General features: G+C 37.5%; 6 protein-coding genes, 2 long non-coding RNA genes and 1 pseudogene across 19 annotated transcripts in view; 5 read left to right on the top strand and 4 right to left on the bottom strand.

Annotated features, from left to right (window-relative positions):
- Positions 1–138399, top strand: part of LOC143907445 (venom dipeptidyl peptidase 4) — a 432526-nt gene extending 294127 nt beyond the window's left edge. For all 4 annotated transcript variants that reach the window (XM_077424253.1, XM_077424255.1, XM_077424254.1 and 1 more), the window contains exons 3-15: positions 9887–9981; positions 14510–14584; positions 60245–60297; positions 71547–71746; positions 87660–87829; positions 92814–93053; positions 93883–94118; positions 111762–111984; positions 120213–120400; positions 125588–125782; positions 136452–136612; positions 137777–137988; positions 138081–138399. In XM_077424253.1, the coding sequence (XP_077280379.1) occupies positions 9887–9981; positions 14510–14584; positions 60245–60297; positions 71547–71746; positions 87660–87829; positions 92814–93053; positions 93883–94118; positions 111762–111984; positions 120213–120400; positions 125588–125782; positions 136452–136612; positions 137777–137988; positions 138081–138179 (2147 nt within the window). In that variant the 3' untranslated portion in view covers positions 138180–138399. The remainder of the gene's footprint in view (positions 1–9886; positions 9982–14509; positions 14585–60244; positions 60298–71546; positions 71747–87659; positions 87830–92813; positions 93054–93882; positions 94119–111761; positions 111985–120212; positions 120401–125587; positions 125783–136451; positions 136613–137776; positions 137989–138080) is intronic.
- Positions 138400–142390: 3991 nt separating this feature from the next.
- On the bottom strand, positions 142391–144055 carry Rpi12 (RNA polymerase I subunit RpI12). The gene is made up of 3 exons (XM_077424258.1): positions 143781–144055; positions 142690–142906; positions 142391–142576 (listed from the first exon to the last, which is right to left on the bottom strand). The coding sequence occupies exons 1-3, from the start codon at positions 143914–143916 to the stop codon at positions 142552–142554; spliced, it is 378 nt and encodes a 125-aa protein (XP_077280384.1). The 5' UTR covers positions 143917–144055; the 3' UTR covers positions 142391–142551.
- A 4219-nt stretch (positions 144056–148274) lies between these two features.
- LOC143907454 (uncharacterized) lies at positions 148275–148955 on the top strand. The gene is made up of 3 exons (XR_013259853.1): positions 148275–148418; positions 148497–148704; positions 148796–148955. It is a non-coding gene; the product is annotated as an uncharacterized LOC143907454 (long non-coding RNA).
- A 12852-nt stretch (positions 148956–161807) lies between these two features.
- LOC143907451 (uncharacterized) lies at positions 161808–201914 on the top strand. Of its 3 annotated transcripts, XR_013259849.1 has the most exons (8): positions 161808–161920; positions 162025–162135; positions 173177–173295; positions 184039–184458; positions 198001–200113; positions 200255–200343; positions 200421–201183; positions 201254–201914. It is a non-coding gene; the product is annotated as an uncharacterized LOC143907451 (long non-coding RNA). The 3 variants fall into 3 exon arrangements; XR_013259850.1 differs by lacking the exons at positions 173177–173295; positions 198001–200113; positions 200255–200343; positions 200421–201183; positions 201254–201914 and having other exon boundaries at positions 184039–186962; XR_013259851.1 differs by lacking the exons at positions 173177–173295; positions 184039–184458; positions 198001–200113; ... (1 more) ...; positions 200421–201183; positions 201254–201914 and adding an exon at positions 166559–166577.
- On the bottom strand, positions 187143–282832 carry LOC143907447 (uncharacterized). Of its 2 annotated transcripts, none has more exons than XM_077424259.1 (5): positions 188787–189417; positions 188608–188646; positions 188351–188492; positions 187828–187987; positions 187143–187736 (listed from the first exon to the last, which is right to left on the bottom strand). In XM_077424259.1, the coding sequence occupies exons 1-5, from the start codon at positions 189152–189154 to the stop codon at positions 187525–187527; spliced, it is 921 nt and encodes a 306-aa protein (XP_077280385.1). In that variant the 5' UTR covers positions 189155–189417; the 3' UTR covers positions 187143–187524. The 2 variants fall into 2 exon arrangements, with proteins under 2 accessions (XP_077280385.1, XP_077280386.1); XM_077424260.1 differs by lacking the exon at positions 188787–189417 and adding an exon at positions 279710–282832 and having other exon boundaries at positions 187145–187736; positions 188608–188663.
- On the top strand, positions 192679–194699 carry LOC143907456 (uncharacterized). Its single transcript, XM_077424275.1, has 3 exons — positions 192679–192758; positions 193265–193741; positions 193991–194699. Exons 1-3 carry the CDS (start codon positions 192679–192681, stop codon positions 194688–194690), a joined length of 1257 nt encoding a protein of 418 aa, XP_077280401.1. The 3' UTR covers positions 194691–194699.
- On the bottom strand, positions 195379–197615 carry LOC143907450 (uncharacterized). Of its 3 annotated transcripts, none has more exons than XM_077424270.1 (6): positions 197451–197615; positions 197093–197228; positions 196617–196811; positions 196342–196521; positions 195718–195911; positions 195379–195446 (listed from the first exon to the last, which is right to left on the bottom strand). In XM_077424270.1, the coding sequence occupies exons 1-4, from the start codon at positions 197598–197600 to the stop codon at positions 196352–196354; spliced, it is 651 nt and encodes a 216-aa protein (XP_077280396.1). In that variant the 5' UTR covers positions 197601–197615; the 3' UTR covers positions 195379–195446; positions 195718–195911; positions 196342–196351. The 3 variants fall into 3 exon arrangements, with proteins under 3 accessions (XP_077280396.1, XP_077280397.1, XP_077280395.1); XM_077424271.1 differs by having other exon boundaries at positions 195718–195888; XM_077424269.1 differs by having other exon boundaries at positions 195718–196521.
- LOC143907448 (uncharacterized) lies at positions 203426–206172 on the bottom strand. Of its 4 annotated transcripts, XM_077424261.1 has the most exons (7): positions 205670–206172; positions 205318–205441; positions 205060–205227; positions 204755–204941; positions 204646–204684; positions 204292–204580; positions 204123–204170 (listed from the first exon to the last, which is right to left on the bottom strand). In XM_077424261.1, the coding sequence occupies exons 1-7, from the start codon at positions 205688–205690 to the stop codon at positions 204141–204143; spliced, it is 858 nt and encodes a 285-aa protein (XP_077280387.1). In that variant the 5' UTR covers positions 205691–206172; the 3' UTR covers positions 204123–204140. The 4 variants fall into 4 exon arrangements, with proteins under 4 accessions (XP_077280389.1, XP_077280390.1, XP_077280387.1 ...); XM_077424262.1 differs by lacking the exon at positions 204646–204684 and having other exon boundaries at positions 205670–206170; XM_077424263.1 differs by lacking the exons at positions 205060–205227; positions 205318–205441 and adding an exon at positions 203426–203777 and having other exon boundaries at positions 204108–204170; positions 204646–204941; positions 205670–205791.
- On the top strand, positions 248759–256439 carry LOC143907452 (uncharacterized; annotated as a pseudogene).
- Positions 282833–288358: the final 5526 nt, after the last annotated feature.

Raw genomic sequence — 288358 nt, 5'->3', positions numbered from 1 at the left:
GACATCCTTCGCCCTCCCTTTTTACTGCCCGTCACTAGATGGTTACTCTGTATTATGATGTTTCTTTTTTTTTCACGCGCAAGCTCGTTTCATCAAGAATTAAGATTTTCTGTAAGATCTTTTCGCCAATACAACAGCGGTGTTGCCATTATGATTATTATACTTTATAGAGGATATTGGAAATATAAATTTGAAATTTCTGTGAAAGAGGAAACTTTAAAAAGCATATTGTGTTTCTTGGATTATTTTCTGTGTTCTAGAACTTAATTGATAAAAGTTTTTTTTTTCACTTTCTTTCTTGATAAATTTTTATACTTATAAACTCTATATATCGTAATATCACGTAAATTGTTAATATAATAGCTTTAATTTAATGTGATATAATTGCGATTCAAGCAGAACGTTTAATGATAAATGTATACCAAGAATCTAGATGAATATGATTCAGTTTTGTTGTACCATTTTGTACTTTTTAATAAATTAAAAATGGAAATACTTGTGTTTTTGCGTGTTCTGTGTATTATGTATTACACACGATTGTATAATTTCAAGTAAATAAAATACTTGTAAATCAGGTGTCAACTACATTTAGCGCTAAGCGTATTGAGAATATCGAATGATGACCGCGATGATCGCCTTATGAAAGTACAAAGTACTTTCTTGAGTCTTACCATCGTTTTCTCAAGATTACATCTTATCACCAGCGCACGACGCGTGTCGCAATCTTTACGTTATGGGTTTTCCGGTCCAAGTTTTGGTTCTTGTATTTTCGGCCGACAGGTCGTTTCGTGTGTTTTTCGCGACTATATGACAACGGTGGGAAATTTTGACACGTGATACGGAGAGGCTAGCTACAAACTAATTGGAAACTTCCCGAACAAAAGTTAAGCCACTCCCCTCTAGGATCTAACCGAGATTCATTGTCGTTCTGAGAAAAGTTTCAACATTTAGCTCTTTTCCAGTATCTTAATTTAATCTTTGCCTGTCCAGATTCATTATTGTAAGTATAATGATTTTGAATTATCTTCTCTCGATTATTTTTCTTGCGAACAAAATGGAATTGATTTATTTTAATTATTGGCAAAGTTCATCTCCTTTAGCAGCGATGATGTTTACCAAATAAAATGAACTTAAAATTTAAATGATACGTGAAATATGTTATTTAACCCTCCGAGGCTACACTTATTTTTTTAATACGCCCCGGCCACACACCTGGGGGTGATCGCCACCCCAGACGGATTCAAAGTCTCATAATTTCAATTATGAGACGTAAAAATTTATTGAAACATTTTAAAGGTGTTGTTCAAAAATATGTATGGTACAGAACCCGAAATGTGCTCGATGAACAAAAATATTGTAATTTTTGGTCGCGATAAGGAATATACACCGAAGCCATACTGGGGTGCTCACTACCCCTATAATAATTTTCAAATGTTTATTAAACATAACTGACATGGCTTAAAGGCTTTCTACTGCACGGATCTTTGAGAGAGAGACCCAACTAAGGATCCCCTGAGAGGAACACTGATTATAAAGCCTAGCAAATATCGGGCCCTGAATTTTTGTTGGGGTAACCGCTACCCCATGTAGCCTCAAAGGGTTAAATAATGTATTTATATAAATGTGGGAAATATATGGAAGATTAATCTCTCTCTCTCTCAATCTTTTTTCAGTTTCTTAATAAAAAGTCTCTTATATGAGCTAGATTTAATAAATTAATCGATTAAAAATAAACAGTAAGATAATTTTAGCATTTTTAATAATCGTTGACTGTGCAAGTTGTTAACAAGAATATGAGCAAATCTTCAGAACAGTACTTGTAACAAAGTTAATTATAACTTATTACTACTTTACCATTTATATCATTGTAATAATGTAAAATTTTAATCGGGTTACTAATCCACTGCTATATAATTGTGTTTTATATGTCGTTATATCTTGACGAAATTATAGTTTCTCGTTATGTTCTACTTAAAATGAAACGCATATTCTGTTGCATGTTTGTGAAAGGAGATAGATTCGCGTAAAATGCGCTTGCGCCAGCGCAAGATTTACGCCGAAACACGATGACTCTCTTTCGCGTCGCGTAACGTTCTCGCGCGTCTAAACTTTGGTAGTTCCACTTTCCGTATTTCCCCTTTATTGTGCGGAAATGCGGGACTGTTACAAGCATTACAGTCGGAGCGATACTTCCGCATGACGGAGAAGTGAACCCGCGGTATTCTTTCCGCGGCGAAGTAACAGCAACAACTGCGGCCGGCAACTGTCACGGACAAAGTTGCGCGCGAAATTCCGCGAATGTTGTTCAAAGGATAGCATACGGATCGTATTAATGCGAACTTTACGTATATCGTTACAAGTAGATCCAATTCCAAGTAGAGCAACTTCATTGTTTTGTGTTCAACAAACATTATTATGAAACAACATCGTGCGCGGTTATATACCAGTGTTTGTCTTAAATAATTTCAAAATTATCTAGATAAAGATAAGATAAAAATTCGTAAATTTTATTTTATAGATGAGATAAAGATGATTTTGCTTTTAATTAATCTCGTTGAGAGATGTGACGATTATCGCGATTTATCTAGATAATTTTTTAGATAACTTGTGTTCATAAAAAACTATTCATAAACATTTATAAAAAGAATGACGCAGATCACAAAAGGGATTTTAAACAGTACTCACGATTTTTTGCTGTACTGACATGATTTTTTATATAAGTAAAGATGAATATACTTTGTATTTTTTTTATCTAGATAAATTTATCCAGATACCGGCAAACATTGGCGGTTGCTTTCTTATATCTGTTCTTCAATGCTGGCACACGTTTGGATGCCAAACTCACGTAACTAATTTGACGTTCTGCGCGCGAATGCTCCCAATTATGACAGGCAAATTCGTTCCTTTTTTTCGCGGCCAAGCAATTTTGTGGAAAAATCGAAAAAGTTGTTATTTAAAAAAAATCTTTTCACAATGATGAATAAAATAAAAAGAAAATATCGCCGATAATTCTTGCCGATAATCTTCTCGCGGATGTCGCGAAGTGTCGCGTCGCGAACGCGACGTGACCCTTTAATGACCGCACGCTACTAGAACGGTCGTGTAAATGACGTGTACGTTGCAATCCACTTGTGCAACGCGAACGCACTTGTACATTTCCATGGATATCCATTTTCATCCCCGGCCGTGCCAGATTTCACGCACCAACGGGCCAGATGTACGCGTGCGGTTGTTCGCGCGCGCGCGCACGTGCACACGTGTCATTACAAAACATATTTTACAACAATATATATATATACATATATATATATGTGTACCCGTAGACGCGGGAAGTAGGCCGACGCATATGGGACCCGGGCAAGCCAGGTGTAAAATTTATTTCCGTCTGTTGTTGGTTAAATCGGCGCGGGAGTAATACGCGCCATTAATCATCACGTAATGATGCGACATTAAAAGAAATAATTCACCTCTGTGGATATTAATTAAATGAGCATTGTTCCGCGCAAATTTATTTACCGCCGGATTTTAATGATGATTTACTGTTTACTCGGAGGACGAATTCTAATTGCAGCAACCGCCACAAACATTAATTCACATTTGTAGAAATTGTTTATAAATTTCATTAAAAAATGTTTATCTCGCAATTGCTTAACTTAAGCGCAGAAGTGCGGAAGTGCTTATGTTTTATTCGTACAACTTTAACAAGAGATTTGATTTTATAAAAAAATTATTTTTTATTTATATTAATTTACATTGTGTTAAAAGAATACGATTATTAAGTGCATTAAATTACTTGATTAAAGACAGCTGAGACAGTTAAATATTAAAATAAATAATTTGTTTAATATTTCAATAATCAATTCTGATTAATATTGTAGTAATTTAATACTGCCTTGCCTCAAAACGTTTTCTTTCAGTATTTGAGATATCTCAATATATCCACGGCAAATATCAATCGCGTTAAGAGCTCAGTGAATTACTTCAAACGGCATATTGCTTATAGTTATTTAATTAATTGGATAAATATTGCAAGGTCTATAAAAAAAGTGTTAGATTTTAAACCCGCTCCGGCGCGCGATATTTTCGCCTGATGACCGCGGAAGCCGAGTTCACGCTTCGTTTGCATTTTTTGCTTTGGCCTATTTCTTGCAAGGTATACGCAGTTGGTGGCGGTAAATCGTAAACGTCGTGTTTCTCCCCGCCGCTCGCCGCCGTCGCTATGAAATCCCAGAAGACGACGCCGGGTCTGTTTCAGCCATCCGGTCGACGTCGTCCCCGTAATAGCGAATACCTCGTTGTGAGATATAATCCCGCACGAGATACGATGTCTCGTTAATGCGTTATCCTCCGTGAGAAATCGGCCGAACCCTCGGTGTTACGTTTACCTAAATGTAAATCACTTTCCGCACACATCACTGTTTTTTATCCAGGAAATAATTGACACGACGGAAGCGAAAACGAAAGCATTCCACTGTGATTGGTGAGATATAGTCCAATAGAAATTATTATTTTTGGTTTTCGTTATTTTGTGAATAATTTTATATTTTGTCTTCAATTACGAACAACCTTTTTATCATTTACACAGACTAATTTAAGTTAATTTTAGAAATAATAAAATTAATTGTAAATATTTAGGAGTTATTACAAATCTTAATTATTATTTTAATAAGTTACAATTTCTACGATTTGTAAATAATTTTTAAAGAATATTTATTTATTATGATATTTTTAATTGGTAATATTTCTTTGCGATATATTTTAATGCATTGTTTTTAATCCCTCCGCTTTATCAGTAACGCAGTAACAATCTGATTAATCGTGCAAATTACAACGTATATTCTAATTAAAAAATTTTTTGTTAGTAAATACGTACGGTAGAAAACATAGAAATATTACTATTTTTCTTTTGAATCGGAAAACAACGATGCGCTGGAATTATCGTGAAAATTTCCAATGTTTCTAATTTTTATTCGCTTAACATCATTTATGAAAATCCGTGAGCTATTCGTGCGACAAAGCAGAATTTGTTTATAATTTTAATATAGCTTTATAACACAACGATCAATAGAGTTACACGTTCAACGTTTGTTAATCCGTCATTATGAATTCAATTGAGCAACAAAGCTATTTTATTCTACATATAGTGCCTTACACAAGAAATTGAAAATAGCTGCGCAGTAATAGAATATTTAGCTGATGTGTAATTACCTGAAACAGAGCTGAATTTAATTGCGCGTAAAAGCCAAAATCAACGTTTTACGCACGTTTAAAATTAATGAAAGAGATAAAGCCAGTAAATGTTATAAATGAAAATTATGTGCAAATTTTATACACACACACATATATATATACCTATATGTATATAATTGTCGGAGATTTTTATCAGGCATTTTTTTCCAATCAAAATCATTCGGAATATATTATTCATATAATATTAGGCATGTAAATATATATTATATTTATTATTTTTTAAAATATGAAATGAAATTATCATATTCTTGATATTTCAAACAAATTCGGCAGTGTTGTTTATAAAGATACATATTAGTTTTTAATTTATTAAAATTATAATTAAAAGAGACAGCGCAATAAAATGAAACTCCTTTTTATTCATTTTACTTGTGTCATTATTTAATTTAAAATAATTAAACAAACAAATTAGAATAGCAATTTTTGAAACAGGTTATTGTGCGAGAGAGAAAAAAAGATACAGAAACATTTTTAGCCTTTGACTTAAAAATAATAATCGATTATTTGTGTTGTAAAATTTGAAATTTTTGTATCGTAACTTTACCATTTTTGCCATTGTGATAGTTAGGTCACAAGGCCATAAACACATTGTTTTCTCTATCATATCTACTGTACCTTTAGCTTCTTGTAGTTGATAACCTTGTTTTTATAAATGTTTATTCTTGCATCTTCATGAGCAACATAAAAGCAAGTAAATGGCAGCGGCGTCGTATTAAAATATCTCCGCGAAATATCTTGCAATTGTCTGAAGCTTTTCGAGAAGAAATTTAGTTATCTTTATATACAAGTATTCTCAAAAGTTTCGTCGATTTTGAAAAATAAATACTATTGCTGTACAACGAACGTAGGTACAAAGTATGGAGACGTATGTATGTACGTACATCAATATCGGATAATTATAAAAGTAATGGAACATCGCGCTGTCCTAACGTGAAAGAAACAACGAGTTTCAACCGATTCACATAGTTGAAAAACTTTGTTAATTAATCTGCCTCTGATACATAATGTCGTGTTTTAATGCTCATGGCACCATATTGCCAAACATGTGCTCTCTTTGACATTTTAAGTCAACCTTTTGCTGTTTCATGAAACTAGTTTAGATGAGATGTTAAAATGAATAAATTCTATAAAAATTGAAAATTTTATTTAAAGTTTCCTAAACGCGGTTGTACCTATATTCGTCTATATCACATATTGACGACTTCAAATTTTCATCACTCTTTCATAATTTATAATAGTCTTTCAAAAAATCCATTAGGTATTAATTGTTTTTCGAGTATTAATTCATTTCATTTATTAATGAAAGTTATTTGTTCGAGGTACTACTCGTAAATTAAATGATTTGATATATGTACATACGTGAGCAAACCTATTTTAGATTTAAAATTTTATAGCTATTCTTTTATTATTATTGTCAGTTAAATCCATTTTTTTGCATCTTTTCAAAACATTACATCTAATAAATCCGAATTTTTTGATAATCCCTTTATTGTTTATAACACGTTTCATCTTTCTTTGCTTAGGAAATTCGCAGAAATTGAGCTTAAACAGATGCAGCTGATAAAGGTATCTTTGAAAATATATGTATCCAAAAAGATATATATATATCTTATAAATCCAAAAATTCAATAGCTTGCTGCGAATCGCCCCGTAAAGCCGGAATAACAATCTTCTTGTTCGTTTCACTTGCTTGTTATACAGGAGATCAAATTACTTTAAGGTATAATTGGTTTTAATGCGTGAACCTTGTTGAAAAATCGAATTTTGCTGTCGGAAAATTTCTGTCGTCGAAAAGCCGGTTCTGCTACCGAACCATACGTTGATGTAGCTCCCTGTGTTGAGTCTGTCGAAGCTGTATATTCGTTCTGCGATGCATGCCACTTCTTGTTTATCAGTCGAGCGAACAACCAGCGTTAAGTGGAACGAAGTTTATACTGTAACGTGCAGACACTGCAGACCCATCGCATTAAAAAAAGCGCGTCTGTTCGATATTATATGAAACAGCATTTGTTTCCACTTTTTTAAATTATCAGCGCAATTACATTTTTTATTGCACATATTTTTAGGCAAACGGAATAATTGTGAAAATTGCGAGATGAAGCGTACGCATAATTGCCGCTGTGAACCTGGCACCTGACTTTAACAAAAATAAATCTCGATAACAGTAAGTTTGTATTTCGTTTGTACTTGTATGTATCACTCTTTATTTATACTTTTGTTTATACCTTAATAGTTTATAAAATGTAAGAGGGTTAAAAAATAGACAGCATCTGCTCCGACTAAAAAATATTCTAATTTGTACTTCAAGGGTTTTGGAAGTATAGCATTTTCGAAATATGTCTAATTATAAGAGACAATTCCGCCATTTTTTTGAGATATCTCAAGACGGCCAACGGCACTCGAAAGAGCGTTTGTACCCATTCGTACCTCCTTTCAAATTGTTTGCATCTCAAAGGGGCCAGAAGTACATACATTTCAAAGTACGTCCAAAGGTAATTTTGCCATTGTTTGAGTTTGAAAAGCCTGTACTTCCGGCCCCTTTAAAGTACAAACCATTTTGGAAGAGGTACAAATGAGTACAACCAATGCTCTATCGAATACCATTCACCATGTTAACATATCTCAAAAATTGGCGAAACTTACCTCTTGAACGTATTTCAAAGAGCCTGAAAACCCCCGGTCCTTTTGAGGCACAAACGATTTAAAAAGAGATACAAACGGGTACTAACGGAGCTCTTTCGAATGGCGTTGGTCGTTTTCAGAGAGTATCTCAAGAAATGGCAAGATTGCTTCTTGGAGATATTTTGAAAATGTTGTACTTCCGGAACTTTTAAGATGCGAACGACTAAAGGCGATACAATTAAATAGGTAAAAACGATGCTCTTTTGAATGGTCTTAATCAAATTAAAATATCTTTTAGTGTTGGCTATTTTTTAATTTATATTTTATATTTTATAAACTATTGAGGTATATAAACGAAACAAAGGGTAATACAAACCGGTACAAATGAAATACAAACTTACTGTTGAAACATTTTTTTTGTTAAAGTCTGGTGCCAGGTTTACACCGGTAAAATAATTTTCTGTGTGCGAATAAAATAATGAAATATTTTCTGTCAGAGAAAATAGTGCTGAGGGAGTAAACGTTATAAACGGTCATCTATTATTTATTATATTTGAACTCATTCTCAACGAGACAATCCATCATATATACCGCATTTTTTCAGTTTTATGCACCTTGTCACCTTCTTCCATTTCTTCACAATTTTCGCGGAAAGAGCATATAGCTTGTTAAATTGAAACAGAGCTATCCCTTAGAACCAGTAATACCGCCGGAAATTAATCATTGTTAATCTTATATAAGTCGCTGTATTATTAATCGCTGGACAATTGAAGGAAAATATTTCCAAGTTTTTCCTTCTCTTTATCGCTCTTTTTTCTATTTCTTTTTTTACCACTACTTTCTTTGTTTCTTTCGCTGCCTTTCTGCCTCTCCAATAACGATAACAATATTTCTTATACTCATGGCCTATCGCGACCTAACTCAACGCTTCTTATTCCGAGGATTTTTACGATGCCAGTTCTGCTAAGATTCATGAAACGGCGTACCGTCGGTTCGGGAAAATCGATTTTCGAGAAGGACAAGCTCTCGTCTCCAAAATTGACTCGTCCGTCTCACCCTCACATCCTACCTTTTTTCTCTTTTTTTTCCTAAATTTCTTTTTTTGCATCTTCTATCGTTTTTGAAGAAAACTGCACGCCTATTTTTCCTCACACGAAAGACGAACAAAGGCGAGCGATATGGAAGCAATTAATCAATCATTATTCCCGGACAAGTTCCATCTCTGCACGATCTAACGGAGAATAGTGCTACGACTGTTTGAGAAATCTCAATTAACAAAAAACGAAAATTTTTTAAAAGTTTTTGAATAAGCAGTAAGTATTTTTTTTGTATGAAAGAAGAGAAAAATGTGAGAGAACACTGTAAATACAAGTGTGTTATTTCTACACGTTTAAAATGATATACATTTGACTGAATCTTGTATTTACATTAACATGTTGCGTATTAAATTAACACGTTTAATCGTATTAATACGTTCAGTCGTGTTAAATGACGTCATTTAAAACGGCAAAAAAATGTGTAAGAAAAGTTTCAGTTAAAATAACACACTTGAATTTGCAGTGAAGTGACTACAAAAATTATTTGCATTTTTTTAATTAATAAAATTATTATTAATCTATCGCAATTGCGATACACGCTTACTTTAGATTTTTTTACCAGATTGACAAACACTTGTTTTGCAATCGCGATAATTTTATTCAGTTTAACTGTTTTTAAATAGATGAATCTTGTAACGCACTTTAGGAAAATATAATTGTTCATTTTTTGATGCTTTGGAACAGACGTAAAAGCACGGGGGAAAACTTCGTTATAATTCACGACAAAATGAGATTCCGCGCGAAGAAAGACGCTTAAATACGTGAATGGATTTAATCGCGGCGGCTGATGTGCAATGTAGCGCGGCTTGCGAAATAACGAAACATATACGATAAGGAGATATTATACCTACGTTGCGCGCGCGGACATATTAATTTAAAATTCAATTTCCGCTAACGTGTGTCCTTTTTTGTTGCAGGAGACGAGATCCTCTACCGTGACGAGATAGGCAATTTGTTGATCTACAATGTCAGCTCTGCCGCATCCAAGATCCTGTTGGACTCCAGCAATCCCGTAAGTTTTGTTAAACTTCTGCACGTTGTATGAAAAGCTCTCACGGGGGACTCCGAGGAAGTTTGCATGAAATCCAGAAGCGCTCGTTCCACCCCGTAATGAGAATCCCAGAATTATCAGTTATTTTACTCAGGGGTTATCACAGCCCCCTTCCCCTCCTCCTCCTCTCCTTCTCTACGAATAATATTAATATTAATATAAGTTACAAGTAAAACGCAATGACGGTACAGAGCATTAAATTAAGATTTATATTAAATTAATGTTGAAGCGTAAACAGTAAACAAGACTGCAGATATCAATTCGGCATTAATTAAACGAAGAAAACAATATTATACAATGTTAATTATACGCGTATCAATATACCATTAGCATTAATAACGTAAAATGTGAAATGTGTCACTGTGTTATCGGTGATAATCAATTATTGTAAAATGTGTACTCTGGGGTACGAGCCGATGTCCATGGAAAGTGTGCGTATATATATTTTCGCGAATACGCGCGCGTTAACGTATGCGCGATTATTGTCGCATTAAATAGTCGTGCGCGCGATTAAATAGAAATCACGGTATGAATAGTCGCTAGTCGGTACGAATTAATTGTCGGGGGGACTCGCCATCGCGCGTGCCCCGGTGCGCGCTTCACTTCCGAAATCGCGGATAACGACCGAAATACCCCGTGCGCAACGAAAGCAAAAGCACCATATCTCACATATATACGTGTCCCTTATTTCCCGCCTCCCTCTCTCAAACTCCCTCCCCCCGGTTTTCTTTCCCGCCTCTAATTCATATTCGTGCGTGATCAATTAAATCGTCCGCCGGGCTGGCCGCGAGCGAGCGTGTATATACGGACATACATAAAAGCGGAAGCCGCGCGTGCGGATCGAATGCGAAAGCAGCGAAACGGCCGTAATCGGAAAGAGGGGGTCGAAATATTATTTCACGACGCGGTGCAGGGGAACGAGAGGCGTATAATCAGGCGTAATATGTAACGCACACGCCGAGCATTGCATCGCGCCCACTCGTTATACTCCCCCACGACACACCGCGCCGTCGAAGAGATCCCTGGAACGGTAATTGCTTGTTATCTTTCACGTTCTGACGCGTGCAATCTATCGTCAACGATTCTCATTCGTATATACGCGCGGTAGATATCCATAGCCGGCTAACCGTTGGAAAATGATTCATTACGACATCTGTAATGCGATGCCTATCTTCGCGAAATTTAACATTGCGAGATGTCTCCGTCGGAGGAAAGTCCAAGTCCGTATTTACGGAATGTATTGTTACGCAAAACTATTTGTCATACACTCTTGATATATTATTACTTCAATTTACCAGAAATGTTTGTTACTGAAAATTTTTGGCAATGTTATTAAATATTTTTTTAACGATTTGAAAATTAAAGGACATATCGGCAGATCGAAGAAATCGTCGAATACTTATTCATTAAACTATCATATGTGTCAAAATTTATATTACTTTAACACAAAACAGTATTATTTTAACGTCATTGGTTTAGTTAAATTAACAACATATATTGAGTAGGAGCAGTGGTGATTTAGAAATGGTTAAAAATGACTCAAATTGAGTATAATTTAACACTACGATTATAACAGTGCTCTTAATAAAAACGTTGTCAAAAGTGTAGCGATTATATTTAATACTTCTTTTTCTGACAAAAAGAGTACCTGTTTGATTTCATACGTTCTTCTCTACTTTTACAAATAGCGTGGTCCCTATTTCTTAAAATAAAATCTCATCCCTCTCGTTGGGGATGTTGCAATCAGCAAGCGCGGAGAGGTAAGCTGATTCTTTTAATTAAGCAAGTCGAGGAAGGGGGAGGGGGGAAGCGCTAAAGAGAAATTGCAACGGCTAACCGGTGCGACGCTCCGAAACTTTATTTTTACCGTTCAACTTGCGCCCTTTATTCTTACCTTTCTTGAGTTAAATGAAGTCTTCCGCATTTGCTGCATTGCTCGAAATCTTATATGTATACGGGAGTGTTTCGAACGCAGTCCGAGTCCGTGCAGTGTCGACGGAGAACAGTCTTATCGAGGCGTTCTCCTTGTTAGTCTGAAAGCTATTAGGGAGTTTATGACCCGTGTACCTTCACTCGCGTGTGTGTGTGTATATATATATATATATATATATATACATATATTGAGTCTTTGAGTGAGTACATTTGGACAATTGCATTCGGCCTACTCACTGCTTCGATGCGAATGCATTCCAAGTGAATTATATATAGGAGGTTTACCGATGCAATTATCCAATGCACTCGCTCAAAGACCGCCTTTGAGAATCTAGAAATTTTATCTTACTAATAATAATTAGAATATTAAAAATACTCAGGCAAACTACAGAAATTACCTTTTTATATCAAAGTAAAAAAAATTATATTGACGTACGTTTATTTCCTGTATTGTCTCTTCAATATATATTTTCGATATCAATGTTCAACAAATAACAACGAAAAAACGATTTTACCTGCATATACATTAAAGACCTTTTTTTCCAGTGAGAAAATACGAATTCTCTGAATATTAGGTAGTAGTGTAAAGTTGCATTTTATTTCACGCCCCGTATAAAAACTTTACATGTTTAAGAGTAACAAGTTTATTAGGTATGCGTCAAGCATACCCAGCAGAATACTTCAATATTAGTTCGGAAAGTTGCTAATAGAATCATAACTTTTACCACGTAACATATGATAAAACTGTCAGCGTCACTTTGTCTCTGTGTCAATATTATATCCGATTTTCTTTTTTTTATTTTCAAAAATTTATTGAAAAACACGTTGTACAGACGGCGTCATTAATGCTTTCCCAATAGCTGTGTTCTATGCCTTCAGGTGGAAGGCATTAATGACGCCGTCTGTACATAAAAATCAATAAAGGTACTAGTTACAACAGTCAAAATAACCGAATTTATTTTAGTGGTTTATTATAACATGTTTATTACATAAAATATTTTATTGAAAAGGTTTTAATGAAAGTTTAACTAAAACAATTTATTAAATAAATTCTTTTAATTGTATAGATATATGCTGTTATTTTTTTCTAAATTAAATTAATAATGTTCTAAATTGAAATGAAAAGAGCATGAAATGACCGGGCAACAGTTCTAGCGTGTTCATTCTTTTATTTAATGTTTTGGGAAGCATATATTATTATTTAATATTAACAATTATTACAGAATTTTAATTAATTAAAAAGAAGTTGAATAAAAAAAAAGTTTCTTACTGTTTATACATAACGTGAACACGAGCAGTCAACTTATTTTATGAATATACAATAATTCTAGAGACTTAAAGCTCGAATTTCAATACAATACATGCAAATTAATCTTCGAGTAACAGCAGGGCCGAAACGCATAAAAACATGACCCATATATCATACGAATAAATTTGTCGTATTAAAGTAATAATTGCAGTTGTCGGCCGCCAGTTACCGTATTATGATTGCGACAGACTATCGCTGACAATAAGTGGAACGATCGCCAGTCCGATCGTCCACCGGACCAACTCGCGAAACGATTGTCTCTCGTTCGAACGCGCGACTTCGCTTAACGACGGTCATCCCATCAGTCGAGAGGCCATCGTAGCTCATTCAACAACCCCGACGATCCGTGTCGCGCATGTGATCGTAATTTACTCGTCGCGATTTCGACAAACCGTTCCGGGTCGTCGCGGCAGCACAAAGCCATGCACTTTCGACGCGGCGCGGCCGTCGCGTCGCGTCGTCTCGCATTTGCAGTCCATTCCGGCTTCATTCCGACTAACGACTCGTTTTATAAGCATAATAAAGCGATAAGCTCGGTCTGCGATTTGCCGTCCGCGTCGGGCAGCGAGCGCGACCTCGCGTTCGCCGACGCCGATTACCGGCGCGGCCTGACACGCGAGCGCGCGAGACTTTTGTACTCCTGCGTGGTTTCGTTATACTCCTTATTACTGGAACTAGTTAATGCGCCGTCTTTCTCTCTTTTTATCGCGCGACGTTGGCCTGTAAAGATAGCGACTAAACTCCTGTATTGTACTTTTAACAAGCGACGATCGCGTTCACTTTATAATACTTAACTACATCGGCGAGGCAGGCGAGGCTGCTTAAATTATCTGCATCGTGCATCTGTTTGCACGGTCTGAATTTAACATTAAACACAGATCGCGTAATTTGCAGGATACTAGTAAATGTATCTAATTAACTCTTTTTAATTTAAACGTTTAGATATGTTTAATTAGTCTAGGTATTGAATAAGTTAATGCTTAACACCCAAATATACATGCTTATCCTTAGCCTTTGAATCTAATTATAGCTTAGTTTATAACAATATTTATATTTTTTTAAATTTTCCTGTTTAATCATCTGATAACATTATACTTATTCCTATGTCCACTGTGCTCTTACTATATTTTTGTTTGTTGCACGTTTTGCATAAAAAATGCACGTTGTTGCACTTTAACATAAAACTATGTAATTATATTGCAATCTGACATTTGTTTATAAACAATTTAAAATATTTTGCGCTTTCAGGATTTACTGTCGAGCTTCGACCACCATTTATCCGCCGACAGGAAGTATTTGTTGCTCGCTCTCAATTACCAGAAGGTAAGTATATTGCTTTAAAAATAGTTGATAAAGTAAAATAATGGAAAGCGCGCGCGTTCATTATCGTTACGTTAAATGCCAACGTGAAAAGAAATGTTGCGCGATAAAAACGGACGTTAATTAATCATGAAATATTACTTAATTAAAATTACTGCAAATCTTTAATGACGTGATAATTACTATGCTCTGACGACGCGGTTTTCCTCGAAAACATATGTGCATGCAAATGAGGATTACAACAGCGCAATGTAATTGTCCCCAACTCAATCTTACGAATAGGCAATTTCTGACTTTGCATGTCTGATGCCCAGGGTAATAAACTCTCAACGATAGACTGTAAACTTTAATATTAACGTTAACGAAGGAGCGCTTTTTCGTAGTATAATAACGATTCTCCTTTTGCAAGTAAATTGCAAGTTAATTGATGTCTCGGTTCAACAAGTGCCTGCAATTCACATTGTCCGCGACTACTTCCTTTTTTTCGACATTTCGAAACCGTATTCCGAAAATTTCTTACGCGCCACTTAACTTACTGTTAAGAAATAAGCCACTTAAAGTTGACCAGTTTTACGCATTTAATGAGAAATATTAAAGAGTAGATACTCTGATAATAATGGCCTATAATATTCTGATTAAAAATAATATATATCTATTATTGTTATTGCATTATAATTAAGAACTCGAATATCAATGCTAATTTTATAATGATCCAAATTTAAAGCGTATACACTGTTAAATATTAAAAGATAAAATTTAAACCAATACCTTAATTGAGTTAAATAATTTTTTGTTATTTGTAACTATATCATATGTGTCAAAATTATTATTTCAACACAAAACAGCATTTTGTTAAATTAACAACATATTGAGTAGGAGCAGTAGGAGCAGTGGCAACTTATAGGAACGATCAACAATGACTCAAATTGAGTATAATTTGACACTGCAAATTTAACAGTGTATTCTGTAAAATATAAAATTTAAAAATATGAGTTGATTTATGCTGTGCAAGAATAATATATCCAACCTCTTTTTTATGTTATAAACGCGAATAGAGTTTTCAAGAGCGCGAATATATAACCACATAGTGAGACAATCACGGGAGCAAGGTAGACTATCCGGAAAGTTAATCGTATTGCCGAACGGAATGACTGCGATAAATATTTCGTTCTCTCTCCCTCGTTTCTCCCCCTCTTCCGTTCTTCGTCACTCGGCGAACCGCGCGCGTTCGTCAGGTGGTCTGACTGGTACGTCGGTAGGAAACTACCGCTTAACCTTCCAAAGACTAGTAATTATAAGGACCTGGAGCCGAGATCCCTGGAAACCGTGCGTCCACATTCCGAGCGAATGCATTCGGATAAGCTGAATTTCGAATGAATTAAGGTCAGACTACCGCGCGGTATGTCAAAGTAGTGCGAAATTTGTTTAATCCGACGGTACGCAAAATTTGTTTCGAGCATTAAAGGAACAAACATACAAACATATATTCCACTTGCAACGCTTAAGTAAAATCTTTCTTATCTTTCAATGTTGCGTATACACATTTGAATACGTAATAATTATTAAAAAAAAAAGAAAATGGAGAATTTATATCTTTATTACAGAATATCAGCAAACTTACGATCAGTATTCTCGTCGCAGTAGATTTAAAAACTCTGCCAAATACCTCTCTGATAAAGTTTATAATATACGTTATGTTAATTCTATGACATTAAAACGGTCTGCATCGCGTGTCTGCGTTGCTTTCCCGGAGACTAAGCTGCCAATTTGTTGTCACCGACGGTTGCGTAGAATTTATTATCCGTTTTTCAGGGATTTGCCTTAAAATCTACGCGTCCCACAGTGACCTAGCAATTTACTTTAGTATTCAGGTCGCATGTTTAAAATCTGCGCGTTTCGCGCGAGAATCGCGGTTATGTTATTTAAATGCGCCAGGAAATTTATTTTATAGAGAACACAATCTTGCTTTTATATGACAAATAACGTTAATCTCTACTCGTTCTTCTTCTTCGTTACGTAAAATAGCTCGAAATCTTTTACTTTCGAGCCTCTTTTTAAAACGTTGCTTTAAACGTTATATTAGCCGTGTACGTCTCTCGGCTGCTGCAATAACGTCGCAATCAACGTATATAAAAAATGGGGAGAGAGCACTGAAATACAAACTGAAATTCACGCGTAAGCAACGTTATCCGCGGGCGAAATGTGCACATTTTAATTTTTGTCCATTCGCCCGGCTAACTCCACCGCACGTTGGATTAGCGTTGTCTCGACCGCGCGTTCAACACAGCGCGGCCAAGTTAATTCGACGCACCAAGAAAGAGAAATAGAGACGAACGTTTAAACCGCGGCGCAAGTATTATCGTAAACTAAACACCGTATAGTATCCGACGCGGCCGAGTCACGCGGGATTCTACGATTGTACGCAATGATCCATGTTTCTCTATTCCTTGCCCTCCCGTCGTTTCTCCGCTCGGACCACAGGAACCACCGCTGCACCCTGAACACCACCGCCCATAACCGGCCAACAACCGTCTGCCATCCACGCCGGTCCAATTGCATACATTACCTAGCTACCATATCTCCCTTTCGCCCTCGCCGTGCCGCGCCGGTCCTTTCATTTGCTCCTTTGTATGCGCCGACGTGCACGCGTATGCGTGTACGTAGCCTCGCTCAGATCTCCGTGCATCCTACGCCAACGGTTCACGGCAGCCGCTGTTACCGGCGCACGCGAAATCCTGAATTATGTCCCGGACGGACCATCTGGATCTCCGAAGAGGGACTGCTACGCGCCTATTCGCTAGTGCGAGCGCGAGTTGGCGGTAATCGCCCCCCGAGAAATCGCCCGGTTTACCCTGTTACCAATCCATTTCTCGGCGTTGCCGGAGCCTGGCGGATTAGACACGTATACGTGTACGGTGAATTAGGATGAGACCTTTCATGGCTATTAACTTGATAGAGAGATAAGAGACAATGGAGAAGAAAATGTCGCAAATCACTGGTACCTAATTATTTTCGCAGAGTGAATCTATATAATTACGTGAAATACAAGTTATGTCCATTTCTACCAATGGAGATTTATTTTAATCTCGCGGTTTAACTTACTCTTTTTAACTTTCTTTTTCTAATTCTTAGAAAGATATGAAAAGTAAGTAAACTGATATTAAAATTAATCTGCATTGGTAGAAATGGACATTATGTGTTCTATATTTTGAAGATAAGAAATATTGAAGGAAAATTTAGGTCAGAAATTAACGCATCCATCCACTGTTAATCACACGATCTTTCTCTCTCGGCGCACGGTACGTATTTTATCACCGAAGCGAATTTAAAAAACAAAATACATAATTGTTTATTGCGTTTTAACGGACGATAATTCCATAATAATTTATGACAACTAAGTAATAAATTTATAATAATTGAGCAATTTTGGTTTATTGAAATTTATTGAATTTAGCGATATTACGATGATTGATACGCGTGAACTAATTAAATTGGATATTCTTCGCGTAATTATGTAAACTGTCTCTCATACAAAATTCTCAATGAAATTCGAAATAGGAAATATACTTGATGGAAATATATATAGCCGTCGCGGAGCATATATCGATTAAAATTAAACTTGCCGCGGTATCTAAATAGAGGACGAAAAGCGGGCACAATTGCGATTTTTCTCATTTGAAGTAATTAAAAGTTTTTCGTCTACCGATATCTTTCTTCGTTAAAAATTTTCATTTTATGAATTTTTCTCCGGTGCAGCGCCGCCATTCCGGATATTAGGAGAGCGGCATCTGGCGCACAGGCTATATCTCTAATAACTCGTGAAATTATGCACTATTAATGTCGCAGAGTTTCCCCCGCGATCTTCTGTCGACTCTATTTTTATAAATTAGACGCATTACACCTTACATGCAGGCGGATGTAGCGTATTATTTTAGGGAAACCACGGCACGTAGTCTCAAGTAACGCTGATATAAGGTTACCCTGGTTCGCTCTTTTTCGTCTCTTTGTTAAAATAAAAGAATGCAACCGTATTAACGTTTACAAACTTTCTTTTATCCTTAAAATTCGCAAACTCGAATAACTTGGATGGACTTTTATACAAAATGCACTGTATAATTTTTATTAATTGAAATTAAAGCATATATTACTAATTTTTTTCCTTAAAATATAACATTTTGTAATCGTAAGATTAGTGTACAATAAAACAATTTAACTCTTTATCTACTTAAAACAATTCTTATAAAATTTTATGGTTAATAGAGCAGGAATTCTAAGGTACAAGTTTCAGAATATAATTGCTCTTGATACGTTTTTAAAGATATTTTTTTTATTTAAAATAATTGTCAAAAAAAAAAAAAGAAGAGCATTCAAATAAATAAATTAGTTGGTTTTACCGTAGCGGCCGTACGTGCCGATGATATATTAGGAACCATTTATTTTTGACGTTGATTGGCGCCACGGTCCCTTTTACCACTATCCCTCTTTGGCTCGGCCATCACTAGTTAAAAGTATCGCAATTGGTTACTGTCTGTGCGAAATTAAATGTGGATCCTTTTAAATTAGAGGGAAAAAATTATATCCGCCGTCGACCGTGCCACTCCACATTTCATGCTCCGCCAACGTATCCAATTAATATTTTTAAAACCGCGCGCACGCACCATTATCGTACGCCGATACCACCGATATACCACTGCCGACATCCAGGCCGATCCCGCATGTCTCTACGTCTCTTGCGTCAACTTCATAACGTCAAACGCCAGCGGCCATAATCCCACCACGCGGTACACGGTGTATTGACCATTAATTAAACGACGTTTCTGCCGAATCTGCCGGATTTATACCGTCCATGATCGAGAGGGGATTATCAGCGATAGCCTCGGATGATTCTCCTCGATCGCGCGTCCCATGTGCGCGTAATATGCTGTTTCGATTGTTCAATATTCGATCCGCACGCAAAATAGAGGGATACGGTGGGATTATCTTATATCACGCTGGCGAAAGGAACTCCTGCGACGCATGTTGTATCGCATAAATTGTAAGTTTCATTTATTAATAATACTTAATTAACCCTCAATTAGCACACATGTGCTAATTCGCACCACTTTTCTTTCGTTCAGCACTTTATATATTTCAATTTTTCATATAAAAATCATTTCTTTTTCCTAAAATAAAGTGCACTACTCGAGATTGCCAGGGAAATTTTACATAAATTTTTATTAAAAATGACTGAGATACGACAGTTAAAAGTTGTCAAAATCTCAAATCGCACTAGTGTGGCATCTGAGGTGGCCCAATCAAGGTATGCTAATTGAGGGTTAAGTGAAATGTTAATTTACAAGTTCAGCATAATTAGTCAAAATTAATTTTTTCTAACTTTAATTTCGGCAAAAATTACAAAATGAGCTTTATTATTTTAAAACTATATAAAGGGAAAAAGCTACAGCAGTTTTATATTTTTTTTTTTTTACATAAAACGCACTCTGTAAATGCAGAAATAATGTATTTCTTTCGTTAAAAGATAAGTATTTTTTAATGAAAAGCTCGTACAAGGATTGCGACATTTCTTCTTATTATTTCCTTTATCGCGCGGAATATATTCTGAAAGAGATGTTTGCGACGTGAAAGAATATGTTATGACACTTTATCTTTAAGATAACGATACCAGGTGCATCTGCGAACTTCATATACGACCGCATAAAGAACCTTACATAGCCCCTCGACCGTCGATGACGCAAAAGGAATATTTCGAAAACAGCTTGATGTTTCTTGTACCATTATAGGGCAACCCTTAGTTGAGTACCAGAGAACATATATTATAGCTTGTATATATGTTGCGTGCACGCTTTTTGCATCATCAGTGTTTCAACAGGATAATTATAATCGTTAGTACGAAAAACATTTTTTCTGTTTTGTCCTTTCTGACAAAACATAAGAGATATTAGTAGGAATTTTTTTTGAAAGTGTGAAATTATTTGCAATAAGAATAATGATTGCATTTAACACCGTTAATTATACGTGCTATTTTCTTTGATATTTTTATACAAACGATGATAATATGAAGAAAGAGTATAGGGTAACTGGGGGGAATATGCCACTCGTTATGTTTAACAAAGCTACGGCTAGGAGCGTTGTTGTAAATACTGTGAAATTGTTAAAAATATTATATCTGACGTTTTGCCCAAGTTTTACTTGCTTCCTGTCAGTATTGCCGTATGACAAGTATGACAACATGCTTTTTAGGATTTTCTTAGAGTTTTATATAAGATACTAGCTGGTTACCCGGGCTTCGCCCGGGAGTCGTTTTTCTTAAAACAACTTCATTTATGTTTCAATATCCTTATTGTGAACAAACATAAGGAGTGTTTATGGATTAAACATGTCGTAACCAATCTTTTTCTACTCGGTCAATTATTTTCCGAAAAATTAGAAAAATTTTGGATACCAGTTCCAAAAAAGATTGGTAACGAAAAACTATACAGTTCATAGCACTCCCCGAGAAATTCTACCCCTGATTCATATACAATTCTTTAAAATTCGGTCAATTATTTTCCGAAAAATTGGAGAAATTTCGGATACCGGTTCCCAAAAAGATCGGTAACGAAAAACTATACACTCATCTCTATAACACTCCCCGGAAAATTCTACCCCTATTTTATGTACTTTTAGTAAAAATTCGGTCGAATAGTTTAAGAGTGTATAGAACATACATACATACATATATACATACAGACATTCTATTTTATATATATAGATTCTTCAAATATTACACTATTTTTAACTCGATCAGCTTGTCGTTCTATTAATATTGGTTAGGATGAAAATATTCAGTACGTCGCCGATTCGTTTTACTGGCAATCGTATAATACAGGCTCATTTTAATATAAAACTGCATCTTGGGGGAATATATGCCACTACTTAGACAGGGATAAAATACCAGTACTGTTTATACAGCTTCCTATAACCTACTAGCAGGATACTGTCGCGTCGATCTGAGGCGCGTCCTGCGGGAGTTCGGGGATCGCGGAGCCTCAGCCCGATGAGGCCGGAGAGTCGCCGGAGAGGCTGTGCGACGCCCGGACGTCGTCGTCGACGCGGGCATTCTCAGATACGGGTTTTGATACAGCAAACGCGAGAACGGGAACGGCGGCTCGCGGCCGCCGGACGATGATCTAACAATAACGTCACGCGTGTGTGGTGTGTGTGCGACGACTGCGACGTGCGACGCGTGCGGTACCATATGAGGCGAGATTGGGCTAAAGGCCGGTTTTCACACGCAATGATTAGTGGCGCCAACTGACTGGCATTCATTGACGCCAGAACCAACTGGCAAACTCACAAGTGTTTACACAGTGATTGGCGTATAATATAGAAAATATTTAACATTTATTAAACACACAGTAAATGACAACAACCATATAACCTCAAATTTTGAGGTTATATGCTTTGGCCAATAACCGCCAGTAAACGCCACATTACTAGCGCCAGTTTGCATCAAGTGTTTACACTTGCATTTTTACTGGCATTAGTCGACTGGCGCGGCCTGGCGCCACCAATCATTGCGTGTGAAAACCGGCCTTTAAAGTCTATCTACATATTTCTGATGAAGCTATGCACAATTACATCAGGATCAGCTAGTAGGTTAGGAGAAAAGCTGTAAACAATATAAATAAATATTTTGCCGTATAAATATTGAAAAAATGGTGAAAAAATGATGAAAAAAAAAAAAATATTGAAAAATGTTGAATAAATACGTTTATTTCATGCGCTAAGAATATTATAGGCTACGTACTTAATATTTTGCAAAATTGCATTCCGAATAATTTAGAACTACTTGTAGCACACAGATGAGTATTATTGAAATGCAAAGAAAGTAATAAAAATATTCTTTTACACAAAGTTTTTAGACAAAAATGCCCTTCTAAAGTTAAATTACTATACACGTTTGTATATGTGGCATATTCCCCCGAGTTACCCTAAATTTATTGAAGAGCAGAGAATAAGGATTATATAATTTTTCACATACTTATATATATGTATATATATACCTATATATACATATATATATGTATATATCTATATATAGATATAATTTTTTTTGCAATATTAAAATTAAATTAATACAATAGGGATAACATCTGATAGCATCATGTTAGACTGATTCTATATTTTTAAAGCAGACTTTTAGTATTTTACGTATTTGTCATAAACTTATTTGATGATTTCTTGATTTAATCTTTGTATTGTTATTATATTCGTATATATAATTATTATATAAAATTACATTTTTATGACTATTTTATAATTTTTTTTGTTTAATTAATACAAGTTTTTAAAGCATAATAATATGGTTGTCATGTAACACAAAACGCGGAATAATATACTTTCCTCCGCCTGCATTTCCGAGAAGAGTAAGCTCGATGAGAGCCCCGAGAATTCTCTTTTTATCATCCATTTTTTTTTGTTTTCCGTTGTGCAACTCTTTCGTACTCCTGTATATGTACCCCTGAAAAATAGATGGAAAAGTACCAACAAATCAACAACTAAGAGACGGACATTCTTTTTTATTTTCTGCAGCGCGTTTTCCAGCGTGCTTGAGATTTCTTTCATAGCGGATAAGTCAGTCGATAACATCAAACATAACATTAACGGGAATAGGAGCTGCATAGTGTTTCATTTCCAGAGAGACAAATACATTTCCAGATAGATATTAATTTATCCTCGCGATCGTGAGACTGCTCCAATCGCGATCTGTTTGTTATTTTTGACGGTACATTTACCAAAATAAAAAATGAATATGTTGAACGTTTTATATGTCGCGAGTGATTAAAATAGGTACCATATATTTGTAAATCTATATCACAAAGCATTAACATTTGCCAGATACCTACCCAAGCAGCATTTTGACGTCCGCCCGACGTTAAGATAAACACACTTAACGTTGGTATCCAACGTTTTCGCTACGTCGTTTCAACCCTCTTTTGCACTAATTTGGGGAATCAAATTTAGGTTGTACCAACGTTGGAATCCGACTTATATAAGTTAAATTAAGGTTAAATTTTTTCCACCAGTTTTAACGTTGGTATGTAAACTTTGATTTTGTACACTCTGCTAGACCTGAGGTTATTTTTTCACAACGTACATTTTAGGTGTAGTTTTCGTGCTTCCATTCAAACCATATGACGGCATTGGTGTAATAAATGTATCATAATACGTACTTATCAATTTGGCACAAATAAAATGGCTTTATAGGAAAAATATAGTTTGCGCAGTCTTTGATACTATTGTAATTTTGCCATAAATACACGAACCCAGCACTGAAATTGTGTAACAAAACTCACTTTATTGATAAATGTGGAAATGATAAGTCGAAATTAGACGAATCCTTTCTAAAATATTCCAATTTACTAAATATTCTAATAAATAACTAAAATTTTCCAAAGTGTAGATTTTAATTTTTTTTCATCAAAATTACTTTTAAGATAAATATGTTGTCAAAACCTTAACAACAGATATTATATAAATGCTTTAAATTGTTAATAAAGTGCGTTAAAAAATAAATCTAAATATACTGGAAAATGGCGGATTATTTGCCTTCCTCTTTGAGGAATGAAAATGGCGAAGTCAGCGTTCCACACTATATCAAACTTTACGTAGTAAAAGGTGCGATAAATTCTACTAAAATTTGTCTTCTCGTATAAAATAATTAACTTTTTCAGACTTCTCCAAACTAAGTAGTATACCACTGTAGGCAAAATTGTACCTATATTGACTAAAAGTCTTAACAAGGTCGCCAAACTGACTTAACATGTCGATAAAGTATCAATTAGTTAAAAATTCTATACTAGATTTGCGAATGAGTCGTATATCTTAACCAAAGCCGTGCAGCCGAGCGAACGCGCTCTCGAGCTGTGAATCGCGCGGCGCGCGCGCGTTGTTTCCCGACGACGCGACGATAACCGCGTGAGATGAGATAGACCGGTTCGGCCGTGGATCGTCAACATTCATCGCATAGTCCTCGTAGCTCACGCACGACGCCGCGAATTGCCGTCGACGATGTCCGCTTGACGCAGCAGTAATCTGCTGTACATTCATTTAGGCAGAATTTGTTACCATTTCTCGCGATTTCTTAACGTCAGTCAGAAATGACCACAGGCGACGTTTTACAACGTTAGCGTTTTACAACGTTTGATAACAAAACGTTGGTTTACGTTGGGAATTACGTATTGAAGTCGCTCGAAAAGTGTAGTGCAGAGTATAACGTCAGGCGAACGTTAAATATCTTAACGTCGGGTAATAGGACTTAAACTGTTTCGAATTTGACGTTGGGAAAGTGATAAAAAAAGCACGTCGTAATTTTAACGTTTAGACAACGTCCAAAAAACGTCAGTAATTATAAGTTACATTTTATAACTTTCTTGAACCGCTTACAACGTTGTGATTAGTAGAAAAGTAGTCCTTAGTCGGAAAGTTAACCGAAAAATGCTGCTTGGGTACTTTTAAAATAGAATTTTGCTTTAACCAGTGAAAGAATTACGAATTGAAAAAGGATAGATAATTTAATATAATAAAATTTAATATGCTCTCAATAATTTACTTTAATTTAATATAATTTAATATGCCCTCAGAATATGTGTGTGTGTGTGTGTGTGTGTGTGCGCTCCCTCATATATATTTTCCTAAACGACAACGTTTAACAACGTTGAATTTTTCTCGATTCAACATTAAGGAAAATATCCCGTCTACTACGTCGAACGATTTAGAATTATGAATTACTCAAATTTCAACGTCGCGACGCTCTTGGCTGACGCCTAGTCTCTCTCTCTCTCTCTCTCTCTCTCTCTCTCTCTCTCTCTCTCTCTCTCTCTTTCCGCGATCGAATTTTTCTTCCGCCAACTCTTGTTCGCCTCGACGAAGTCTTCTCCGAAGTTCCTCGACTACTTGCTCCGGCTCTAATCCGGGATTTATACCGCGCTCTTCGGCTAATTCAGAATTTATGCCGACGATACTTAGACATAGTTACCGACGACGTTAGCGTGCTGTAATTCCGGTGCGTCCAATCGAACGCGTTGTCGCATTCTTGCGACGTCCATTGGCGTCCCAACCTCAGTATTCTCCTCGATTGTGTTCCTTAATTTCTTCCTAGATTTGTTTTAATCTCACTAGGACTAATTAAGACAAAAATTGTTATTCCCAGAGAATCCCGTTTCATTTCTTCACTGCGTGTACCCATTTTTATATACAAAAGCTGTGGTATAATCTTTGGCGGAGTATTTCAATTTTTATGACGAGGTTATTGTTATTACTTTATAAACATAATTTTTTCTTTTTTAGTTACAGCGTTAGTTTGTTATTAAAATCGGTTTAAGTAACTTTAGTTTTGTACAAGAAGGAGCATGGAGCACGATTAATATATCGCGTATATATTATGTACGTGCATTACCTATATCCTGAGTGCAGATATATCCTTCGTTTGATGGAGTTTAGATACTCTGCATATCTGGACTAAAGTGTCCATTATGCCTCGGGGCTTTGATACTTTGCTCGACAGAGGAAATTCCTGTCCTCAAAGAAATTCATAATTTACGTGCACTTCCCGTGATGCGAAAGGCAAGACCTTTGGCAAAACTCTTTACTCGCTACTAAAGATTCATTCAAGAGTTCAAGACAAGCTTATTAAGCCGTTTCGCGTCGCGGTCGGGAGCATGAAAAATTCGTCGCGCAACACACAAGAGTTTGCAAGTACTTCTTTAAAAAGAACAGGTCTCTCGCCGAATCGGGAGCAATTGAAGCATTTATCACGAAGTAAATATGTTATTGAAACGGTTTACCTCTGTAATACAGTTGTATAAAATCGCATCTGGCGAGCGTGGATATAAAATTTCGTGCACCAAAATAAATACAAATGAGAGATAAAGTTGTGGCAGAATTAATTAAAATCGTTTTAATGTAATTCGATAACGATGCAGTTATATGACCATATATGTTGTACCATTAAATGTACAAATGCAAAAATGCTGATGGTAACAATAATTTATTCTAGATAGGAATACAGCGTTGAGAGCGCGATGCGCACACCGGTCGCGCGTACCTCAGACGTCGGGCACTTGTTAATTTATAAATAATCGTTCATATTGTTTATGTGCTTCGTATTACGAACATTCTAGAATACACTCCACGTTCAATTTTATAATATATAATGCAATAAGAGATACGATAAATAAAACCGTTAATAACCGGGCGACTCAGAGCGATCAATATATTTATTCGGCGGTTGTTAGAGCGACATTGAACATTCGCCGCGGTCTTGGATACCGCGGTTCGACGATTTATTCCCACCTGTTCGACAATACGCACACGCTACTTACACGTGATCGGGCCGTGCGGCATCAGCCGTTACAAGAATCTATACAATGTATATTACGAACGAATTAATCCACAAATGAAAAAATATGCGAAATGCGAAATGCTTTCTTTAGATCTTTTTCTAAAAATAAACCGCTTTTTATTTTATTTGTTTGAAATTTGATGATCGAAATTATCTGGACGGCGGTATTCTGTATAAATGCACGAGAGAAAATATATCCGCGCGAAACATCTACATAATTCGCGAATAGTCTGCTGATTAAGTGATACGAATCAAGTTTGAGCGGAATAATGCGCGAAAATGTTGCAGGGCCTAGATTACGCGAGCGGATTTGTGATCCCGGCGTAATCGCGCCTCCATTTATATCCCAATCGTAGCGAATAATCGGATATGCCGAAGCTCTTTCTGTCAAGGCGAGGACGGTCTATTACTGCCGCCGCCGGATGACCGATAACAGACTCTCGCTACTGCGACGTGGCTGGCCCGCACCGCGGGAAACTACTACTAGTATAGTAGCGCGGGCGCGAGCGGTACGGATTGGAAACCGCGGCGCGCGTGTTGAACGCAGCACAACTGCCGGGAATTTTATTACTAATTCATACCACCACTCGCTTCACACAGACGCGTATAGCTTGCGATACCTTTGATTCTATCGACGCCGATCGTCTGACACTATCGGCCATCGCTGGTAAGCCGCTAAACACCGCGGGAAACCTGTCGTAGTGGTTTTAATTGCGCCCAGCGGCCATTTACTTGGATTACCGACTACACATCGCGGCATTCATTATGTTACACGTATTGTCGTACATTCGTACAAAGATACATACATATATAACGGTATTTTACGATGTTGTGGCCACTGCAATTTATTATTCGAAACAGGTGCTCTACTTTGTGATTAAAAATAATAAATATAAGCCTAAGTAAAAGCCTATAGATTATTGATAATAGGAATAAATTTAATGAATAACGCTTCCGATAAAACGTGAAATTCTCGCAACTTTTGTCAATTAAACCTCAAAAATCAAAAGCGATGGTTTCAAAACTAACTATTTTTATACAATATCACTAACAGTTTTTTATTTTTCTAAAATTCAGGCCAACGTAAAAATAAATCCAGTCAGGAAAAAATTCAGTTTTTGAAGTGATTTGGGTTTGTTTAAAAAAAAATAGCTGACAGCCACGGGCTGTTTTGATACCCGCAATAGGTATATTTTTAAAAGCCCGGGATTTGATCGAACTTTATTCGATGGATAATCCGGCTCGCGCGTAACGCTCGAGATCTCACCGGGAAATAAAATCATGTTGGGAACCGTAAAGAACTCCGACGTACGCGACAGCGCCACGTGCTCGTGATTTCGATAAATGTTCCACGTGATCGTAACATTAATCGGGCATCAAAGGTAAACGGGATCGAGCCGTGATATTTTTGACGCGACAAGAGGGAACCAGCTGGATTGGGGTCCATCAGCGATTTTAACGAGACGTTTCGCGCGCGTTTATGCGATCGCGATCGCCATCGATACTCCCCGTCATATCCGTTATTGTCACTCCCGCGCGTGGCGCGTCCGTTTACGAAGATTTAATGTCCGGCGGTTGTCATCGCGCTGATCGATGCGCGACGCTCAATTCGATCGTTACACTTTATTTTAGCATTTGACATCGATGAAACGTTGACGGCACGTCGCGCGAGCTTTTGCCGAGCGATAGGAAAAGCGTCCAAACCAAGATCGGACAATTGTTGAGAGAAAAGTGTTTGGTATTTGCGACTATAATTGCACAGTGAAATAATTAGGGTTGGAGTTTTTATTTTTATAGTTATTATTGCTGTAATATTAGTGAAAATAATCTTATACGTATTGATCTTTCATCAGCTATGGTCATTTTCATCATATTTATAGTAGTACATTTATAGACTTACTATAATAGTATATTTATAGACTTACGGGATTATAAATCACAGGTTATAGTGTATATATAAATTCATGTATGCGTAGTGGAATAAATACATGTTAAAGCTATGACAACAATAAATGTATATATATAATAGTATCAGTTATAATATTGTTAAAATAGTATTTCACTAACATTTAGATTCACTAACATTGTTAAAATAACTATATAAAAATGTAGTTGGCACCGAAAATTACTAAATTTACAGTGAAATTTTAGTAACTGTAATTATTTTTTTCTTTCAATGTGTAATGCGTTTTTGGATGACCGTTCTTGTGATTATTATGTATTTTTTTGCAGCAGAGTTATTAGAGTTATTATGCAATTAAATTAATCAAATTTTTACTATCAATGAATATTACACGTTACATTAAAGCTAATTTTATTTTTATATACATATAATAACAAAGTGCAATAACAAAGTGTGCAAGTTTCGTAATGACTTAATTAAATATACATTTTTTGATAAGTTTTTGAACAATGAATTAATTTCTATTTTACCGTAAGCACAGAAAATTTATCTTTTTCGTGCGTTTTCTGTTTGCGCCATAAAAGCGTTTCTTTTTCGATGTTTTATCAATTAGTAATGAAAATCGAGTGCACACAAATTTTTCTTTTCATAATTCAATTTTATATTTATATATGATAATACATTGCGATTATAATTATTTTGAAAAACATTCCTGTGGGATCCAAAATGCAAAACTGGATAATTTCATCGATAGTTATCTACATAACAAACACACGAAATTTATACATTTCACCGAGCAAAAGATCGAAGATACAATTCACGATTCATTTTCTCGTTCCTCGGTTCCGTTGAATTCGCCGTACTTCGGAATCAAGAACGAAATCAATTTTTCATCGTCATAAGTAAAAGCGCATTAATTTACCACCGATCGTCAATCGTTAATTAATTAAAGCCGCTAATGGAAATTGGCCGGCCTTTGAAGTCCCGGGTTGTCAGGGGTCGGTCTGGGCATAATGATTCTCACCGGAAAATGAACGGCCAATTAATTACGATAAGAACCCTTTTGGATGCGTTCCCTCGCCGCCGCACACGTTCAGAATTCCTCCAGGACCCCATCGCTCGCCCTCGCCCTCGCCGATTCGCCGATCTCGAATTCACGTCTCGTTCCGCATAACACGAGCAAGTGCCACCGCTGTTAAAACCGCAGCTGTAACCCCGTCGTCGAACTGCACACGCGTTTTCTCTCTCTCTCTTTTTTATGCTGACTTACTCCTCTCCCGTCGCTTAGTCAGAACAGTTGTTTTTGATAGGCGTAGGATTGTCTCATCGAATCGACGCGCTTTTCGTGTTCAATGTTTTGCGGGGCTTTATCACCATGCTTATTGTTGCTCACGGAGCTCGCTCAAACGCAGTTATCAGCATTCGATCGTATTTTCTCGACTGGAAGTGCGGAATTAAAGCGACGATAAAACATATCGAAAAAAGTTTATGCTCTTTAATTTTTATGTGATTCGTTGACCGGAACAATGAGTCACTCGTTTATTGGAAGAAAATTGGAAAAAAAATTGTGAAAATGTTTAATGCAAAATGCGAAGCTGTCTTATTGTGGTTATTTTTATTATTCCACAAAAAGCTAATGTATTTACATGATATTTATATACACTTGTTTAGTTAAATAGAGTAATATATGCTAAAAATAAAGAGCGATGACAATCGTATATCGTCACATGAATCAATATCCGGATGACGTAACGATCATTGCCGTACTTCTCAATGAGCCCATAACTCATTATCCGGTCGCCAATATGCATCCATTATGTCCGTTCACGCGATAGACACGCGATAGACCAATTGCTCAATATTGACACTGATTTGATGTGTTGGAGTGCGACAAATATTGTTCTTGTAAAATCAATTTCCATAAACGTACCGTACGTGCGCAGTGATTTTTCGAAAAATAAAATGTGATGGCTTTGGCAAAAATAATTTCGAATAAAAATTTCATTATTCGCATATTTTGCGAGGCTGAATGAATACGAATAACGAAGCCATTTAGTACATTTTCGTGACAATATCTTTTACTTCCGAGAACTGTCGAGAAGTATTATCGATTTTCTCGTAAGTTCATTATTTGTTGCCTTAGCTAAATGACCGAGTAATTAATTTTAATTTCCAAAAAGAAGTTACACGCACACAGAGAGTAGCTGCATTTGTTGCTCTGCGAAACTACAGCATTAACCCTTCGTCAGCAATCATTTTTTTATTAACGCCGTCAGCAACAGTCTTTTCATGCCATGTTATTTTTATGTTCTAAGCTTTCAGGAAATTCAAAAAATTTCTAAGTTACTTGTCAACATCTCTACTACAAACGACGTTTAGTCTTTTTAATTTCAAATTTTCTCAATATTTCCGTACATTCGTGTGCATTCGTGTTAAAGCTTGAACCTCGAGCACGTCGCTAACATCGCGATGAATACGATCGGTCCTAGCAACGATGAGCTTCGATGAACGTCAATGATTCCCGCGTCCGCGTTTCATCCTTCCGACGATTTTTTCATTCGCGACAACACGTCTAGCTCAAAGCAACAACGAAACCGACCCGCATTTACAAGAACCGTGTGCTCGGCCGCAGTCGAATTGTTCACCACACGGGATTCGAACAATGTCATTAACGTATCTAAATTCCGGCAGGTCGGTGTGCTATACCCATTGTCGTTGGCCGCGGCGCTTTGTTGCTGCAAACATGCACCTGCGTGCGGAGTGCGCGCGCGTGTGCGTTTGTATGCGGTAAGGATAGTGCGGATCGCGCTGTCCTGCGGGGAGCTGCACAAGTAGACGCGTCCGTACAACGGACGCGGTAATGGCACCGGCACCGGATAGAGGGATTCAGGGATTCCGTTGCCACGCCTCCTGATTTCTCTGACTATAAACTTTGCTTTGCCTCTTCACCGTGATAACCTGATAACAAAACCACGAAAACGTCGGAGCGTCGAAGCGCGTTGGTGCGGTCAAAATTTTATCATTTTATCGCGCTGGCTTTTCCAGAATTAACAGAAACAATTTTATCAAAAGCGAGATTTATCGCAGAAAAATCTCCAATTTTGAAAATATGAAAAAATGTTTTTAGAAATGACGCATTTAAATTTTTACCTTTTATCGGATTCGAGATATTTATTCGGCACGCAATGGATAAAAAAATATTTTTATATAAAACTAGATATATATTTAGTAAGAACGTAAAATATTCTTCATTTTTATTTTATACTTTACAAACAGCGCTTACGATTTTTCCCAGCGTTGCTGATGGCTTGCCAGCGTAGTTTCTTAAAATTTTATGTTAAGGGTTGTTTCCTTTCCCGAACCAGCTACGTTCTTTCGAACTCACGAGAGTTTCGGATACTGCGTTTGTATCGAATGCGATTGCGGGAAGGGATAAAGTAAAGCGAAGTTCATAAAGGGTGGAATTCAGGACGGCGCGGCGGTGACAGCATTCTCACCAGATGCTATTATTGCACCCGTTTGTACGTACGTTGAATGCGTAGATTCCCGCTGCTGGTCGACAGAAACGTAAACGCTTCGCACGGCTGCACCGCGGGTATTTCGATGGCCGTGTCTTTGGTTGGTCTCTTAGATTTGTTTAGTCACCTCGTAAATAGAATTGAGGCTTCGTTGATGCAGTGCGGAGAAAGTCGCCCGGCGACTATTTATTTTATCTTTGAAAGCAGACCTGTCGAGAAATAACTTATTGCTCTAGTATTTGAATTAATTAGCTTAGAAGGTTTGCTAGTTATGATATTATTCCATATTGTTACAATTAATTACTTTATAGTATGTTTTATAATATAATTAGGTATTATGAGTGTTATAATTTGAGATACATTTTTAATAATTTTTTAAATATATATAATTACCACACTATATACTATATATATTAATATATAAAAATGGTATAACAGAGAAATTTTTGCATATTATGATACGTTTACAGCAGCCGCTTCATATTAAACAGTTTTCTCTCTTCGTTCGGAAAGTCCATATTTTTTTACTCAACAAGCCGATTTTGTTTGGAAGCATAGAATAATCCCAGAAAAAAAAAGTAAAAGGATCTTTCGGTGAAAAAAAATGCACGTTTATCGATCGTCGAAAAAATCTCGGTTAGCCGTCGACTGAAAACTGACGAAAATGGCGCGTAATTTCGGCGCCCGCGCCGGCGGCGGGATATATATAGCCATCAGCGCCGGTCGTCGCCAGGTGTGACGAGCGTTTGAAAAATTGACAGTCAGCTGCGTTCAAAGTTAAGCGAAATGCCACCCCGGGCGGCACACGGCGTTACGAAAAATTAATTCACGGCTTAACGCACGTCAAAGGATTAGGGACGGCAGACACAATGTGTCACGTGCGAGAGGTCAATCTACCTGATATATTCCATCACGCTGTAACGAGTTTCGGTACGCCCGGTAGCGCGCCATTTGCAGCGTGCTGCATTTTTTATCGCACCGCGCCACGGCGCGTGTAAGCGTCCGCTTTCATAATTCGGATACAATCTTTCTTTAAACCCTATACGCTCTCCGTCAGGAATGCTCCGGCTGCAGAACAATGTTTGTGAAACAAATTGTCAGATCCTTTTACCTTGCAATTTTGTGCAAACAACTTTTTTTTTATTTTTAACAACAATCGAGATAAAATGCGTTCTTTGGATATCTATTCGTATTTTCAATGCAAAATAATTTTATTTTAACTCTTATTTTGATTAACTGATTGGAGATTATTTGAATAATAACGAGAGAAATAGATTGGGTAAATAAACAAGAAGGAATTAATTTTATTTAGGATTTGCCGAACTAGACAATGTGGCCATTGTTCGGTGCGTTATCGCGTATCCGAAGTTTAGGCGCCTAAATTCGGCCAATATTTGGCCGAAAATCTTGTCCCCAACATTGGTAATTTCAATCAAGGCCGATATTTGGGTTAACATATATGAACCGACTTTGGCACACGTAAACAACACCAATGTTTGGCCCAAGATTGGAGGTCCAACGCTGGCAGGTTGATTTTCAACCATTGTTCGGACCACCATTGACTAACCGATCTTGGCATATTTAATTGAGGCCAATACTCTTAGCTTGAGATTGAAAGCCCAATATTGGCACATTAATTTTTTTGTTATTACCAACATCGGTGATACCAATCAAGGCCGATATTTGGGTTAACATAGATGAACCGACTTTGGCATACGTAAACAAAGCCAATGTTTGGCCCAAGATTGGAGGTCCAACACTGGCAGGTTGATTTTCAACTATTGTTCGGACCACCATTGACTAACCGATCTTGGCATATTTAATTGAGGCCAATTCTTGGCTTGCGCGCGATGCAGGCGGCAGCGCAGGTTCGCGCGGCGAGAGAGTTCGACTCGCGACCGCTACGCGGCGCATTGGCAGTATCCTTTCTCGTAATTAAGATTCAACATCGACTTCTATATCTAGGGCAGCACGGCAGAGCTTCTCCAGCGTTCTCAAGTTTGCCAGTCAGGGCGTGCTCACTAGCAGAGCCTCTGACATAACTCTTTTTGATTACGAAGTGTGCTCCTCATCCGGGGCCTTCGTTTATACCTGCTTTGCAAGGCATTAATTTTTTTCGGTAAGATTGACTCTCAATCTTGGCTAAACATTGGGCCAATCTCGAACATTGGCATTCCGAGTATAAGTAAAGATGATTGGCCAATAAAGTGGCCGAACCTTGGAGCGTAACCATCGCGCGAGATTGCCTTTCAATCTTGGGCTTAGATTCAGATATATTACTGGGCCTATCTAAGAACTCAATTTTAAGCCTATATCGGTCGCCAATCTCGCGTGATGGTTACGCTCCAAGGTTCGGCCACTTTATTGGCCAATCATCTTTACTTATATCGGAATACCGGTGTTCGAGATTGGCCCAATGTTTGACCATGTTAACTAACCCTACAAGACGCTATATATCTTTATCTTTCCAAAAACATTTTTTAAATATTTTAATAACGTAACAAACGTTACGGTGAACAAATAATTAAAATGTGCTACGTAATGCAGGTACAAATGTGTAGAAGGAGTCCGCCGCTCAAAATAGAGCAGCATAACTATCCTACTCAACAATGTAAAAGTGCCATAGGACATTCAAGGAAGATATTCTCAGACGGTTATTTGGACAAATGCTGCCTTGTAACAAGAAAGGGAACAGAACACTTTGAAATAACGTTAACCAAGCTGGAAATGCTGTTTCACGAAAATGAGGTCTTGAAGTTGGTATGCTTCCATGCGGAATGCAAGTTACGTGGCGCATTAAACTTTATATTTACGGAATGTTATCATTAACTTATCATTGTAACAAGTAAAGTGAAATTTTAAATTTAAATTAATAAAGAAATATTTATTTGTCATAGCTATATATATTAAATTTTAAGAATTCTGTTTTGAATAATAAATTTTTTACAGTGACGTTATTTTATCTATTATACGCTATGAATAATTAATTTTATTCTTAAGAAATTATATGTATAAATATAAAACATTTAATTCACGTGCAGCTGTTTTTTTTTGCTTCAATGCATTATAGTCAGATAGCCCAGTAAAATGACAAAATTTGGAGGAAATAATACTGACTGGACTGAAACTTTGTAAACAGGCTTGTTTTAGGGTACTATTCAACATATTAAAAGTCTCCACGTGTAGACGCTACGTTGCAGGCAGGGGAGGGTCCAAAAGGTCCAAAAAATCAGTTTTTTACAAATAACTCAGAAAATATCAACTTTACGGAAATTTATGTAGATATCAAAATTGTAGCTTACAAAATTCTGCACAATTTCATTTTTTATTCAAGTCTGTACGACCAAATGGAGCAGAAATAGAATTTTTTTAAACATCGGTAGTTTTGCGACACAACGAAAACGCGTACGCGCGTCGCGCATTTTTCGCTAATATCTTCGAAAATGGACTCTCGAATCAAAAAATGTTTTAAATAAAAGTTGTAGATAATTTAATTACGAACAATTTCGTTTTTTACTCTTTTTTGTACGGTCCAAATTCGCCGAGTTATTAATTAAAAGACAATTTTATTTTATGTTGATAGTGGATGTTTCGCATGTAAAAATCAGTATCAACTCTGAAAGTATAAGTCGTACACATATAGTATGTATAATGAAAGTTAAAAAGAATAAAATTTTGAACATGTTGATGTATGCATAAATCCATTTTGGTAAAAATAGCTTGAAATTAAGAGCAAAAAACATGAAAAAATGTCATTTTTTAGTGCATTTTGGAAAATAACTTTTTCTAATTGGTTGGAAGCAGTAATGTTATGTATTTTTCTTGAAAATATTTAGACCGTACAAAAATGAGTAAAAAACGAAATTGTTCGTAATTAAATTATCTACAAATTTTATTTAAAACATTTTTCGATTCAAGAGTCCATTTTCGAGATATTAGCAAAAAATGCGCAACGCGCGTACGCGTTTTTGTTGCATCGCAAAATTACCGGTGTTTAAAAAAATTCTATCTCTGCTCCATTTGGTCGTACAAACTTGAATAAAAAATGAAATTGTGCGGAATTTTGTAAGCTACAATTTTGATATCTACATCAATTTCCGTAAAGTTGATATTTTCCGAGTTATTTGTAAAAAACTGATTTTTTGGACCTTTTGGACCCTCCCCTGCCTGCAACATAGCGTCTACACGTGGAGACTTTTAATATGTTGAATAGTATCCTAAAACAAGTCTGTTTACAAAGTTTTAGCCTAGTCAGTATTATTTCCTCCAAATCGACAAATTTTGAGTCATTTTACTGGGCTAAGATACATTTTTAGAGAGAAAAAATTTGTATGGAGAAATTGTTTTATTATATTTAAATAAAAATTAAAATTGGGAAAATAGGTGGCCTGCATTAATTTGATTATTTTTACTTATTTCGATCTATTTTTGTAGCAAGGTTTTATCTAATAACGTTTAATTTCAATAAACAAGATCTTTTCGACAATTATTCGATATTACAAACGCAATCATTATGATACTTACCTCATGGTTCGTACATACGCATTGTAAACATCGTTATTTGTATGAAACGGAGAGAGAATCGAACACGGAAGAGAGGCCAAAGCTGATTATGCATGATAATTAATTCCTGGGGTAATTTAGAATATTCATAACAACACATTCGGTATCATTGAACAGATACTTCGTTAGTTATAAAGTGGAAAGGACAACAATGGTAATAACAGTTGAAGCTGCACGATTGCATAATTCTCTCTAACTGTTAATCGGGCGGACAACATTGCAGTTCATTAGATAACGCGTTTGACCGATTAATTACCAAACTCTAAATTACAGAATTTTTTTGACATTTTGACTAGATAATTTGACGTGCATCTCCATTTTGTAGGTATATATATGTGCCGCGAATAATATTGGGACTTATCCTGTATCGAGAATGATTGCAATTTTTCGAGAAAGAAACAATTTAAGCTAATTAAAAGCAATTGGCAAATTAACAAGGACATAATTATTATCTATACATTCAAATTTCCTGGAATTAACGCTTTTCTTGTCCTACCTTAAAGGTATCTATTGGGCAATCGCTATTAACGAACGTTATTTGCGAGTTTATCGGATGGTTTAACTAGATGTATATCTTAAGCGGCTTGATAGCTGTTGCACAATCTGTAGCCCTTTGATGCACTGATCTACTTCGTCGCTATATTCAGCGCTTCTCCGTCCAGCGGGAAATGGCCCGCTGGGCTTCATACGGCTGACATATTACCAGTTTTCCTGAAAGGACACACACACACACACACACACACACACACACACACACATACCCATACACACACACACATACCAAAAATCTAGAGAGGCATCCCGCTGATTCCAGCAGCACACTTACGTGTCGTATATATAAAAGATTGCTTTTATTTATTTTTTTTTTCGTTTTTTGGATCAATGCCTCACTGAACAGGCAAGTTTGCTTTGACCAAAAGGGAGAGAGACTCTTTGGAGGAGCGGCAGCTATTTGAGATTTCTTACGGTAAACTCGTAATATTTCCCGACAGCAAAATCTAGTCAGTTAAAAAAATATATATATAAATAAAAACAAATTTTTCTGGCAATTATTTGTCAGTCACGTTTTTTTATGACAAGTATACTAAAAGTTTGAATATAGTGTCTGTTTACGTTTATTTCATATTACAACCGCGCATTTTCAGAGATAACGTCTTACTGGGGGCGTTTATAAAAAAAAGATCCTTTATACTTCGTGGTAAAGAAGACGTGTATAAAAACACCCTTTATATAACACCCTTCTAAAGACTTCCTTTATAAAAAAAAAGAAAGCGGGACTTGTGTGTGTGGAGATAATAACATGTCGTATTATAGAGAAAGACGAAAGCGAACAAAAGAGATTATCGCGTTTTGCTTTATTTGCGCATTCAATGTTATGATATTTTAGTAGGTATCTTATTCATTGGTAAAGATAATAACGACATATAAAAATAACATTTTTACAATTGTAGAAAGGTAATTGGATGATTTTAATTATTGTATTGCTTTATTTGTGTCTAAATATTTTATTGGAGTAAAGCAAACTTGTACGTGCTTTTTACTTTCGAGTAAAAAACTTTACTACTTTCTTAAGCTTCCTTCATATAGCCTTGCTGAAGGAGTCTCGCTCCATACGTCAGTTGCGGTCAGTTTGTTGTTATCATTAAGAGCGAGTGCTGCAGCTGCGAATGGAAGTAAGAGGCTCTTTCACTCAATAAACTTTATTAAGCCTTAAAGTTTTTTAGTTATGTGGCTTATTTTTAAATAACGCCAAAAGACCACGCACTAATTATATGAAAAAAGTGGCCACCGTTAAAATCGACGGAAACTACGGAAAACTGTAGTTTGTGTGATGCCGATGAAAAGTTCAAATCCGCACAACCCTCAAAATATGCTAGTTTTTAAGCTACGAGCCTATAAAGGTAATATTGGTGGTTTATAAAACGTACACATATTATACACAGTATACCCACTCTTAGCGTTACCCAAGATCAACCAGCGTGGAGGTGGTGAGTGTCTGATCTCCTTTTTTGTTCTTGTTTTTATTTTTTTAATAATTTTTTTAATATTTTTTATACTATAGTGTTTTTCTATTGTCTCAAACTCCTTGATTTGCCAATTGTCAAAATATGCTATAATTGATAGTTTTTTATACCACGAATATTACCTTTATAGGCTCGTAGCTTAAGGGCCCTGGATACCCAGGTCAGCTAGGTAATAGAGAAAATCAAGGGGTTTGAGACAATAGAAAAACACTATAAGATAAAAAAAAAAAAAATATTTAAAAAATAAAAAAAATTAAAAAAAAATTAAAAAATATTAAAAAAAAAAAAAAACAAGAACAAAAAAAGGAGATCAGAAACTCATCACTTCCACGCTGGTTGATCTTGGGTAACACTAAGAGTGGGTATACTATATGTATAATATGTGTACGTTTTATACCACCAATATTACTTTTATAGGCTCGTAGCTTAAAAACTAGCATATTTTGAGGGTTGTGCGGATTTCAACTTTTCATCGACATCACACAAACTACAGTTTTCCGTAGTTTTCGTCGATTTTAACAGTGGCCACTTTTTTTATATAATTAGTGCGTGGTTCTTTAAGAAGACTACCGTTTAAATTAAATAAAATTATCAAAATAATTTTAATCAAGATAAACGGAGATAGTGTTCCATTACTAAACAAATTTTTAAATATTGGATATAAAAAAACACGTAAAGCAAGAATAGTAAAGTAAGAATAAGAATAGTAAGAATAACGTTTGTGTTACATAATCAGAATGACGAAATTCTGTTACTTATCACACCTTTAGTCTCGTCGTACTTTTCAATTCAAAAAAGCTATATAATATGAAATTGTTTATTAGAAGAAATTATTCATTAGTGTCGTTTAGGAAGAGAGACTTCGTATATTTAAAAATATATAAACAGGCCATCTACACTTTGAACGACAATAATCAGTTAGCGCGGAATGTAAAGTCGTAAGAGTTTTCTAGCGATTTTATTTTATTATTTGTACACATAAGACAAGTTCTCTTGCAGTGTCGGCAGATGGGCAATATTCTTTATCGCTACCGCCGTGTCGCAAGAGCGTTGTTCTCGCGGAAGAGAAAGACGCGCCATCGGTGTTTTTACGGGATTTCAACCCTTCAACGCGTTGCACCCTCAACAAGCTTGTTTACGAGTCGCCGTTAACTTACTGTCCATCACGGGTTTACGCTCCTTCTCACCGCAACGGTATTATACGTTGACGAGAATCGATCTTGTCGAAGTAAAAAATATCGCTCTATCCGATCTCTCGCGATCGGATAATAAAGGTAGATACGTTTATTAAACGTCGTCCTATAAATTGACTCGCCGTTTGGTTTAGGAAGCAGTCCATAAATTCCGCTATATCTTGACGGAATGCCGGAAGAAAGCAGTTTTCGATGGATAAAGATTGCATGTTTTTTTAAATGCTAATATATCCTTTAAAAATAGATTCTTAAATAAATAAAAGTCATGGAAAATGTAAAGTAAACAAGTAAAATTTCGATTTTTTAAATATAAGAACTGAAGAATGTTGTCAGAAAATTTTCCACGTTGTATAATACATACATTCCCTTAAATGACCAAAAACTCTAAAGAACTCGTTAACGAGTGATTTTAAGAGACGCATTTGCGTGCTCGTTAAAACCGCTTATCAACCAGTTTTGTAGGGTTTATACCGCTCGGATTCGTTATCGGCGAATTATAACGACGTCCATAAAGCCGCTCGCGCTCGCGCTCGCGCGCGTTTGTAAATCGGAAAAGTTGCGATCACGGTGAGATGCGTTTGACTGATAACGCTCCGGGATATTAGCCAATAAAGGGGTCCGATGTATGCCGATTGAAGAGCAATCGGTGCATGTGCACGATCGAGCGCTTCTTGATTTACATTATGTAGCTCCGCAGCGGTGTGTCGTGTCCGCGGTCGAAATTTCCGATAGTCGCAGGAAATCGTGTAGTGGCTGCAAGTGCCCCTCCCCCTCCCCCGATATATCAGGGGCCATCCGTACGCTCTCATGCATCCTCAGTGCGAGCCATGGCGGCACTGAACAGTGCATTAGAATCAATTCTTAATGCAACGCTCGGTGGCCATCGCGCTGCGACGCGACTCGACGCGACGCGACGGTCCACTCGCGCGGATTGGCCCGTGTAGTGTTTATGAAACCGGACAGGATTTTCCCAACGATTTTGATGTGCTTTTATTCTTTCGGTATAAACTAGGAAACGGGAGGGATCTCTCGCTAATTAGACCGAGGATCCATAGCTCTGATGTGCACAAAATTCGTACACATTCGTGTCTGAATTGGAGAACGTATAGAAAATATGTATAGAAAATAGAAAGCGATACATATACAATCCTTAAAAGAGGATTAATGCCATGATTGATATTTTTTAATTTTACATTTTTAGAGAGTTTTTCGTTTGTAGCGGTAAAATTTAACTCCATTCGTCACGCGGAAAGCTGCGTGGGTAAAGATAATCAGACTGTTGAATACTGAAAATATATTGATATGTAAAATAAGTTGAGAAATTTTCAATTATTTTGACGCGATAAATCTGACCTAGTTTTTATTTTCATGTTTTATTGATTGCTTCACGGCGGGGCAATTAATATACGGCGAGCGAAAAATCGCTAACGTTTATTTATTCCATCCAACTTTTCATCAAACTTCTGTTAATAATTTGATAACGTATGCAAACGCTGGTTTTTCTATTTAAAATGAGTCGGTTCTTTTAACTCTCGCAGCACACGTTTTAATAATGTGACAAATGTCGCGTATATTATTTCTCATAATGAAAATTTTAATTAAATCCAAGTTTCAATATTTCCACGACTATTTTTTACGAACCTATTTTTTCGTAATAAAAAGTCACATTGAGAGAACGGAAATGACGAGAAATATCAAATTTACATTTGATTCGGGAATTACATAGCGCGGTCACGTATGAAGATCTTTTGCAGATTCGAGATATTAACTGCTTTAACTGCGTGCCAAACTGATTAAATGATAATTTTAGCCACATTTCCCAACAGTGTCTTCCACTCTGTCGCACAGAGAACCGCGGATCGCTGCACACTGCATGCTTAACGTATATATCGCCGTAGTCGTTCTTACCAAAATATATTAGGAGTTTCGCTCTAGCTAAATCGTAGGAAACTAAACATGCCGCTCCTCGTTAATCGAATACAGTTTTTAATGCATAAACATTAAATTTTATACATTAAATTATGTCAGTGCATCAAATATATCTTTTTTATTCGTTCACTCTGCCCATTTCTACTTCGATCACTTTCGCCGATATTACGAGCTTCTCTTACGTACGCATTAAAATCTTTGCTTTTTTATACGGTCGATAGAAATAGCTGTGGGGCTGCGGTTAATAATAAGCTGAGAAAAGGCCGGTTTCCGCGCTTATCGCGAAGCACTCGGAACGTGGATACATACCAGTATGCGCTATCCGTAATGTACATCTCGGCGGAATCGGGGCAGGCGCTTTCGCATTTCGGTTGCGACGTTCTTTACGCCTTCGCCGTGCCCGTTCGTCCGCGAGAGAACCGCTTTTCCGCGCCGATAAAGGCGAACGTTGGAGATTTTTCCCTCGTTGCCTGCCACGAGGACGTCATTCGGTGCTCTACAGCGGATCGCAGAGTGGATAAGGTCGATTCTGATCGGACGGGACCTGCGCGCTCTATCGCGCGTGGCGCAATCGCCGTGTTGTGTTTCCTCGATCTCGCCAGGGCAAATCGAAGTCGTCGTCGTCGCCCGAGTACCTATAGGTATTCATCGTTCTCTCGATTCAAATCCCCGCGTTCCTTTTCCGACGATGCAACGCGCCATTTGGCACGTTAACGTAATGCGACGTTAGAGTGGCGGGATAAACATCGGCGACGCTATTAAGAAACGAGCGGACGGCTACCGTTAACAGAGCATTAGCAGTCCGAATATTGCCGAATTTTTATTTGGAAGCTCGGGAAAGTTGGAAAAGTTTGCAGTCGATAGAATCCGTACACTGGATATATTGTACACTGGAAAAACAAATTATTTGCAAGAAAATTAGATATGTAGATTTAAGAAAATATTTTTCTGAGTTTAAAATATTTTCTCGAGTCTACTTAATACTTCTTTGAATTGAGACCGGCGTTATTCTTTTGACAAATTTATATTTAGATTGACGAATAATGCCGACACCTGGCGCGGCCTGGGTCAAGGGCTGCCAGGGCTCTGAGTGATTACGACAAGATTATCTTCATTAATTGGGCGCCAGTTAGTTTTATAAGAACTAACAAACTCTTATTCCATATCTAATTTCTCTAATACTCCGTAATCGGCTAGCGGTTTCAATTTAAACATGAGACAGCACAAGGGGAGTTCCGTCGGAGGACCCAAGGAACATTGCAGAAGTCAAAAGAAAATCAGAGAGATATAAGCAAGCAATATATGAGGGTATTGAAATTATTAGACTTACGTTACAGTTACGTCGCTATTTGCCGCAAAACGGCCCACAAAACTCGTTCACAATCATTAGACGTACGCCGTCTACACAAGTATAGTATTAACATAATTCTTAAGGTAGTTGTATCGCGACAGTATTAGTAAAAAATAATGGTCACACACTGCAATACGATAATGTACGGAAAACTCTACTTATCTGAGTAAAACTTTTGACTGAGCTTGTACTGTTTTTACTGTTTTCACTCGCGTCAGTAATGAGTATACCATCGAGATTAACTCGCGACGCTCGCATTAGTATATGTGTGTGTGTGTGTGTGTGTGTGTGTGTGCTATCGAGGTTATTTTAAATAAATAAGAAATAGAAGCAAAAATATCTGTTGAACATTACAAAGAAAGATTAATAAAAAAAAGTATTAAAGAAAAGACATAAAGCTTTAGCGGCAATGTCTGTGAACTACATATATATATAATCTTCATATGCGCAGTGTTGCAAGATTTTTACAGGTTAGCTGTCATATGCGTCTACCGCTATGAGAAATTGTGTACTTTGTGTAACACAACTGCTTCAAAACTAAATAGATAAGGGTCTTGTACTTTTGTAAGAATATTTTTACAAGTCTCTTTTATCATCTCTTTGTTTTTCATTAAAATCCTATGAGTAGTTTGATCGCTACAATTACAAACGTGATATAGGAAGCCGTTTTCGTCCTACAATACATGTAAAAAGTGCTAAGTTTGATTTCCATTATTTCAACTTTGGTATAGTCAAGCTTTTTCTACTTGTGTGTGTAGAGCGTGTTTACATTAATATGCTGTTCAAATTTTAAAAGATTCCTATAAAAATGGGTTATGTGACACAACTACCTTAACCGGCAGACAATTGATCGCTGTTCGCACTGCGGATTACATAGGGGAGACCGGGGTTCGTTGGCACCGTTTTCACAATTTCGGCATCTGAGTTTGTAAACAACTAATTATCATGATTAAACAGTGCTAATATGATAGAGAGAACCTTTCTCTACATTTTCATGCCCGAAACGATCCTGTATACTGTATAGTTTCTTTGCAATAAGTGAAATACGAACATGCTGCATTGTAGCCAGCTTGCCCCGATAGTGGGGCAAATTGACATATATAATGGTGTAAGTTGGCTACAGGGGCTACAGGTAAGGTTGTAGGACTAAAGTCCATGTTAAATTAATGAAAACGTAATAGAAAATAAAAAACATATAGCAGATATGTTCCCGATAAAGATTGTATCTTTTAAAGTTGTTTTGTAATGATCGAGCAAAATGCTGTTGTAGAAAAACAATTGTAAACTATTTCAGATTTCAGATATAGCTTTCTTCAATATAGTCTGTTCACCCGAGGCCCGAGGCAGTTTTGACGCGTGGTTGCGCTGCCGCGCGTGGCTGCGCGTTATCGCGAGGCAATTAAAGGTGCGACAACGCGCGCATACGTGCCTACGCGAAACGGCGTACGCGTGACGACGAGCGTCTACGATACGCTTTGCGGCATTTTAGACCCATAGGGCACTCGCCGTCGCACCTTGCCTCGCGACAGCGCGCGGCTCGTGCAAACGTTAACGCGCGGCCGCAATCGCGTGGCAACCGCGCGGCAGAAACGCCTCGTGTGAACACACACACACACACATACAGGCTCATAAAAATATTAAATATAAAGCCCGGTCTATACGTAGGCCACACTGGCCACAGTTCGCAAAACGCAAGACACACGCACAGTCTACATGTGAATCTAACCTCTCTGTGTATATATAGAGGTTAGATTGACATGTAGACTGTGCGTGTGTCTTCCGTTGATTACATCCGTTGTAATCATTGACCGACAACTACATTCATTAATAAACATTTTACTTACATCTTTTGCTTCTCTTGCTTCTATCAGCATTGCAACGCGAATCACATGTTCGCACACGTCTCACGCGCGCGGCAACAGCAAGGTCAAGCTAAGCGTGCGCCGGCGCCGTGCCGTAATATGAGTCAACATGCCCCATCTTTACATATGTCAACATGCCCCATCCTTACATGATTTTATATTTTAGTCATATAATTATAATAAATTAATATTGTTACTCAAAATAACATGTCGTATAGTAACAGAAACTTTTATTAATACGATATTTTGTAACGCTCGAAAATTTACTTGCCACCTCTTGAATTAGATTTTTCTCTTATTTTATTGTAATACTTATCTGATTTAAATAAAACTTTGGGGGAAGTACCTATGTCATAAAAGAGATATTTTGTGATAACTTTTCCATGGTATTTTTCATAATAAATACATAAACGGAACGCAACGCCAACTTGCCTCTTGTGCCAACGAGCCCCGGTCTCCCCTATTCACGTGTGGACTGATCACGTCGAAGACCGACGAAAGAGTCCCCGAGATCTCTCGGTTGTTCCGCTACCACGCGCCCACCCCCTTCAATCCTACCAATCGTTGCGGATCGATATATTCCGTCACATGCGGCTACGCTTTTGGCTCTCTGTCTCGACGGTTTACAGGGCTCGGCGCTCATGCAACGCGGGCAACAGAGAGCGTACAATCGGTATTTTATAAATTTTGTCGGATCGATCATTACATCGAGCGTCGATGTCGAGGGAAAGGATTTTAAACATCGAGTGTCGATGTCGAGGAGAAGCGACTTTAATTTTCCTGTCACAAAATTAAATAAATTAAATTCAGAGAAATCTATATTTTCTTGCAAATAATAAGTTTTTTTTTTCAGTGTATATATTAGGTACTGTTAATAATATTTGTAGTTACCTTAATTATTTGAACCGTCGCGTGTATAATTGTCGAAACTAAATTTCAGTTATTTCATCACTTAAACGTTTTAATTATTTTAATTTAATAAATTATAAATTAAGAGGATGTAATATTTTAATATGGAACGAATGACTGGAGATTCTATCGCGGGATTACAAAGTTTCATGCGCTATGATAATGTGCCCTCTCTCTCGGTTGAGACTTTTTCCGATATCAAATATGGGTTTTTCGAAACTTTCCGACTTAAAGCCGCGACTGCATTTTGCGTTTATTTCGAAGTTTTATATGCGCGTTACCTAGCTCGTAAGACATAAATCAGGCGACTATTTTTATTGCTTAATGACTGCGTCGCGCATAATTAATTAAATTCGTCCATCGCACCCCGAAGTTCCCGCTCGCAGTCGGCAATAAATTATTTCATTTGTCGCGATTTATGCAAATTGCGTTAATCCCGGCTATAGTGACTGAATGGCGTGCGGAAAATCTGCGTGAATTATTCTTATTGCACTTTTCGAGATTTGACTTCTTCAAACTGTGCCAGCGCGGAACGCGCGCGGATTAGTTTGGAATTAACGGCTTGAAAATTGCGGCAGTTGTATGATAAAACTGTTTATTTTTATTATTTTTATTTTGTAGCGAAAAAGCATAAATGTGTTATTATTATTTATGCGCAAGTCGCACATTCCTATAATTTATTAAAACTTTGTTATTTTCTCACTTTTGTTATATACATATATTACGCTTAATCTCTGTTTTATTTAACAGCAATTTTCTTAGCCAATTTTAAGAATTATCTTTGAAATTGGAACATAGATACGCAACTGCAGGATAGAGAACGCGAGTACATAGAATGTCGATAATACCGTGGCTTAAATTGTATACTGCAATTTGACCAAAATCAATATTTGATTCGCTACCAGATCGATATACGAGTCGGGATTTGACGAAATTCTTGTAAACCCTCTCTCCCTCTCTCTTTCTATCTCTCTCTCTCTCTCTTTCTCCCTTTCTCTGTCAATGATCTATCAATTATTACGGTCCAATATAGACCGCAGTGATGATACGATATCTGATTCCGGGCCTGATCTGATTCGGTGCGTGACCGGTGCTTTAACGAAACGAAATACACATTTCGTATACGAACAAGTTCGATTCGGCAGTCGATTCACATAGCGGAGGAAACTCCGGTGAGAGACTCTTCCGAATAAATTGCTCGTTTTCGGATAAGGCGAATCACCGGGGGTGAAAATCGAAACGTGCATGACCTCACATCTGTATCGCGAGAACGCTTCATTCGCTCCCGGTTCTCTGCGACGAATAGTTATTCGTGGAGAAATGGCAGACATAAATATTACGTTTGAGATTACAATATGAACTCTGGCGGCGAAAATCTAAAATCATTTTGCTGCAATCGCGTGCAGTTTTAACAATTTTTATGACAATTTGTGAGATCTCGCGAGAACCCACACTTTTGTTATAGAAATCGTTATAGAAACAAGAATTCCATTTTTTAATGTTTTCTATATTGTTTATAATAACATAACAAATTGAAATTTCACATTGTACTTAGTGTTTTATTTAAAAATAAATAATAAATTAACAAATGAATAAAAGGGATTTTAAGAGTTCAACGTGGTTGGCAGTGCAAGTTAATGTTATTTTGATCTTTAATAAATAATAAGATACATAAGTAGGTATAAATCGAATCGGCTTCGTTTTTAAGTAACAATCAAATTAAAATGATCTCACCCTCTCCGGCAAAAAATAAGTGAGTAGCTTCAAAATTTGATGGTCGAAAAACAGTGTAATTTTCCGCGAGGAAAATAATGTCAAAAGATGTATAAGTTTACGTATAGTTATAACAAACTAGTATACATAGAAACAAGTTTGTAACTAGCATTATCTTTGTTGCCTTTTCAACTACCAGCCGACGCATCTTAATCGTTTAACGATGCTAACTTTACTATTCAATAATTTTTTTTTCACAGAAAGTTAAATCTGTACCGTGAAAGAAAAATGCTATTGTAATAAAAAAATGTTTACTTAAAAGAACAATAATTTGAATTTCAAGCATCTTTTAGTACTAACGATTTGTTTAATTTACGAGCTACGTTAATATGCGCCTAACAATAATCCGCAGAAATTCCGAGGCAGAACATTTCATGCGTAATATTTATTCTGAACTAATCCAGACGTCCACATTCAAACGAAATTGCGCGTTAAAAAACGACCGAGAAAACTACATATGACGTCAGAAGTTATTCCGAGTACCATTAAAATTTGAGCCCCACATGCAGGATCGGCCATTCTATTTCCGTTCGTTTTAAGCGATATAAAATCGAGGAAGTTAACATACGTTTTTATTCTTCTGGGAAATTAACTCGGCGTGAGTTATGCCCCAAAAATTAATTGCGGCGAAAACCACTGACGGAACCGTGTGCAACGGCCTTCTCCCGGCCGTTTTGTACAAAAGTTTCCTAATTAGCATCTGTCGGTTTAATCGACCGCTACGGCGCGGTGGGGAGACGCTTTTAGTTTTTAGTGACATTAGCGATTTTGTGTTTCAAGATACCTATGGCCGATGGTCTGCCTACTCGTATTGGACCGCGGCCAGCTAACCGAAAACCGAATGTGCGCTAGCGGTCTTCGCCTCTGGGAAATTAAGTGCGCGGGTGGGGAAAAACCTACGCGAAAGCAACAACAATCGCAATAAGCATTACTGAAGCGCGAACGCGCGTCCGGACGCGTTCGTAGAATTTTACATAATGTTTTTATATTTGCTATAGCGATTGACGTCGTTTTTTGCGAGCGTTGGTTACCGCAGCACTCCATTCTTTTATTCATTGGATAAATAATTTATCAAATATTGCCACATGCATTTTAGAATACTAGGTTAGTGAAGGGCGGGGAAATTCTTCTCAAATAATTTATCACGCTCATGTTATTATAATTTATTTATTCGCGTTATCAATTATTATTTTTGCTTTCTCATAGAGGAAACTTTGTTTTCGTGAATTTCGTATATGAACCTTTGATTGCGCATAAAGTTGAGTCTAGTCAATCAAATTTAAAAAAATTATATATGAAATAGGGGTAGAAGAAACCAACGAAGAGATTGGTTTTTGAGTTTTTTCTGCCAATATGTTCAGATTGTTGTAAAACGTCAAAATATTGCCTAAAAAATGTCTGTATGTGTGTGTGTATGTATGTATGTATGTGCACATTTGATGTTGTGGTTGCTCTAATTTCCGCAAATATTAAGATATCGGGCTGTTTTTTTTTTTAACGATAAAGTCTTATTCAAGGAAAGTTAGTATTGAATTTGGCGATGATCGGTAAAAGGGTTCTTTTTTTTTAAATTTTGAATTTTTTTAGAAATGTGCGTGGTTGCTCTAACTTTCGCAAATTTAGAGATATTGATCTATTGCTAATTTTATTATATTTTTTAGTCTTTTCTACCCTTATTTCATATATAATTTTTTAAGATTTGGTTGATTAGACCCAGCTTTATATGCGATCAAAGGTCCATAATTTTGATCGCATATAAAGCTAAGTCCAATCAACCAAATTTAGAAGAATTATATTCCTATATTTGCTCCAACCATGCCTTTCGTGTCCCACGAATTTCTAATAGTCGTTTGCTCTGGAAAACAAATGATCGTGGGAGAATCCCCTCCACGCCAGAAAAAAGTTATTGTGGCAGGGAACCTCAGGTAAAAATTTTAAAGTCCTAGCTCATTTATTCTCGAAACGGCGAACAATCAAAATCTCGGTGGGACACGAAAGTGCATGGTTGGAGGATTACGTCAGTGTTGTGTGAAAGGTAAATAAGCATTTTTTTTATAAAAATGTATTTTTCTTCATACCTCGGTCGAAAGTACGTACTTTCGTCCCTAATAGCAAGGACGAAAGTTTAACATTTACTCCCTGTGAAAAGTACACGCGCGCTCTCTATAACTTTAAACCTTAACGCCCTTTAACCTTAAAAATAGTCATCAATATTGTTCTGTCAATATGTCATCTGATGAATCCGTAGACGAGGAAGAAGTTATACGAAATTTCGATGCAGAAGCGCGATTGATAATAAATACAGATACGTTGCCAAAGAAGTCTGTTGATCGATACAATCTTGTTTACGACACGTATAAAAAGTGGCAGATAGAACACAAAACTTCACTGTCAAACTGTGAAGAAAATAATTTGGTTGTGTATTTTAAGGACCTATCTAAAAAATTAAAACCGTCAACTTTATGGAGTGTTTGGTCAATTTTGAAAAGCACATTAAATTCAAGAGACAATGTTAACATAGGTAATTTTCTTAACTTGAAAGCTAATAGAATTAATTTATTTTTACAAAATATGACAAGACGACTCTTGGAATGTATTTGATGCCTGCCCCCCCGACCAGCAGCACTCGCTTCGCTCGTGCCGCAAATGTCGGGGGCAGGCATCAAAAACATGCTTATTAACATTTAAAGTTAAAAAAAGTAAAATTAATAACGTACTTTCGACCGGCTATGAAGAAAAATCGTATACACTACGCGGGCCAAAAGTTGAAATCTCGGTCCTGCTCGTCATGATGCCCTCGGCTTCGCCTCGGGGCATCATGACGCGCAGGGCCGAAAATTCAACTTTCGGCCCTTGTAATGTAATATACTATTTGTGTATAATTTAAGCATATTTAAAATATTTTTGTCGTTAAAAAAAAATTTAACATTTTACAGAGGTCTATTATAGTTCAGAGGCAGGTGGAAGAAGTGGGGAGGAGCTACGATTATAAAAAAAAATTAATTTTTTTACATAAAAAATATCTGTCACACTCTAAAAATTCGCCTTTTCTTATTCATAAATTCTTTTTCTAGCATTCTTTAAGTTCTTAAAGTCCTTCTGTACCATTTAAAAATTACCAAATTTGCGGCGACGAAATTAAGTATTCCTATTTAATTAATAATTATCTCATATTTTTGCTTCCTCATAGAGGAAGCTTTGTGATAGTGAAAATTTTTTTTTCCAGATTTTGATGGAAATAGGTTTAGAATGTTCCAAAATGTCGAGAAATCATATTAGTAAAAAATGTCCGGAAGTATGTATGTATGTGTGTGTGTGTGTGTACGGATTTTTTGTACACGCATCTACTTCTACAATTTTTTAGATATTGGGATGCATTTTTTTTTAATCGATAGAGTATTATAGAAAGTATGTTTTCCTCAAATTTTATTAAAATTGGTTGACCGGTATAGATTGTATTCGAATTTTTTTTTTTTAGAAAAGCGTGTTTTATTCTATAGATTTCTCAATATTTGATATAGCGATCTATATCTAATTCTATTAAATTTTTCAGTTTTTTCTACCCCTATTTCATATATAATTAATTAAGATTTGGTTAATTAGTTCTGGAGTTACAGACATTTCGTACATACATAGAACCCTGATAAAGTTTAGTCTAATCAACCAAATTTTTTATATATGAAATAGGGGTGGAAATCGGGCGCGAGTCGAACCCTGAATGACCAGTCATTGCGATAGTAATCCTGCTCAGTACGAGAGGAACCGCAGGTTCGGACATTTGGTTCACGCACTCGGTCGAGCGGCCGGTGGTGCGAAGCTACCATCCGTGGGATTATGCCTGAACGCCTCTAAGGCCGTATCCTCTCTAGTCAAAGGTGGCAATGATATCTCTAGGAGTCTCGTGAGTCGAAAGGCTCAAAACAATGTGACACACTACTAGGCGGCCGGTCCCCCTTAAACGGGAGACCCGGTCGTCGCACGAGCCCGGTTTGCCGTACGGCGCCTCTGCCCGTCGTCGGGATCTCACCGCTTACGACGGCACGGCGTCTAAAGATCGAACATGAGTTTCGCGAGTTCGATGTCGAGACTCGGAATCGTCTGTAGACGACTTATGTAGACGACTTATTTCATTGAATTTATTTTATCGTCCTAATTAGTAATCCGATTTGCCTCGGTCTACCCTATACATTTTTTAGGCAGAAATCGGTAACATTTTCACTAATCTCCGCCAAATTCAAAACAACCTCCCTTTAATTATACCTTATATATAAGATTACATGTATGATTTGTACACTTTTTAGGCAAAAATTGGTAACCCCTTCACCGATTGTTGCCAAATATTTAACACCAATTTATCTTTAATGATACTCTGTCCATAAAAAAAATGTGCAAGTAGAAACTTGCACATTGCTTCCTCATAGTTTTTAAGTGTGCAAGTAGAAACTTGCACATAGGTTCCTCATAGTTTTTTAGTGTGCAAGTAGAAACTTGCACATTGCTTCCTCATAGTTTTTAAATGTGCAAGTAGAAACTTGTACATTGCTTCCTCATAGTTTTTAAGTGAGCAAGTAGAAACTTGCACATTGCTTTCTTATAGTTTTTAAGTGTGCAAGTAGAAACCTGCATTGCTTCCTCTATGAGGAAGCCAAATTAATAAATATCTACTAATAATTATGCATACAAAAACAGGCTTCTTCATAGAGGAAGCAATGTGCAGGTTTCTACTTGCACACTTAAAAACTATAAGAAAGCAATGTGCAAGTTTCTATTTGCTCACTTAAAAACTATGAGGAAGCAATAATGTACAAGTTTCTACTTGTTTTTTGCTTTATCATAGTTTATAAATTGATTATTTTATCGCCCTTAGCATCATAGAAGTTAACCATTTGTTGCTAATTATTCATCGCGATAAATAGCTTAAGCAATTATCCACCGAGTGTAATTCCGTTACGTAAAATGTGGTGCAACGCAGCGAAAAGCACGCGCGTCCGCCGTTATCAGTGGGAAACTCGATATGTTTCCAGATGGTCACTCATTCTAACACAAATTACGATCAAAGCTGGTTAACTTCGGACCATCAAGCGAACCGTTCGTTGCCGTTTGTCGTAATATAGTTACTGGCGCTACCGGCAATAACATATTTAGGTCAAATTACCGTAGCCTGAATGCATCAAAAGGTACACGGTTCATCGATGTTCTTAATTAATTAAATACACGTAACGTTACTTAATTAAAGAAAAATTTTTAAAAGAAAGTACGTATTAGTTAAAAAAATCGAGCAGTTCGTTTCGCAGATTTTTACTTCTCGGCAAATATAAAATATTAAGTCGAAAGTATAACGTGACCGAGTCCGAGAAGCGCCGAAAAATTGCACATATCAATCGTTAGAATTTCTTGTCAGAATTACGCACGAGTGCAAATCCTTTTTTTTTCTCCTTTCCCTTTTTCCTCCCTTCTAGAGATGAAAAGTGTTGGCATGAAAAACTATCTGGTCAGCGGCGTGCAAAATAAACTTCTCTGCGGAGATTACGATCGTCCGCTCGTACTCGTACGTGTTTGCACATGTCCGCGCAAACAATGCCCTTTTTGCAGCTATTCTTGCCCATCCATGCTTAAACCGCGCGAATCGAAGCGCAGCGCTGTGCCCGCGCCGCGCTTCTCGGTGGAATAGCGTGTCCCGCGGCGCTCTGCAGAAATTAATTCCGCGTTAGGAATTACTCCTGCGCGCGCGAGCGGGAAAACTCTCCTGTAACCTGTAACCCGTGCAAGAAAACATTAAATCCTGCTTCAAACTCTTTCCGCCTCCCGTATTCCCAGCGGTGCCGTATTCATCCGCGAAATAGCGGCGCTCTCAATTTTATATAACGGTACGCGCCGAGCCAACTCAACCGCTTGAAAATGAAGTAATTGTCCGCCGAACGGCGCGGCGCGCGCGAATATCTTCAGCTTTCCAACACTCGGCTAGATAGTTTTGAACTTTCGTTTGCTTTAACGGCTGTACTGTATTACTTTACGAAACATTGGTGTTTTATTGAAAAACCGATGTTAAACAATATTCATTTCTCTGAAATCAGATAACCGATTATATATAGTAATTTTGATTGAAGAAAAACGTGTCCATTAAAAGCGAAAGGGAATGTAGTGGATTAATAATTAATCAAATTAATACACTGTTCTCTCTCTCTCTCTCTCTCTCTCTCATAAATTTAATTTCAATAATTTTCTACGTTGCAAGGCAAAATCAATGAACTGTTGGAATTGTAAATTTTTATTATTCCGCGATTTTGCCTCGCAATGCATATTTATAATGTGATGTGTATGAAGTGGGAAAGAAAAATATATCGAGAGATTGTATGTGAGATCCTTCGCGTACTTGTCGTGTAATAATATTTAAAAATTTTAATATCATTGTATCCGACGGCTTGTTCGGTTCGCGGCGTTGCATAACGAACGAAAATTTTCCCAGAAAGTTTGCTGCGGAAAACGAAAAAAAAATTATCAGCCACCTGTCCATACCATCCTACGTTTCAATCACATCAACAATAGCGGCGGGGCGTTGCTCGTCATTTTTTGATTCATAACGCGAGAACTTTGATTAATTAATTTCTAACACGATTTTCACCGCGAAATTCATTTTTCATCTTCCTATCGCGCAGCTTAATTTGGCGGCATACAAACGATGTATTATAAAAAATACTGACGCAGTGGCTCTACAATGTAGCGGAATATAAATCGGATTATATACGCGAGAAGAGCTTTTGAATAATATAATAAAATTTTTCAATAGTCAAGAGACACGGTAGTGTCTCGCGCCAAGTACGCGCGAAGCGAGACGCACCGTGACTCTTTTACGCGAACGCATGAGTTGCGAGTATCCGAGATTTTGAGATCTCAATAACGAGTGAACGGATCAACTTCTAAGTAGGTTCGATCGATAGCTTGGGGTTTGATTTATAAATAAGAGTCTTTTTTTTTCGTTACGTGCCCTACGAGCAAAGATATTGCAATGCAAAGACCAAATGTGGAAAATTTTTTTTTAAGAAACGTCCACGTCGGACAAAAATGGCGGCTGGTGTGTCACTTTCCCATTTTTGACACGAGAGTGCACTCGTGCACTGTCGCAGTGCGTGACAGTTTTTTACAACCTAGAAAAGGATAAGTGTAAGTGTGTGATAGTCGTGACCGTTGCCGCGTCGTGACAGATAGTGAAATATATATAAGTATTGACCGTAAAGAGCTGATGCCGAGAGATCTTTAAGAAGGAAGGTGTATCTACAAAATCGTACAAACACGTACGTATATGCTGCCTTGTAAAAGTTGTCAAACTGTATGTTTACGCGAGCGTTACTTCTGTAGTAACTTACGATAATTTATGCCGGGATTACGATGAATTTAACGTAACGGGACGCGACGGACGCGAAGTAACGTAACGTGAACTTGAGAAATTACGATCGCCGTAATTTAAAGATAACCTTAATCTTAACCTTCTATTCATACCAAGCTGTCAAATCATTTCTGAAATGCACGCTGCTTCACGTTACGGCAATCGTAATTTCTTAAGTTTACGTTACGTTACTTCGCGTCCGTCGCGTCCCGTTACGTTAAATTCATCGTAATCCCGGCATTACTCGTTTACGCGGGATGAATTATCATAAGTTGCTACAGAATCTCCATTTACGTGGAGGAATTATCGTATAAGTTACTACGGAAGTAAAACGCTCGCGTAAACATAGTATACGTGACAGATAGTGTGTGTGTGTGTGTGTGTGTGTGTGTGTGTACTACGTTTACGCGAGTGTTACTTCTGTAGTAACTTACGATAATTCACTCGTTTACGCGGAGTAAATTATCGTAAGTTACTACAAAATCCCGTTTACGCGAAGGAATTATCGTAAGTTACTACAGAAGTAACGTTCGCGTAAACGTAGTGTGTGTGTGTGTGTGTGTGTGTAATTAAAATTATTTATATTTATATTATACATGTATATAATTTATTTAGTATTTATAGGATGATCTCTCTCTCGGCAGCAGGACGAGAAAAGCGGAAAAGCGACAACAATATTTCGACAGATTCGATAGATCGTATAGATGACATGCCCTTTTTAGAAGAGAATGCGTAACACTACAAAACGCATGATATCAGTACAAAATTACCTTTTTCAAAAAAGGTAAAAAAAGGGCGCCAAGTACACGCGTGGTTGTTACCTCGAAAAAAAAACCCAAGTGGTAGTATCATTAATTTTATTCAAAAATAAATAAAATCTATTCTAACCTAGGTGGTAGTAGCTTTATTAATTTTTAAACAAAATTATTAAATTATAAAATAAAAATATTTAATTAAAATAAAATAAATAAATTTTTCTTGTAAAAAACTTGGCGCTGCTTTTTTAGAACCTTAAAAATATTTATATTTATATTATACATGTTTAGAACCTTAAAAAAGCAGCGCCAAGTTTTTTACAAGAAAAATTTATTTATTTTATTTTAATTAAATATTTTTATTTTATAATTTAATAATTTTGTTTAAAAATTAATAAAGCTACTACCACCTAGGTTAGAATAGATTTTATTTATTTTTGAATAAAATTAATGATACTACCACTTGGGTTTTTTTTTCGAGGTAACAACCACGCGTGTACTTGGCGCCCTTTTTTTACCTTTTTTGAAAAAGGTAATTTTGTACTGATAATACAATACTTGCGTTGATATATCATAGGTCTTACGACTTAACGATTGTAATCATTACCAAACGAAATTTTGAAATTTCAGTTTGCAATTTGCTGTAATATTGCTTTGATTACGTAAGATTACATAATTTCTATATAAGGCATGTAAGAATCTTTTTTTTTTTAATCTTATGTAGACTTTTCCGCTGCGATATATCGTTCATCGCTTTGATGAGCTATCGAGGGACAGTTTAGAGAATGAATGGGTCTTTACTCGATCGTAATCTTTCGATGTAGCAACAAGTTGGTAGTATATCCTAGACAAATCCCAATTTGTCGTTATTCTTCGAGTCCTTTCAACTCGTACGGAATCATTCAAGTTTTATCCAATTGTCGAAGCATGTAATGCAAATCTACTAATTTAATTGCGAATTGTGTTGGTAAAATTGTCGACTTTTTTGCGACTTACTTTCATACAATTATAAGTTTATTTTATGTTATATATTTAAACAGGAATATAAAGAAAAGTACTACAAAGTAGGAACGAAACAATTGGGAAGTCGTGTGACTATAGCTTGCGAAAGAGATATCACGATTATTTTTTTCCATTTATTAGCCCACATAAAAAATTTAAATCGTTGATTCGGAATGTCAGCCGCACTCAATACCGAGCGGACCTAAAATTACGTGCCGGCATAACCCGCATATCGCGCGTGAAGAAACAACGCGTTCATACTTAGAAGTATTGAAACCTCCGAGGGGGTTAATGGGACGGAGGGATGGAGGGCGGTGCACTCCAGCGCGGAGTGTTGAAGGCGGGAATAGTGCGATGGAAACGAGCCCCGCGGCCGATAGCAGACGCGCGGCCGCAACACGTGAAAATAGCGTTGCACGACCCTTATCAGACGGCCCCATGATTTATAGGCGCGCCGCGAAAGAGTTAATGGAGGCAAAATAGCGCGCGGCGAGCACCATGAATCCTTCCGTATCGCCGGGCACTGTCGATAGCCGCGCGGTCCGTTCGACGGCCGGCGCCGCGGCGCAGCGCGTTCGCTTCCTATCGCCCGCTCGGATCTTCCTGGGTTCCGAAATGTTCCCGTGGGAATATCGCCGCGCCGCTGGACCATTTCCAGCCGCGGGCGCGCACACACTCGCCGGCCTGGTGTGTGACTTAACACATCGACGGTTTCTCTAATCATCGTGGGTGTGTGCAGCGACATTGTTGTTGTATTATACATATAATAATATTAGTTTTCTGGTTCTCTCGCTTGTTTAACGCGCGGTCATGTTCGAATAGATGTATTTCGAAATAAGTAGAAGTCGGAAAAGAGAAATGGCACATAATGCGATTAAAATAAAACATAAAATAAATTTAATTATATGGAAATTGCTCGTAAAAAATACGTAAAAAGTACGTAGATGGAAAATCGCGTTTTCCACAAGATAACTAGCAGACTATCGTAAAACTAATGGTTAATCTTGGTCGTTTAATCGTGTCACATAAATTTGATTGACGATATCTAAGTTGTTGTGTTCGGTAAAGATATTTTTTTGCATTTAATCGACATTTGAACGCATTCAGCTCGAAGAGAAACCAGCGGCTTGATAAAATTAGTATCCTAGGTAAAAAGACGTGCTTTCTCCGGGGAATTCTCGCGAGTCACGATTCGCCGCGCGACCACGAAGTTTGACTATTAAACTTCTAAGCGTACGGTTCAGAGTCCCCGCCGCGCCACGCCGGTGAATTCACACGCGCGTTGATATATTAGTTTCACTGATGCAGCTTGCTATTTGAACTTCGGGCACACGGTTAGCCGTTCATTCCTTTTATTACTACGATTATTATTAGTGGCAAACGGTATGCACGGGGTGGAAAGCTTCGGAATTCATAAGCTCGCACGCCTAATCGAATTATATTCGATAAAAGTGTGCCGGCGAAATATTTACGAGACTTTTCCCTCTTTTACTATATTTTAACCAAATTTGAATTCAATACGCTGTAATGATAAAAAATGAAGAAAAGAACAAGTTGTCTTTAAGTTGCCGTAATAGATTCATATTAACGGATTATAGATGTGCGCGAGATATAAAATGTTTAAAATAAAATTTTCTAGAAATTTTCTATAGAATTAAAAGGTATTCACCTCTTGCTACTATATAATAACGATTTTAATATGACCGTGAAGTAACGCGATGATTTACACATAATTGTGTAATATAATATTCTTTCTATACAAAATAAGTAATAAAATAAGTAAAATTTTGATAATTAAAAGAGGATGCTCATATGAAGCTACACAAATTAATCTATAATAGAATTTAAAACATGCATGCATTAATTATTGTATATAATTAATCTGATGAATTGCGTTTTTATTTCTCTTATATAATACGTACGCAACAATATATATTTTAATTATCTAAAGAGATTAATGATTTATTTTAATTATGTTATATTCAGTCAGTGCGTGTTAATTTTGCCGTATGTTAACCGTATTACACGACGTGCGGCGCTTATCACATTTATGCTATATGTGGCGTGCGCGAAAAGTACAAGCGGAGCCCGGGATACGTATTTTTATCAGCGCTGACTTTATTATATTTTTGCCGCTCTATCTGTGCCACGTGAATGACGCGAGTAACACGAACGGGAGGTTTTTATAGATCCTAGAAAGACCCGTCGGAGAAACCCGGAGCAAAATGCGGTAACGAAATAGAATCCGGGGGGTGCAGTGGCATGTTATCGTATTTTATGTCACCCGTATTCTCGGCCACACTCAAATGCCTTGCCACGGAAGCGGATATTTTTAACGCCGCGGATTCAGAAGCCAGGAATTTCCATCACTTGAATGTCATTGCCCTCGCGCAAACGTTTGATCGATTTCCCCGCTATCGGTTTATCGGAAACGTACGGCGTGTCCCCAAAATCAATCATCGTAGCGGAAAGAATAAATTTAAAAGGCCGAAAACTTGCCCGTTTCAAAAAAGAATGGGCGAAATCTATCGGAAATCCTTTATGAGGGATACGAAAGGAAATAGTAATAGTTCTCTAAAAAAAAATATAGCGAAAAATGGAAAGATGACAAATAGTAATTAAGCCTAGTTATAATAGCCACACTTATTTCCGAGTTCTTAATTCGTCACACTCCGGTCCGTAAAACCGTTTGATTTTGTTGCATTATTATTTTTATTCTAATTAATATATATTTTTAAGCTTTTAATGAAAAAATTGGAAATAATACAGTTTGAATAAGATATTTATGATAATATCAGGTCAAGAAAATGATTTGAGTTTAAACTGAACTTATTATAAAGGAAACTAGAAAATTATGTTATTATGTGAAAATAAGAATAAGAAAAGCGAAAAACGTCTACTGAACCGAAATGTGGTAAACTAGAGTTAATGCATCTTAGTTATTAGAGAATGTCTTAGAAATTAACGAAAAGTGGGCACATAACAATTGCCTCGCGACATTTGAAAAAAATTGAATTTCGCGCGAAATAACTTTGTATGCTCACCCTTTTATTAATTCCAACCCATTGATTTCAGCAAACTAAATGAAATATTGCTCTTGTTTCTGTTTCAGCTGTATCGTCATACGTACCTGGCCCATTACAGGATCGTGAACCTAGAGACTCTGTAAGTAAACGAGCCGTGTCACGACGGCGTTTGCGACAATCATATCTCAAATTTATTCCAGCGATTTCAAGTTCGGATTTGCATTTTAATCTCGGCCCCCTCCTCCCCTTCTCCAGCACCCGAGAGAAAGGAGAAAGGAGAGTCGCGGGGAAAAGCTGCACCGCGGCGCGTGCAAATTACAAACTGCGCACGAATTTAATCCCGCGCCGTCTTACCGTCACCACTTTGCTTTGCCCCCCCCCCTCTAGCTCCCCCGACCCCCCGTTCCGCGTCTGAGAACTTTCCTTCGCGGATTTGATCATTAACTCAGCATTTAGGAGCGGTTATATCACGATTATCGGAGCCCGCCGGCATCCTCGACCGTCAACGAGATCTCGCTCTCTCTTTTCCTCTCGTCCTCCCCGCCGGCGGCGAAAAGAATTTAAAGCTGTCTTCCGAGGCGTAAACTTATTCGCACGCTTGCATTTTCCGCGGTATCGAGAAGTTTGCTAGCCTTGCAAAGAGGTAGGACAAATTGTGCCCTACCTTTTTAAGAGTTTCCCCATTTTCTTTAATTTCTAACAGTATTCTCTTCTGCTCGTGATGTTAAGAACGCTCTCTCGATTGTTCCGAATATAAATATCTTAATAAGTACATTTTGATGAATCGAAGTACATCATTAACTCCGATTCAAATATTAATTAGAGCCGTATGGAAATTAATATCAACAATCTGTTTATCATCTCTTTTGTTAAATTTATTTGTGCGTTTTGCTTGTCCATATTCAACTGTTTATACATATATTTGCTTTGTTAGCTCCATATATATTGACATTAATGTAAATATTATTATTATTATTGTCTCTCTGCTATTTATATTTATGAAGTAAATACACAAATGTCCTGAAATTTTTCTTTTAATGGATTCAAAATTGTTTGCCTTGGTAATTAAGAATTATAATTTAGCGCAATAATTGAAGATAAATTTACCCGCGATCATACCTTTATAGAGAAAGGGACGATTCTTTAATATATTAGTCGAACTTTTTCCAGAGTTTAAATTATTCGAGAAACTAGATCGCCTGTGAAACTCGTAAAATTTCGAAGACTGATTAGAGAATAGCGTTGTCCTTGTCGCGAATCCCTGTCGTTCGCACTCCTGCAAAGGAGCCAGTGTCCCTTAAAGGTTCATCCACGCGGAACTAGGAGGCTGCTGAAATCCGTCCTACAGCCGAAAGAGAGAGAAAAAGAAAGAGAGAGAGAGAGAGAAAGCATTCATTTATTAACGCGCCCTGGGATTGTATCCCCTCAAGCACACAAATAGATACATTAGTATATGCCCTTCATAATAATAATTAATATCTAATACCATGCACTCTGTTTACATATGAGTATGGGTAAGCACGTGCGTGCGTGCGTGCGTGCGTGCGTGCGTGCGTGCGTGCGTGCGTGCGTGCGTGCGTGCGTGCGTGCGTGCGTGCGTGCGTGCGTGCGTGCGTGCGTGCGTGCGTGCGTGCGTGCGTGCGTGCGTGCGTGCGTGCGTGCGTGCGTGCGTGCGTGCGTGCGTGCGTGCGTGCGTGCGTGCGTGGAGACGCGCGTGCGTGCGTGCGTGCGTGCGTGCGTGCGTGCGTGCGTGCGTGCTGCGTGCGGTGCGTGCGTGCGTGCGTGCGTGCGTGCGTGCGTGCGTGCGTGCGGGTGCGTGCGTGCGTGCGTGCGTGCGTGCGTGCGTGCGTGCGTGAGTGCGTGCGTGCGTGCGTGCGTGCGTGCGTGCGTGCGTGCGTGCGTGCGTGCGTGCGTGCGTGCGTGCGTGCGTGCGTGCGTGCGTGCGTGCGTGCGTGCGTGCGTGCGTGCGTGCGTGCGTGCGTGCGTGCGTGCGTGCGTGCGTGCGTGCGTGCGTGCGTGCGTGCGTGCGTGCGTGCGTGCGTGCGTGCGTGCGTGCGGGCGTGCGTGCGTGCGTGCGTGCGTGCGTGCGTGCGTGCGTGCGTGCGTGCGTGCGTGCGTGCGTGCGTGCGTGCGTGCGTGCGTGCGTGCGTGCGTGCGTGCGTGCGTGCGTGCGTGCGTGCGTGCGTGCGTGCGTGCGTGCGTGCGTGCGTGCGTGCGTGCGTGCGTGCGTGCGTGCGTGCGTGCGTGCGTGCGTGCGTGCGTGCGTGCGTGCGTGCGTGCGTGCGTGCGTGCGTGCGTGCGTGCGTGCGTGTGTGTGTGTGTGTGTTATACAATAGCACAGCAAAAAATTCAGCATATTATCAGGCAGAGACAGTCGCGATATAATTCAGCCAGAGTAAAAAAACGCATAAAGTACCAAAGTTAATATACAAAGCATAACAGAGACAAAAATCGCGCAGTAAAATCAAGCACAGGAGGTTTCAGTATAGCTCTATTAGAGTCTACAAAGAAAATACTAAGAAGAATGCCAAAGCTAACATGCCGGTATTATAAGAAAGACAGCAAACTGCCACAAAAACGCACGTACGCGTGCGCCCGACAACAAACCAGAGCAATCATGTGGTAATTAATTTATGTCATAGTGTCTCCCCCCCCCTGAGGTCAATTATATTAAGTATATAATAAAAAGTATTTATATAATCTGCATTTAAATTCAGTAATGGTTTTTGCCCCTCGAATGTCTGGTGGCAAGTCATTCCACAGCTTAACAGCACTAAATTTAAAGGAGCGCCTGTAAAACTCAGTTCTACATGGAGGCAGAGAAAGAAGATCATCAGCCGCTCTAGTGCTCCTACTAGACACCGCTGATCTGAATGTTAGACCATCGTAGAGTATACCAGGTTGATGTGAAGATATGATGCTGTATAGCTGACATCCTACAAAATAGCTTCGTCTCGCAGCTACCTTGAGCCAGCCCAGTTTCTGGTAATATGGCGTAATATGCTCATCTCGTCTAGTCTCAAACACGAATCTTATACAGGCATTCATAGCTCTATATAATCGTAAATTTTGTTCTTCTGTCATATCCGTATATGCCGCACAACAGTAATCCAACTGCAGGAAAATCAATGAGATAATCAATCTTATTTTTTACGCATTAGGCAACAAATGTTTTGATATCTTAAGCTGGTATAGCTTGGAACGTATTTTTCCAACAGTTTCAGTTACCTGCTTTTCCCAGGCCAGACTATTGGTAACACGTACTCCAAGATATTTCACGTCACTTGTGAACTGAACCACCGCCTCATTTATTATGACATTCGGTAAACTGTCAAGCTCAATGGTATTAATGTATCGAGCTGTGCCAAAAATAATAGCCTGTGTCTTACTCGAGTTAAGCAGAAGCCCATTATACATTCTGCCCACCGTACAATTGATTCAATGTCTTCATTCACCTCCAGGACACCACTACACAAGTATCGCGGCTCACAATGTAAGTAAATTTGAAGATCGTCCGCATAAAAGTTGTATTTAAAATGCCGCAAAATGTTTTTCAGATCCGAAATATAGAGGACAAACAAAAGCGGTCCCAGAACAGGACACTGAGGCACTCTAACTCCACCATGCGCCAAGGGAGAGGTAACATCCTCGAACCTATCACAGACAGCTTGGGATCTATCAGTCAAATAAGAATTAATCCAACAGAGTACAGATTCGGAGAAACCCATGTTTCTGAGTTTATTAATAAGGATGTGACGCTGAACTCTGTCGAATGCTTTTAAAAAGCCAAAGAAAATGGAGACAGTGACCTTCCTAGAATCCGCCGCCTGTCTCACTTCATCCAACATCCTTATAATGCATGTCTGCGTTGACGAGTTTTTTTTATATGCAAATTGACATGGATCTAGCAGGTCGTTGTTTTTCAAATATTGTATTATCTGCTCTGATACAATCCTTTCAAGAGCCTTTGAAATTGTTGGCAGGATAGATATAGGCCTGTAGTGCTGTGCCAAGAGAGAGAGAGAGAGAGAGAGAGAGAGAGAGAGAGAGATACACGTGCCCTCCCTCAACGGCAAGCGAATCTCATATATGATTTTGGACTTTACCGTCGCGCTTGAGATCATCGTACTTGCGCAGATCAAACTTCAGTCCGTTTCTGAACCGTGATTCGCAGAGACGCAAAGGCCGCTCGTCATCTTTGTACATAGAGCGGTTGTTTCACGATTTAACCACAGTGGCAACCACCGCAACGAGCAGACATGCACTGCTTCTCGCTTTCAAGCTTGAGATTTATCATTGGCTTTGGGGAAGAGCCAGATTTTAAGATAAAAATTGCGTAAATGAAATAACGTAGGATTATTTCGAGAGTATGTATTTAACTTTGACGTAATTTTAGGCAAAAAAATTTATTGAAAAATGAGGAGGATTATTTATTTAATAAATTTTCAACGTATTTTTCGTTAAAGAACGCGAGATGCGATTGCGAGTGTTGCAGAATAAAATTAAAATGAAGAATAAATTATAAAATAAATTAAAACTGAAATTAAAACACTGATATATTTGCATACATGATCAATAGCAGTAAAATTAATGGTATGTTATATATTTATCTCTCCCATACATTACTTTACGCGTCTTCAGATATTAAAATATACAGACTGTTATCTCAAACGAATGAAACACCAAATCGTCCATTTTACGATAAATTTTACAGACAAATAAAAACGTGTGTATTCTTAGGAAAACGTGGAATATGCCTTTGCCTCTGACGCATACATCGCGCGTATCAGTACGCGCGTTATAATCTTACATTTTACTTTCGTGCGTTTTGACATGAAGAAGCGATTTTTCTCGCGGAGCGTATGCCGCCAGACGCTCCGTTTTTCGGGACGTGAAAAATAACGTCGGGACAGACGATGAAATAAATTTCTTACAAAATTTCGGCTTATATTTACATTTGTATATTTGCGATACGTATCCGTTCATTTGACACAGGAAAATGGACTTGCGCCAGGACTTTACTTCAGACGCAGATAAAACATACCGCTCTGGAACGTTTCCTTTCCGCAATTGTAATATCGTGTCATTGCGTATGTGTGTTCGAAATCTCTCTAGCTGCAGAACGTCGAACGAAATACGATTAGTTTATACGAAAGATAATTATTTTCATCGCTAATATTTCGACGACCGAAGCTTAATTGGAATTATCTGTGATATATATTGATTGAAATATAAAGATTGCTGTTTAGGGATTACTTTTTATTAATATATTGAGTTCGCTGCGCGTATTACATTTTAGAAAATACTTTCCATTATTATTATATATTGTGTTTGTTGCCTGCAAAGCAAACATAATATATTATATATTATATATTATTTAATATAACGCAGCATATAATAAAAAATATAACATTTATTCGCTAATTATAATTTATTTCTCCAGTTGATATCTAAAAAAATAATTCTCTACTTCGTAAAAGTAAACCACGACGTGACTAATTTTAACTGCATTTTGTACCAATGTACTTTTTTTAATTTTAAAAAAGTTGTTTTTAAAATTTTTTTGCAACGCGATTTTACATTTGCGAAAGTAATCTGACGCGATGTTATAAAAAATTCATGTCTCTTATTTCGAGTTATTCTCGGCGAATCCTCAAAAGCAAAGAGCGCCAAATGCGAAGATTTTCTTCCTTTTTTTTTGCGAAAACTGCGCAACACGACAGTTTGTTCACGCGTGGTGGCAATGATGCGGAGAACAGTTGGGGCGGAGCGGGGGGGCAGTCGTTTTTGGCTTTTGGTGTCGCGATAAAAGGCAGATCGAAACGAGAGTACACCGGTACGCCTGGGGGCGAGGGCAAAAGAACGGAGAACGAGAGCGAGAGAAGAAGAGCGACGGGTAAATAAGCCGTGAGAGTTACCTCGCTATATATTCCGCGCTAGGCGATGCGAAGCGAAGCGAGGCGAGGCGAGGCGAGGCGAGGCGAGGCGAGGCCAGGGCCAGGCGAGCCCTGTGTCCCGCCATAAACCCGGTTTGTACGCCGCATGAATACCGGCGCCTTTATTTATGGCTTTTCGGGAAGAAGTTTGCCGCGCGATGAGGACGACGAGCCATCCGAGCCGACGCCGACGACACGGCAGTCAACGTCGCGGCTTACGCTTTTCATCGATTTTCCGCGGCCGGCTGAACGCCGCGCGCCGCGTGCGAACAAAAACGCCGCGGGGTCATTGCGCGAATCCAGCCGGAAAGACTCACCGACTTTTTTTGACGCGAAGCGCGGAGGTAGGAAGCAAATGGCTCGGTGTAACGGCACTCTGATCCTGTTTTTTTAAGAACTCGCTAACATTTGTCTCGAGCCCTAGATCGTTTGTTCCGCTATGGCTCACCGTCTCTAAGAAATACCGAGTAACCTTCACTGCAGTTTTTCAGCGCGCATTTTGAAGTGAGGATTGTTCGTAGCGTAGTTACTAAAATAATTACAATTAATGAGTGAAATAACGGTAATAAATTATACGGTAAAAATGATGTATTAACAGTATTAAATCTGATTGAAAATAATCTTATTAATTTAATGACAATATTAATGAAATTCTTTCTCATTTGAGAATGACATAAGCCACCAGATTTTCGACTTGTGAAGTTTCTGAGCTATGGTGTTTTCTTTAATGTAGCGATGGTTTATAAGGGTAGTAATGGTCTGTAAGTTTTTTACAACATATACCTGCACGTTCTAAAGTATTTTCTCTACAATTTAAATTAGGATAAAGTAACAGGAAATTACATTGCAACATTTTGACGTTTTAAGGGTGGCTTTTGCATGTAGGGGTAGTTTAGAGGGTATAAAAATTGTTGAAATTTTGTTTTTACATATTTGATACTTGCTAACTTCAATCCACCATGATTCGAGTATGTTTAACTCTTGCGAGGCGCCGTTAGAGTTAAAAATGTTAAAACAAGAGCGTAATTTATTAACAAGATTATTTTCACTTATTGTTAGACTAATGTTGTTAATACAACATTAGTTTTTTTAATGTAAAAGATAGAAATATTGATTTTGCGGAGTACTCGTAGATTTCAAGCGATTTTCATGTGCTTACTACTCCCAAACATATACGTGTGGTTACATAATCGTAAACGTGTTTTTTTGTTCTATCTGTAATCTCAGAAGCTGTCACAAAATCAATTTCAGAACGCGATGCATACTTTTGGTTTATATCCGAACGGCTCCCGATTTTAGTGTCTGCAGAGAAGAGGCGCTTTCTCTCTTTCTTCGTCTCGTTTCTCTTCTCGTTCTATCTTTTTTAAACATTTTCTTCCTATTCTCTTTCGAATGTGTATAAGTGTATGTGCATCTGGAAACTGGAAACGTATCTGAGAACATATGCATTTGTGGACACATATATTGCGGCGACGTAAGATGAAACTCGCATGTTTCGCGATATTTTCGAGGTTCTTTTATAGATTGGAATTTCCATGAAAACAAAATTCTCGTAAAAAGTATAAGCAAAGAACGCAGTGAGAATTAACGTAGCGAAAAATCGCTTACAAATATGGTGCTCGTTTAAATTTCAAAATCTCAAAGATCCATAAAGAAGATAAGCCGATTGGTTTGTTCGATTAAACAAAAACTTGTAGCACGTCTTACTTCTTATAGAAGCAATCGACGAGTCAAAAGATCGTGATGTAAACTGGAAGGATAAGTTCGATGTTTCACGAAAAATCATTTCCGCGTAATTATTTAATTGATCTACCAGAGTGCTATGAGATAGCGGTTTAATGACTTCATTCGTTTCCTCCCGATAACGTATTTGCCAATAGTTCGTACGCGAATGGATTCCGATAGTTTTCCGTATGCGGAAACGGACGTTGCAGAGTTGGCAATCTGCCACGCGTATCAGAGTCCAATCTCGATTTTAAAGCTTTTATCCAAAATGGATAAAACTTTTATCCAAAATGACAATGAAAGAGAGAGAGAGAGAGAGAGAGAGAGAGTGATTTTTGATTGATTGATTGTTTAATATGCCCAAACATAAGTTATAAGGCAAAGATGCAATACAGCAAAAGACATTATATGCAACTTAATATTAACTGGAAAAGAAGAGTATAAACATGATAAAAAACATTGCATAAACTTAATGCTTACTTAAAACTAAAATTACTTAAAACTAAATATATGTATAACCTAATAAAACGCTACTTAAAATTAACGGAAACAATATTGCACACCAGTCACTCTGATTCAGACGAAAATAAATACGCGCGAAAAGAAGACACTTAAAGGATGCAAGAGACGATGCCGAAGTAATATTACCAGGAAGAGAATGCCAGAAATAAATAGACGAAAGCTGGAAGGAGTTTCTGTACGTAACTGTTGTATGAGCAAGAATATGAAAAATGTGATTTGAAGAAGTGGCTAATCGTTCGGATCTCCTAAGCGATGAATCGAGAGGTGTAAATAGCTCCCTTAAATACACAGGTGAGAGCATATAAAGTATGCGGTACATCTGACATCCAAGAAAGTAAAGACGTCTGTTTTTGACTGAAAGCCATCCCAGGCGACGTCTGTACGGAGTAACATGCTCATCTCGTCGTAAGTTGTAAATAAATCTGATGCAACAATTCACGAGTCTCTGCAGTTTGAGAGAGAGAGAGAGAGAGAGAGAGAGAGAGAGAGAGAGAGAGAGAGAGAGAGAGAGAGATAACAATGTCGAGCATGTGAGCGGAACACGTACGTCGCGTCGCGTCATTCTCGTTTATTCCCGTCGCATGTCGCGCAGAACATTATTGCTGGATGCGTCTCGAGCATCTTGAAACTGTGCATCTTAATCTGACGTTAAGAGAGTGAAATATCTAACTTTATTCGCGCTTTTACGGCACGTGAGATAACGCGATAAAAGGACTATATTTTCTGTAGATATACACAACCAAAAAGGTCGATTCATAAAATCTACGGCTTTGGTACTCGAGTAAACAAACGGTTAGAGTGTTTCCCGTCGATTTACATTGTCTACATTGTAGGATCCTACAATGATCTTTTTACGACGCACGCGAGGGCAAAAATCAACTTCCCTTAATCGGCTTTTCTCAAGCCGTTTGTAAACAGCGTCTCTACCTAATCGCGAACTAGCTCGGAGAGGTCTTTAGTCTTGGCAGAAATTACCCGATCTAAACTTAATTTACGAGGAAGTCGTAAAATGCCGAAAATGCGGACATTAGGAAAAAAAACATTGAAAATGTCTATTCGACTATATTTTTTTACAGACATTTAAGCACAAAACAAGAAGCGCAAAACAGAATCATAAGATTGAAAGAGAATTAGAAATTATATAAAATTAAATTAAATTAAATGAAGATTACGTAATTAAAAAAGTTATAAACAATGTAAGGGATAAACGTATCTATATGTAGTTCAAAGGAGGGATTTGATAAAATTTTATTACCACAAAATTAATTAGTGTAACTTTATTTATATTGTATGAATAATAAGTCAATTAAATGCACGTGATAACGTGATAAGCGATAATTTATTGCCAGCAGCCCAGCAATAACATACAATTTCATAATAGTTTCTGTCGTGCTGAAAGCATCAATAATGTAGTTTCCTAAACGTAGTGTTACCAATATGCAGAAGCACCGCATATTGGTGGAAACAATAATACGCTACATATCCATTTCGATGTTAATTGCATCTCTGAATTATAATCGTAATTATTCCCCGCGAGTAATTACTTATTTGCCGTTTTATTCGATCGTTCCCTCGCCGGTAATAATCCGCCGCGCTATTGTTTGGATTTCGAACCTTTGACGAAGAATTTGTGGCCCGTATTACGTTTCCCCCCGGCCAAAGCCACCGTGACAATACGGCGCGCGCTATAGTTATGCGGGACTATGTCTCCGGGTTGTCCGGCAGTTCCAAACTAGGAACCCCGCCTAAAATCATACAGAGTTACGGCATTGTTCAACCGGGACACTGTGACATCATTGTTGGTTGCAGCAGATCGGTCACGAACGCTAAGCAATAATAACGCGGACGTGATCCGACAGCTTACATGATCTGTCTCAACTTCATGTACCCGAATTTCGATACCAACCCTATTGTAAGCGTGAATTTATCCGATTGATTGTGAGATCGATGAGCGAGACGAGCTTAGAGGAAATTCGGGTAATTTGAACCAGCCTAAGCCTCTTTTAAGATAATTCAAAACCTACTAAAGATAGCTGAACTTTTTTTTCGCTGAGTTGTAATGCCAAATATTTGTTACAATGTATTCCTAACAAATTTCGTTTATTTATGGTAAGTTTAATATTATAGTTATATAAAATTTTCGAAGATAGATTTTTGTAGGGTAATTTGAACCACTTTATATTAATCTTGCAAAAAATAATTTTTATTGCATTTTAAGACGTATTAATAATAAAATAGTCTTATTACATTAATAATAATAATAATAATATTATATATTTATTATACAAACTATCTCAAAATTATCCGATATCGCTGTCTACTTTTTTATTGTACACAAAGAAATGTATATCACTCATATGATTATACTTGCTAAGTAGACTACACTAAAGTTCTACCTTAGTTTTACATGCAACAAAAAGCGACTGAGAATCTGTAAAGTAGATTGACTGCAAAATAAAAGTTTATACACTAACCTGTAAGCGATACACACCAAATCTTCAATTTTAATTATTAACTTTATGACGTTGCGCTATGCTGCCACTTTGTACGTTAGATTAAGAGGTCAGCAGCTAATAATTCCACTAACTTGATGTTTTTGCATCTCGTATTTCGCGTTTTATATATTTTGTTATTAACTCGCGAATAATTTCGAGAGAAAAGTTTTTGTAAAAGTGTGTGTCGCGGCATTTCGTCCAACAGGCGGTGTATTAGCAAAATTAAAAATACAAAATATATGAGACGTTTAGCCTGTCGTGCTACCTAACATTATTTCGTAACATTTTTCACTTTTAAATTTAAGGCAATAACACGTTACGCGTGTATGTGTGTGTACTCCATCTTTTTGGTTTCTACTACGTTTTCTTCTTTTGTAATTTTGTACAAAACTAGTACTAAAGTAGTAAAAAAAGTACTCTTGCATTTGTAACATTTTTACCGTAACCGCGCACATCCGTCCTTGAAAGCGCAATGTCCTGACTGAGAGATAAACTGATGAACATTTTATTTACAATGGGGAAACGTGAAATAGGAAGCACGAAAAAGCGGGAAAGTTGCGCGCGTCAGTTTCTTCTCCGCAAAAGCGTAAAAATGCCCCGCGAGTGGTCTCTGTCTTGGAAAACGCAGACGCGGCGCGGCGGCGAGAAAATAACTGCGAGAGTTGTTGTTTTCACTGTATTACGAAACACGTTGTTTGTTATGTTTGCAGAACGGAGACGATATTGGCGGCCAACGAGTCGACGCCGTTGCAGCTCGCGACCTGGGCACCGCGCGGCAACGCCCTGATCTACGTTCACCAGAACAATATCTATTACAGACCGGAGGCAGAAGTGGCCAATGACTATCAGATAACCAACACGGGAGTGTTTGGAACTATTTACAATGGAGTACCGGACTGGGTGTATGAAGGTAAATAGTCTAATCGAAATGTATTCCATATTTGTTCTTTATTAGAATTGTCCCTCCGTCTGTAAACGTGGATCTACGGCGTCCAAAATAATATTTGCTTGTAACTGTAAAACTTGCAAGCCTGTCAGAAAATATTAAATAAGTGATGTTTATCAAAATGACTATGAAATCAGCGACTACAATGTGGGCAGATGTTTTGTGAATTTTTTTCATATTCTTTAAAATACTTTGAGGTAGAAAAAAATAGCGTCAAAGGTGACAGATCCACGTTTATACTCATCCGAGAGTGCAAAATAAGCTTTACAGACGAAGGGTTATTAACAAGACTTTTTTCTGACAAATTTTCTGCGTGGAAAACGCTTTTTAAAAGCATGGCGATCTAGTATTTTCAAATACTTTTTTTTTGCATTAAAATACGTCTCTTTTTAATTGTTCAACTCGAAAGTAATTCGTGAATGAAACAGAATAAAAAAGATAACAAGAATAAATTAAGTTAAAGATACGAGGCTATCTAACAAGCGTAAATCTTGTGTAAAGCCGATATATCGCGCTATGCATTTTTAGCGATCAAACTGCACAAAAGAGCGTTTCAATTCATTGCGTCCGCACCCGCACGCGTATATGGCAACAATTCAACGAGTCACGCAATATTTTTCATTTATCCCTTTGAGGGATCTGTTACTATAAAACGTATACAACAACCCCCCCGTTTAACGTAAAAATATTTTATTTATTTTTTATAAAACATTTGTTTTTAAAGCGGAGCTGGCAACGCGACACGCTGCAGGAATACAGCATACAGCGATGCAGCAATGTATACGAGGCGTTGAATAATTCGACGGATATTGTCCACTCTGTAATTTCGTTTAACTTAAATACGTGAGATTAGATATAAACGCCTGTTGTGTTGCTGCTTATGCCGCTCTTCTCGTGCTAAGTAATAAGAAACTATTATAGCTTTATGCTAATGGCTAATTAGAAATGCAAATTGATACGGTTTTTACCGGGAGGAAGAAAATATTTGTAGTTGAATGCTACGCACGTGCCACCTCCCCTTTATTGCTCTCTGTCACGTCTAACTCACTGAAAATTAATATATACATATATATTCTAAAAAAATTTCTATGGAATCACATATACGAGAAATTAATCTATCTGTCGTGTCATAGGATTGTAAAATTAAATATATCGTTTTTATTATAACCGGATCCGAAGTTAAATTGTTACAAATATTGCGAACTCTTAAAATATTATTCACTAATCGGATTTGCAAGTTTTTGCTTCGTGCGAAACGGTAATACAGGACGACGCGAAAGAAAGGCGCCGTATATTCAGCGTTGTAATTCGCGTAGCTCCTGGGGATGTTTGCCCGCGTTTGCACATTGCTGAATCTTCATCAACCATGCTTTTTTTTCCAACCCTTGTCCCTTTAGACGTCGCACCTCGTTTTATCGCGCGGCGACAACCGGTGAATCAATGGATGAAGGGGCGTAAAAATTCATCAGCGTCAATCGAGAAAGTAAGGACAATGCGAGAGAGTTTGATGGTTACGGTCTCACTTCCAGTATATAGATTTAGTTTCTATATCCTGTAAGTGACGCCCGTCACGATGAATATGTATGCCATAGCGGTAATAAATTCGGCATCGATTCCACGCGTGGAAACATGCAGGAAGAGAAAGAGAGAGAAAAATAAAGGATATGGAAATACAGTTTTGTTTCAATGGTTTGAAGATACCCGTAGCTAATTTGATTGAAATTTCAAACACCATTATTATTCCACGTAAAATATATCTACGTCCGTATAGGCGCTTTAAAAACCAAAATAATTTCGCATTGTCTCGATGTTAAAAAATTTTTATTAATTAAATAGCCCATTCTTGAAGTCGTACATTGCGATAAACGGGTGAAATCGACTTTGTCGTCGAATGTCAACAACAATTATAATCAACGATGGTGCATGAATGACGGTTATTATTGTTCGCGATTGTTATTGCCAACTTTCCCGACAGAGCCGCATAAAAACGCTCGCGTCTGTGAAAAACAGCGCTTAGCATCGCGAAATCGGGAATAACGAGTGGATCAACGGGGCGCGCGTCCATATTTAAAGGGATAAACGCGGTAAATTGACCGGATAACGCCTGTGCTATTGGCAGCTGGGCCGTGCCAGCTGCCGCCGCGCCGTTGAAAAGCTGCGACGGAAAAAGTCGGGGGGATGATTTAAAATGCAGGATCGCGCGACGCGCTTTCACTGCATGTGTATTCGACCGATTATCTTCGACGAGGTCGACGACGGTGTCGTCCACGTCATTCTGAACGCCTGACCAATGCGAGAGATCCATATCTCTCCTGGCGCGGGGGTCATATTTATTCGCGCGTTTTCGCGTTACAATCATTGCGTCGACGAAATGTCGGAAATTTTTCAATTAACGACGTTGGATTTTCAGCGCGCGTTGATCGACAGCGCAACAATCCCGTTCCCAATTTTTTTTTACGGTACTTTTCTTTTCTTCCTCTCTTGTTTATTTTATATTTTTACATTGCAGGATTTTTTAGAGAAATAAAATGTGGTAAAACATTTGGAGGCGTAAATCTGAGTATTCAAATAGCGCAGGTCGTGATCACTCAAAATTATAATATAGATTGTAAATAAGCGGGCGAAAAAGGATTGGAGGTTTATCCATGATGGTTTCTCTCGAGATCCTAGCATCCAGTTTTGCGGAATTGCAATTTTGCGCAATTTAAAGTCTTCATCATTACGCGATCTTTCGCACAATCGATCGGCGACTAGGCCGAATAATTAAATCGCGCCGCCATCCCGCGTCCTGTGATTGATCTCTCTGCACGTCCCAGTGGGTTAGATGATAGAAATTGTTTACGCATCTCTGTTGTTGATTTATTGCGAAAGTTGCGGATGAATTGATGCGCGCGTCGACGCGACGCTCGGCCCGCGTTTTGTTTTCCCTGCCGGAAGTGGCGCCGCAAATGTGCGAGATCGCGGTGGATTCTACAGGAAACTGATAACTTCGTGATGTATCTGCATGCAGATGCGATATCAAGGGGAACGAAACAACCACCGATCGTCCATTTTCAGAGCGTATACAGAAATCCTGGTGATCGCCAGGTATGTATATGTATGTACCTGGTACACCGAGGTCAATAATGAGGACGCAACGGGAGCTGCGTCGTGTCGCGCGTTTATTTTAATCCACACGCATTTTAAAACGGTACAAATGAGGATATTCGTTGAATCAAGATATAATGAACCGCGTAAATTTTAATGAACAAGACCGACAGCGTTATGTATTTTCAGGAAAATTTCGCTCCACAATGCTCATCTTTATATCATATATGTTACTGACTAATGATTCGTCCACTAATTTGCAATTAAAATATACTGAAATAACTGCTGTTTCATCTAAAAATAGAACAAGATGGGTATTACGATAATTAAAGATGTAATAACTTATCGAATTTAGAAAGTTATTTAATTATATAAGAGATATGGTGAAACTCTTAGAAAAAGGAATCCAACCTTTAGAGCGACGGTTAAAATCTTTTGATTGTTACTCGACAGTGTTGATCGCAACATGCATACATATAACAAGGTTATTGATGGAGTTGAATTTCCTGTTCTAGAGTTTTACCAGAAATCAAATATTTAATGATTAATTGATTAAACCATATGATAACAAAAAGACATTGTTGGTTAAATTAAATTTATTTATTTATTAAAATGCATACTTTTCAACCAGTTTGCGTATCTATCCTCGAAGTTCTCATTTGCGAGGAAGAAATGAAGAGAGAGCGCAGATCTGGAAAGATAAACAGTTTGAAATTTACGTGTTGCCGCGCATAACGTTTCCTTTCTCCAATAACGTAAACTTAAGCCTAACAGCATCAGATTTACGTTTCATGCATTCACAAAAGGATATCCAAATTGCGCCGACGAATGCCTCAACAGAAAATTTCACTATTCACGAACCTGGGCTGGGCAGCTCGCCGCTCGTCTCGTCAAGCAGTGAAAAGGTGCAAAAAATGGTTGGCTGACGCCCGAATTTTTTTTTTTTTTTTTTTTTTAATATTTTTTATTTTATAAAGCAAGACAAAAAGCGTAGAATGTTGTTTCCAATTTTATGAACCTTTTGATATTTATATATCTTTTTCTAAAGTTTTGTTTGATGGATATTTTTAGGTTTCGCTAACGGTATTATATTTATTCGCGGTTTTTATAAAGCACATTCGGATTTATATGACGCGTGTAATGTAATATCACGCCGATATTACAATATATAAGAGTCGATCGTTCAAATGAAACCCTGCGATTGATTCTTCTCGTAATCAAAGATACTTTACTTTTGAAACTAATTAGAGATCGAGGGTAATATATAGTTTCCAAAGAAACGACAGGGTACAAAATCTGAAACTTTATATTTTTGCGGTACAAATTATCCCGAACCGACTGTACGATAGCGATTCTGCTGATAAGAAATTGTACTTTACTCTTGAATTGAATAGGGCTGAGGGTTGTTTAAAGGAGAATAGAGATTAAATATACATTAAGTTTTTTTAGGTAGTATAAATTAGTATAAATTCAGTCTTTTGTATTTCTGCCCTTGGGTTTCTCTTCTTTCTTTTCTTTATTGTGGTTCTTTTAGCTTAATATGAAGGTAGCAGCCACAGTATATTGTTTTAAATGACACATTACAAAATTATTATTAGTTGTATAAAGTACAAAATGATTATTAAATAATTCATCCGGCCATCTTGACTATCCTGGCCATTTGACCCGCCAGCCGGCCGGCTAATTCCCACCGTTTCTTTAGAAATTACTCTCTATCAGTCTCAAGAGTAAAGCAGCCTTCGTCACGAGCACGAGCAGATTAAACATCCACCATTTTGCATGGAGGTGTCGTAACGACTTAAAACTAGTCAAGTTTTGTTTGTTTCCAAAAGACCTTTCGAATAAGCCCCTACTTGTGATCGCTAGTGCCATTTAAAATTTTCAACCCTTATCCCAACTTCGAACATCTGGGATGATCAGCACCTATGCCGAAAGGTAAGGTAAATGTCCCAGTGGCCAGACGTTTAAGCATAATTTGTCACAAATAATACAATTTATATAATATTAGAAAAATCTTTAATATAAATAATTTGTATTTATTCGAAAACTTAAGATTCTCTTAAACAGGGAAAAATTATTTCAATTCACATATATCAATTATTAATTAAATATTTACATAAGTAATGGAGCATCAATGTACCGGACAGCTGAAATAGGTTATGGCCTAGTATCCGGAGCATAACTTGTCCCAGTGTCCGACCAATTAGAAAATTAGCATGTTGATGAAAAATATTGTTATAAATAGATATTTAATGACAAAAAACAGTTCTAAATTGATGTTTATATATTTAATGATATTTTATTCTCGTCAATTGCATGATATATGACATTTAACTTACAATAGTTAAATAAAGTTCTTAACTGCAGTAAACAGGCAGATAAAAAACCGAATAATTAAGCAAAATAATATAATTAGTTAAAGTTTAATTGTTCCTTCGTCACCGAAAAGCCTCTTTCACTGACATAAAAAATCCAGTAAAGCTTAAATGAGATAATAAAAAATAAATTTTGACTTTGATTATAGTAACAATAGCTATTATGATTTAATAATTAACTTATTTCAAATTTTCACATTTGTAAATAAAAATAAATTGTCGATGAGTACTCTCTAAATCTGAATCAGTGAAAAGTAACCAAGTGGCATATTTTAGACAGTTTAGACTGATATCAGTGAATAGTCACTGATGCGTTCAATGACCATTCACTGATATCAGTGTAAAGTATGTTATTTCAGGGACTTTTCACTGATTCAGATTTACAGGGTAGTTTTAAAAGGCTCACATGCAATTAAATGCCTTTAAAAATATGTAATTATTACACTTACCGTTCAAATCTATTGATTACAACAGGCGACACTGAATGACACTAACCTTTGATTTTTTGACAAGTTGCGTTCGCACATGCGTCCGGCGATTGGGACCACTAATACTTTTAATGTACCAGTATCCGGACACTTAAAAATATCGTTTTATATAATTGTTATTTTTAGGATGAATTTCGTCAAAACGAGTTTCTAACTAATTTTTAAAATTAGATAATTGATTAATTATTTACATTATAATTAAATATTCAATTTTTATACTATTAGCTACATGCTTACGCTTAATGAATCTGTTAACGATTGGCCATCATTTTGACAAACAACAGACACGTGCTCTATTTAATCAATTTTTTTAAATACAAAAATGTTTAATTAGGTTTACTTCTTTTTCCCCAATTAATTGTTAAATATTAAAGTTTTTTTACAATAATTATTATTTTTATTTTTAATTGTTCAAATAAATAGTAAGTATTTTTCTCCAATGTAGTCGGACACTGGGACGTTTACTTGTTATTTCTTTTTAAAATATTGGAATACGTGTTTTAGCGTTTTTCGATATTTTTGCTTTTTTTTTTAAGTTATTTCCGGATTTTTACGTTTTTGGTAAAACCTGTATAAAGATTTAGGCGGATGTCCATCTCCAGTGACTATTCACGACGCAGCAACCCAAGTCTATGTTTAATTTCAACGACCTTATACTACGGGTGAGCCACGTAATTAGGACGGATTATATTTCGAGTTTGGTTAGTGATACAAAAAAAGTTGAATGGTATAGGAAGGTCTACTTTCCTACGAGTTTACTTTTTTCATAAATGCAACGATGTACCTAAAAAATGCAAGTGCACTTTTTTAAAAATGGAATTACATATTTTTTAAATAATCGGTTTCTCAGAACAGCCTGCATAAAAAAGTATTAGGATACAGTGTTAAAAAATCAAAAATTTGTGAGTATACACTGAACTGTAAAAAGATACATTTAAAAAAATTAAGAGGTATATTTTATGATGAATTTTTCTCTCGTAATAAAAGACGGTGATACCATTCTTTACACATAATCATGTTTAATACGACTAATTCGCGGGTGTCATCTGGCATATACGCTGTTGTTTAAATATTTCATCGACATCTTTGAGTATTTGTGTCGTAATGTCCCGGAAATGCTATCGGACGTCCATGTTTGGAATGCGTTTGAATGCACCGTACGTGTACGTAACGTGAGCTAATGACAAACTGCCGACTACGTTATCGGGCGTTAAATCCATTACGAATGGCAATGATTAATTAATATGTGAATGACAATTAATTAGTGAATCGTCCACATGTCGCATATATTAAAGGTCGCGTATAAGAGCTTCTTGAACGAAAAGAGAGAACTGCATCGAAAAAATATTTTTTATAGATTGAATAATTATTTTATGTAAGAATATTAAATGAAATAGAAGGTTGAAAAATACCAGGAATGTTTAATTTAAAAAATTTAAAGTGTTAATGGGTTTTTTAATAACAATTTATTTATCGGTAAAAAAAATAATCGGGCGATTTAATAATACTGATTTAATAACACTAAACATAATTGTTGCGAGAAATCGATTCGCAATAACCGCAGGCGACGCGATATCGAAATCGTTTCATCTTGTGTATGACCGCGCGCACCGTCGTTCGCGATTTTACACAGTCGAACAACTGCGAAAGAGTCATCGATAAAGTGTGTCAAACCGTCGCTCGAGGCACGCCAAGAACTTCTCAACAGCCTGTATTTTGTTCCTGTCAGTAGAATCGTGGCCTTCGCTGATGACATATGTATATTTTAGCTTTTACGGTAGCTTCGGAATTTTCTTAACTAGTACTGTGGTAAATAGACTGGTTTACGCGCGTTGAAGATTTTCAGTCGGACGCAAAAATTGATTGGACGAGAGAATTCACCACGAGATCGACGCGTCATGAGAAATCAAGGTTGTTTCTCTCTCGAAAACGATGTCTTCTGATACATGTAAAATCAAAGAGAATAGTGGAAACCATTCCATTAATACATAATAATTTCTTAATTTTTAGAGGATTTCTTAATCTTTAGAGGATGAACAGGTTTTTTCATGATTTTTTATGATTTTTATTTATAACTTTCATATATGTGTTAGTGTTATACTACGAAAAATAAGCGACCCACGTGGAGCCTATAATACACTGTTAAATGTTAAAAAATAAAATTTAAACCAATACTTTGAGTTAGATAACATTTTGTTATTTTTAACTATACCATGTGCGTCAAAATTTATTATTTTAAAACAAAATAGTATATTATTTTAACTTTATTGGTTTAGTCAAATTAACATTGTTTTAGTTAAATTAACTATATGTATTGAGTAGGAGCAGTGACGAACTTATAGGAATGGTTAAAAATTAATCAAATTGAGTATAATTTGACCCTATACGAATTTAACAGTGTAACAATAAGCTTCCCATCTGGTACGTTAACAAAGATGGATAAATTGCATAAAATATAATTGCACGTTTCAAATAAATTGTTATTTATATTTATATTTAGTTTTGAATGAGAAATATAGAAATACTTTTCGCAAAATCTCGTTATAAAAATATATTTTAAAACTCATAAAAAATGCAAACAAATTCATAAGGACTGTGTGGACAAAAAAATTTTATTTACGAGTAAAGTTAGAGTAAGAAAGTAGTAAAGGTAGAGGGGACATAATATCTAAAGGTTTCACAAAAGAGTTCTAAGAAGATAGGAGTAATTCAATTTTCGGAAATCGACTTTAATTCTCAGAATTGGCCCATTTTCATTTGTATCTTAGATTATATATATGATAATATTTAACGCGTAAACACAAGTTTGAAGCCTACAACCTACAACTAAGCTTTCTGTCCTCTAAAGGTTAACAATAATAATAATATTTATTGTTGTGAAATTACGAAGAATTTAATTTATTTTTTAATTGGAGCACGGGAGAATTAATTTTACTATATTAATAATGATTATTATTTAAATTTATTTAGATAAGAAGAAAGTAGCGCATATATATGTAATAATTAAATTAAATATTAATTACTAGTATATGTTAATATTAAAATATAATCTAATTTAATATGCATATTAAATTAACGTTATTTAGTAATTTCTCATTCGTGTGGAAATTCCACGTATTCAAACGTGAATGTGATAAAGTATCCACATTGACGTAACACATCGCGTGGAAGGGTTATTCATGTTACGCGGCAGATACTGATGAAGACGCCGTATCTTATGGTTATGATGATACCACAGTAAATTACGCGGCAAACGAGTAAAACCCGTATTATACGGGAAATTTGTGGAAGGTAAACCATGTGTCAAGCGCATTCCGTGCTGGATTAATTATTAAAGACGTTTTGCTGAAGTACAACGATCCAGTCTACTTCACCACCGCGCCACTCGATCAATTACAACGCTCGTCTTATTGCATTGTAAATAGAATTAATTAATTAGCGCAATTCTCTAGTGACTTTATTGGTAATGTGTGTTTTCCAAAAAATATTTCATTAATAACCCAGTAGACAAAAATTATTAATAGAATGTTATTGCAGCGATATTCAATAGTATATATATGTATAACATTTTATAATATGTAGTTTCTAATGTTGTATCAACATATTATTACAAATAACTTCAGTGAGTCAATATCCTTCTAAAACAATTTTGCATTCGAATTACATTATTTGATAAAATGTCTTTGAAACATTTTAAAAATATTAAGCAAAAATGTTCAAAAGATAACACATAAAATCAACATTTCAAGATGTTGATTTATAATATTCTTTGTTTTGTGGGAAGATAAAGAAAGGATAACTGATGATATAGGGTATTATTTGTAAAAGATATTTCGCGTTTATTTCGTGTCGCAATCTTTTTGGTCGGGCTTTACTGTCCTATCATTCCCTTCCATTGAGAAACAAACACGACGTGCAAATATCACGGTATTTTATTAAACACAAAAATACGTTTCTGTACCAGTAATTTCCTCGTTTTCTCTCGCGCTTATTGAGAGAAAGAGAGAGAGAGAGAGAGAGAGAGAGAGAGAGAGAGAGAGAGAGAGAGAGAGAGAGAGAGAGAGAGAGAGAGAGAGAAAGAGAGAGAGAGATCTGCTGGCGGGCGATAGACCTGACGCTGATACATCTTGTGTAAAATGGAAATCCGCCGTTTTCCACTTCTTTCAACAATGGCAGATGTGACATTAATAGAGCGACGGGGATTCAGAGAGAAAATCCTTTTCTCTAAATCCCGGCTGGCTAATGGTACCGTCCCCTTCACAGGATCCCGATTTCTGATCGGATTCTGAAATGTTTTCTCCCCCATCCCGGCCGTCGTCCCTCTTCCCCTCCCTCCTCCCACCCCTCGAGTACCGCGCGTGTATGTAGATTCTACCCGTGCCGTGGATGGAAATGTCGCCGCGCACAGGAATTTATATTTTATGCACGAAATATGCGTTACTGTTGCAAAATCGTAAACACGACAGCGAAGGAGCGTAAGGAGTGATTTTTACGTTCTTCCTGCTCCGTCGCGCCGTTCTGAGAGCGCGCTATCTCGTTTCCTCCCGCGACATGTTTGACAATCACGACGGGAATATCTCCCGGAGAAAGGTTTGGATTCATCTCGTCCCGTTTTCGAAAGAATTTATTTAACCTATGTCATCCGCGCACGATGCACCTGCACCGGGTGTGTTGCGTCACGTATATCGTGTAAAAATTTTTTTTTCCAGTGATAAAACAGCGACTGAAAGCAATTTGTTTTATAATATTTGTTTGCATGTTTGTATAAAACTTGTTTGTAAACATTTCGCGTTGGATATTTGCAGGCTCTTGCGCTGCTTCTCCCATTTAATAATTTTGATATCTATAATTTTTACATCGCGCAGTTTATCCTGTTACGTATACAGAGTGAGGAATATCTCGAAAACAAGACACTTTAGAAAAAAAAGTTTTATACATAAGTTGTAGGGCTTTAACAAATGCATCAAATGGTGGTACTTATTTGACCTTGAGCGTAAATATAGAGGAGCTTTCAAGGTTAACTTTAAAATTTTAAATGAAAACTTCCACTTTTTATTTAATATTCTTGTAGCTGACATCGAGAGCTTTTTAAAATACTATCAATAAACTTCTTTTGGTTGAGTATTTTTTGAGATATGAGTTGACAAAGTTCAAGTACCGCCGGGATTAGCATTAGCCAAAGTGTATACACACACACACACACACACACACACACACACATCGCACACACACACAATAAGGTGTAAATCCGTTCGTGCAGCCTCCACGCGGTACACCTTGTCAATATCTCAAAAAGTACTCAACCGAAAGAAGTTTATTGATAGTGTTTTAAAAAGCTCTCGATGTCAGCTACAAGAATATTAAATAAAAAAACTGGGGGTTTTCTTCCAAAATTTTAAAGTTGACCTTAAAAGCTCCTCTATACTTACGCTCAAGATCAAATAAGTACCACCATTTGATGCATTTGTTAAAGCCCTACAACTTATGTATAAAATATTTTTTCTTAAAATGTCTTGTTTTTGAGATATTTAACCGGTTCCAGACTTTTTCCTTACCCGGTATACATACGTATCAAATATTTATAGATTAGAGGAAGATAAAGTGTTCCGTTCTTTTTTCTCATTTTTCAAAATAATATTTGTAAGGCGTGACATTTGCGCAAACCTGTGTGTTTATTGGCTATGATCACTATTGGCAAACCAATATGCAGCGAACAGACGGATATTGAGGAATCTAAATGTGACCGAGTGCATTTTTATTTAATTCTTTTGCCATTCACGATCTCACCCTCATAAAATAAAATGGTGAAAATCGCCTATCGGGAGAATTACTCGAGCTTACATGCGTCGCATCAACGTCGCCGCGCGGCTCAATAAAATCGCACGGGAGAAGCCGTAAAAAGTTTATTCCCCGAATAAATACTGGCGGACGTGAGTAATTGGCCGGCTGGCCAAACCGGATCTATCAGTCGCTCGACAAAACTTTGGTGCGCGCGCGCAACGCCGCGTTTTTCTTCGCGTGCCATTCAGATCCAGCCCGTCTTTATCCCCCGGTCCCGTCGTCGTATAGTCTTCGATACACACACACACATACGTATACGTAGCACGGTATATAGACACATACCCATACACACGTACCCGTCCATCCGGAATTTCACCCTCGGGATATTTTTCTCCCTCGTCACGTCCAGCAAGCTGCGCAACGCAGCGTCGCGTCTTTGTGCAGTTTTCCTTTCTCGCCGTGGCGTTTCTTCTTTTCTCTCTCCCCCCCTCCCCACGCCTTCCACCGCTTCGCCCCGCGCGATCTGTTTTCCCCATTCTCTTCACTACTCAGTTCTTCCCTTTGTTGCCTTCTGCTCCTTCGGGTTTGCCAGCGACAGAGCTTTTTTACCGCCCCTCCTCTCATGTCTCGTTTCCGTCTCGCAACATCGCAAGCTGAATTCAGCGGGAGTGTCTAAGGTTCTCCGCAGATGTTCTCCAAATATGCTATCTCCTCTCATTTTTCTGACTCGATTTCTCGGAAGCAGATTTATAGCGCGAGGCCTTATAACTATGGAACTTTCAAGGACCGAAATCTAAAGTTTCAGGTACCGAGCCCATATCTTCAATCATTTTCCCGAGGAACAACTTTATTGCTCATATTTATGATTTTTTGAATCTATATTGCTTATTGAGAAATTAATCAATTTTGAAATATATAAGAAGAGAAAGAAAGAGTCTTTTAGATTTTGTCATAATTATTCTCTTCTTTACGATGCTCTCTGTAATTTTTATGAAATTTTGTTCTCCAGTAGTCCCCAGATTGCCACGAACTTTCTACAATTTATCTGACTTAAATATCTCGCGATAATTTCTTTTTACCTTTTATAAACCTTCATTTCGAGGACACGCATCATGGGGTTAATTTCAGTTTAATTCCACCTTCTTCCCCTCCCCTGTTCGTTCTTTTTTATTCTTACGGTAACACCCTCGCGGCTTGCAAACTGGATATTTATGTCCTACTGTGTTCGCGAGCCGACCCTCCCCCCTCTTTTCGAAAGGAAACGAAATAAAGAGTTTTTGCTCGGTTCCTTCGCAGCTCATCCGGCTCCTTTCCGACGTTCCTGCACGCTCTATGAACTCGCTTATCACATCAGCGATTTTCCCTCGAACCATCGGCGCGGCGGCGCGGTCTCCCTTCGTCGGGGGAATGTGCAGAAAAAAAACGGCATCGGTTAATTAGGAGATCCTTTCTGTGCGTATGCACTTTGTTCATCGAAACTGACGGACAAAAGGAAATTCGTAATATAGATGCTTCTCTCGGGGTTCATTGAATTGGAACCGATGTCAATCGTTTTGTTGTTTGTATTATCGCTAAAGAAAACTGCATAAAATACAAGTTTAATTGCGAAGTGTGTATCGAATCTCGATAGTTTCTCGTGATGTTCTTATCCCTTACAAGTAAACCTCGAGGAACGTCAGACACCGTTTTTTCTCAAATTTTTTACAGTTGTTTCTTACATCAAAGTATGAAAAAATTACTTTAATTCATATTAATTTTTTATTTCTTTTTAATTTCTTAAATTTTACACAAGTATTGAATTTTGCAAAATAAATCTCTGATTAATAATCGAGACCCTGAAATCTGCACATTATATATTTTTTTCATCAACTTTTCTTTAGGCACTTGTGTAAAAGTAGAGAAGAATTCAAAAGGTAGTTACTACCCTTAAAACTGCTTAATCCCCAATAAGAAAAAAAACAGTTAAACTATTATTTTGGATGTTTTATATGTACTGAGTTACAAAAATTCGGGTACATTTATTCTTATGAAAAACTGCTTTAAAGTCGTGTACTTGTGTAAAATTTAAAAAATTAAAAAAAATGAGAAAATTAATTTGAGTTAAAAGTAATGACAAATTTTTTCATATTTTGAAACAATTGTAAAGAATTTGAGAAAAATCGGCGTTTTAACGTCCCAGGAAATTTACATGTTAGAATGAATTCGATATGATTTAACGCAAATTCAGGTTAAACTTCATTTTTTGTACGAATAACCAAATTGTGTGAGCTAAGCCAGTTTTGTTCGCGTACAAAGGAGATAAAAGTTAGATTATTGGTAAAGTAAATTAAATTTGTAAATTAAAAAAATAATGAAAGTTCCCCTATGCTACGTTAATGAAAATGACAAAAATTTCGTGGTCTACAGTCGGTTTACAATCCTTCTACTTTTGTGTGTCAAGAACTTGTTTCATTTTATTACAAGTATAATTCGAGAGGTAAACGCGTAAGCATTGGAATACTGAAATTTAATCGAGTCAACTGCTCGCGTACGCTTTATTTATTCTACAATAATGGGATAGCGGAAGTATATATCCGCTTGTTTGGTGGGGCTTTATAATTACGCAATGCGCCGGTAGATCAGCCTCAACTTTCTTTCCTTGTGAAGTTTACAGAGAAAGAGAACTTGATTACTTCTTGCTTCCTCATTGCGCGGAATTATGCTTTGACGCGGTGCGAGCTCTTTAATCGAGTACTTATCGTAAAATTAATATTGGAGCGACGGTAGTTCTGGGAACCTACTTTCTGGCAGAAACTCGATAAAGGGAAGATTGTACTTTAAGGCAGTTTAAGGCATTATAAATAAAGACACATATAACAAGGGTTATTATAAAGGGTTATTATAATAACTTTTAGATTACCTTTCAATAAGTAAAATTATGTACCAAGTAGAATTGAATGAAAGAAGATATTGAAGATTGCATTTTATATTTTAATTGTAATTTTACATTTTTTCAATTGTATGAAAATATATGATGGAAATGATAATTAAGGCTTTCGTGGTTATTATTTTTATGGTCGTTTTATCTCGCATTGTAGTTCGTGTACTCCGTGCGTGCGTCATTCTTAAAGTTAACACGTACACACAAGTTTCTGATGGGGTGATAATTATGCGACGATGCAGAAAAATGGAGCAAGGGTGCCAATATCAGACAGAAGTACCTTCCTTACTCTCTCTCGTTCATGCTTTATTTAGCAAAATACAAAAAGGGACGAGAGAGCTGGAGTCGAGATACATTCTACACGCTCAGTGCACTCTATAATTATACCGGGTAGAACGCCCCGCGCAATGAATTTCGCTATTGAGTTTTTACGAGGACGAGAACGATCGTCGCAATTTCTCGCTTCGTCGTTAGCGCAAAGATGTCACGGGGTCTAACGGCAGCCGGCAGAAAAATACGACGGTACCGTAAAGTCGACAAGATACACGCATAACAATAATTTTCTTCGTCAAGTTTTTATCGCCGAGAGACTTCACTTGCGCTAAAGCGCAAGAGACGCGAGAGGCAAAACTGAAGGGTTATTACGAGTCTCTCTGCACTTTATTTAGTGCACGTCAGTGCATCGAGAATGTACTTCGTGACTGCAGTGCGGGTTTAAGATGAAATGAAAAGCGCGTTCTCTTTCGTAAATTCACATTCTGTTCATCCAATAATGATGCTAATAAACTTATTACACAGTCTATATGTTCACATATCTGCAGCAGCATAACTTCAAATTTATGAAAGAAATTGTAGAATTGAATTGCATATACAGTATCGATCAAAAGTATTGCATCGCTTATAGAAAAGGAAGTCGTTACTTTAATAAAGAGAGATATACCTATGTATAAATGTATATAAATATCATAAAATCTTATTTTAGATATACTGTTATTTTATGCTTTGATAGGAATACTTTGAGAAATTTCTTTCGCCAGTATATAGAATAACAATTAAACCAAGTTGGCTCACAGTTTTTCAATGTTTATATCGGAAAGACGTTATATATATTGCCAGTCAGGTCGATTTAAATTACTTTAATTGTTATAAATATATATATATATATATAAGGAAATATGGATTTAATAATATATTAACTAACTTTTTATACTTTTGCTGCGTTACAGAGGAAGTATTCAGCTCGAACAAGGCGATCTGGTTTTCTCCCAGCGGCACTAAATTAGTCTTCGGCTATTTCGACGACTCGAGCACTCCTATTATGACCATACCATTTTACGGATATCCCGGAAGCTTAACCTTCCAATACACGTCGGCGATACCGATTCACTACCCTAAGGTAAGTACACATGAACCTTATTCCACTGTTTTCGTTACGTACGATAAAGAAATGTTTTCTCTGGCATTGCCATATTTTTAATTTGTCGACTTTTAATTTATCTTTGTTCATTATCATTCTTATCGAAAAATTATTCGTTAAATTGAAAAATGATAAAGCTCGAAGATTTTATATAAATTTCAAATACATTTGAAAATTTTAATATAGATATTCTCGCGTCCACGAATAAATAATAAATAAGTTTTATATATTCTTTGCGCGTGTGAAAGTTTCATGCGTGCGATACGTTTCTGGTATATTTTGCGTTTTTAATATCCGCCATTTTAATTGATTGTCTGCCTGTGTGAAAAGGCGTTTGCACATACGGGGAAAATGAAATTTTTCGTGGGAGAAAAACAAAATAGTCCAGTCACTATGTACATTTAAAAAAGACATAATTCTGACCCAGGATTTTTCTTTTGGGGGGTGTTGGGGGGATCAAAAAAAGCTTAATCTCAAGTTTTCGACCTTTGTTTCCCGCTTGCTTTTTTTACGGGAGTAAAAAATGTGAAAAATGGTTTTTCCGCGATAATTCGGTTTCTAATAAAGTTACAAGGTCGAATCGGAGCTCATTTTAAAGTTTTTTTTACGCTCTACAAATTATGTCGTATGACATTTTTACGTATAATCGATTGTTTTCGAGACATGGAACGAGAAAGGGAAATAAAAAAGTATGAGAGATATTTAGTTTTTTCTCTTTACTCATTATTGTCGTCCGAAATTGCAAAAATGCTTCAAATGAAACTTGTAGAGCGTAAAAAAACCTACAATTTTTATTTGTTATTCATTTCATTTTGTTGAAAATTACGCCTTGTAGAGCACCTCAAAGTGGAGAGTCGTCGCCATCGCGTCAGCGATAAAGTATTTCTTTCTTATAAACTTACTTCACAAATATTGTCACTTAGATATAAAACTGCACGCTTTCATGTATTCTTCAATGAAACGGTAAGTGTAATTAAGAAAACTTGACGGTTTCAAAATAGCTACAATAATTTCAGGCTTTGCAAGATTTATTTGCAACTTTAAGGCGTAGTGCGGTATGGAATTTTCAACGAAATTAAAGTAATAAATAAGAACATTTTACGATTTTTATTGCTGTGCAAGTTTTATTTGAAGCGTTTATACAGATTCGTGTGCGAAAAACGATAAAATAGAAAAAAACGAACAAAAATGCTCAATTTTTCCTTTTCTCTTTCGATATCTCGAAAACTATCGATCGTACGCCAAAATATCACTGAACGTAACTTGTAGAGCGGGAAAAATCCTATAAAAAACACCTATTATGTTACTTATTTGCGTCAATGAAGTCGGAAATCTTAGCGAAAGCGTTCGGTGCCGCGTATCGACGTAACCAACGCGCCGCTAACGCGATGACGACGACTCTCCACTTTGAGGCGCTCTACAAGGCGTAATTTTCAACGAAATAAAATAAATAACAAATAAAAATTGTAGGTTTTTTTACGCTCTACAAGTTTTATTTGAAGCATTTTTGCAAGTTCGGACGACAATAATGAGTAAAAAGAAAAAACTAAATATATCTCTCTCATACTTTTTTATTTCCCTTTCTCGTTCGATGTCTCGAAAACAATCGATCATACGTAAAAATGTCATACGACATAATTTGTAGAGCGTAAAAAAAGCTTTAAAATGAGCTCCGATTCGACCTTGTAACTTTATTAGAAACCGAGTTATCGCGGAAAAACCATTTTTTCACATTTTTTACTCCCGTAAAAAAAGCAAGCGGGAAACAGAGGTCGAAAACTTGAGATTAAGCTTTTCTTGAGCCCCCCAACACCCCCCAAAAGAAAAATCCTGGGTCAGAATTATGTCTTTTATAATCCGTTTTTTTGTACATAGTGACTGGACTAAAACGGTTCTTTAAAAGGCAGCGATTCCGGGCGTTAGACGCTCTCAGAAGCGTCTTTCCCACTTTGCTTCCCCGCGAAGCTTCGTGTCGCATCGCGCCGTCCGAGATATGAAAAGCCATCTAACCGGAGTTTTCATCCTGAAAAGATGAGAGGAGCGCGAGTATGGCATCTTTACATTTTTCAATGTCTTTTTATGACTTGCGATTGACACTGTCGCAAAAAGTCGTGACGCGAAAGACGTGGAAAAATATCTGACGTTGGTTCAACCTTTGAAAGACATCTTTGTCTCCGTACGACAAGCCGTAAGATGGAAGATTGCTTGGATACAGGAATAAGGAGTAGAGACGGATAAGTCTCAGGAATGACATTTAATACCGCACTGTTAAATATTAAAGGATGAAATTTAAACCAATAGATAGCTTGAGTTAAATAACATTTTGTTATTTTTAACCATCACGTGTGTCGAAATTTATTATTTTAACACGAAACATTATTTTAACTCTATTGTTTTAGTTAAATTAACGACATATTGAGTAGGAGCAGTGGCGACTTATACAATCGTAAAAAATTACTTAAATGGAGTACAATTTGACACTACAAATTTAACTGTGCGACCATTACAAGGTTTTCATTTGTATATTTGAATATTATACTATACTTATTAACAAAACTATATTCTTCTTTATACATTTAATGTTTTTTTGACAGGAACATTAGAAGTCATTAACATGAAAGGAGTATTAATTATGCTATTTATTTAATATACCGTGAAAGTGTGTAATTATATAGATTTATTAACTTTATATATAGCTAGCCACAATTATTTATCCGTGAGACCGTGCGACTTTGTCGTTTTGTGCTTGATTTTCATTTTAATTAATATTTTTAAACTTGTAATGTAGGAATTGTAAATACAGAGTCTGAATGAGATGTTTATGATAACATCAGGTTAAGAAAGTGATGTTATTATATGAAAACTAGAAAACTTGAAAAACGTTCAGCGGTCTACTGGACCGGAGTGTGGCGAGCTATAGTTAACCATAGAACATATTTTAACTATTTAAAAATTTTTAGGACATTTTTTAAAATTGATAGAGGCTTTCACGATGCCTTCATAACGATTTTACGCGATAAGAAATAATATAAGAATCGCGCTTATATAGACTTATCTCTGAAAAGAGATTGCGTCGGTATAATTATATTATTTCTCTGATACACTGTCCACATAATGGGCGGATTGAACGGAGACGAAATGGAGACCATACGGTCTCCATGACAAATGCGCCTCCGGTATTTTTACCATTCGCCTACACTCAAATAAAGTTCATGGCAAATCGATTTCTCTCTCCGAGACGCGCGATTGAATTCGAAGTTTGACGTGAAGTTTTACTCCAAATTGCCACCTTTTAAAGATGCGCGATTCTACATAAACTTCCACAGCCTTGCTTGGATTAAAGTCACGGTCTCGTCAGCCGGGTGATTCATTTTGCTTGACGCGCAAACCGCCATTCCCGGGTACGTTTATCTGGATTTCTTTCTCGCGACTTCATTGTGCTTCGAAGCTCGCGCTTTAAGCGAGACATATTTTAACAGAAATGCAGTAAAATTTTATTTACCTAAGTTCCGTCGATTTCGCTTTATTCCGCGGCAAATAAAATTGTCATTAATATTCATTTCACACAGCCAAAGAGGAAATATATCGCAAAAAGACTTACGGGTTTGTTCTATAAATATTTACATTTGCGCAAAAATGTCAAATTCCCCTGAAACTATAATAAAATGCAAATATATGACCGAGCGATTCGAATAATTTTATTTTATGATTTGAAAATAGGTTGTTACTGCTGAATCGAAATAGCTCGCCGTTCGCGACACAAATTCGCCCTTTGGAAAATGCCACTATATAATATCGACAAAAGCATTAAGTGCGAGGAATATGCGAAATTGCATCGCTTTCAAAAATCCGGCATTTTATTGAAATGACGTTATGAATTTTCTTTTAATTGCTACATAATAGACAATAAAATTGTAAATTTGCTTAGTTTACTGAATTATGTATAGTTCGCAAAAGTGGACTGATATCAACGGATAATTCACGCGTGTAATTAACCATTCAATGAGAGTTACATGCGTGAAACGGAATATGAAAGCAACTTGCACAATGCAATTTACGTAACTCGTGTATACATAACTCAATTAGAATTTTTTACAAAACTTTATTCTGGAAATTTAATTATATTAAGTTCGCTTCGTTACCAAAGAGAAAGAACGCTTATCAAATAATGAAGTTTTCACGTCTTTCACGTGATTAACGTCGCTTACTACTGTCTCGCAAGAAAGTTAGGATGGAAAACAAGAAATTTCTTGAATTTACTAAAACGTAATCAAGAGTCATCCTTAAGCTGCGCGCAAACAGCCAAAGCGTCGCGTTACTTTTTGATGAAGCGAGGAAGCCGCTCTATATATACGTCGGTAAATTAATATTAGTGGAATATTGCCGAGTCGAACAAACGAATAAACACTGCGCGAGCAACAATTACAGCGCTCCGTATCTTGGGGATTAAACAAGATTGTCCATTAAAACTTTCGGTATTAAAATGATAGGATTTTCAGATGCATTTAGAGTAATTAGTGAAAGAACAGCCACGGCGGACAGGAGAATCGAAGATTTATGTTTCCAATTTCATTGAAACACTTTCACGCAAACAACCTTGCAAACAACAACTTCGCATTTCGTAAGAAAATTGCGTTTCTTGTAAATATACACCTGATTATCTTTACGTTTCCTTGCGAAACTATAGCTCTATATAATCTTATACGTCCAAAGTTGTTCTTGCAGCAAAAGCAAAATTAACTTCTAATTGATAAAAAATTTTATCCTTTATACCGAATATAGAAATGTGTTTTATATACAAATAATATTTTCGCGCGGTCCATCTGTCCCACTTAGCGGATCGATTGGACCGTACACTTTTCTTTATTGTTACACGCGCACTTTTTTCCGTCCATTACTTTTGCTACTTTACCATTCGACGTCGATCCATCTTCACGAGAGATCCGTCTTATTCCCGTTCCAGAGCGGCACAACGAATCCAACAGTCAAATTATTTTGCGTCGATCTCGACATGGTGGTGCAGGGTAACGTGACTCTGGTCGAGATCGAACATCCGCCGGAGCTGTCTACTTCCGAGAGGATTCTGTCGGCGGTGGACTTCCCCACGGACAGCCTCGTATACGCGACCTGGATGAACCGGGTGCAGAATAGGGCGTATTTCCAGCTCTGCGACGTCGACAGTCTGCTGCCAAATTGCACGACAGTAAGTATTTCTTCATTTTTGCACGCGCACGCGAGAGAGAAAGAGAGAGACAATCTTCCGGTTTCGGATACTGCGCGAGATCCGAGCGGGAGAGGGGGGGACTCGTTTGATAGTATTAATACCCATTACGAAAACTTCGCTTTCTCTCTCTATCTCTCCTTCTGCAGCCCGCGTTCTCTTTTCCCGAGCTTTCACGAATCTTAATTTAGGCGAGCGCTTTTTCTTTAGTTGGGCAATAGTATTTTAATTAGTGCGCGCGCTCGTCCGCGGCTCGGTTAATTCGCAGTTTCGTACGAGTCTTTCGCGACTGTTTCTCGAGGAACTTGGGCGTTACAAATTTCAAGTATCGGTAAAGATTTCGTGTTAGAAAATTCTGCGATAAATTTAATCTCGCGTTAAGAAACGTGAAATTAACTTCGTATTACGAGAAATAATTCTTCCGTGAAACAATGTTTTTCTCTTTTTTTTACATTGAACGTGCGAATTAGCTGCCGCGTTAAAATGTCTGTACAAAGAAAGTAAAAACGGCTCCAAGAAGCCGTAATTACGATGTTTGACTACTCGTGCATTTTTTGTATCCGTTATAAAAGGAGAAAAGCGAACGAGTTTCTTTTTTACCGGATCACTTTATTAATTATACGCTTTGTTGAACTTTGGCTCGTGGATCTTCGCGAGAAGTACAACATTATCTTTCGAGAATACCAGCACATCGACGCGACGGCGAAAGAGAGAATCTTAACAGCGACCTTTTTTTTATGAACGGCGATACGACTTAATTAAATTGACGGAATACAATTTGCTGACCGAAGAAACGTTTGATTGCTCCTAGGCGTTCTCATATGGCGAGAAAAATGGCTGGGTAGAGCAATTCGAAGCGCCTATATTCAGCGAGGACGGTACGTCGTTCCTTCTGATATTACCGCAGAAACAGAAGAACGGCAGCAATTGGCGACACGCTGTGCTGGTTACGAATGCAACCAGCGGCAGGCCGACCACCACCGCCCTCACCTCCGGCTATTTCGTCGTGACGGAGATAGTGTCCTGGGATCGGGAGGACTCGTATCTGTGAGTACAAACGCAATCTATTCCACAAACCGCCTGCGCCGCTAATTAAGTATAAACTTTCCTAAATTTCTCTAGATTTTTGGAAACTTGATTGGAACAATTGAAACAATTGAACGAATTGTTTCGCAGATTTTATCTGATTTTTTAAGTCTGTATCGATATAAGTCATCTTTATTTTTAGAAACTTGACTTTTACAACAATTGAATGATTATTTCGGATACTTCGTCGTACTTTGACAAGTTATCGATTTTAGTTTTACTGATGTATCTATTTATAGCGTACGAATGTAAAAATTTGTAGCCGATATTAAAAATAAAACATGCTACTATGAATGCGAAAGAGAATTATGCAGATAATGAGAATCTTGAGTTGGATAAGGTTGCGTTAATGAAATAGATATCTGGATAAGCGAAATAATTATACGAGGCTTTTCGACAGGAAAGTTCTTTCAAGATGCCAGATCAGTCCAATTACTTAAAACTTCTATGTCGATAATTTACTATTAGCGATTGAACCAAATAGATTGCGTTTTCATTTCTTCGAAAACTTTCCGGCGATTCCAGCCTCTTTTTGCTGTGAATTAGAAACGCGGATTCGATTTTGCTGCCAACGTATAATTTTAATGGAATGAGAATATTGATTCACAGTCATTTACCTAATATATATCACCTAAAATTTTAATTGCGAAATAATAACTGATTAGGCATTTACATTAAAATATAAACTTATTGAAAATTTATTATAAAATTGTAGCTCTCTTTAATTAAAATTATATTAAATTTAAAAATAAACTGTCAGCGCTCTAATAATTATCTATCTAAGTAAATTTAGCTATAATAAAAAATTAATTAAATTACAGAAATCATAAAATTTATGTTTAAAATAGACTATAACGATACTTGCAGATTATTGTTATAAATTCAAGAATATTACCTGTAAAGGATGACGTATTTTATACCTACGTTATCCGCGTTATTTATTTCAATCTGCTTTATTTTTTATATAAATCTCTGTAAAACAAATCTAGATATTTACTTGTTTAGTTAATTTATTCTAAAAACGTGCGTATTTATAATTTAGAACTTTTAAGAACTCCAGTCTCTCTAAAAAGAGGTGAGTTTTTTTATTTTACACTGTTTCTCTCTCTACTTCTCGAACGAGAGTACTGCCGTTGCGTATGCGCATATGCACTTTATTCGTGGCACGAATTCTCGAATATGATATATACTCGCTCTCTTCCAAGCCGCTCATCCCGATGACATTCGAAAAGATAGCGAGCGTGCGAAATGGCTCGGAAGTAATTTGCGAAGTGAAAGCAGAACTCCCCGCGACGGCGGCGGCGGTGTACCGGAGCTGGGAAGTTGCGTGATGTCGTCGTGGCTTTAGAACAAGAAAGTGGGATGGGATCGGGTGATAGGCGAGCCCTCTCGATGACCTCGTCTCGCCTCGCAAGAAGCGGCTGACTTAATTGCGCGTTCATAAATTAAACGAGATCTCCGTCGAGGGAGCTCGCCCGCGTTGTCGTCGCGCGCAAATTTCGAATCGCTTTTTCCGCGTCTTGAAATCCGCGCCGGTCGATTAAACGCTCGATGAAAGTGGCCGAAGTGGGAATCGAATTTACCGTTCGGATCTCGCGATCAGAAATTCGGGGACGTTGCCGTTGCCGTCGGACGACGACTTCCCGCCGCGCGCGTTTCTTTGCAGCGCTTCCCCAGAAAGACCATCGGAAGACGATCCACTTTTCATCTCGCTGAAAAATTTCTTCGATCGGGCGTTAATGACGTCGTCTAGAGTTTCGTCTCGTTACGCCGGGGAGACTGAAAATTCGTAGTAATTTGCGATTGAAGGGAACGGAGGATGCGAGCGAGCTCTAATCGTTGTAAAAATGATGTAAAAATCTTTAATTTGGTAATATTTTTAATTGAAGCAGTTTAAACTTTCATTTTTTACCAGCTGTTTCATGTAATTATAAATTAAATATAATTATAATTTAAGCAATCTTTGGTTAATAGTTTTATTTTTTAAAAATTTCCTAAAAATATAATTATCTTGTATTATACTTATAATAATTCTATTAAAAAAATTTATAAATAAGTGTAAAAAATTAATTGTGTATTGTATAAAGAATCACGACAGTGTGCGATTAACCAACCAAAGATTCAAATCTCTCATTAATATCACGGAAATATCTTCCGCATCCCAAAATTTTGTTGCAACGTTGAAACATCCGCAACACGCGGAGTGGCCCCGATTAAATGATAAGAGGTACGCTCGCTTCCCAGTTTCCGCCATTAAGCGACCGCACCGCTCAATGAATTTAGCGAAGTCATTCCGTTGCACGTCGTTCGTACTCGCACATGCAAGAAGTCGGGCCTTCAACGAACGCGGGCCGCATCCGGGGTGAACACGCATGAATTAATCATTAGGACGGTGTAAACAGAGAACGGCGTTCAGGAGTTATTCAGTGGCGTGGCGTTTGCGGCCTGCGGACGACATAACGGCGTAATCAATGCGCAGAATCCGCAATACGATTGCACTCTCACATGTGCCGGAATGTATCGGTATAGATGCAATGTATCGTCGGATTAGTATCTCGAAGCGTGAACGATCAATGTTCCACGATCCCGCAGACGTTCGAGTCAATTAAAAGGCATCATCGAGTTCGATGGAAGTAAAATTTCCAAGTCCACAGTTGGCGGTCTAAGAAGATCAGGATCCGGCTAAATTGCGTCTAGAGTTCGCGCGATTGCGAGCTAAACAAGCTGAACGTTGACCAAATGCAAATTTTTGTTAACTAGACTGCGAACCGCAGTTAATTCGGTTTCGGCCAAAAACCTCGTTTGCGCAGTTAGTTTCTGTATCATATATAACTATGCTTGATCGACCGAACCTGTGACCGCGGCGCGGCGCGGCGTTCCGGGCTCCCGGGAGGAATAATGTGCGAGAGAACTCTGCGGTTCGTTGCCGTCGGGCTAAGTAATCGTAGCGACATGCGTTAATCGCCGGAGACGCCGCCCGGCGCGAGGCTGAAATCGTGGGATATTAAGCGCGTTAAACGCGCCGGGATCACCGACCGTCTACCGCGTCCCCGCGAACAAGGGATGCCACCCGAATTAGTTCGGGACGCGTCTACCGTTCCCCGGCGCGAACAGTTCGCGTGGACAGGCTACAACCGCAGAAGGCCGGGAAACGTTTCGTGAGCTGCCTCCGAAAACTCCGCCGGTCGGATAGCGGGGACCAAATGGAAACGTTACTGTACCCTGGAGATAAACACCGAGGGGCGGTTACGCCCGTTCTATTAACCGTCCTTATTATTCTAGTCGTCGCGTCGCACACTCGTTAACCCTGAACCCCGGCGATGTGTCTCGCAGGATTTGCCTCTGTTTCTCGCCATCCAACTTCGCGCGTGTTTTCTTTCTTCAATTTTCAACTTTTACATAAATCAAATTCTTTTATATACAAATATAATAAGTAAAAACTACGAAAAAGACAAAAGATCTGAAGCTTCTGTCACGTTTCTGCATGGTATTTGATCGTAGAAGTTAAGTTGGGGTAATTTGGACCACTCTCAGTTTTTTTTAAGATAACTTGAAAACTATTAAAGACAACTGAACTTTGTTTTCGCTGAGCTGTAATGCCAAATATTTTTTACTAGCTAGTAATTTCGCTGTTGTTCGCTAAGTTGTAACACACTTGATAGGCTAGATATTGCGATGGTTCAATTTGTCCACGTATTTCAAATTACCCAAACTCTATCCTTTTACGCGGTTTAAACGCTGAAAAGGTAAAAGTAATAATAAATTTTTTAGGAATTTGCATATTAAATTTAGCAATCCCGACGATGTTGACGATATCTCATTTTTGAAAAATTCTCTGCATTTTAAACTCTTTACGTTTATTTATTTATTTATTTTTTAATTCTTAGCGATCGTATATCGATAGATGCGTACGTTTTGCTTTAATTTCATTGCGAATTGCAAGAGCCGCGATATGCGCCTTAACGCGCGAATTATTCACATACAAGTACGACGGGAGCGTGCCGGAGAGAAACAAGCGCTGCGAATGCTCTCGCATTCAATATATCCAATTTATTCCGCCGCGGCTTGAATTGCAATGGGATAATGCTGAGCGTGAAGGGAAGGTTCATACGCGACGTTCCCGTGTTACCGCGGGCCGAAAACGGGGAGAGAAACTCTCGCCGTTTCAATTTTAACTTTTATAAAGCTCTTAGCACACCTTCGCTGCGCCAGAGGCGGAGGCCGTACACCGTCCGGTGCTTGTGCTGTTTAAGATTTAGACTAAACCGCTTGAAAGTTCGAGGGATTGCCTCCCTCGGCAAATCGGACGCCTTCGCTCATCAGCCTTCAAACACCCTGACGATTCTGCCTGGCGCATCAGGCAAGAGGATATTCCGGTTTAATCCCCCGACCGCTAACAACCGTTCGAGCTTTTCCCCTACGGTGAGAAGTTTTTGGCGTTATTGTCCGAAAGGAATTATGTCATGCAGCTGTCACGTCTTAATTCATCTTCCGAATCTGGTACAACAAAAGTCGATATAACACAGTAAATTTCTTAATTTACTGAGGGTAAATTAATAACTGAACCTATCTATCTTACGTCCAAGAACAGATACGTGACCAACAATAAAACCAACAATATAATTTTCGAGAATTTAGTAATGAAAACAAAATCTCGATGTGACTAATCGTATATCGTATTATTTTAATTTTGAATTGTAGATTAATTTTTTTTTTGTTAAAAGAAAAGGTAAAGTCTTACGTGACATTTCGGCGACGTTGCAAGTACTAAAGAAAATTTTTTTCTCGGTAAAAAATGCCAATAAGACTTCCGAAGTTCTTGTCTCCTGTCATTTACTTCTCAGGGGACAAAATGATAACAAAACTTTATTCTTCTTAGTTCAAATTCAAGGGAGCTTTATTTTAGCGAAATGTAGGCTTAATGACTGTTTAACATCGTATAGGTGAAAAAGAAATGGTCAAACCGGCATGTCGTATTCGTGACATTGAATAAGATGTAACGGTCGCGTAATGAATCGGCATAATATGTGCGTTTCCGCTTGACGTACCTCGCGGCTTTTTCGCGATAAAACGCGATCGTTCAGCGTTTACACACGCGATGCGATATTCGATCAAAACGTTTTTCAATCAATTTAAACTATTATCGAACGGGCGGTAACAAATCGCAAACGCAATGGAGCGCACAAAAGGCGGCGCGGAATCCTCGTATCTCTCCGACGGAGGCTGTCAAACGGACCGACAAATATTATCGGGACTCTCCAGAAAAACCACCCCATCCCACCCTCCGGTTATTTCGCAACAGACGTTTCCGGGGCGCGCTAAGTGCAATTGCGGCTATATATAACGTAAACGAGCAATCGTTACGTGTACACGTGGATGGATACACGTGGGGCCACCCCCGGGCGGATAATGGTTTCATGGAAAGAATCCGCGAAACGTCCATCAGAGCTTGCGGAAACGGGAACGGGGAAGGGAAGGGGGAATATACCTGAGCTTCCCAGAGATTTCCGATACCATCCGAAGCAATAACGATACTCGATACTTTATCGAAAGAATTTCTGATATCCGTCTGTAACGTAGATTGTTCTGACAATACCGCGGCAACATTGGCCGCCGCCGCCGCGGCACTTTCGTTGAAGTCCCGGGAAACAGAAACGGCCGGCGGGAAGGTTCAATTTTAGAAATTAATGGGGAGGATAATTTAAAGTAAACTTGTGATGTATAGAAGCGCGAAAAACTGGGAAATAGATCCCATCGATCACCGCGCTCGCGGTAATGTGATAATTACTTTAGGCCTCTCTGGATCGAAATAACTTGCTTTCGCGAAGCCGCGATCTTGAAATATTTAATGTAAAAGTTATCGCGCCTTTTAAATTAGCGATAGAACTAGAAAAATTACCTCCCAAAGGGCTTCCGCGCAGAGTTTCCTATGTGCATACGTTATAAGACATTTTAACTTGGCCTATTTTAACTTGCGCACGCTTAATAAAGAATTTCATTTTACCTAATTTGGTGATTGTATTTATAAAACATGACGTTAGATAGCTTTTGTTTTATAATAAGAAATTTATTTTAATTTTTTAAATTTTATTATTGAAATATTACAGATACAACTTTGTATATACGTTTGTTATTTTATTTTTATATCATTTTTTTTTGTTTATATAAGAATAAAAGATTACTGTTGATGTTTTCATACCGCAAGAACTTTGCAATTAAATCATTTTAAATATAGCAGTCGATTAGAGGACGGTTAATCAATTAGATTATTATAAAGTCGCTATCTAATCTTTCGTGAATCTCGGTTTTGACTCGGGCGCCTGACAGCAACGTTCTCCAAGCTGTCCGAGCACGTAAAACTGCTCTCATGCGAGCGTTTTATGCTAAATTTTCATAGTCGTTCTCCGGCAGGATCTCATCTCGTCCGCTAGGCCCTTTTTATTGGCGCCCGTGTCTGTGTCGTTCGTGCATAATTAAACTATATAATGAAACTCGAGATCGAGGCATTAAAGACGCGATTACGAGGCTGTAACGTTGTAATGACAGCTCCGGCAGGATGGCGGAGGAAAGTTAAAGCTTTTCATACGATCCCTCGTTGCGATACGCCATGAAAAAAAAGTCGCGCGTCATCACGTTGTTTTACATCCTTCCGAACAGGTTTTACGTCCTCATTACTTGTATTTTTAACGCTACATTTACTCTCGTCGAAATTAAGATCGGCCGTAACTTTAAGCGTTTTTTTAAATGTTAAGATGTACATATCGCACCCCGAGAAGAATATTGTCACAACTCAACAATTCACAATTTGCAGGAGAGAGGGGAAACGAAAATTTAATTCAATTTTTTTTAACTGTGAAATAACTAAGTAACGCAATTACAATTACGATATATTGTTAGAACAAAACTTATTCCGTTTCTTGAAGAGGTCTGATTCTGAAAGAAATCCTCGATCAAGACTTCCAGCACCCCTTGATAGGGTTTTTGTTCTTGCATCAATAATTATGTATTTATTAAACTTATATTGCTTTAAAAAAAAAAAAAGTAGGAAGAATATTAAATAAATTACACTTTTAAAGAGATAATCAATATATTATAAAATAAGTGCAAATGTAACAAACTAATAAAGCATTAATAAACTATATAAAACTTAAACAACGTCCGAAAAAATATAGTAATTATTACTATAAAAAAATAGATTCGTAAAAAATACGATAAAATTTTGGAATATGATTGTCTTTGAGAAGTTCTCGAAAATATCACCTTTCTTTTCATCTTCTATAATTAACTTTTGAAGTACTCCGGTGGTAGTTCTAAATGGGCAGCGGCAGATTTTGATTTTTTTTCTGTTATTTACTAGAGCTTTTTTGTAGTTTCGCTGAGAGAAAGACGTTTTAAAAGAGATAGTGTCTTTTTTTTATAAAAGAGTTAAAGAGGTTTGATGGCTACAAAAAAATGCAGAGAGTTTCATGAAATTTTAATATGTTGTTCTGGAATGCAAAATAGAATTATGTGAATTTTTTAGAAATTTTTCACCGTCCCGTTTTGAAAAAAATCTACTCCAAAAACTTAAAAAGTACAATTTTTGGATTAGATTTTTTTCAAAACGGGACGGTAAAAAATTCCCAAAAAATTCACATAATTTTATTTTGCATTCCAAAACAACATATTAAAATTTCATGAAACTGGCTGCATTTTTAACATAGGTTTTTATGGGAAATGATATATTGCATATACCTTCAAAATGAAATAAGTGCAAGAAAAAATGCAAATGATAAAGAAAGAAAAATATGCACATGTAACTTAATAATTTACAAACAAATGAGCGAAAGAAAGGGGAAGGTTACCGCACATTTCGTAGAAAAATTAATTATTAAAGCATAAATTGCTTGATTTTTCGTCTGCTAGACTGCCACGGTCGTGAACGACGTGAACAGCAGCACGCATTATACGCACGCGGCGACCAATCAGAGCAATCCCCTTCATTCCCACTACTTCAAACGCTAGTGCGCTGTTTCCAGAATTCCCGCGTCCCACTACTCTCTCCGATGAAGCCATCGAACCTCCTTAATGTCTGTCATTCTTATAGAATCTCATTCTCAGTTGTTTTTGAAAAATTGCTGCCAAGTGAATTTGCTGGAGAAAATTTATTTACCTCGTAAGTAGAAGACGGTCACAAGTCAAAATATTTTCTAGTTGTGACGTTGTTCCAGTAAAAGTGCTGCGTACTCACTGTATTAATTTACTAGTGGCACTATTCATCCAGCGATTGCAAAACATAAGTTTAAAAGAATAACGAACTTTTATTTTAGTGCGGCAAATTTCGCACATAGTAATACCATTATAGCATGTAGGGAACATCTTAGGCATTACTTCTTATGGACTTAACTCAAAATCGAAATTCTTTTCACACGGAAATAGTATTAGGCTACTAAGATTCAAGCTCGGGCCGTAAAATGGCTGTTTATTCTAATTTGATTATATATCATAACGGTCCCCTATTTTTTCTTAATAAAATTTTTTGAGTTGACGGTATTCTTCTCGAGATGCGATATATAAAAAATTTTTTTGAGGAAGATACTCTGACTTTGCAAATTATTCTCTTCTTCCTTCATTAAATGAAAATTGTGGGAATTTCTTGCGCGTACCTGCATCGTACGCGATCGATTAATGCCGTATGTATACATTTTAAAAAAAGGTAAAAAAAGGCGCCAAGTACACGTATAGTAGTGTATATGTTGTTACCTAAAAAAAAAGAAAGTGGTAGTATTATACCTCGAAAAAACCTAAGTAACAAGTGGTAGATCTTTATATCTCGAAAAATCTCGAAAAAATCTAAGCAGTAGTATCTTTATTTCCGAAAAATTATAACCCAAGTGATACACGTCACAAAATTATGTCACCTTATCAAAAAGAAAAGTCGCGCTTCAAGTGATCTATTACAATTACAAAAAAGAAATGATATCTCTTTAAGTTAGAGCGCCAATTACAGAGAGAACATGTATATTGCCTCAAAAAATAATTGTTGCACTACATTGAAAAATCTTTACATTGTGTCAATTAGAAAAGAATGTATAATAACAATTTTATAAGATTAAAAAATTTTATTTAAATTTAACAAGGGAATACAAGATATTTAAATACAAAGTTATTTACATGTGTATTTTTTAATGGCCACAAAGAATTACAGAAGTAACAGTACAAAATAAAAATATTTTATTAAAATACATAAATTTTTCTTGTAAAAAAACTTGGCGCTGCTAGACCTCGAAATTTTAAATAAATAAATAAACTTATTCTATACTTAATTATAAGCCGCATTATCCGCCGTCCGCGTAGTCACGCACACCCATATCACTCACTCCCACATCCACTATGATAATCATTTAATATTACTCCCATTGTATTCTTCTCTGAATTATTTTTATTTATTGTTGTCCTTATTTATTTAAAAGGTCTAGCAGCGCCAAGTTTTTTTACAAGAAAAATTTATGTATTTTAATAAAATATTTTTATTTTGTACTGTTACTTCTGTAATTCTTTGTGGCCATTAAAAAATACACATGTAAATAACTTTGTATTTAAATATCTTGTATTCCCTTGTTAAATTTAAATAAAATTTTTTAATCTTATAAAATTGTTATTATACATTCTTTTCTAATTGACACAATGTAAAGATTTTTCAATGTAGTGCAACAATTATTTTTTGAGGCAATATACATGTTCTCTCTGTAATTGGCGCTCTAACTTAAAGAGATATCATTTCTTTTTTGTAATTGTAATAGATCACTTGAAGCGCGACTCTTCTTTTTGATAAGGTGACATAATTTTGTGACGTGTATCACTTGGGTTATAATTTTTCGGAAATAAAGATACTACTGCTTAGATTTTTTCGAGATTTTTCGAGATATAAAGATCTACCACTTGTTACTTAGGTTTTTTCGAGGTATAATACTACCACTTTCTTTTTTTTTTAGGTAACAACATATACACTACTATACGTGTACTTGGCGCCTTTTTTTACCTTTTTTTAAAAAAGGTAATTTTGTGTGGATATCACGCCTTTTTGTAGTATATTACGCATTGTATAAACAGTATGTACAGGATAAAGCTATTTGGAGGTATAATACTACCACTTTGTTTTTTTCGAGGTAACAACATAACAGGGTAACAACATAATACATATACACTATTATGCGTGTACTTGGCGCTCATTTTACCTTTTTTTTAAAAAGGTAATTTTGTACGGATATCACGCCTTTTTGTAGTGTTACGCATCTTAATCTTATAAACAATATATCTTATAATCTCATAAACCGTATATAATACAAGGTATGAAGCTAAAAGTGTTACGGACTATTATTTCTAAAGAAAACAACAATTTAATATTTTGCTCAGTTTTTTAAAAATAATAATTTGTAACCCTTTTAGTTGTACACCTTGTATATATTTTTCAATTTCAACATAAAACATAATCGCAATAAAGCATGATTAATGTTAATAAGTCGTTAACTGTAAAATTCTTTATTTATTTTTATTTGCGTGTCTTACTGAATGTTGTTCGCAACTGTATATGTACCGATATCTTCAGGTATCGATATTTTTGATAATTATTTTTACGTCCGACATAATTTTAATTCATCCAATTTTTATTATGTCTAAACATAATTTTTGTCCAATTTTTATTGTGTCTAGACATAATTTTAATTCAGCGATTTTTATTATGTCATGACATAATTTTAATTCTGCCGCTAGGGAAATTTTAAGTCGATTTTTATGAATCAAGCTTGAATTCAATGTTTAGGTGTCCCAGGTTGCCGATGACGAGGTCCACATAGCGCGCTCTATAGTTTTCGGTGTCCAGGTGTATTAATACCTTGAATTCGATGGCCACGTGTTCCAAGTTGCCGATGACGAGGTCCACATAGTGCGCTTCGTAGTTTTCGGTGTCTACATGTATTAATATTTCGAATTCGATATCTACGTGTCCTACATTGGGTGCGTTTAGCCGATACTTTGCTAGCCTAGCAATCGTGAGCAGTCGCACGTCTTCGCTCGTTTCCTTTTTTTGACTTACTGGATTAAAAAGAGAGGAAACGAGCAAAAACGAGCAACTGCTCACGATTGCTAAGTTAGCGGAATATCGGCTGAACGCACATATTCAGATTTAAAGTTATTAATACACCTAGACACCAAAAACTATGAAGCGCACTATGTGGACCTCGTCATCAGCAACCTGGGACACCTAGAAATCAATTTCAAGGTATTATTACACGTAGACACCGAAAACTACGGAGCGCAATATGTGGACCTTGTCATCGGCAACCTGGGACACCTAAACATTGAATTCAACATATTATTACACCTGGACACCGAAAACTACGAAGCGCACTATGTGGACCTTGTCATCGGCAACCTGGGATACGTGAACATCGAATTCAAGGTATTAATACACGTAGACACCGAAAACTACGGAGCGCACTATGTGGACCTCGTCATCGGCAACCTGGGACACGTGGACATCGAATTCAAGGTATTAATACACGTAGACACCGAAAACTACGGAGCGCACTATGTGGACCTCGTCATCGGCAACCTGGGACACCTAGACATCGAATTCAACGTACGATTACACCTGGACACCGAAAACTATGAAGCGCATTATCTGGATCCCGTCATCGGCAACCTGGGACACGTGGACATCGAATTCAAGATATTAATACACGTAGACACCGAAAACTACGGAGCGCACTATGTGGACCTCGTCATCGGCAACCTGGGACACGTAGACATCGAATTCAACGTATTATTACACCTGGACACCGAAAACTACGAAACGCACTATGTGGACCTTGTCATCGGCAACCTGGGACACCTAGACATCAAATTCAACGTACGATTACACCTGGACACCGGAAACTATGAAGCGCACTATCTGGATCCCGTCATCGGCAACCTGGGATACGTGGACATCGAATTCAAAATATTAATACACGTAGACACCGAAAACTACGGAGCGCACTATGTGGACCTTGTCATCGGCAACCTGGGATACGTGAACATCGAATTCAGGGTATTAATACACGTAGACACCGAAAACTACGGAGCGCACTGTGTGGACCTCGTCATCGGCAACCTGGGACACGTAGACATCGCATTCAACGTATTATTACACCTGGACACCGAAAACTATGAAGCGCACTATGTGGACCTCGTCATCGGCAACCTGGGACACGTAGACATCAAATTCAACGTACGATTACACCTGGACACCGGAAACTATGAAGCGCCTTATCTGGATCCCGTCATCGGCAACCTGGGACACGTAGACATCGAATTCAACGTATTATTACACCTGGACACCGAAATCTATGAAGCGCATTATCTGGATCCCGTCATCGGCAACCTGAGACACGTGGACATCGAATTCAAGGTATTAATACACGTAGACACCGAAAACTACGGAGCGCACTGTGTGGACCTCGTCATCGGCAACCTGGGACACGTAGACATCGAATTCAAGATATTAATACACGTAGACACCAAAAACTACGGAGCGCACTATGTGGACCTCGTCATCGGCAACCTGGGACACGTAGACATCGAATTCAACGTATTATTACACCTGGACACCGAAAACTATAAAGCGCACTATCTGGACCTCGTCATCGGCAACCTGGGATACATAGACATCAAATTCAAGCTTGATTCATAAGAATCGACTTAAAAATTCCCTAGCGGCACTTTCTGCCAAGCGTAGAGAACCTTCTTTTCCGTTGACTCAATATTTATTATATATATACCTAATTTACCTAAATAGAAATCTTCCTCTGACCGATAAGTCTATCGACCTAATTTCGAAATACGCGCGCGATATCGAAACTGGCGATACCTGCGCCGCCAGCGTCGAAAAAGTGAAAGTGACGTTTCTCTGATAGATCGCGGCGTTAGGAGGAGGAGGAGTATCTTAAAAATAAATTTTCACATTTGGACTTTGCGTCGCAATATCTCCGCTCGTAAGGCACGTAGCGGAATATTATGAGAGAAACCCCCCCCTAATTGGACCCCAAGCTATCGATCAAACCTACTTAGAACTTGATCCGTTCACTCGTTATCGAGATCTCAACATCTCGGGTACTCGCAACCCGTCGCGTCGCGTAAAAGAGTCACGGTCGGTCTCGCTCCGCGTGTACTTGGCGCGAGACACTACCGTGTCTCTTGATATAGTGACGTGCTAATGCTGCGTGTAACGTTAACAGTAACAACGTGTTGAAGAAGTTAGCATTGAATAGATAAACAGCCTGAAATAGATACGCTTCGAGTTTGCTGGAATATAAGGGGACTCCTCGCGGCGAAGAGCGCGCAGCTTGTCGCGATAGGCCAACTTTAAATTGCGCCGTTGAAACTTTCATCGCGTTTTGCAAGATAGATAACTTAGAACGATGCTACACCGGCGCGAGAAAATTTGTGCATGCGTGCTCCACGAAAATTGCCCTGTAAAATAGCGCCCTGTTTCCTCCCTCATCCCCCTCCCTCTCCTCGTCTTATGCAAAGAAGTTTCGACGAAATTATAAGCTGCGCTTGAATATCGCTGTATTACGGAACGTGCATAGGCATCGCTGGTAATATACAACGTTGCGCTTTAGAGAATTGTTTGCTGATAAAGCAATGAATCGATTATCAATAAAGTGGGTTCGACGTTTATTGTATCTCCGATACAAACGATGTTGGTCGCAAAATTATATCTATAAGATAAAATTCAACGAACAACGTATAAAATAAATAGCGACGTTTAATATAAGATTTATAGAGTAGTAATATTCGATTATGCAGTGTTAAAATTATTTCAATCAATGTTGTGAAAAATGAAATTGCGAAGCGATTATGTGTATAATTTTATCCCAAGAAATAAGGCAAAATATTCTATTCATTTAGTTGAGAGTTGAAAACAAAACATCTATTCGCGTTTTTAATGCTTTGAGATCAAAAATAGAGAAAGCCAATAATTGTGCCAAGCATTTTGCCATAATTTCGATTCTGTGCTTCGACGTCGAATCAAGGAAGCTTATCGGCATGTCACTGCGAACTGCAATGCATTATGCAGATATCATAAAAGTTGTATAACAAATGCATTTAATCTGCCGATATTGCGATTCCGCTCGCGGAGGCTTCAGATAGGTATGCAATGTAATTCCGGTTTAGCCCCGGATTTCCGAAGTTCTTGAAACTTTCGAGTGTATGTGTTATTATATACATATACATGCTTTTAATATCAGCAGCGTACTGAAAGGTAACTTTGCTACTTCGACAACTTTGCGAATCGGCAGCTACCAAGTCGCGCGCGCGCGAGTAGGAGCTGAGATACCCCGCAAGCGTCGCAAAACAAAACTGGCGCGGATTCGAGTTTGTATTTATCCGTGCCCCCTCGGGCACGATAGATTCGCTGATTAATTTCCTTACGGAACACTTACCGCGCTCAAAAGGCCATGCACTACCCCGGCGCGGCGCGGCGCTCCGAGCTGCGAGTCCGAAATTAAATGGCACACAGCAGTAGATATATCACTCCCAATAACTAATGTACCGGGATCCATTCTGGTAATGCACCAGGGATGAGGGGGGCTGAACCATGAAGAAAAGAAAAATTACTCCATCGGTTATCCGACTCGACCAGGCAGGACGAGCCAATTTCGTTCAATTAAATCATCAGAATTCTCTCTTTTGCTTCATATATACTTCTTTATATAAAAAAGTCTTCTGATATATATATTATATAGCGGGATAATTATAAACGTAAAGATGTTGCTTCATGATTTATTTTATTAATTTTGACTCGCGGTCTAACTATAGCACTTATTTATACTATACCGCACTGAGAGAAAAGTAATTGATAAACGAGAAAGACTCTATTTTTATAATCGACAACAAAAGTAATTGATATTTGCGACTATAATTGTATAGTAAAATAATTATGGTTGAAGTTCTTATTTTTATAGTTATTATTGCTATAATAATTTTTAATTATTTATTTTTATCATATTTATATAATTTATAGTACGATTTAGTATACATAAATCACAGATTGTAGTGTATAAAACCATATCATGGTTGAATAAATGCATGTTAAAGTTATGGCAGCAATAATGTAGTATGGAATCAGCTATAATATTCGCATTGTTAAAATAACTATAGGTAAGAATATAGTTGGCACCAAAAATAATTAAAAATTATAGTGAAATTGTAGTAACTTCAACCATTTTTTTCTCTCAATGCAAAAGAAATCTTTAAAAATATATATAAATATATATATAAGTTTGTTAATCAGCAAGTTCTAATCTGAAGATATCGATCGATTCGAGGGCATTGAATTTCACATATGAAATTCATGAGAAATTAAATGCGATCTCTGCTTTTCACAGATTGTTTCCTGGATTCCTCCGATTACGAATAATCTCTAATTTGCCATAAATAGGCAACATATCTCCGAATACCGCGTATAGCTGGAATTTAACCCCAGCATATAACACGTACGCTATCATCCACGATTATGATAACGAGGTATCAGCTGTCAGGCGGAGGGTCTCGAGGGCCCCGGGTTTCCCTCCCGGAACCGCCAACCTGTGCTTGAAATCGATCGATCTTCATTTTCGAAGAAAGGCGCGCGATGTTGGCGCCCACCAAAAGTTGCAATTCTCGTAATACGGCGCGAGAGAGAATGGCGATGGCCGAGGCCCCGAGGTCATTCAAGATTGATGCGATAGGCTAAATTAACAGGATGCTCAAATTAATCCATTCTAAATAACCCGGAGTCATCTATCTTACCGACCCGGCGGAACTGCCGGCGACTTACCGTGTTCGCTTGATTCCCCTCGGTTTACGATAGAAAAGCGGTAGAGAATTCACAACACGCCCTTGGTCTTCCAGTCGAATCCTCCTTTGAATCTTCCAAGAGACTTTTTGTCAAATATATTTAATGGTCTCTCTATGCAGGAGGCTTTCATACGCCACGAAATAAGAGAAAAACTGGAAGGTCTTTATAATTGCAGAGCTATTTGAAAACGTGAAATTTGACGTTATACCCTGCAATAGCTTTCCGTGAAATTAAAAAAGAGATATCGACTAAATTTATCTCAAGGATTCGTTATTTAAAAAATCTAGAAAGTATTATCGATTTGACGATCATTAGCATGAGCGCCACTGCGGTTCTTCAAGTTTTCCGACCACGTTTGGCAATCCCACTCGCGATGCTGCATCACTGATGGCTACAATTTGCATACGCAGCGATAAGACAGCGGAGATTCGAACTTTCAAATAAACAGCATAAGTTCCGTTATATCAAACCACTAGTTTAATATACGAATATTATGCTAATATTCGAATATAACTCTATTAGGGTGACATTAATAGTCAAAGAAAATAACAAGTAGTCAATGTTTTATCTATATGACTTATTTTATAGGTAATTTATTCACCAAAAATAAAACAGGAAATATAATCTGAAACATTTCACGTAAAAATCATAAAAAATACTTATTACTCTTTTTTTTGTAAAAAAAAAAAAAACATTTAAATTATAAATTTTACGATCAAAATCGTAATTATGACGTAATTTGTAAGAGAATCAACTTCAAACATCTGTTTGTGTGACCTCCTTTTTTTATTCGTCCCGGTTAGAAATGAATCTTTAGTCGCGCGAGCACTTGGATTTATGAAAGAAAAAGATAGGTGCCTTACGTAAAGTGTCTCTCGCATTCGGAAAGCGTCGGGAACCGACGAAGAACAATATATAGATCTGATTAATGCGTGATGGTATCAACGGCACACAGGTACGGGGCAAGCAGCGGACAGTCAATGGCCGCAATTTACACCATCAGCTTTCTGATTGTATCTAATGGGGCAGCATTCTGCTGACGTAACCGCTTGATCGGCTTGATGGCCCAGAATGGGAGCGACTCTCAATAAATCGACAACCGGGGGATCTCTTCGGTGACAGCGCGCGCGGTCCATATGGAAATTGCGTGCACTTCCGTTTAGCGGGCGTCCTATACTCCGCTTCTCGTATTCCGCGAGCTGATGGAACACTCCGCTGTCTGGAGAACATGTGGCTGGTTGGCGGAGGGAAGGCGAGGGATTAGCGCAGGACACGAGATAATAGTCCGCTAAATACACCTCGCTGGGATACGTCTTGGCGTACGTGGTGTTATAGCATCGAGCTAGTGAACAATTTGTCTTCGCCGGTTATCGCATATCTTAGGCGTCGCAACAGGTGTTCTCCATGTCCCATAATGCAGATAGTGAAAAACTAATTTCTTAGCGGTAATGTGACGTCGGCGCGAGACACTTGGCCGATGTCATTCCAACGCGAACGTTAATATGCTTGCTGCGCTTGCACGCGTGACACAATGATTACCACTTCATTATACCGCGCAAAAGTAATTAAGATCCTAAAATTACATGATTGTTTATGTATTCCAAAAGAAAGAAAGTAAGCAAAAATATACCTATACAGTTAGCCAAAGAAATCAATCGTGCGAAGACGCCGGATTTATGAAGGCAAACCTGATCGTAGTACATTTGTCGAAAGAAAATATATACTTATTTTTGTTACAGATACTACTTGGCCACCTCGGAACGCGAGTCGGCGGTTCAGCATCTGTACAGAGTGTCGCTGCTGGATCCGGGGCACAAGTCGGCGTGTTTGACTTGTAACGTTGTCAGGGAGAGGGACGGCAGCCGCTGTTTGTACAACAGTGCTAAATTCTCCACTGACAATTCGCATTACGTGCTCACTTGCGCCGGACCCGGAGTACCCGATATAGCCATCTACAATAAGGTATACGCATCTATCTGATACTTCTATCTTTCTCGCAGCTCTGTCTACCGTAAACCGTCTTGAAACTTAGAAAGATTTCATACGTTTTTCCAATTAAAACAATTTTTAAAGAATATAGGTATTAGCTATGAAGTGTAGAGATAAGATCTTTATACAATATCAATTACTTAATCAATATCAATAAAATACGCTAATAAAACTATTGTGAAAATAGATAATGCGTTTGATAAGAGAGATAATTAGCAGCGATGTACAATGACGCGAAACGCAGAGCAGCGTACGGTACGTCATTCTTTCGTAAAATAAACACGACGATACGGGTGTACCTAAAAAATTTAATGGAATGCGTAACGGCATGGAATTATATAATCATGCATTACATAATTTGCGTACGTTACGCGCCTAAATTTCGGTCTTCGAAGCAATTAATATCTGAAATTCAAAATAATGAGCGATAATCCATCAGATTTCGGACCTCTAATTTCATTAGGCGATGGGAACGTAACAGGTATCTCGTATATTCCCGCTTTCTCCCGTACCAGTTTCAAGCTTTGAGCGCAATGTTATTGCTGCGCGGCGCGTTTGATAGGTTTCATCAATCATTACGTTTGTATGCAGCCCAGATTTCTACAAATTTGATCCCCTCCGAATAGAGCGAGAGCGCGCGCGCGAAAGAGAGAGAATTCGTGCATATATCCTGTGAAATTCCTTTTGCTCCGCGCGTTGCATTACAAATCACAATATTATATCCGCGCCCTCAGAAAAGATTTCTACATACAATGCTATTACTCTTGAATCTATCATAAAATAGGATCGAAATAGGGCCAATCATATTTAGTATTGAAACAATAATATTTTAGTCTTAACTAGAAAATTTATTAAGTCTAGAATAAAATAATTTTGATACTATCCCTCTTAACTTTCTCAGAAAGATGCAGTTATTTGTGACAATCCTATAATATTCTTGATTCAAGAATAGACGAATCTGAAAGAAATCTTATTCTATTCTTGTATAAAAAAAATTAAAAAAACAATGTTTTCTTTTTAATTTTTAAATATTTTTTATTTTTTTCTAATATTTTTATAGTTTAATTTGTATTCGTGCGGTTCTGCATATATTATTCTATTTTATTAATTAATAATTACGCAGTTTTACAATTTTTGAGAACGCATCGACGGGATTTGCACCTAAAATGTCCGAGGTCGCAACCTAACACGCTAACGCTGAGCTAATCGTACGCTTGTGGTATCTATCATTATAACTGCTACATCAATAGACGTGCTTTTTAAAGTAGTTGCAACTGCAGATTGATGTGAATACGATGTTGTGTTTGTTTCAATCTACTTCATTATATGATAATATTCCTAATAAATAAAATATATTCAATTATTCTTATATATATTTTATTATTAGAATAATTAAGTACGCGCAATTTTTTCTGTTAAAATTTAAATTTTTCATTGATGTTTACTTATATATACGTATAAGCATTCTGCCAACCTTATTGATGAAAGAATTATTTAACATAAAATTAGTATCTTTAATCGATTGAGAAGATTTAACCATGCACATAATTATTCGAGTAATAATCTTTAGACAATTCCTACAATATAAAATTTTTAGATAATAAAATTTAAGTTGATGCCTTTTAGCTATAGAATAAGATAAATTGATTCTGTTGGCAGACGAATAGGCTATTTGTTTTTCTTCTCTATGCTTCCATTCTAATACATGATAATGGCTCAAGAGGATCTATTTCAGGAATGATATCTGAATAATGGATATTTTAAAGATAGGTGTTTCGCGGCGCGCAGCCGTCGCGCGGATCGCACCTAATATTATGGCGCTAACATTGCGCGTTATAAAACAATATTGAGATTAAATCAATAATTCCTATTCTCTTCTCTCGAATAAAATAAGATTGACTTAATAATCTTGAGACAAGAATAACATATATAAATTTAAGCTTATAATATTCTTGCGTTCACGCGTGAAGATTAGTCTAAACGCAAGAATATTATAAGCTTAAATTTATATATGTTATTCTTGTCTCAAGATTATTGAGTCAATCTTATTTTATTCGAGAGAAGAGAATAGGAATTATTGATTTAATCTCAATATTGTTTTATTTTTATACTACTTCAGATTGTGATGAGATTAAACATGTCAAGAATACTTTTTGTCTCGTTATTAGAAATCTTTTCTGAGGGTGCGGAACCGCGAACAATGATATCTTTCGCATCGCACGCGCGCGCGCGCGCGCGTGCATTTGCATACGATATAGACGTATGGATGACGGCCGCGTAATTCTGCTAGTGAGAGGTACACGAACCCACGGGTGGGTTCGCTATCAGACAAGCAAATCGAATAAATTTTGTTACAGCAATAGAATACGCGTAGTAGGTACTATGCGATGCGCCGCGATTTAGTCCTGGGAACGTTGCGCGCTGCGAGTAATATACGAGCGGCGGCCTGCACACCGGTGCAGTGCACGGTGCTGCGGTGGTAACGGCATAACAAAGCTCGAAATCCCGCGCGCAAAACACATTGCGCCCGCGATACCCGTTCGCTCGGCCTAATCAGATCGAAATCACGCCGAGACAGATTATCGCGACATTGTTGGCGACCTCGTAAAAAGCACAATACACGCGCGGCAAACGCGATTGCACGCCGGCGATGCGTTAAGCCGCGAGTAAACTCCCTCGTATTGTTTTTGAATTCGTAGAAGGGGAATAATTGAACGCGTAAACCGAAAAATTATTTATTTTCACGCGCCGATGTAACCTGAATCATGCATATTCGAACGTGTAATTAAAACTTGTATAGTAATTAAATGCAAAAAATGGGGAAAAGGTAGACTTTTATTGCGATTAAATTGCTGAAAACTGAAAATTGTTGGAAATTGAAAAAAAAATGCAACCATTTTCGACCGGGTCACGTTTTGTATCAATTTCCAATTTTGCTAACGTAAATATAACACGTTGAGAGAAATGACGCAATCAACAACAGCCGTTGGTTGGAATCGACGATTCGGAAGTGTCGCGTATAAATTTAATAACTTACCAGAGTGAACAATGTTGCAGAATGAAACAAAATTTGTCGCTCATAGTCTTTGGTGTAACACTGGTAAAAAAAAATTTAGCGTCACTTTTGAATTTATCGAATGACAAACCTCGCTTAAATCTCTAACGAATTATTTTTTAAATATAATTAATTTAAATATGATTATAAGGAATACGTTTTAATATTGTTCGAACGTTAATTAAAATTACGGAAGATGACTATTGAATATTCAGTAAAATGCTGAATATTATTACGATAGAACTCGCAGAACTTTTTTTGATGAAGAAGCAAACGTATGTAGGAGTAGCTTAGCCGTAACTTTTCTATTTATAAAGCATATTGTTATGCCAATTTGATATGTAATCAGAATGCACATGGTCATACGCACACACACATTCATATATGCGATATTATTGCTTTTATAGCGATATTCTCGATAGCGCCCGCATGATGGTGATCGCGTCATGTTTGCAAAATGAAATCGATAGTTATGGATGTTTATGTCAGTGTTGTTGTTTAATCAGTTCCAATATTTGTTAATATTGAGATATTTTGAAATCTTTGTATTATACAATTTTTATGAGATGAGAAACAGAGAGAGAGGAAAGAGGAAAATCGGTTCGAGGAGAAGCTTCTGCTTGATCGGTATACATACTCAGGCCTTTACGCCAAGTCATTCTAGATCGACGTTTTATGAGGAAGATAGAAGAAGATTGACGAAGGCATTAACGAGTATCTCTCAACAAAAGAAAAGAAATAAATTTAAAAATACTGTAAAACTTATTTATATAATATTTATATAATTATATATATAACAAAATATATATTTTTAATATTAAAGGATCTCAATTGGAAAATATGTAGCTTTTTGCGCGAAATTCCGATAATTTCATATCGCACGTGATTTTAATCGCTATTCAATTCAATTCAATTGTCGCTTCCTCCCTCCGAATTGTAGCCATAGTGTGTGTCGACAAATAAAATATATTTAATTAATTATTATGATTAGCAGATTTACTTTATTAATTAACAATTAATCAACATTGGTGAAATCGTGATAGCCGTTATGGTATTCATATATACGTAAATATTAAACTTGATTAACTGCTCATATTAACGCAAACACGTGTTTATTATAACTTCTAATTACTACATTTTGTATATGAACTCTGACAAGAGCATATTATGTAGCGAGCATGTTAGCGCGTGTATTATGGTATTTTCTGTACAAACATTATAAAATTTTATGCATATTCCATTCTCATTCATGAACCGTTTTTGTGAGATACTTATTGTTACTGCTTTTTTTTAAGTATTAAATTCTTCTTAAATATTGAATTCTTTTAAATTAAAACTAAAAAAAAATTTTTAGTTTATTATTTATTTTAGATGATTAATAATAATATAAGAGTTTATTAATTATATAGAAGATATCACTTACACAATTATTAATTGCAGAAGGCAATAAGGGAATTAAGCAATTTTATCGAAAAGTCTTCATAACCTGCAATAATAAATAAAAATCATGTAAAATTTAAATTGATTGAATATATAGAATAAAATTATAAAATAAGTTATACATATTACTCGAGAATAAACAATTACGTCTATTGTTCTTTTATCGTCTCCATATAAAACTTCAATCCAGAATTATTTGAAGAGGCTGAGTATGCTAGTCTAGAAGGAACGCCTCCTCAGACCGATTTTCCTCTTCCTTCTTTCCAGTCTATCTATAATCTATCCATCCATTTGCTTATTCGCCAATCTACCTGCGCGCCCGCCGTTCTCGGAGAAAAAGTTTGCGGTTGGATGAAAGTTTCATTACTTTCGATAATCAAATTCCTCCGTCGACTTTCCATGATGACAGGCGGGTCGGGGCGTCGCAAATTATTGGAGCAAGAAAAGGAAGAATCTAGCAAAAAAACGATGACGGATTGTTCACATACGAGGAAGATCCAAATCGGCAAATTAATTTTAATAACAATTGAGAGCACCGCCGAAATAAAAATGCACGTACCACATTTTTTACTCTCGATCGCAGCTTTAAATAAACTGGTTCAAGTTTCTATTTAGCTCTTTCGTTGATATCAATTTAAATTATATAATATAATAAAATAATAAAATACACTGAAACTACACTAAAATATAATAAGATAATACATGTACATATATACAATAATATAATAAAATATAAATTTTATACAGCTAGGTATCTTTAGGGCGTGTTAAAATGTCTCGGTTCACCACCGCGCTAGTACGGAGGAGTACGCTCAATTTACATCGAGCTATCTCTTTTGTAATCTGATTACCGCAGCGACAGACGGACGGAGGAGGAAAGGGATCAAGTGGAACTGGTCGAACTTGGAGGGCGACTGACGCGCAAAATGTCGAGAACGAATCCACGTGCTTTATCGCGATCAACGGAGCGAAAATCTGACTATCCGGCGCCTTTATCACTTATTTTCGAGCGGCCGCTTAATGCTGATAATTGGTCTTCTTCTCGCTCGGGAAACCGTCGACAATGAGCGTTAATCCAATTACGTTAAAGAGCGACCTTGTCGATGAAATTCGCGTTTCCAGACCCGTGCGGATCGGGTCTGCTTTCTTTCGTCTTTGGCCGTTTTAATTAACAAATCGTCATACATCTCTCTTTTGCTTCGTAAGGTCTACAACAAATAATTATGGATAATCTATAAACGCGCTTAAAAAGATTTTTTTATCCACTTTTATCATATTGTAACAAGTCGCGAAATATTATACCATCCACACTTACTTACTTCTCTTCTTAATTCAAATAAAAAATCATAAACACTCGTTATTGATTTGCAGATGAGATATCGCATTTATGAAAACTTTCCGCGTAAAAGAGCGCGGTGATATTTTATACACCACCGCACACGTTTTTAATATCATTTTTCGAGGATTAATAGAGCGATTTGTTATACGCGAATATTACACGTGCATCAGCGAAGTCGCAAACAGGCACGTACAAAATCCCCTCCGGAATCCCTTTGTCGATCTTCGCTGCACTTTGACGCGATTTATGAGGCACTTCTGCATGCCGATCCAATTACGTCGATATTATGATACGGACTATTATCGAAATTTACAAAAGGCTCAAAGTGATGCCAATTGATTGCGCTTGACTCTCCCGATATGCCATTATTACCCTCCGCTGCGCCGGAAGAAACTCTTTCATCATCGCTGGGAAAATTCGTATATAATTCACGCAGCGAGATTTTTCATTAATTTAGAGTTAATTTTTTTTCTCGCGATCGATTAACAATGGCTCCAAGCTCGCGGTATGCAAATACAATTCTACCACAATTCTAACTCGCGGCTGAGTTTTCATGACGATAAAGTTCAAATAAGTTACATACCATTATTTGAACTTTTCTCTTGTTCTCTCCGCGCTCTGGAAAAGAAAAAATATTGAGCGCTTTCATTATAGGTACGCGACAAATTAAACGAGAATGTCGAATTCTTCCTTGCAGGTTAGTATTTATCATTAAACTTGATTAAGCTGGAAGTTGAAATAAAATTTTGTTCAATTAATAAAATCAATTTATAATTTGAAAACGACTTTTTTAAAAGATTGACAAAATATAAATAATATATTTAATATATTTAATATATTTTTTTTTAAGGAATTTTTTTGTTTTTATATATCTCTCAAAGAGCTAAAATCCACTGTAAAATTAACACTGTAGAGTGAAAAGTGCTCCGTTGCTTCTTGGCTTCTTCAAAACTTAATCAACCTATCCTTATACGTGAAGCATATTCGCAACGGCGCAAACTTGCGGCCGTCCTATATATCTGGTGCAGCAAACCGCGAGAGGGAGGGGAAAAATATATATATCCGCCTCTCGATCGAAAATCGATATCGCCACGTCATATCGCGATCGGTACGGGATTCCCACAAAAGCCGGAAACTACCTCGCCAGAGATCGCCTGTCATTCGACGAAGAAACTTCGGTAACGCGGATCCGCGAGCGCGAACGCCCGGAGAAAAAGTTCTCGCGGCAGCGATGCAAAATCGAGATTCGCTGTCTAGTCAAGTCGGAAGTCGGCGTGGCGGCGAACTTTCGTCGAGTGCTCGCGACGCACAAAAGCGCGCAGATTGCGCGTTAAGGTGCGATTTCATTGACGCTAGAAACCAGCGGCAGCGTCAAGAAAATGTAGTGGGGGAAGAAATTCAGACCGTCTCAACTTTTTAGCGTACCGCAAAATTTAACGGAACTTCTTCCCCCACTACATTTTCTTGACGCTGCCGTTGGTTTCTAGCGTCAATGAAATCGCACCTTTACATTTGCTCCGAGCGTCAAGAAGGACGTGGATTGGCGGGAAAGGGGGTGCAAAACTCGTGGGTAAACTCGGTTCGCAAAAACGCGGACTGGGAAACTTCGGCGTGGGTAAATCGCCCTGGCGCCCTTGGAGGCGAGCATTGGCTCCCCCGTTCTGACTTTTCTAATGTAATTTTTTATCGCGGGATAAACCGTGAATACCCTCGCTTTCTGTCCCGTCACGCTGAAGAGAGGGAAAAAACTACTTCGGACAACTACCCGCGAAAGTGGCTGCCCTTTGAACCGAATCGATTCCGGCCGGCAAACCGCGCTCGGAGGATGCGATTGAAGTTGCGAAGTACTTTAGAGAACGCAAACCGCTAAACGTTCTTCTGACTTCTCGCAAGTTTGCGGAAGTGTCTCCGAGTGTGTTGACGATGTTATTCACCGCCTTCGGCGTGTAACCAGCTATCGCGATTATGACGATCAGAGTCAGGAAGTGACCAGCGATCGATGGTATCCAAAGCGGATGAAGATGGAAGAAAAATTGAGCTTTGAGAAGATAGATAGTCGTTATTATGATGTCGGATAAATATCATAAATGGCAAATGGCCAGTAGTTAACCTATCTATGCAAAACGCATAAGATTAATATTCGTTTAGTTTGTTGCGTATTAAAGTTTGCAATCAGTCGGTGTTGATTTAATATTTTTTTTATAGTTTTAGATTTAAGTTCTTGCGATCTTCAATTCTATCATTGTGGAATTTAATTTTTTCACGAAAATTTTAATGTTAAATAAAATAATTGAATTAATAAATAATATAAAACAATATTAAAATAATATGAATTTCATTAATTTCTTCTTGCTTTTCTACTTTCAGAATACCACGTTGCTCTCCGTATGGGAGGACAATAATGTAGTGACTGATATAATAATGGAAAAATCGCAGCCGATCGTCCATAGATATAGAGTCCCAGTTCCTGGTGGCTTTAATGCCCAGGTGAGGCTTCTGATACCACCGGGTGCTGACTTGAGCGGTGCAACCAAGTATCCCATGCTGGTTTACGTGTAAGTTCTTTAGTTTCTTCAACGAACAAAATATCTCTCTTACAATTAGATAAAGATATACCTGCGAATTCGTATTGCTTCCCTAGTCACATAATTCGAAATTGTGCGTTTTCGTTTTAGAACTCGAATTTATATTTTATTTTTTATGAATAAAAATTTTTCTATGGAGTGACAAGGATGACATGCGAAATATTTTACACAAAAAATATCTGTGAACCATATTCAAATCTTACGTGAATGTTAATTTACTTTTTTTTTTGCTTAATATTTTATGCATCTATTTTACATGCGGCACAGTGGGACACCCAGTGTTTTTTTCCGCTTTTTCAGCAAAGTTTAATAAAATTGATCTGATACAAAAATTCTTGACACAAAGGGTTAATCTTTGGAAGTCTGTAAGATGATAAACACAAATAAAAATAAGTTTTCTAAAAAATAGACGCAAGAGACATTTATAATTGATACATATTCGACTTCGTGAACATTAATTAAGATCATACTGGACAGGTGACACATCGTGCTCAGCTATCAAAAGCACTTGCCAGCTATCATCCGAGTTCTTAAATTGCGTCGTTTTTCGGCGTCGCGTATATCTCGGCGTTCACTTAAAAGCATCCATATTTTCCGCGACGCGACAAGAAATGTGACAACGCACTCCGCGGGCGTCATCAATCGGTTCCGTCATAATGCACTCGCGAGCTAAGCGTAATGGAGGAGCGCGGTGACGAACGTGCGGCAGCGAAGCGTATAGTCTACACCGTGACGTGAAAACGAAGCTCTCCTTTACGTGGCCTGAATTAGGACGGGATGTAAAACCGTACCGAAGCGATGAGTCATTCCGTATTCAGTCTCATGAACGAAAACTTCAGCAGCCTCCACGATAAAAGCGTTATATCGATCGACCCCCGGCGCCCGTATTTCTTCTAACGGCGACGAAGAAATAACACGATCGTCAAAAGAGAGCTCGGAAACTAAACGCGTGACATCCGCTTGAGTTTTCTAATTGAGTCTGTTTTTATATATTTTAAAATACAGGGTGTTTCCTAAGTAAGTATAAAGAATTGAAGAGCGTATTACGTGGCTTATTTTAGGAAGAAAAGGTCTTATATACACATACCCAGCTGAACTGCTTTATTTTCAAATACGGGTTTACAAAATTGTGAAAAAAAAATGGAATTTCGAAAATCTGGAAAACGTTTAAAGATATTTTATTCAAATTTGGTATGCGTGGTATTAAGAACCATTTTTCAGTAGATATTGATAAAACATTTTTAGATCCACCAGGGGTGTGCGTCTTTAACACCCTGTATTTTGAAAACGAAGCAGTTTAAAGCATATATTTATATATAGGACTTTTTTTCCTAAAATAAGCCACGAAATATCCCTTTCAATTTCTTGTACTTACTTAGGAAACACTCTGTATAGTTTAAAATACAGTTTTTAAAGTACAGTATCTTGCAAAAATATTTTTACGTTTCATCGACGTGAGTACATAGAAAATTGTATAGAGAAAATTATTCGTTTGCATTAATTACGCTTGTGCGAACGGTAATCTTGTTGCGTGAAGATAATTCTTCTTTGAAGTTATTAGTCGTCGTAATGGTCAGCCGGATGAGCTTTTCATGTTTTTCGCATTTAGAAGGTGCACGTGTACGCGACAATGACGTCGCCAGCGCGACGCTCGAGGCTGATATAACTTTCCGGCATAAATCCTAATAACACCTAATTTGTAGGCGGCCCTGGCCGAGCTCAAACTTTTGAAAGTACAAAGAGCTTACGATGGAAGTTACCGCGATGTCCATCCCTAAAGTGCAGGCAAGCTTCGCGTTGCGCATTAACGGTCACGGAAAAGATAAAGAACTAACGCCATGCTATCGTTACGAACTCTACTCTATTCTTAAAACCAGAAAATTTTAATTTCATAGGAAATCCGTAAAAATATATCCAGCATTGAGAAACAGCAAAAGAATCTATTTGATTAGGTCTAAAAATGTTTCATCTCTCTCTCTCTCTCTCTCTCTCTCTCTCTCTCTCTCTCTCTCTCTCTCTCTCTCTCTCTCCCTCTCCCTCTCCCTCTCTCTCTCCCTCTCCCTCTCCATCTCCTTCTCCCTCTCCCTCTCTCTCTCTCAATACTGGAAAATGGTTCATAATATCACGCATACCAAATCTGATTTGAGAAGAATTCCATAATTTAGTTTAACAAAATTTATTAAGATTTGTTAACATTATTAGATTTATCAAGATTGATTAAAATTTATTTAAATTTATCTAACAGTGTGTGTTAAAATTAATTTATCTATACCGTTTTATTTAATTATTTTATATCTATATGTGAAGAAAAAAATTCCAAAATGGAATTTTCTTTTTTTCCTAAAATCTCCATATAAAAATGCATGGCAATTAATATAATTTATACATTAATTTTATTGCTGTGTCTCATTGTCCGTATTAGATGTAAATTTTGGCCGACTGTGAGAGATGCAAAATGACGATGAATGAATAAAGTTGAACTCATAGAAGAACTATCGCAATTGCCACGATAGATGCGTCTCGCGTTCGCTCGACGATGGCGAATAAAGAAAGTTTGAGTTTCCACCGTTCGCTTTATAGTGAAGTAATTGTACTGTCCTTGTGTTTGAAACGGTATATTGGATCGCACCGGAGTTTTCACATATCACGGGTATCCGGACGATCGCTTGTTCTCTCTGGTTTTCAATGAAATTTCCTATAGGTTCAATCTAGATCATCGATCGCGCGACGCCCAGCGTCCGCGATACGAGACGTTTTCGTCGAAACCGACGACGGGCCGTCGACCTCTCCGTGAAATCAGTACTCTCGATGCTGTGTAAATGAGTATTCCTTCCTGTATTTCGCGGTCAATACGTATTGCTATGTTTCGAGACTTTCAAATATGCGACTTATATATATCAAACGCTATTAAAATGCTTTTGATTATTATTTTATTATTTTAATTAAAATAGAGTCATAGCGTCATTTCAAAGTTTCTGCTGCTACACATCGTGTGCAATTTCTGTTACTATTTTGAGACGCCTGACAGTCTTATTTACTGCAAACTGCGATGAAAACTAGAACGAAGAAAAGTTCCCTTTCTCCTTCTATTTATTTTATTCCTTTTTTTCAAGTATAAAAAAATAATAATATTAGTACTGATGTATTTTCATGCGTTTATGCACTTATAACAAGGTTTCTCGCTCAAAGCACGCGATATCAGTCTCTTCGTTACGATACAATAACATCGGCACGATGCAGAGCGCCGCTCGATATATACTTCGCGTTTCTAGCCGCTGTAACACAGTTCCAACTCGTAAATCCAAATCCTCCCTCCCTCAATTCGCTTTATTATATAAAGACATGAAGTACTCTCGCGTGATTACGTCGCTTTCTGCGTCGGAAATAGTACGAGATTACACGTGACACGATTTACATGCGATTACACGAGGTTACTGCGGATCAGCATAATGTTAACCGTACAATGAATTTAAAGTGGTATGATAACAATTGATTAATTTCTAAGCGATATTTGAGTTAGTAATTCTTGACACAGCTAAGGTTCACTTTATTCGTCTCGTATGCGGATTAAGAAATTATAAAAAGGGTAAATGTTTGTATAAATTAACGTGTAGCTTTCCAAGAAGGATATTGCGATTTCTTTTTTTATTTAACTTTAAATGCCATTTGTGTGTGCTAAATTCTAAATCAAGTTTGAGAATCAATCTATTGAGAAATTTATTATATAGCTTAATATATCGATTAGCGTTAATCACACTATTCTATAAATATCTGCAGTAATTAATATTTTTGAAAAATTTTGTAAAATTTTCAACACACACTGTTAGCAGTGTGAAATTATATTCATTTTGAGTCATTTTTAATCATTTCTATAGGTCGCTACTCAATATGTCGTTATATTAACTAAGACAATGAAGTTAAAATAATATTGTTCTGTGTTAAAATAATATATTTCGACACATGGTAGTTAAAAATAATAAAATGTTATCTAACTCCAGGTATTAGTTTAAATTTCATCCTTTAATATTTAACATTGCAGTTAAGAAATGCACGTGTAAAGATAAAACGACATGCCAGAAACTGCAAATCGTATTAGCAATTAATTACACACGTGTGATTTAATAAAAAAGAAGTTATTTCAGATATTTTTTCTTTCTTCAGCGTTCTTATTTTTTTATCTCGCGTTTATGGCTTTCCTATACGAGCTATATAGTATCCGATGGAGCAGATCATTAGTTATCATTACGGTCTATTTCGCTTCGATAGCACTATGCGTGTTTCACGATACTATCGAATGTCGTATCGCCGTCATTCTCGAGAACATTCGCGTTTATATCACGCCATCCACGGGATATCATTACTATCCGTCTTTATTTCCACGTCAGTGTCGGCGATGTCCCATCTTGAAAATGCGCCGTATCAGAAAAGCCATCTTCGTTCTCGAACTTCCATTTCCTAATTCTCGTCACCGTTTGGCTCCTCTCTTCGCGCGCGGCGCGCGCGTCCCCTCGTCTTTGAGCCTCTCCCGCGGAAGTGGCAACAAGGTTTTCCGCAAACGACCGTCGAGAATCCGTAAATGAGCGTGGAAGTCGAGAAAATTGCTCGCTAAACAATCGGGAGAGTAGCCGGCTACATCTGCTAAATCTAATATAACGAGATTAGAGTTCTTTTTTTACGAAGAGGAAAAGGCCAATTTGGCCGAGCATAATTTTGCAACGTCTAAATAGATTCAATTATCGGAGCCATTATCACGTTATACATTACACGTCCCTTATTTTACTCTTATTTTAAATTATATTAACAATTTTATAACTACTGCATATAAATGTACATAATTTGTACTCTTTATTTATAAATTAACTTTTATTTTAATTTATGAACTGCTTTCTATTTATAAATTTATAAATAAGATATCTAGTTTCTTTCTTCCTCATCGCACAATTTTCAAAAAATTAAACGCTAAGGTAAGACTCAAAAATAATAAAAATCAAGATATAGCTATATTTCTCTATGTTAATTTGTGCAATTATAAAAGAATCAAGTTTGCGTAAAATGAACAGATACGTGTATACGTAAAATTGTGAAGAGGCGCGAGCGATGAGAGATACCGATAATGTGGTGACGACCTGTGTGTCACGTAATCTGTCTGCCTTTCAGGTACGGCGGCCCGGATTCGTTTCAGGTGACGAAGAAATTTAACATCGATTGGGGCACGTATCTCGTGACAAACAAAAGTATCATATACGCCGCCATCGACGGTCGCGGCTCCGGATTAATGGGTAACGACATGCTGTTCGCCGGATACCGGCGCCTCGGCACCGTCGAAATTGTCGATCAGATTAACGTTACCAGGTAAGTTTAACTGTCATTAAATAATTTTGATTGTCAACTTTTGATTTTCAAAAAAATCACTCAATACTGATTTTAGAAATTAATTTAATAAAAGTTGCTACCGAATCAATAATACACCGAATAATAACTTTTTAATTTTATATTGGAGGTTTCAAAGCGAAATTTACTTCTAACACAAAATATGATGCATTCTACGAAACTAAGTTTATTTTAAATTAAGAAATAAAGGGCATCGAGCCTTAACAAGGTGTCAGTGTTAATTTATCAAATATATTAATACAAATTACAGACATTTCGGTTCTAGCATTGAACCATCTTCAGTGTCTATTTTAACGCATTAACAAAACTGCAGAGATTGCCTTTTCGGTTGCGCACCCCCTTAAAAGATTTATTAGGACGGGAAAAGACAACCTTGACAAGCTGTCTCACAGTCAGGTCGTCTATAAAATCCCATGTAGAGACTGCGAGGTTTTCTATGTGGGACAGACGAAGAGGCAGTTGAGGACCAGGGTGAGAGAACATAAGTTGGATCTCAAAAGAAATCCTCGTTCCCCTTCGGTAATTTCGAACCATAAACTACAAACTGACCACGAGTTTGACTGGGGAGGGGTGGAAGTTTTGGACGTCGAGCGTTCACTCGAGAGCAGTCTCACGTCAGAGATGATACATATAAAGAGACAAGTATCCCCTCTTAACAAACAAAAGGATACCGAGTCTCTTCCCGAGGAATATCTTCCTGTTCTCCGATTGCTCCCTCCTTAATTCTTGCTTCCACCACAGTCTTTCCCTTTCCCCTTCCCTTTTCCTATTTTTCTTTAAAATCGGTTTTGTTCGTGCGCCTCTCGATTGTCGGTTACTCTCTTCCAAAGTTAACACATCAGCCACGATGTGGACAGTTCGATTCTCTGAGCGTTCTCTCTACAGACCATAGTATGTATTATATTAGAATTACTTTCTGCAACACGGGTTTTTAATTTGAGAAATTTCTTTTACAGCTTTGCGTACAATACCAACTTTGTCGTCTGCGTATTAGATATAGGGAAGACCGGGGCTCGTTGGCACAAGAGGCAAGTTGGCGTTGCGTTCCGTTTATGTATTTATTGCAAAAAATACCATGGAAAAGTTATCACCAAATATCTCTTTCATGACATAGGTACTTCCCCCAAAGTTTTATTTAAATCAGATAAGTATTACAATAAAAAAAAGAGAAAAATCTGATTCAAGAGGTGGCAAGTAAATTTTTGAGCGTTACAAAATATCGTATTAATAAAAGTTTCTGTTACTATACGACATGTTATTTTGAGTAACAATATTAATTTATTATAATAAAATGACTAAAATATAAAATCATGTAGGGATGGGGCATGTTGACACATGTAGAGATGGGGCATGTTGACATGTATGTGAAGTTAGCCCCGCACTTTTTGAATTTTTAGTTTTTTTTTATTGTGCCGTATTGTGCTACGTTTGTGCTGTATTGTGCCGCAAACCGCAACTCCGTAACCCAAAGCGTATTCGAGAAAATTAAAAAAAACAAAATTTTTGATAGCCCCGCACTTTTCGAATTTTCAGTTTTTTTTTATTGTGCCGTATTGTGCTAGATTTGTGCTGACTTGTGCCGCAAACGAGAGATTGATAACTTCGATAACAATTAAGAAAAAAAAATAAAAAAAAATTATACTAGCCCCGCACTTTTATCGAAATAAACCCATTTTTTTTTTGGTTGATAGATAATAATTTGTGCCACGTTGTGCCGTTGGAATTAACTCGATATCTCTTTTCGTTGGGGCAGATAAAAAATATTAAATTTTTAAACAAAATAACAATTAATTACTTCAAAATTAATTACTTCGCATTTATCAAACTTCTGTAAACTGTGCTGAGTTTCGCTAGACTCATATTACGGCACGACACACACTTAGCTTGACCTTGCTGTTGCCGCGCGCGTGAGACGTGTGCGAACATGTGATTCGCGTTACAATGCTGATAGAAGCAAGAGAAGCAGAAGATGTAAGTAAAATGTTTATTAATGAATGTAGTTGTCGGTCGATGATTACAACGGATGTAATCAACGGAAGACACACGCACAGTCTACATGTCAATCTAACCTTTATACACAGAGAGGTTAGATTGACATGTAGACCGTGCGTGTGTCTTGCGTTTTGCGAACTGTGGCCAGTGTGGCCTACGTAGACCGGGCTTTATATTTAATATTTTTATGAGCCTGTGTGTGTGTGTTCACACGAGGCGTTTCTGCCGCGCGGTTGCCACACGATTGCGGCCGCGCGTTAACGTTTGCACGAGCCGCGCGCTGTCGCGAGGCAAGGTGCGACGGCGAGTGCCCTATGGGTCTAAAATGCCGCAAAGCGTATCGTAGACGCTCGTTGTCACGCTTACGCCGTTTCGCGTAGGCACGTATGCGCGCGTTGTCGCACCTTGCCTCGCGATAACGCACGGCCACGCGCGCGGCAGCGCAACCACGCGTCAAAACTGCCTCGGGTCTCGGGTGAACAGACTATATTGAAGAAAACTATATCTGAAATAGTTTACAATTGTTTTTCTACAACAGCATTTTGCTCGATCATTACAAAACAACTTTAAAAGATTCAATCTTTATCGAGAACATATCTGCTATATGTTTTTTATTTTCTATTACGTTTTCATTAATTTAACATGGACTTTAGTCCTACAACCTTACCTGTAGCTCCTGTAGCCAACTTACACCATGATATATGTCAATTTGCCCCACTATCGGGGCAAGCTAGCTACAATGCAGCATGTTCGTATTTCACTTATTACAAAGAAACTATACAGTATACAGGATCGTTTCGGGCATGAAAACGTAAAGAAAGGTTCTCTCTATCATATTAGCACTGTTTAATCATGATAATTAGTTGTTTAAAAACTCAAATGCCGAAATTGTGAAAACGGTGCCAACGAACCCCGGTCTCTCCTACTCTTGTAATTATTATAATGATAGCGCTAAGTGTAACAAGTTTGTTAATGCGTTAAAATAGACACTGAAGATGGTTTCAATGCTAGAACCGAAACCTGTAATTTGTATTAATATATTTGATAAATTAACACTGACACCTCGTTAAGGCTCGATGCCCTTTATTTCTTAATTTAATTTTTAATTTTGTGAGCTTTTTAAATTATAAGTTTATTTCATTAGGGCCCCTCTCAGCAAGACCAATTTTCCTCTAAACCCCGTCTAACGCGACCCCGCGTCCATTTTTCCTGAAAAAGGATCTAACTCTTACGGCAAGCGCGGTCATATTCTCGCCGTTAGAGCGAGGCGCATATTACGTTTACCACGGGTGCTTTACGCCACGTTTACATGTAGAAGACGCATTATATTGTTAACCCGAGATTGCTTTCGACGCCCAGCCGCGCCAGGGTAGCTCTCGACGGTGATGCTAACGAACGATCGCGGGCGGAATCTGAAGCCGAACGTGCGTCTGACGCAATCGTCTCCTCTGAAAGGGTGGCGGACAAAGTTTTGCTTTAAGACAAACCTAATTATAGGCGAGGCTTTAAAAGTGACTTATCACCGCGCGATCGGAGTAATTCGCTAAACCCCAAGTTAACTAATCTAACTCCGGGCTCCCTTGACGCGTCCGAGGACCACGTTTAACGAAGTTCTTTTCACGGCGCGGGCACCTGAGGGAGGGAGAGAACATCACTGCCGCGTTAACAAGAAGAAAATTGCTCGTACTTTTATCTGAATTTATCGGGTAACCCTTTCCACGCCCGCCGCGCCGTCGAGTGGCGGGTATAGGTATGTACCACGAAGAAGAGCCGGGCTCTCCTCTCGTATTTCCACTTAGCTGTCACGAGTAATTTATCTCGTGAGAGAACGTGTGAGAGAAAAAAAGAAAGAGGGAAAGCGGGACTAGTGGCAGTGGTGAGAGAGCTCGCCCACTTATACGACCGTTCATCTTTAAACCGAAACATCAAACTTCCGACCGTGACGAATAATGCCTATTCCGTGCCGGTGGTGAGGTCATATTTTACTGTTTAAGCGACAACGCGCCGCCGCGCGACCGCGAACCCGCAAGCCTGACGGCGCGCGTAGATTGGCGGTTCCGCAAATCTCCGCGCGCGGAATTTCCGGATGGAATTTAGTATATAGCAGCAAGAAATTAGCGCACGGCATGGTGTATAAAATGTTGAATCACGAAGTACACCGCGTCGTGGACGCGGTAAACTCTTAGCAGCGGCGGTTCTTTCTTCGTTTCACGAAGATTTTATCTCCGTCATTTCCAGACTTCTGCCCCAATTTTTCCCTTTGACGACCGGATTTCTCTTCGAATAATAATAACAGAATAACAACGGCAGAAATATTACTATAAAATTGCTTTTTCATTGTGCGCGGTTCCAAACGTTTTAATAATTTCATTATTTCTTGCTCGAACTATTTTCCTTTAACGTTGCTGTGGTGTTCCATAAAGGAAGGCAAATAGTTTGCATTTACTTATATTAAAACGGAAAATTGCTTACAAATAAAAAAAGAAAATTGAGTTGTACGCAGCTAATCTAATTTTTGTTGTAAACACAATTAGTGATCTTTTTTCTTATTGTAAAAAGAGTCGTAAAACTTTTAAGAGTATCGGTCCATCGACCGAAGTACATAAATAGAGAAAAGGATGAGGAATACCTGGGCACTTCGTGCATGTATATATATGTATATATATTTTTTAAGTTCAATACTTAAACATTGAATAGACCAAATAGCGTCATCGATAGTTTGTACAATGTCTTTATTACGATAGGCGTTTATTTGAAAAATATTGTCCCGTAAATGAAGCGAAAATTTACTTCGCCAGATACCATTGTCGATATTTACACTGTCACCTTTATCGAAAAGGAATAATTCTAACTTCAAATATATTTATCGATATCTCAATTTTGTGCGTCGTGGAAATTTAGCAAATAATAGAATCATAAGAGAGTATAGTAGAATCTTAAGGGGGTAGACAAGCGAAAAAATAGATCTTTTTAAAGTAAAATATTTAAGAAATAAAAAACTGAATATTTGAAACTTCAGCACATAATTCTACATTCTTTTATGGTGATTTAAAAAAAATCATTAAAAAATATTAGTAATAACGGAAGAGACTGGTAATGAAGGAAAACAGTTTCTTTCCTTTCAATAGGTGGTGGTGAACATGATTCAGGAGTAACGAAAAAGAGTGACGCCAAAAATTGCCTGTTTCGCCACCCTTAAAATCCGACTTGAATTTGGTGCTAAACGATAGTTATATACACTGGACAACAAAATTATCGCAACAAAAATTTTCGTCAAAAATTTGCCCAACTTCAAATAAGCACAACGTACTCCGCGAAAAATTGTCATATCTGAAAGTTTTTTTTTTTATTTTAAAGGGTGAAGTTTGTACTTTAAGGAACCATTGTTTGATTTTGAATTTAGCCTCCTCCCCCTCCCGCCGTTCTTCCAAAAGTAAGGACGTGTTTTTTCTTTGAAAAATTGCATACTTTGACACATTCTACGGAGTAGAATGAATTTTTTTCGTAACTATCATAGCAACCATTGTAAAATATAGACTTTTCCCCGCAAATTAAAAAAAAAATAAGCCCGTACGATTTTTTTTCGCCGAGTTATGGCTTATCAAAGTTACCTATGCATTTTTGTGCATTCAATCACCGCCAACATTAGCATTACTCGATGGACACCACGGGGAGGTTGCTGGTCGGATTTTGCTCATCGTGTGTGTGTGTGTGTGTGTGCATGTGTGTTAGCAGAGATTTGCACAAACTAATTTTTATTCAAACGAGGCATTGTTACGATTTTGTCTTTTATTTTCCGAATGAACGATACAATACAGTGATTGCAATACTGCGAAGTTACTTAGAGAAGTAATGTACTGTGAAGTTACTTACTTCAGTATTACAAAACTTCACAGTATTGCAGTCACTGTATTGTATTGCTCATTCGGAAAACAAAAGACAAAATCTTAACAATGCTTTGTTTGAATAAAAATTAGTTTGTGCAAATCTCTGCTAACACTACGCACACACGCACGCACGCACACACGCACACACACGATGGGCAAAATCCGACCAGCAACCTCCCCGTAGTGTCCATCGGGTTATGCTAATGTTGGCGGTGATTGAATGCACAAAAATGCATAGGTAACTTTGATAAGCCATAACTCGGCGAAAAAAAATCGTACGGGCTTATTTTTTTTTTAATTTGCAGGGAAAAGTCTATATTTTACGATGGTTGCTATGATAGTTACGAAAAAAATTCATTCTACTCCGTAGAATGTGTCAAAGTATGCAATTTTTCAAAGAAAAAACACGGCCTTACTTTTGGAAGAACGGCGGGAGGGGGAGGAGGCTAAATTCAAAATCAAACAATGGTTCTTTAAAGTACAAACTTCACCCTTAAAAAAAAAAAAAAAAAAAAAAAAAAAAAAAAAAAAACTTTCAGATATGACAATTTTTCGCGGAGTTGTGCTTATTTGAAGTTGGGCAAATTTTTGACGAAAATTTTTGTTGCGATAATTTTGTTGCCCAGTGTATAAAACATTGATCCTCTGAAAGTTTCAGATTGAGCCCACTCGAATCTTTATCTTTAAGATATGAGGGGTCAAAGTTTGCATTGTGCATCAACTGTTCTGACCCATTTCAGATGGTGCTTGATTAGCGTGAGTCCCCGTGTCTCTCACGATTTGGGGTGCTTGATTAGCGTGAGTTCCCGTGCCTCTCACGATTTGGGGTGCACAATGCAAACTTTGACCCATCATATCGTGGAGATAAAAAGTAGGCTCAATCTGAAACTTTCAGGGCTGCGTTCGGAAACGTCACCCGAGTGCACACGAGTATACTCCCTTCTCTTTCTATCTCAGCGAGTTAGGAGAAGGGAGTATACCCGTGTATACCCGGGTGACGTTTCCGAACGTAGCCTAGAGGATTAATGTCTCATATATAACTATCGTTTAGCACCAAATTCAAGTCGGATTTCAAGAGTAGCAAAACAGGCAATTTTTGGCCTGTTTTTGGCGTCACTTTTTAAAACATAATAAAAAACGGATTCATATACTTAGAGAAAAGTGTCTCTAAAATACATTAAAAACAAATTTTGAAAAAAATGTAATTTTTCACTTTTTTGCTAAAATATTTTTTTTCTTTTTTCAAGAATTTTATTCAAAAATCTTTTTCCGATACATTTTAGATATTTTTAAGATGTAAAAAATTTTTGAAAGAAATCGTTGAAGCCGTTTTCAAGATTCTACTAAACTGCTTCTCTTCATTACCAATAACTCTTGTTATTAAATATTAACATTTTTTACGATTCTTCTTTTAAAGCAAATATAAAAGAATATAGAATCATGTGCCAAAGTTTCAAACATTCAGAGTTTTTTATTTCTTAAATATTTAGTATAAAAGAGAGAGAGAGAGAGAGAGAGAGAGAGAGAGAATTAATTTTTTTTGCTCGTCAAAGTTGTTTACCCTTTTTAGCGCAAGCCTCAGGATCTTTCGTGTTAATTATAGAGTAATCCAATGGCCTTAGAATAACGTTCTTTGAAAAACGTTCAGTCGCTTATGTCAAATGGCATTTGCGAAGACGTACGCTATTCGCACGTTTCCCGGTGTTCTACGCCAGCTCTACGGCTGTTTTGCCAATGCATCGTCCGGCACGTAAAAAGCGAGTCACGGAGTTGGAAACGGGCCAAACGATTACGGAATCGTTCGATTCTCTTCAACTCAAAGCTCTTCCTGGCCGCCCGGCCCCTCGCGATCCGCGCCGTTCTCCCCCTAGCTGTGTCGTCAACTCTTCGCGAAACCCCTTCGCGTTTTGTCTCGTTTTTGCCAGCCTTTGTTCCGTCATCGAACCGGCTAACCAGACCAATTAACCAGCTTGTCGCTGGTTACTCCACCCGTTGGTTCCACGACCACTTAATTGCTGAATAACGAGTGACGTAAGCGGCCTTGAAGCCTGGAAATCTTGGGGACGGCAACGCACCCCTCATAAGCGTAATGATCCTTTAAACGGGGGAGAGCGACTAACAATCGTTTATCCTAAGGGGGGGTGGGGAAATCATAGCTCCGTGCAAGCATCCGTGGTTGATTTGAAGATTGAGTGTCGCAGGATTCGATAATAAAATACGTATAAATAATGACCCAGGCAGCACCATGTCCAAAATCCGGGATATAAAGCGTCTTAAAGATGTCTTTAAGATGTCTTTTGTCCCCGATTTTAGACATGCGTGCTGCGAATTAGTTTAAAAAAGGAAAAGGTTTCTAAAAAAGTATTTGAAAGATTTAATTTATTATAATATTTCTTCATATTTTCACAAAAGGAAAAATCTATTATGTTACGTCATGCCAGAAATAATTAAATATTACGTTCTTTAAAATACGTGATACGAAAGTTGTACAATTTTTCGATCGATTTGACGATTCTTTTTGCCATAACAAAAAAAGAAAAGATAATTCAGATTGTCGCTCAAGATATACATCATCAATCCAAATTAATTAACATTAATTGCAATTTAAATCTTCCTATTCTTTAGCGTTAATTTATTTTTGTCGCGCTAATTTATACCGATTCCGTTTTTAATTCCGTCGAGATCTTCCAATAATTTAAATATCCGACGTACACGCGATCGTAATTAAAACGTCAGGAAAATCCTAGCTGCCTTGAAATTCGCGCAGCGTATCGGACCGCGGGCGTTCTCGATAGGCAACAAATAAGTGCGACGAGACAAAGGGCCACGGGGAATACCGATAGAAGTCTGACCGAGACCGAAATACGTATCCTAGAGAGTATACACATAACGGGCGAGCCGCAAAACGAAAGGGAGAAGCGTCTCGGTCCGAGTTTCTTCCCTTTTCTCTCCGTCTATAGTTTCTTTTTTTTCCTCGGTTTTTTTTCTCTCATGGAAAGAAATAGAATTCAACGTACCGCCGCCGGTCGATTTACGAGGTAAATAAATTTCACCGAGGGAGCGAACGGAGGAGAAGAAGAAACGAAATCTGCCGCGCGTCGCCGTACGCGCGCGCGAGGAGCCGTTTACTATTTCTACAGGCGCGGCGGCCCGGCCGGTCGACCGGCCATGCCGGTGTGGGCGCTGATCCCGCCGGGACCATTTTATTATCGAACACACGAGAGATGCCAGAGACAATAGCCCGAAAAGATTGGAAGGAAAGAAATACGAATTTTACCCCTCTTTTTCTTCCGGGGTGGCGTGGCGGCGGGAGAGCAACGCACGCGGGCGCTTCGCGCGCGTGGAATCCACTCTCGGGTTTCCGGAAATCATGAGGCGAGACGCCGCGCTCAATCTGGGAGACGTCTGAAAGATACACGGGTCGTCCCAGAGGTAACATTCGCGTTCTTTGTCCGTGGATTCCTCGTCCAAATTGCAGTTGATCTTTCTCTAAGGATACCGTGATGAAATATCACTTTTTCAAACTCCCTTATTTAATTCACAATATCCGAATTCGTTGGTAATTAGAGAGATAATTAAAGTACAGCTGAAGCATTATCCATTTTAAATTGAGGGAGTATTCTGGTTTGAAACGTCGTAAAAAAAGGTATTTTTCAAGAATTTTTTGTAGAAAAACGAAAAACAGCGAATAAAATTAAACTTTGCATGTTTTTTTCATTTTTTAATTAACAAAAATGCTCTTTTCAATATGTTATATCCTGCTCACTAAGAAGTGTAAGTGATTCTAGCTGTTTTAGGTATCTAAAACGTAAAAAACCAAAAATTTTCTTATTCAGAAGAAGTGTGATGGCTCTATTATCTAAATCAGAATAAGCATTATTTTCTCTGTGAAAGAGCCAGTAAAAATAATTTAATGAGGCTATGAAAAAGTTAGATTCTCTGAAAAGTTTCAATAATTATAATGCACTAAACTACATTACTGTATAAAAATTTGCAATTGCGTAACACACGATTCATTCGAAGGCGATCTATGTGCTATATGTGTTCTGTAATATCAGGCACATTGGTAGCACGTATAATCGCGCAGAGTGCACGCGAGATAATGACAGATACGGCAGATACGGTGAGAGAAGGAAGTAGAAAAATTACAAATTATTCATCGATTCTCATCGCAAAGTGGTCGACTATCTCGTTTGCGCGTTCAGCGAGAGGGGCGATTATCTCTTTACGGGCGCTGCGGCATTCTCTAGTAAAAGAGGTAATCTTGTGAGGCGCGTTCTCGCACACAATCCTCCTAGACAAAAGATATTGTCATAAACATATTCCTTTTGATATTGTTTCCTAAATTTGTAAGTTGCAAGATCCTCGTTTTTGCAAAGATATTCTTTTCTCACTGTCACGTCACCTCTCGGTGATGTACAATAACTTGGGTTTTACGAAATTAATCAGGTGCTTCAAAAATAACGAAGAGTCGTTCAGAAGCTATTGCTTTAGAAACTAAAATAATAATTAATGAAAATGTTAATAAAAAAATATCTATCCTCCTGATGTATAAATTATAAAAATATGCTGAATGTTTGCTCTCTAACTCTTTTTTTTCTTATACTATGCAGATATTTTAGAAAATTTTAAAAATGTTTAATCAATTTCGTGAGTAAAATTGTGTAGATAGGTAATATATTTTTGCTATATGTGCTTCAACATATCGTATTTTCAGTGATATTGATTCACCTTTTCTCTGCTTCTTACAGGCATCTGCAGGACAAATTGCCCTTCATTGACCGTACCAGAACGGCGATATGGGGCTGGAGTTATGGTGGATATGCGACCGGCATGACGCTCGCCATGGACTTAAAGGGTGTCTTCAAGTGCGGCATGTCTGTCGCGCCAGTTACGGATTGGGCCCTTTACGGTACGTTATTAATAGGTGATCGAATTAACGACGCAACACGTGAAGTGTGTTTAGTCTACAGTCTACAGTTATCTCAAAAGGAAGAAAAATTATTTAGCAACGTAAACCGGAATTATCTTACAACTGGATGAGCAATTTCTTGTAATTCGTTGAATTACACACCGCGCTAACATCAGCAAAGTCAGGTTGGCTCATCAATGGTAGTAGGAAAAGTAAAAAAAATTCTGAAAAATTAATAAACCGATAGATATGCCTAATTAGTAGCAATAATTAGCGCAAAAAGCGGAAAGTATTTTCTGTCTCAAGCATTTTAACATTAAGGCTAAAGAAGAGAGAGCTAAAAAAGACAAGAGAATTTGTCTTTTTGGAAGTCGGAACTTAGGGCTTTTTGCTGAGAGATCTGATTGTAATAATTATAATGTATAATAAGTAATAGAAATAAAGTAACTGTCATAAATCATTGTAAACTATAACAAATAATTAAAAATTATAGCAGATTATAACGCTAATTAGATTTGAATCAATATCTTTTATTTCTATGCTAGGAATATTGATCTTCAGTGAACAATTTATTTTATATGTCCCGTGCGTTGCAAATCATACTTGAAATATGTAATAAGAGATAGAGAGAAAATATAGTTAATGGAAATTGATGTTTTTTTATCTTTATTTTTCGATTGCTGCGACATCATTAGTAGTATCACGCGTGAAGCATTATTTTTCTAGCTCGATTTTCTTCGCTATAAACGAAACGTTGTTAAGAGAGCTTACTTGCGGAGAACGCGGCTTACTTAAAATGACTTATGTTAAGCTCATTTGGCCCCGGGATTTGTCTAAGAATTTTTTAAGCACCGGTGTTTTAATGAAGAAAAGTGAGCGCTCTCCGTGTAGGAAAAGGACGCGCTACTGCAGCTTTAATATTACTTTCTCAACTGCTTTAAATTCGTGTCAGCATTTACCTCTCCTTTTGTTAGAGCACGCGAGAAAAATACACGTAATTTACAGGATGGCGTTAAAAAGACTTATGCAACGTCACACTTGTGCAATTTCCGCATAATATATTACGCGGAACACATATAAACGTAGACGGTAAACCTTTATTCGTCCTTTTTTTCCACTCACGCGTTATCCTTATTAATGCAGTCGTGTTAATTGCAATTACAGATTCGATTTATACCGAACGGTTCATGGGTTTGCCAACCGTTGCTGATAATCTGCAAGGCTACGAGCAAGGCCAGCTGCTCAATAAGGTCGAGAACATCAAGAATAAGATGTACTACTTGATTCACGGTACTCTGGACGACAACGTGCACTATCAACAATCGCTTATGCTTGCGAAGGTGTTGGAGCAGAAGGACATCCTCTTCAGACAACAGGTAATGTTCACGTTCTCGACACAGGCAAGTTGAATTAATACCTATATGCGTGTATCGCCAAGTAACTTTGCAATTCTTTCGTTTTTTTGCAGACGTACACGGATGAGGACCATGGTATCGTTCAGTCGCGGGCGCATTTGTATCACTCGCTGGAGAACTTCCTGGATGAATGCTTTCAGACGTCATCATGATCGGAGCACGGGATAGTGATGACAATCTAGACGCTGTACACCACCTGCCTCACACTTGTAAATACTTCGTCACGTGTACAGAGTTTATGTACAATATGTAATATGAGCGTTTAGAGAATGTACATAGCGGTGTGAGATTGCCGAAGAAAAATGGGAGAGACGGAGAGAAAGAGAGAGAGAGAGAGAGAGAGAGAGAGAGAGAGAGAGAGAGAGAGAGCGAGAGCGAGCGTAACCATAAAAAATGCGAGAAGAGATAGAATAATTAATTAGGCACCAGGTCGTCGCGAAATTATGCAGGGCAGGTCTGTAAAAAAAATACATGTTTGATACGTTTTTTAAAGTAGCCGATCAAACGGTGTGTCGAAGGCCTAATAACGGCGCGAGCCTCGTCGCCTCGCCGTTCAGACCTCACTAGAGTGTATTCCGTATTGCAGCTCGTACTTCCATTTTTAACCCATACACGCATTGTTCAAACGTTATATTAGCACGCAACACACAGTTATTTCTCGGATGGTCGAATGAACCAATCGACTTGACGTCAAGTTTGAATAGCGAAAATATATATAAGACGCGATCTTTCGTGATTTAATGACGATTTTCATTTAAAGAGTCTGCGATTATTTAACGAAATTGTATTATTAATTACCGCGATATGATATAAGTTGCCACTTATATCGTCGAAATTAATAATAGAACGATAATTAATCGGTCTATTAATTAATTCATCAATTAATTAATAGAAGTTATTCAGTAATCTACGCGTCCCATTTTTTTCTTGAGATTTACTGAAATGACAAAAATTACATTTTTTGTCTCAAACTGAATTTTTTAATTACGAATACCATAAATAATTTAACCATCTGAAATAATACGTTCCGTATTTATATACATTGATTCGATATATATAAGTTAGATTATTTTCATATTACGGCAATCGCACTTTCTTTTTGACGAGATATTAAGTTGAAATATCAAAATGTTCACATATATGAGTTCAGTTATCATCTCGATAAATGAGATCTCTTAAAATTTTAAATAAAATGTAAATTAAAATGCCATCGCATACACATATATACATACATGTCTACTTTCAAAATAAATTAGAGAAAAATATGCTTTAAAACTAATAATTTTTTGCTTCCTTATAGAAGAAGCTTTGTTTTCGTAAAAAAAAAATTTTTTTTGTTTTTCTGAATGTGTTCAGAATGTTCTAAAATGTCGAAAAATTGCAATTTAAAAAAATGTCTGTATGTATGTATGTGTGTGTGTATGTGCCAAATTTACCGAAATTTCTATAACTCCAGAACTAATCAACCAAATCGTAACGAATTATATATTAAATAGGGGTAGAAAAAAAAGACTGAAGAATATAATAAAATTAATAAAAATTGCTAATAATCAAGGGGTTCTTTTTTAATAAAATTTTGAATTTGCAGAAATGTTTGTTTATGCTTTAATTTTCGCAAATTTGGAGATATCGATCTATTTCTAATTTTATTATATTTTTTTAAGTCTTTTTTACCCTATTTCATATATAATTTGTTAAGATTTGGTTAATTAGTTCTGGAGTTATAGAGAAATTTCGGGAAATTTGCTCTAACTTCCGAGATATCGGGCTTCTTTATAGTTTTTAAGTGTGCAAGTAGAACCCTTTGCTCACAAAGCTTCCTCTATGAGGAAGCCAAAAAAATAAATACTAATAATTATACATTAAATAAAATAAAAGCTTCCTCATATACATTAAATTTATACATTAAATAAAATAAGCTTTCTGTAATAATGAGGAAGCAATGTGCAAGTTTGTAATTTGCACCCTTTTTTTTGTGTAATTTAAAAGTTGCGTAATAAAAAGATATCTTTAATTAAAATTGCATTTGGGATTTTTAAAATTTAACATTTCAACATTTAAAAAATAAAATACAAATAATGTAAAATGTAAAATAATATTATTCTATCAAATGGCAGAATTCTTAAATTTATTTAAAGTTAATGATATATAAACTTTTATTCCCCCAAATAACATTTATCACATAAAATATATATACATTTTCTATTATGTCCTTCTAATAACGATAAAATTAAAAAGCAAAAGTACACTGTTGTGTACTGCTTTTTTCGACAATAATATTATCGACGATATTCTGAGATATAACAATTATTACGGCCTATTCAACGCGTTTACATTTGTATTTGAACACTACATCTGCCAAATGATTACAATAGATTACATTAAAAATTATGGTGATAAATTTAGTTAATACGTAAAATGCGCCAAATAATTCTGATTTTAATGTAAAAATAAATTTTCTGAACTCATATATGTTATCTTCAGGCTTTGGAATACTCAGCAAAAATATAAAACTCTTATGTATGAAGAAGCAAATTAGCATTGATTACTCCGATACCGTGATATTAACAATCGCTAGTGCTGCATACTTATATCGTACTAATTAAACGGATCTTGACGAAATGAGGATATTATACAAGCATAGTCCTGTCAATAACTTTACAACATTCGCCGACGATGTAATCAATTAATGTATGAAAATCAAAATTTTGCGTGCACAAAAATGTGGAATTAAGCCGATCAATTTTTGAGATATATTTAGGAATGTTCTTGAAGCGTAATATATTTTCACAATACACTGTTTTGATCAACTATTGTGAATTGTGACGTTCGTAATTCTTATGAAAGTGCGACAACGTAAGACGTTATATATATGATGACCGACGAAAACTTATATAGGAAGTGCTAACCAAATTATACTTTCAGGATCGACGATAATATATGTGAAAGCAATGTTTTGTAATGATCTATAGGTAGGTAACATATTATTTTTTTGTACCTCTACAAACTGTTGCACGTTTCGAGAGAGGCATTTCACTATGAAAATAATATGTACAAAGAAATTTCCATAAAAAGAATGTATAATAAAAGCGTATGATAATATGCACAAGTTACTAAAACATATGTTTTTTATAAAACATATATATACTTTATGCTATGGGATATATAATATTTGGGAATATAAGCATCGCGTTTGATAACTGCATTGTTATAAAAATATTGGTCCTAATATTATTTTAATATGTAAAATCTTCTAAACGAGAAGTGTATTAATAATAAGATTTTGTTATTCAACACCTTTGAAATTGATTCCACCGTGACAACAAAAATAGTATTATTTGTATTAGTAGTAGATTATTATGGATACTGCAAATAGAGTGCTGCTAATATGTTGCTAATGAAATTACATGCAATATTAAAATATTTTATAATTTTTTTTTTTGCACACACACGATAATTTTTTTAATTATATATATATAATCTACTGTTAAATTTTTCAACTTTTTCTAAAAACTTTATAACAACAATCTTTAAATTCAAGATAAAATCAATTTAAAGTTTCTTCAAAGATAAAGATTTTAGAAAACACTTTTCATATCATCATATCATCATATTTTGATTGTTTGAAAAAATAATTCATGGTTTCATAATATCGAGATTGCCTCTTTTACTTATAAATTTTATTTCTCTATTCTATATTATTCTTATACTGTGTGTGTGTGTGTGTGTGGGTATACCAAAGTGTTAAAAAAGTGCAATTACATGACTTTATATCACATTCGTATACCTATAGTTTACGTAATGAATACATATAAAATTCAACAATTTGTTTATCAAGACACTTTCCCTTAATGTAAGATAGCATATCTACTTCTTATTATTGTTAGACCACGGGCAAATATTAGTGCCAATGTGTAAATGCATACCTAGGATAAGTATAAGGGGGACTATCGACAAACTCTCTATTAAAGTTTTTTAATGCAAGGACCACTGTAACAATTTTGAGAGTGGATCAAGAATTTATTAAAATAATTGTTAACTTTTATTCCGAACACGCGTGCATTGTATATACAAACTTACTTGAACACTTAATTAAGTAACAGCATTGTTAGAAAGAAAATATTGTGACCCAGTAGAGTTATGGAATTATAAGTGTACTCTCTTTCACCACTATTTGTTGAGTGTATTATGAATAAAGCTCTATGTTTTATTAAGGCGGAGTATTTATATCTTGAGATATAAATCTCAAAAACTATCCCGCTATATACATTTGTATGTATGGATAGTAATATTTATTAACAGAACTCTATAAATAACGGATTAATATTGCATGTTTTAATAAAAATATATGTAGAAAACAAAATACATATAAAATACAATACGATGTATTAGAATTTTTCATTTCTTCAATTGCTTTATACAGTATAAAAATAATGTATGTTTTCTATACAAAATAGAAGAAACAGAGGAATCATATTGTTCCATATTTCTTATAAAATACAACATATAACATAAAATTTTATGTTAAGAATTCTCTGTTTCCTTGAATCTGCAAATAAGATGTTTTATTTATTAATAAAGTATTACAAGCAACAGAAACTTAATGTGAAGATAATATCTGAATGCTAGGTCAACACAATATTGCTATGTACAGATACATACTTGCATTTGGTACATGTGTAAAATACAGTTTGTCCCTCATCAGCAGATCTCAATTGCAATGTTGCATAAGACATTTTATCATTTTGACACTGAGGACATTGTCGCTCTACTACTGGTCCATCCGCATCATCGTCACTGTCCTCAACTTCTTTAGTGGATGCATAAGTATGTTTAGTGTTGAAAAGGATTGTATGTGCCATTTTCATGTCGCCAAAAACTGGAAAATAATATTAGAAATTGAGTCTCCAAATTAATGTAAATTCTAAATCACTGCTCAAGCTTGCACATTAAGGATTACTTTAAACGCAATTTTTTATATTATATATATAGTAAATAATAATATATATTAAATACAATATACAGTATATATATATATATATATATATATATATAAATAAAGGTAAGGACAATCAACTAGAAGGTAAGAGAAGAGCTTGAGTATAATGTGTAATGTATATAAACTTTTTTTGTATTTGCCATGGTTTAGTAAATACAGTGCTTCATACGTAGGATAAGTTTTACAGCTGCTAAATAAGCATACAAAACATTTATCTGCATTCGTTGTCGTTGTGGAGTTATACTATCAACCTGTTTCTGAACACTATCTCCTGCACATTTATTTAAACTTGTTTATGCCAAGAGTGTATAATATTGCAATCCAATTGTATATGCCACAATTTTACTCTGTTCATACCTGCTGTCGTCATGCATGCACGTCTCATTTAAAAGATGACAGTGTTTACCACAAAAAGCAGTACTAAAAAAAAAGAGTAGTCAAGTGGATAACCAAGTGCTCCTATATAGAAAATTACATTGTGATTGCAGAAAGAAAATATGTTTAGCGACGAGAAATATCGCAATATGCATTATCTTTATGGACTTTCTGATGGAAATGCTGCTGCAGCTGAGAGGAAACATCAGATGCGGTGTGACAGCAGATATGGACAGAGTACAATAAACCATACCGAATACAAGACAAGCTTGTATATATTACGTATTCTACTCAAGCTCCTCTTTCACTTCCTAGTTGGTTAACCTTACCTTTTTATATATAACCTTTTAACTGAAAAAGATTTTTGTTTGCATCACACCTTCGGAATCCCATTCTCTTTTGCACGTGTAACATGTGACTCCTCCTCTTTCGTCAAGCAAAGGTAAAACTGAACCGCAATCCGGACAGAAGCCAGGTGCAGTAATAAAACAACTACTGTTGTTATTTGCCATCATTTAACATGAATATAATCAGCGATCGAATCGAATTTAGCCTTCTTATTCTTATTAAAATTTGAAAACTGAAATCGTAGATATCATGATACATCTAACCTGAGAACGGCCCTCTTGTGTTCTTTCTGAGGGCGCAAGCGTAAACTGAGCAAGGAGTGCAAGGACGCATTTTTCAATGCGCCACCTGAGAAAGTGCAACTCAACTACGTCGTTTCGCTCGGTAATGGTCCGGGAGTGTTTCTCGCGAGTGACCTGTGTGGTGAGAGGAGGAGGAGGAGAAGGAGAAATCTGACGTCCTGAGAGGAGGAGAAGGTTCGAGAGAGACATCGGGCATCGGCGGAGCAACCTTGGGGTATCATTTTTTTGCTACATAAAATTAATAATTCGTTTCCATTTATTTGAATTATTTTATCTTAATTAAAAATAATTAAAGAAAGAGAAATTATCTAAAATTTTATTCTTGTAAAGATCTTTTTCGGTAAAGATAATTGTGTTGCTAAATATTTTATTGAAAGACAAATTAGAGTACGTGTAAGAATTATCTTTTAAAATGTTGATTATTGAGCGCTTCTTTAATTTGAATCTTATTATTTTGTATGTTACAGTATCATCCGTAGCTATTATACGTGGCTGAGTAACTCCGCCTGTTGCGCATCGGGTTGGTAAGTTAGAAATTTTTTTTATTGAGGTAACGATAATCTACAATTAAATAAATATATAGAGCAAATGTATCTCGATGATACATATCAAATTATGACAATGAATTATAGTATAAATTTATTAGACTTCGTAGATCCGGCCGTTGCCTTAAAATAGATAGGCTAAAACTAATTATGACGAATATTTAATCTTGGTGTCACCTGATGTTTATTGATGTATTTGCGATTGTGCTTGAGGAAATACTCGCACACTTCGTACGCACCGAGCTCATAAAAAAACTCGTAGGTATCTTAAGTATTATTGTCTCTCCGAATCTCAAAGTAAAAGTGATTCTAAAGAGTAATGCATGCTGAACACGAATTAAGTGCAATTTTTTATTTTCATTGAATTCTATTATTTTATAAGCGACTAAACCTCTAAAACTTGTGTTCGGGGCAAAGTTGTTTCCAACCCAAAACCAAGTCAAGAAAGCTAAATAATATATGCTGCGTATGCTCGGAGATAATAGAAAACAGAGCCGATGAAAAACAGTGCATTTCGTGCAGGCGTAAAGCCCGTATCAGACTACCGACTGCGAAGGCCGACCCGACTGCCGATCGCGACTGCCGACTCACATCTAGCCAATAGACCATGACTGCCGACTCACATCTAGCCAATAGACCATGATCTATTGGCTAAATGTGAGTCGGCAGTCGCGATCGGCAGTCGGGTCGGTCTTCGCAGTCGATAGTCTGATACGGGCTTAAGGCACACAACGAGTGCGTGCGTTCATCAGACTTTGTTTTTATACATGCTTTAACTGTTAGCGAAAAAAAAATTGATTTTCTTGAAATTATTTTCCGCTTTCCATTTTTCTACTAAAAAAACAATGAATAAAGTGTATTTTATTACTTTTTATGATCAAAATTATGTATCTTTATTTAAAATCCAGTCCTAGAATGAAGACACGACTCCGCCCCGGGAATTTTGACTTTTCGATGTTTGCACCTTTGTCGTTTTTACTCTATACCGGTTGAACAAAGCGACGTAGACCAAAAATGCCTATATAAATTTTGTAGCCAAGGGTTCACTCTTTACAATGGTATACTATATTTCACTAAAATGATTTATTTTGTTGTTAAAAATTGGCACCGAAAAAAAGGGCCGACTTCGCCCTGGTCTCCTCTACTCGAGATAACATTAGTTATAAAGACCATGGCACACAAAAAAACTTAATTATGCAATAAAACTTAAGAAAGCAAATCAGCTAATTACAGTTAAGAACTTTTAAGGGTAAATAGCATAACGTAAGTAGTAGCAAATCCAAACTGTTGATTTTCTTACTGCTAATTTAACGTTTTATTACTGCTTAAGTTTTTCTACATGCCAAGGCCCTTTTTATGTATCTGTATTATGTCTTCCTATATCCCCACCTCTGGCTAACTTTTCCTTTGCTTTCCAGAAATTCCCGTGTATCCTGGGGTATCCGACTAATATTTTGCATAGGTTATTGCTTTTTACGAATGTTGTTCGTAAATGGTGTATTTTAATTTATCTGGCAATTATTGTTATAAGTTACTTTTTTTTAGACCTATACTGTCAAAAAATTTTTTTTTAAGACTAAATATTTTACCAGGACCAAAAACTTTGTCATTTATTAGTGACTGTCATATTCTTCTCAGTCGCGATGGTAGTTCATGAGACGTTTTATAACCCGATTTATGACGTTTTTGAAGTATCTTATAGACGTTTTTTTTTTTATTTTAGACCATTTTTAGATATATTAATTGTAAAATAAAAATTAATAGTACAGAATAATACAATTTTACAAGGAAAAAAATACGAAAGGGAAGAATGTGTTGTTTTATATATATATATAAATCGGTATATATAAATAACTTAATATTTACATAACTTTGATAATCTTGAAACAACAGAGATTACGGTTTTGTTTAGCAAAATTATGTAAGTATTAAATCATTGATATATCGATGTATCTTTCTCAATTGATTTCAGTTTCTGTCTCGTATTTTTTCTCTTGTTAACACGTTTCCAAACAATTTCTCTTTTTAATTGTATTGTTATGATACTAAACAATGCAAAATAGCTGATTGTGAGTACCAAATTAGCTGGCAGTAAATTTTTTTTATAGGCTATGCTATATCCAAATTGAATACGTTGTATATGTATATTAATTGATAATGTTAAATTGTAAATACTTGTACATGTTCCAAAAAATGTCTTATAAAAGACAACTTTTAGATGTCTATGGAAAAATTCGGAAGACGGTTCGAGGACGTCTTTTGGTAATTAAGGGGGGAGTCTCATGTAACACGCTAAAAAATAAGGTAATATAACTGTCGGAATAATTTTTTTTTTAAGAATCAATGCGACGAATCTTTTTCAAACTTTTAGGGTATTTTATTATACATTTCAAGAGATAAAATAATTTTTTTGTTAAAAAATAATAGTTGTGTTAGGAACTATGAAGCTTATGAGGTTGCGGTTTCGGCGCCGGATTTGTAAATTGGCGGGCGTTATAGCGCCTGTTGTACTCGCCAGCTCGCCTGAAACAAAAATAAAAAAAATGTTCTTATTCTCTATAGTTGTCGATGAACCTAAAAAAGAAAGTAAAAGTGCAAAATTAAGGAAACAGCGAGACTTAAAAAAAAGTTGCAATTTTGACAAAAAACTTTTGTTTCTTTTAAAGTAGTTCGATGATGAACGACTTTTGCCAAAAGTGATAGGTTTTGTTTTTTATATCGAAAGAAGGAACTCTCCTGAATCGATTAAGCCCAAAAAGAAGATAATTCACCATCCCGTTCTCAAAATATTTTATTTCAAAATTAGGTGATTTTAACATTGGTCTAATAGGAAAAGAGATATTTTCCCATGAATAACACGAGTTTGCGAAAAATTTTTTGCCAAAAATGTCCGAACAATATATATCGATAAAAAGAGGACACTGTGAGGAAGCCTATAGTTGAAGGTGAACACGATCCACCGTACAGTTTTTTTTTAATTAATAATTAAAGTTTGGTTTCCGCTGCTCAAGCGCTGATTTTCACAACTCGAGCGTGCGGCGACGTGGCAACGCCGCACGCTGGGATCGTTGGCGTAAGGTTAGGTGCACGTTAGTGTGAGTGAGCGCAAAGACAAACAAGTGTACCAACCGCACGAACTGTTTGACGTTGCCAAGTCGCTGCCCTCATCTCGTACATGAGGGCAGCGAGGAAAATTGTTTATGTAAAAAATTACATGCATCTTGTGGCGAAATTACTGTACTTCAATAAATCGCCATAATAACGCAATAATTCAATCGAAATAATGTCCGAAGTAGAGCACTCAAGAACAAGTTGAAACAAGTTGAAACAAGAACAGTTGGCACAAGTTGAAAATTAGTCAAGCGACGCATTAACACACACTTAATTTCTTCTTCATTAATCACACTTCACTTCACTTCATTAATCTATTTCAGGCAAAATATTATTCTACAACGTAAAAATTACTTACTAATGGTCTTTTATAATGGTCTTTTAAAATTAATCTTTATTAATCTTTTACCCTACCTTACCGACATCAAAACTTAAAAATTAAATTAAAAAAAAAACAAGACCTGAGCGACGATTTTCATTCTCAAAATGTTTTTTACACAGAAATAAACGATTTTACAAAGTTTTAAGAAAATCGGAGGGGAGAGCGTTATACTAAACATTTATCAATGCCTATGTGTAGTGTAAGTAAATGCAAAAATAAAAGCGATAATGCAAAAGAGAAAAATATTCAATTTTTCTCTTATCCAAAAGATGAAGAAACTGCGTTAAAATGGGTGCAAGCTGCCAACAAAAAAGTTAACCTAAAAAACGGTAGGCTATTTTGAATCTATATAAATTATAATATTGAGGCATATATTTTTAACACTTTATTGAAATTAATTTTTGTAGCTCGCATATGCTCTGTCCACTGTACACCAAGCTGTTACAAACCAAAGCCAGCGTATTTAGCAAACTGTGAAAATTACTCGCCTAAGAAATTACGAAGACTTCATGATCATGCAATTCCAACAGAAAATTTGCCACTGTTGAAGGAAGGAGAAATGCTAAAAGAAGTGCAAAATCAACACAACATAATAAATGTTAGTGAAAACAGCCGGTGTGTATTATTGTATGATGTAAAATGTTTTCTTTTATTATAATATGTGAAGATTGCAATAAATTCTATTTACAATATTTTTTTTTAACAGCAAAAACAGTTTTAGTGAGTCCGAGACCAATTTGATCGACACTTCAATGAAAAATAAAGCAGAAACATGTTTTATGCAATCTTCAAAAGAAAATGCTAGGTATAATTTTATTGATTTCATGCGTATTAACGACTTTATTGCTGTACAATAAATTATTGCATGTTGTTTTATATTTTCATTTCTTAAATATTTTTTGCTTTCAGCAATGCAAAGTGACGATACAATGGTAAACACACAAAGTAATTCACAGACTATTGTGCCTGAGCACATAAGGTAAACAAAATTAATTGTCTGTATGATTATAAAGTATCAGCTCAAATATATGTATATATAAAAATTACTTGATGTTTACTATAGGATGTATATATTATATAGGCAGATCTATTACTTTTCGACCGAAGGTTGCGGGGGTGGGTCACCGATTTTGATGCCGATTTTTTCCTCGAAAGTACATTAGAAAAGGAGATGATTTTGAAAATTTTCGATCGATTCGATCAAATCCGGCCGCTGGAGCATTTTTTGAATTTTGAAAAAAGTCGATTTTTCAGTCATTTTCAAAAATTTATATCTCAGCTTCTATATAACTTAGAGACTCGTTTGAGGCCGCATTCTTTTCTGTAAACCCTTTACTTTTAAAAAAATTTGTCATTGGTTTGCACTCAAGACCAGCTTCACGGCGAGCTGCTAACTAAACCACTGTTTTAAAAAAATTTTGCCTATTTTTAAAATGCTGTCATATCTATACAGTTTTCGAAGTAGAGGGTTGATCAGCAGCTGATATTTTTTGTTCAGGTATACTCTGAAGAAATCTACCCACTTTTTGCTTGATTGTTTTTATTTCGTTAAGTTATAGTCCGAGAGCCCACCGCAAAAATTTGGGTCCATCGCTTTTATGGATAAATTTACTTGCAAAAGGTAGTTTATAAGTCGTATTATCATAAACGATTGTCAGCCAAACTCGTACCCCCTGCGTTATGAGCAATAAAAATTTATTAACAATTGGATTTCTAAGCGATTTGGGCCATCGCTTTTATGGACGAAACTTGTTTCATTCGAAAGGGCATCAAATTCCCTTTCAGAAAATACCCGGCTGATTTGCCCTGGCCCCTGCAAAACCCAGGCTGATCATGATTTTTGACTCAACGCGCGAGTCAGATCGAGCGTGGCGTTTGAAATGCGCGCCGTAAACAAGGACAGAGCGTCACGCTTTTATTTATACTTTGGATACTATCTAATATCATAAATTTTTAAAGATCATAATTGTTGTTATTGTTATTATTTAACGTTTATGATATTATAATATTGTGTAGGGATTAAGAATATTTTTGATTTTCTTTATCATTCATATTATTATATTTTATATGTTAATTATATACTTTTATCATTTTTCAGATAGCCAGAACTTTTTTCTTTCAACTCGAAATTCTTTGAAATTTTCAGAGAATATACTTTATTATATCCTTAAAAACAACCCTAAAAATTTTAATTTTGGAATAGAAGTGGTTTTCGAGTTATGAAATTTTTAAAATGTCAACTTTTTTATTTAATATGACATTTTTTGTGGTTTCATCATCAATTTTGTAAATTTAATGTAAATAATTGATATTTTTCGGAAAATATATTTGAAAACAAAAAGCAAAATGGATTGTTTGAGAAAATTGAGGGAAAAAATTTATATTTTTTATTTTGATTTATTTGTTTAAAATTGTTCAAAGTTTATATAGTACTAACGTTAATACTGTTATTTTTAATGTTATTTTGTTGTTACTTGGAAATTAGTATTCAACATATTATTAAAAAAAATAAACAAATATTTACTTTTTAAAAATTTTAAACAAATAAATCAAAATAAAAAATATTAATTTTTTCCCTTAATTTTTTCAAACAATCCGTTTTGCTCTTTATTTTCAAATATATTTTCCGAAAAATATCAATTATTTACATTAAATTTACAAAATTGATGATAAAACCACAAAAAATGTCATATTAAATCAAAAAGTTGACATTTTAAAAACTTCATAACTCGGAAACCACTTTTATTCCAAAATTGAAATTTTCAGGGTTGTTTAAGGATATAATGAAGTATATTCTCTGAAAATTTCAAAGGATTTCGAGTTGAAAGAAAAAAGTTCTAGCTATCTGAAAATGGCAATTTTTCGAAAATCGATCGGCTTTAGATGGCCATAACTTAACGAAATAAAAGCAATCAAGCAAAAAGTGGGTAAATTTCTTTAGAGTATACCTGAACAAAAAATATCAGCTGCTGATCAACCCTCTACTTCGAAAACTGTAAATATGACAGCATTTCAAAAATAGGCAAAATTTTTCTAAAACATCAGTGGTTTAGTTAGCAGCTCGCCGTGAAGCCGGACTTGAGTGTAAACCAATGACCAATTTTTTCCTTAAAAGTAGAGAGTTTTACAGAAAAGAATGCGGCCTCAAACGAGTCTCTAAGTTATATAGAAAGCTAAGATATAAATTTTTGAAAATGACTGAAAAATCGACTTTTTTCAAAATTTAAAAAATTCTCCAGCGGCCGGATTTGATCAAATCGGGCACAAATTTTCAGGATTATCTTCTTTTCTAGTGTACTTTCGAGGAAAAAATTGGCATCAAAATCGGTGACCCACCCCCGCAACCTTTGGTCGAAAAGTAATGGATCTGCCTATATATATATATATATATATATATATATATATATATATATATATATATATATATACATCCTAATAAAGATCAAGTAATTTTTAGACATGAAATAATTTTATTGCATATTGCAAAATTTTTCAAATTAATATAATATTTTTTAGATTATAAGATAAAATTATTCAAGATTTGATGAAAAAACTAAGCCAAACAAGCAAGGAAAACGATTTGCTTAAGAAACAAGTAAAACAATTGCAAAGAGAAAAGGCAAGAGTTACGAAACGTGTAATAAGAGAAAATGTCCATAATGTGCTCAAAAGGATATTCACTCCAAAGCAAATATTGACGTTTTAATGAGTAATGAAAGAAAAAAAAGAGTAAAATGGGGTCTTGAAGACATAGCTGCTGCAATAATGTTAAGAAGCTTGAGTCCAAAAGCATATCGTTTTTTAAGAGAAAATCACTATCCGTTACCAGGATTATCTACACTTAGGAACTGGGCATCTCGCAAGGAGTTAAAAGAAGGAATTTTATCTGATGTTGTCTTTTTAATGAAAAAGAAAAAAGAAAGCGCCCTCGTTGCAATTGCATCAAAAACTTTGCATTATATGCTTTGATAAAATACATATTTCTCAGAAAATGGAAATAAATAAAAAGAAAGAAAGAGTCATTGGATCACACAAGACAGTGCAAGTTGGTATGGCCAGAGGTCTATTTGATAAGTGGAAACAAACTATTTTTTTATGACTACGATAAACCTCTTAGTAAGGATATCGTAAATAATATAATATCAGAACTGTATGAAGCTACTTACATTTGTAGTTGCTTTTACATGTGATTTAGACCCAACAAATGCTAAAGTTTTGAATGATATGAAGGTAGGAATTGGAAGTTCACAAAATTCTTATTTTCAACATCCATCTAACGAAGAGTACAAAGTTTTTGTTTTTAACGATTCACCTCACTTGTTAAAGTTAATAAGGAATCACTTTCTGGATAATAGCTTTCTTGTAAATGGAAAACTTGTTTCAAAGGACTGCATAGAAGAAGCTTTAACCGTAAATGAAAACAGAGATTTAAAAGTTCTTTTCCCAATCACTCAAAGACATTTAGATGTTTCCGGATCAAATAGACAAAAGGTATCTACAGCTGCTAAACTTTTCTCCAAGACAATTGCACGAGGTGTTTTATGGTGTGGTGAACACGGTTTTTTAAGTCAAGATAATTATGATGTGACTTCTGAATTCATGGAATCAATAGATGCATGGTTTGATGTATTTAATAGTAAAGTATCCAGAGAGGATATAGACCTGGTAAAGAACCTTATGGATTGAACTTAGAGCGTCAGAATGAAATTCTAAATAAAGTGACAAATACAATGCTTACAATGAAAATTGGAAATCACAAGTCATTACTGCCGTTTCAAAAAGGAGTTATTCTAAATAATAACTCTCTTCAACAATTGTTGGTGTACTTGCAACAAAATTTTAATACATAAATTTTTAAAATATTTTTTATTTTAACGAATTGATTGACGCAGGATTGCTTAGAAAACCTTTTCTCATACCTAAGATCTATGGGTGCAACAAATGACCAGCCATCAGCCTTGAATTTTCGATATAGATTAAGATGGTATATCTTAGGAGAACATTCTGGTGATATACTTCCTGAAAAACGGAATACTGAAAAAGATGAGGATTTTACCTTGATAGATTTCAACGACAGAATAACAGATGCAATGATGGCATATGCCTTAGAATCTATGGAAGGAGTGCAACAAGTTGAACTAGTTAAAGTTGATGAAGAAGCTGCTTACTTTAACGCTGAATTGAACAAATTCGATTTTACTGATCAAGGATTAGATGATATGGGTATAAGTTCATACATACACACAATAATTTAATTTAATTTTAAAATATAATTTTGTATTAATAATATATTAATGCAAAATTATATTTTACAATTAAAATATAATTGTATATAATCAAAATGTTATAATACTTAAAGTTTTATAATTTAAAGTGATATAAAATTTTTATTAAAAACAAAAATATTGTTTTAAAAAATAATTACATTTATCTATTTATTACATTTTCTTCATTTGCACAAATAGAATATATTTATCGCTTCAATATAGTTAATTATATAAAATAACAAATGTAATCATTTATCAAAATATTTTTAACAAAAATTAATGGTGATGAGAAAATCAATATTTTTATTGTTTACATTATTGCATTGACTATTTGCATTTAAAAATTATGCGCTTATGATGAAAAAAATTATGTTCCATACAGTACAGAAGATTATATTTAAATTATGTACATAATTATACGTTCATATTTTATAAGTATACGTAAATTGAATAACATGCGTTATTAATAGAAATTTTCATTGTAAATAAACTTTGAATTTCATAGATGTCATTTTTAGGATTTTTAATTATAGTTTTATTGCATTATTGAAACTTTATTTTCATCTTTACTGTAGATAATTTTCCTCAAGAACGTACAAGAACGTACATAAGATTGCGAGAAATTAATAAAAAATTAGTGTCTGATGTAAAAAAAACGTTTATACAAAAAAGTTTCAAAATACATGTATTGAAATCTGTAATATCAGCGTGCCACATATTTTCATTTTCACATATCAATTTCTTGTATACTATTCAATAATAAACTTATTAAACACAACTTTTCGTGTTATTAAAATAAAATATTTATTACATTTATTGAAATTGCTGTATTTAAATAAACCTATCTTATATCCACAGTATTTTTAAAACTTTAGAAAATTATTTACTTTTTCCTCATACATCTATTATATTGTTCAATTCATGAATTCGCTTCTTTTACATTAATTTTAATATTTCTTTATATATAATTTTAACATTTTTTACTTAAAATTAATTATTACATAAAATAAAATTGCATTATATGCAGAACAAAAAAAGAACTTAAATTTCATTTAAAAAACTGCGGTCTTAATTCTATTGGCCAATAAACCAATATGTCTCTCCAGCTTGGCCTTACGCACTGATTGGTTATTAGAAAGGATGCGCAACAGCATACCTTGTTTTCTTTCTACCATGGCCGAATCAGTGCCCTTTCCAGTGTATGTACTTATAACTTATATCTCAGAGATTAAGGCTGATTAGGCCGGTATTCATAACCGGATCTTATTTCAAGACCGTCTTATTAGGTAATGTCTTAAGATGCTAATATGGCTCTGTGATTGGTTTATAACATCTTAAAATCGTACTTAAAATGGTTTTAAATATAAGATCATGAATATATACCGGTCTCGTGTTGCGATTCGAGCCAGGCTGCATGGCAGCATGGCATATGGCATAATGCGTGGCTTTACGTAACGGTGAACAGTGACGTGGATATACATGTGCTGCATAATTTCTTGACGGAATTTACTGACAGGACGAGGTTAGATAAGTAGATAAATTAGGTAAGATTTTTTGGTTACACAATTATAAGCATATGGATTTTAATATAAAAGAGAGAAGGGGTCATTATAAGAAATAAAAAAATTAGAAAATTTAAATATTGATTTTGCAAACACCGAGAATAGTAAAAGCTTATTTTTTGTTTTAAAGATAAAATTAAACACGTCAAAAAATAAAATTAACAGCATTTTTTGCTGAGCATAATATTTACTTTTTATTACGCAAATTATATAATTCTACTATTAAAAAATATCTGCATAAATTCTGAAGTTGTGTCAGATTTTTCACTGGCTCAAGATTAGTGCAAAAATGTTGTTACCCGGCTAATTACAAAATGCAAAGTTGAAAAAGTTATTAAAAATACTCGAAATTGTAGATTTTCAATTTTAATAGACAATAGTACAGACATATCAGATTTAAAACTTATGTGTATTCTTATTCAGTATGTTTTTTCCTTAACTAAAAAAGCAACACAATTATTATTATAGATTTACTATCTATAGACGCAACAGATTATTCTATATACAAACAAAATTTTTGAAAGAAGGGGGGGTGTAAAAATTACCATTTTTTACTTGAAAGGCATTGTAAAACATGTTTTGTCACCTTATTTGAGGATGAAATAAGAAGGAAATAATATAATCACAAACTTCAAGTGACTATAACTGGCATATTTATTCATAAAAAATCACAACGTTTTGGTCCAGATTTGGACCCTCTTCAGGTTAGGTTTATACGGGTTTATCAGGTTAGGTGAACTCTTACACAAGCATTCGACAGGCAATTCGTGACAATGTTCCCACAAGTCAGAAACTGAAGACTAAGCAGAAAAAGAATTTTGTTTTTGTATATCGCGATCGCTGAAATATTATAAATAACAAAGGAACTATAAAAGTAAAATAAAAAATAGACCGATATCTTAAAATTTACAGAAGTTAAAGTTATCACAGACATTTTTCTAAAAATTAGGGACCTTTGATCGCGTATAAAGCTGAGTCTAATCAACCAAATCTTAAAGAATTATATATGAAATAGGGGTAGAAAAGATTGAAAAATATAATAAAATTAAAAATAGATCAATATCTCCAAATTTGCGGAAATTAAAGCATAAACAAACATTTCTGCAAATTCAAAATTTGATTAAAAAAGAACCCCTTGATTATTAGCAATTTTTATTAATTCTATTATATTCTTCATTTTTTTCTACCCCTATTTCATATATAATTCGTTAAGATTTGGTTGATTATTTCTAGAGTTATAGAAATTTCGGTAAATTTGGCACATACATACACACATACACACATACACACATACATACACACATACCGACATTTTTTAAAATAGCGATTTTTCGACGTTTTAGAACATTCTGAACACATTGGCAAAAGCAACTAAAAAAAATTTTTTTTACGAAAACAAAGCTTTTTCTATGAGGAAGCAAAACATGAGCGACTTAAATGCTTTGTGCGTTGTCAGCAAATATAATGATGTCAGTATTGGTAAAATATATTGTAAAAAAGAAAATAATAAGATGTCAAATTAGTATAAAATTAAATGTGTATATAGAGCGTGTTAGGAAGCACGTCCGTATATCACGACTGCGGAGAACATAATGCGTAAGGACAAATTATTTAAAACACGTGAAGGTTACATGCTTATTATTTTGTCATAAATTGTTGTTAAGTTATCGGTGTCCTTCTGTAGGTTTATTGCCTGTGTGTTTTTTGATGAAAAACATCTCCGCAATCTCTCTTTTCTTAACGTTTTTCTCTATATGTAGTATTCTCGTTCCCGCACAATAAAACTCGTGATTAAATTCAATCCGATGTTTGCTTATTACAGAATGATTACTGACGTGCTTTCTAATATCGGTTTTATGTTCTTTAATTCGAGTTTCTAGGTGTCCTTTCGTTTGTTCTATATAAGTAGCATTACAGTCAAGGCAGTCAATTTTATAAACCACTTTGAAGGAAATAATGTTTATTTAACCAGGAAACTGCGGGAAATATTTTAGAAACGATAAATGAATGTTTTTAAAACGTCTGTCGAAATAGCTGTGTTTAAGCGGTTTAATAAAAGCTGAAAGGTTTTAAAACAATTACTACATTTTCATTTAATGAATTCTACACTACGAAATTTTATATAGGAACACTGTATGTACATATAATACGACCACGTGTACAATTGCTTATATATGTGCACTCATCATTACATGTAAATATATTCGATCATATGTTTATCAAAAACGATACCCATTTATTTAAACACCGATTTTTACTATCTACGTGCGCGCGCGCGCGCGCACACGCACGCACACACACGCACACACACACGCATGCACGCATGGAAGATAACAGAATCTTATTCGTCTGCAAGCAGGAGAAAACAACGGACTACAGCTAAGTGCTGTAAGATGCCCCTCTCTTTATTTGACTATTTGATAGTCTGTTAGGCATATGCGCAGTAACGTACAAAACGAAGGGAAGCCGCGGGATGTAGCTGTAGAACATATATATATATATATATGTATATATATATATATATATATATATATATATATATATATAAATGAAAGGGGAATTGTCTGCAACTCGCATAACCCAAACACTCCAATATCATCGTTGCCATGGTCGCCTATCCAGCTGGTTCATATAGCAAACTAATACATACAATAATGGACGATATTGACGCATGCGCATTGTAGACGAATAAGATTCTCTGCATAAGGCATAAGGTAACATAGGGTGCGTTCCGTTTCACGCATGAACCGCATGAAACGTAGCGCATCGCATGATCGCATTGTCTCGGTCCGTTTCTCACTTCTTCCCGCCTAAATTATTCTCGCGCATGGACCACGCATGGACTATACATCATCTTGAAAGCTGAGGCAGCTTATGCGCTCTCATGCGCTGCACAACATGGCGCGGCATTGTGGTGGGAGAACGTTCCCATGCGCGCATGAACTGCATATGGAGTGAAACGGAATGATCTTGTGCGCTTCTATGCGCATCATGCGTGAAACAGAACGCACCCTTAGATAACTCTGTTAGGGCTGCGTTCAGATTTCTCACCCGAGTGCTAAAAATCCTATAGCATATGTCACGTACACTATAGATTTTCAGCACTCGAGTGGGGAATCAGAGCGCACCCTAGGGTGAAAAGAGACATAACCATAGCAGTTGCAGCATATATTGTAATGAAAATATCGTGTACAAAAGGGTTGCAAAAAAATTCAAAACGATGGTGGATTACTTACACAGCTATACAATAATAGCAGGAAAATATTGACCTTCTTATTTCTTGAAAAATGGAACGCGCGTTTAGCATCCCACAATAGCGGAGATTTTTCGTACTCATCTATTAATTGAAGTCATCTATTAATACACACGTGTGTGTGTGCCCTGCTTTAACGAAAATCATTAAACAGTTAAATCGTGCAGAATAACCAAGCATCTCGATTCAAGCAGTTAGGTCTCACGCTGGGAGTTTCTTTAGTTTAATTATGCGTGGGAAACACACACACACACACACGGGGGGTGCGAAGGGGGGCCTTCGGCCCCCCTCTCCCCTGCACCCACCCCGCCGGTAGGCAGCGTTGACCTCGTTTTACAACTTAAAGTACATGCTAAGTTGTAAAGCGAAATTATAAAGCACATGCATGGAGGGGTGCAAGGGGGCTTACATGCGTGAGCGCACGTGAACAGGAAGGCTTTTCTCCCCTGCACTTCCCCCCCCCCCATGCATGTACTTTATAATTTTGCTTTACAACGTAAATAAAAAGCTACATTACGTTAACAATAAGTACTTAATTTAGTTTAAAAAATCTTGATTTTATTTGTTAACAGTCACACAGTCCGAATTAAACCACACCTAGGATTGACTGGTCAAAGTCCGAAGTGATTTTTCTTTAGTTTCTAACTTTGACCAGCCGTATTATTTATTCCTAGGATTGACTAGTCAAAGTCCAAAGTGATTTTTCTTAATTTCTAACTTTGACCAGCCGTATTAGTTATTCCTAGGATTGACTAGTCAAAAGCCGAAACGCAAAACTTATTTCGGGCTTTGACCAAGACGCTTGGTCGTTTCCCAGGATTGACTAGTTAATCCTAGGAATGCTCGCGTTTCGGGCTTTGACTATAACACACATATGAGCAATTGTGCACGCGCTCGTATTATATGTACAGCATTCTTATACAATTTGGTGTAGAATTTATTAAATGGAAATGTAGTGCTTGTTTCTTTAAAACTTTTTATTTTTTATTAAACCGTTTAAATACAACTATTTTGACATACGTTTTAAAAACATTTATTATCGCTTTTAAAATATTTTCTTTTAAATAAACATTGTTTTCTTTTTCATCCTCAAATAAGGTGACAAAACATGTTTTACAGGTACGCCTTTTAGGCAAAAAATGGCGATTTTTATACACTTTCTCCTTTTAAAATTATGTGTTTGCCATAAAAAAATTTTTTTTTTTAAATATTGTTGGAAAAGCAAGTGATAATGTTTCATGATAATTTATGATTAAATGTAATAATTCTTTTATGTCATGTTTAAAATTAGAAATACCGGGTCTTATTACATTAAATTGTATTTGCCATTCATCCGCGCTTATAGCGAATAAAGTTTGTGAAAATTGTGAAAAACTTCCAATTTTGTGAAAATTTAATTCGTGGAATTGCTACATCTCGCGTAGTGCAAAGAGATGCAATTTTAGATAAATTTTAGCAATTTTTTAATGCGGAAAAAATAAGATTTTGAAATTATTAAATAATCGGTGATTAGATTACGTAAATACATAATACATTGTTAGATTATTAGATAATTGAGAAGTTTTTGAAAATTATTTTATGTTGGCTGTAGTAGAAGATAAGTTAAAAAATCTGCGGAACTTATTTAAAATTAATTAAATAATAATTTTATAAAAGTATATTTATTAAATTTTCTAAATAACTTTAATGCTTTGTTTTAAACTCGTGAAGAGTTCTAATTCATACATTGTTTGAAAATAGCCAACGATTAATTCGCGAGATAGTATAAAATTTTGTAATTTAAAAAGCTTTAGAAAATGTTATTGCTTTTAATATACACGACAAAAGCATTAGAAAAGCATTATAGGAATGTTAATAATATTTATGTTCGACCAGAATATGAAAGTTTTTTAAAAATGTTACTTAATTTAGAATACGCGCACAAAATTAAATTGTTTAAAGTTTTATATAACTGTGGTTCGCGAACTGTTGAAAAGCTTGCTATATAAAAATATCATTTTTGAATAATTACAATTTTTACATCTGAAAATTACTTTTTACAATAAAGCTAGAATTAAATTTGAAAATTTACTTTTTATTGCAATGCGTATAGGAAATATTAATATAACATAATTAGATTACGAGTGGAGTTTTATCTTCAGTTTATAATAATAAAAAAATTAAACCAAATACTTTATTAATTCGACAAACAATATAAAGAACAAAAAATTCATGACGTTTTGATGGTTTGGGTCCATTTCAAGTAAAAATCTAAATCGTCAAGTAGAGTCGTCGGTAATTGTTACTACAAGACATCTTTAAGATCATAAGGATGTTCCAATAAAGTCATAAACAAAAAAAAATTAAGTTAGCTTCTTTAGAATTGATGACATGTGGAAGAATATATTAGAATTTAAAAACTGTAATGGAGAAAAAATATTTCTACATTTAGAATCATCCCAATCAGCAAACAATATTTTTTAAATGTTTTTTAAATATTTTTTTTCAGTATTTATACATTGTTACAGTTTATTGTACAAATAATATTTATTTAATGTTTATTAAACGTTTATTTTACATTAATTATTAATTTAAAATAATGATTTTAAACAAATATTTATTTAACGTTTATTTAATATTTAGATCACATTAATTATTCGTTTGCAATAATATTTTTTACAAAAATTTATTTCACAATTATTCAACATTTATTTAATATTTATTTTACATTAATTATTCATTTAAAATAATAATTTCGAAAAAATATTTATCCAACGTTTATATAATATTTATGTCACATTAATTATTCGTTTGCAATAATAATTTAAAAAAACATTAATTTCACATTTATTTTACATTAATTATTTATTTAAAATAATGGCTTAAAAATAAAAATACCATTATTATATACGTCATAACATACGCTAATAAATTTTTACACGGTTATTATTTGTACGATTAATTGTGTAATTATTTGTGAGAAACTTTATATGCAAATTTCTTGCGAATGCTTGAGCGAGTTAGACGGAGTCTACAAATGAAATGCGCAAGTCTGATCAGAGTCGCAGGAACGGCGGTCGTAAGACAGAAATTGATCACAGTTGAACGCTTTTAACTGTTATATTAATTGGTCAATTTCTTTCTTACGACCGTTTCTACGACTCTGAGACTTGCATCAAACTATCAAACCGCTCAGTAGCAATCGAATGTGATTGGTTCTTACTTTTAGAACCAACAAATCAACGTAGTGTGTGTTGATAAGACAACTCAGCACTCTCAGCAGTAGTTCTGCTGAATGATTGTAGACCCCGCATTAATTACGGCTCCTATTATACTGTACACAGGACTCCACGATAACACAATAAAGTGACAAAGCGGTGACCAATCACCGTTTTCATTTTTCCGGAAATATTAGGCTGCTTTCGGAAACGTCACCCGAGTGCACACGAGTATAATATACTCTCTTCTCTTTCTAACTCACCTGAGTTAGAAGGAAAAGGAAGTATATATACTTGTCTGTACCCGGGTAATATTTTTGAAACAGCCTTAATAGCGTACATACGTCGGTTCGCGGCGCGCTTGATTGGTCGCTTGAGTTGCGACAACGTGCGACGTGCTTATATTCTGTGGACGTGACGTGTTTGCGCGTGTCGAGCTTCGAGCTCGAGCAGTCGCCGCAGTCGGTGACTTTATGGCGGAGCGTGCGGATGTGTATTGTTTATATAGATTGTGTAGCAACTTCGTTCTTCGTTCCCATTTGTTGTGTGCCGGTAGGTTTGTGATATAATAAAGTTCTAAAGTTCAAAAGTTTAATTGTCACATCATTATTGCCCTCCCGCAAAGACTTCCTATATAACTATTAAATTTCTTACAGCAACGTATATACCGTCGAATGCACATGGTGAGCGGAATCAAACGACGACTCGCCGACCCACGTTCCACGCCGACCGGTCGCGACCGTTCAGTACATATTTAGATAAGAAGAGTAAGTAATATTAATTTATTTTACATTCTAATGGTGCGTGTCCACCTGCGAGTAAGAACTCTCGAGAGCAAAAAGAGAGAAAGAGAGAGAGACTTTCGAGAGTCTCTCTCTCTCTCTCTCTCTCTCTCTCTCTCTCTCTCTCTCTTTTTGCTCTCGAGTTTTTACTCGCAGGTGGAGATGCACTATAATATACAAACATCCTGCCTTAAATGCTCTATAAATATTCTATTCGTCCTGAGATCTGTCCTCTTAAATATACTCTTAAATGTACATGTTGCCATGCTATCATTTACAGTTACACACACACACGCACGCACGCACGCACGCACGCGGCACGCACGTACGCACGCACGCGGCACGCACGTACGCACGCACGCGGCACGCACGTACGCACGCACGCGGCACGCACGCACGCACACACGCGACACACACACACACGCGCACACACACACACACACACACACACACACACACACACACACACACACACACACACACACACGCACGCACACACACACACACACACACACACACACACACACACACACACGCATGTTATACCTGTAAATCGCTCTTATTCTAGCAAATTGATACATATTTCATAAGTATCTATAGAGCATTTGCAGTAGGATGTAATTATATACATACATGTATATATATATATATATATATATATATATATATATATATATATATATATGGGGCATTCTACGCCAATTCGCAAGGGGTCAAACTTCGACCTTTTTATTTTTGATGGCCGTTCGTTTTTTAACAGGTCTTTACGAGTATTAGACCCCTGTTAAATCGTTTCTATAATAAATGTAGCGTTTCCGAAATAGAGCCTGCGCAAAATGAGGACTGTAAAATTTTCAATGAATTTTTTCGCTTATTAGACAACGTCTAAGAAAAAAATTCATTGAACATAAAATACGCTATTTAGATCATAGTTTAAAAAAAAAATTATCAAATTTTTATAATAATGATTTTAAACTAATAAAGTAAAAAAACACAAAAATTTGAATATCTCAAAAACCCCATTTTCTATTTTTTTGAAATTTATAGGGAATATTCTAGGGAGTATTAGAAGAATTTTAAGACTAGTTGAAAGTTGCGCAGAATTTTTGGGAATTTTTTATAAATTTTTTTGTGAAGCAGTAGTAATATTTGACTCACAAAAGTGTAGTTAAAAACGCGTTTCAGACAATTCTGAATCGATTTAGATATACTTTTTTACTAAAGCATGATGAAGATCTCGGCATAGCACACGACAATTGCGATGAATAGTGTGGGAAAGGCGAAAAAAATAGATTTATGAGGAAGTTTAATTCAATAAGTACATTTGTTTAAGAACATATTATTTATAATTTTATTATTTTGTGCTCAGTATAATCATTTGAAAATGAGTAATCTTTAACAATTAATTCATAATTTTTTGTATGACTTGGTATGACGCAGTGGACACGTTGAGTCTGAGGTATTCTTTTTGTTTTATCGTACCGATCTATCAAAAATTCGGCGGCAATTTTATAATTTTTTTTGTCCCAATACTTGACAGTGATGGATGGCAATGTGCCCGGTTCATTAGCCCAATTGAATAAATCCATCGGGTCTAAAATTTGTTGGTCGGTAGGACGTTGAAGACTTGCTCGCGCAGCTAAGCGTTTCAGCGTCCCACCGATTCCATCACATGGCCCTTTGCCATGAGCAGTGGCAAAGAAGTGCCATTCAGCGCGAACACCAAAGTCGACCTCGTGGTGGTAAATGTTCGAGAAATTTTAAAAATTTTTAAATTGCTGCGGTGCTCCGTCAGAAAAATAAATTATTTTCGAGACGCGTGGTACGAGAGACTTTATAAATTCGTTCACAAATCGCGAAAACGCCCAAACCGTGATGGCGTCGTGATGCAAACAATCTGAGATGATTGTAAGACTTTTGTGGCTCAGGATTCCATTGGATTTGTAATATAAAACTACAGGATAGACAGTCGCCTGATTATTGTTCTTATCCAAGTACAATAGACACAAAAAGGATGTTAAAACTTCTTTGATAATAGTGGTGTTTTGAATAGAATTAGTCCGAATGATTCTCTGACCACCATTCTAAAAATCTATCCCTTTCACCCCTGTTACTTAATTTTTTAAAGGAGTAAAACTACCCGCAAAAGTTTTTGCTGAATTTCTTGAAAAACGAATGGAGATACGAAAAAATGTTTCAAATAAAAGTTGTTTGTCTAGAAATTGTGCATAAAAAAGTTTTTTTTATTTTTTTCGTAAGACTCACTCTTTGGCCGAAAACTGTGCCTGAAAAAAGATAATTTTTAAAAATAAAGTGAATTTTCTCTTAAAGAACTATTATCACAAAAATAAGTGTCGATATATTTTAAAATATAATTGTAAAAAGATTTTAGTTATCTTAAGGATTGTGAACTGTGATTACACCGTGTACACAACTGTGTTTTACACTGCATGTATGTTTGAAATATCTTAATATAAATTATTTTTAAAGGAGCTAGAAATTGATAACTATTCCTTAAGACAAAATTTGCTTTATTTTTAAAAATTATCTTTCTTTAGGCGCGGTTTCCGGCCAAAGAGTGAGTCCTACGAAAAAAATTAAACAAACCTTTTTGTGCAGAATTCCTAGACAAACAACTTTCATTAGAAACATTTTTTCGTACTCTATCTGTTTTCCAGAAATTCAGCAAAAATTTCTTTTGGGGGTAGTTTTATCTCTTTAAAAAATTAAGTAATAAGGATATAGGGAATAGATTTTTAGTACGGTGGTTAGAGAATCATTCAGACTAATTCCATTCAAAATACCACTATTATCAAAGAATATTCAATAAGAATTATTCGCCAGTGATGAAATAATAATTTGGTATAGTTAAACGGCCTGACTGGCAAGTTTTATTAAGTATATCACAACGACGTTTCGACCACTAATTTGGGTTCTTTTCAAGTTATTTTAACAATGCTGGAATGCGAGAATGAAAGAATATATAAGAAATTTAAAAATAAACAACATTACGCGTTGAACGGATTTACGATAATATCGGTAAATAGGACTTACATGGATCATTGTGCGTCAATTATATAAAATTCGTGGCGGGTCGGAAAAATACGACGGCCTCATGTGAATGCCGAAAAACTAATGATACATTATCGCAAAATACAGTAAACATAGAAGGAGAACTTAAAGTGATACATTATCGCAAAATGCAGTAAACATAGAAGAAGAACTTAAAGTGAAGAAATTATTCGATCATAGACCAATGGTAGGTTTTCAGTGTCTTTCTGTGAGTTGATTGTCCTTTTATGTTTTTTAATAAATAGCATTTCAGAAATTTCACGTTTTTTTAAATTTTGTTCTTTGTGTAAGATTGTAACATCCTGCCATTTGAAATTATGGTCGCAATCTGTTCTATGCTTACTGACGACCGAATGTTGGTTGGGGGGTTTTTTGATGTCTGCGCGATGCTCTTTTATACGCGTTTCTAAATGTCGTTTCGTTTGTCCGATATAGCATGCATTGCAATCAGAACAGTCGAGTTTATAAACGACATCAGTGCATCTCATGATCTCCAATTTATCCTTCCCTTTCCTGATTAGTGTATCAATTTTTTTAGGGACCGTATACAAGGTGTTCAAACCGTAATTTTTGAACGTACGGCGTAATCCCTCACTAAAAGTTTTTACGTAGGGGATGGAAACATAATTTTTCAGATCAAGAGTAAATGCACTGTTCTCGTTGTTAGCGCTATCCTCATTATTCGATCGTTTGTTAATTTCTGAAATTCTTCTTTGAATGTGTTTGTTCACCAACAGGTCCGGAAAACAGTTATTAGACAATATGGTTTTCACTAACTTGATGTTCTCATCGTGAAACTGTTTATCCGACAATAGTATGGCCTGGTCAACCAAATTAATGACCGTGTTAATCTTGTATTTCAAAGGATGACTGGAGAAAAAATTAATATACCTGCCAGAGAACGTTGGTTTTCGATACCAGTTGGTGAACAAACAGTTGCCATGTCTAAAAACAGACGTGTTTAAAAAATTCAGGGTGTTGTTCTTCTCAAGTTCATACGTGAATTTGAGACGCGGATGATAGTTGTTAAACGTACGGACAACCTCATTAAGTTTCGAATGCGGAATGCACATAAAAATGTCATCGACATAACGGAGAAAAATCTCGATATGAAAATCAAAGGATTGAAGGCAGCAAGTCTCTAAATCGTCCATAACGATATCGGCTAAAATAGGCGAGAGGGGGGAACCCATTGGACTACCGAAGATCTGTTCGTAGAACTCATCGTCAAAAGAAAAACTAGTGGAGTTAAGAATCATTCTGATAGCGTGTAGAAATTGGTCCAGATTCATCCGGGTCTCTCCCGATATTGCATCCCATCTTTTTTCGATTCCAGTCAGAACAAGTTCTATGGGTATGTTCGTGAACAACGCAACGATATCGAGAGAGACCAGGACGTGGTCAGGGGGGATGCTGTGTTGCTTCATATTCTCCACGAACGACCAACTATCTTTAACATGGGAAGACGGCTTCACAACTGCTTTATTCAGAATGTTGTGCAGATATGAGGCAATATTATAAAGAGGGCTTCCAACGGCAGATACAATTATGCGTAACGGATAGCCCTCCTTGTGGATCTTCGGAAGTCCATAGCAACGGGGGAGGTTACCGTTTGTGCAGTTCAGATAATTGTAAGCCCTCGCGTCAATAATATCGTTGTTCTTCCATGATTTCACTAAACAGTTTAATTGCGAGGTGATTTTATTCAACGGGTTTCTGTTTAATTTTCTGTATGTAGACTGATCGTTAAGCTAGGCTTTCATTTGCATAATATAGTCTTGTCTATCCATGATGACAGTGGTTTGACCTTTGTCAGCATTCGTAACCAGAATGTCAGGGTTGTTAGTGAGATATTTTTTGCATAACGAAAACTGCGATAAGATGTATCTATCTACAGAATTAGATCTCTTGTTTGTTTTTATGAAATCATGGAGAGAATTTGAAACAAGACAGCGCACTTCGTTAACTTTGTCATCATCGATCATGTGCTTATTTTGTTCAAAGTTTTTGAGAACATCTAAGACAATTTTTGATCGGTCATTCCTATTGTATTGATTGACAGGTAGTCCGAACCTGCTACCAAGACTTAGCATCTTTAAAATATTTTCGGGGATCTGTCTGTTACTAATGTTAACGATCCATTTATTCGTGTCAATATTATGGAAAGTCTCAACTTGTTTGTTATGTTTAATTTTTAAGTTATTGAATTTTTTCATTAATTTGCATCTGGTCAAGTTGTTGAAGTGAGATATCTTGTTTCTGTTATATAAGAAAAAATCTTTTACTGTACATGCCGGTAGAGAAACGTATAACGCGTCTTCAATCCTTTGCCCCTCAGATCGTAAATAAGCAATCGTGTAGTTAATGTCCTTAATCTCTAGGTTCAAAAACAAACATTGGCAACGGTGTTTGTAATTGTCCAATGTTCGATTTAAACGCGTGTTGCGCAGTTTAATATTGTATCGAAAATTAGTCGTTGTGATATACTTAATAAAACTTGCCAGTCAGGCCGTTTAACTATACCAAATTATTATCAAAGAAGTTTCAACATCCTTTTTTTGCGTCTATTGTATTTGGATAATATTGGGAATTTGGCCACTTTGACTTCTTGTATCTCCAAAACTAGGCCTATGCTTAACTTTAATTTTTTTTATATTAATGTCCCATCATGTAGCATCGTTTGGCATACAATTTGATTCAAATTTCGAGGGCCAAAATAGGCTTAAAATTTTAGAGTCCGATTTTAGAGTCACTCTTTCCAGTTTTATCCCCATACATGGTAGAGCCAATCTGATGTCAGACAGGCGGTGTCCAGATTCTTATTATAAGAACTCTACGTGTGACCGGTTGACGAGTTCGTTCCCGCGTGCGTAAGTAGAGGGGGGGGAATGCTGAAGGACGCAGGCTCGAAATCGCAGCACTGCTGCCGAAACTGGCATTACTGCTGTTGTGTTGAGACACTACACTCGCTACGATGTATCGAACGAGCGAGCAAGCTGCAAGAAAATTATCAACAGTGTTATAACTAGACATCAGATTTTTTTATATGCAGATTGGTAGAAAAGAACAATTAATAACTAGGATTATGTTATTTATAATATCCAACATATTTCTACCTAACATATGTTGCAGTATGAATATGTTGAATATTATAAATAGCATAATTTTAGGTATTAATTACTCTTTTCCGCTAATCTGCATATAAAAAATCTGATATCTAGTTATAACACGTGAGAACAAGTTATATTTAAAAAATTCAATATTGTATTGTGTTATGTGCGTGACATAACAATGGGAAATCAAAGAAGGCTGTATATGTCGATCTAGATTTTTTCAAGAAACAATATGGTAAGTTATTCTACTTTTTTATAGCAAAGTGTATAGCATTTGTTAAATGTAGTAGTACATTATTAATGCGTATTGAAAATCACAGTATTTAAATTATTGGCTATAGTTAATAAAATGCCAGTATAAAAAACTGTTATTTAAAAAACATGTTGTATACAAAATTGTTTTAATATATATTTAATCAAAAATATAAAATAATTGTGCATTGCAACTTTAAATGGTGTTAATTTCGGCAAGAAGAATGTTTAGGTGACGCTGCCACGTGGCGCTGATAAATCTTGGAATATAATAAGACAATGAAAGTACATAATGTTTCTAATTTACATCTGAATATGGCACACATATGTATTGCACATTGCATGTTCATCATATTCACTTATTTTGGCCGTTGGCTTGGTCTAGCTGCGCTAAGTTTGTTCGCATTAAATAGATACTTATTTATTTCAATCAAATATAAATTTACAGATTGTATAGCTAATTTACGAGCAAATAACGAGCAAATAATGTATTAAATAGTAGATTAATAAACGTTTACGTTTCGATTTAATTAGTCTTTATTAGAATATGTTAGATCAAACTGATAAAATTACACTACAATTATTATAAAATTAAGCAAAAATGTAAAATTAGTCTTATAAATAAACAATTTAAATAATTTATAGAGATTAAACACGTATCGAAACAGTGGATGAGAACCAATGGCTGATGGTCAATCTTAAATATACATCAGGGTGTCATTTAATTCGCGCCCACAAAAATTGTGTCTTGAGCCATTTTCTTTCTATAATGCTTAATAAAGCAGTAATTATTCAGTAAAGTCAATTTACTCAGTGCCGTTCTTTAGCCGGGAAATCATCACGCTGCAGCTTGCGTTTAGGCTAGCGTTTTGCGTTTTTCGTCTATTGTAGAATAGACTTTAGTTGGCCTAGTGTAGGCGTCGTAGAGCGTGCTATTAGCACTATTTGCTTATTATATCCTTGTTTTATACTTGATGAGTGATAAAAAGACAGAATGATGCAATAGCGCTAATAGCCCGCTCCCCGAACGCAGCCGTAGTGTGCGCTCATGCATACTACCCAGGCGCACGGCTCACTGACATACGGCCGGCTAAAGTCTGTTCCACAATTGGCACAAAACGCTAGCCGCAACGTGAGCTACAGCGTGATTATTTTCCGGTCGTAAGGACTATGCAGCCACAAAACGCAGACTCGCAGAAAGACGGTTGATTTCATCTTCCGGCTTACGTTTTGTGTTTTGCGTCTATTGTCGAATAGGCTTAAAGAGCGGCACTGACAAAAGAACAATCCGAATTTTTCGATTTGAATGAACTTTTGTGATATAGAGTGCCTTAATACATGAATAACGGTATGCTTTATTCGAGCCCTGTCTCCCTTAAAAGTATAATTTTTAATCTCAAAGTAAAAAAAAAAACGTTTTTACTTTTTCACGTATAACTTTTAGGCTGCAGTCTACTTGACGCTACAAATGCTTTGGAGTGTTCTTCTTCTCTTTCTTTCTTTATTGATAGAAAAGAGAAGAGGAATGCTTCGAAGCGTTCATGCTTTGTAGCGTCAAGTGGACCGCAGCCTTAAACTATAAGAAGTAGAGAAAACTGTTTGGAATAAAAGTTTAATAGTAAGTCAAGGTCTACAAAGTGGTATAAACAAACTTGTAGACCATAACTTACTATTAAACATTTTTTCTAAACATCTATTTCTATCTCTTGTAATTTAAGGGTTATAATATAGAAAAAACCACTATGATGATTTCAAAAAATCAATTTTTTTGCATTTTTTTAATGTTTGAGGTCTTGAAAATATGTATCTGTAACGTTTTATTGAAATTTGCAATATAATAAAATTACAGCAGTTTTCTTGGAGTAGCCCAAGGTCCCTCGCATCCGGCCGAACGCTACCTGAAAATATTTGACGCTTCAAGTTTGCTTACTTGTAATCGACGACCCTCAGTTCCCTCGGCAGTCTCCTTGGACTTGCCTTTATTCTTATTCTGTCCATTGAGAGACGACCGTTACAGTCAGTCTTGCCAACTTTTATAGCATATACTTTAAACGCGTTTCTTTTTATATTTTTAACATTTTTTAAATTATGTGTGAAGTGTTAAGCGACATTTATTATTCAATTAATTATTCTTCTTATAGAAATATCATTTAACAATAAAAATATCATTTAAGTTGCAAAGCACAATTATATTATATTTTTGATTAGATATATTAAAACAATTTTGTACAACATATTTTTCAATATGCAACAGTTTTTCATACTAACGCATGCACTTAACGACTTTTTTATTTTTGCTTTATAAAAATACAATTTTTTAATGCTATTATTCTTTTTTTAGTATGTCAAACATTTTTAAGCAATATTCTCAGCAAATATATGTAGAATATTATAACTGCTATGTAATACAAGAACAGTACAAAATTACCTTTTTCATCGAAGGTAAAAAATAGGCGCCAAGTACACGCGCAATATTGTATATCCAAAAATTCAACCTAAGTGGTAGTATTAATCAAGGATCGATAAAAAATTTGCATTTTTTATTTTTTAATTATTCACGAAATTAGCAATAACAAATTCAATTTTTATTAAATTATTAAATTATTAAATAGTCACAAAAAGTTACTAATTATATAAAAAAAAAGTTAATAACTACTGATGAAAGTTAATAACTACTGATGAAAGTTAATAACTTAACTAAAATACATAGTGAAGACGATCTCGAAAGAGGATCTCGCGGGGTGCATAATAAAACAGGACATATCAAATTTTTTATTATTAAGGCGCTCAAGGCGGCGGATAAAAAGGGCTTAAAAGTAAAAGAAATATACCAATTTTTTTAACGGCATCCCTTTTATAAAGAATGCGACTTATTTCGGCTGAAAGGCAATATTAGATATTTGTTATCGACAGACGAAAAAACATTTGTGAAAGGACATAAAGGCCCAGAACAGGGCCATTATTGGGAACTTCAACAATGTGAGTGTATTCAAAATTATGAAGAAAAGTATATTTAAAACAATCTAATGTAAAAAATTGTGCAAATTAGAAATTTGCACTTAGCTTCCTCATTATAGAGGAAGTGATGTCTTAAGATGCTAAAGCGGCCCTCTGATTGGCTGATGACGCCTTAAGACTATATCTAAGACGATCTTGGATATAAGGCTCGACTATGAATACCGGCCTTAAAGAATTGTATATGAAGTAGAAATAGAAAAGACTGTGTGTGTGTGCGTGTATGCGTATGTGCGTCTCTGCGTGCGTGCGTGCGTGCGTGCGTGCGTGCGTGCGTGCGTGCGTGCGTGCGTGCGTGCGTGCGTGCGTGCGTGCGTGCGTGCGTGCGTGCGTGCGTGCGTGCGTGCGTGCGTGCGTGCGTGCGTGCGTGCGTGCGTGCGTGCGTGTGTGTGTGTGTGTGTGTGTGAATTTGTATCAATTCTATTTATCAAATTAACTCTGAACTCGGTTATAAATGCTTTTTAATTAACTTAATATAAATTATCTTAAGTGAAAATATTCTTAAATTTTTCATAAATACCTCGACTATCTACTATATATATTTTTTATTTTTACAAATCAGACAATTTGCAATCATTCAGTATACACAAAAAATCTTTTTTTAATTTTTTTGAAAAATATTTTTTGGTTAATCACGAATTTTTGAATTTTTGTCGAAGATAGATTGCAAAATGTTCGTTCCGGAAAAATATAACTACTGAACATTTTTATTAGATTATATAAAAATCCGGGGGAAGCAACGTGGCGTTGTGTGTGTTGGACGTGCTATTCGCGTGCTCTGGCTTACTCTGCCTTTTGTGTCTTTTGAGAAGCTTTCTGGAGGGGTGTGTGGGCGAGGCGTGAGGAGGCGACCTCGAGTTTCTCTTGCAAGAAAGGGCTGTGCTCGAGGCGGAGTTGCTTTCGTGGATTTGGGGAAACTTTCCGGCTATATTTATTGAGGTTAGGATAATCTCCGGATCATTATTGACATCATGGCAGAGCAATCTTGCTCGATGGATATCGATTCCGGATTAGTGCACCTCTCTGCTTCACAGAGTGCGACAGTGCTTTGGATTCTCCCTGCGGGCGGCCATATTGAGGAGCTTTCTGGATCAGCTGATGCTTCGTCGGCCTCTGTTGTGACTGAGTCACAACAGCCGGCTGAAGCGAAGAAACGTGGTCGACTTACGACGGCAGAGTCTTTTCGGAAACAGCGCTCTAGCTCTCTTGTGTCAACTCATGACCTGTTAACACGTAAACGTAAGGGGGAAGAAGAAGATGACTTGTATCATATGGCATTGAACAATTCGTTTGATGTATCTCACCCGCTTAAAAAGAGCAACACACAGGGACAGCCAGAATCAATGCAGGAGACTCTCTTGCCTGTTATTAATACGCTGAAGTGTGACACAGGCCAGGATATTCTTTCTGCAATTTAATCTATGCAGAGTGAGAATAAACTATTTGCTATCCAGCAAGCAAAATTATTTAGAGAGGAGGCTATTAAGAGAGACATCGAATGGAAAAGTTTCGTGCAAGGTTTTGAAGATAGGTTAAAAATTATTGAGGATAAAATATCTTCTCTCGCTGTGCAGGATACTACCCAGAACCTGGAGAGAAGAGTCTAGACTAGAGAGCAGCCCTACCACTGCGCCGGCCACTCGGTTGGTTACGTTGGACAGGAGGGTTGAAAATCTGGAGCGTTTATTAAGGGGTTAGTCTACTCGAGAGAGCCAAAAACAGGCGAATTTTCAAGAATTAATTTCAGACGAAGTATTGGTGATAAATGAATGTTTTTTTTTTATTTTCTTTGTTAAAGTTTCGAGAACATGTCCAAATTTTTATGCGTTTAAAAATTTTAAGATGACGATGAGGCACTCCTTCGCGCGCAACCATGTTTTTTAGAGGTGGTCAAACGGTGTACATGGTTTCTGGAATGTGGATGGTCTGAAACAAAAAAAAATATAGTCATAAACTATATTGTATTGTCTACGGAATGACGAAGCGTTTTTTCTCTCCTTGTTTTTGGCGTCAAGAAAAAAATTCCTGAATTTTTTGCTGCATTTTTGGACTCAAATTACGTGTTATTATTATTAATAATTATTGAACAAAATATTATAATGATAAAATCGTTCGTCATTCCGTAACTACTATTCCATAGAATATGTGTACCAAATTTGAAGTCGATTCATCGATTAGAACTCGAGATATCGTGTACACCGTTTTGAAAAACATAGTTTTGAGAAAAACGCGTTTAAAGTTTCGGCACTAGTTTTTTGAGTGAAAAGTTGCATTTTAAGCGTCTTACCGTTAATCAGCCATTCCTGCGTCATACAGTAAACCTTCCACCTCGTAAAAATTCTCTTCGAGAGCCGATTGTGCTATTCTTCTATTAATTCTTTCTTGTTTGGAGGTCTCGAACGACCGCTTGTCAGCAATCGCAATTCGCAGCTCATCCGCTTTATCGCACATTTCGACGGCATTTGGCCCAATTTGTAAGTTCAGGACGTCCATCATTTGTAGAATACTCTCGTACCCGTGATTAAAAATGCTTGCTGCAAAATACGATGCCACTTCCACGGTTTTCGCGCCACTAAACACTCGTTTCGGAGCAAAATGATGCAATACTGGCGTGCTGTCTGTTGAAAATACTTCTGACTGACTATAAAGTATTTTTAACAACATCTGTTGGTGTTGTTAGTGTATTAGAAAAATTCAAAATTGAATGGTAAATCGTTATGTTGTACCCGCCGAACAGGTAACGATTTGCAGCAGATAGGCGTTTCGGAGCACTCCGGAGCGCTTGGGTAGGAGCTCGAAATTTCAATGAAAACGAGTTCTGGCAGGTATAAGACCTTTTGTCCCTTATTCTAGAGGGTTCAAAGGATTTTTTAAGCCAATAAAAAAAAATCGATTTTTTGACCATTCTCGAGTAGACTAACCCCTTAAGGAGAAATAATATTGTTATTACCGGCCTTAAACCAGATGATCGAGCTTTGCCTGCGTACGTGTCCGATTTCTTGAATACCAAGTTTAATGTGAAAAACTGCATTGAAGATGCTTTTGGGCTGAATAAAAATCGTACAAAGATTCTCGTTAAACTGAAGGACACAACTGCCAAAAACGATATCATGAGCAATCGGAACCTTCTAGCGGGTAGTATGGTCTATATTGAACATGACGTCTCGAGAGAAGAAAGGAATATAAGTTATAACATTAGGAAAGCAGCTAGGGAATATAGAGAAAAAGGAAAATCTGTGAGCATTGGATTTGGAAAAATCACGGTCCATGAAAAAGTTTTTGTTTGGGACAGACATACTGGTAACTTGAAACCAGTGTCGAATAGGGACACAGAAATGATCGCAAATTTATGTGAAGATACAGGGAACCCGCAAGTAACTTCTCAACAGCTCCATAAATCACTGGAAACGACATTAGTTACACGGTTAATGCCCCTAGGGACGGATATTGTTTCAAAAAACTACTAAATCTAATCTTTTGAAATTCGCAAAAACTATCTAAATTTCTTGATAACTTTTTGCCTGAAACACTTGGAGACGTTATTTGTATTACGGAGACGCGCGCGTGGCGCACCTCTCAATTGCCTGCTCTACCGAGACATCTGGATGATTATCTTCCGATTTGGAGTGACGCCACAAAGGATAAAGCTCGTGGCAGAGCTAGCGGTGGTTTGCTGTCGCTGGTTAGACGGAGTTTGGAGCCCAGAATTCTGGATGTGTCGCACTGGTGGTCGTTCTTCAGGATCAGAGTCGAGTGTGGCTACGCGGTTGTAGGATCGGTATATTTAAGCCGGACTTAGACTTTATAGTCGCCATGGACTTACTTCAGTCGGTTTTGGACGAGTTACTTGTAACCTATGGCACCGATGTAACCGATGCCTTTATTATTGAAGGTGATTTTAACGCGAGGATATCTCCAAATAATATCATAGACGATGAAATTTTCGAAAACACGTATTTTTATCCTATTAGAGCTTCGCTGGATGGCTCGAAAAATGCTAGAGGCACTTTGTTGCAGGACTTTATGCAATCAAACGGGTTCGTACTTATTAACGGTAGAGCGATACAGGACCATCCAGCGCAGTTCACCTATGCGAGTTCAAGAGGTTGTAGTGTGGTTGACCTAGTATGGTGCAATATACCTAGTCTTCCGTTGATTCTGGATATGCGCGTCTATGATAATAATTTCTTTTTTGGTCACTTTCCGATTTTTTTGACTGTTTTTGGCGAGCAAAAGTATAAAGAGTTTTTTAGCCCTGTAAATGAAGGCGCTGTAGGTAAAAGATTAGTTTGGTCACATACCGAAAAAGATGCTTTTAGTTACAAATTGTTAAGGTCTGAAAAGGTGTCATGTGATTTTAAAAATTGTAATGTTGACATAAATAGTAACCTAATAAATGCGTTTATGGAGGCTGCAAATGACAGTGGTATGTTAAGAAATATCTCATATTAAGGGTGGAGCGCGTAAACCATGGAAGGATGAAGAGTACCGCCGCGCCGAAAAGGAGCTGAGACTCTTTCTAAAGGAAGCAAAAAGAGCAAACTTTGCGCTAGATTAAAATATTGAATATCACGCTTGCAAAAAGCATTTTAACTCGTTAATTCGTAAAAAAAAAGCATGATTATGAATGGACTATAATTGAAACTTTCTCTAGAGTTAGAAACTTGAGTCAATTCTGGAAAAAAATTAAACAGCTTTGCCGTAGAGTTTCTCATTCGCAGTCGGCTGCCCTCTCTGTTGAGATTTGGGAGCTGTTTTACAAAAATATATACCTGCAAAGAGTTCAAGTTAACAGCTCCTTTTTTGGCATTTTTGATCTTTTTTTGGATCGGGATTTTGAAATGAGTGAGATGCTTAGTGTAATTGGAAGTTCTAAATCCGGTAAGGCCCCTGGCCTTGACATGCTTCCAAATGAATGTTTTAAAGAATGCTCTGTAAATTGGAAATTGTATGTGCTTACTTTTTTTTAACAAAATACTTGCTACGGAAGAGATGCCGACTTCTTGGTCGGAGGTAGGATTGTACATGCTGCATAAAAAGGGTAGCAAGCAAGATCCAAACAATTATAGGGGCATAGCGCTCGTAAATTGTATTACTAAGATCTTTACGCAATTGTTGTGTAATCGCCTGGAGGCCTGGATTCGGGATAGGGATATTTTGCCGGAAGAGCAGTCGGGTTTTCGTAAGGGTAGATGTTGCGAGGATAACATCTTTGCTCTGCAATCTGCCATCCATCTGCAATTACGACTAAGAAATAGAAAAGTTTAAAACAACCTGTCTTTGAAGCGCGGATCTAGCTCGCGGCGGGCCTGGGTTCGAAGGAGGTGCGGAGAAGCAGACGGGTGGCGAGGTTAGCGAAATAAAGGCGGGTCTCGATTAACAGAAAATAGTAACGTTTATTCTTTAACAATGTACACTCGCGACATTTACAATGGGTCAATACGCATGTGAGGCTTTGGCTGGATTTGCTCGCGTGTGCCCGCACGGTTTCCGACGGTTGGGCGTGCGTGTGAGGCGTCGTTGGTTGGCCGCGGATGGCGCGGGAAAACCCGCGGTATGTGTGGGGCGGAGCCGACGCTTTTCGTTCGCCGCGTGGGCCGAATCGCGTAGTGGTAGGTATCGGTCCGGGTGGTGCCGGTTTCCCGGTCGGCGTGGCCCGGAGCGCGAAAAAATGGCGCAAAGCGCGGTGGCGATATGGATCGCGAAGCGTTGGGAACGCGGTTGAAGCGGGTCGCCGGCCGAGACACACTCGGCGAAGACAGAGAATGCCGGAGGCGCTCTACCTTCTTGTCCGGACAGGCTTCGGATGTTTTGGATAATAGAGAGAAGCTGGTCCTTTGCCGAGACACACTCGGCGAAGACAAAGAATGCCGGAGGCGCTCTACCTTCTTATTCGGACGGCTTCGGGTGATTCGGATAACTGCGAAAAGCTGGTCGTTAGCCGAGACGTACTCGGCGAAGACAGAGAATGCCAGGGGCGCTCTACCTTTTACGTTCGGACTGGCTTAGTGCAGGAATTCAGGATCGGTGTTGTCGGAAAGACGGATGATCGGGAATCGCGTTCTGTGCCAGCGACGCCGGGCTTATATACGCGTCGCGGCGTGGTGGGGGTAGCGACGGCGATCGCGAGCGCCGGGACGGTACGGCGGAACGATCGGTGGTTATACGGCGTCCCGACGCTGCGATCGCGTTCGGCGGTATTCGGCCGCCTTCGGCACCGCTCGGCGCGGTGAGGCGGTTGCCGCGTTAAGTCCGTTCGCGGACTTCCTAATATTACATGTTCAAACAATTAAAAATATGGGCACATCGTGCCCGGTCTTCACCCCGCGGGTGGTCGGCGGGGTGGCTTCGGCGAAGTGTTTGCGCCGAAACGATGCATGTTCGGGGGTGCATCGTTACAAGTTTACTGCCTCTTTATTGACTTTAAGAGAGCCTTTGACAATGTTGATCACTCTATCCTGTGGCAAAAATTGTACTCGCTTGGGGTCAGTGCTAAGTTTATTAGGCTATTGAGGAGACTGTATCAAGTGGCGGTGCTCCGTGTGAAGGTTTTTAATAAACTATCCAAACGCATAGAGATAACGAAAGGTGTACTGCAAGGAGAAATCCTAGCCCCCTGCTTTTTATAATCTTCTTATATGATATAGTCTTTTTTTTCGTGATAATGGTTTTAGGAGGGTAGACATAGATGCCTATAATGATCTCCTTATGTTGTTATACGCGGACGATTTGGTCATCCTTGCTTACTCGGAGGCGGACCTTCGTGCTAAGTTAAGATTATTGGAAAAATACTGCTCTATTAATGGTTTGATAGTCAATAAGGATAAATCAAAAATTGTTATTTTCAGAGCGAAGGGTAGATTGCCGGAGTACTCGAATGATTTTTGTTATAAAAATGAGGTTTTGGAAATTGTTAAATCATATACTTATTTGGGTGTTTCATTTTCGTCCTCATCCTTGGGCCGCTTACCCAGTCAGTATGTAGTTGATAAGACGAGACTGGCGACGGGAGCGACTCTGGCCACGCTGGCCAGCCTCGGGGCGGACTCATGGGAGGGAATTAATAAGTTTTTTAATTAAATGATTTCTCACGTGACGTTATATACAGCTTATATATGGGGCCTACGTTATTTGGATTTTTTGGATACAGCTCAAAGTAACTTTTACAAGAGGCTTCTGCAGCTGCCGCAATGTACAGCAAATGCCACTTTGAGGCTGGAATTGGGCTTGGTTTGAGTTGCTCACAAGGTTCTTAAACAAGCGATAAGTTGGGTGATCAGAATCCTAGGGATGGGGGATGAAAGACTGCCAAAAATATGTCTGCGAAGATTGTTGACTCTATCTGCGATTAATGATAATTTAGAGTTTAACTGGATAAGTCAATTAAGATTTATACTGAAGGAGATAGATCAGGATAGGCATCTCTTGAGTATGTCGGCGGACCACTGGATTGATGCAAAGGAGCAAATTCTATCAGACTATCAAGGGTTTTTAAAATTGAAAGATTTAAACCAGTATTGGTCCTCTAAAAGTCAAGGGGTCCCTATTGTTCGCTCCATGCAAGATTCTTTGAATAACTTTTACCAGCCGCGTTGTCCTTTTCACTTAGTGAGATGTAGAGCGCAGCTGCGGCTTGGAAATGATTATTTATGTAGAATCACAATAAACAAGATTTTGTATTGTTTGCATCCAAAAGAACTTTGTTTGCTATGTGATCAGCAGGAAAATGAAACTTTATCTCACTTTTTGATCCGTTGTCCAATGTATAAGCATGTCAGAGATGCCCATCTTGCTCAACATATGCACTAGTATATCAGATGATGCCGCAGTTGTTAAACTGTTGTCATCTACCGAACTCTCACATGCGAGGATCATTTTTGGTTTTGTCTTTGAAGCATTTAAATTGAGAGCAAGTTTTTTAAATTAATAGTTTTTAGTATTGCAGGTTGACTGCAAATTATATCCTTTTTTTATTAGTCCTGGCACTTTGAAATTTTAGCACGTTATTACACACGATTGAATGTATTTAAAGAAAAAAACTAGCTTAATTGAGCATGGCACTTCTGAGATAATTAATTTTTTATTCGTTTTTTATGAAAAAAGTACCAAAAATTAATATAGTAAAAAATAAAAATCTTAAACCATCTTAAAGTACAAGAAAAATCCAACATTTTTTACGTATATATTTTTTACATAAAAGAACTTTTGAGTTAAAAATTTCCAAAAATATCAATTCTTGAAAAAAACTCAAAATTTAACTGTTGATATCTACTGAAATAACGTCCATAAAATTCTGAAAAAAATTGAGAAGAAACCTATCATTTAGTACAACTAGACATCACAGACGCGCGCTTTGCGCGCGCTATTTAGCTTTAATATTACACACAACTGTCAAAATATGCCATGACAGCCGCTCACGAAGTTAGCGCAGCAACAGAATCAATCAGCATCGCGGAAAAGAGCCAACAAAGCACGTCGAGACTTTCGAGAAGCTTTCGAGAGATGCGAGTATCGATTTAACATGCCTTTTTTTAGAAAGGATAACATACTGCACACAACAAAAGAAATCGGTGAATGCAAGTGAAAAAAAAAGTTGAGATTTTCCAATTTTATTTGATATACCCCTGTTTGCACAAGCTCGCGCACAAGCCTGATCTCAAGAATCAGATGAGGAAGGAACAAATGAAAAGAATCCGTTTACTGAAAGAGAGATTGCGTTTTGTGATTTATATGTAATTCAAATCAAAAGTTTAAAGTGGGCAGAACTATACAAAGAATACCAACATTTGTTGCATAGGAGAAGGGAAACTGCCCTAAAACCTTCCCAGTATTCGTGAACAAAATTATACATCGGTAATATAAGTACAATAAATGTCTCAAATGCATAAAAAATACAAATAAATGGTTATTATAGAACAGTCCTTTCTTTAAATATGTATCATAATATACTTTGAGGTTTTACTGAGGTATTTCTTTATCATATAAAATCTTCATTGTAAGAAGAATTGTCATAGTATGTTCTCGTATAATTTCTCTTGACGTAGTCAAGCTTAGAATTAGTTGTTCTTCTCTAAAGAAAGGATCGTTTAAAACATAAACATAAATCAATTAATACAAGAATATCACTTCAGATAGAATTTATATAATTTGGGAAATAATGCATCAATCTTTTATTTTAAATAACGAATTACTATCATCAGTCTATTCAGTGATGTTATTTGTAATGTCAATACTGATTGAGTATTACCAAATAAGTGTTTAAATCTCGGCAAAACATTATACTATAGCATGAGCGATTACTACAACATAAGCTATATACATGACATGAGCAACAACAGAAACATAAGCGATAAGTTTCTCACTGAATTTACTAGACTAAATCTTGTACTAGGCAGTCTTTGATTGACACATTAATTCACCACAGCATGAACGTAATACTAGATAACTAATAATTTGCAAGATATTTATTAGAAGATTATAAAGTAATTGAATAAGAACTTATATAACGACGCACGGAAACGGTTATTCGATAGTTTTATTACAATGCCAGGAACGATCTATATATTTTGCAAAGAACGCATTCTCATTTAGTACGTAATACAAGTAAGTGTAACGAATGTCCGCAAATTAAAGTAATAGACGATAAAGAATATGACAGAATCAATTACAATGAAACAATCGTATGAAAGAAAGAAATAAAAGTTTTCCTTGTAACTGAAATGGTTGCAACCGAAGGATTAATTATTTAATATACTTTAGACTGAGCTCAGTGTTACAATCAGACTCGAAATTAACTTTTTAATCTCTTTTCAAAAGACGAGGAAGTCTTCCTTTCGCTTGCTCTCGTGATCTCTGCGAATTGTCAGCTCAAAGGGTAACCTTGAGAGGATAGATTATCTTTCTCGTAACGGTAGACGAATGTCTAACGTTCCCACTCTCGTAACGGTAGACGAATGTCTAACGTTCCCACTCTCGTAACGGTAGACGAATATCTAACGTTCCCACTCTCGTAACGGTAGACGAATGTCTAACGTTCCCACTCTCGTAACGGTAGACGAATGTCTAACGTTCCCACTCTTGTAACGGTAGACGAATGTCTAACGTTCCCACTAAAGTATATTTAAACAAGTTACCTTTTGTTTTATGATAACATCACGTAAGAAGTTCACACACGAGTATATATCGAAAATACCAAGCCAAAACCTCGTTTATCCAGGACTTCGAAAGGGCGTTTTATCTCATGGCGAAAAGGTTCTCTCGAACGTTCCAGAAAATGGCTGCCTTCCTCGAACCTTCCACGTGCCGGCATGGCTCGCCAGGATGTATCTCGCTGGCTTTCTCTCGGTGACGATTGTTGTTGTCCTTTTCCGATCCGTATATGTTTCACAATTATCTTATTTATTGCACACGGTTAGGCCGATCTCAAATACTTTACGACTTAACTGCTAAAAGATGATGCAATTATGCGACTTGAATCTATGTATCACGCACGATGTATCACGCACGATGTCTGTGAGACGAATGCTCGCTCGCCCGGGCCCCGGGCTGCGCGTCCCTCTTAACATGCTCACGCAAGCGCGCGGGAAGCCCGCGCTTGGCCGTTCTCGAACGGTCGGGCCCTATTTCGCGCGCACACAAACATTCGCGCGTTCCGACCTACCGCAAGATGAACGCCATAGGTGGCTGCACCAACACAATCTCTCTCTCTCTCTTTATACGTTGATTTCAAACAACCCCAGATTTTATTTGGAATACCCTATATATACATATATTAAGGTAGCAATTTTTTTGGTTCAAAAATATGATTTTAAGTTTTACCCATAAATGTGTTCTACGAACTCTCAAATGACGACTCTTGAAAAGCAGGCGCTGTAACTTAATATTTAGAGGTCGCTCAAAGCCTCTAAACATTAAATTTTTTTCAAAAAGTTGTAAAAAACTGCATTTTTTACTCATTTTTTCTGCTAAATATTTTTTAGTTACCTTATTAAAGTACCTAGCCATCAAGTTTGAGGTACAACACATGAAACAAAAACGTAAATATAAGTAATTAATGCAATCTTTGGCATAAAATCATCTAGCAAATATAAAATGATTTAATAAATTAAACCATTTTTTAACAATTTTTGTACAATATAAAATTCATTAAAACAATCACCTAGTGTAAACTATATGAAATCTGATAAATGCGATGCACGAAAACTTTCTGCGGGAAACGTAGACTTAATTTAAATGATATATTGATAATATAATTTATTTTCCAAAATAATAAAAGGATATATATATATATATATATATATATATATATATATATATATAACATATAACATATATATAACATATATATATATATATATATATATATATATATATATATACAGGGTGTATCATTTTAAGTGATTCAGCTGAATATCTCTTAAGGACGTTCTCTCGTCCTTACACTAGAGAAAATCGATTTTCTTAGGATTTTCTTGAAACTGTGAATATACGTTAATTTAGGTGTGCTTTATGCGTGGTATAAATTTCAGTACCTCTTCCGGTATAAAAAATCAAGATACTGAGCCTCAAGGTTTCAACTTTTACTAATGAAAAGATTTTCCAGGCCAAACGGTAAGAGATACGAGGTTGGCCAAGAGGACCAAAGTTGCTCTTCTCGTTGAGTTCTATAAGAAAAAATGCCAAAATTAAAAAAAATTAAATTTGAAAAATTTTTTTTTAAACTTTGAGGCTCATCAGTATCTTTATTTTTTATACCGGAAAAGGTACTGAAATTTATACCACGCATAAAGCACACCTAAATTAACGTATATTCACAGTTTCAAGAAAATCCTAAGAAAATCGATTTTCTCTAGTATAAGGACGAGAGAACGTCCTTAAAGTAAAAGAGATTGGAAAAATTGTTTCAGACAAAAGTTGTTTGGTTCGAAGGGGGACATAAGATGGTGTCATTGGTTTGACCATGAATGGTCGTTTAAAGCTCACGTGAACGACACCTTTAATTTTTTAAATGGAAACCCATATTTTCCAATGCATATTCTTGTAGCTAATCTCGAGAGCTTTTCAAAACACTATAATAAAATATTTTTTCGTTAAGAACTTTTGGAATTATGAGGTTTGAAAGTTCTAGTATTTTGACATAAAATACAAAGTATCTTGTAAAACATTAATTTTTCGGTAATGTTACTTCAAAACTTTTATGCACAGAATAATGAGACGAATCAATTGATATAAAAAAAGACATAGTTGCTTTTAAGAAAAAGTATGCAGATGCGTGTTGCAAATTACATATTTTTTATACAATATATTTTATTTTTTATTACAATATATATATATTGTAAATGTATTATGGAAATTGTGGATTCTTAGATGTATGATACGTATGCGCTATGCGCTACTATTGTCTATCTCGCTCTTATAGAACATCCTTCGATTGCAGCAATCTTAGCGGTCTCAAGCTGAACAACTTTCGACTTCGTCAAGCGAACCATCCCCACCATACGAGTTGAGAGACCTGTATATGTAAGATTGTGGCCGAGACGCACTTTACGGAGGTAGATAACGGAGTCTCTATTCCAGCGGAGGAATGAATTCGGATCGAGCCAGCCACCGAGAAGTACTCGATGGAGGCAGAGAACGGATCCTCTACCCCGGCGGTAAGCTTGTTTGTATGGATCGATCGAAAACGATGAATCCGCCGAGACGCACTCGACGGAGACAGAGAAGTAAGATTTTTCTACTCCGGCTGATAGCTGTAGAGATGACTTGGGAATCAGTCGTGTTCGTCGAGACGTACTCGACGGAGATAGAGAAGCAAGAGTCTCTACCCCGGCTGATAGCTGATGGGCTCAGGATTCTGGTAATGTCAGCGAAGAGAATTGGTGTGATTGGTAGCTAGATTACGGCGGAATCTTATAATTATTAAAAATCCGCGGGCTTATATATACCCCGTGGATCGGTGGCGCGGGTAGCGGTAGAACGATGCCGGCGCACGCGAGCGCCGGGTTTAAACGATGTGGTCCGGAGATTCCCGACGCCGCGATCGCGCTTTGGCGGTGTTCGTGCGACGTCGGCTTCGTTCGGGTTTTCGAGCCGGTGCCGCGGATCGCAAGTCCGTTAGGACTTTCCTAACAATGTTTCTTTAACGTTTAAAAAGAAGGTGGGCATACCGTGCCCGTTCCTCGTCCGGCAGATGGTCGGCCGGACGGCATCGCGATCGGCTTGTTGTTCCGCCGGAACGATGCGTATTTTCGGGGCGCATCGTTACAGGTAAATGTATAGTATATAACGGCATTCTCTTTGATTCCTTTAAAATTTTCAAGTTTTATGTATTTTATAAAAAAAATTCTCAGAAAGAAAATTATCACCTATTTGTTTATAATTAATATTTAAAATATCACGATGTCAGTAAGTAAAGAAATAGTAATTTATGGATGTATATTTCACTTCTTACTATTAGATCATATGTTATTTACAACTTCATTCAATTATATATTTTAAAATTATAATTTTTGTTAAAGCAAAGAATAGTAGAAAGCATAAATACAGAGTATTCTTTACTTTTTTAACTAAAACTACATATTGTCTGTTTTAATCGTGATCCTTTAAATTTTTATCCTAAAACATGTTTTCGAATAAAGGGCCACGTATTCGCATTACCAATTACATATCTTGAATTATTAATTTGTTCTATTGAATATAATATATCAATCACAGAGACTATGTTGAAGTTGCAAAAAGCATAATATAATCTAATTGAAGTAAGAAGCAAAATGTATATCCATAAATTATCGTTTCAATTATCATTTCCTTACTTACTGACATCATGCTATTTTAAGTATTAATTATAGAAACAAACGAAACATGAGCGACAATTTTTATTCTCGGAATCTTTTTTACTACACAAAATAGGTATACAAAATTTGAAAATTTCAAAGAAGTCGGTGAGAGAGCCATTATACTACATATTTACTAACATTTATTTTGTTGTTATTGCTAATTTCGTGAATAATTAATATTTCCAGACTCTAAGGTATAAAACCAACGTCTATTATAATAACGGACTCAATTCAACTAATATTTTGGGCATTACTTGCCTACAATACGGATTGCGCTACAGATCACTTTCTCGTTTTCTTTAACTTTTACAAGACAGCATATATATGTATGTATGTATGTATGTACGTACATGTGCAATTTTGGATATACCTTCCTTCTTAAAGATCTCCTCGGCGTTAGCTCCCTGCGGTCAATGTATAATTGTTGATCACTATCACATTATTTGACATCTGTCACGACTGTCACTATTCATTTCTAGCCATTATAATAGTATCTATAAAACCAAAGACTTAAAGAAAATTACAAAATTTTAAAATAAAATCGCAAACCAGTGTGTTCGTCCAGATGTTCCACATATTCTTTTGGTGTTTCATCAAGGTACTGAACATCTTCATAAGTTAAGAATTCTTCAGCAGCATCGTGGTTCTGAGCCGAATTTTGAGAATCTTTGGCATAAGAATTATTTGATAGCATGGAACATGTAGAATCTTCAGTGTCTTTGCATGGTGACTCAACGTTATCAATTGTCTTCCGTCGTTTTACATATTCGTGTAAAAATGTCAAATTTTTCATTAATGGCCATTCTTTCTGATCCGATGCTTCTGATCCTGATCGTATTAATTTGCATTGTTCTTTTGAAAACGATTCCGCAAGGCAATCCAGCAATCTCTACATTCAGAACCTAAATAACAATTATAATTATTTAATACTGTATTCCATCAAATATATCTGTATTTATATAATTTTATATGTGACATATATTTAGCGCACTTCAACTAATTTAAAATGACAAAAAAATATGTTGAAAAGGCTCAATTAATTAAAATTTAAAAAGAGATAGTGATAGCGATAGCGAAAGCTATACCTTTGTAGGCAACTTTGTCGCTGTCGCTATCGCTATCTCTTTTTAAATTTTAATTAATTGAGCCTTTTCGCAATGCTCTGAATGTCAACGTGAAGAAATTCAAGCAAGCGCGGGTAAACGGTGCACCCTGTGCCCTTTACCCATAAAACTGCTGGGCTGCTGCCCAATCCTTGGCGTGCGCAGAGTAACGGATGCAGCCAGTAGTACTGAACAGGGTAGCTGTTAATAATGTTACTGCATGGATAGTTTATTTTGCGATTATATCTGAAAATAAGCAATATTTCGTATTACCCTGTAACCAAAGATATTTTTTAAGATAAAAGTTTATATACATACACTCTCTGTCTTATATTCACCTATATGTATAACTGTTATAATAATATAAAAAAAAGTTTGTCACCTTTATAAATTGTTATTTAATATATCAAATAGAGAATTAAAAAAAACATTCATTAGTTTATTACATATATATATTACATGTATGTAATATATCAAATAGAGAATTAGAAAAAATATTTATTAGTTTATTACATATATATATTACATATATGTAATATATATATATATATATAATAAACTAATAAATGTTTTTTTAAAGGTGACGAACTTTCTTTTATATTATTATAACAGTTATACATATAGGTGAATATAAGACAGAGTATATGTATATAAACTTTTATCTTAAAAAATATCTTTGGTTACATGGTAATACGAAATATTGCTTATTTTCATATATAATCGCAAAATAAACTATATCCATGCAATAACATTATTATTATTATATTATTTATACTTAATGTAGACATGCTTTAATATAGATATATGCTGAAAACTTATAGATATCTTAAAAAGTTATATATTTCTTACATACTCATTATATTTATATTTAATGTAGATACGTCTTAATAGAGATATACTAAAAACTTATAAACATCTTAAAAACTTTAAATGTGCTTCACTACAACAGATGTCGTTATGCTGTACTGTATTACTCTGCGTGTTCTATTCAGTACTGTGCTCCGGGGTCTCTGTGTTTGTATTATTTCCGTTATTATTCCAATAATCACGGTTGTTCCGATTATTTTCGACTGCCTGTTGCCTATTTCGGTTTCGACTCCTGTACCTTTCTTGACATGTTCTTAGAGCCTCCTTCATGTGTTTTTGAAAGTCTAACCGACAAGGTGATTGAAAATGGGCATTATCGCATGCAGCTTCTGAAAGTTAGTTTTTTCAATGAATAATAACACATGTATAAATAATTAGTGCAATACTATAATATGTGTATAAAAGAGAAAAAAATACTACCATAAATGGCATGCACAAGACGAGTTTTGGAAAAGGCCTGTTTACGTTCATTACCCCACCAGGTAAAATGCGGCGTTACAGCCTCAGCTATTGCTTCTTTTAAGCACATATTTACAACTTCTTTGATATGAAAGCCGCCAATAAATTTAAAGTAACGTACCTGTAAAAGCAAAATACGTTAAGAATGTATTACATATATAATCCTTGCAAAGTACATTAAAATTAAAAATATGTTAATATTTCTACTTTAAATACACTATATATGAAACTAAATATAAGTTTTTTGTGTAAACATTACATATATTTTATAATAACACATGTGACATATGCAACCTTAAATATCGAGGCACACAAAAAGAAATATTGCATACATGATAATATAAACAGAACAAAATATAAGTAGAAATAAATTTGCATTCTACATTTATAATTTAACAGAAATTTAGCATAATTTTCGTAATGTTATATATTTTGGTTAACTCTATATTTTATTCATACATTATATGTTACGAGTATTACTTACCACCTCAAAATATATGTCTTCTCCAATATTATTAAAAGCAACCATCTCTTCCATGGATGTGATCGGTAAAACAGCTGGTTTTGGTATTGGACGTTTTGGTTTTTGATTTCTTACCATGCCTTGTACAGCATTAAAAATACGTCTGCAAATGTCAACACATATTATTTTATAAATAAAAAACAGTGTATATTGCTTGTCAGAGATAAATACAGTAAAAATATTTTTACTATATAATATCTTTTCATGTTCACACTTACTGTAGTTGTGCATCCATATTGTCCAGGCGTTCCTGCAGTCTAAAAGAATAAATATTATTTTATGTATAAACATTTATCCTTGCAAATAAACACAAAACGTATGTAACAATATTTTGAACTATGTATATATTTGCATTGCTATAAAGTAGTATTATTTTTTTTATTAATGTTATACGTACTTGTTATAATCAATAGGCTGCAATACAGGACGGACTTCATTCATATTATTATTTGCATTTGGAGCTGCATTATTTAGCTGTGGCCATAGTGGGACATTTTCAGCGTATTGTGGCTGATTATTGTTATTTGGAACAGCGTATTGTGACTGATTATTGTTATTTGGAACCGCGTACTGTAACTGATTATTGTTATTTGGAACAGCGTATTGTGACTGATTATTGTTATTTGGAATATTCTGATGTGCATGTGGCACTTGTGTTGGGAGTACACAATCATTTGGAATATTTCCTTGCTTATATGGCGTTTCTGTACAAGAAGACTGAAGTGGATAATGATTATTTGGAATATTCTCTTGCCTATATGGCATTTGTGTAGAGGATGTCAGGCCTTTTCCTCATGATCTTATCATAAGCTGCTCCTCTAGAGACAAACATCAAACAAATGAATAATATATCTTTAATGAACTTTTCATCATTGGAAAACTTAAAGAGTTTAACTTCTCCTGCTACTGTTATCTGAGATTCTATTATTTCTTTATCAGTGGGTGAACGAGCAATTCTAGCATGATTTTTCTGCCATCTATTGGTTAAAATCGCTATGATCTCAGAAGGATTAAAACCCTCATATTTCATCACTTCATTTACATTCCTAAGGAAGCCTATTTCAGCCCTCCACTCTCTAGGATCAAGAGCTTCAAGCACTAGTGCAGCTTTCTTATTGGATAGTGTTTGAGAAGAGATAATGTAGGACAGTTGAGAGGCAAAGTCAGCATCATTGGTCAGGGTTCTGACTCTTGTTGGTAGAGATGCCTCAGGATCCATATTTAGTCCTCTAAATCAGCTGGCCAGGTAAACAAAGGAGTTTGTCTATTTCTCACAACTCTTATGGGTGTGATGATATGAGCTCGCACTACTTCTTCCAAGCTTTTCTCAGGGGTAACAACTGGAGGAATATCTATTAAACTTTCTCCTTGAGTAGGAGTTTCTCTTTCTTTATACACTAATCCACTAAGAGGGACTTGTAAGTCTTCTTCTTGCACCTGCTGAGAGAAATCTCTCACCTCCACTATATTCCTTACCACTGGTCTTGGTATGGGAACAAGGTCCACAGGCCTCAATCTAATGATAGGTTCTTCCTTTGTCGAGGTGGACTTGTTCTTACAGCAATAGTGCTTAGGCACACAATAGCAAGTCTTAACAACTTCCTGGTGTCTAGACAGACCTTCGTGTTTGCTACACATGCAGACTCGTTATAACAACTACTTTTATAATGTGCCCGTCAATGTGTCTACGAAGAACCCCGTCGTGAGGGGTAAGGCCAAAACACCTTGTTTTTGGCTGTAGAAAAAAATCCTGACGTGTAGGGGCAAAATTGAGGTCATATTCGGTTTCAACAGGCTAAAATACATAGACATGGAAATACCATGGTTTAGTCTATGCCGCAGACAACTTTTCTTTTTTTGTGGGTTTGTGTTATTTACAGATATACCTTCGCATTTTTTATCGTAAGATAAAGGCAGCGATTTAGGCAGGATGGTGACTTCTTATGAGTACTGCGACTGTTGTCGTAATGTGGTGCACCTGCTCGAGGAAATTGTCGAGCAAATCTTTTCAGATAGATGCTGCAACATGTTTAGCGGCTGAGTCCATGATACCCGCTATAAGGCAATGGATAACGTTGTCGTCTGGGAAATTTAAACATTGTAGAATGGCTATTTTTTCCATGGCGTACTTCTGGAAACTTTCCTTATATTGCAACCACTGATGTTAACACGCATATATGTAATTGACTTTGGAGGAATATTTCTTCTTTTTCTTCAAAAGGTATGCTAATGTTATTCCATTCCAGTTTATTTTGATCCTAGTTGACTTTTGCTCGAAATTGTTTAAAGAAATCTAATTCCCGAATCCCATTTTTATGGGTATTCCCGTCAGGAAACTGCCCATGACGGGCGACAACAAGTTGTTATCCCAATTATAACGCACAGTGGACGTTATCGTGTCCTGGGCGAGTGTCCCTATTCCTTCGCTGTCTGAGTCTTCCGGCGGGACAACCCAGCGCTCCCAGAAGTGTTTAATTTCCGGGTGGTCATCTGGAAAAGCTATTTCCTCCGTTAATCCGGTGTCACGCTTATAACTCTCGGTCATGGGTACCTATCGTGGAAAATCGTTTTTAACTAAATGAAAAGCGATTGGAGGACATTCAAAGATATCTATTAATGCCTGTCCTAATCTGGTCACGTGATGCTTCGTGATTCCACTAAGCCTTAGAATTTCATGTTTACCCACTATGATATCGGATGTAACAGAATTCTTTTTAGAAATATTCGGTCCTAATCTACTGTTTACTAAAAATTTTAGATTTTTCATAAAATTTGGCCTTTTTAATTTTACTGAATGTTTTCTATTTGAGTTATACTTACTGTTCGGTAACTGATTTTAGTTCTTCCGCTATTACTCGAGTGGGGCGAGTCTTCGTGTTTTCCGGGATTGTCTCTGTTCTCGCGGGAATCTGCTTGTTTTTCGGAGTTTGTGAGTTTTGACGGATGCTATTGTTATACGTGCACTTACGACAATCTTCTAATGTATGACCGGATTTCTCGTAATACCTGCATGTTAACGTTGTATTTTAATTATTAAAATTTTGATTGTTAAAATTTTGATTGCTAAAATTTTGATCAATTGAATTCTGAGGGTTAAAATTTTGATTGTTGAAATTTTGATTATTTGAATTCTGCAGAGCAACCGAATGATGACTGTTTACGGTTATTATTATTATATTATTGTTAACATTTTTTTCGTGAATAACTGGATGCATTTCGATTTTTGTTATTTCTTCGAGGCTTATTTATCTGCTGTATGTTCCGTTTTACGACAGTGCCGATAGATAACGGTCTCGGTTTCTAAACGTCGCATCGACAGTTTTTTTTTTTGGCGGGCGCGTTCTCCACAAGCATAACGCGTCTTTTATCATGTTTATAGTTTCTAATTTTGTCTCGGCTTTTATCGCGTGATTCTCAATTTATTAACACAAATGACTGGCCAACGATTAGCTACAAGATAAATGACATGTAAATAACATGACATGATCTAATTAAAGTAAGAAGCGAAATATATATATCTATAAATTATTGTTTCAATTATCATTTCCTTACTTACTGACACCGTGAAATATTAATTGGAAACAAACAGAACATGAGCGATAAATTTTCTTCTCATTTTTACTATACAAAATGTATTACAAAAAAGTAGTAGTGCTTGTCACACGTGCATATAGATACAGATCTCTTTTTGGTTCTCTTTAACTTTTACAACTTTTACGAGATAGTGTATATGATAAGTACATGTGCGATTTTGTATACCTTCCTTCTTAAAGATCTCCTCGGCATTAGCGGTCAATACGATCTGTTGACGAGGCTCTGTGGATTGTCCCGGAGAATAATAAGAGAAATTGTCTTTTGTATATGAACAATACTTCTATAATAGTTTTATTAGGAACACGATACAGTTTTAGTGATAACCGAGCCTTCTCAACTAGCACAGACGGTAAGGCAACGGCCGCATGCGTGCGCTAATTTACATAACAAAGGAAAGCTAAAGGCGCTATCCGCAAGTAACCGATGCTCCGGCTGCCACCTTCAATGCCCATGATTGGCCAGTTTACAAGTGAGAGAGTTTGTAAGTTAAAAGAAAAGTGCGCGAACACTCTCAATACGATCATGTTGATCACTATCTGTCACTTTTTTCTTGAGGTTATCCCTTGGGTGAGAGACAAGTTTCTTCGACTCGTTCGAAGAAATCTGCTTTTGTATAATTATTTTCACTGATTGCTTCAAAAGCTGGTGCGGAGCGTATCGTTTAGTAAGTGTCATCCGCAAATGTAGCAATTGTGATGCCGGGTGTTGTTGGTAGATCTGCCGTGTTCAGGAGATATAGTAGCGGACTGAGAACACTACCTTGTGGAACACCAGAGTAAGGGTGAAGTCCCATGGAGCCAGCGTACGGCGTACCGGCGTACGGCGTAAAGAAACTTGGCCAATCACAGGATTTGCGCCCGTTTCGTTACGCCAGCACAAGCATCGAATGTCCCATGGAGCGTATTTACGCGGCGTAATGATTAATAAGCCAATCACAGTATTGTTTTACAAAGCTTATTTTCAAAATGGATCCTCAAGGAATCTTGTGATTGGCTTATTGATCATTACATCGGCGTAAATACGCCCCATGGGACACCCGATGAAATTTTCAACGTGACGTTTTAACACAGACATTCATATACATGATATCAAAACAAATGTGCATAACCTTGTCAAAATGTTGGACTCGGAGCTTGCATTTATAAATTTAATAAAATATTTGAAAATATACAAGTGCTCGGAAAGTACTCTGTGCAAGGAAGCTGTTCGCAGAAAAATAGTTCAAATATATACAATTTATGAATTAATGAGAGTCGAAGAGAAGAAAAAAAGATAAATAAGACGCAATGTTCGAAGATTTTGGGTTAGACCAATTTTTAATGCTGAAAGACGATTCGCACAAGGGGCTAGCAACAATCTGGTGCAAGAAATGGTTTTCGAAGACAGAGAAAAATTTTTCAATTTTTTTCGATTGACACCAGAAATGTGCGAAAAATTGTTGCAGATTGTTTCACCACATATAGAGAAACAATTTGTTATTCGGGAGTCTATTTCTGCTCGCACTCGCCTTCAAATCTGCTTGCGATATTTAACTTCAGGGGATAGCATGGTATCCGTATCATACGCATTTCGTGTAGGACACAATATAGTGTCAAAAATAGTGTCAGAGACATGCGAAGTAATATGGGATACACTAAAAGATATGGTATTTGTAAAACCAACAGAAGACAACTGGCGAAGAATAGCCGATGAATTTCAAGACAAATGGAATTTTCCCAATTGCATTGGCGCAATTGATGGGAAACACATAGTATTGCAGGTAAATATATATAATACTTTGACAATTTTTTTTTATGAGAAGATAGAAAAAAATATAACTATATATATATATATATATATATATATATATATATATATATATATATATATATATATATATATATATATATATATATATACATATATACATATATATATATATATATATATATATATATATATATATATATATATAGAATAGATCATGTAATAAACTTTTTTACTTTTCCATGACGCTGTATGTATACTGGCACCTCCGAATAGTGATTCGATGTATTATAATTACAAAGGCACTCATAGTTTGGTGTTAATGGCTGTTGCTGATGCTAATTATCGGATCTCATTACTGGACATTGGTGCGCCAGGAAGGCGTAGTGACGGTGGAGTATTTAATGCTAGCGAGATCGGCAAGCGATTACAAAACAGTATGCTGTCAATTCCTCCGCCGAGACCTGTGGAACATGGTGGCCAGGCTTTACCATTTGTTCTAATCGGTGATGAAGCATTTCCGTTAACGCGATACATGCTGAGGCCATATCCTAGAAGTGGTAGGCTTAATAGACGTAAAAACGTATTCAACTATCGTTTAAGTCGAGCTCGCAGAATTGTGGAAAGTGTATTTGGGATACTTTCTGCGAGAATGCGAATATTTCGCAAACCGATCATTGCCAGCGTACGTACTGCCACTAGAATAATCAAAGCAGCTACGTGTCTACATAATTTCATAATATCAGAAGAACTTAAGCTACCGCACACACAAAGAAGGTATGCGACATTAAATGTACATGAACGGGAATTGCGTGGCACGGGTCTGGAAGATGCAGGGACGTTCGACAGAAGTAGACCGACGAAGAGTAGTGCTCAAATAAGAGATGATTTTGCAACATTTTTTGAAACTACTGGTGCGGTTCCATGGCAATGGGAGAAGGTTTTGCAGAATAATTTTTAAAAAACCAAGAAGTACAAAATAAATGTTTTTTTATTCATTCCACACAAAAAAGAAGTATGCTATATAGACTGTACATTTCATGAAAAAATGAAATATATTTTTCAAACAGAATAATCAAATTTGTATTAATTATTGTATTTGATACACCAATTACACTTTGCTGTAGTATATGTCGACATTTCTTGTAACCGTTGTTAAATATGTAATTTTTATTAACACTCTGTATCTAATTAAGTGTATGTATTGTCTACCAAAGTGTATCTATTCTATATACATACAAAGATATATTAAAAGTATTAAAATTTTTAATAAACTAAAAAAAACGTTTAAATAACATTCAATATTGACTTTATGATAAACTAAAAGAAAAAAACATTCAATATTGACTTTAAGATAAACTAAAAAAAAAACATTTAATATTGAATTTTTGATAAACTAAAAAAACCATTCAAATAGCATTCAATATTAAAATAAATAAACACGGATATAAAATACTAATTATACAAGTTATTAAATATTGTATAAAAATAAACTAAAAATTATTTTCTTTGGCTTCCTCTTCCTCTGCATCTGCAAGAAGCTGCAGAATTGCTATTTGCAATAAACGAGATTTTTTACGAGATAGCTTTCGCATCCCGTCTGATAAACAAAGAACAAAATGATCAATGGCATCTTTTTGTGGAACTGGAGTATTTAGAACTTTTTTAAGATCGTCACGTAGTTCTGATGGCATCAAGGAGTCACTATATGCTTTCGCTGCAATAATAGAGTTTAATAAAGTAGTAAAAGGAAATCAGAGACTATATAGTCATAATTATAGTCAATAAACCTGCTTTCCTAATGTCTCTGAAAACTATTAAATTTCAGGATTTTGTCAGAAGTTTTGCTAGCAGGAAATATTATAGTATTCCACAATATTTTTCAAAAGTTATTTAGAAGATAAAATTAAAGTCAAGAATTATCGACTACGTAACTACATCGATTATGTTACATTTCTTTAAGAAAATGCAATAAAGCTTTTTCTTACAAGTTGTTTTGGGTGTCGAAGTTTGTGACGGCCGACGTAAAGCTCCTGACAACGGTTCACATATGCTGTTTCCTGGTGAAGTCGAAGACAACGGTCTATTTTCACATGTACTCTTTGTTGTTGAAGTTGATAGTAGCAAACAATCGTCATCTTCTTGTGCGCTTCCAGCAGCTTTATCGCAATCGGATAAATTACTGACAGTTTTAAAAAATTATTACATATAAATGTTATTATACATATATACAGGTATTAAGTTAGTATGGAAAAAATATGAAAATGTATATCACATGGCAAAATTAAGATCAATCATAATACAGATTTTCGTATTTTTAGATCTCAATTATCTGTTATCCAGTAAAAAATCCTATCAAACAAAAACCTGTACGCTCAGGTCAGATTACGCGCAAATTGTATTAATATTTATACATACTTATATAGAAGTAGGTAAAGGATTTATTTATAAGAGTTTCTTTTGGATTTCACAATTTTTGGCAGGGTTATACATTGTATAAATATTATAATTATAGTGCATATTTGAAATATTATGTATGTAATAGACTAAATTTTAGTTTCTTTTACTATTTATTACTTAGTAATTTATGAAGAATATATAAAAATACATACGGTGCACTTTTCAATTGATCGTCGATAATTGCATGATTTCATAAAAGCGGAACATTTTCTGTTTTTTCGGTTGTGCACCGGATCCACTTGGAACATACTCGTTTACTTGCCGTTTGTAACGCACGTAACAATCTCTTAGATACTTCCATCTTTTCATTGCATCATCCGCAGTCATAAGCCCTGTAATCATAAACAAAATTAACTCGTATTCTTAAAATAGATTATAACTTGCACTTTGCAACTTTTAGTAATATCTTTTAAGTTTTTATACAAACCTCCTAATATATTTTCAACCTCCTTCCACAGTGCTTTCTTTTTCGCCTTTGTCCGTTCGGTAGGTGGAAATTTGTGGAAATTGTATAATGCTGGCTTTGTTTGTACTACGTTAATTAGCATCTCATCACGGTGATCTGTTGAGGACTGATGTTCATTGCTAGTGTCCTCCGTATCTGCTTGATTGCTGTTTTGAACTTGTTAAAATACAATTAATTGCAGATTAAATTTAACATTTGAAACCTACGTGTATGTAACATAATGGGTGCTTTCCAGCAAGGTAACACAGATAGATACAACGTAATGCTAATGAACTCTTGTTATATGCTCTTTAGACTCGCACGACTGAAACACACGGCAAAAAGCTTACTTTTTGAGCTGTGTTGGAATTGTGAAGCACTCTGTTAAAAAATAAATTACACAGTGCCGACTATGTGCATTGCTGGAAAGCTACACGTATTATTACTGCAAAACTTACCAATAGTTACAACAAAGTCTTCATCGATGGATACAGCATGCATCTTTTCATCGTAGTGTTCAAAACAATTGTGACACAACATTTCTTCTTGTGTGGCGACGACTAATATATCGCCACAATAACCACATTTTATGTTCTACAAATAAACATTATTTTATGTAAATTAGTGCATTTTCTAATGTGCATTTATCATATAAAGAATTGATAATATTAAACTTGAGATTAAGATGATATCCTAACATACAAAAAGAATTGATTCAAATTGATAAGCGTGCTTTTAAATTCAGTTTTCTTATAATTCTAGTATTTATATTATTTCGTGCTGTATATATCGACAATTTTATAAACTGATACTTACCAAGAAATTATTGGACTGGTATTTATTCATTTTTAACTTCAATCCTTTTTCACAATAATATATTATATTTTTATTAGGTATTAGGTTAGGAACTCTGAACATGTGTGTGTCTGTGTAGTGTAAACGCCAGAACGTTGCCCTACGCTGCATAAACCAACGTAAAATTTGTGCTGGCGTAACGAAACGGGCGCAAATCCTGTGATTGGCCAAGTTTCTTTACGCCGTACGCCGGTACGCCGTACGCTGGCTCCATGGGACTTCACCCTAAATGGCACGGAGTCGTGTGACTGTCTCTTTGTATTTTACTAGGAACATTCTATGATCAAGATAAGATCTAAGAATAGTGTGAAAGTTCGAAGGTAGACTTGATTTTATTTTTATTATAGTTGACAGGAAGCCAGCATGATCTTATCAAAAGCCTGAGAAATATCAGGAAAAACTTCAGAGCAATATCTTTTTGCTTCTATCTCTAAACGAAAAAATTAATTACAATTAGTGTGATAAGCACTACAAGCATTGTATCCATAGATGCTAATTTATTTATTTACAGATATGTGAGTGTCAGAAGAAGCGCTAACTTAATCAGCACACAAGAGAATCAAAGATTTAGATAACGTAAAATAGATCACTTACCTTTGGCAAGCTCGAATCCTTCGACTTCTCACAATCAGAGCAATAGGTTAATTAGGTTAAGTTGAATCATTAGCTTTATAAAATGTGCGATCTTGAGTAAAAACTTAGTAAAAATCGAAATCAGATGTAGATTTAATCATATCAACGTGTGTGATGATGAGGTTATCAAGTATTTGCAATAAATTAATTTAATAAAATTAATGAAATGTTTTACTTTCAAAAATCTTATTTTCTTCTCAACGAAAAAAATTGTGCTCTTAAAGGTTTTAAACTTAGTAGGTTTTTATTTGGCACGATCTTATCATCGGGACGTTCTAAAGATGAGTGGTATCGTCCCGAAGGGTCATTGCTTATAGAATGATGCACGGATTCAGCAGTGACACCGAGGCATGGTATTTCCTCATATAAATTATGATTGCCCACGCTGATTGGTCCGTAATAACCACCAAAGCCTTGTATAACTTTAGTGGGAAGGGGAGGAAACTCTGATCGTAAATGTTCCCTCGTGAGGGTTTGGATTTTACCAAACATGCGTAACTGTAACATCAAAGGCTCAGGAACGCATAAGGAGCATCCTTCTATGATCCTCAATAGTCTTTCTTCATCCATAGAAAGATCATCGTTATTGATGCTCGTGCCAAGTACGTTGTCAATTACGGCCAACTAATATAAATATTACGTTGAAGCGTAATATATTTCCTGACGCAGAAGTGCGTAGAAGCGGGAATTAGCAGGAAGGCCGCCGGGAAGACTAGAGAAGACAAAGAAAATGCTGCAATGCTGCCTCGAGACGGCTCGAGATAAGCAAATAGACTGCGCATGCGTATTTATTACAAAAAGTGAATTCTTTTTGAACCTATTACAAATAGAAAAAGAACTCCTTTTAAGACCATTTAGATTAATTCCATAAGAAGTCAAAAGTTATACTTCTATGAAATTATTTTTGACATATCAAGAAGGAATTCTTTTTGAGTTTATTTCGGGCAAATTACGGGTATTCCGGTATTCCTAAAGAACTTAAAAAGGTGAAATTTTTTCGAATTTATAACAATTAGCTGTGCTATCTAAGCTAGATCGCTTTTGATTTTATGGATCAGTCTATGTACTTGGTTTACTGTTACGTGCTTCGAAAGCCAAATTGATGCTTTGGTATCAGTTTTTGTCCTCAATTATAGGAGATATTTAAAGTATTAAAATTTTCAACATTTTTGAGGCTATAGGCAATAAGGTTGTTGGCCTGTAAGACTTTAAAACTCGAAGAGTTAAAGAGATGAGCGGAAATTCGACTTACTAATTGGTGGTTCCAATTTCGACGCGTGGCGGTTTTAGATTTCAGGGCCGGTGATTGCGGCGAGTTCCGTTGACGCTGCCTTTGTGGTAGCGCGCACAGGTACGATTTTGATTCGCGGTTGTCGCATCGAAATTGACTGATAAATATTGCAATGGAACTGATGATGATCTTAAACTGACTGATGATTTCGAATTGATCGATGATTTCAAACTAATGGCCTCGAACTGTGTTATGGTGCCCCGCTGTCGCGGTTTATACAGGGTTCAAGGATGGACTGTCGTGAGAATGTGTCTTGATTGCAGCTAAAGATCCGGGATCGATGTAATGCCAGGTAGGGCACCTCACAATAAGGGTGCCGTTACATGCGGCGTAACTTGCGTAAAGCGTAACCTGCGTATCCTAGTGATTTAAGAGAAGTTACGTCCATTATGCATCAAGGTTACGTCATTTTCTAGCCTGGGTTTATATGGAGCGTATTTCGCGCAATGCGTAACTAATACAACCAATTGGAGATCAGAGTTACCGTTGTATCCTTCAACAGAAATACAAAACTGATTTGCGATTGGTTCTCGCAACTTACGCATTGCGCGAAATACGCTCCATGTAAACCCAGGCTAGAAAATGACGTAACTTCTCTCTCTGCATCTGCACTTGAAATTGGTTATGCCAGACTCGGAGGTTATGTGTGTTCTTTCATCTCAATCTCCACCAGATGACATGAAGAAAATTGCCATATGATGTAAGATTTACATATAAAATATGTTATTATTCAAATAATATTTATACAATTATATTTTATATATATAAGAGAATGTGCTCTAAATTTGTGAAAATAAGAACTCTACATGTAAGATATTTTTATTGTAATATATACTTTCAGCCTGATATGCTAAAATGGGATAATCATCTTCACAGAGCGAACCAGCGTGAATCACGTTGAACAAATTTATTGTTAATGTGGACTTAATGGTGAATGATTTATAATAACGATAATAACGTATCGAAATATGTGTATCGCAGCAATAACATTGCTGTCTAATTTTCAGGACTATTACAAACTGCTGACTACGATTTAGATATACCCCGACAAACCCCAGTATTCTGCGTGAGTGGGAAAGTAGTTAAGATACCGTGTGATCTCTAGATTAAACAGTTGATTTAATGTACAAGATGGAATTGAATCAAATAAATCCTGACCTGATATTAATCGTTATATGGAAACGATGGCTAAAGTGGAAGAAGATAAAACAAACGCGTCAACAACGGAAAGTTGGGAAACGTCGTATACTAAAACTGTTTGTAATATGGAAACTGATGGTGTTGCAAGAGGAAAACGCTCGTCACAGAATATGGGTGCGCCCGATATTCAGAGAAAGACAAAGGTTATTCCAGGGTGCCAGTGAAAATTTGGTCAGAGAAATGGAATTTCAAGATTACGAAATGTTCTACAATTATACTAGAATGTCCAGAGAGATGTTTGATGAGTTAATGGTCATTGTTGAGCCATTCATTGAAAAACAATGTGTCGTCCGAGATCCAATACCAGCCCGTACCCGGCTTTTAGTATGCCTGCGTTATTTAGCGTCTGGGGACACTATGGCTTCAATTGCTTATGCTTTTTGAATTGGAATAAGCACTGTCTCAAAAATTATTTTTGAGACATGCGAAGTATTATGGAATACTCTCCACGAATCAGTTTTCCCTGAAATAAATGAAGAGAATTGGTTGAAAATTGCGTATGATTTTGAGACAAAGTGGAATTTTCCGCACTGTATTGGTGCGATAGATGGGAAGCACGTAGTAATACAGGTGAGTCGATGTTAAGATAATGTATTTTATATTTACTTTAAGAGATAAAAATTGTAATTTTTTATTTCAGTCACCTCCTCGCAGCGGCTCAACGTTCTACAATTACAAAGGAAATCACAGCATCAGTTTACTAGCGGTTTGTGATGCCAACTACTGTTTCACACTAGTTGACATTGCGGAAGGCAGACAGAGCGATGGCGGTATCTTCGCGCATTCAAACTTTGGCCAACGATTCGAAAGAAACAAAATGAATTTGCCAGAACCGAGACTGATTGAAGCTTCTGGGCCCGCATTACCGTTTGTGTTAGTAGCGGATGAGGCATTCGCTTTGACTCGTTACATGATGCGACCGTATCCACGAAGCGGACATCTGAACCGTCAAAGAAAGATATTCAATTACCGTCTCAGTCGAGCACGAAGAATGATCGAAAGCGCTTTCGGCATTTTGGTAGCAAAATGGCGAATTTATCGTCGATCGATAATTGCATCTGTTTCTACTGCAGTCAAAATTGTTCAAGCGACTATATGCTTGCATAATTGTATTATCCAAAAAGAAAACAAATTGCCACTCTCTGAAAGGCATTATATAGGCATGCTCAACGAAGAGAGAGCCGTGATAAACAGTGCATTACAGGAAGTGAACGACGCAGGCAGAACTAACGCCCACGCCCGAATTGCCTTTAGAAATCGAGACGATTTTGCTGCATATTTCGAAAACAGCGGAGCAGTACCCTGGCAGTGGGAAAAAGGTCTACTCGACGATTTCTAATTGAAAAATCGAGAATTTGATCAAAACATTTTACAGCCATCTAATCTATTGCATATTGTCAGGTAACAATTTCTTTATGTTTCACTATCTTTTTCCACATATTTTTACGCTGATTTAAACAGTCTTTTGATGATAGTATTTTGAATATCGTGACAATCCAAACGCGCGAGCAGATTTTTTCAATCGAAAGTATCGTGTACAATTTTAAGCTACTATTGCATCATATACAAATCAATTCAAAATATAAAGGAGCATAAGAGCGTAAAATGTCTGATACGTAAAAATTTTAGATAACCTGATGGTAAATTAGTTTGGCGAGGATTTTATTCGGCAGATATGCCGGCGACCAAGAATTTCCGCACCGGACGCGGAATGGTAAAACCGAACCGTGAGCAAATAGTAATATGGGCGGTTTTACGCTAGGAGAAACGGACAGTGCGGCGACTGTTGGTGTGCATCAAAAAAGTCCATAAAAATCGCTTTCTTTTTTGTACAAGTGCGGTCCAACGTGGATAAAAATACGATGAACGTGCAATTTTGCCTTCATACTCGCCTTTGTGGTAACCACTTCATACCTTTTCCATCCACTATCGCTAATCTTATTCCTAAAAAGTTTCTACAATGAAAATAAAAATTCGCTCAGTGTACGGAGAACTTAAGACACACGACTTACTGCAAATCCCCCTCAAGTTATATATGTATATTATTCTATTACTATCTCTACACTATACTACATTGTTACTTTCTTTTTTCTTTTTTTTTATTGTAACAGAGCACAAATCGACGTTTTACGAAATTGAGACAAAACGTTAGGAATACGTCCAGTGTCTGATACCTTCAATTATACCTCAACGATTTTTCAAAATTGTATGAGTCATTAGCACCACATAGATGACAATTCCAATCGTAAATGACAAATTGCTAGTTCCTACGTTTTTCATGCTGTTAACGCTTTCTCTGCACATTGAAACTTTTACTTCCACAGCGAGAACAATTGCTAATTAATAAACATTCATGCTGCTCAGGTGATATGCTAGCATTTACTATGCAAAATTTTACTATTTCCCAAAGAGAGATGTTATCGTTAATATACACGTTGACTTCCGTAAGTATTGTTCAGAAGCCAAGCTTCTTAACTTTCTCAAGTTGTAAAACATGCTGATATAATTCCAATTTGATATTAACAAGGGGAAGCTTGTGAAATGCGACTTGGGCGATTGTTTTCGTTTATTCCGAATGAGTGCAGAACTGTGCAACTGCATAAAATAAGACAGCTTAGTTTTTAAAAATATCTGAAGAAAAAATTATACAGCCATTAAGAATATACAATGCCATTGTTAAACTTTTTATTTCATATGTTTGCGTAAACCAGTACAAAATTTTGAACTAAAACTTATATACTTATATAACTATAATTATTATATTTGTCATCCACCTGTTGAAACGATTATTTTTTTGTAACGTATTGCGTTTTCGCGGATGACTTACAAGTAAGAGCGCGCCGTGTGTATACGTAATGTATGTATGAATGCCTCTGTATGTAAAACTAATTTGTAATAAATGAAAGGAAACGTTTTTAATTAATATTGCAATTAACGCATCGATTATTCTTTTTTATTCTCACAAGAATCTTCCGTCTCTGCAAGCAACGTTAGAAATCGTATTTCCAGGCGAGCTCTGTCACGATATGGCAACCTTCGCATACCTTCTCCCAATCGAATTAAAAATCCATCTAGCGGATCAGTAGTTTGCGCTGGCTCCACTGTTGAGTCATCCTCTTTCAACGCTTTTATCAACGCTGCTTGCAAATCTTCGCCCTTTTGCTCTAAAACATAATATAGACGTACGAATAAACCGGGCTAACTAATATAGCTGAGTTATATGTTCGCGTAGACACGCAATACAAACATTTCTACATTTAACAAGAATGTAGAATTTATATAAAGTAAACAATTTTAATTGACAACAACCGTACGCTAATTTATTCGTAGGTATTAAACTGATATTTTTGGACATATTAACGATGTTTTCTATTAGTAGATAACACAAATTGACACAAGTATCATTCTGTCTTTGTTCAATATCCAAAGAGCAATAAAGACAGAATAATATTTGTATCGTTAATTGAAAAGCACCCTAAATCGCGATAACTTACTTTTCTTTGCAGCGGTTTGCCGGGGGGGTTTATCTAAATCGTAGTCAGCAGTTTGCAATGGTCCTGAAAACAAGACAGCAATGTTATTGCTGTGATACACATATTTCGATACGTTGTTATCGTTATTATAAAGCTATTATCGTCAAAGAAAACGAGAAGAAAAACATATAAACAAACTACTAACTTTTCGAATTTGTGGCCGGTATTGGTGAAGTTTTACTGAGGGCTGGCGGTATTTCTGGAGAAACGCTGTCTTCTGTTGAGATTCGCGGAGAAACGAGATATTTTGAGAACGAGATTGGTGTTTTTGGAGAAACACGAATGGGAGTCTGCATCGTTGGAGAAATATGGATAGCAGTCTGAGAAGGAATATCGGTGAACTGTGAAGATGAAGCAACACTATCGTCCTCGTATTGCATAGATGTTGCATATATTTGACTTTCAGTAACGTCTGGCATTGAACTGACACAGTCCTGAAATAAATAAATAAATAAATATATATATATATATATATATATATATATTTATATATACTTACATACAGCATCCTATATGAGTATGTCGAACATGAAACAAGCTGTATTCTCAATATATTTGACAAATTAAGAAAGTGGTATAATTTTGCATATTGAAGAGAAAGAACTTACTGCCGTGTTTCAAGAAAGTCATTCAAGAATGTCATGAGGTCATAAAATCTAAATTTAGATTTCTTTAGTCCACCAATTTTAGCTGCCGATCCACTGGGAATGTAGGCTTTTGCCTTTTTGCGAGCTTTTGCATAATTATCTCGCAGATACTTCCAGCGAGCTTTAGCTTCCTCTGGACCAAGAGCACCTAACAAACATATACATGTAATGTATAATTGATTTATAACGTATAAAATATCTATATGTGTATTCCCAAAAAATAAGACGTAGAGATATAGATATAGAAATAAATTTAGATATAGTACCTCCTAAAAGATTGGATACTTCTAACCATAACGCATTTTTACGCAAATTTGTTCTTTGAGAAACAGGTATAGTATAGTCGTAAAGTGCTCTCCTTTCCTTCACAGCCCGAATCAAGAGTTCATCCAAAGTATCTTTACATGCAGGACCTTCGGCAGTCTTTGCAGTGCCTTTGATTATTTAACAAATAGATAAATTTAATTCCTTTGTTATGAGACAATAAAATGTGCGTGAAGAATAAAAGGATGTAGTAAACGTACATATAGTCACAACATAATTTTCATCCACACAAATGCGATCTTCATCCTCCACATAATGCTTAAAGCATTCATGCTTGATAAAATTCGTAAAGCTGAACAGTCTCCCGCAATACCCACATTTGTGCTAAAAGGCAAGCATGCAATGTGAATAATGATGCATTAGGATAAAAAAGCCAAAGGGAAGGCATTGAAATCTTAAAACCATCATAACCTCGTATCGACATGCCGTGAACAGTGGATCGGATATGACCGAATGCAGCTGTCACAGCTTTCACACACACACACACACACATATAATAAATTATAATAAATAATTATAATAAATTCTATACAAAACTATTTATTAATTTACCTTTAATTGATCAGTATTCATTCTTCTCTCTTGTGCGTAACAATCCTGCACCAGCCTGCACCAGTCTGCACTATCTATCGCTAGTTCCGCTACTTCCGCTAAAAATTGGATTTGGCGTAATGACAATAGCGTAAAGAGCGTAAAATAACTAGACGAAAGTTGATACTCAAATGAGATGATGTGATTGGTCGGCACAAGTTACGCCGCAGTTACGCTTACGCAAGTTACGCCGCATGTGACGGCACCCTAAGAATTATCTTCATTACAGTGTTACGTCAGAACTCCAGAATTTAGGTATATTGGTTCGACGGATAGCGAAGGAAATGCTATCCAAGGGAGGGGGTATGAAAAGACGTAACGAGATCTATGGTATCTCTAAACGGGATGTTTATTAATCCGTGTAATATTCTTAGAATCTTTGCCTGTTCTTTGCCTTTTGATGTTAATGAGAATATCCAGTCGTTGTTCAACCACTGCCTCACTAACCTAAACCATAATTACTAAATAATAATCCTATTACAATTATATATTCATTTTTATATTCATAAATTAATTACATATAAATAAAAAGTTTGCAAATTTTATAAACAGCTTTTCGATATTGTTGCTGGAATTCAGGTTACGTAGAGAAGTACCCATGGCAGTTTCTAAAAAAAAATTTGTAAAAGTACAATAATGTTATTGTACATGTTTAGAATAAAATTTTGAATAAAATGTGTTTGCAATACCGCATATTGCATTCAACGTATGAAACATAAATAACAGACATTTCATAGACAAAAAAATTTTTTTGTAAATAAATAAATTTTTTTTAATTATTATTATGTACTTTACCTCCACTAAATTAAAATACCATTGCCCATCCATGGACGTAGAATATCATAAAAGAAGTTCTTTCTGATGTGCTGCGTGCTGCTTATTAATATTGTCTGAAATCACAGAAGATATTGCCAAATGGTTCACCAATGCACTTTCGTTTGCCTTCTCCAAATGGCAAAAAAGCATAAGCACCGGTATAACAATGGGAATCCTTTTGGGGACGCGGATGTTCACTATTGGTCTGATGCTAGGGTCTCTCGGCTCGCCCTTATATTTCCTGAGGGGGCGTATTTTAAGTACGAGTATCTGTTCAACGCCGTCGTTACGTAGTGGCGGCGCTTTGAATTAGCTCGGGGCCCTTCGCCCCACGATCTTCCGCGATTCCGGTAATGTCTAGAGTGAAAACAACTCGCCTAGGCGTGGGTTTAAAGGCTCCAGTAGTGGATATGTATAGTGTTGAGCTACTTGATTTAATTTTGCCTTGATTCTCTAGAGCGGTTTTATAAAGATTATTGATTTTAGTTGAACGCACTTTTTTGATGACTCCGGTTATGGGTTAATGTTTTTATAGGACGCTATGACGCCTACCGAGAGCGGTATGATCGTCGGTCCTGTTTCGGGTCATGGGTTTTAATCCCTATTATCTAGGACACCTAGATCGGACCATGTGCGGTGTTAGATTAGATTTTTTTGTGGGAACACTTGAATAATCGAAGCTTATAAAGCACTTTTTCGAGAAATTTTCCAAAATGTAAAATAAAAATTGATTTTTGTATACATATATATAGGAGATATTTGGTTTAAATAACATCGTAAATATAAACATACAATATGATAAATATCAACGATTATTCAACTATCATTTCGACGTCGTTTCAATGTCGAAGTAAGGTCGAAATTTGATTAAAATAATATACTTTCTTTTATACTTTCTTAAGGTAAAAAATACTAAAAAATGAGGAGTGCAAACAATCTTGTTTTTCATCATTTTAATTTATTAAGCAGTAAAAACTTAGTTATATTATTACCATTGCACACACATTTGTACTTCACATTGTGTTTCATTGAACTAAACTATTATATACTATGCAATGAATATAATATACTATATTCATTTAGGTTATACAATGAATTTTGACACGATTTACTACGGTTCGATACGGTAAAACGAGTTCGGTAATCTTTCGACGGTCTGCTCTCGTGTAGTTTGGAACTGTAAGTGTCTCCAAGTACGTGGAGTCGCGATTTATATACGATTCCAGAGATGGTTTGTCGTGGGAAAATGTCTCGATTTTTGGGGTGATTCAGTTTACTTTCCTTACGGAAAGTTTGTGTGATTGGCTCTTGAAGCAATAGCAGGTGATGCCCGAGCACTATTAAATTTTTGAGTAGACACACCAAATAACACTTGTGAAATTTGAATTTAGTAATTAAGTTTATTAATAAAGATTCTGATATATGTTTAATCTACACAAATGGGAATTAAAGAGGGATTACAATTTTCTTTTTCGCTCATATATATTAATAACGTATGTTTAGCTTATTATCGCTATGCTGGTTTCCTTGTATGAAAAACCCCCTCGTGAAATCGTCAACGACTATTTGTCAAGTCAGCCAGCGCAGTTCTCAGGCAATCTCAGGAAACAGGCCCATTGAAATTAGTATGATGGTATGATGATTGAAAGTACGATTGAGAGTAAAACTTGAAAGATTAGAAAAATAATAAATTGTTCCGGCTGTTACGTCAAACTCCGGAATTTGTAGAATATTAAGTTTAGAAAGATAGTAAAGAAAAGGCTATCTAGAGGAGGAGAGATAGGAAGACGTAACGAGATCTTATTGTATCTCGGGTGCACGCTGGAAAAGGCGCGTGCCTCGAGACGAATGCACGTTTTGGAAAACTCCAGTCATGGGTCAACGTCCAGAAAGGACGCTATTACGCTTACTGCGAGTTTCGTGCACTTTTATTTTTGGTTAAAGAAATTAATCCATATAACCAGGGATCGGACCGTGTGCGATTTTCGAGAGAGTAGGGGAGCTGAAGACGAGGTCTTATTCTATGAAATAAATGGTATTCATTTTACAATATGTGACATTCCACGTCAAGTGGCCCTTTCTTCTGTCCAAAAATTTAAGCGACTTACAATATTGCGTTTAGGTTTAAGATGTTCGTATAAGCGAGGGCTTTCGAAATTTAAGTGGTTTTTTAAAAAAACTCCATAACCCCATGATCCCATAAGCAAAATTACCCAAAAACCTGATGAAGTAATTTTACAATATTATTTATATGCTCTTGTCTCATCTCAATAATTGTTTTAATTAAGTTGTTTGGCCCTAAAACCTTCATAAACTATTAACCCCATGACCCCTTGATTTTATAACCCTCAAAACTCCATAACCATATAGCCTCATAAGCTTTTAAACCCCTGTAATCGAAACCATCGCACTTTAATTATTTTTCTATACCTCCGTAATCCTGTAATCCCATAACTCCTTGACCTTAAAACACCAAAACTCCATAACCCCATTCTAGAGCTGATTGAAGTTTGGAACGTTCTTGGAGCGATTATTTAAAAATTATTTGGCCCATTTCTCCTTTGGCACAGAGGACCTTCTGAGTGCCGCACACGAAATACAAAATAGAGGAATACGATACACCCTGCGTAATGTTTTGAGAATGTTGTTATAGTGTATCCAAGAGTTCCCTCCACCCTTTTATAGAATATGTAAAATTAATCAAAACACTAAATCTACTATTTATACAAATTATCATACATCTATAAATTCTAAACCCAATACATAATAGCACATTGTTAATTCTGAATATGCTCTTAATATCTAAAATGATTTCTTAATTTTATTATTTATATGGTTTTTTTCTATTTTTATTTAACTCTTTTTCCTTTATAAAATATATTATAATCAAAATATCTAATAATATAAATCTGCTAACAACATTGCACTTTGTTTATTTACTACTACCCCAAATTTACTTTTAATCAACATTTTCTCAATATTGAAAATTTGATTTATTTATAATTCTATTTCATTTTGTTATATTTATATGTTTGTTTTTGAAATGTTTATCTCTTTGGCTTGGTGGTAAAATAATAATCTTCAATGTGAATTTTCCTTTGATATGTATATTTATTTTCAAATGTAGAAAAATTATTCTCTTCTATTGTTGCTGTCTTCAGAGATGTTCCCCCAGCTTGTTATAAATCGTTTGTTTTTTATTATCAAATCTATAATTTCATTAATTCCAATTTTTATTAACATTAAAATGTTGAAAAAATGTTTAAATTAATTAGAAAAAAAGTGTCAATCAAAGTAAATTATGTCTAACTTCAATCTTGTCGATAACATTAAATTGTGCAATGATCTTAATATACTAAATATTTGTATCTCTATGAATATTGAATATGTTTTTAAGAAAAACTTATTATTATTATATAATTAATATCTAGAACCCATTAATATACATATATATATATATATATATATATATATATATATATATATTACCCATAAATAAAATAATAAGACTGATGAACATCAATGTCAACAGATCACTTTCAAATGAAATCTCATCAGACTGGAATCCCTCTTGCTTGATGGATGTTATTGAAGCATGGAACCCCCAGCCTCTTGAATTCTTACGGATGAAGATCTGTAGTTCTCAAATATACATTTTCAAGTTCCACTTCTTCATTATCAAGATAATTTTGAGGGTTGAGCATAACTTTCTTTCCTAGCTCTATCATATTTTTAACTATTTTTGCTGCACCATGCGGGATCATACCCTGTCTCTTAATGTTAGTTATGCAGACTTTCACTGCAAATGCAATAGCTTTGCTAAATTTACTCAAATCTTCTATTGATAATCCCATGTTTACCAATTTTGAAATTGTGTCTGCAGTAAAATTTGATCTTAATGGTGTATTTGAATTGTTTTTCTGTAAAGTTATATTTATGATTGTATTATATATCATGTTAAATAATATGAATATAAATGCATCTGCAACTTTCAAAAATCCATGTATCTATGAGGTCTAACTCTAGGGATAGTTACCAAATACATCATGTAATTTGAATATTTAAGCCTATTAAAACTTGGCATGTTTTCTTCTCCTACATTCATTTTATTTAAAAACACAGTAAAATTACTTTCATCAATCATTCCACCCCATTCTATGCTTAATCCTAATGCTGAAACCATTTTGTTTTTCATCAAGTTTTTTGCTAGTGCAATTGAAGTATGAATTGCTGCTCTAGGATAAGAGTATCTTCCATCACTAATGTCCTCCACTAGTAGATATAAAGGATAAGGACTGGTTTTCCACTCTTCTAAAGCCAACGCTATTTCTCCCAATATGGGTCCTAACAGCCCAATCAAGGAGTTAGTACTATCCCATCTCCAAAATGTTTTTGTATACGCTATCAATTGTGATAAATAACCAGCAGTGATTATAGCTTGGATAATATCTAAGAAAGGGGTGGCTGATTGTACAGATGCACCTAATGATGCTCTTGACTTGAGGATCTTGATTAGTTTGGAAACAGTTGCATTTCTTCCAAAATAGCCAATTGAGGCCAGATGTAATCCTATAGATGCCAGAATTCTCTTTAAAGGGATCTTTCTAATTAGTGTCAGATTAATTGTAGTTTGATTATGATTCAGTTTATGTTCTTCCATATTTAAATCCTCTAATCCCATGGAATACATAGATATGTGTTGTGCCACTTGTTGCCCTATTACTGCTCCTAGAATTTCTTCACCCGAACCTGAGTGTAAAGTTGATTGAGCCATTACACTAGTAAAGTGCTCTGCTTCTGCTTTTAGAGCAGCTTTCCTATTAGGATCCAATATTAAGCCTGTTTGCAATTTTGTTTGACCCGGCATTAAAAGAGCAGGCGCTGAAAATGTACTTGCTGGTATAGGGTAAGAACAATGATCTAGTCTGATCTCAGCTCCGAATCTTTGTCTGTAAGAGTGACAAAATCTGAGTGCACTAAATATGTGGTGGTAGATCTGCTGGAAGAATACAAATCTGTCCGCTTCCCCTCGTTGCAACTCTGTTGCTTGATTAGATGTTATTTGATACCAAGTTGATATGAGTGTGGTGGAATTGGAGTAGGCCCACATTACGGTGCCTGGACTCCCAAATCTGTGATCAATGCATCCGCCTGCTGTTCCAGGAATCAGTCCTGGAATTATATCCTCCAATCCTTCCATTCTAACTCCAATTTGATTGGTGATAAATGCTATGATGTTATTATCACTTTTTGTAGATTTCATTCAGGCAAGCATCTTGAGCAAAGTCTTGATAGCTGTGCTCGCCTCAATTCCATCCAGAGTAGTTAATTTGATTGATCTAACTGGGTCTGCTGTCCTGCTGCCTATGTGTAAAGAGTACACCCCTCTAGCATTTTCTAGTTTGTCTCTGTCAATCGGTATATTGTAACTTGGGTTTATTAGATTAGATATATTTATTGACTCCCCTCAGGGTTGCAAGGCGTTTTGGAGGGACGTTTCCAACCCTTTACATACAATAACTTGGGTTTATTATTAGACATGACTTTTTGTCATGAGGCAAACACTTGTCGTGAAATATTACTTGTTCTGCGGGTGGAGGAGTGTATGGGCCGGTTACAAATTCATTACCTAAGCCATAATTATAAACTATTAAAAACAACCTCAAACTAAACACACATTCAGGAGATAGATTATTTATCTGACAATATTGCATGTATGCTCGATTGTCACATGATGCTACTTCCCCAATAAAACTTAAGGAATGTGTCGCTTGAGGTCTTATTTGTCTAAAGAAATATCGCAAATTCGTAATATCTAGAGATCTAACTCTGGCTGAAAAACATGTCTTTTCTTTCCCAATTTTGTTCAGGCCAATCAATCTTACAATGGACGATATCTTGTTAAATCTAGATAAGGTTCCCAACAGAGATCCTATATGAGAGCATTCAAATAAAGAATGAATCAGAGCGGTATTTAAGGGCCGAATCTTGAATAATTCACTGGCCAACATCCTTTGGTCATCCTTTTGGCAGCACACAAACATTAGCTTGAGTTGATTGTTGAGAACATTTGTGGAATGGATCAAGTAGTCCTCCACTTTGTCTCTTATAATTGCTTCAGGAAGTTTTGGCCTATCAATATTAAGTGTTTTTGGATCCAGTGCAAGTTGTAGTTTGGCATCTATATCCTTTATTCCAACCTTGAAATGAACTGCACCTGCTATATGAGATCTATACTCAGGGTAAGAGTTCCAGACATAGTTTAATAACGCTAGCGATTCACTCAATGTGTCTTGATGTCTTGCATAGAGGAATCCTGTCAATTGAATAAAGGGCAGAAATCCAAAATCAGACGATAACATACTGAGCAGAACTAATGGTCTTGGTTGATGAGGAATCATAGTTCTCCAGTCTGAGTGGCCAACCAAGTTTAGAAAGATTTCGATATAAGAGAAAGCAGGGCCAAGAATGGGATCAGAATGCTGATCAGTTAATCTTATTCCCCCATTGATAGCCGTTGTGATCATGGCATTCAATCCTGCATTTATGTCACCATTTCCTGAAAAAACTCTTGCAGATATTTTTATTCCACCAGGAATCAACACACCTTTAAAATAATATTTCCGTTGGTAACATACTAATTGACTAGAGGTCCAGGTCTTTTCTAATTTTAAGGCCAATTTTATTTCTTCAAATGCTTCTCTCAACTTCTTTTTTACTAATTGGATTATGCCAAATAATTGATCATTCTTAGAGAGTTTGACAAATAGGACTTGGTTGTCTCCTGAGCCTGTTAATCTGTGTTCTAGGTCTAATAAATGCATCACATTTCGTATGACTATTATTGTAATGATTGTCCACAGTTTCTGGAGTATTCCTTGAATCCCCCTTGCATGGGTATCCCAGGATGTGAAAGAATTTGGAAATCTTGGAGGAGTGAATTTATTGGCAGAAAAGAGTTGACTGTCTGTGAAAATGCTCATTAGATAACGGAAGTGATTTACACCAAACAAATCACACAACACATTGATTAAGTGAGCCTTTTTTTTTTTTTTTTTTTTGTTTCGGAGGAAGAGGAAAAATGCCTCGGGCATTTCCAGGGGCCGTCCCCCGGGATACACGCGGGAGACTCGAGGTATTACATCACGTGTCACAACAGTCCTCTCGCAGAGGCGACAGAAACCGTAACCCGAAGACGAGATCACTCGGAGGATCAGATAGGGACGCCGTGAAACCCGCCGGGATGACTCACTAGTCGAAAGTTTGACACGAGTGCCAACGTTCGACCGCCTCAGAGGCCCTCATGATAATGACCATGTCCATGCCATATCATTGAGAAGCGCTCTTCATTGGCTGCGTGGCCATTCCATAGGGAATCACAGACGTCCCAAGGGAAAACGCACAGGGCCATAGGACGTGTACGTACTAAACGAACAGGAACCTCTCTACCCGGAGAGAGGATCCACACAGATCGAAAACACGAGCTACGCTCGTTAACATTGAGGGTTGAATATACACCCACCACCAGGAAAACAGTCGGACTCCAGGTCCGCTTCACGGGCCGCACGGCGGCTGTATTAGTGATCACGCCCGTCCCGCCCCCGGGCCCCCCAGAAGGGGAGGAGAAGGGGCGGGAGAGGCGCAAAAAGAGAAGGATCCTGAGAACCCCGCCGCAGGCCGAGGGAAACCAGAAGGACGACCACCCACACCCCGCGGCCACAACGGAGCCTCCGACAAACCCACTGCGGAGCAGTGGGGCCGGAGCCCCGCAAGACAGCAGTAAGCAGCGAAACCACGGGTGATCAACCCCCCGGAAGCCCCCGACCCAACGCAGCGAAGCTCCCAGGAAAAGTATTAATGTATATATAGCTGTATACACCTAAATCTAAATCTAAAACTAAATCTGTTTTCTATTGCAGGGTCATCCGGCCGCCCATAAGGAAAAACCGCACGCCGACCGCCCACGGCCAACCACCCCCCCCAGGGATCCGGGAACGTCGCCGAAGCGACGCACCGGACCCCAGGGGGAGGAGAGCCGAAGACGGCCCGCGCCCGGGCAGCCCAGGAACGGCAGGAAGGCCCCGCCCGCACGCAAGGTGATAACGCATTTTAAAATAAAATAAAATAAAATAAAGTCTCACGCATTACATAATACCGCAGTGATGTCGCAGAAAACACAGCTAACCTGGATCAAAGATCCTCTGCTGCTGTCTCCTGCGCTCGTCCTCCTCCTTACGCTGAAGAACATGTTCCGCGAACGTTGAAAAAGCGTTCCAACGTTCTCTCGAATTACAAATTCTGGCAATGATATTTGCCAATGAAAGATTCTGCCCGATCACAGCAGCGAGTTCGCCTCGCTCCAGAGCCCAGAAATGACATATTTCTACAGTATGCTCCGGAGCATCCTCCTCTTCGTTGCAATACCGGCAAATCGGGGAATCCTCTTTACCGATTCTGTGAAGATAAGCGCCAAAACATCCGGGTCCCGTCAAAAGCTGGGTAATCCTAAACGTTAGAAAGCCGGAGCCACGGTCCAGCCAATCTTCAAAGCTGGGAGCAATTGCCTCTCTAGTTCTTTTACCTGGTAGATTTGGACGCGTAACATGAGTGCGCCATTGTTCGCGTAAAACATCCCACTCTTCAAGGCGTACAGCTGGAGCCGATACCTCATTGTAGGTTCTGTTTTCCTTCATCCTTCGGTGTCGGAGGTAATAAGTTCTTCTTATAAATTCCGCGTATAGGTGTAAAGGCGGAACTCGAGCCAGAAGAGTGGCTGCCTCGTACGAGACAGTTCGATACGCCATAACTGTTCTCAATGCCGAGAGACGAAGTGCGCGGCGCATTTGTCTCTGTTTATTCTCAGAGGCCAAGAATTCCTCACTCCAAATAGGAGCGGCATAAAGCGCGATAGAAGTCGCCACGGAATAGTATAAACGGCGTTTATTCTCAATCGGTCCTCTGAGGTTTGGGAGGATTGCACACAGAGCGCGATTCACTTTGGTTATCTTTGCGGCAACGTATTTAACATGTGTATTGAAGGCCCATTTCTTATCGATAAAGACACCTAGTATTTCATATTAGTGGATATCTTAATAATCTGTCCCTCGTAGGCAAAATTTGCGTTCCGGGGACAATGTCCAAAAAATACAGCCTCCGTCTTTGGCCAAGACACCAATAATCCAAGATCTTTGATGTTGATCGTTAGCGCATCAAGACATTCGGAGGCGAGGGCGCAGGCCGATTCAAAATCTTCCTCAGCAACGAGGAGAAGAGTGTCGTCAGCGTAACATACGACGTGTGAGTCGCCAGGAAGTAATGTGCGCAAGACTTGATCGAATCCCAGGTTCCACAATGGACGACCCAACACCGATCCCTGAGGGACCCCTCTGTTTACTTGCCTGGTACGACGGGTACCATCAGATAAGATGTATCTGATGGTTCGATTCCTCAGGTAATCCTTTATGATACGTTTTAGGTATTGCGGAAGACGCTTTTTTCTTAAGGCAGCTCTAATTCTGGAGTGTTTGATTGAGTTGAACGCATTTTTTATATCTAACGAGATGGCCAGTACTACATTGCCGTTTGCGCGGGCCTCGGTGATGATGTTTTTCACAAGAAAAAGAGCGTCAGTTGTTGAACGCATCTTGCGGAAACCAAATTGGTTTGTTGATAAATCATATCTCGGATTTTGATTTAAGTATGTTGCCAAACGATTTGCAATGATACGTTCGAAAACCTTCCCAGTCTCATTCAAGAGACATATTGGTCTCGCCTTGGGTACATCGCCGCGCAGTGGGGTGTCTCCTTTCGGAATCAGGACAAGTTCCGCCAGTTTCCACTTGGATGGGAAGATTCCGGATTGCATAATAATATTGAAGATAGCCGCCAATCTATGTACCATATTTGGAGGTAGTTTTTTGAGGACGGTCGCCTTGAAGCCGTCCGGACCAGGCGCCGTGTTTCCGGACTTCTTGGCAGGCTTCCTGAGCTTCCCCAAAACCAATTTGTAGGGAAGACCCCACGGATCGTCCTTCAGAGTGTCAATTAATTCTTGCCACGCGGTGGATTTGGCATTTTGTATTTCTCGCTTCAAATTCTGGGTGGCGGCAATATATGCAATTCTCTTGGCCTCTAAAATTTCTGGCAAGTCTCTGGACCTACTGCGAGTCCAGACTCTTCTTGCAGCACTAGCCTTGGTTCTCAACTGCGCCACTCGATCGTTCCACCAGTTGGCCCTGTATGACTTAGTGATGCGCAGGCGAGGGACTGCCGCCTGACACGCATCATGAATACATTCATGTATCCATCGATCAGGACCCACACCCATCAGATATTCCGGATCCCCCGGGGTGACTGCACATCTCCATTCGATGGCCTCCTGAAAAAGTCCGACATTCATTCTCTTAAAGTTCCAACGACATGGCAATGGCGGCGCAGTACGTCGTATCGTTGAATCCATGATCTCAAAAGAGATGTAAAAATGGTCCGACATGAACTCCATGTCCGTACGAACCATCCAGTTCCCGACTCTACCAATTAAATCAGGGGAGATCCAAGTGAGGTCTACGATTGAAGTCCCCTGATGACTCGAAAAGGTTGGATGATTTTCTTGATTCATCAATCTCCATTCTAACTGCGACGCGAGTTCCTCCAGTGCCTCGCCTCTGACGTTGGTGGTGTTGGATCTCCAGAAGATAGAGTGAGCATTAAAGTCCCCACAAATAATAAGCTTGTTGTTATGCGCAACCCCAGAGCAGATGATGGACAGTTCTTCCAGAAAATCCGAGAATACTCGAAAGTTGACATTGGGAGAGATGTAGCATGAAATAATGTAGATCTCTCCCAACCTGACCAAAACGCAGTGCCTACCACGGGCCTCCAGCGTGGTAGGATGTGACGTGACCTTATTGTTGACGAAAATGGCCGCGAGATGATCGTGACTATGAATTTCCATCGTATGGTGAACAAGGAGGTCCTGAGCCTCCTTGTTTCCGTTCAAATTTATCTGGAGGCATAGAATCATTTCTGCATCCCCGTCCGACTGTTGTTGACCAGTTCTCTGCGTCTTCCGCGTGCCGGCTCAACGCTCGTACAAACGTTGAGTGATCCTAGGCGGTGATCGCTGGGTCTTCCAGCGTCCTTACAAATAACACAAAGAGGGTCTCCTCTACAGGCGCCGATCCGGTGATTACGTTCGCCACATCTAAAACAGGCGCCGGTCCGATCTTCGGGAAAACTGCATGTAGTGCGAACGTGTCCAAATCGCCAGCATTCAAAACATTGGACGGGTCTTGTTTCGAGCAGTTCGACCCGAGCAATAGTCCACTCTATTTTAAATTTATTGGAAGCCAAAATTTTTATCGCAGCAGACAGCGGGCATTTAACCCAAACGGAGTTAAGTCCGTTGTTCATTTTCCAGATGTTGCCTATTTTAATTGACTGTTCATCACAATCTCCAACAACGGATATTTCGTTTAGTATTTCAGACGGGGAGATGGAGTCGTCGAAATTCCAAACACGCAACTCTCCCATTGTAGTCAGGCGAGTGATGCGTATATTGTTGACGTCCAACACCTCCTTAAGTTTACCTGCTAATGTGTTAGCTTTGGAGGCCCCATCCACACCGGGAATCTTTATAATAACACCGCCATTTATTCCACGCCTAATTTTTGAGGTTTCAATACTCAGGGCATTCAGGTTATGCTACCTCGAGCCTTCTTCAGGATGTCAGCATAAATGACGTCTTTTTGAAGGCTAGTGATCGAGACCGCCGCTGTTTTAGGTGGTCTGCGCGGACGAGTATTCGAGCGAGGGCCACCCCCGGCGACCCCGTACCGATTTTCAGTGTTACGGACATTTGCCTCGTTTCGTACAACATCAACGATGGGTAATGTTTGGATCTGCGGGCCAGAGGCCTCCCCGTCAGAAAAGACAGAAGTCTCCATTGTGCAGCCATCATTTTTTGAAGGTGTCCTCGTAATTCTCCTCCTCTTCTTATTACTTGAAAATTCTTCTGGTTTTGCGTTAATTTTTGCGCGCAAATCCTCCATATTATTTGCAAGCAACGCAATTTGTCTATTCATGCGTTCAAGCATACGACTTGTGCTATTTTCCTCGTCTGTGTGCAACGCACGAACAGGAGTCTGTTTACCGTTTCTATCAGAAGAAGACTTTTCCTTACTTAAGATGGGAGCCTCAACTCTGTCCGTATCTGAACCAGAGGCCATCACGGGGTACTTCAGCAGTTTGACCTTTTTATCCCGCAATGTCTCTGTTGAGACAACTCTTGGTTTCCTCTGAGGAAGAGGAGGATAATTTTCAATATTCTTAGCTGCCAGCTTATCCGTTTTGCTGGTGACAGCTCCCTGAATAGATCTGTTTGCGAAAGATTCTTTTGGGGGGGATCCGGTGTTAGTTATGGAGTCCCTCATACTCCTAATTTCTTCTTGAAGCATCTTCATATCTCTCCGAAGATCTTCGTTCTCTTTACGAAGAAGCGAATATTCCTTCTTTTGGACCTCCTGTTTGTTAGTAATTTTCCTTATCTGAGTTCTAAGGTTCTTGTTTTCCAATTCAAGACCAGCGATATCACCGGTAGCGTTCAGTCGCTCACGATATATTTCTAAGATCTCGGATATGTTCGTTATCCCGTCTCTGAGATAACCCGGGAAATTGCCCTTTATATTTTTGCTGCTTGATCTTATGTCCTCTATTTTATCTAGACATTCAGCAGCACACTTACTCAGTTGATTATTGTTATAACTGCGTAAGCTGGTAGCACCCACAGGATGGATAGAAAGTTTGTGCCTCGTTGTAATTTGTACTGGCGTGAATACTTTGCTCCCTGAGGTCGTGTATCTTCTTTTGGTGAAAGGCTTCTCCGTATTTTCCGGCGAACTTGATGGGAACCGCTCCTTCCTCTTAACCCTACCAAGGGCAGATAGAGGAGGCGTATCCTCATCCTCGTCGTCATTTTCAATCATGATTACGTCCCCGATCACAAGCTGGTTTTGGTTCGTCGATCCCTCCGAATCCGACACAGCTGCGGGGATGGACGTGAGGTCAGTCTTCGTATTCTCCGTCTGCTCATCTTCGTTTGCTTCCGCAATAATTTTCCTAGTGAGGTCCAATCCTTTGTCATGGTCCTCCTCCATTTCTACCTCTCTGGTAGCCTCTTTCTTGGCCGTTGCGTCTGTCCAATCAGGACGCAATGCTACTGTTGTAGTTGTATTTTCGTTTGTTTTTAGCCCATCGCATGATTCGACACGGGGGTCGCTGGGACTTCATTCCCCCCCGCGCCGGCCTCTGGGTATCCGAACTCCCTGAGGCGGTAAGTTTACTCTCCATAGTCGTACCTTCCATATTTTTGGTTAATTATTTTAGGGGTGTTCTCCCCTTAGGACGTTTAAATTCAGGTGCACCCCGCCCATGGTGCATCCTAGGACGGCTCATTAAAAGCTCACAGTGCCCAGTTGTGAGCTTTGCAGTCGGGTGTAAGGCTGCTAAGTTGGTAATCCCACGCAGAGATGAGCATTACGTGATGATTAATTAGTGAATGATCCAATACTCATTCGTTGATGGACTCCGAAGAGCCAGACTTTTATGTTGATGACTACAAATCTAGTCGTAGCCCGTATGTAGCTGATATAATCGTAATCCATACTGAGACAAAACTAAAACTAAGATTAAACTAGCTTAACGTATTAAGCGTTATCACTACGTATTAAGATATGCAGTACTTCTTATATATATGTATATACAAAGTGCTATATAATTATTTGATTATTTCAAGTCGAGATCTGTAAGCTTCGCAAGCGTGTGTGAGAAATCTCAATAGTATTAATATTATTAATATTGAAAATAAGAAAATAAGATGTTTGTCGAGCCAGTTCGGTGAGTTAACCTCTTAAGGTGATATATCTATGTATATATCTACATATAACTAATAACTAATCAGGGCGATATGGCCCAGTAATTAAGACACGCATACTGATTGCACTCTATTATTATTTATTGCGCGCCATAGATTTTTAAAACTAAACCAAACGTTGTCCAACGTAATCGTCGATCTCGCAACCGATAGATCGAGGTTGGAATCAGCCAGTCTTTGTAGATGATATATTATCCCCGTGTGGGGAAGACACTCGTTATCATTTTGATCCTTATTGTAACGAGGATGATAATATCACAATGTACGTTTTATAATTCCCAGATCCAGGCGGAGGCCACGCGATACACAAATCAATGGAATGATCGGGAGATTCGATAATCGCGTAAAATTAATCAAAATCATCCCGGCGCCCTAACGATAAAGCCTGAACCCCGTGAATCTGTTACTGTTCGAAATAACCAAGCATTTAAACAAGTAGTCATTGCTTGTAAAAACGAACAGAACGGCATCTCCCTTTTAAGTCTAGGGTTAGATTGCTTGAGTTCGCGGTAAAGTGTTTCACATAGGATGGGAAAAGTAGAAAATTCTACATTATGCGCGTATATCTTTTTGACAGGGCGCGATCCTCCCACAAAATCGTAAAGGGGTTTATCCTTGTTGGCACTATCCTGCGTTGATCGATATTTTGAAATGTCGGGATTGGGCTTCGACGTAGAAGCTTGAGCTTCTGGAGTTGACGTATTCTTTTTGCGCCAATTAGCGGCGCGCTGTTTATTCCGTCGTTGTCGGTTCTGGTCTTGCTGTGGTTGTCGATTCTGGAAATCGGTCTCTATTTGGGCTTGAGAATTCCAGTCCCGATTATTCCTCCAATCTCTATCCAAAACAAAATTTTGCTGCCTTGTGTTGTCCCTTTGCCATCGCCGGCCTCCAGCGGAAACGGGTACAAGCGCATTCTGAGTCGTTTGGTTTTGTTGAGCGGAATTATACATCGCGGGGTAGCTTCTGCTATTCTTTAAGAAACAATGGACTTAGGTCGTAAAAACGACAGGCTCCATCTGTCTAACACATTTAAAACGGAGTTCTTTAGATGGATAGAACAACTCACTTCCACGTAGAGAAAATGTTTGCCGATATGTAGTGACGAGTTGGGCAACACTTCCCTTTCCGGAGAAGGAACACTTTCCGATAAGATGAGAACACTTAGGCGATAACGTCTCTAACATAGCTCTCACTTTCTTCTGGTCACTAGCCAGTCGTCGCGCGGTGTAGTTCTCGGGCATAATTTCGTCGGGGTTCTGAAGAATGTCACCAACAAACATTGCACCAGGTAAAGGGTTCGCACGGATAAAAGCAGCCCGGTACACCTGCGGGGTATTTGGATCAGAAAGTGCATTGACGGTAGCACGCAAGTTGTTGAATGTTACAACATATGGGTCAGGCTTAATTCGACCCGGCACAAGCCTCTTGCATTTGGGAGTAGAACTGGGGGACGGATCCTCAGCGTCAACCTCAAGGGACGCTACGCTCGCTATCTCTGGTCGATAGCATGCTTGAGCGGTCTCAAAACGGCCTACACTGTTAATAAGTTCCGACAACAATGAGAAATTCTGTGGGCAACTCGCAGCTTGTTGGCTCATCTCTGGTGCGAGGCGGGGATTTTGTAAAGCAATTTCCTCCACAACAGGGTCTGCTAAGCTGGATCCAAGATCGGAGTGATCCAATTGTAGTTGTAGCTGGGCTTGGGAAACACGATACAACTCGTAAACCGTGCAATTACGTGTAGCTTTTGGACACTGTAGTTGAGCTTCATCGAAGCATTCGTTAGCAAGAAACCCTACGCCACGTGTAGTTATAGGAACGATCATCTCCTGTCGTTGTGACACAATTTTCATATCATCTAAAGTTTGTAATGTTTGTATTGTTTTAGACGCGAGCAGATTTATGTCACCTTTTAAGTCACTCCATTTAACGTCGCGTCCCGCGCCATTACGACACGACCACAAAGACGCGAGGTATACCAAAGTCGGCCATTTTAATAGAGCACATGGCGCACAGATATCGGCCATTTATTAGAGATCCCGGTCGACCACGCCGATAGATACGAGGCATACGAAATCAGCCATTTTTATGTTTGAAAACGAATTATGTGGAAGCCATATTCGTGATAGTGCGATGCTTCCTTCTTTAGACCGATACAGAAACAAACGAGCAGGCAAACATTTATTTCACCCCGGATCACAAATAACTCACCATATATATAGTAAAATGAGTGAAAATAGGTAGAATTTGAAAGTCCGAGGTATTGCAATTAGGTATATGTCTGTATCGTCCCTCCTTCCTTTGCTCACTTTCCTCTCGTGTATCAGGGCGGCCATCTTTCACATCGAACACACTCCAGATAGCAATTCGATTAAATATGTAATAAACTACGTTCAGTCGAGGATAATATGCATATAGTTCGATGCACAAGATCATTATTAGTCATAAAGAGTACCGAAAAAGGGCGATATATTTAAGATTTGCGATATTTCCGAGTTTGAAGAGTCACATCTCGGGCGCCCAACTCTCCCCTAACGGAGAAAGGAGAGGGGATCCGGGAAGAGTTTTCTTTTCTGTATGAGCGTTCGAGTTCCCTGGAAACCTCTAGCAGGGAGATAGGGTTTGTGGATAATAAATGTTATGCATGGAATTACAAAAAAATTATTTATTTATAAAATTTTTAAAATTTTGAGAATTACCAAACTTTTTCTTTAATGTCAAACTCATGTTTGATTTCAAACAGTCTTCGAAATCCGTAGATGTTCTCGTATCCCGAAATGTCCCATATTTCGTCGTTGTTTTCATAATTGATTCTTCTGACCCAGCGTACCCAACGTTGGTGCTGTATATTAATAAAACCGCGTATTTGAATCTCATCCATACATATAAAATTAGGCTGAAAAAAAAATTTTTTTTAAATAAAAAATTTAAAAAATTTAAAAAAAAATTTAAACACACTTGACTCAATGTCACTTGTCAATATTTATACACACCTATACGTGAGGGATCCGAATCCTCACTATATTGAAAAGTTGGATCTCGTGCACCGACACGTTATCGACCCATATCCACTATAACGTTGACAGAATGGTTAATTTAAAAAAAAATATATATATTTTTAATATACAGTTATGTGTATTGTTGTGTGCATGCCGCCCGCGGTATGCTTTTCAAAAAAATGTTAGGTCCAGGCCAACAGTGAGTCCGTGACTCTTCGGATTTCTCTCAGACACTTATTCTTTATGAGGTTATGTACGTGCTCCCTCTCATTGTTGTTCAAGTAGTCTAAGCGGAGTAGTTCTTTTATTTGGTCAACGCGTGACTTGCTTAAAAACGTCGCCATTATTCGGCGAGCCTTTTTATCGCTTTTGGTCATTTCCGGCCTTAGAGCGGAACGGCTAGGTGAGGTTGGATTTTGAAGGAGGGTTCTTTTATGACCCTTTATTGGGAGAGGATACAGAGGTGGATGCGTAGGGCGGCCCGGTGGTAGAGTAGGTTTCTACTTCTAAAAGTTCGACCGTCGGTAGCGAGATCTCCACGTTTTGTTGGCCGGTATTTATAACGCCAATGTAAGCTACACCGCCGCGATTCGTGACGACGGCGTCTCCTAAGTAGATGTCGTCGTGCACGTGCATTCGTGGAATGTAACCCATTTTTATGTTGGGGTTACTGATTTGGAGGGACAAGGTAATACGCGTCCTTGCCGGGATAATAAACACTTCGGATGGGGAATAAGCCACGTTGGTCTTCTTGTCAATGGGACTTGTAGTATCTCTTTTAATTAGGGATTGACATTTCTTCCCAAGTTTTGAGTGGCGTCGATTACGTAGACGTTGCGCAGGAAGTCGGATTCTAAGATGCCTTCCTGTAAAATCGGAAAGTCGTCTCCCATAATTTGAAACCTAATCTTATGACCTAAGTACTCGATATCTACGGCTCCAAATGTATCGATCTTTCCGTCGGTTATTCCCGTAAACGTGATACCTCCTCTCTGCGTTTGCTTTTATATTGTCTAAGGAACAGAGTCTGCTTTGCTTAATTATTATACGTTTGGGGCAGCCCCGGTGTCGATCAAACGTTGTTTCGCCTATAAGTCCTTCCATCATTAGGTTTACGCTCGGTGCGTGAGATAAATCTAGCGGACTGATTATTGCGATTCGGATTGTTCGTCTTGCGATTCCATTATCGCTCTTATCGGACGGCTGATCTCTCGAGACGTTCCCGCCCGAGGTTTGTCTGCGGTCCTCGAGGGGAGTGGGGAGTTTTTCTGTGCTCGACGCGAATTGTTATATTGCTGTTTGCGGCACTTCTCACAGTACAGCCCAAAGTACAGCTAAAAACAAGGTGTTTTGTAAGGCCAAAACACCTTGTTTTTAGCTGTAGAAAAAAATCCTGACGTGTAGGGGCAAAATTGAGGTCATATTCGGTTTCAACAGGCTAAAATAAATGGACATGGAAATACCATGGTCGAGTCCATGCCGCAGACAACTTTTTTTTTTGCGGGTCTGTGTTATTTACAGATATACCTTCGCATTTTTCATTGTAAGATAAAGGCAGCGATTTAGGCAGGATGGTGACTTCTTATGAGTATTGCGACTGTTGTCGTAATGTGGTGCATCTGCTCGAGGAAATTGTCGAGCAAATCCCTTCAGATAGATGCTGCAACATGTTTAGCGGCTGAGTCCATGATACCCGCTATAAGGCTGTACACGCTCCAGTAAGAACGTAAAATTGTACTGGTTATTAAGAAAACTCAACTAGTATAATTCGTTTGAAAAGTAACCTTTCAATATATTGATTGAATATAATTTTTAGAATTTTGAGAGTATAACGCAGTATTAATATACATCACATATAAATGAAATACATAGTTTAAGTATCAGGAAACTCAATTATTAATAGTCCGTTCACTTTAATAAATATACATTCTTGCTGGAGATATTTCTTTCATAAATTCCAACACAATAGTTACGCAAGACTAATTTTACTTAAACAAATTAGAAGTACTGAGAATCATTTGTAACGTATAAGAGAAAACCTTGAAAAACAAATTATATTTGTGAAAGGACCATTAATGCAAAACATTTCAAAAAACAATATAATACAAGTGTATAAATTCAAAATATATTTAATATATAAAAGAAATGGAATAATGCATGAATTAATTTGGTATCTTCTTAATGAAAAAAATAGATTTCAGAGAAATCAATGTTAAAAAGAAATAAGTGGTTCTTAACCAATACATATACCCTTTTTTCCTTTGGTAATTCAATGCATTAATCCATAATCAACCTGACATATATTCATATAGATATCATCAATCGTGCATAACATGGTTTAACCATTGGATAATGTTTCTGAAATAATTCTTCGTTTCGAATGAACTTAACGATATTCAACTTATGATAAAGAAAGAATATACTGACTATTGAATCACAATAGAGTGCATTAAATAATGTGAATATGTACTATTTGACGAAATATTAACTTTACAGTTTCGATGAATTAATTCTTAATTAATATCTTAACGAATCCTTACAATCTTTATACAACATACGTAATTGTACAATGAAAAGAAGCGAATATACTAAATACGCGTGGTTGCAACCAAATTCTTTTTATACTTGATTACTCAAGTGAAATGAGAAGAATCTTGTCTTAAACAGTGGCCACCGATTGATCGAAAATTTTGGATTGAATGCCTTGCCGAAACGCAAGAATGGTTGTTATACATCCAAAAATCCAATATGAAAGAAAGCTCTCGAATATTCTGGAACCAAAGATAGTCATTAACTAACGTTTGTAGCGACTTTATCAGTGGTCCCCTTACGAATAACGAGAGTTACCTGTGCGAACTTTCACTTTACGTGAAAGCCGACTCCAAAGAGGAGGAATACCGCCCTTCAGGTGAAAAGTCGGAAATATATTTCCATCGAATGTATTCTGCAATCGTCCTTCCTTCTTTAGTAATGGCGGATGCCTTTTCCTTATATCTGGCAATGGCAGATATTTTCCAGTGTCGGTAGTCGCTTTTCCTTACGTCGTGCTGCCGTATGTAATATATTCGTCGTTGTAATTACGATTGAGTATAACTTTAAACGATTGATTGAACGACTCAATATCCTTTTTACAAAGAATATTAGAAACGGGTAAAATACACGACACGACTCGAAACGCGCGACTTTTGTGGACGAAAGATGTGGATATAATGACGATCGTGAACGAAAGATATTGATACAATGACGATCGTTGCTACGCAAGCTCGATACTTCCGTAACGAACGCGGAAGTCAGGTATCGCAGCGCCATACGGACGCGGAAATCAAGTATTGCAGCGCCTTTGCGTGCGAAACATATGCACTACCAATGTCACTAGACCCATGTATGAGTCTCTATGGCCGGTATTCATAGTCTTTAAGATCGTCTTAAGTAATGTCTTAAGAAGCTAATACGGCTCTGTGATTGGTTCATGACATCTTAAGATTGAACTTAAGACGGTCTTAAATAACTATGAATACCGGCCTATAGAGTGTTTACGTAGAGTGTTTACTGAATCATTTGCTTACTGGCGAATACCATAGATGGCAACACGCCATTTTTCATTCGTCGATAAATCGCTGTGTTTTCAACAAAGGCAATGGATAACGTTGTCGTCTGGGAAATTTAAACATTGTAGAATGGCTATTTTTTCCATGGCGTACTCCTGGAAACTTTCCTTATATTGCAACAACTGATGTTAACACGCATATATGTAATTGACTTTGGAGAAATATTTCTTCTTTTTCTTCAAAAGGTATGCTAATGTTATTCCATTCCAGTTTATTTTGATTCTAGTTGACTTTCGCTCGAAATTGTTTAAAGAAATCTAATTCCCGAATCCCATTTTTATGGGTATTCCCGTCAGGGAACTGCCCATGACGGGCGACAACAAGTTGTTATCCCAATTATAACATACAGTGGACGTTATCGTGTTCTGGGCGAGTGTCCCTATTCCTTCGCTGTCTGAGTCTTCCGGCGGGACAACCCAGCGCTCCCAGAAGTATTTAATTTCCGGGTGGTCATCTGGAAAAGCTATCTCCTTCGTTAATCCGGTGTCACGCTTATAACTTTCGGTCATGGGTACCTATCGTGGAAAATCGTTTTTAACTAAATGAAAAGCGATTGGACATTCAAAGATATCTATTAGTGCCTGTCCTAATCGGGTCACGTGATGCTTCTTGATTCTACTAAGCCTTAGAATTTTATGTTTACCCACTATGATATCGGATGTAACAGAATTCTTTTTAATAATATTCGGTCTTAATCTACTGTTTACTAAAAATTTTAGATTTCCCATAAAATTTGGGCTTTTTAATTTTACTGAATGTCTTCTATTTGAGTTATATTTACTGTTCGGTAACTGATTTTAGTTCCTCCGCTATTACTCGAGTGGGGCGAGTCTTCGTGTTTCCCGGGATTGTCTCTGTTCTCGCGGGAATTTGTTCGTTTTCCGGAGTTTGTGAGTTTTGACGGATGCTATTGTTATACGTGCACTTACGACAATCTTCTAATGTATGACCGGATTTCTCGTAATACCTGCATGTTACCGTTGTAATTTAAAATTTTGATTGTTAAAATTTTGATTGCTAAAATTTTGACCAATTGAATTCTGAGGGTTAAAATTTTGATTGTTAAAATTTTGATTATTTGAATTCTGCAGAGCAACCGAATGATGACTGTTTACGGTTATTATTATTATATTATTGTTAACATTTTTTTTGTGAATAACTGGATGCATTTCGATTTTTGTTATTTCTTCGAGGCTTATTTATCTGCTGTATGCTCCGTTTTACGACAGTGCTGATAGATAACGGTCTCGGTTTCTATACGTCGCATCGACAGTTTTTTTTTTTTGGCGGGCGCGTTCTCCACAAGCATAACGCGTCTTTTATCAAGTTTATAGTTTGTAATTTCGTCTCGGCTTTTATCGCGTGATTCTCAATTTATTAACACGAATGACTGGCCAACGATGAATTAGCTACAAGATAAATGACATGTAAATAACATGACATGATCTAATTAAAGTAAGAAGCGAAATATATATATCCATAAATTATCGTTTCAATTATCATTTCCTTACTTACTGACACCGTGAAATATTAATTGGAAACAAACAGAACATGAGCGATGAATTTCCTTCTCATTTTTACTATACAAAATGTATTACAAAAAAGTAGTAGTGCTTGTCACACGTGCATATAGATACAGATCTCTTTTTGGTTCTCTTTAACTTTTACAACTTTTACAAAATAGTGTATATGATATGTACATGTGCGATTTTGTATACCTTCCTTCTTAAAGATCTCCTCGGCATTAGCGGTCAATACAATCTGTTGACGAGGCTCTGTGGATTGTCCCGGAGAATAATAAGAGAAATTGTCTTTTGTATATGAACAATACTTCTATAATAGTTTTATTAGGAACACGATACAGTTTTAGTGATAACCGAGCCTTCTCAACTAGCACAGACGGTAAGGCAACGGCCGCATGCGTGCGCTAATTTACATGACAAAGGAAAGCTAAAGGCGCTATCCGCAAGTAACCGATGCTCCGGCTGCCACCTTCAATGCCCATGATTGGCCAGTTTACAAGTGAGAGAGTTTGTAAGTTAAAAGAAAAGTGCGCGAACACTCTCAATACGATCATGTTGATCACTATCTGTCACTTTTTTCTTGAGGTTATCCCTTGGGTGAGAGACAAGTTTCTTCGACTCGTTCGAAGAAATCTGCTTTTGTATAATTATTTTCACTGATTGCTTCAAAAGCTGGTGCGGAGCGTATCGTTTAGTAAGTGTCATCCGCAAATGTAGCAATTGTGATGCCGGGTGTTGTTGGTAGATCTGCCGTGTTCAGAAGATATAGTAGCGGACTGAGAACACTACCTTGTGGAACACCAGAGTAAATGGCACGGAGTCGTGTGACTGCTTTTTTGTATTTTACTAGGAACATTCTCTGATCAAGATAAGATCTAAGAATAGTGTGAAAGTTTGAGGGTAGACTTGATTTTATTTTTATTATAGTTGACAGGAAGCCAGCATGATCTTATCAAAAGCCTGAGAAATATCAGGAAAAACTTCAGAGCAATACCATTTTGCTTCTATCTAAACGAAAAAATTAATTACAATTAGTGTGATAAGCACTACAAGCATTGTATCCATAGATGCTAATTTATTTATTTACAGATATGTGAGTGTCAGAAGAAGCGCTAACTTAATAAGCACACAAGAGAATCAAAGATTTAGATAACGTAAAATAGATCACTTACTTTTGGCAAGCTCGAATTCTTCGAATTCTCACACAAAATCAGAGCAATAGGTTAATTAAGTTAAGTTGAATCATTAGCTTTATAAAATGTGCGATCTTGAGTAAAAACCTAGTAAAAATCGAAATCAGATGTAGATTTAATCATATCAACGTGTGTGATAATGAGGTTATCAAAAATATTTGCAATAAATTAATTTAATAAAATTAATGAAATGTTTTACTTTCAAAAATCTTATTTTCTTCTCAACGAAAAAAATTGTGCTTCTAAAGGTTTTAAATTTAGTAGGTTTTTATTTGGCACGATCTTATCATCGGGACGTTCTAAAGATGAGTGGTATCGTCCCGAAGGGTCATTGCATATAGAATGACGCACGGATTCAGCAGTGACACCGAGGCATGGTATTTCCTCATATAAATTATGATTGCCCAGGCTGATTGGTCCGTAATAACCACCAAAGCCTTGTATAACTTTAGTGGGAAGGGGAGGAAACTCTGATCGTAAATGTTCCCTCGTGAGGGTTTGGATTTTACCAAACATGCGTAACTGTAACATCAAAGGCTCAGGAACGCATAAGCAGCATCCTTCTATGATCCTCAATAGTCTTTCTTCATCCATAGAAAGATCATCGTTATTGATGCTCGTGTCAAGTACGTTGTCAATTACGGCCAACTAATATAAATATTACGTTGAAGCGTAATATATTTCCTGACGCAGAAGTGCGTAGAAGCGGGAAATAGCAGGAAGGCCGCCGGGAAAACTAGAGAAGACAAAGAAAATGCTGCAATGCTGCCTCGAGACGGCTCGAGATAAGCAAATAGACTGCGCATGCGTATTTATTACAAAAAGTGAATTCTTTTTGAACCTATTACAAATAGAAAAAGAACTCCTTTTAAGACCATTTAGATGAATTTCATAAGAATTCAAAAGTTATACTTCTATGAAATTATTTTTGACATATCAAGAAGGAATTCTTTTTGAGTTTATTTCGGGCAAATTACGGGTATTTCTAAAAAACTTAAAAAGGTGAAATTTTTTCGAATTTATAACAATTAGCTGTGCTATCTAAGCTAGATCGCTTTTGATTTTATGGATCAGTCTATGTACTTGGTTTACTGTTACGTGCTTCGAAAGCCAAATTGATGCTTTGGTATCAGTTTTTGTCCTCAATTATAGGAGATATTTAAAGTATTAAAATTTTTAACATTTTTGAGGCTATAGGCAATAAGGTTGTTGGCCTGTAAGACTTTAAAACTCGAAGAGTTAAAGAGATGAGTGGAAATTCGACTTACTAATTGGTGGTTCCAATTCCGACGCGTGGCGGTTTTGGATTTCAGGGCCGGTGATTGCGGCGAGTTCCGTTCACGCTGCCTTTGTGGTAGCGCGCACAGGTATGATTTTGATTCGCGGTTGTCGCATCGAAACTGACTGATAAATATTGCAACGGAACTGATGATGATCTTAAACTGACTGATGATTTCGAATTGATCGATGATTTCAAACTAATGGCCTCGAACTGTGTTATGATGCTCCGCTGTCGCGGTTTATACAGGGTTCAAGTATGGACTGTTGTGAGAATGTGTCTCGATTGCAGCTAAAGATCCGGGATCGATGTAATGCCAGGTAGGGCACCTCACAATAAGAATTATCTTCATTACAGTGTTACCTCAGAACTCCAGAATTTAGTTATATTGGTTCGACGGATAGCGAAGGAAATGCTATCCAAGGAAGGGGGTATGAGAAAACGTAACGAGATCTATGGTATCTCTAAACGGGATGTTTATTAATCCGTGTAATATTCTTAGAATCTTTGCCTGTTCTTTGCCTTTTGATGTTAATGAGAATATCCAGTCGTTGTTCAACTACTGCCTCACTAACCTAAACCATAATTACTAAATAATAATCCTATTACAATTATATATTCATTTTTATTCATAAATTAATTACATATAAATAAAAAGTTTGCAAATTTTATAAACAGCTTTTCGATATTGTTGCTGGAATTTACCGAGGTTACGTTGAGAAATACTCATGGCAGTTTCTAAAAAAAAATTTGTAAAAGTACAATAATGTTATTGTACATGTTTAGAATAAAATTTTGAATAAAATGTGTTTGCAATACCGCATATTGCATTCAACGTATGAAACATAAACAACAGACATTTCATAGACAAAAAATTTTTTTTGTAAATAAAAATTTTTTTTTAATTAATATTATGTACTTTATCTCCACTAAATTAAAATACCATTGCCCATCCATGGACGTAGAATATCATAAAAGAAGTTCTTTTTGATGTGCTGCGTGATGCTTATTAATATTGTCTGAAATCACAGAAGATATTGCCAAATGGTTCACCAATGCACTTTCGTTTGCCTTCTCTAAATGGCAAAAAAGCATAAGCACCGGTATAACAATGGGAATCCTTTTGGGGACGCGGATGTTCACTATTGGTCTGATGCTAGGGTCTCTCGGCTCGCCCTTATATTTCCTGAGGGGGCGTATTTTAAGTACCAGTATCTGTTCGCCCCACGATCTTCCGCGATTCCGGTAATGTCTAGAGTAAAAACAACTCGCCTAGGCGTGGGTTTAAAGGCTCCAGATGTGGATATGTATAGTGTTGAGCTACTTGATTTAATTTTGCCTTGATTCTCTAGAGCGGTTTTATAAAGATTATTGATTTTAGTTGAACGCACTTTTTTGATGACTCCGGTTATGGGTTAATGTTTTTATAGGACGCTATGACGCCTACCGAGAGCGGTATGATCGTCGGTCCTGTTTCGGGTCATGGGTTTTAATCCCTATTATCTAGGACACCTAGATCGGACCATGTGCGGTGTTAGATTAGATTTTTTTGTGGGAACACTTGAATAATCGAAGCTTATAAAGCATTTTTTCGAGAAATTTTCCAAAATGTAAAATAAAAATTGATTTTTGTATACATATATATAGGAGATATTTGGTTTAAATAACATCGTAAATATAAACATACAATATGATAAATATCAACGATTATTCAACTATTATTTCGACGTCGTTTCAATGTCAAAGTAAGGTCGAAATTTGATTAAAATAATATACTTTTTTTTATACTTTCTTAAGGTAAAAAATACTAAAAAATGAGGAGTGCAAACAATCTTGTTTTTCATCATTTTAATTTATTAAGCAGTAAAAACTTAGTTATATTATTACCATTGCACACACATTTGTACTTCACATTGTGTTTCATTGAACTAAACTATTATATACTATGCAATGAATATAATATACTATATTCATTTAGGTTATACAATGAATTTTGACACGATTTATTACGGTTCGATACGGTAAAACGAGTTCGGTAATCTTTCGACGGTCTGCTCTCGTGTAGTTTGGAACTGTAAGTGTCTCCAAGTACGTGGAGTCGCGATTTATATACGATTCCAGAGATGGTTTGTCGTGGGAAAATGTCTCGATTTTTGGGGTGATTCAGTTTACTTTTCTTACGGAACTTTGCGTCAGTTATCTCTTGTTTAGGTGATTGGCTTTTGAAGCAATGGCAGGTGATGCCCGAGCACTATTAAATTTTTGAGTAGACACACCAAATAACACTTGTAAAATTTGAATTTAGTATGTATGTATGTATGTATGCCGTTTATTGCATTTCCCCGTAGGGTTTACAAGGCATTTTTATTTATGAGGAACGTACCCAAACCCCGTACATTTCCTTTCCCCTGTGCCTGGCCATTTGCGACCTTACAAAAATATTTACCCCCCCTCCCCTCCCCTCTTTATCCCTCTTCTTCTTCCACCGCTTCTGCCGTCCATTCTTCCTTCCTTCCTTCCACCTCCATCCTTCCTGTCGACTCCTCCCTATTTGGCCTGCTTCCTCTCTCGTCCCTCCTCCTTCTCCTCCTCTGGGCTCAAGAGAAGCTTTTCCTCCATCCCTCTCGTGATTTCTTCCTCCGCCGATCTCCCTGTGCACTTGTGCACCTCCCTTCTCCCTTCTTCTCTCTCCCTAACCCTCCTTTCCACCGACTTATCCTCGTGTATCTTAACTCCTATGGAGCTCCCTGCCCTTCTCCTCGCCTCCAAAACCCGCCTCTTCTCCTCCTCGTCTCCTAGCTTTACCAAAATCGTTAACCAAATCCCTCTCTGCCCCACCACTATCACCTCTCTTACCTTCACCTTCACCTTCAGCCCTTCTGCGAAAAGCTCCTTCACTTTCTCCCAGTTGGTCTTCTTACCTTCCCATTTCTCTTTCTCCACTCTTATAATTATATTCCTCTTTCTGAAGTCGTCCTCGTTCCTTTCACCCTCACCTGCCCACCATTTCTTCTTTCCCGCCATACTCTCCTCGCTATCCTCCCTCTTCCTTTTGCCTTCACTTTGCTCCAACCTTTCTATCTTTCTCTCCAGCCTCTTTACCTTCTCCTCCAGCTCCTCCATCTTCTCGCCCTTTTTTCTGTCTTCCTCCTTCTTTTCCCTCAGCATTTTCCTTAACTTCTCCTCTACAATCCCTTCCACTGCCTCCACTATCATTCTCCCTTCACGCTCCATCCTGCCTACCCTATAACAGAACAATTAATCACTTCTCCTTTTCTCTACTTTCCTCTTCCTCCCCTCCCACTTATCCTCCTCCCCCATCTCCCCTTCCGTCTTCCCCACTACCCTCCTTTAACTCCTCCAAATCTCCCTTTCCACTCATTCTCTCCCCTTCTAATTCTAGCATCCATTCCTCTCCTTCTCCTTCCTCGTCCAAAACCCATCCTACCGCTTCCTGCCAGTTTTCCTTTCCTGAATTCCATCTTCTACATTCTTCCCATACATGCTCCCACGTTTCCTCCTTGTTCCCACACAACCTACACTTCTTTTTCTCCTCCGCTTCCCAGTATCTGCTCTCTCCTATCTCGTTCCCTAATCTGAATCTTGCCACCCTTCCCCATCTACTTTCTCCCCATCCTTTCTTCAAATATCCCGGGATACCCTCTCCCTTTATCCACTTATACCACTTATTATATTCTGATTTCTCGATCCTTTCCCATCTCTCTTTTCTCTGCGTCTCCCTATCCCCTTCAAACAATTTAAGAAACCATTCGTCTCCATCTCCTCTTATCTTTTCCACCTCTTTTAACCCCACACCTCTGTCTTCGAAGAACTTTCCTCTCTCTCTTTCCCAATCTGAGCCAGCTTTCCCTTCCATCTCTCTTTCCTTGAGTAAGTGTCTCCAAGTACGTGGAGTCGCGATTTATATACGATTCCAGAGATGGTTTGTCTTGGGAAAATGTCTCGATTTTTGGGGTGATTCAGTTTACTTTCCTTACGGAAAGTTTGTGTGATTGTTTAGGTGATTGGCTCTTGAAGCAATAGCAGGTGATGCCCGAGCACTATTAAATTTTTGAGTAGACACACCAAATAACACTTGTGAAATTTGAATTTAGTAATTAAGTTTATTAATAAAGATTCTGATATATGTATAATCTACACAAATGGGAATTAAAGAGGGATTACAATTTTCTTTTTTCGCTCAGATATATTAATAACGTATGTTTAGCTTATTATCGCTATGCTGGTTTCCTTGTAGGAAAAACCCCCTCGTGAAATCGTCAACGACTATTTGTCAAGTCAGCCAGCGCAGTTTTCAGGCAATCTCAGGAAACAGGCCCACTGAAATTAGTATGATGCTATGATGATTTAAATGAAAGATTTAAGTTTTGCCTATCCTAGGAAGTTAGAGACTGTTATCGATTTTTCCGGTTTTCCATTGGTGAGCCCCCTCGTAAGGCCCCCACTATCTTATTGGGGGTGTAACCCATCGGTTTTTTCAGTGACGCATCTGTTTTTCGGCTATCGCCGATTTCTCTTTTATTAGGGTTCCTCACTTATCTCGCCACCCTGTTTTTATGTTGACAGACGATCCATACTTCTCAATTTTAAGTGCAGTTTTATTGCAAACAGAAACTTTCGCCACGTGCTCTTAAAATTTCTAAAAGCACGTATTAGGTTTCGTTTCTGTTTGTCGGAACATCGCACGGCCAGTTTTGAGTGAGTCGCGCGATATAATACAGATCCCCATCATCCTCCGTTTGGAATTAAGGCCCTTTTTGCGCGTCGTGTCGCCGGGTTTATAGTTATGAGCCAGACGAGGTTGACGAGAATCTGGTTACCATATCCCGCGTCTGTTAGTAATTTGTCATCTAAGAAGTTGCGTTTAGTTGCCCAAGCAAATAGGTAATTTGATCATAAAAAAAAGGAATGTGAGGAGGTCTAACCTCACTCCCCGATCGATAACTGTCTGTGCTTGGTTTGTTTATTCTAATTTTAAGGGCTATCTTAGGCGCATAAGAATTTCCGCGAAAAAGGGATATCGTGGAGTCCGCAGGACGTAACAGAATAATATAATAACATTACAAACTAGACATTTCGTGTAATATAAAAAAAAACGAGTGCGATTTTTAATTATATAAATAGTTCTTAAACATTCTATGTAGATTCGGGAAGGGTTGCATAGGTTTGTTTTACAAAAGTTTTTATTGTTTCAAAACGCGCGGTAATTTCGTTAAAATTTAATTCTGGCGCAGGCAAATTTTCTATTGTATCTTCTGTTAGATCTATGACTGGTGTGAGCGCGGTCAGGTTGATTATTTCGATGGAAAATGGGTTGATAATTTTTGTCGTTGGCGCGGAATTTGTTTAGGCGGCGCAGTTCGGCCAGGGCGTCTTCGGAGATGAATCTCCCGGAGATAACGGATGTTATAACGGGAGAATGGTTTTGCCGATTCTGGTGTTGCAGAATGCGTTCTTGTTGTTTCTTCCCTGCTCTATTTTTCCATACCATCTAGAAAAAGGATTCTTAATTACTCTGAACGAATAACGCTAAAGTAAATAAGCGGGAAAATAGAGAATTAACTGCAGGTGATACTTTCATCCAAAAAGAAGTTGGAGCCAGACAGTTTTTTTTTATATTGTATTTATATTGTATGTTTGGTGATTCGGTTTGTTTTTCTCACGAAACTTTTCGTCAGTTATCGCTTGTTAAAGGATTAATAAACGAATATGTTATTATCACGAATCGAGACGTTAGATCCAAATTAATGTCAATAGATCAAATTCTCAGGTTCTCGCGTAAGTCTGTTACCATCTAAGTTGAAAGGCTTCTCACGAAATTTCCATGACAACTCTTTGATTTATGGCGACTTAATGTTATTATCGACCGGTGCGAGCAGTTTCGACAAATAGATTCTGCTTAATTTTGTCTGATAAATTTGTCTCTTTGATTATACACTTATAAAAATAATTTGCGTGCCGATCGACAAATACCGCTCTGGTTCTTATCCTAAAGATAATTTTTATTGGGAAAATTTTGTACGAAATGTTCCCACGAAAGGTTCTTACGAAAGAAGAGAATCGTGGAGTCCACAGGACGTAACACTTACACACCCAAATATGTCATTACTCATCTCCATTTCCTCAATCCACACTTTTTATTCCAAACATCCCACACGTCCCAACATAGGTCAACAAAGTCTTATCAATTCAGTTATATGTACGTCATGTTAAATAATTTACAAGTTTGTAGAGAAAATGCAAATGTTGTTAGATAGTGAGACAATATAGAACATCACGATATCTAGCTTATTAAATATTACAATTTAACGGACAGTAGTGGAATTATTAGCTGCTGAATCCCTAACTTAACACACAAAGCGACAGTGTAGTTCAAGGTGTCATAGAGTTAATACGTTAAATTGAAGATTTGGAGCGGTACTCATATTTAAGATCGTTTCATGTTTACCTTCAGATGCTACGACTCGTTTTATTGGTTACAAAATATCTGAAGATGAACCTGAGACTATCTGAGATAACAGCTAAATTGAGTGTACACTCTCTGTACTTAAAGTGAAATAGCTAGGTATATGTTTGAAATTTGACGAAAGCGAGAAGGGAAGTTTTAGTGTAGTCTTATGTGCAACAATAAGAAACAAACCTTAAGATCTTACTATGAATACCGGCTTTGGTGTGTTACTACGTAACATTAGTTTACAAACTTTTATTTTGCAATCAATCTAGATTCTTAGTCGCTTTTTGTTGCATGCAAAACTAAGATAGATCTTTAGTATAGTCTATTTAGCAAATAACGTATGATGTACATTTTATTGTGCACGATAAAGACGTTTCGGGACGTTACAAGTACCAAGTATTTGTAAAAAAATACGACACTGGGTTACATGACCTTTGTCGAACTACTCAGCAAAGATCAACGTGGCTATTTCCTCTCGGGGCCCTCAACGAGTCCAGTACCACAACCAAGTTGAGAGTCGTCTTCAACGGTTCACTGAGAATAAACGGCAAGTCTTAACAGACATCGTGCAGTAGGACCAAATCTGCTACTGGCTATCTCGGATGTCGTTATGAGGTGGAGACTATCTGATATCAACTTGTTATAGCTACAGACATTGAGAAAATGTACTTATAGCTGTTGGATCCCGAGGACCGCGACCCTGTGGACAGATTCAACGATCATGCTGAGTTGAATCAGGATCTCCCCGGTTGTTAGAAAACTTACGCTGGCAATCGCGTTACCTAGGTATAAAGAACATTGCCTAGTACACAATGGCACCATGTAAGGGACAACAAGAATCCCGCCGGTTGTACTTCCCAAAAGCACACACCTGGTGACCTACTCGAACAAAATCACTGGTGGTACGGTCCTCCATGGATGGCATCGGCGGCAGATCCGTGAACACAATGGAACCTTCCTTCAAGTTTCTGGACCAACTACCTGAGACGAGATCCACCTTCTACGTCACCAAAGTGGAGTCTGACGAGCAGATACCAGAGTTTACACGGCTCTCGTTACTACACCGAATATTGAGAGTCACAGTCTGGGCTTTCCGATGGTTAAAGACGCGGTACTACCGCCAACCATTTTCGATCGACGAGATTTGAGAAGCACAAAAGCGGTGGCTTCGCGTCAGCCAGAGATGGGCGTACATTCTGGAGGTAAGATTGTTGTAGGAGGGCAAGGTCAACTGCATCCGCGGACAACTCAGCAAACTGACACCATTTCTGGACTTAAATGGCATCATGCGAGTTGGCTGGGTGAAGCACTTTCTTCTGGGCTTTGACGAGCGGCATTCAGCCATACTGCCTCCACAGTCCTACTTTACCACACTGTGCGTGGATGCATACCATTGTCGAACGCTCTACATTTGACGTTGGAACCGTTGAGACAGTAGTTCTGGGTCTCATGCGGCAGGATAATGATGACGCAACGTATCCGCGAATGCGTCACATGTGCGCGATGGCGGGCAGCATCCCCTCAGTCATTAATAAATGACCTATCACAAAAGAGTCACCTTGGGCGACTCTTTTTTGGTGTGAACTACGCCAAACCTGTCGCACTGCGCATGACTTCCGGACGATGACAAAGGAACCGTATGGGGTTTGCAGTATTTGTTTGCTTGGCCACAAGAGCTGTCTATCTGGAGGCTGTTTCGGATTACACCGCAGACGCATGCGTGGCCACATTCTGCAAGTTTGTATCCCACCGAGGCTTGCAGAACAATGCGCAGCAACTGCGGTACAAACTTTATCGGAGCTTATGCACTGCTCCGGAACGTGTTCCGAGTCGCTAGCGCAAAGACACGAAACATCGTCGACGATTCAATTCCCCGACATCACAACACTTTGGCGACATTTGGGAGGCAGCCGGTAAATCAATGAAGTTCAACTTTCGGCGTGTCATTGGCGAGGCAGCACTTACATATAGCTATGTTCCTTGACAAGATAGAGGCATGCTTCAACTACAGGCCACTGCAAGTGATTGCGGACGATTCGGAGGACTTGGAGGCACTCACACCAGAACATTTTTTTATTGGAGCCCTGTTGAAGACACTGTCCGAACCATTGTCGAGCAACGTACTCACTAACCGCTTGAACCGCTGGAGGCTCTTCCAACAGATGCGCGACTATCTCTGATCACACGAATATCTGCAAGGGCTACAACAAGGGCAAAGTGGTAGAAGAACAGCCTCGACATTCAAGAGGGCCAACTATATGCCTCATGCGGAACGAGATAATCCCGTCAAGCCGATGGCCAATTGCTCGCGTGGTTAAGATGCACCCCAATGAAGATGACTGCATCCGGGTAATCACCATCAAGACTGCCTCAACTGATATGATATGACCGAATAGTCGTAAAATTGGTGCCGCTATTGACTGCCGAGCACCAAAGGAAAGATTGCACTAATAACTATATAAATTCTCGATTATGATACTAAAAAGAACCACGTGCCGCCGCAAAGCCGCAAGAAGTTAGGCCAGTAAACTTATACTATAATTATACATATATTATACTGGAATGTGAACTTTTATGCTAGCGGCCGGACCACAAGAAAAAGAAGACGGATAGCTTTGTGGCCATTTCTGTCTCTGTTTAGCGAGCTTTTGATTGGTCAATTTAATTGTTGTCAAAAAGTACAGCAACAGAAAAGGACAGGTTGGCCACAATTCTCTTTCTTATTTGTCCAGTTTTTTTTCTTAAACTCTAGACTTCTTACTCTAGACTTCTAGAGTAGAGTTCATTCCAGTATGGTATATAGTTCACTGCGTTAGGATAACATGTGAAGCAAGTATTAATCATGCATGGCGCAGTCGCAATCGATCAATTGAACACGTCGTCAGCGCTTGATGAGGCGGGCGGTATGCTCGAAATAATGACTTACACATACACATGTCTAAGATTGTTAATGTTAAAATGATACTATTTAAATTTGACGCCTTTCTTTGTCTCTACACTGTTAATTGTCAATATACACGCTTTCTTTAACGAATAATACAAGGAAAGGTGACAACAAGAAACAAGCGTTTTGACAAGCAAAATAGCATCAAAATAGCTGTTGCGTTCTAATAACCGTCTAGATTTAGAAGAATGTTATAGTCATGCACAAAATGTCACAGAAATTTCTCGAAAGCAGGAAAGGGTACAAATAACGCATCCCTCAGCGTCCACGCGTCCAGTCGTTCGCTTATCGATCACGTAATTGATTCGCAAAGTCTGATCGAGATATAAGTGTACTGGAGTGTGCACTAGCTTGTCATAAAACTTGTTTGACTAAGACAACTAGTTGACTCTCAGTAATATATACATGCGTCTTGTATAACAGAGAAAGATAGAGATCCCAATTTAACTGTCTATCTTCCAATTTAACATGGCAGTGCACACTCTAGTGTACTTATATCTCATTGCGCATAGCATCCTATAAAACATTATGACGTCTTAAAGACGTCTGAAAAAATGTTATATATTTTATAAGACATTTTATAAAACTATCAAAGATGTCATTATGACGTCTTTAAGACGTCTTATGTTTCCAATTTATGTTTTTGATACATCTCAGACACGTTTTGCTTTGGACCATTTTTAGGTATATTGTAAAATAAAAATTAATAATAGGAAAGTGCGTTAACAAGAAAAAAAATATAAAAAAAGAGCTAACACGTTGCTTATAATAATTATAATATTAATCTACAAGGATACCACTACTTTATTATAAGAATAGACTTTACATATAACTGATGTAATTAAATTGTGTCAAACCGTGATTTATATATCTTATATAGTTCTTATATACTTATATACCGTTTATCATATTTTACGTACGAGAAACAGCATCCCGTCGAATGCCATCTAACAGCAATGTTATGTACAAATTGTCACGTCATATGTATTTTAGTCGATAATGTAAATATTTGTGTATGTTCCAAAAAATGTCTCATAAAAGACAACTTTTAGAGACTTTTTTATGACGTCTTTCTAAGATGTCATAAAAACGTCATTAAGATATGCGTCTTGTCAGAGACGATATATTGAGATTTACAACTCTTCGCGCGCTTTGTCGTGACTATGGAAATCGTGTCGAATTCAGCATTGAAAGCAGCGTGATCTAAAATTAAAATACATTGTAGACACCTTGTTCATATTCTGTACATAATGCATTTAAGAGTATAATTATACAAGTGTTTGTTTCAATATCGTATATATATCTTCCGTTTACTTTTCAATCTTGAATTGTTCGTATTCGGGTCTCAACTCGCAGTAGATTCGTCAACATTTTGGGATATCTGACAACGTTCGCATTTTGTCTATATTAGGTACTTTCCATCAGTTAATGACACAAGTTGACACAAGCGTCACTCTGTCTTTGTTGCTCACTAGATGTTGAAAAGAGACAGAATGACGCTTGTGTCGACTTGAGTCGCTAAATGAAAAGCACACATTATTAGTTGTAGTTATATGTCTTATGTTATATTATATAAAATTAATACATTATTTATAAAACGCTCTTCAATAAGAACTATTGAAAACCGGTGATTTTAGTTTAAATGGACGTATTTTGACGCCTGTTTATCCTGTAACTCCAATTAATCCTATTTTCATCATCAACGCTCCTACGTCACCTACATATATAAATATTTGTATATGTACCAAGCATTAAATACGATAACTTCTTTTGACTCGATTATAATTATAATGTCTAATGACCAACTTAAAGGAACGCCAGAGTGCGGAGATAATTTATACCGGGAACCAGTGCCAAGAACAATAGTCTCGATCGATGGCAAATGTTTTCTCAAAAATTCCAACGATCTAAATAATATGTTTTAAATCGTGGCGAAAGTCGACCCAGCAACAGCGAGAAGTAATGTATAGCGCGTTATTATTGAGCGCGAGTCTATGTAAAAAAACAACGTGTACACACGGGCGGCCCGCGTGACCGAGCGCCAAGGCCGCCGACAGCAAGGCAAAAACGTATGGCTTGCTCGAGAATATTCTAGATCTGAAAATAATGTGTACTACTGTACTTACCGGTTTATCTGTTTTATCCATTTTGATTGATCTTTAGTTTATGTAACGGATAAGTCCAGATAAACAAAAAAAATTCAGCTCGCAATTATAGTCATCCAAAAATATAATTGCTCTAGTTCCGGCCAGAACCGGCCCGAATCCGCTCGCCAACACTCCCGACGAAAACCACGAAAACCTCCACACGCAGTGGAAACGCGGATCCGCGGACCCACGACCATTAACGCCCCGGCCGAAACACGGCAAAACACGCACGGCCAGATCTGGCCCAAATAACCCGCTCGCGATCGCCACCACCCGGCACGGATACGTCGCATATACGTATGACAACCGACGCCGGTCGAGATAAAACCCGAAACGCGATGGAAACGCGGATCCACGAGCGCGCGACCAAAACTCTTTAGTCGATTGTTGCACACACACAGGACACAGGACGATGGGACTGCACGACTTAACGAGACGCGAGCGCGAGAACAACAACGTTTCCCGCGCGGTTAGAGCGAGCTTCAAGGAGAGAGCTAGAGAAGCGCTCATTGGTCACGTGACGTTTACTCCAGTCAATCAGAGAGTGGCGCGTTGGTGCTACTTTCTCCTATAGGCTCTTTACGCGCGGTAAAAGGGCGCGACGCCAGTGTAGACAATCAAATATTAATAACCAGCATTAATTACCTATATAATAATGACGCCCGCGAAAAAATCAATCACTATAACGTACAGCATTCCGTAAAAGTCTAATTTTAATTAAAGATTAATTAATATCAATTATTGTGTACATATAATTATATTTAGCAGCAGCAGAGCGAAGTAGCCGCCTGCACGCCCCGATATCGACGTCGTATCGATGTCGATTAGACGTCTTTTCAAATTCATTACGTGTCATTCACTTATTGTTAGACGTCTATTTGATGTTTATTAGATGTCGAAAAGTAAATTGAGCTCAAAAAAGTGTTTTATGAACAATGCACTACCGTTATTATTTGAATATTAGGTTTGAACTGTCTCTAAGAAAACGCAGTGGCATAAAATCACATAACATCTAATTAAGATATTTCTAGACGTGTTTTAGATTAGATGGCTCCGACATCTAATAGACGTCTATCCGATCTCGCGTTTCTCCCTGGAGTTCCAAATATCATTTCCTTACATTTGTGTGTGTAAAATAACAATTGAATATTTCGTAATCTTTAGTATCAACATTTCTATAGCACAATTTTTTTTAAATACATTGTTTATTTTTTGGTTACTGTAGATAAGTACTTATTTCATGGTAATATGTGGTATATAAAAGGGTTATAAGCTAAAATATAGCTTAACACGAAAGGATCAAAAAACTTTACACTCAGCGATGGATAGAATTTTTAAACACAGAATTTAGTTTAAAAGGAAGCAACGTGTCGAGACGGCGGTGATGATACTGTGTACTCAAAGTACGATGAAAACGGAAACTGCTTTAGACTGGAAGTGTCTCGAAGTACGTAGAGTCGCGGTTTTTATAGGAAGTTAAGGAGGCGAGTTTAATCTTTAAGATGCATGATTTGATTGGTGGAGTTTTCTTCCGATTGTGGCTTAGATTTTGGTTTTCCGCCTATCTCTTGGAGAGTTAGCGAAAAATCCTTGCGTATGAAGCAATTCCTAATTAGTGGTTTTTCATTGGCGAATTCGGAGAGCTTCTGGTGGCAGTAATCGTTGAAAGTCTCACTCTTTCGCCTTTTACGTGTTTCGAATTGTTTTCTAAGTTTGATATTTCCGGGCCGTTGGTCGAAGATGGATGCCTTAGCCGTTGACAGTTGATAGTTCAAAATTACGATTCCGTATTTGGGAGCGTGCGATTCCGTGTGGTATATTCAGTCGGCTTCGAACCCCTGCCTTCAAGCTTGTCTTTCGCTGATTGCGATATTCAGCTCCCTATAAGCTGCTTCTTCCGCGCGCATTCGCCCGTGTCATTGTTTTGGTCGCGTAACCCACTGTTACGTCAGAACCCCGAAATTTAGGTACATTGGTTCGACGGATAGCGAAGGATAGGCTATCCGAGGGAGGGGGTAAAGGAAGACGTAACGAGATCTCTATGGTATCTCGGGTTCACGCTGGAAGGGCGCGTGCCTCGAGTCGAATGCACTTTCCGGGAAAACTCTAGTCGTGGGTCAACATCCAGAAGGGACGCTATTACGCCTACTGAGAGTTTTCGTGCACTCGCGGTCCTGTTTTCGGTCAAGCATAATATCCCTATTACCGGGGATCGGACCTTGTGCGATTTAGAGAGGTAGTGAGGGGTGAGGTCTTATTTATAAATGAATAAACATTGAGTTTATTTTAATCAAATAATTACAACATTTATTGTAAAGGAATAGAACAAATATTATTACAAATTAAAGAATCATTATTGTAATATACGTTGTATATAATAATTCGTGGAAGTGTGGTGTGTGTGTGTGTGTGTGTGTGTGTGTTGACATTTGTCCTGGTACAAATTCGGAAGATCGGGGAGGATTTTTAAAATATTTAAATTTATTCTAGAGAAATGGTTATAAATTTATGATTACGTAAGAGGCTATGATTACGATATGATTGATATGGGCAATGATTGATTAACGGATAGTTATAAATGTATACATTCATATACTATTTCTATAGTAGGGGATGGGGAACACGGGGAGGATTCCTCGTGTACTTCGATACTCGAGTCGGAAAAGGAGGGAGAGGGTGATCTGTCACGATAAAGGAGGGTGGAACTAGAGGGGGAAGGAATTCCGTCGAAAGGAACAGGGGAGAAGTTGCAGGGTGATCTCTCCCGGAACTCCGCAAGTTCCTCGGAAAGAACTGGAGAGTAGGAAAGTTCAAAAAGGGGGAAGATTCTGGGGTATCGGGGAACACCCGATACGCAAGGGAACAACAGGCAGATGAGGGAGATCGGGAAGAGGAAGAATCGGGGATAGCGAGTTCGATATGCGGAGACTGTTCGCGTGTTAGAAATGAAGCTAGGAGCTGTTGCTCCACTATGCGGGCGCGCCTGTTCCGAAATAGCCGATTGCGGATAGTTATCCCCAAGGACTTGCGGCGGTGAATTTTCGACTTCACTAAAATTATTTTTTGATTTGGAATTCGAAAGAAAAAAAAAGAAGGAGTTTTAAAGACGATTTTATATATAAATATATATACGTGTTCTCGTGTATGGTATTCACACACACATATATATATGTATATGTATACTGTAGGGATGTATGTAGATAACCGAGCGGGTATCTCGGACTTACTGTTGACGGCTGTGATCGGGGAGTCTCTGAGGTGACTGCGCCGGATTCTTCCAGAGGTAGGTTTGGCTCGGCTCTGTGATGTGTCTTGGCGCGCACAGAATCGACTCCCGACGCGACAGAAATCTAGTTTCGCTTGAGAAATACAGCTGGATGATAGTTGACAAGTACGGCTGGTAAATATAATTTTAAGACGTCTCGGACTGGATCAGAAGTGTGACCAAGTGCGCAAAGTCGCGATTTTTATACAAAATTAAGGAGGCGGGATTATGTTTTAGTCCAATTTGATTGGGTAGAGTTCTCTTCTGATCGTGACGTATGTTTCAATTTTCCGCCTATCCCGTGGTGACTTTCCCCAAAAATCGTCGTTGCCTATGAGCAATTTTTACTTAGCGGCTATTCATTGGGGAGTACGTTATCATCTTGCCCTTTGACAGTTCCTTCCAGAGTCTTAATTTTATCAATTGCCGCGAGGCGTGGGTCTTAGGTCAAATCTGCGTTTCACGTGAGATCAGCCCTTCCGTGACCCGAGAGGTCACCCAGATCCTTATGGCGTTTTTAATTTATTGCGCCCTTTGCCACGAAATTTCGAGATAATTGAAATTTCGTGCTTCATTTCGTGGAATTAGATGGAATGTGACAAACAAGTTTATAATTTGCCTATTTTATTAGGTTCGAGTCTTCTGGAAGGTTTTGTCATTTACCATTTAATGAGCGATGACAGTTGGAGTGCATCCGCTTCGTCAATTGATAGCCGCTATTTTATGGTTTCCGTCTGTTTTGTGTGATGAGATGAGTGATTCCACGAAAGAAGGAAATCGTGGAGTCAACAGGACGTAACACCACATTTCTCTGTGTAAATAACTTGTAAATATCAGTAATTTTAATTATAGACATTTTGTTACAAACTTTACATAAACTTCTTAATAACCTTCGAACTCTAATTCCTTCACCCATTCGCGCATATTTATTTAAAAACTAAAATGATAAAAGTGTCCAGACATAGGTATGTGTCCAGGCACATTGGGGGGGGGGGGTACATTTATTATATAATAATTTCAATCAAGTGCCAGGCAATCTCCTCGCAGAAATTAAAAGAACCCGTTTGTAGATGCTTTTAGATAGATAGATACTTCCATAGGAATTTACTTTTTTTCAGAACAATTTGTAAAAGTGGTCAAACAAATTATGTTTTCGAAAATTAGTATAAAAATCCTGAAAGTCAAAATATCGTTATATGTAATGATTTTATGACGAGTCACTGTTCAGTCATTTTGGAGTCAGTGATCAAACTCTGACTTTTTCCTGTTATTTTGATATCACAGTGACATTATCTTGACTTTTTGTTCTCCTTGGGATGTAATGAATATATATCGAATTACGGTTTAAAGCGGTGGTAAAGTTTAGATGAGCATTATTGCGATTTAAAACAATCGAGATCAACCTTAATATATATCTAGAGATTAACACACAATCGACCAACATCATAGAATTGTGACCGATTCACAACTCTATGTGAAATTGTGATAGATATATATAATCGATTTAACCACGATTAAAATCAATTGCAACGACTACAAGATCGTACTGGAGTGTTATGGTTTGCTGAAATCAACTCTTTTTATTGAAATTTGAAGTTTCAATTTGTGTTTTTTTTATTAGAATCACAAACTGATACTAAATGTTTATTTACTGTTTATTTGGCTGAATAAGTGTTTCAAAGATTTCTTTTTCCTCGATGTCATTGGTTAATCGAATTTTTTAAAACATTTGAAGCAACAAGAAAAACGTGTTTGTTGAAATGTGCTTCATATGTTAATTTTATTAGTTTATGACTTTCCAGCTTATTTTTTTCTTTGTACTCTTATATATGTTCCATTGTCTTATTACATTTATAATTTTTTCCCATTGTTTGACTTATTTAATTTGTTTATATGATATGTTAGTTTTTTTTTAAATATTATATTGCGACTGAAGAAGACTCAGTGAAGTCGTATCGTACCAATTTATATATGTATTTACTAATTAATAAGTTTATGATTTAACATCTACCGTTGCTCAATTATTGGCCTTTTTTTCAATTTTGTTGGTAAGTTGAAGAATCAAGAAAATATAAAATGCAAAAAAATTATATGATTAAATAAAGTTTTGAATTTAATGAAATGTATTAAGTGGACAACTTAATATAAAATTATAAATGTATAGTGTTGCGGCCCCAATCAAAATGTAATAATAAAATAATTATATTATAGTATAAAATAATAATACTAAGAAAGACCGAGAATAACAATAAGGAACGCGACCGCGAAAGCCCGAGAGAATTACGCAACGCCGAATCAGCAAAAGATGAGTTGCGCGATCGGCCCAGATACGATCGAGCAACTCAGCGATATCGAAAGACAAGACGAGAATTGAAAAGGAAGCGACAAGAGGAGACGAGAGAGCAATTGGAGTCTCGAAGCGACGGGCGTTACACGCGAATAATCATTGTAACTCAGAGTGGATTAATTAAAGTTGTCTTTTATTGAAAGCCGTAATAATCATTCCCGCCTCCTCCTTGGAATAAAAGATCCCATAGTGTCCCGCCGTATATAAAAGGAGGGCACAACAAATGGTGGCAGCGTGAGGATCCATTGGCAAGACGGGAACGGCAGCTGAAACAGAAAAATAAGTGAATCAGTGAGGCAGTGCAACATCCTCAACGGAGACACAGACAGCCAGATTCAAAAACAGCGGACAACACGGTAGCGGCCGACGAGGGACAAGCGAGCAGCGTAACCCGAGAAGGCGCCGACCTACCTCAACGGAGGCTCACCGACAGATAAGGCGGCACGAGCACCGACCAGCAACATGCGACTAGCGACCGTAATGTAAGTCGATTAAGCAAACTATGTAAAGCGCAATCACCGTAAATGTCGGAAAACGAAAATCCACCTGCGGAACAAAACCAATCGTGGCTCCATAGCGAGACGTCACGACGAGCGCGTAGAAATAGACCGCTAAGCCCCGTGCAAACGACCGAAGAAGGCGTAAGCGACAATCGCGAAACTGTGCGTAGAAATTTAGACGCGTACTACTCAAGCGAAAGCGAATCAGAATCGGAATTACACCAGAACAGCGTAATCGAACGCGAACAATTCGACGATTCCGTTATAATTTTAGACGCGAGAGTAATAGGACAAAATAACTGCCCCGACAAAAATAGACTCCACCCCTCACACGCGCACACACAGTCCGAAGACGCGAACAGTACGACCAGTAGGCGAACACACAGACGAGAGTTCTCATTGACCTCGTATGATAGTAGCGTATTTGACCCGCAAGAGTATTATTCTGCCCTGAGACACGTGAACGTAATCGAGATGGCGGAAGCAACAAATAGCAACCACGACGCGAATAACGTAAATGACAACGCGCCGATAACCCCAGAGGAAATAGACGAAGAAATAAACCGTCTTAATCAAGTGCTATCACAAAGAGGCACCCCGGCGAATCACCGTAACCGGATACCCGCACGGGCCGGACCGCCGCGAGACGATAGAGATTCCATTCTCGACGAGATATTAAACGGAATCCGCAACTTATAAGATCGCGTAAATCAACTAGAAACGGCGAATCCTGAACACCGCGAATTTCACGCGAGACGCGAGCCAAGTAACCTCCCGTTCGAAGTAACGTACGGAAGAACGTCATACGATATTCGGAACCAAGCGGAACGCGCAATCGGATATCTACGTTTAAAAGAGGCACGAGACATGATACCTGAGTTCGACGGAACCTCGAGTAAATTACAAGAATTCTTAAGCGCCGCGTCATATGCAATAAAAAACATAAATCCTATGGAAGAAGGAACGCTATTAGAAGCAGTGCTATGCACAAAGTTAAAAGGAAGAGCGATGATAGATTTTCAAACGCGAAAGATAAGAGATTTCGCACAACTAAAGAAGGAATTAGAAGTTTGCTATTTGAGCCGCAAAAGCACAACACACTTACAACTAGAGTTTAATACACTCAAGCAAAAACCCGGAGAAAATGCAAGAGCATTCGGATTAAGAGCTGATAAGCTAGCGATGGAGCTATACGACTCCATGATTGAGGGAAGAAATCACACCATAGAAAGCAAGCGAACTATATTAGAAACGATTCAACAATAGGCATTACAGAATTTCCAATTAGGATTGAGACACGAGATCAAGTTACTTGTTCGAGCTCAGCATTTCGCAACATTACAAGAAGCGAGCGCCGAAGAAAAAGTAAACGGGCCGAGTGGATTTCCGCCGCGTCCCAAAAATAATTATGCGTACTCGCCGCAACCGCGCGATAACCGATCAATATTACAATGCCAAAAATGCGGAAAATACGGGCACCTTGGAAGGGAATGTCGTACCAATAGATATGCGAACCGTTTCTCCTTACCGAAACCCGATAGGACACCCCGCGTAAACGCGATAGATAAAGTCTGCAATTACTGCAAGAAGGCAGGATACATGCGCGAAGAATGCTGGTTGTTAAATGGTCGACCAAATAAAGAAAGGACAAATCACAACAAACCTAATAATCCGCGAGGACAAAATAAAAATTTTCGCCCGAAAACGAATGGCCCGAGAACAAAGGACAGTAATTCAGCCGCGAATAGCGATGAGGAAGATAAAGAGGACACAAAGCAGCGCCGACCGGCGTTAGAGTATCAAATGTCACACCTGACGAACAAGCCGCGAAAGCATGCAGGGCTGGATTTAATCACTCTGCCCATGCGAGAAGCGAAGCGCGAAAAAATAAATTTACTGTTCGATACCGGAGCGGCCGTGTCAATAATAAAAGTAAAACATTTGAAAGGCGAAACAATGATAGAAGAGGATAAAATGGCCCTTACAGGAGTAACAGGTCATAAAGCCCATACGATTGGAAAATTTACAGCAACTATTGACTTGAAAGATAGAAAGATTAAGCACACAATATATGTCGTCAAGGATGATTTTCCGATAGAATACGACGGAATACTGGGCGTAGATTTTATAAAGAAACATCGAGCGTCATATAGTTACGAGTCGAGCGCAATACGCATAGGGAATAGCACATTAAAATTATACCCGTATAAGAAAATAGTTTTGAAACCGCGAAGCGAGACAATAGTACAAGTCGCGACCGATAAAAATTCACTAGGAATAATACAGGCAGAAGAGACAATGCCAGGAGTGTTCATAGGAAACTGTCTAGTGATGCCAGAAAACTTTCTATGTCCGGCAAGCATACTAAATACGACGGAGAAGACAGTCGAAATGCTAATGCCGCAAGTAACATTAGAAGAGTTAGAGCAAGAAGAAGCAAAAGAGATAGAAATAAACCAAGTAGCCAAGGCAGAAGAAACAATGCCGCGTAGCAAAAAGGTTGAAAAATTGATACGCACACAACACTTAAACGAAGAAGAAAAGAAAGCCATTATGGAAATTTGCAGAGATTACAGCGATGTATTGCATGTGGAAGGAGAACCACTGACATGCACTGATATCGTCGCGCATAAGATTACCACGAAGGCGGGCAGCGTACCGGGTCAACGTCCGACCGTACCGTTTGCCAGAAAAGCACAAGGAAGAAGTGAATAGACAAGTGAAAGAAATGTTGAAAAACGGAATTATTAAACCTAGCACGAGCCCGTGGAATGCGCCGTTGCTAGTAGTACCAAAGAAAAGAAACGCATCAGGAAAATTAAAACTGAGAGTGGTAATAGATTTTCGGTTTGTGAACGACCTAACGGAGGGAGATTCCTTCCCATTGCCAAACATAACCAATATCCTAGACCAACTGGGAAAAGCAAAATATTTTACCACGCTAGACCTCGCCTCGGGATATCATCAAATCCCGATGGAAGAAGAAGATAAAGAAAAAACAGCGTTCTCGACACAATACGGACATTACGAGTATAATCGAATGCCTTTTGGATTGAAAAATGCCCCAGCGACATTTCAACGAGCAATAATAGCCGTTTTAGCAGGACTAGTAGGATTACAATGCTTAGTCTATCTAGACGATATAATAGACGATATACGGAGCAAGTTTGCAAGAGCACAATAAGAGATTAATTGAAGTGCTAAAAAGACTGAGAAAATATAATTTGAAATTACAGCCCGATAAATGCGAATTCCTTCGGAAAGAAGTGACGTATCTCGGACATGTAATAACAGAAAACGGAATCTTGCCAGACCCTTCAAAATTAGAAGCAGTAAAAAGCTTCCCGAGACCAACAAAGGTAAAGGACATCCAGGCTTTCGTAGGATTAGCCGGATATTATCGAAGATTTATTAAAGATTTTTCAGCAATCGCCAAACCACTCACAAAGATGACCAGAAAAGATATCAAATTCGAGTGGAACGCAGAACAACAAAACGCATTTGAAATACTTAAGGAAAAACTAACTACAGCACCGGTATTAAAATACCCGGACTTCTCCCAAGAATTTGTAGTAACGACCGACGCGTCAGATTACGCAATAGGAGCCATACTGTCACAGGGAAAGATAGGTCAAGATCAACCCGTGGCGTATGCGAGCAGAGTACTATCTAAAGCCGAGCAAAATTATAATACTACCGAGAAAGAATTACTAGCGATAATATGGGCAGTGAAACACTTCCGACCATACGTTTATGGAACAAAATTTACCATAGTGACAGATCATAAATCATTGGTTTGGCTATTTAACGTAAAGGACCCCGGATCACGATTAATCCGATGGAGATTGAAATTAAAAGAATACGACTACACTATCGTACACAAGGCCGGTCAAGAGAATAGAAACGCGGACGCGCTGAGTCGACATGTTCCGACAGATATCAACAAGATAGAGAAGGAAGAGAATAACGAAGAGGAAAACGAAAGAAAATACACAGAAGAAGAGAAGCAACGTATATTATACGAATACCATGATGCACCTGTAGGAGGACATCAGGGTGTGGAACGCACCATAAACCGAATAAGGTTGACGCATAACTGGAGAGGATTAACTCGAGACGTCGAAGATTACATTAACAAATGCGAACTATGTCAGAAGAACAAGTTATCGCGAAAAAATAAAGCACCCTTAGTAATAACAAACACCGCGGACAAACCGTTCGAAAAATGTGCTCTAGATATAGTAGGACCATTGACGGTGACCGAAAACGGAAATAAATATATCCTCACGTTTCAGGATAATTTATCGAAATTCAGTAAGGCGATACCTGTACCTAATCAAGAAGCGAATACAATCGCGAAAGAATTCGTCACAAAGATTATCTTTGAATACGGTATCCCCGACAAAGTACTGACGGATAGAGGAACGAACTTCCTTAGCGAAATATTTAAAAGCACGTGTAAATTACTGAAGATAGAAAAAATTCAAACAACGGCCTACCATCCCTAGAGTAATGGAGCATTGGAACGCTCTCATAGAACATTAGCCGAATACTTGCGACATTATATTAACGCGGACCAGACAGACTGGGACGAATGGACGCCATACGCAATGTTCGCGTATAACACGACGCCACACACAGCGACCGGGCTTACACCCTTTGAATTAGTATACGGGCACCGAGCGACACTACCGACGGCACTGTCGCAACCACCGAAACCAACGTATACTTATGACAATTACGCGCAAGAGCTAAAAGAAAAATTAAGAGCGACACAACGAGTTGCAAAAGAACATTTGCGAAACGAAAAATCTAAGGCCAAGGAGACGTATGATAAGAAGACAAAAGAAATCAATTTCCGAGTGGGAGACAAAGTTCTCTTACACGACGAAACGGTGCGCAGAGGGAGATCGAAAAAATTAGAATCCCCGTGGATAGGACCGTACGAAGTAATTGAAAAACACTCAGACGTAAATTATACGATCAAAAAGGGACGGAAAACTACGCGAGTACACGTAAACCGATTAAAGCCCTTTATAGAACAGTAAAAGCAGCGTAAGAGAACAAAAACAAGCAATAGAAAGCAGGCAATAGAAAATAGGCGATAGTAAAAACTAATGAAAACTAGACAATAAGTACTTACCGAACATCAAACACGTCGCACCACACGACGTCCGGTGGCCACATTCAAGGTGACCTCCAGGGGATGGAGAAGATGCACCCAGGTGTCCGGGGGCGTTAGCAACGCCTCTGCGTAGGTAGGAGGGGGCGACGTCGGCCCCGAACCCAAATTCGCCGCACTCGCGCACTAAGCGCGGCACCCCCACTCACGGCACCCGCACGAGTAGCGCGTAGCCAGTACGTGCGCTAACATGCGTCGCACGTCGACGGAACAAAAAAACGGTTGCAATTAGTATATGTGCTCAGATCTAAGCCTCAAGAGCAACTAAACGCGCGAAGACAAAAAAAAAAACGCGAGGAGAAGGCATTATCAAGCCAAGGTAAAAATTCGAAAAAAAGCGAAACCTGAGACAGCACCATCGTACGAAATACGACAATTCAGCAGCGAGCCGGGAATATACTTTGAGAGAACCGGACAATTGCAACAGGTAGAAGCTACATGGAAACTAGCGATTAAAATCGACGTAGCAGCCCTAGGAAACCGATATCACCAACTTCAGGAATTTCTACAGCAAGCCGAAGAAGTATGCGAAACGATAATCGCGAAGGACACGCAGCAGACGTGCAAAAACATTCTCCATACGATAGAGAAAAATAACAAAAAATTAACGCAACTATTAATGCGATTACAGACTATATATAAAACAAATAATAATAAACGAGGGTTAATAGACGCGATCGGCACGATCAGAAAAACGCTGTTCGGCACTATGGATGCCGATGACGCAAAACACATACAAGAGCAGCTTGAACTGATACAAAATCAGCAACAGACTCTACGGCACACCGCAAAAAGTCAATTAAAGGTGATAAATGCCACAATAGGCCACATGAAGGCCTTAGAAAAATCGTTATACCATAACGAGCAACTGATGACGAACGTCACGAGACGGATACAGCTGGAAACAGCACTGTACGCAAAAAGAGAAGAAATAGACGAACAGCTTTTAATACTAACCGCAATTACAGAGGATCTAATGGAAGACGTGAAAGACACGATAGACTACCTCACATATTCGCGGGAAGGAGTAATACTCACCCGCCTATTACCAATAGAAAAAATAATAACCGAACTAAAAGAGGCAACGTCACAATTGACGCAGGGATCCCACTTTCCGTTTAAAACTAGAGTAGAAAATTGGAACGAGATACAAAACTATGTAGAAATTAACGCATATTATGATAAACCGAACATTTATACGATAATCAAATTTCCCGTGGTAGCATACCCCGTGTATGACATAATAAAAACGACACCATTACCTGTCCTTAACCACGTGAATATTTTCACCTTCTTAAGAATTACTCACAACATATTAGCAATAGACAAAGAGAATCATAATTACATAACGCTAGAGGAACGCGATTTAAACGACTGTAAACGAAACGGAGCAAATTACGTATGCGACCGAAACTGCCCGATATATTTTGTAAGGACCAACGCACCCTGCGAAGTGCAAGTTTATGTGGGGACGCCGGGATATGTAAACGCCTGCGAGAGGCGGGAAATGGTGTCAGATGTAACCTTGTGGATAACATTAAGCGAACCACAAACCTGGCTATTCTCGACGCCGAGAAAACAACAGCTGACGATTCAATGTAACGATCAGGCGGAACAAAAGGTAGAAATCGAGCGAACAGGAAAACTAAGTATAAACGAAAATTGTAAACTAACCACACCCGACATTATTATAAAAACAAAAAGACAAACGACTATGAGACAAATAGAAATGCACCTAGCAGATTTTAACCTAACGCTAACAAACATAAATAAAAATATTAACGAACAAGCAAAAAAAGAAATTAGATTAGAACCTGTAATTAAGAATCCGAACGAATTAATGGAATTAAGTCTAGAAATAAGTGAGATAAATAAAGAATTGGAAAAATCCCAAGACACCCTAATAAAAAATTCTTATGTCATATATCCCGTAGGATCGACACTTACGTTGATAATTATATTAAGCATAGTAGGAATAATCACCTATGTAATAAAAAGACATAAGAAACGAGCGAGCGCCCGACCGCACGTACGGAGCGACTCAGCGATACTATACTAGAAAATAAGAAGAATGTAACCTCAGAAACAAAAATAATAAAGAAAATAAACCACCCTAATAGAAATAGAAATAGGATAAGCAGCGAAAATTTGTAACGAAAACTACCGACCGCAGTTTCCTTCTCTCAAAGGGGAAGGGATGTTGCGGCCCCAATCAAAATGTAATAATAAAATAATTATATTATAGTATAAAATAATAATACTAAGAAAGACCGAGAATAACAATAAGGAACGCGACCGCGAAAGCCCGAGAGAATTACGCAACGCCGAATCAGCAAAAGATGAGTTGCGCGATCCGTCCAGATACGATCGAGCAACTCAGCGATATCGAAGGACAAGACGAGAATTGAAAAGGAAGCGACAAGAGGAGACGAGAGGGCAATTGGAGTCTCAAAGCGACGGGCGTTACACGCGAATAATCATTGTAACTCAGAGTGGATTAATTAAAGTTGTCTTTTATTGAAAGCCGTAATAATCATTCCTGCCTCCTCCTTGGAATAAAAGATCCCATAGTGTCCCGCCGTAAAAGGAGGGCACAACAATAGTGCTCAAACAATGTAATAATAATATGTTGAAATAATTATACGTAAAAAAAAAATGATAACAGTAAGTTTATAATATAATAAATTTGCATTAATATAATACATTAAAATATATTGAAATGGTAAAATAATAGTAGTGTGTTAAAACAGTGTATAGTAAAGTTATAATAATAACAACAACAACAACAACAACAACAACAACCACAATAATAATAACAACAACAACAACAACAATAATATTAATAATAATGATAATAATAATAATACTAATAATAATAATAATAATAATAATAATAATAATGATAATACATTAGAATGTATTGGTATAATATGTTACGTCCAACCCCGGAACTAGGATAAAAAATCTAGGAAGCAAAGGAAAGGCTAACCAGAGGGGTCGGGGTAAGGAAGGACGCAACTAGATACTTACAAATGTCGCTCGCAGGTACACGCTCTGAGGCGCGTGGCGCGAGCCGAACGCACTTTTATGACTCAGGAAGGGTCAACGTCCGTAGGGACGCTAGGACGCCTTCCGTGAGCGGTGCGATCGTCGGTCTTCTTTTAAGTCAAGGAATTTAATCCCTTGAACTTAGGTTCGGACCTCGAGCGATTTTGAGAGGTGGAAGAGTAGGGTTAGAGGTTTTTAAGTTATAAATCAATGCAGTTTAAAATTAACATTTAACATAAGCTAAACATTTTATTACAATAAAATATTTTATTACAATAATATGAACTAGGTGGACAATAAATAGGAATTAGGCAAATAAGCTGAATACATTTATAAGCGTGAATGTCGGATATGTGTGTAATGTGTGTGGATTCTTCTCGGATGGTACATAAGTGCGGAGGTGATTGGGCAGGATTTTTAAGGGAAAACCTATTTGGAAATAGCCATTCTGCCCGCTATTATCACTATTATTTAAGAAATGAAGTTACATAAATTTAGCTTAGTGGTCGATCTTCCTCGGACCCGGTCAGAAGCATACAAAACAAACAAAAGGAAATCGTTACGAGCTCAGGGTGTCAGTGAACCGGCTGAGTTTGCGACAGCGACAAAGACGCCGGGAGTCAAAGGCCGACAAGTCAGCCAGACCCGCGACAACGCCAACGATCGCCGCGAATCCAATGCCTACACCGATCGACCCAAACCCACGATAATCTCAGAATGACAGTGAACCGGCTGAATCCGCGACAAGGACGAAGACGCCGGGAGTCAAGCCAAACCTGCGACAACGCCAACGACCGCCGCGAATTTAATGCCCACCCCGATCGATCCAAATTTGCGATGCTACTCGTTATAATAAACTCCCGGGGATCCAACAGTCGATAGACCATTTAAGAAGGAGGGCGATAGCGCGAAAAAGAAAAAGGATTAAGAGACTTACTACTTGATGAGCTTTCGAAACGTTGGAGCGGATTCCTTCTCGTTGCGTTTGGCTGGATGCTTTGGGCCCGGTGGGTAGGCTTTCGTCGAGTTTAAGTCCGCGCACAAATTTGAACTTTAAACTCAAGATTTTGAAGGTGATATTGCTCGTAGACGGATGAACTGAATTAAGAAGGGGAGTTCCGCAATGTCGCAATTTATATAAAAAAGTTCCAAGGATGGAAAGGGTAGATTTCTTTGTGGGAACTTCTGGTTGACTGGATGTTTCTAATTTTTGTTTAAAGGATTTCCGAGAAGATTTCTTATTGGGCGAGATGTTTTTCACCCAAGAGGTAGATTTTAAGTTTTCGCCTATCCTAGAAAGCTAGAGACGGTTATCGATTTTTCCGGTTTTCCATTGGTGAGTCGTCTCGTAAGGCCCCGACTGTCCTATCAGGGGTGCAATCCAGCGATTCTTCCAGTGACTCATCCTATTTTTCGGCTATCGCCAATTTCTTTTTTTATCAGGGGTCTGAATTCTTAGTTTATCTTGGGACCCTATTTTCAGTATCGACAGACAAATGCATTCCATCTAATTTTAATTGCAGTTTTATTGCAAACAGAAATCTCCACCACGTGCCTTTTACAGGATTTTTAAAAGCACGTTTTAGACCTCGTTTCTGTTTGTCAGAAACATCGCGCGAGCAATTTTGAGCTAGTTGCGCGATGTAATAAAGATCTTCATCAAACTCTGTCTGGGATTAAGGGCCCTTTGGCGCGTCATGTCGCCGTGTTTTATAGTAGTGAAAGTTTATAGTAAAGTTTTATAGTAGTGAGGTTTACCACAAAGGTTTGATATTATGGTCTGCAGTGGGGAGTCATAGACTCGGGGGTTTATAACCCATAGGTAAGTTATCTCTTAGTTATAACCTTACCTTGTACCATCATTAGACGGTAATCATGGCCTTCTTGGGCCAGAGTAGTGAACTCATCCTTAAGATAGTCTTCGGGGATGGTTTGTCTGCGTACATTACGATTTTCTATGTACGTCAGTGGAACAGTGCTGATGGCCATTTGGTGGCTTGCGACGGTGTTTCACTCACTTTAAATAAGTTAGGAGTGAACACAATACCCAGTCCATATGCTGAATCCTGTTCTTAAAAGTTAGAGAAAGAATATATTTTCCCTCGCTTTTGGATTGTATGCGTACCTAATATAGGCATTTGCATTATGGCTTGAGTAATGGAGCCCATTGGCGTCATCGTAGCAAAGTTGATGTGCGCTAATCTAAAAGATTTCGTTTGGGCAAGGACTCCAGATGTACTGCGAATGAATTCGATGTTAATCGCAGTGTTTGTTGGAGAAGAAGGGAAATCGGCTGATGTGATTCCTGCGTCAAAATCTAAATTCTTAGCTTCACCGCGCCTCAATCCAAGAGGTCGAAAACAGGTTTTTGCGAAAAAGGGAAATTGTGGAGTCCACAGGACGTAACAATAATATGCATTAAAAAAATATAGCACAAACTTACATCCATAAAATATACAATTTTCGTAAATTTTTGCATTCACAAAGGTCATCAATATTTTGCGACAAAATAATCCCTCCCAATAAATCTAAAATTTCCAAGTCTGTACACGAATTTCTCAACTGCATTATATAATTGCGTCTGCATCTAGATCTTCTGTCATGCCGGGCAAAAGTCAGATACGCATTCGTCGAGTTTCTTGCAGTATTTTGCAAACAAATTTAAATGTTATAAACGTCATTCTAAGGTCCAAACGTTCTAGACCTTTTAGTTTTTTGACGTACGAGAGGCCTTTTTTAGTTCCTTGAATATGAAAATATTGCAGTATATTTGAGTACTTAAGCTTCAGAGAAGCTGTTTGGCAGAAACAATATTCCGCACTCCCACACACAACTCGCAATTGATTTGTAAATCGGTATCTGAATAACCTCAGCCGGACATCGGCCGTTAGAAATTTGTTTATAAATTCTATCAGTAAAAATGAAGAGGACACCGCAATGGTTAAATCGTCCTTGTCGCTCATCATGGTATGGAGAGTACTTGCAGTTAATTTTTTTTAACAAATTTTGTTTAACGAAATAAATTTTCGTTAGGATTTTTATGAAGGATCAAATCTGATCTGATGTACCAATAAGCATTACACCATCTAGCTATGTGAAAGTTGTAAGTAAGCTCTTCTTAAATATTAGTCTAAACATTTGGTTTTAAAGTGTACACGAGTGTACATTTTAAGGGTGGAAAAAATAATTTTGATGTGCTGTCTGGGCTGGATTTGAAGGGTCTTGTCAGCACTTGGCAAATTAAATTTACGCATAGAATCTATGTTGACGCACTGACTAATATTGACGTTGATTAATTAATTAATACTGACATTGATACTGATATTCAATTAATGAATACTACCTACATTGAGCTTTGACCAAATGCAGGTGTTGGTTAGCCCAAGTATAGGGTTAAACCAGACAAGAACTATTAAAGTTAATGACAATAGGTTAATATGGTGGATTTTGTCATGGGATGTGTCAGGTTTCCATTTCAACGATTTTGGTTTATAAGCTGTTTCTCATCCGGGATGTAGATTTTAATTTTGGTAAAATTCAATGGTAATAAGTTCTACGTGTGAGCATCACCGCTTATTGTACAATTTTGGTTTTCGCCTATTTATGGCGAGCTAGATATAGATATCGATTTTTACGGCTGCTTATTGGTGAGTCTTGTTGTAAAGCCCTCATCTTTCTTATTTTTAGGGGGTGCAAGCTATCGCTTCTTCCAGTAATAAATCATCCGTTTTTTTATTATTGCCAATTTCTCTTTTATTAGAGACGGCGACAGTCTTTGATTTTTGGTCTGTCTCGCGACCTTGTTTTGTTAATAGACAAAACATCCCAGATAACAAAATGCCCGCAAAGTGAGCTCACGACGCGTGCACGTCGTGCAAATAATTTACACGGCGTGCACTCACGGTGCTAGACAGATGTGTCCTCAAATGATGCTCATATGACTCGCACGCGTGAGTGCCACATGCATGCGGGTCATATGAGCATCAATTGCTCTCACCTTGTACCCTACTTTTTAATATAAATCTAATATATGTACTATTACAGTTATAAAAACGTTAAATTAAAGAAGACCAAATATATATTTATTTATAAACATTCTTATTTTAAAATTTGCACACACGTGAGTGCCGCATGCGTGCGGCTCATATGAGCATCAATTGCTCTCACATATATTATACATACATATATATGCTCTCAAGATATACGCTCTCTCATACATTTTATAAAGTTGAAACTCAATGAAATCATATCTCGATACGACAGCAATTAAAACCGACAAGTTTAAAGGATTCCGCACCAAACCACGGATAAATAGATCCCGGTCAAATTGGCTAAAAAAATTTAGTATGATGTAGTTTATGACGTCCTGATGAAAAGTGACTATGAGCACTAAGTCCAAAAATGGACAGTTTTCGAGTTACAGAGCGTCAAACATCGGAAAAATGGGTTCATCAGCTCATGGTAGTCCTTAATGTGTGCGGTCATGTTGGTGTGTGTGTGTGTGTGTGTGTGTGTGTGTGTGTGTGTGTGCGTGTGTGTGTGTGTGTGCGTGTGCGTGTGCGTGTGCGTGTGCGTGTGCGTGTGCGTGTGCGTGTGCGTGTGCGTGTGCGTGTGCGTGTGCGTGTGCGTGTGCGTGTGCGTGTGCGTGTGCGTGTGCGTGTGCGTGTGCGTGTGCGTGTGCGTGTGCGTGTGCGTGTGCGTGTGCGTGTGCGTGTGCGTGTGCGTGTGCGTGTGCGTGTGCGTGTGCGTGTGCGTGTGCGTGTGCGTGTGCGTGTGCGTGTGCGTGTGCGTGTGCGTGTGCGTGTGCGTGTGCGTGTGCGTGTGCGTGTGCGTGTGCGTGTGCGTGTGCGTGTGCGTGTGCGTGTGCGTGTGCGTGTGCGTGTGCGTGTGCGTGTGCGTGTGCGTGTGCGTGTGCGTGTGCGTGTGCGTGTGCGTGTGCGTGTGCGTGTGCGTGTGCGTGTGCGTGTGCGTGTGCGTGTGCGTGTGTGTGTGTGTGTGTGTGTGTGTGAGTAGGTGTAAATAGAGTCCCTTTATAAAGGGACTTTAGGTGTAAATAATATCACGTGCGCGCGCGCAAACACACACACACACACACACACACACGCGCGCGCGCGCGCGCGCACAGGCACACACCAACATGACCGCACACATTAAGGACTACCATGAGCCGATGAACCCATTTTTCCGATGTTTAAATATTTAAATATATATATTTAATATTTAATATTTAATATATATATATATATATATATATATTTATATATAAATAATCCTAGTAACCTCGCGCAACTGGCGTTGATCGATTAGCTCGATCCTCCTCCTTACGACGGCGACGAGGGGCGAATGGCAAGGCGCGAACAGGCGTGAGACCGCGCGAGCGGAATAAGCGTCCCGTTGAGATATAGGCTGCAGTCCATTTAATGCTATAAATGCTTGGAATTCTCTTCTCTTTTCTTTCAGTGAAGAAAGAAGAAAACAAAGAACGCTTCGAAGCATTTGTAACATATCAAATGGATTGCAGCCATAATCGACCGGCCGGTCGCGCGCGGACACGCGAGATTTTTAAAATTCACACCGCCAGACGGATAGGCAAGGCTCGATGAGAATAAGCCAGGAAGGCGTGGATGGCCCGTGAAGGCAGAAATGGGTACACGGGAACTATTATTTAAGCACTCGGATACAGAGCACGCGGAGCACGCGAAATGTTACCGCGAGAACTTTCGGATCACGAAGGACGACAAATGACAATCCAGCCGCTGCTGTCGAGCGAGTCACGTTGGCGGGCGAACAATGAAAGCATGCGGGGTCGCTTAGGCGTGATTATCACACCGTGCATGCACGAACGCATCATGCTCGCTTCACGAAGTGATTTTGGCATACGTATGTACCCGAATTTATACGTATTTGTAACGTTTTTGCCATTTTATCTGATATTTAAATATTATTTTTATATGTAGTGCGATCTTTTACGATCAATATTATAATTCATCATCAATTATATATTAATCGTAAAAGATCGCACTATGTCATCATGTGTGTGTTTAATATGCCATCACGTGTGTGTAATCACTACCCATAGTTCTATACGCGCACGTATGCCAAAATCACTTCGTGAAGCGAGCATGATGCGTTCGTGCATGCACGGTGTGCTAATCACGCCGTGAAGGTAATATGACCCCGCACGAATTGTTATCTGGGATAGTTTTATATCTTTATTGTCGGTTCAAAACGAGCACGAGCAATTCTTGGACTTGTATTTCGTATTCGGTAAGCACTTGCTGGGATTTTGGTTAATGAGAGTAATTAAATTGTAATTGCTTTTTTTTAAAAACAAATAACAATAATATATTTTCTACACAAAGTACAGGATTACAACGGATTATAACGGATTATGGATAACGCCCCGATTGCATCATCTTGCTTCACTCGCGATTTTCTAATGAAAAACGATTTATTTCCGAAAAATATTCACTTTCGGATGTTAATTAGCTTACAATAAAGCCTGCAGATAACGGTCGCGGCCGGATACTATCTCCTCCTCGTCGGATGTCGAACGATTATTCGCGATTACTTTGGATCTCGCAACTGCTCGTAACACGCGATGTTGACCCGGCGATGGTTGAACAGGAAATAGAAAAATCAATGTAATAAAATTTTTATTAAATTTTTCTTGAATTTAAGAGCTCTTTGGTGCGCCGCGTCACCAGATTTATCATCGTGGATCTGGCAAAGTTGATAAAAACGTAGTCGCATATGCCTTTATCTGTTTGGATTTCGTCATCTAAAAGTTTCCTCTCGATTTCTCGATCTTTTAGTTATGTAAGTGTTTTTTTTTTTATGAAGTTTGACTTCAATGGAGCATTTGGGTTAGTCTTTTGCATTGTTATGTTTATCACAACATCATTTATCATATTGAATACAATGAATATCAGAGCATCAGCTTTAGTCAGATTCATGTACTTATGAGGTCTTACTCTTGGAATAGTGACTAAGTACATTATATAATTTGAACTTTTTATTTTATCAAACCCATCTAGTGTTGCTTCTGTAACATTCAGTTTATTGAGAAACATATTAAAATTGCTATCTTCTATCATGCCACCCCAACCTACACTAAGTCCTAAAGCAGAAACCATTTTATTTCGCATCATGTCTTTAGCCAGTTCTATAGATGTGTGCACAGCAACTCTAGGATATGAGTACCTTCCATCACTGATATTATCGTCTGACTTAGGAAAATATATTGTTATTTTATTGTCATGACTTGTTTTGAAAGTCTTGCTTTGGCCCTTCAAATCTTTACGAAATCCGTTTCCTTTTTCCATCAATATTAATTCATTTCTGGAAAAGGGAAATTGTCGAGTCCACATGACGTAACTCTTACTTTGGCTGTGTTTTTATGGCGTCGACATAATAAACGCATAATCTTTCATCACTGAGTTTGAGCGTTACTGAGGTAGGAGGAACATTTAAAAAACGATATATAGCAGCGAACAGATTCGTACAGAAACGATAGGTTTTAAATAATTGCGTTTGTTATGTTCATTCCGCGTAACTTTTGTTCTTGGTTTTCTCTACATTATTCAACCATTCTGGAACTATTGGTACGTATTGTGTGACATTACACCTATGTGGTATTATATGTTTTATGCAACATTACAATTTTTCTGTATACATCCTGTTGCGATACGTGAAAAATATTTTCATTGATAAAATATAAAGCATCTCCACTATTAAAAACAATGCATAAGAGCAAAAGGTAACTGGATCGCTGCTGCACCCCACATTATTAACAATTTAGGAACAAAAGTTTAAAAAAATTAATACATTTTTTACCGTATTTTTCTATTAATGCTGGAATTTTAATGTGAGCTGGGCGAAGTACTAGATCAGCATACATTCGCAGATTTTTCAAATAATCCACGAACTTCAAGTAGTAATTATTTATTACAGGAACTATTATTGCCTTTATTTGAAGTTGAGTATTGCTGACCTAGAATTTGATACGTATTTTTTGTAACCTAATATGGTCATATAAAAGAGTTCAAAAAAGTAATAGCATATACAATTACGTGATCTAGCATTAAATGGTATATATATATCTATGATAATTTCTTCCCTGATATCTCACTCAGTTACAAAACCTTTTCGATAGACTGCTATGAGAAGATTTTCAAGAATCGACCATTGCATTAGGGCGTTCGTGAAAACGTTTTCTCTCGGCGATAATCTATATGAGAGTACAACATTTTAATACTTTTTTTGTAACTTATACGAATGTACCAACGTGTTGCCAACATGTATTTACAAATTTTATCTTGTAATAGATTAAGAATGCGCTGGGATATAAAGGCTTATTTGATACATCTATTTAAGTATGACAGATTTTGCAATACTTTTAATAAATGTTTTTCTACTCTCTTAACAGTGGTATTTATTTAATTTATGATACAATCCTCTATCAATAATATTAATTAAAATGTTCGTTCCTATTTTATTGTTTTGATGTATTGTTACGTCCAAACCCCGGGATTTTTATATGTTTATGAATGTTATGTCCAAACCCCAGAATTCAGGTAAAACTGGGAAGCGCGAAGGAAAGGCTAACCAGAGGGGTGTGGATATTGAAGGACAGTAACAGGTACTTACCTTGGGTGCATTCCGTTTCATGGATGATGCACATAATGCATCATTTGTCCTTGTTTAACATTTGGTGAACAACATGGATAAATGATACATATTGCGCATTATGCATGAAACGGAATGCATATCCTTTATCTCTCGCAGGTACACGCACTGAGGCGCGTGCCGCGAGTCGAACGCACGGTCGGCGGCTCAGGATGGGTCAACGTCCATAAGGACGCTAAGACACCTTCCGTGAGCGGTGCGATCGTCGGTTTCTTTTTAGGTCAAAGATTTTACTCCCTATTACCTAGGATCGGATCGTGTGCGATTTGATGGGGTACGAAACTGAGGGCAAGGTCTTAGCTTAATAAATAAATGGAGATTTCTTTAGATTAACATAAGTATTTACTATTTATTAGACATAAAAAAGTATTTATTGAATATATAAATATAACATTGTAAACTAAACTTTTCTTGTAATATAAAAATTGAATTTAATTATATTAACAGTTCTTAACATTCTATGTGGATTCGGGAAGAGTTGCGTAGGTACGTTTTACAAAAGTTTCTATGGATTTAAAACGCGCGGTAATCTTGTTAAAATTTAATTCTGGCGCGGGTGGATTTTCTGTTGTATTCTCGGTTAAGTCTATGACAAGTGTGGACGCGGTCAGGTTGATTGTCTCGATGGCAGATGGGTTGGTGCTTTCTATCGTTGGAGCGGAATGTAGTTTGTTTATCCTGCGCAGTTCGGCCAAGGCGTCTTCGGAGATGAATCTCCCGGAGAGGACGGATGTTATTACGGGAGAACGGTTTAGCCAATTCTGGTATTGCAGAATGCGCGTTCTCGTCGTTTCTTCCCTGCTCTATTTTTCCATATCATCTAGGAAAAGGATTCTTAATTACCCCAAGCGGATAATCGTTAAAGCAATTAAGGGGAAAAATAACTATAAGGAGGAAACAGCGGATTGACAGGAGATCCTGAGCGAATATCGGTAGGATAATGAGGATTCGCAGTTATCTTGAGCGAATAACGCTAAGCTAAATAAGCGGGAGAATTGATAATCGCTAGGACCAAAAGGATTCTTAATTACTTTGAGCGAATAATGCTAAAGTAATTAAGCGGGAGAATTGAGAATTGACGAGAGTTCCTGAGCGAATATCGCTGGGACAAGGTGGTTGAGCATTCTCTGAGCAAATAATGCTTAAAGAATTACAGCAGGGTTGTATGGAGAATTGCTGGAGGTAAAAGAGTGCCTTGAGGATGTTATTGCTAAGACAAGAGATCCGACAATTACTCTGAGCGAATAATGCTACAGCAATTTCGAGAGGACTTGTTGAAATCTTGAGCGGAGAACGCTACGATTGTTCGTGACAGGAATGGAATGGTTATAGTTTTATAATGTGACTTATAGTTTAATAATTACTCCGTATATATATAGAGATTTGACGACGGCGGTAATTAACAAACTGATGACGATGACGCTTTCAACGAAACCATCTTTACACCTGGAGATAATGCAGAAGGAGAACAACCACCCGTTAGAGTAAATTTTGTAAATTCTCGAGAATCACTATTGCGACGAAAAGATAATCTGGTTATATTTATCAAAATGAACAGAACTGCTTTCGACGATGGAGCGAAAGAACTCGAAGAAAACGACTTACTTCCACACTATGATCACTTACGGAAAAAGGGTAATTTGTGATGCTTGCGAAACTAGAGATTAATACTGAATTTATTAATTCAATCGGGTTTGATACAATCTCCACAAGTTATAAGCATAAGGAATACAAGTTTTGCTTGATTATTAATATTAGACTTACTATTATCGCTGGCTTTTATGGAAAGAGCGCCTCCTAATGCGTCAATAGACCCTCGAGAATCGGAAGGGTCCAACCTCGTCACTCAGCTGGAGCAGTTTTCGAGTAGTGGTTCGACAATTAATAAAGACAAATGCGTAATAAACTTCGTGCGTAAAATAAAAGACAAAAAGGGCCTCGCTCCGGCTGAGTACGTATTTTTATAGTGACCGATTTGAATGCTGGCTGAATTTTTCGTGTCCTGATTTGCTAATGAGCGAATAGAGATGGTAATTATGGGAGGCTTCTACGGCAGTAGCTAAAGAATATATACTTCCGGCTTCAGGTACAAATCCGGTGGTCGGGGGTGCGCGTTCCCCGCGGGGGGGAACGCCATAAGAGATGGGCGAGGGGGGTCCGAGACGGGCAGCTGATGGGGGGGAATCAGGAGTGGGGGAAGTTGACTTCTGGCCTCGGGTACTCTCAAAGGGGGGCAGGAAGGGGGGGGAGGAAGAGGTGCCGCGTTACCGACGGCAGCGTCGTGGACCGCGGCGGGGCGCGCACTGTCCGCGCGCGTCGTCGCGCGCCTCTTCGTCCTCGCGGGCCGGACGCGGTCATCCGGTCCCCCCCGACGGCGAAAATCGCGAGTCGTCCTCCCGCGAGGGAGAGCGTCGATCGCGTTATCGACTGCGCAGGGAAATCGAACGTTTTTTTTTTTTTTTTCGAAAGAGGAGCGAACGCGTTTGAACTCGTTCGAGCGTGTTCAAGGTCGTTCGTCATTCGACGCATCGCGCTCGAACACGTTCAAGGTCGTTCTTTTCGCGGGAACCCGATCACCCATTTTTGTTCCTCGTTTCAATCTGTCTTCTCGCGCATCGCGGATGACGCACTCGCGGTGATCGTGGAGTAAGCGGATCGTATTGAGATACGTATGGGTACGGATCTGGAAGGAGGGGGAAAAGAAAGAGAGAGAACACGCAAATGAGATTTCCGCGTGCGAGCGGTTTTTTTATTGAATGTGACAAATGAAAAAATACACACGTCGACGTGTGTATTACATTTGTGTGTATGTATGTATATATATATAATATGTTCGTCGTGACACTAGGGTCTGAAACAGAGTGCGGCAATTTCGCAATCGATGATGTTGTTCGGATCGAAATGTTCGCTGTTCCGTATCGCGTTCTTGACCGCGGTTCCCGTCTTGCAATAGTTCTTACACGCGTCGCGGGTTATCTCCCGATAGCGGGAATACTTCGCGTCGACCTCCTCGGTTGCGGAGCTCAGCCCCGATACGACGCGATCGACGCAAAACTGGAAATCGTACAGCAGGTACACGGTGGCGAGCGACATCGCCAGACGAGTCGCGTTGGGTAGCTCCATACGCAAGATCGGCAGGTTGTTTATCGATCCGAATCGCAGCGTCAAGTCTCCGATCGATATCGGCGCGGGGGAGCGGGTTCCGGGCTCGACGAAGCTGGATTGCAGACTCTCCAACACGTCGCGTTTGCGCTCGACCAGTCCTTTCCACACATTGACCGTCATACAGATCTTATTTTTACCTTGCTTGTCTTTCAAGGCGATCTCCACGTACGAAGGCGAGGGCGTACCGTACCACGGCGACTTGATCGTGATACCGATGGTCAAGTGTTTGTAGCCAGTCGTCGTCAGCGGATAACGCGTCGCCAGGACGCGCACCGGAGTCATGACGATGACATCGCGAATAACGTCGTTGGGTGCTGAGAGCTTGGAACGCGACGTCCGACGATGATAATCGTGATCGCGGCGATCGTCCGTCGATTTGACGCGGCGTCTCTTGCCGTTTTCGTTCGCCTCCAATTCCGTCTCGCGAGGAGAGAGATCCCTCGGCGCGGGTCGATTGGTCAGCGTCGAGAACATTTTCTCCGCACTATGGTATATCGTTCGTTGTTCTGTTCTTTCCAACGCGTCGTATTTGGCTGACGATGCGGCACTGAAGCTTTGGGCGCGGCGCACATCGGTATATAAGTGCACAAAGAGTTCTTACTTATGTGTCGCGCGATGTGTGGCGTGGTGTGGTGTGGTGTGGTGCGGGGATCAGCGCGGTTCCCCTACCCTTTTGGTTGGAAAGCCGAACGCCGTCTTCGTCGTCGTCGTCCGAATTGCCCGTCGGTGACGTTAAATCGCTGACGCGCACGAATCGATCGAGAAGATCGCGCAACTGTTTCAACAAATCGTCCTTAGGGCAGACGATATTCAGTATCCGCAGATCGAATTTTCCAGCCGCCGTGACGGTTTTCGTAAATTCGTTGAATCTGTAGTACTGCGTCCGAGTGGTGAAGTACAGATTGCCGTCGATGTATCGGAAGATCGACGTCACGCCGATCGGTATTCCGGGAAACGTCGCCTCGAGAGGCATAAATCTGACAACTCTGTGATGGTCACATTCGTTTATCTCGCCCACCGAGTTGCCGTTGAACAGCACGAAAGAACGTCCTCTGTGGGTGTTCACCGCTCCGCTGATCTTCGTCTTTGCGGGAAATTCGAGTTCCTGCAGGGTTTTCGGCCAATTTGGCCGCAGAGTAAGTTCCGGATATTGAACCAAGTACACCAAATTATCCGCGAACACCACGACATCGCCGGACGGCGATTGATAGGCGGCGGTCACGCGCGTGTAATTGTCGTGAAGAAAGCTCATGTGATTTGACAGGGCCAGAGGTCCGTTGTACGTGCTACCGTCCAGATCGAACGACCAAACGTAATGCCTGTACGAGATAAACATTCGATTTTCCACGATCAATATCGCGTTCACGCGATCAAGGGCGCACAGATCCGGCGACGGCGGTGGCGGCGGTGGCGCCGGCGTCTGCGGGGGATCGTTCGCCAGTTTTTCGCCGTACAAACGTTGAATGTCGACGATTTCGTATCTGTCGAGCTTGACCGGGTATTGCTTGTCGGGCGTGAACGCGAACATCACCGAAGTCCTGCGCTTGTTGTGCAGCAATCCGAGAGAGTGACCGATCTTGTGCGTCAGCGTGTAATGAAGGGAGAACTTATCCGAGGGATTCCTACTGACGAAAATGTGCCACGGCTCGTCTCCGTCGACGTGCACCTCGGAGACGAAACTCGGCCTCTCGTCCATCGGGAGAGACGCATGGGCGAGCACGCCGTCGGGGCCGTCGAATTTGTCCGTGCAATTTGGGCCGTTCACCTCGACGTTCATGTTATCGTGATGCAAGCGTCGCCAAGATATCACAATGTCGGGATTCAATCTGGAGCGTTCGAACGTCAATGCCGAATGCTGCGACCACATGTCGAACGCGGCCTGCGCCGTGCTCAACTCGCTCTCGGTGGCTAGGTAAAAATCCCACGTCAGGTGCGTCTTCGGCCATTTCGATAGACTCGCTCTCGTTCCGTGCCTGAGGATATCTCGGAAACCGCATTGCGATTTACCCATCATCTCCAGCGTTTTGTCGTCGAGCGTTCCATTGCCGGGCAGATCGTAGTACTTCTGAAAATCCTCGATGGCTTTGCGAAGAATGTCGTATCGTCTCTGAGCCGGAACCGCGTCCACATCTTTGGTCAGGTATCCGTATTTCTGCAGGTAATCGAACGCGAGCTCGTAATTTTCCTTGGTGACATTGACGCATCTCACGGCGTTGAGACACGCGGTCAACGCGATTACGCGCGCGAGCCACATCGTCGAGAGCGAGAGAGAGAGAGAGACGGTGGAACCGCGATGACGGCGCGTTGCGGTTTGAGCGCGATCGCGACGAGCGGACCGGACGCGCGATGTTTTTTCGCGAGGACGCTCGTTGTCGATAGCGCGGACAGGTGGCGGCGGGGGTCTCGGGTGGGAAGAAAATGCGTCAAATCCGGCGGACGAGTCAGTTTGACGAAACGCGTGTTTTTCCTCGATGCAAAAATCCTATCTTTATCGTAGATTACTCGCACCGCAATGTTCTCCTTTTGTCGATGCGCTTTCTGGGCGCGGACAGGTGGCGGCGGGGGTCTCGGGTGGGAAAAATGCGTCAAATCCGGCGGACGAGTCGGTTTGATAAAACGCATTTTTTTCTCGATGCAAAAAATGCTATTCTTAGTATATTTTTTCACCGCAATATCCCCTTTTCACTGTATATAAAGAACGTGAGACTAGACCTGGGTGTAGTCCATCTGCATCGGTTATCACACGTTCTTATATACGGATAGTGCTTGAAATGGAGAAACTCGACGACATTAGAACCGCGTGTGAATTACTTCAAATTCACGCAGCATCCCTCACGAGAGTAGCGGAGGAATTTCGCGAAGCGATAAGACAGCTGCAGCTGCGGCTGCAGTGCATTTTTCTGAGAACGTACCGCCATGCCTGCAGTTGGCGGTGCGCAATGACAAGGAATCCCTCGTATTGGATAGAACGTAAGTAGATTTGTCGAATACAAATATGAACAGTTTTTATATTCATTAACGATATGTAATAATTATATTTGATAATTTTATTCAATAATTATGTTAAAATTTATGGTAGAACCCTCGTCGCCTCGCTTGCGAGAAAGTCGCGCAACCAGATACGGGTCTTTGTGTCGAAGATGCGCGCGCTGCACAGGGATATAGTGCGTTTAGCGTCGTCGACAAGCGAGGAGCCGTCGGATGTGGGACGGAGGACGGTGCGCGAGAGAGAGAGGGACGAGGACGGTGACGAGGGGCGTCGCGCCGACAACATTGAGGACGACGTGATAGACATCGAGGACGTTCCGGAGGGTATGCCCTCCTCAAAGAAATGAATGAAAACCGAATAAACATAATAAATATGAACAATTATATGTATAAAAAAATGTATAATACTATTAAGAGGAATAAAATAAAATAAAAGTTTCATTATTTATAAAAGTGTCATTTATATTTATACAATACACGTAAGATAAAATAAAATATATTTGAAAACAATACGTAAGAAAAAAATAGAAAAAATAAAAGAAAAAAAACATTATTAGAACAACTCGCGTTATCGCTCGGGTCATTCGCGCTGAAGCGTCTCCGCGTTATTGCTCCTTCCCGTCTCGCTCTCTCGTCAATCGTTCGCCGTTTCTCTGTTTGTTCAGTTAAGAGGTACTGCGACCGGCCATTCTTACGCACTCGGCGGCACGCAATGTTTCTCGCGACCGGCCATTTTTGCGCACTCGGTAGCTCGTAATGTACACTGTGGAACAGGCGCGTGTGAAGAGGAACGACATCGTTCGTTGATCTTTTTTTTTTTTCATTCTTTCGTTTATTTAACTCAATATAGACGGATACACATTGAATAAAAAATGATTAAATACAATACAGATAGATGAATGCAACGTAGAGAAAAAAAACGAGTAATACGAAAAAATACAAATATGTTATACGAGTAATACGATAAAAAAATACAATTGTGTTATACGAGTGATATAAAACAAAATACAATTATGTCAAACGAGTAATATAATTTTTTTACAAATCCACGGAGTCGATGCTGGACAGACATTCGCGTCGCTCGATCCACCAATCGCGCAGCTTCAGCACGTTCTCCATCGCGCAGCACCGTTGATGACGTCCGCAGCGAAACGCGCGATCGGGGCGAAGGAACTCCAGACGATCGACGTCGTCGTACTCGGCGTCGATGCTCGTGATCGTCGCGTCGAGGTCGCGAACGGCGTCGCCGAGAATCTCTCTCAGCCACGTCTTCTTCTCGAGACCCTTCACGTAGATTCGCACGCCACCAGCCACCTCCTCTCTCTCGCCCAGGTCGCCGCACACCGCGCGTCGAATTATCGTCCTCGCCAGACGATAGTCCGTGTCCCCGTCCTCCCAACGAAGGCCGTGATGGTTCGCCATCAGCCAGCTGGCCCTTGTTTTCTCAGCCCTCGTCAGCAGGTCCCAACTCATCGAGGCGCGAAACACGTGATGGGCGAGCACGGCCACCTCCTTCGCGAAGAATTTCTCGCCAACCACGAAGCCCTGCAGATCGACGAAGATCGTCGACGTCCTTCGTGTCGCTGCGGCCATCGTGCGTTGAAGCAAAACATATATAGCGAAGATGTGCTTAAACCGCTCGTTTCTGACTGTCTGAGGAACGACGGAAAGGATCCCGTCGAATTTATATGTTCCTCGCTCACCGGGGGAAATGGTTTTTCACAACCGCATTTTTCCGTCGGACGATTTTGCACGTTCGTCACTCGCACATTCCTCGTTTCCGGGAAATGGTTTTCCGCAACCGCATTTTCTGTTAGATAATTTTGCGCACCACGTTGGTCAGCGGACTGTACTCGATGACGCGATCGTGAACGATGAGACAAAAGGCGGTGGTTTTCGGCGGAACGTTTTCCCTGCATTCGAACTCGATGCGCACGTCCACGGTGCCGCTCTTCACCGATTCGTTCTGACGGGAACAGTCGATCACCACGAGCGGAGCCACCCGGCTTTCACGGCCCACGAATGCTTGGTCGTGCTCTGCAGCTCCGGCCATACGTAATTGTCCCAAGAGCGAAAGGCCACGCTCAGGAATCGTCCGCTGTCCAACGTTCGTAATAGCGACAGTTTAGTCACGTCGTTCAGCAACACGTGCGGCATACGCCATTGCACCTTCAGTAGCGTAATTTTAGGATCCTTGGTCGGATCTCTCGGCACGATCTTTTTCGGATCCACGACGCAATCGACGTCGCTACGAGCACGTATCAGGACGAGCTCCTGTTTCATGTTCAGCAACAGGCGTCTGAAGTCCTCAAAGAAACCCAGCAGATGAAAGAGCTACGCACAAATTAAAATCATGGGACGCGCTGTTCAGATTCGATTCGTTCGTCGGATAACTCCATCCGGCGTTCTGCAGTCTCCTGGCTCGTTCGACGGTCAGCGACACGTATTTTTTTATCGCAGTGGTTATTCCGACGTTTCTGTACCGATCACCGATTCATGAAAGTTCCTTCTTTCGATATAAAACATATCACTTTTGGCAAAAAGTCGTTTCATCATCGAACTACTTTAATAAAAAAATTGTACACATTCATCGGTATTAATTTTTACTATACGATAAAACCATTTTACGATAAATGGGATTGAGAGAACATGCGTATGAGAAGACGCGAGTAAGATCGAGAGAGAGAGAGAGAAAACGTAGGTGAGATAGAGCACATGGAAATAGGAAAAAAATTGACATCGACGCTTATTTCTATAATATATTTTGTATATATTTATTTTATAAGATAACTGTGGGTGCTATCTCCGTATTTATGATTTCAGCCCACGATTTGTATCGTGATCCAGTAACGTCCGAGGTGAACCTGTGAATTAATTTTAGATTCTTTTGGGGGCCCCGCGAGATGCGGGGCGACGTGCGGAGCACGTGTGCAAGGCGCCCGGAAGGTTATATTCCGGAGGCGCAATGCAGGGAGATTTATTCTCCAAACAGCTCTTTTAGCAGGGAGCGTCTTTGACGGCTGATCCGAGTGTATCTCTTCGGAATCAAGCCTTTGCCCGGAGTCCTGGGCATCCGCTTAGGCATAGTTGGCGGCGGACTCGGCGGATCGATCACCACCAGCGAGGGCGGCAAAGAGTACGTTTGTGTCTGTTGACACTTTGTCTTCGGCGAGGCTATCTTCTTTGGCGATGCTGTCTTCTTCGGCAAAGCCAACTCTGCCAAGCGATTCTTCCAAGTGCGAGGGCTCGGTAGGTCCGGTAAGTCGCAAGGAATCAAAGTCCACGCCGGGAAGGAGTCCACTTTCCCTTGCTGAAGTTGCGGCGGAAAAACGGTCTTCGGAAAGAACTCGACGATAGGCCAACCTCTTGGAGCGGGCGGTTGCCCGTAGCGAGGACAATCTCGCGTCTTCCTCTTCCGCGGCAGCTTGACGAGTGATGTACGCTGGAAGGGAATGCCCGGAGCTCGCTCTGTTACCAGAGGCCCGGGGATAGAACCGAAGGCCCGGGGCTCGCTCTGTTACCAGAGGCCCGGAGACACGCTTCGTTATGCAGAGTTATGCCTAAAAGGCTCCCTCTGTTCAGAGGCCCACTAGGAGCTCGCTCTGTAGTTCCGTAGGAACTGTTTTCTGGCCTTTTATCTCGCTTGGTAGCCGTTGTACAAAATAACTTCAAGTCGAGAAAGGCTCTGAAGTCCTCTCAGCGGGTGGTCTTCTTATTACTCCCCCGCGAAATCTGGCTCGCGCGAAACTGCATGAGCGTTGGCCGCCTAGCGACGGCGCGGCGAACCCGCTAGTGCGTGCGGCGGTTCGACCGTGCGGCGCGCCCGAGCGGCGGCTCGCCAAGCGTGTAGCGCTGCGGCGCGGTGCCCCGTGGCGCTGTGAGGATTCAGCCGCCACAATAACTTTTTATGAAAATATAAAAAAATATTATAAAAAAGTATTATAAATAGTAAGGTTTATTTTGATTCCAATCTTCAGGCTCCTCCTCATAGAGCTGGAGCCCGAAGAGACGCGTCAGGTCAAAAACATCCGCCACGTGGTAAATGGCCGCGATGTGTCGGCGGTACGACGTATCGTACCACAAATAATCGACGTCTTTTCGTCGCCACCGCCTCTCCGCTTGTGTCCACGCTTGTAGGTCTTTATTAACGTAGCCCTTTACACTGATTTAAGTTGAAATAACATGCTGAAAACACACATTATTAAATACTGTATATACTTTTAAAAATTATGTATGCTATTAATAATAATGAACATACTAACCTCCGGCGGGCAAAAGACCAGAGATGTCTTCCCATGTAACTGCATCTCCCACTGTATCGTATCTTATGTTACGTTCTGTCGTCCGTTTTTGGGTCAAAACATTTAAGTTATTTACCTGGGATTTGGATCAAGTTGTGTGATTAATCAAGGCCGAAAAGATAGCGAATTTTATAAGTTTTATAACGAGGATCAGACTTTTTAATTATTTCAAAATTAGGGAAATCAACCGTAAAATCCAAAGGAATTAATTTGTATGGAGTTAAGGTTTTTTTAATTTGAATTTTGGTTTCAACTTCCTTTAATTTTAAAAATAATGGAAAGGGGTCGTGATCAAATAGAATAGCTTGTTTAATAAGATATTTTAATTTTTTGATTTGGAATCTTTTGCCCCCTTTTCTGGGCATTCAGGAATCCTGTTGCCACGCTTTTGGCAGCGACAAGAATAATAGGAAATCTCCTGTTGCCACGCTTTTGGCAGCGACAAGAATAATAGGAAATCTCTTGTTGCCACGCTTTTGGCAGCGACAAGAATAATAGGAAATCTCCTGTTGCCACGCAGTTTGGCAGCGACAGTTAGTAGTGATGAAATCAAAAAGGTTTTGGATATGAAATTAGTTTCAAAATTAAAATTACCTTTATTCCGGAAAACTCGATTACAAATGTTAAATACGGTTTTTTAAAGTTCTTACTACGAGTTTAGATTTTGACAATAGAGTATCGACTACTCAAAACTCCGGACTTCGAATAACTACTGAATTAATCCTTCGCTCTTATTTATACTTAAATGGCGAGAACCTCCCCGCCTGAGTTTCCCACCATTTCATTGTCTTATCCTAAGGGAGGAGGAAGGTCTTATCACCAAGTGTAACTCGATTCCCTGTGAATCACGGCCAGAGAACTGTCTCCATGAGAAATCGGATAATTAATCGATATCGATTAGCATTCTTGGCTATTTAAAGACTTTAATATCAATTAGCACTTTTGGTTATTTAAAAGACTAAAATTTTGTTCACACGTAACACCTTCCCCCTTAAGTCATACGTGGTACGTTTGTTACCGCGTATGAACTATTAATAAAAGGAGAAAAATTTTTAAAATTTTATAAATGTATTTAATATGAAGAAATTTGTATAATATTGTGTAAAATATATGTATAATAATAATAACGTATAATAATGTGTAAAATATGTGTAATAATATTTAAATATGTATAATAATAACATATATAACATATAATAATGTGTACATAATATTTAAAATTGAATGTTAAGTAATATTTTCAAAGATAATATTGAATTTAACGAAATAATATGATATAATATAATGTAATATAGTATAATATAGTATGATATTGAACATTATATTCGAAATAATATGATATTTGGCATAACATAATTTCTAACATAATTTCTAAAATCCATAATATAATATGGTATAATATAGTATCTATATTAAAATCTATATCAATATCGTATACTATTTTTTTTTTTTTTTTTTTTTTTTTTTTTAATATTTTTTAATTATTTTTTTTAATTTCGAAATTTTTTTGTTGAAATTCCATAATTTCAAACTTTACTCTATTCCTGACGTATTCCTCGAGACAGTCTCGGCACTGGTGAGACGGCCTTAACCACATTAATTCTTGATTACAAAAGTAACAATTAACTTTTGTATCGATGTCAATTCCGTGTAAGGGTGAGCATATCGAATGCCATCCGGTCACTTCCTCAAAATTTCCAGGTTGGAATTCTCGATCGTAGCATTCTTCGCATATTCTCCTTCTCGGATCACTCCGCTCAACGTAAAGGATCTCGCCGTTATTTTCTGTGTTTAAGCACATGCATCTCATGTATATGTTATATACTTCTTTCCTTCCTTCACTGTAGCCTGCGTAGTCTGCTGGTAGGACTCCGTCGATCGGTCCATAGTACTTATTCTTCTCTTTCTCGCTTCTGTTGTCTGTCGGTCCTTTCATTTTCTATTATTTGTTTAAACTATTATTAATTATTTGACTCTAAAGAAAATTTACTTAAAAGAAAATTATTTACCACTGTTATTTATTTTCCTTAATTTTCTTTTATGATTTTAATTATAATTTCAATCTCGTTGAGCTTGCACTGAGTCTGAATTTGAACTGACTTACATTTACGGGTTGTCTCTCGGCTAGCCCTCTTATCTCTAGCGTAAACCGAAACTTGATCTTAAGAATTTAGAGTTTATTTTGTGTTTATAATCGCGGATATAGGCTTTGAGTTTCATTGTAGATAACTGTTTCATTTTTAATTTTTTTAATTTTAGTCTCGGGAGCAAAGCAAATAATTTTATTTATATGTTGTTGTGAATGTAATGTATTTGTTTCTAAATTTTCATTTTCTGTTATTATGTGTGTTAATGTTGCTTCTGGTAACTCTTGCTTCGGAGATATTTGATCTTTTTCTTTTAGTGTTGTTCCTCTTGCTAAATGTAACAGCAAATTCGTTACTGAGTCCCATAGCGCTCCAATTAAATATATTGACCATCCATAAATAGTATGAAGAGCATAGCCATGTATAATGGTATCCATTATTAATTTTATTGTTTGTATGCAGAAGTATAATCCAATTACTCCTGCACTTGCATTTCCGATGGATAAAAATGTTCCCCAACCGTAATTTTTTCCAATGAATTTTCATCCAAAAGGTGAGAAAGCGATATTCCTTGAGCTTCTACTGGTTCTCCCTTTACGCCACGCGCCATTGTGTTTAAAATTCCATTTCTTTCTGCTGGAAACATTATTTGGTCCCTTAAATTTTCTAGTTCATTATTTGTATAAATTCCGCTTGCTGCCAGGGGTCCAGGATCATTATATTGCCACGTAGGTTTATTGTTCGGTTTCATTATCGTTGGTGGTTTGCTGAATTCTAGAATTGGTGTTATTCGATACCATCCGTCATTTAAAAGGTACATTGTTGGAATTATACGACTACAAGTAGTTTGTGTTCCTGTTTTGAACAAAATGTGAGTTCTTGGGGCTAGAAAATAGCTTTCGTTTCCTTTAAGTACTGGTAATTGCTGATAACATTCTTGCGTATGTCGGTACTTTACGTCCACCGGAGTGCATTTAATTATATGTACAGCTTCTCCAGAGATCACTGCCATATATCCGGGTCCTTTCATAATTTGATATGCGAAATCGTCTGGAGCATGGATTGCTAGGGTCAGTGCGTTCTTCATTACTTGTCGTTCCAAATTACAGCGTTGTGTTAATACGTCTGTGTATAAGCGGTTCATTTGTGTGCGTATATGTTTTTCTACATAAACAAATTTTGAATTAATATAAGCAAAAATATCTAAATTTTCTACTGTTAATCGGCGCTTATGCGCGAAAGATTCTTCTTTTTTAATTTCTAAAATTACAAGTTTTGGATGCTCTGTTTTAATTAATGTGTATCCACAAAGAAGCTCTTCCCCCATTTGTGTTAACGCAAAAGTTACGTCTTTAGTTGACAAGGAATAAATTATTTGCAAATTTTTATCTACATCACTAATCATTTTATTAGCTTTTCCTTCGTATAAAATATCATAATGATTGAATTTACAATAATCATTGGGTATTGTTTCCCAAAAGGTATATTTTCCTTCAATATCTATACAATTTCCATCTGTTTCGTGCGCGACCGAGGTACCCTCGGGACACGAAGTATGCCGGGACCACCCTGTCCAGGGCGCGGGGCAAGAACCAAGGACGTAGCGAAAAGAGGGTTCATAAAACGCTCGCCGGGTTTTCTGACAAACACACTTTATTGCACATAGGGTATTTCTCGCATTCACGCACCCGAGCACCCGGAGCATTCGCGGGATGGCGGGACGGAAATCTTGAGTCGCTCCTTCTGTCTGCGTGGCTCGCGAAACGGAAATCTTGTAGAGCGGTAGATGACCGCCCTCGCGTCCGGAGATCTTGCTCGCGGTTAACGGATATCTTGTCGCGAAGCAGACGAGCGACCGCGGTCACGAGGTGCGAGATGCTCAGGCTTTCTTGTTGTCTCGGGTAAGCGATAGTGAGTTCGCTTTTTACACAATCACTATACGCTGTACCTTCACGATGATGGTCCGTGTTCACGAACGGCGCGGCACGACAAAATGGCCGCGAGAGAGGGGTCGATATCGGGATCGAGCTCCCTGCGCTGAGTTATTGAGAAGTGCTCGCTTGCACTTACGCTCGGTTATCACAACACTTGTTGCAATCACGATACCCGGGCTGACTGCAGGTGACGGTCTCGTTCGCCGTCTGTACGGTCTTGTAGATGAGGATCACGGTACCGCACGCGGTGATCACGTGATCTGTTTATGCTCGTTGCCCACTCGATTGCGGGCGACAACTCGTCAGTCTCGTCTGACGAGAGATATTGCGCGACGACTAAGGCCGCTCGCGACAACACTTGTACGCTCGAAACTCCCTCGCACAGGGCGTCTCGCGTTCCCCAGTACCGAACTCCTCGCAGTCGGAAAACGGCTCACTCTTCGCGGCACGAGCGAAAGAGCGATTCGAGATGTTCCACGCTGCGATCTCACGGATGCGGCTCGCGATGAAACTTGATTACGGACTTCACGCACTGGCGGTCGAGACCACTCCCGATAGGCACAATGTCGCGAACGCCCGGCTCGATGTGTCTCTTGTCGCGGCAGAGAACAGAAGAGAGCGCGGATCGATATCGATTATTCTTCGTCCCGCGAGGAGACCCTCGGCGGGGTATGGGCCTCACGAAGGGCGAATCACATCGATCCGCGATGTAACGCGTTGCGCGGTATACATATTTAGGAATACGCGTGCGCGTTTTGCAATCGCGCTGTCGAAACGGTAGCGCGATACTCGGGTGATCTCGGATAAAGTCGAGTCAAGCCCGAGGGTTGTTTGTGCTTGCGCCAGGGGCCATTACTTTCGCGACAGCGCCCTGCCACCTGATTTTACCTTAATCCTAAACATCATCTGAATATTGACAGGTTGTTCCTGTTTTTAAATGAATCTGATTTGTTTCTATATTAGTTACTGCTTGATGAGAATTTAAACTAATAGTTATTATTCCTTGCACAACTACATTTTGCCATGTCCCATAAAGATCTGAATATTGTGTTCCAAAACATTGTCCATCTGTTGTTACTGATTCTGCAAAAGTGATTGGTCGCGATGTCGTATGATTTACTTTTAGCCCATTGATTACATTGTTAACATTTATAATAAGTGTACCGGTTTTATGCATATTTTTACATTGATCTATTGTCGATTCAATAATATATTCCGCTTGCGCATTTGTTACAGTCGTTATGTGTGAGTGCATTCCGCAGTAATAAATTGTTCTTGAAATCAAAATTTTACATTGAATTACATTTATTGTATCGAATTTCGCAAGTTGTAATAATTAAATGTTAGTTTCCTCTATATGTGGTTCTATTAGTGGTATGTTGCATTCTTCGATCTCCAATAATGAGACAGTCGTCACATTGAAGTTTGACGTCCCACAGTCGTACCCGATGATTCCATAAATTGGTTGAATGTTGAGAAATAGGGTGATTATTGGGATTATCATCTTCATCGGAATCTTCTTCTTCAGCTGTATTAATTACAATGTAAGAAAAGATTTTGAATTACTATTATTCTAAAGTATAATTCTAAAGTATATTGTCTTTTAAGATTAAAAATGTTGCGGGTACACTTTTAATTTTATTTAAGTTTTCATTTTTCTGATTTTATTTGAATGAACAATTCTTGATTTTCCTTTAAAAAGGAGTTTAATATTACCATTTGGTAAAATATCTGTAATTATATGTGGGCCAGAATATTGGTCTCTTAATTTACCTTTCTTCGGTTCATTTAAAAGAAAAACTTGATCGTTTATTTGAAAAGTTTGTGGATTAATCTTTTTATTATAATAATATTTTGATTTTAATTTTGATGCAATCAAGCATTCTCGTGCCAATTCTTGTAAATCATGAATATTTGTCATTAACTGATATAAATAATCATCATATGTCTTTTCTTTTCCAATATCGTTAACAATTTCACTGGATGGTTGTCTGGCTGTTTTTCCAAATACCAACTCATATGGAGTATATCCAGTTGATTCATGAGTGCTTGTATTATATGAAAAGGTAGCATATTCTAAATAAATCATCCCATTCTGTAAATTTATTTACGTATTGTTTTAAATATTCTACTAATATTAAATGTGACCTTTCCAAAGCTCCATTTGCTTGTGGGTAAAAGGCAGTTGTTCTATATTGTTTAATTTTAAATTGTTTGGTAAATTTTTTCATTAAATTACTCATAAAATTTGTGCCTTGATCTGTCAAAATTATTTTAGGTGCTCCAAAAATGCAAATAAAATATTTTAATAATGCATCAGCTACTTGAACTGCAGTTATTGATTTTAGAGGAATAGCAAGAGAAAATTTTGTGAGATGATCTTGGATTGTTAGGATATAAGAATTTCCTTTGGTGGTTTCAGGTAATGGTCCAACTATGTCCATTGATATCTTTTCAAATGACGAAAATGGTGTGTCCGTGATTAACATGGGCTGTTTAGTTTTAACTCTTACTAATTTTTTAATTTGACATTGCAAACACTGACTTATATAATTTTGAATATCAGCTTTTATATTTCCCCAATAAAAATTTTGTCTAATTCGATTATAAGTTTTGGTTATTCCTTTGTGTCCCCCGATTTTCGATGAATGAGCCTCTTCAATAATATCTTTCCTTTTTTGAATTTCCGGAATTATTACTATCCCATGGCATATAATTAATTTGATTGAAATTCCAAGCAATGTTTTTCGAATTTGATTTAAAATTTCCTCCCATTGAATATTATCTATTTCTTTTGTTTTTGCAATATTTATTATTTTAATTAAGTTTTCTTTTATTACTTCTCTTAATTTAAATGTAAATTAAATTAATGTTTCTCTACTCATCTGTTCTTTAACATCTTCTTTACAAATTAAAATCAAATGAATTTTATTTCCCCTTCTAATGATTTCAATGTTTCCTGATTTACTTTGTTTAATTTTGGGTAATAAATTTTGATTTTGAAGTTGTTTCGATCCTTCGTCACAAGGTTTACCATTTGCAGTTAGGAAATATAAATAATTTTCTTTCCTTATAAATATTTGATCACGACTATTTATTACACTGTGTTTTTGTCTTCGCGTAATTATTTGTCTTTCAGTTCTGTCCACGGTCTCGTCTGTAATCGTAAGTTCATTAAATGTTGTGTCTATGTCCTCTTCACTGTCACTGTCTCTTTCTTCTTCACTTCGTTCCACCTCTTCTTCTTCCTCAAAGTCGTCGTCGTCAGTAACTTGATCTTCTTGGTCATCTTTCAGGTTGTCGCCAATGGTTTCTCCTTCGACAATTTTTGTTTGGTCTTTGCAATGATTAACATGTGTAGCCTTATTTTGATAAAACTCATAATTTTCACAATCTCTTGTTAAACTATTTAATATTTCTAAAAGATTATATAGATGGTATAATTATTTGTGAATTTATTGTTTCATTATTGGTAATTGAAAAATTTAGATCATCGTTATTAATGTTTTCTAAAGATGTTCCTATCTCAAGTGTTTCATTTTGAGTGTCATCTATAATGTTCGGCGATTCCAAAGGTGATGATTCGTCATTATTTATCTGATTTATTGGATTGTTGTGTATTTCTAAAGATTTATTATTGTTTATTTGATTTTCTGAATTATTGTGTATTTCTAAAGTTTCATTATTATTTAATGACTCTAAAGGCAAAGATTCATCATTATTTGTTTGATTTATTGGATTATTGTGTATTTCTACATGGATTGTGTGTTCAATAAATAGCGGTTCTTCTAATTCCTTTTTTGTAAAGGGTATGCTTTCTCCTTCTGATTTCTTTGCATTACGTGTTCGCATTCCTGTAACTATCGGCTCCAGTTCTTCTATCATCATTCCCCTTCTTGGCGAAACTGGCAAAGGTTTAGGATTAGCATTTCTTTGTCTTGCTTCATCATCTTTTGGACACTCTTCGATTTCATCAAATGAAGGATGTATTGGAAATATATTTGTCACAGGGTTTCTCGATAAAGCATCAGCATTAGCATTTATTTTTCCCGGTTTGTAAATTATTTCATAATCATATTCAGTTAATTTAATTCTCCATCTCGCTAATCGTGAAGTAGGATCTTTCAATTTATGAAGCCAGGTTAATGGTTTATGATCGGTTATTAATTTAAATTTTTTTCCATAAAGATAAGGTCTAAAATGTTGCACAGCGTAAACTATTGCTAATAATTCTTTTTCAATTGTAGAATAATTTTTCTCAGCTTTATTTAATACTCTTGAAGCGTAACTTATTGGTTGATCTTTTCCTATTTGTCCCTGACTTAAAATTGCACCAATTGCAGTTCCAGATGCATCAGTTGTTAAAAGAAAAGGTTTAGTAAAATCAGGATATTGTAATATTGGTTCATGACATAATGCATTTTTCAATATATCAAAGCTTTCTTGCTCTTTGTCCCCCCATTAAAAATCAATGTCCTTTTTTAATAAATTGGTTAATGGTTTAGCTATTTTTGAAAATCCTTGGATAAATCTACGATAGTATCCCGCTAGTCCCAGAAATTGTTTTATATTTTTAGCAGTTTTTGGAATTGGAAAATTTTGTACTGCCTCTATCTTTTTAGGGTTTGGACGGACTCCATTTTCTCCTATTATATGTCCTAAATAAGTAACTTCTTTTCTTAAAAATTCACATTTATCCGGTTGTAGTTTTAAATTTGCTTCGCGTAATCGCTTAATTAATTTTTCGAATTTAATTGCATGTTCTGTTAAAGAACTTGAATATAATACTATGTCATCTAAGTATACAAAAATTTCATTACCTTGCATTCCTGTAAGCACTAAATCCATTAATCTTTGAAAGGTTGCCGGTGCATTCTTTAATTCAAAAGGCATTCGATCAAATTCATAATGTCCATATGGCGTTGAAAATGCTGTTTTATGACTATCAGCTGGATGCATTTTGATTTGATGAAAACCTGAAGCAAGGTCAAACACCGAGAAATATTTCGCGCCGCCCAGCTGATCCAATATCTCCGTTATGTTTGGAAGTGGATATGCGTCACCTACTGTCTTATCATTTAGGTCGCGGAAATCTAACACCATTCTCCACCGTTTATTCCCCTTTGAATCTGGCTTCTTAGGGACTATCCACACAGGCGTGTTATATGGAGATTTTGACGCCTTAATAATATTCTGATCTAATAATTCATTTACCTGCCTACTTATTTCATCTTTATGAATTACTGGAAATCTATATTGTCGTGTGTGTATTGGTATTTCATTTACCGTTGGAATTCGATGTTTTAAAACATATGTATGTTCAAGTTTTTTTCCAGGCAAGTAAAAACAATCTGAACTTTTTTCAATTAATTTTTCAACATGTAATCGTTCTTCAGTATTTAAATGTTCTAATCTTAATGTTTTTATGATTTTTGCTTTTCTTTCTTCTTTATTCACGTGAAAACAAAATCTTGAACTTGAGTTAAGGCTTTCGGAATTCGGAATTAGAATTATATCAGAGCTCGAGTTTGAGTTGAAATCAGAGTTTGAGTTAGAATTTGAATTATGAATTAAACTACCTAAGCAGTCCGAGTTTGGATTTATATTTGAATTATGAATTGAACTACCTAAGCAGTCCGAGTTTGGATTTGAATTTGAATTATGAATGGAACTACCTAAGCAGTCCGAGTTTGGATTTGAATTTGAATTATGAATGGAACTACCTAAGCAGTCCGAGTTTGGATTTGAATTTGAATTATGAATTTGCTTTTTAGTTGTTTCAAACTCATATATTTTGATTGTGGGTACATATATCTCTTCTTCTTTATCATTCGTATTTATTACTTGTAGATATGCCCTGTCATCTTTTACTGTAACTAAAGCATCTCCTAAGTAAATGCCCTTTGTCACGTTTAATCGCGGTACATATCCTTCTTTTAATTCTGGATTTGCGACTCTAATATGCATTTGTGAAATACATCTCGGAGGAATTATGAAAGTTTCTTCTTTTTCTTCAAAAGGAATATAAGTATCATTCCATTCTAATTGATTTTGTTCATAATTAACCTTCACTTGAAATTGTTTAAAGAAATCTGAACCCAAAATCCCATTTTGTGGTATCGGAAAATCATCCTTGACTAAATGAAATACAACTGGACATCCTAAGATATCTATCTGTGCCAGCCCTAAGGTGGTCACATGATGCGTTGTTATTCCACTAAGTCTCAGAGTTTCATTTCTGTCCACTATGGTTTCAGGTGTAATAAAATTTTTTTTAATTATATTTGGCCCTGATCCACTGTCCACTAAGAATTTTAAATTTCCCGTAAAGTTTGAACTATTTAATTTCACAGATGGTACATCTTCAATGTCAGCTATATTTACTCTTCGATATCTGATTCTGGTTCCCCCGATACTACTCGTGTGGGACGTATTTTGGCATTTCCCGGGGTCGCCCCTGTCCTCACGGGAATCTGTTCGTTTCCCTGATTTTGTGAATTCTGGCGGAGATTATTATTATATATACGTCTACGACATTCTTCTAATGTATGCCCGGATTTTTTGCAATACCTGCATATTATTGTTGAATTTAAATTTTGATTATTTGAATTTTGTTGTATTCCTGAAGTTATTGGTTGTTTTTGATTATTATTAGTATTGTTCTGCGGATAGCCAGGTGTATTTTGATTCCCATTCTTACTATTTCCCTGAAATTTATTGATTTGCCAGCACCGATCTGCTGTATGGCCTTTCTTATGACAAAATTGACAGGTTACTACTTCAGCTTCTATACGTCGTGTTGATGCTCGTTTTTCACCAGGTGTATTCTCAGCGAGCACAACGCTCCTTATCATTTTAACTGTCTCTAATTCTTTTTCAGCATCAATCGCCCGACTCTCAACCGACTCTTCGAACCTTCCTTCTTTTGATATTATAATTTCCTTATCTAAACCGCGTAAAAAGCTTGTTTTTAAATGATTTTCAATTGAATTTCGAAATTCTGGGCTTATTTGTCCTGATTCTCTTCTTTGTGCATCAAGTATTCGCTTCCCTAATTCTCGTATACGATTTGCATACGCGACTACTTTTTCATCCTTTTTCTGATATAAATAAGCTAACCGTCCCTGAGCTTCATAAACTGTTTTTCTAGGCCCGTATTTAGTTCTCAAAAATTCTACTAATTCTTGCATTTTACCGAAAGTTTGCCCGAGAATTGATCTATGTGCGTCCCCTTTTAATTTGTTACGCACTGCACGGACTAAGTTTATTTCTTGTGTCGGCGTGATCATGCTGAGTGCTTCCTCACAACCCTCGACAAAATATACAAAAGGAATATTTCCTCCATCAAAATTTGGCACTGCTTCTAATGCATCTCTGATTGAAAAGTGCAAATAATTACCTAGTGTTCCTTCATTTATGATCGCCATTCCTGAACTCGGTGGTCGTGAACTTTGTGATTGTTGTAATTGTTGAATTACTTGTTGCTGGTGAGCCAAGGTCCTTCGTAATTCATCGATGTCCATATCTCCTGTTCCTGTACCCGTTGGCGTTTCCGTTTCGGAAGGTGGCGTACGAATCATCTTAATTTAATTTATACTTTTGTCACTGTTTATTTTGTTCCTTTTCACACAACCTTTAGCATCCCACCGCTGTCACCAAAATTATGTTACGTTCTGTCGTCCGTTTTTGGGTCAAAACATTTAAGTTATTTACCCGGGATTTGGACCAAGTTGTGTGATTAATCAAGGCCGAAAAGATAGCAAATTTTATAAGTTTTATAACGAGGATCAGACTTTTTAATTATTTCAAAATTAGGGAAGTCAACCGTAAAATCCAAAGGAATTAATTTGTATGGAGTTAAGGTTTTTTTAATTTGAATTTTGGTTTCAACTTCCTTTAATTTTAAAAATAATGGAAAGGGGTCGTGATCAAATAGAATAGCTTGTTTAATAAGATATTTTAATTTTTTGATTTGGAATCTTTTGCCCCTTTTTCTGGGCATTCAGGAATCCTGTTGCCACGCTTTTGGCAGCGACAAAAATAATAGGAAATCTCCTGTTGCCACGCTTTTGGCAGCGACAAGAATAATAGGAAATCTCTTGTTGCCACGCTTTTGGCAGCGACAAGAATAATAGGAAATCTCCTGTTGCCACGCAGTTTGGCAGCGACAGTTAGTAGTGATGAAATCAAAAAGGTTTTGGATATGAAATTAGTTTCAAAATTAAAATTAC

The sequence above is a fragment of the Temnothorax americanus genome, unplaced genomic scaffold, assembly GCF_048541705.1.
Source record: "Temnothorax americanus isolate GAGA-0224 unplaced genomic scaffold, ASM4854170v1 Scaffold80, whole genome shotgun sequence".
Taxonomy (NCBI): Eukaryota; Metazoa; Arthropoda; class Insecta; order Hymenoptera; family Formicidae; genus Temnothorax; species Temnothorax americanus.
The sequence above is the reverse complement of the archived record's forward strand: the minus strand, read 5'-3'. Positions and strand labels throughout refer to the sequence as shown.

What these genes read in the sequence shown, in the direction of transcription:
- Rpi12 (XM_077424258.1), bottom strand. Translation starts at nt 143,916, where the DNA reads ATGATGGCAAATAACAACAGTAGTTGTTTTATTACTGCACCTGGCTTC. An exon ending in AAGAGAATGGGATTCCGAAG is followed by an intron (nt 142,907 to 143,780) that starts GTGTGATGCAAA and finishes ATTATTTTCCAG; the next exon opens with TTTTTGGCGACATGAAAATG. An exon ending in TACACATGTACCAAATGCAA is followed by an intron (nt 142,577 to 142,689) that starts GTATGTATCTGT and finishes TCTTATTTGCAG; the next exon opens with ATTCAAGGAAACAGAGAATT.
- LOC143907456 (XM_077424275.1), top strand. Translation starts at nt 192,679, where the DNA reads ATGCCGGGTGTTGTTGGTAGATCTGCCGTGTTCAGGAGATATAGTAGC. An exon ending in CTACCTTGTGGAACACCAGA is followed by an intron (nt 192,759 to 193,264) that starts GTAAGGGTGAAG and finishes AAGATAAATAAG; the next exon opens with ACGCAATGTTCGAAGATTTT. An exon ending in GGGAAACACATAGTATTGCA is followed by an intron (nt 193,742 to 193,990) that starts GGTAAATATATA and finishes TGTATGTATACT; the next exon opens with GGCACCTCCGAATAGTGATT.
- LOC143907448 (XM_077424261.1), bottom strand. Translation starts at nt 205,690, where the DNA reads ATGAATACTGATCAATTAAAG. An exon ending in TGAATACTGATCAATTAAAG is followed by an intron (nt 205,442 to 205,669) that starts GTAAATTAATAA and finishes CTTGCCTTTTAG; the next exon opens with CACAAATGTGGGTATTGCGG. An exon ending in GACTTTCTTGAAACACGGCA is followed by an intron (nt 204,685 to 204,754) that starts GTAAGTTCTTTC and finishes TTGAGAATACAG; the next exon opens with CTTGTTTCATGTTCGACATA.
- LOC143907447 (XM_077424259.1), bottom strand. Translation starts at nt 189,154, where the DNA reads ATGCCATATAGGCAAGAGAATATTCCAAATAATCATTATCCACTTCAG. An exon ending in AATATGGATGCACAACTACA is followed by an intron (nt 188,493 to 188,607) that starts GTAAGTGTGAAC and finishes TGACATTTGCAG; the next exon opens with ACGTATTTTTAATGCTGTAC. An exon ending in TCTTGTGCATGCCATTTATG is followed by an intron (nt 187,737 to 187,827) that starts GTAGTATTTTTT and finishes ACTAACTTTCAG; the next exon opens with AAGCTGCATGCGATAATGCC.
- LOC143907450 (XM_077424269.1), bottom strand. Translation starts at nt 197,600, where the DNA reads ATGCAGCGTAGGGCAACGTTCTGGCGTTTACACTACACAGACACACAC. An exon ending in AGACTTTGTTGTAACTATTG is followed by an intron (nt 196,812 to 197,092) that starts GTAAGTTTTGCA and finishes TATTTTAACAAG; the next exon opens with TTCAAAACAGCAATCAAGCA. An exon ending in GGTTGAAAATATATTAGGAG is followed by an intron (nt 196,522 to 196,616) that starts GTTTGTATAAAA and finishes TTATGATTACAG; the next exon opens with GGCTTATGACTGCGGATGAT.